Source organism: Orcinus orca, chromosome 19 (genome assembly GCF_937001465.1).
Source record: "Orcinus orca chromosome 19, mOrcOrc1.1, whole genome shotgun sequence".
Taxonomy (NCBI): Eukaryota; Metazoa; Chordata; class Mammalia; order Artiodactyla; family Delphinidae; genus Orcinus; species Orcinus orca.
The window spans coordinates 18,988,379-19,269,543 of NC_064577.1; the positions used below are offsets into that span (position 1 = coordinate 18,988,379).

Below are 281,165 nucleotides of genomic sequence, written 5' to 3' on the forward strand. Positions count from 1 at the left end.
GAGCAAAGCAGGAGGGTAGAGGGCTGGGTGGGCAGGGAGGACGGGGGTTGGTGAGAAGATGTTCTCACCTCTCTGGTTTGACCCAAGCTTTTAGGTCGAAAGATGGGGAGAAAACTCACACCTTCTGTTCACTCACATGACAACGAGACCCTGCAGGTGCCAAGCTTTCCCAACGACTGCCTTGCCACCCGGGGAATGCTGCCCGGGCCTGGTGCCAGGGCGCCGCATTCACAGAACATCTTTCCTTTGAGCCAGAGCCAGACGTGAGCTCACGAGTACTCGTATGACCTTCCGGGAAATGAATGTTCATGCTCGTAGCTGTTTTGTTGGAGAAAGACGACAGCTCTCTGTTCCCTGAAGCCTGTCTGCCTGGTAGGTGTTTACAGGGTCGGGGGCTGGTAGAAACTGTAATGACCCGTCCTCTCTCTCTCGGGAAGGCAGAGGGAGAGAGGAGAGGAGACCAAGCCTGACTAGATACCCTGGCAGGAGGAGCATTTCAACACCGAGTTCTTCAGAGAACAGGCCAACAGTTGCTAGACAGACAGAGAAAGGTTTTCTTCCTCTTTCTGCTCCAAACCTGTGCTCAGCGTGATACAGGCTGGAGAGGCAGTTGCAGAGCACACGTACCGTGTCTCCTCTACACAACGCCCATGGCAGACATGGCGAGTTGATCGCAGAACTCGTTTACTGAACTGTCTGAGGTTCACAGCACAGCAGTGCAAGGTAACATCCATGAAGAGCTGGCAGGCTGGAGGAAAACTCTTGCCATCCCGGATGGAGCAGAAAGAAAGTGTGCTTTGAGATGACACAGACCCAGCCTCATATTCTGGCCCCGCCACTTTATTTGGGCAAGCTCTGTATTTCCCTGAGCTTTGGTTCTCTCATTTGTAAATTGGAGATAAGCATATCTACCTGAAAAGGTTGGGACAAGATCAAATGTGATGATGTGTCTCATGCTGCTGGTCCAATTAGCACATAATCGAGAGACACCTCTACACACCCTCCTAAACTCAACACACATTCTGCAGGAAATCTCTACAGATGAAAATGCCGCGAGCCACGCTCATTTTTCTCTTGAATCCTTTTCTCCTCCTCCTCCTTCTCTTTCTCCTCCTTCTTCAAAAAATTTGTTATGCAACAAAATCTGTTATGCAGATTATTTAACCTACTTAAGAAAAGCATCTCAAGGATCTGTGCAGTGTTCATTGACCTAAAGGTAAATTCTGGGCCTCTAATAAGTTAGTCTCATCTGGTGCATACCCTTAGAACTTCAGGAATCAAGGACCAGGGTTTAACGAAGAAAGAAAGAAAAAAGACTCTAACGTCTATTAAATGCCTACGATGTTCCAGGCACTTCCATATATGTTAGCTCATTTACTTCTTTTGTCAATACTTTCTGTGTGGTTTAAAAAAATTTGTTTTTTAAATTTTGAATTGTGGTAGGGACTTCCCTGGTGGTCCAGTGGTAGAGAATCCACCTCACAATGAAGGGGACGTGGGTTAGATCCCTGGTCAGGGATCTAAGATCCCACATAGTGTGGGCAACTGAGTCCAGGCGCCACAACTACTGAGCTCACACGCCTCAACTAGAGCCCACATGCCGCAAACTACAGAGCTCATGCACTGTGGAGCCCGCGCGCCACAACTAGAGAGAGAAGCCCGTGGGCCGCGACGAAGATCCCGCGTGCTGCAGCTAAGACCCGATGCAGCCAAAAATAAATTTAAAAAAATAATAAAAAAAATAATAAATCTTAAAAAATAATTTTTCAATTGCGGTAAAATACATATAATCTAAAATTAAACATCTTAAACATTTCAAAGTGTATATAGCTCAGTGGTGTTAAGTATATTCACACTGTCATGCAACCAATCCCCAGAACTCTTTTCATCTTTCAAAACTGAAACTCTATACTCATTAAACAATAACCTCCCCTCTCCCTCCCCCAGCCCTTGGCAACCACCATTCTACTTTCTGTCTCTATGAATTTGGCGACTCCAGGGACCTCAAATGATACCTCATCAGTGTGTGTCTTTTGGTGACTGGCTGGTTTCGCTTAGAATGATGTCCTCAATGTTCATACTGTTGATGTGTTGTGTGGCATCTGTCAGGACTTCCTTCCTTTTTAAGGATGAATAATAGTCCATTGAATGAATAGATCACATTTTGTTTATCCCTCAGTGGACACTTGGATTGCCTTCACTTTCTGGTTGGCTGTTTTTTTTTTTTTCTTTGTAATTCTATTTTATTTTTCTTCCAGTTTTATTGATTTAATTGACATACAGCACTGTTTGTTCGAGTACAGCATAATGATTTGACTTACATACATCACGAAATGATTATCACCGTAAGTTTAGTGAACATCTATCATCTCATACAGATACAAAATTAAAGAAATAGGAAAAAATATTTTCCTTGTGATGAGAACTCTTAGGATTTATTCTCTTAATCACTTTCATATATAATATACAGCAGTGTTCGTTTTATCATGTTGTACATTACATCCCTAACAGTTGTTTACCTTATAACTGGAAGTTCGACTACCCTCAACCTTCCCACTCCCTCCCCCCACCCATTGCCTCTGTTAACCACAAATCTGATCTCTTTCTATGAGTTTATTTTGTTTCTGAAGTATAATTAATCTACATTATGTTAGTTCCTGTGCACAAAAGAGTGATTTGATATTTCTATACATTTCAAACACCGCGGTAAGTCTAGTTACGCTATGTCGCTATGCAAAGATATTACATGGTTATTGACGGTATTCTCCACACTGTACACTTAATACCCGTGACTCATTGATTTTACAACTGGTGTACTTCTTAATCTCCCTCACCTATTTCTTTCCTTCCTTCACCACCACCCCCCCTGACAACCACCTGTTTGTTTTCTATCTATAACTCTGTTTCTGTTTTGTTATGTTTGTTTGTTTTGTTTTTTAGATTTCACTTAGCATAATACCCTCTAGGTCCATCCATGTTGTTGCAGATGGCAAGATTTCATTCTTTTTATGGCTGAGCAGTATTCCATTTCATAAATATATACACATTTTCTTTATCTCTGGGCATTTAGGTTGCTTCCATATCTTGGCTATTGTAAATAATGCTGCAGTGAACATAGGGGTGTACATATCTTTTTGAATTAGTGTTCTTGTTTTCTTCAGAAAAATACCCACATGTTAATTGTTGGATCATGTGATAGTTCTGTTTTTAATTTTGTGAGGAGCCTCCAAACTGTTTTCCATAGTGGCTGCACCAATTTACATTTCCACCAACACTGCACGAGTGTTCCCTTTTCTCTTCATCCTTGCCAGTACTTGTTGTATTTTGCTAGTAGCCATTCTGACAGGTGTGAGGTGATGTCTCATTGTGGTTTTGATTTTCATTTCCCTGATGATTAGTGATGTTGAGCATCTTTTCATGTGCCTCTTGGCCATCTGTACGTCTTCTTTGCAAAAATGTCTATTCAGATCCTTTGCCCATCTGTAAAAATCAGGTTGTTTGGGTTTTTGATGTTGAGTGGTATGAGTTCTTTGTATAATCTGGGTATTAACCCCTTATCAGATAGATTGCTTGCAGATATCGTCTCCCATTCAGTAGTTGATAGTTCCCTTCACTGTGGAAAAGCTCTTTAGTTTGATGTAGTCCCGTTTGTTTATTTTTGGTTTTGTTTCCCTTGCCTGAGGAGACATATGCAAAAAAAATTTACTAAGATCAGTGTCAAAGAGCTTACTGCCTACGTTTTCTTCAAGAAGTTTTGTCTTTTTTTTTTGGTTGTGGTTTCAGTTCTTAAAGTCTTTAATCCATTTTGAATTTATTTTTGTGCATGGTGTAGTTTAATGGTATTAAATACATTCATATTGTTGTGCAGACATGACCGTTACCCATCTCTAGAACTCTTTTCATCTTGCAAAACTGAATTTCTACGCTGACTCAAATAGCAACTCCCCATTCCACCTTCTGCTCAAGCCCCTAGCAACCATTCTAAGAATCTGACTACTCTTGGTGGGCTGTTTGTGATTGGTTGTCCTTAGGCTTTGACCTCCTGGTGTTGAGGCATTTACAGGCTTATGTGCTGATTTGCTTATGTAGGCCTCCTTGTTTAACGTAACTCTCCCCTGAGCAAACAGTTGGGTTCAACAAACCGCCTCATTGAAGGGGTGCTGGTGTGACAAAGTGGGGGAGGGGTGTCCTCTTGCCTCCCAGGCTGGCTAGGATCTGATGGGTCAGGGAGGGGCTTGCTCCGTGGTCTGGGAGCATCCTTGACCCTTCATGCTAGGAGGTCTGTCTCCCTTGCAAGACCACGTGAAGGACAGTAAGTAAGGCAGGGGGTTTGCTCAGTCACTATGAAGACAGGAGGCTGGGGTCGGGAGAGAGTGGCAGGTGCAGGGGTCAGGAGGTTGCAAGGAACCGACCTCCACTCACATCATCTCCAGTAAAACGTGAGGCTGGAACGATGGGGCATCATCTCGTAGGAAAAGGGACAGCCAGGCCACAAAGGCACCGGACATGGAAGACATTGAAAAAACCGAATGAATGAGTGAATGAATGAAATGGTGGCCCCCTCCCCAGCGGGGCACAGGGTCTCCCATCTCTGCCCCTCACTGGGGCTGCCCTTCTCTTCTCCTCCCACATGTATGCCTCCACTGCTCCAGGCCCCCAGCACCCTGTTTAGTGCAGGATTCCCTCCAGCCTTGCCGGGGCCTGGCCAAGTCTGCGCAGAGCTGCGCCTCCAGCCCCGCCTTCTCTCGGACCCAGCTCCATGCCCACCCCCGAAGTCCCGGGAGAGAATCTGATTGGCCCAGACTTGCCTTAGCTGCCAATAAACTGTGGCGGAGAGGTGGTCACGTGGCATGTGGACCCCCACCCCCCACCCCCCCACCCCACCCCGCTGGGCACGGTGGGCGGGGTCCGCAGGGCCTGGTGCGGCCGCGTGCACCTCGTGCTACCTTGCCTGCCGCCTGAACGGCTTTCCCCTCGGGCACCGGGGCCTCGGTAATCCGCGCAGGCTGCGCGCACGGCTGGTCTGAATTAAGGCTCATTTTAGATCGAGGCGGTTGCTCCCACGTGAGCTGCCTAAAGGTCGGGCTCGGCTTCCTGTTTGCGCTCCGGCGTGGATCCCGTGCTGGCCCTCGAGGCGATGCGCGCGCTCGGCCTGCCTTGACCTCAGTAAAGCCCCTCGTTTGAGGCTAGCTGCTCCGTGCCTGCTGACTACAGTGGCCTGAGCTCGGGGTTCGTGCTGGGGAGGGCTCCCTGCGGCTGGGCGCCCAGGCCCTCACCGTGGCTCCCTGGATGGCATCTGCGGGGTCCGGACAGACCACGGCTGTCAAGGCTGAGGCGTCCCTGAGGGCTCCCCCGGCAGGTAAGCAGCTGCACCCTGACCGTGTGCTCCGCCAGCATAAGCCTTCTTGGGCGCTGGGCTCTTCCAGCCCACCAGGTGCTTTCCAAACCCTCCGATTCGGGATGAGGGTTGGCTGGTGGGGGGGCGGGCGAGCAGTAGCAGGTCACTGAGCCCTGACAGCCCCAGCAGTTTCTGGAAGGGTCATCTCAGGGACAACTAGGGTCAGTGGGGAGAAGCCCATGTGGCTCAGGAGGCCCCTGCCACATGGGCCAGGCCTAGGAAAGGTGGCCTCGGGACTTGCATCTATTGATCTAAGAAGTAATGGTGAGCTTGGCGCCTCCCAAGGCCTTCATCTTTGCCAAGGGAATTAGTTGGGGGTGGGCTAGGGCAGCAATGTGCTGGGAAGGTGGGCGGAGCTGTGAGCCCAGTGGTTCTCAGCCCAAGCGGCACTCAGGGAAGTAACCTGGGTGGCTCTACGAATGCCCGGCATTGGAATTCCCTGGTGCTACAAATCAAGACAGTGATTATCCTCGGTGGCAATAGTGACTGAACACGCCGCCAGGGGCCTTAGAGGAGGCTAGTGAAGTAAAAATCTGCTTCTTGAGCTGGCTGCTGGTTACTCAGGTGCATTTAATTTATGAAAACTCGTGGAGTTGTTCACTTATATGTGTACTGTTCTGTATGAATGTTATACTTCGATAAGAAGTTAAAGAAAAAAGGAAAAGAAGTTGCTGCCTGGGCCTTAATTTAGAACATCTGTGGTGGGACTTGGGTAGTGATTTTTTTTTTTTTTTTTTTTTGGCTGTGCCACGCAGCATGCGAGATCTTAGTTCCCTGACCAGGGATTGAACCCGCGACCTCTGCATTGGAAGCACAGAGTCTTAACCACTGGACCAGCAGGGAAGCCCCCAGGTGATTCTAAAATTCAGTCAAGGGTTAGAACTGCTGGTTTAACCCCGAATTTGGTATTCTCATCCCCTGGAGATGAGCTTAAGCATGGGTGTGTGTGATACTAGAGGAAGTTGGGGAACTTCTGGGAAACTTATCTTGCTCCCCAAAGTGGCCTGAGACAGAGATTTGAATATGGGTGTTGTCACAGGTGGGGGTGAGGGGAAGGGAATGAGATGCTCGGGGCTGCTGCAGCCATTTTGTAGTCATGGAGGAAAGCCAGGGGAGCACAGCTGAGCCGACTGATCCACATACACTATGGATCTGACTTCCTGTACCAGTACAATACACAAAACCTACATTTTCTAATTTGTTCCATCACCTCGATCTTGATCCTGCCCCTACCTACGATGCTTTCTTTTTTGGAGGGCGTACCTCCCACAGGGCTACACACTGCGGTCCCCCTTCCACCTCCTGCCCAGCACTCCCCTCGTGAGGGTGTCTTTGGATGGATGGGCTGAGAACACAACCTAGGCTGCCTCATAGCAGCACCCCTGGGGCAGGAAGGCTGCCCAGACCTCTGGTTGTCACAGGCTTTGGGTGCCTGAGTAACGAAGGTTTTCCTCCCCTTTTTCTAGACTGTTTTAAAATGTAGGTTTTATTATTATTCAGGGATGGCAGGGCCAATAGATCAGGAGACGACCACTCACAGTTCCCAAGAGGTGGGGACATGACATACAGGCCACTGGGGGAAGCACCAAGGTCAGTCAGGAGGGGAAACGTGGGCAAGAGCCTTTCCCGTACTTTCTGGGGAGTAAACAGCTGAGGCAGGGCAAACGGGCTTCAGATTGGCTCGTTTGAATAACCTCGGCCGGCTCTGAGGCCTACGACTGTGCCGAGGTGTCTGGTACCTGCTCTGGGGTGATTAAGGCAGCTGGATGGTGGCCCAGAACCCTGAGGGACATGGTGGCTGGTTTGCTGTGAAAGGTGCAGAGTTGTTTGCTCTTGTTTGCAGGCAGAGTTGTTCGTATCTCTGGGAATGGGCTGGCCCTGGAGGGTTAGTCCCTTCAGGGTCAGCAAGGCCCTCCATGTCTTTTCATGGCTTGATAGCCCGTTTCTTTTTAGCACTGAATAGTATTCATTTTCATTCTTGTAAACTTCTCCCCGGCTGGAAATGCACCCCCCCCATCTTTTGGGCTTTGGGAGCCCTTGAACTTGGCAGGTCCCCCATGAGGACCTCCAGTCACTGTTGAGGCTTGGCCATCCCCAACCCTTGCCCACCTTGACGTCCCACCAGGACCTGAGCCCAGGCGTTTCTGTGGGGAAGGTGCCTAGTGAAGTCTGGCTGGAGGAGGGAGGGGTGAGGGATGGAGGAAACAGGGGTTGGGCGGAGGTAGAGAGGGAAGCGGTTGCCAGATCTGGGGGGGTTGGGGGCTCAGGGGTGGCCTTGGGCATTTTGCAGGTGTTGGTCCTGCCCAGCTGTCCTTTGCCCTGATGATGTATGGGGAGCTGAGGGGACCAGGCCAGAGTCCCTCACTCCCCAGTGGAGAGCTGGGTGTTTGGCAGTCACAGGACAGGGAGGAGGGGTCAGAGAGGAACATTGGCCCCCTGGCCTGGGGGTGCAGGGCTGAGCGCAGCCAAAGGGCAAAGGCAACGCCTTTGGGCCTGGTGAAGTGTAACCAAGTGAGGAAAGGTTTGCAGGGGCCCGGCCCCAGCTGTGCCTCGCAGGTCCCTGGGCTGTCAGTTACCTGAAGGCAGGGCCCACAGGCCAGGCCTACCCCCAGGGGGACTTGACCTCTTGGTGCTGCAGGAGTTGCGGCCGGAGACGGCGTCCTCCTTGGATGGCTCTGTGCTGGCATCTGCTGCAGTGGGCCTGTGGCAACAGGGGAGCCCGAGGTCCGCCCCACACCCCCGAGGTTGCTAGGCCACCCAATTTGTCCAGGCCAGTGGCTTCTGTTCCGGTTCCACACATGCTTCCTTACTGAGTCACTGAGCCCTTCGGGGCATGCTCCAGTGCCTCGTGGCACAATGAGGCTGCCGGGCACCGGAACCAGCTCCAGGGGAGACTCCCTCTCCTTGGTTGCAAGCCTCCCTGACCCCAGTGTGTGTTGGGGGCTTGCAGTGACTCTCCACCCCCTTCCCCTCACCACCCCCACCATTCCCAGGACCTGGTAGCTTTGGGTCCTTCTTCCCTGTGAGGGTCCTCGGCAGGCCTGAGCCCCTCACCGCTCTGCCCTCGTTCAGGGTCGGGGCATGGGGAGGGGGACAGGAGGGGAGAGGATGGAGATGGGACAGAGGAGGGGGCGGTCCCAGAAGCTGCAGGGTCTCCAGCTCCTCCCGTCAGGAGGTGGACGCCGCTTCCTCTTGTGAGCATGGGCCAGCCCTGCGGTTAGCGATGGCCAACAGTCAGAGGTGACCTGTGAAACTTCCCAGCTGGGTGTTGACATGGACGCGGCTTCCTCTTGCACTCCTGGAACGTTCCCTCGTCGGGCCAGCTCCACACCATGAGATGCCAGGCTGCCCAGAGAGGTCCCGTGAAGGAAGACGGGGCCCCAGCGGAGTGCCCACTGACCACAGGCATCCACGGTGGACCATTCCACCCAGGCGAGCTTTGGGGCAACAGCGGACACACAGACACAGGTGCAGTACCCAGCTGATCCCAGCAGCCCACGTGATGTAAGTGGTGGCTGATCTAAGACACTTAAGTTTTGGGTATACAGGGGGTACCATTTTTTATCTGTTCAGCATCCCATCCTTTGGGGGAGCCAACCTGGCCCCCTCCAGGTGGTCCCCAGCCCCCCTCCTTCCCCCCCTTTCCCCTCTGTTGCCGTCACAGGTTGGCCCTGCCCGTCTTCCAGAATCTCCCTCTGGGGCTGGAGGTGTTTGGAGCTTAGTCATCTCGTGGGCTTGCCCTTAAAAACCCAGGTTTTCTCATTCTAGCTGCTCGGCTGGCTTCTAGGTCACGTGCCAACACTGGCCCCTCTCCCCCCTCCCTCCACACCATCTCAAGTTAGTTTCTCGTGTTTCCACTAAGGAACCACGAATGACACAAACGTTGGCAGGAGGGAGGAGATGGGAGGCCACTGTGCCCTGGGCCAGGGGCTTGGGGACAAGTTCTCACCTGAGAAGGGAGAGGTTCCCGAGGTCCCAGGGTCCGTGGCCCTGTTGCCGAGAGCTGAACTGCTGATCGTGTCCAGTGGGGGGTCTGCACGGCTGCCCCTGACAGCGGTGGGCCGTGGAGAGGGGCTCGCCGACCCCGCAGTTCTCACCCGGCTGCGGATGATGCGCAGGGCTGGTTGGCTGGCTGCTCTGCTCAGAGACTCCGTGCCGGCGCCCCTGGGCTGAAATCCTGGAAAACTGAACTGGGGGCAGAGCCCACAGGCGCTGCACGTGGCACTGGCTGAACTTGCAGTCACTGCAACAAGAGTGGGGCGTTCGCTGGAAAAGGCTGGAAGCGGTTGTTTGAAAGTCAACACCTGGGAGGCCTGGGAAGCCCCCAACCCAGAGGGAGCAGTTCCCGCGCTGGTGGACGGGTCGGGAATTCCCACAGCTCTGCCTTGCTCCCAGAAGGCTCCGGGCAGCGATCCCGAGGGTAGCCTGGGGACAGAGAGCTTCCACAGAGGGAAATGGAAGGAGTCGTGGGTTTCCGTCACCATTTGTGAGACAAGGACCTGCCCTCCGGACGATGAGTGTGCCCTGCAGGCCGGTCCACTGAATGCCCTCCATCTGGGGGGGCAGAGAGCAGTTGGCCCCTCGTTAGAACTGGCCCTGGGCGCCCCCTCCACCTCACCCGCCCACCGGAACCTGGCTCTGCCACCCGGGAGTGCGAGTCTACCTCTCTTCATCTGGGCCTGGGAGTCCTCAGGGCCCCCCAGGCCTGCCCACACCTGTTCCTCCTGGGCCTTTGCTGCTGAACCCCTGGGAGGGGTCAGCCTGGTGACTCTGGGGGCCCAGGGCTCTGTCCTGTCTGGGGCCAGTGGGCCAGGCAGCACGTGGGCCGGGGGGCAGGGCCGGTCCCTTGGGTGGCACGGCCCCTCCTCCCAGCCTTTACTCATTAGCCAGACTGTGTGGTGCCCCGGCCGGCTGGGCGAGGCTGGCTGCGTGGGTGCTCTGGCCTGTGGCGTGGCTGCTGCCCGGGCTCGGAATGGACGGCCCCCAGGACATGGTCCCCCCGGGCCGAGGGAGCCGCTGCCCTGCCCTCCGCAGGCTGGTCCCTGTCGGCTTCGGGGCCGAGGCGAGGACGCTCGTTGTCCTTTCTGGACCCCTGGTAAGGAGGCGGCGGTGGGTGGAGGGCCGCCACCCAGGCATGACGCGAGGGCCGGGCGGGGGCTGCTCACGACCTTGCCCAGAAACTGCCCATGATGACCGTGTCCAGGTGGCCCCAGGGGCTGCTGCCCAGAGCCTGGCAGGGCCTGACCCCCTCAGCAGCGGGCAGCCCCCCTCCTCCCCCCGCCCCCCCCCCCCCCGTCAGAAGGGGCAGGCGTGTCCTTCTTCGGGAACCCACGGGAAGGCTGGGCTGAAAGCCGAGAGGGCGAGTGAGATCCCCTGCTGCAGGTGAAAGGCAGCCTCTGCCTGTTTTATTTCCAAAGGGAAAATGGCTTAGATGCGTTTTTTCCTGACCGTAGAGACTAATAAATATGTGCTCGCTCTAAAGAGTTTCAGTCAACACGAAAAGTTAGAAAAAACTTCTTTCTAATCCCAGCCCCTGGACAGAGCCGTTCCTAAGGTTTTGGTGTCTTGAACCCCGCTCCTCTGTGCGTGGCCTGACGAGCTGGTGACGATAGCGTCGCCAGCGGTACCCTCTCCAGCCCCCGTGCTGGGTGCTGCTTGGCGGGGAGACCGGGGCTCAGGGGTTAACGCAGTTGCGCAGCGGGGGATGGGGTGGGACCCGGGCCTCCCATCACCCAGCCTGGCTGCTGCAGCAGCCTCGGCCGCATGCTCGCTCCCCCGCTCTGGGTGACTTGCCCTGTGGCCTCGAGGGGCTTTTGCGGGTCTTTGCTCCGCCTCGCAGGGCCTGGAGAGCCTCTCTGGTGGGGCTGGGCTGTGAGGGGTCGGTAGGACTGAGGGGCCCGTGACCGTGGCTGCCGTCCTCCAGTTCCTCTTCCAGATGCTGAACTTCATGACCTACGTCGTGAGCTCGGTGTTCTGCGGACACCTGGGCAAGGTGGAGCTGGCAGCAGTGACCCTCTCGGTGGCCGTGAGTACGGCCAGGGCCGCAGGGACCTTCCCCCCGGGCTCCGGGGAGAAGAGACAGCCTAAGGGCACAGCTGGACCTTAGGGCCTCGCCCAAGGCACACCCCACGGCGCGGGCAGGGCCCGGCCAGGACGGGTCACGGGCTGCTGGGCACCCCCCCAGGCGCAGGGTCCCCCTCGGGCTCCGCCTGACAGACTGCGCTCTCCCGTGTGTGCCTCCAGTTCGTCAATGTCTGCGGAGTTTCCATTGGATTTGGCTTGTCCTCGGCCTGTGACACCTTAATGTCCCAGGTAGGTGGGCCTCCGAGAGCCTGGCGGGGCAGAGCCAGTCCTTCAGCTGCTGCAGAAACGGTGGGGCTGGGGGCCCACCTGAGGCCCCGTAATGTACCCTGGATCTGGGAGCTCGTCAGGCCCTGGGCCGGGGCAGCTGTCCCTGGCACACCCACCCCCAAGGGCCACGTGCTGCAGGGACCAGACCCTCCCCTTGAAAAGAGCCCGGGCAGCGGGGGGAGAGAGCCCTGGAGGGAAAGACAGTCCCCTGACCTCGAGTGCGAGGGCCCACGGACGGGGCCTCCAGCTCTCGGGGGCCCACAGCCCAGCGGGGCTCAGCTCCGGGGGTCCCGGGCTCACGGTGGGCCTGGCTGCCGCTCACCCCCAGGGAGACTTGGCAGGTGCTCTCGCGCCGGGGGGCGGGGGGCGATGCCTCCCCCATCGGGAGCTGTTGGCGAGCCAGGCACGACGGGCGGACGGAGGCTGGGGCTCAGCAAACAGCTGCTGCTGTCCCTCTGTGAGCAGGCCGAGCGCCCGCAGTGGCCGCCCCGAGTGCGATGGAGGGCTGCCCCACCCCGCCCTGCCGGGAGCCTGCGGTGCCCGCCCGCCCCCCAGCCCTGGCAGGGCCCCCAGGGCAGCGGGCAGGTGCGCGGGGCGTGGGCGCTGACCCGCTGTGTTTCAGAGCTTCGGCAGCCCCAACAGGAAGCACGTGGGAGTCATCCTGCAACGCGGCGCGCTGATTCTGCTGCTTTGTTGCTTTCCCTGCTGGGCGCTCTTCCTCAACACCCAGCACATCCTGCTGCTCTGCAGGCAGGACCCGGCCGTGTCCAGGTACTCCGGGCGGGGTGACCCCTGGCGAAGCCCACCCCCGGGCCCCGCGCTTCTCTGGGCCCCGAGCCGTCGCGAGGGCGGCCCCTCTGGGACGTTGCGGGGTTGCTTTGGAGTTGCTCCCGCGCAGCCTGCTGCTCCAGCCGTGGCCAGCAGGGGGCAGACCAACGGCCAGTTTTAACTGAGGAGGAAAAGACAGGATTTGCGTGGTGTTTGTGTTTGTGTCCCAGCGTGTGGTTGGAGCCTCAGAGATGCTTTTTGAAGAAGTGAAGGGTGCACCACGCCAAATTCCAAACAGTGGAAACAGGACTGAGCCCGACTTCTGATGAATCACGTGCTTTGTTATTAATTTTAGATTTGGCCCCTCTTGGGAACACCTTGCTCGTTTAACATTATGCGCATGGAATTTGGTTATTTCTTGATGTGATAGAACCTTTTTTCTGCCTTACAAACCACACGTCACCCCGAATTCAAGTTCCTCAGCCCCGAGACCCCGTGGTTGGGTCCTTGGGCCCCTCCTCCTGCGCCTTCCTAGCACGTGGTGGCAGCCTCCCCCAGCCACTGAGGTTCCACTCGACTTGGGGGTCTTGTCTCAGGGGTGAAGCCTGCTGAAGCCTCCCCTCACACCCGGGGGCGCAGGCTGCTCCGCTCAGAGCCCTGGTTCTCCCGCAGGCTGGCCCAGGAGTACGTGCATGTTTACATCCCAGCGCTCCCGGTAAGTCTTCTGCTGAACTTGGGGAGGTTGGGCCCACAGTCCCCGAGATTCTGGCTTTTTGCCTGTCTCCCCATCAGCTGGGGAGGCCATCGGCCCTCATGCTGGCGGCCGAAGGAGAAAAGTTCTCATTTTGGTTGGTGCAGATTGAACTTTTAAAAAGTAGCATGGGGACTTCCCTGGCAGTCCAGGGGTTAAGACCCCGCACTTCCATGGCAGGGGGCACAGGTTCAATCCCTTGTCGGGGACTGCAATACCACATGCCGCGCAGCAAGGTCAAAAAAAAGAGAAGAAAAAGTTATTACAATATTAGTTTTTAAAACATGTAGCACGACATGTTTTTCTGATTAGAAAACCATTTATGGGAGAAATTCTGGAAAGCCTGGGGAAGAAAAAATTCAAATCTGTAATCCTACCACTCAGAGAGAACACAGGTTAATCCTTCTCTCCAGGATTATTTCTCTTCGTGGGCATGTGTGTTCAAACATACAGACTCATGTGTAGTGTGAAACGGGGCCAATGTGTGTATGTTGTATTATAACCTGTTTTTTCCCTTTCAAATAAATGTCATTAGTCTCTTGATAGCCTTCCACAGTATCCATTTCAAAGGCGATGTGGTATCCCCTAGTGCCATAATTTATTAACCAATCCCTACATGTTAGGTATTTAGGTTGTTTGCAATAGTCACTATTATAAACTAGATTGTGATAAACATTCTTATAGAAAAATCTTTGTGAACATATGGAATGATTTCGTTAAGATGCGTTATTGGAATTAGAGTTGCTCTGTCAATGGCTTTTTTTTCCTTTTAATTAATTAATTTATTTTTTTAATTTTTGGCTGTGTTGGGTCTTCGTTTCTGTGCGAGGGCTTTCTCTAGTTGTGGCAAGCGGGGGCCACTCTTCATCGCGGTGCGCGGGCCTCTCACTGTCGTGGCCTCTCTTATTGCGGAGCACAGGCTCCAGACGCGCAGGCTCGGTAGTTGTGGCTCACGGGCCTAGTTGCGCCCCGGCATGTGGGATCTTCCCAGACCAGGGCTCGAACCCGTGTCCCCTGCATCGGCAGGTGGACTCTCAACCACTGCGCCACCAGGGAAGCCCCGATACTTTTGACTTAGAGTTTTTAATGCATAGTAACAGTCCCATAAATCCCATCCTTTATGACGTCTGTCTTCGGGCTTAAAAACAATGAACCCATTGTAAATTGTAGAAGCATTTGCCTATATTTCCTCTGAACCCTTTCAATGGTTTCTGTCGTTACATTTAAGACCGTAATCTAACAAACTTTTTCTAAGACTCGTTGAATATTCTCTCCTTTCTCTGTTAATTTATTAAATACTAAATAAGCAGTCCATCCACTCCGATCAGTTTCTGAGATTCGAGACCTGCCCAGTGGTCTGTGTGTCCACCCCCAACCCATTGCTACACTGTTTGATTTGCTGTGGTTCAGTGCACGCGGTACCAGGTGGCAGTGCTGTTTCGGGGGAGTCCATCTTCTCATCTCCGGCACCCCCTATCCTCCTCTGCACACCAGCACTGGGGATAGAGCTCTTAAGGAGGGCGCTGGGAAGGGGGCGGGTCGGGGTGAATGCGTGTGGGGTGCCCACAGGGGATGCCAGGCCTGGCAGGGAGCCCCAGCCTCACCCTCCTCCTGTCTGGAAGGCCAGTGCCATGACCTCTTTGGGGCCTGGCCAGCTCCACATTTCTTCTGTATCATGGAAACCACCTGAAAAGTCTGGTTTTTCTCCTCCGAGCCTTTGGCTATTCAGACCAAGCGAAGGTATCTTGTCAAACAGGGCCATTGGGGCTGTGTCAGGGGGAAACATCACGTTATCACTGTGGCAGCAACTTTTTTATCAAATAAACAAAGTCCCTCCTGTACAATGGTGCTGCAGAGTTTAACTACCAATAAAATAAGAATCATAATGACTCTTAACGTTTACATGATGCTTACTTTATTCTTGGAGCACTTAAATGTGCCAAATACTGTTTTGTAAGCACTTTGCAATGTTAACTTTGTATATGAATGTATGTATAAATATTAGGGATTCACACACATGTTATTGTGTGTGAGGAAACTGAGGCACAGAGAGGTTAAGTAACTTGCCCAAGGCCACACAGCTCACAAGAGGCAGAGCCAGCGTCTGAACCCAGCTCCTTGCTCTTGCTGACTGAGCGGTGCTGAAGAGAGGTGGAGGGCTGAGGGGAGGGTGCACAGGGGGTGCAGGCCCCGGGCCAGGCCTTGACAGAGGGCGGAAAAGACAGGGCAGTGCCCCCGACACACACACTGACGCACAGGCCCTCTCTGTCCTCGGCAGACGGGGAAAGGCCCACCACCCCCGTGGGGTCTCCCACCTGTTCTGCCGAGGCTGCTGCTGCCACACCCCTGGGTGCCCCCCCCGCTCCCTCAGTCCAAGGCCTGCCCCCTCCAGGTCCTTGTCTCTGGCGGCTCGAGCCAGGCCCAGGGTGTCCCGGCCTGTGGGTTTGGGCTCAGGAGCCCTGCGGCTCTCAGGCCACCTCCCTGCTGGTCCCAGGCCGGGGGCTGGAGCGCAGGTCAGCGCACAGCCCATCTCTGGGGTCCCAGAGGTACCGTGGTGAGGCAGTTGCCCCACCTCATCTAAGAAGTGTCCGTTAGTGTCCGTCTGGTGGTGTTTTGGTAGTTGTTGCTTACTTCGTGTGTGTGTTTATTTTATACAGGCAAATTTTCTTTACAGCCTGCTGGCCAAATATCTGCAAAATCAGGTAGGGGTCCCTGGCCGGAGCTGCCCCCAGCCCCCACCCTGTTCCAGTGGGCGGGGTGCCCGGGGTCTCCTCTGCGCTTTGCCCCATCCTGATCGCCACACGGGGGCCCTCGAGGAGCTGCGTGTCCCCAGCCTCCGCCCACCCCCCTCAGTCTCACCCTCACCTACTTCAGGGCATCATGTGGCCCCAGGTCCTCAGCGGCGTCGTGGGCAACTGCGTCAACGGGCTGGCCAACTACATCCTGGTTTCCGTGCTGGGCCTGGGGGTCAGGTGAGCACCGGGGCTGGGGGCCCAGCATCTGGGGGTCGTGGGGAACTGGGGGCTGCTGTTCCCTGGGGTTCTGGGGACCCGCTGCCGAGGAGACGGGGTGAGGAGCCGCTGCCCACCCCTGCCCGGCCTGCCCGAAGGGGCCCAGAATGGGTCTCCCCCGGATGGGGCCCATCCCGGGATGGGGTGCCGGCAGAGCCAGGCCCGTGGCCCTCCCTGCCCGGGCCCGGACTCAGCCGTGGCCCCAGCCCTGCCGTCCCTGCTCTGCCAGGGGCTCGGCCTGTGCCAACACGGTCTCCCAGTTCACGCAGGCTGTCTTCCTGCTGCTCTGCGTCGTGAAGAAGAAGCTGCACCTGGACACGTGGGCAGGTGCGAGGGCCGCCCTTCCTGGGGGCGGAGCGGGCAGGTGGCAGGCGGGGTCCCAGCTGCAGCCCGTTGCAGGAGGCCTGGCCCGGGCCTGCCCGCACGTCCCTCAGGGCCCCCTCCCCGGCCCCCCCCCACCCCCGCCCCGAGGCCCGGGCTTCCCCATCCAGTGTGCCAGGGGGCAGGGCCCTGCCGCGGACAGGCCCAGGGAGCGCTCTGCCGGCTCCCTGGTCTCGGGATGGAGGAGCAGCACGGGTGGTCGGCAGCGGCGGTGCCCACGTTGTTCACGACAGCTCGTTAGCCCCGGTTATTTACGTGGAGGAAGCTGGTGCAGAGAGGGTTTGTCATTTGCCCCAAAGGCCAGAGGTGGTACGTGGTGGAGCCTGGACCGAACCCGTTCCCAGGCCTCAGGTTCTGAGCTCTTAGCCCCTGAGACAGCGCCAGGGGCACTGGCCAGGCATCCTCCTCCCCCCACGAGCCCCCTCCAGCCCCCACCAGCGCTGGGGCCGCTGGCTAGCCCCCCACAAGACGCCCAGGTGCCCGGGCCGAAGGCAGGGGGCGGGGCAGGGGGCGGGGCCGCAGGGTGGACCGCGGCTCAGCTGGCGGGCCTCTGCTCCTAGGCTGGTCCAGCCAGTGCCTGCAGGGCTGGGGCCCCTTCTTCCGCCTGGCCGTGCCCAGCATGCTCATGACTTGCATTGAGTGGTGGGCCTACGAGATCGGGAGCTTCCTCATGGGTACGTGGACAGCAGGGTGCGGGGAGTCGCGTGGGCCGCCCCCCAGCTCAGGACCCCCTCTCCCGGATGGGCGGTCTCCCAGCCCGGCCCGTCTCCCCACCGGGCCGTGAGCTCCCGGCGCTGCCCGGTGTAGGCCTGGCACTGAGTGGACGCCCGGGCGTGGTGGTCAGTCAGCGAAGGAGTGAGGTCACGCTGATGCGTGAGCAGCTGTGGGCATCGCCTGGCACGTTGTGTGCTCATCAGCGGACTCGGTCCAAACAGCCAGGGCTGGGGTGGCCCCTAGAGACCTTCCAGTCCACCCCGACCCAATCGGAGATGAGAACGTGGACCCCAAGAGTTAGGTGGTCCGGAGTCACCCGGCAGGGCTGAGAACTGAACTCTGCTTTCCTGCCCCTGGTCCAGTTCTTCCCTTCTTCATCACACCTCGTACACAGAGGAGAGACCCTGACCCTGTAACACCTGGGCAGGGGTCTCCTGGAGGGCTGGAGCCCAAGCGGGAGCGTCCTTTGCTGCATCTGCCCTTGGAAACCACTGGCCCCTTGGCCCCCGAGCGAGGGGCTTGCTGTCAGCCCAGGGCTGTGGGCTGGCCGGCCGGGCACTCACCATGTCCCCCGCCACCCCCAGGCCGGCTCAGCGTGCTCGACCTCTCTGCGCAGGCCATCATCTACGAGGTGGCCACTGTCGTCTACATGGTGAGGCTCGATGGGGACGCCTTCGCCATGCCCTGCCCCCAGCCCGGCCCCCTGACGGCCTGGGGGTGTCAGAGGGGGGGGGGCTGTCCCCTCAAAGGCTGTCTCTGTCTCCTGAGGGACCCTCTGGACCTCCTGCACCCACCAGGCCCAGGCCCTGCCAGACACACGTGGCCCACGGCTGCTCTGCTGAATCACGATGTTGCAATTATTTTGAATTAATTGGCACCATTTAAAATAGGGAGATTTCACATCACAATCTAGATATTGGCATTTTTTTGAAAAATGGGACATGCCATTTAGCAGTGAGCCCATGTTCCTGCACACCCCAGCTGGTGGGCGCTGGGGAACAGTGGCCCTCGTGAGGGCATTTCCTCGCGTCCACCGTGGACCCCGCAGCTCCTTCCTCTCCCCCGGACACGTGGGTTGTCCCGTGTCACTCGTGTAGCATTTGCCGGCCTCTTGGGCCGTGCAGTCTGTGACCCTAGCTTTAATCAACAATCATCACGCACTGAACTAATTTATAAGGTGATTCTTGTTGCGGATGGCTTCCGCTGAATCTTTTCTTCTCACCGGGAGCTTTTCTAACACAGTTAAGACCACATCCACCTCTTTTTTTTTTTTTTTTTTAATTTTTATTTATTTATTTGCGGTACGCGAGCCTCTCACTGTTGGGGCCTCTCCCGTTGCGGAGCACAGGCTCCGGATGCGCAGGCTCAGCGGCCATGGCTCACGGGCCCAACTGCTCCGCGGCATGTGGGATCTTCCCGGACCGGGGCACGAACCCGTGTCCCCTGCATCGGCAGGCGGACTCTCAACCACTGCACCACCAAGGAAGCCCCCACATCCACCTCTTTAACATGCGTTTACTCCTGAGTTTCCGGCAGCGCGTTGATTTCGGTTGCCTGTGATGTCTGACGGCCCGGCCCGGTGGGTTTGGCCCTGGGTAGCCCAGCCCACCTCCCAGGTCTCGGCCTGTCGCCAGCAGCCTCACGGGCCCCGCCCCCCGGGACACATCCTGCCTCCCTCTCGGCCCCCGGGGCAGGAGGGGGGCTCTAACCACCACACCTTCTTTTCTCTGATCCCAGATTCCCATGGGGCTCAGCATCGCGGTCTGTTTCCGAGTGGGGACGGCCCTGGGAGCCGCAGACACCGTGCAAGCCAAGCGATCTGCCGTCTCAGGCACCCTCTGCACAGGTGGGTGGGGTCGGGACCTAGGCTGGGGAGGGCTTGGGAGCCAACATTTCACCTTCCAAACCTGTCATACCTGCCACGTGGCCTAGAGCAGCCCCTCTGACCAGCAGCAAGCCTGCTGTGCCCCTTCCGCTCCTTCCCTGCCGCTGGGGTTCTGGGCTGTCAGTTTCCATCACTTAGTGCGACTCTGGGAAAGCCGGTCCCCCTTCGAGCCTGCCCTGCCGGCATTTCCACGAGCTTGGGATCTGCCCATCCCAGCCCTCAGAGTGGCCCCATCTGTGTCCATCCTGCCTCTGCTTTCTGCAGCTGCCAGGCTCAGATCAGCTCCTCGTGCAGAGCAGTGGCTCTCAGGCTTCAGCCCTGGGGGTGGGGTAGGGGTGCGTGTGTGAAAACACAGAACCCCACCTCCCGGAGTTTCTGACTCCGTAGGTCGGAGGTGATGGTCTGAGAATATGCGTCCTCTAACCAGCTACCAACGACGCTGCTGCAGCCGGTGCAGGGACCCCACTTTGCGAACCACAGGAGGAAAGGCGTTTCACATGTGGTGCGCTCCTTGCCAGACCACAAACGAGGGTCTTAGTCCAAGTGAACGTGGGGTGGGGCTGGACGGGTGGAAGCTGGGCCGTGCCTTTGGTCTCTTACAGTTGGCACCTCGCTGGTCGTGGGCACCCTGTTGAGCCTCCTGAGGAATAAACTGGGCCACATCTTTACCAATGACGAGTAGGTAATCAGTCCTCTCACTTCTGGGGATGCCAGGTGCTCCCCAGCTGGTCCCCAGAGACGCCCCCTCTACCGCTCACCTGTCGGTAGACAGGGCACCAACCAGGGGGCAAGGTGAAATTTGGGGGCTTCTCGGGGGGTTAAGACGTGTGTCCCCCAGACACAGGGAAACTCAGAGACAGGAGCATCAGTTACGTTGGCGTGGGGCAGGGGCAGAATAGAAGGGACGCGAAGGGCACTCCAAGGATGCGCTCGTGTCTTACCGCTCCCGTTCTCCTGCAGGGAAGTGGTCGCCTTGGTCAGCAAGGTCCTGCCGCTTTACGTCGTCTTCCACCTGTTTGAGGCAGTCTGTGTGAGTCCTGCTCTGACCCGCCCCCCCACATTCACGCACCCTCCCCGAGGCCGGTCAGGGCTGTGAGCGTTAGCTCACCGATTCGCAGAGAGGGCTGACCGGAGGAGAAGTGCCCGAAGTGTCCGCTCGTGTTGGTTCTGTCACTCAAAATAATGAGCCCCCTTCTGCTATGCAAGTCCAACACGCCAGAGACGCACGCAGATGAGCAGAATCCTGGACACTGGCCCCAGTGTAAACTCACGAATCCGTTCCTTCCTCGTTCCCCGGAGCGGGGGCCAGGAGCAGTCGCGCCAGTTGCCAGAGCAAAGGGACCCTTCGGAGGAGTGGGTCGGCCCAGAGTACAGCGGGCCTGACTTCCTGCTCCTGGGATCCCTAAAGGGCAGGTCCCGTGTAGTGCAGGTTTGAACTATGTGAACTTTTAAAAGCGTGGCAGAAAGAAAGAAAGCGCTGAAGTCTCATTTGAAAAGCAGAATTTTGAAATTCTGGGTCTTCTACGTCACATCTCGGGTCCCGTGAATCTTTCAGGAAGGCATCCCAAGCGTAAAACCCACATCTCTTCGTGGAGTGAGTGCTTAGCTGGCAGCACAGAACACTGGGGCAGACACCTGCACGAGAATTATTATCAACTCTTATGGAAAATAAATAACCTTGGGAGAAACTATGCGTGCAGGATTTTTCCAAAAGCCCCAGTGCTCTCTGCCCAGTTCCCTGTTCGTCCCAGGACTGGCCTTTGAACTTAGCCGGGCAGATACCTGGCGCACGTTTCTGACCTCAGCAGGACCGCTTGCTCTGGGCTGGTTTTCGGCATCAGATCCATAGCTTTTCCCGCAGAACGTTAAGAGAAACTGGCTTATGGGTTCTGTTATTGCTTTTGTCATGGGCTGGTGTGAAGGACACTATTATTACTTTTTCTCTAGCTCCAAGGTGAGGCCACGGCTGAGAGATTCCTCCTGCAATGTAAGGTCAGGGGGTGCTCTGGCTTCTAAATGTTCTGAAGGCAGCACCTCTCCGTTCAGTTTGCCCACCAGGGAACCCGAGGCAGACGTGCAGTTAGCAATTGCAAGGGATCTTAGAGCTTGTGTATCTGCATCTATCATCTTTCCCTCCGGCTAGATCTATATCGTTCTTTTTTTTTTTAATTAATTAATTTATTTATTTTTGGCTGCATTGGGTCTTCGTTGCTGCGTGTGGGCTTTCTCTAGTTGCGGCGAGCGGGGGCTACTCTTTGTTAAAGTGCGTGGGCTTCTTATGGCGGTGGCTTCTCTTGTTGTGGAGCATGGGCTCTAGGTGCACGGGCTTCAGTAGTTGTGGCATGTAGGCTCAGTAGTTGTGGCACGCAGGCTCAGTAGTTGTGGCATGCAGGCCCTAGAGCGCAGGCTCAGTAGTTGTGGCGCACAGGCTTAGTTGCTCCATGGCATGTGGGATCTTCCCAGACCAGGGCTTGAACCCGTGTACCCTGTACTGGCAGGCGGATTCCTAACCACTGTGCCACCAGGGAAGACCCGATCTCTACCATTCTTAATTTATGTGTTCCATGGACCTAATCTTTATTTTATATTTTTTATAACTTTCTTGAGTTTTAATTTACATACTATAAATTCATGCATTTTAAGTACATAAGTCAATCCTTTAAAATAAATTTATACTTGTGCAGCCAGCACTTCAATCCAGTTTTAGAATATTTTCATCACCCCCCCCAAAATTCCTGGGGCCTGTTTTTTTTTTTAATTAATTAATTTATTTTTGGCTGTGTTGGGTCTTCGTTTCTGTGCGAGGGCTCTCTCTAGTTGTGGCAAGCGGGGGCCACTCTTCATCGCCTGCGCGGGCCTCTCACTATCGTGGCCTCTCTTGTTGCGGAGCACAGGCTCCAGACGCGCAGGCTCAGTAGTTGTGGCTCACGGGCCTAGTTGCTCCGTGGCATGTGGGAGCCTCCCAGGCCAGGGCTCGAACCCGTGTCCCCTGCATTAGCAGGCAGGCTCTCAACCACTGCGCCACCAGGGAAGCCCCATGGGGCCTGTTTTGAAGTCACTCCCTGCTCCCATGGCCAGCCCTAGGCAATCCACTGACTTGCTTTCTGTCTGTGTGAACTTGCCTTTTCTGAATATTTCATAGACGTGGAATCATATAGTATGATCATACAGTCTTTTGTGTCTGGTTTCGTTCACTTAGTGAAATGCTTTTGAGGTTTGTCCATGTTGTAGCATTTTTCAGGACTTCATTTCTTTTTTGTGGCCGAATGGTGGTCCCTTGTGTGGCTGTAACATGCTTTGTCTACCCATTCATCAGGCGATGAACGTTTAGGTTGTTTTCAGTGTTGGCTGTTGTGACTAAGGCTGCTGGGAACACTCACGTACAAGTCATCCTGTGGACGTATGTTTTTGCTCCTCTTGGTAGAGTCCTAGGATTTGAGTGGTTAGGTTGAAGCATAAGTTTATTTTTAACTTTCTAAGGAACCATTAATCTGTTTTCCAAAGCAGCTGTACCATTTTACATTCCCACCAGCAATATATGGGGATTCCAGTTCCTCCCCCTCCCTTGCCAATTCTTGGTATTGTTTGTCTTAAAACTTTAAAAACAGATTTTATTGTTAAGACCGGTTTTGGGTTTACAGAAAGATTGAGAAAATACAGCGAGTTCCCATAAACCCCTTCTCTCCTCCTTTCCCCTTTTATTTACATCCGGTATTAGTGCAGGACATTTGTTTAGTTGAAAGAATATTGATACATTATAATTAAGTCCAAAGTTCTCCATAGGGTTCATTGCTGGCCTTGTACATTCTATGGATTTTGACAAAGGTATAATGACATGGACCCACCATTATAGAATCATACGAGATACAAACTACTATATATAAAATAGATAAACAACCAGGTCCTACTGTATAGCACAGGGAACTGTATTCAACATCCTGTAATAAACCATAGTGGAAAAGAATATATATATCTATATATGTCTATATCTGAGTCACTTTGCTGTACAGCAGAAACTAACACAACATTGTAAATCAACTATACCTCAATTAAAAAAAAAGAATCATGGGAGGTCCCTGGTGGCCTAGTGGTTAGGATTCGGCACTTTCGTTGCCGTGGCCCGGGTTCAATCCCTGGTCAGGTAGGGCCAAAAAAAAAAGGAATCATATGCATAATTTCACTGCCATAAAAATCCTCTCTGCTCCCCCTGTTCATGCCTCCCCTTCTCCCGCTGTCCCCCTCCCTCACCCGCTGGCCATCTCTGATCTTTTTATTGTCTCTGTAGTTTTGCCTTCTCCAGTGTCTTATAGTTGGAGTTAAACAGCACGCAGCCTCTTCAGGTTGGCTTCTTTCATTTAGTCATGTGCACGTAAGGGGCCTCCACCGGGTCTTTTCATGGCCTGACAGCTTGTTTCTTTTTAGCACTGATGCTTCACTGTCTGGACGGACCACATTAAAGGACATTGTGGTTGCTTCCAAGTTTGGCGAATTATGAATAAAGCTGTGAACATTATCGTGCAGGTTTTTGTGTGGACATAGTTTTCAACTCTTTCTGCAAATCCCTGGCTGCATGATGGTTGGATAGCATGGTACTATTATGTTTAGCTCTGTAAGAAATTGCCCTACTGCCTTCCAAAGTGGCTGCACCATTTTGCATTCCCATCAGCGATCGGTGAGAATTCCTGTTGCTCTGCATCCTCGCCAGAATTGGGTGTTGTCAGTGTTTTGATCCTAGTCGTTCTAACGGGTGTGTAGCGGTGTCTCATTGCTGTTTTAACTTGTAACTTGCGACTGACGTGTAATGTGGAGCGTCTTTTCATATGCTTATTTGCCATCAGTGTGTCTTCTTTGGTGAGGTGTCTGTTCAGAGCCCATTTTAAGATTGGCTTGTTTTCTCATTGTTGTGTTTTAAGAGCTTTTGTTTAGTTTGTTTTTAATTTCTATTTTTATTGTAGTCGATTTACAATGTGTTAGTTTCAGGTGTACAGCAAAGTGATTCGGTTATACATATATACATTGTAAAATGTATTCTTTTCCATGATGGTTTATCTCAGGATATTGAACATAGGTCCCTGTGCTATACAGTAGGACCTTGTTGTTTATCCATCCTATATATAATAGTTTGCATCTACCAACCTCAAACTCCCAGTCCATCCCTCCCACACATCCCTCCCCCAATAATTCTTTATATGTTCTACACATAAGTCCTTTATCAGGTATATGATTTGCAAGCCCAGTCTGTGGCTTGACTTTAATTTTCTTATTTATTTATTTATTTATTTATTTAAAAAAAAAACTATCTTTATTTTTGGCTGCATTGGGTCTTCGTTGCTGTGTGCGGGCTTTCTCTAGTTCCGGCGAGCGGGGGCTACTCTTCGTTGTGGTGTGCGGGCTTCTCATTGCAGTGGCTTCTCTTGTTGTGGAGCACGGGATCTAGGTGCACAGGCTTCAGTAGTTATGGCGCGTGGGCTCAGTAGTTGTGGCACACGGGCTTAGTGGCTCCGTGGCATGTGGGGTCTTCCCGGACCAGGGCTCGAACCCGTGTCCCCTGCATTGGCAGGCGGATTCTTTTTTTTTTTTTCTTTTCTGTACGCGGGCCGCTCACTGCTGTGGTCTCTCCCGTTGCGGAGCACAGGCTCCGGATGCGCAGGCTCAGCGGCCATGGCTCACGGGCCCAGCCGCTCCGCGGCATGTGGGATCTTCCCGGACCGGGGCACGAACCCGTGTCCCCTGCATCGGCAGGCGGACTCTCAACCACTGCGCCACCAGGGAAGCCCGGCAGGCAGATTCTTAACCACTGCGCCACCAGGGAAGCCCCCTCATTTTCTTATCTTTTGAGCTGCAAAAGTTTGCACTTTTAATGTAGTCCAGTTTCTCATTTTCTTTTCTTTTATGGCTCACGCTTTTGCTGTCATATATAAGAAATCTTTGCCTAACCCAAGGTCACAAAGATTTTCTCCTATGAATTCTTCTAGACATTTTATAGTTTTAGGTCCTACACTTACGTTTATGATTCATTTTGAGCCCATTTTTGTGTTTGGTACGAGGGTCTAAGTTTATTTTTGTGTGTGTGGATATTCAAGAGTCCCAACACCATTCTTGGTGTGTGAAAGGCTATTCCCTCCCCAGTGAATTATCTTGGCACTTTGGTCAAAAATCAGTTGGTTGTAAATGTAGTGATTTATTTATAGATTCATAATTCTGTTTCATTAATTTATATGCCCATCCTGTGCCAATACTACACTGTCTTAATTACTATAGCTTTATAGTGAGCTTTGAAATAAGTTAGTATAAATCTTCCAACCTTGTTCTGTCTTTTTAATTGCTTTTGTTCTTCTAGATCCTTTGCATTTCCATATGTATGTTAGAACCAGCGTGTTAATTTCTACTAAAAAGCCTGCTGGGATTTTGAAAGGAATTGTATTGACTCTGCAGAGCAACTTTGGGAGAATTGTCATCTTAACAGTATTGTTAAAATGGACATGGAATGTCTCTCCGACTAGTTAGATTTTCTTTAATTTACCTCAGCAATGTGCTGTAGTCTTCAGTGGTCAAAACCTTGCACTACTTTTGTTAAATTTATCCCCAAATATTTTGTTCTTTTTGATGGTATTATGAATGGAACTCTTAATTTCATTTTTAGGTTGTTCATTGCTAGTTTATAGAAAGATAATTGATCTTTGTTTATTGGTCTTTTATCCTGGGACCTTGTTAAACTCATTCTAGTAGTTTTTGGTGTGTGGAGTCCTTAAGGTTTTCTCCATATAGGATCATGTCATCTGTGAATAAGGAGTTTTACTTCTCCCTTTCCGTCTGGCTAAACCTCCAGTACGATGTTGAGTGGAAGTGGCAAGAGCATACACCTGTGCCTTGTTCTCAATGTTAAAGTGAAAGTATTCAGCCTTTCAGCATTAAATATGTTATCTGTAAAATTTTTATACATGCCCCTTATTGAGGCTGAGGAAGAGCCCTTCTCCTAGTTTGAAACATTTTCTCATGCATGCGTGCTGGATTTTGTAGAATGCTTTTTCTGTATCTACTGAGATAATCACATGGTTTTGTCCTTTATTACTATGGTGTAATTACATTAATTGATTTTCAGATGTTTTACCTTGCATTCCTGGGATAAAACCCTCCTGATCATGGCGTGTGTCTTTTCTAATATATATCACTGAATTTGGTTTCCTAGTATTTTGTTAAAGATTTTGCGTCTACATTCATGAGAGATATTGGTCTGTGATTTTTATCTTTTCCTTTGTGATATCTTGATCTGGCTTTGGTATCAGCATATCATTGGCCTCCTGGAATGATTTTGAAAGTGTTCTCTCCTCATACCTATACATTTTGAGTTTGTGAAGGATTGGCATTATTTCTTCTTTAAACATGTGATAGAATTCACCAGTGAAGCCATCTGGGCTTTTGTCTGGCTTTTGTCAGAAGGTTTTTAACTAATTTAATTTATTTACTTGTTATAGATCTATTCACTTTCTATTTCTTTTTTAAAAAATTTATTTATTTTATTAATTTATTTTTGGCTGCGTTGGGTCTTTGTTGCTGTGCGCAGCCTTTCTCTAGTTGTGGCGAGCGGGGGCTACTCTTCGTTGCGGTGCGCAGGCTTCTCATTGCAGTGGCTTCTCTTGTTGCAGAGCACGGGCTCTAGGCGCGCGGGCTTCAGTAGTTGTGGCACGTGGGCTCAGTAGTTGTGGCTCACGGGCTCTAGAGCGCAGGCTCAGTAGTTGTGGCGCACGGGCTCTAGAGCGCAGGCTCAGTAGTTGTGGCGCACGGGCTTAGTTGCTCCGCGGCATATGGGATCTTCCCGGACCAGGGCTTGAACCCGTGTCCCCTGCATCGGCAGGTGGATTCTTAACCACTGCGCCACCAGCGAAGTCCCTCAGTTTCTGTTTCTTGTTGAGTTTGTTTTAATAATGTGTGTCTTTCTAGGAATTTATTCACTTCAAGTAAATTGTCTAAATCTTTGGCATGAAGTTGCTCATAATATTCCCTTACAGTCCTTTTCTTTAGGGAAAGTAGTAATGTCTCTCCTTTCATTCCTAATTTTGGTAATTTGTGTCTTCACTTTCCTGTTTTCTTGGTCTTATGTTACCAAGGTCACATCCTTAGTAAGTGTTCGTCAGTTTTGTGGATCCTATCAAAGAACTAGAATTTTGGTTTCATGGATTTTTCTCTGCTGTTTTCTGTTGACTGTTTCAATGAATTCCACTTTAATTCTTATTATGTTCATCCTTCTGCTTTATTCAGGCATAGTTTGCTTTTCTTTACTGGTTTCCTAGGGTGGAATATTAGGCTACTGATTTGAGACCTTTCTTTTCTAATATGGGCATTTTAAAGCTATACATTTCCCTCTATTGCTTTAACTGCATCTCATAAATTTTGATATATTGTATTTTTTTCATTCAAAATATTCTAAAATTTCTCTTGTGATTTATTTTTTGACCCGTGGGTTGAGAAGTGTGTTGTTTAATTTCCAAATATTTGGGGGTATTTCCAAAATTCTTTCCGGTAGACATCTCTAATTTAATTCTGTTGTGGTCAGAGAACATCTTTGGTATTAATCCAGTCTTTCTAAACATATTGCGAGTGCCAAGTCATAACCACTAGACCTCCAGGGATCTAGATGTACTGAGGCCTGCTTGGTGATGTACCACGGGTCCATCCCAGAGAGCAGCCTTTCCCCAAGGCCTGCTGTTCTGTTTAGTCTTGCCTGTGATCCTGTCTCCTCCACAAACTGCAGCTGCTGTCTCTGCTCAGTGTTGGATTTTGTTTTTCTTGTTTTTAAGCTTAGCTTCCTAGGGGTCACCCCTATGTCCGCATAGCTCAGTGTTCAGCCAGTTACTGTTTGGAGGGGACGCTCAGGCACCTCTGACCGCTGGTAGGGCTTCTGTTCTCTGCTGAAGGAGCCGAGTATGGGCCAGGGACCACGCACAGTTCAGGCTGTTTTCGAGTCTGCCCCAGCTTTTACTTTCTTCTGGGTCCTCCTGTGTCTCTTCTGTGCATGTGCACAGGCTCCACCGTCCAGGGTGTGTGGGAGGCTTGGGCCTGCTACAGCCTCTGCTACACGCATGCTCAGCCTCTGGTCCACTTGGGACGGAGAACTTACCAAGCATGCCCTGCCCCAGCTGTTTCGTCTCATTGGAGCTCTCTATAAAATCACTTGTCCACCGGTCCACCGCTTCTCCCTAACAGGCCCACAGCCTCAGGCTAGCGGGCCCACCGAAACTGTCTCTGTAATTCACAGTGCTCTAAAGGGCTTCTCAGCCTTGGCACTACTGACGTTCTAGGACAGATAATTCTTTGTTGTAGGGGGGCTGTCCTGGGCACCGTAGGATGTTTAGCAGCAACCCTGTCCTCAGCCCGGTAGATGCCAGTGCACCCCCCCCCGAGTTGTGACAACCAAAACCAGCTCCAGACATTGCCACATGTCCCCTGGAGGGCAGAACCACCCCCCAGATGGAGAAATACTGGTCCAGAGCACATCAGTCGTAATTTGGCAGAAGTCTTTTTTTAACCAGAAAGGATCATCTTTTATGTCATGATATATATTAACGAGAAATATGTGTGACATATTTTAAAGTTGAAGAGGCACGCATCTCCTACGCCCAGCGCATTTACCTCCGCTCAAATGTGGGAAAGCAAACCACACAATACTCCCCATCCCTCAGCTTAACAAAAGTAACCGAACATCTGTTGATCAATAGTGCTGACGGAGCATGCGCAGAGCCTGTAGTTCTTTAGCTCGTTAGGTCTGGGATCGAGCTGGGAGGATGAGACAAGTGAAGAGGTAGTGCTTTCTGTAGACAGGTCTCACGAGAGCGTCATCATGGGGGCAGCAGCGGGAAAGGCTGCCTCTTCCATACGGAACAAGACACCTTCCCCTGCCGGCAGGAAGGCAGGATAATGCCCCAAAGACACCCACACTGTGACCCCCCCCGGACCTGTGGGCGTCACGTGGCAAAAGGGGTCTTTGCAGATGTGATTAAGCCGAGGGTCTTGAGGTGGGGAGACTGTCCTGGATTATCCAGGTGGCCCCGTGTTTTCAGAGGTCCCTAGAAGTGAGAGAGGGGGAAGCAGAGGTCAGAGCGACGCCTTTGCTGTCTGGGGCCCGCGGGCAGGAATGCAGGCGCCTCTAGAAGCTGGAAAAGGCGGTGAAGCAGATTCTGCCCGGGGCCTCGAGAAGGAACCAGCCCCACCTTCAGCATAATGGGACCATTTCGGCCTTCTGCTCTCAGGAGCCGTAAAACAATCCGCGTGTTTTGTTTTAAGCCACCGTTTGTGGTAACTTGGTGCAGCAGCGACAGGAGACCTCCACACAGTCCGTATGAAGCGCGTTCAGTTTCCCAAGCCGGTGGGTAGTCCGTCACCAACTTCACCTTCCCTCTCCAGGGAGGCAGTCTAGGTGTCGACCGGGGCTCTGGAGTTGTGTCCGAAATGCAGCGGCTTCTGTGTGACCCCGCGCAGGTCCCCGCTGGGAAGGAAGGGGGACAAGGGCCCATCCTGGTCCCGTGCTATGGACTTAAACGAGGCCATGCCCCGTAGACTCCTGCGGAAGCCCCCGCTGCTGAGACCCCCGTCAGCCTCAGCGTCACCAACCCCGGCCCCCTCTGCCTCCCCGCAGTGTCTCTACGGTGGGGTCCTGAGAGGGACCGGCAGGCAGGCCTTCGGGGCCGTCGTGAACGCCATCACGTACTACGTCATCGGCCTCCCGCTGGGCGTCGTGCTGACCTTCGTGGTCGGGCTGGGGATCACGGGTACGTGGAGTGGGGGGAGGCGGGGCGCCCCGGGCGTCATCAGACGCTCCCACCGTCCCGTGTCCTGCAGGCCTCTGGCTGGGCATGCTGGCCTGTGTCTGCCTGGCCGCCGCGGCCTTCGTCACCTACACCGCCTGCATGGACTGGAAGCGGGCTGCGGAGGAGGTGAGTGCCGCCCCCCAAAACGCCAGCAGCGCGCCTCAACGTCTCCCGTCATGGAGACGGTGCGGTGTCTGCGGCGCCCCTTCCGGGTACCCCCCCAGACCCACAAAGGAAACCTCAGCAGCCCGACTGCCAAAGGCCAGACTAAAGCCAACGGCTCAAACTCGTCTGAACATGGGTGAGCCCCGAGGGTGCTGGGACCTTGGAAGAGGCGATGGCAGCACCCTGTCACCGTCCTCTCGGAAGAACTGAAAGCTCAGAGGCATGAAAGCCACAGCTTAGGCTGCAGGCTGAGCGTGGAGGGGGTGCTCTCGGACCGAACCCCCTCAGAGTGGGGGTTTGCCTTCGTGGGTGGATCCAGGCCTCCTGACGTCTGAGACAACGGATTAACACAGCCCTGAAACACCACCCCTGTGAAGTCCCCCAGAAGGGTGAACACGGGCAGACCTCGCTGCACTGCGCTTTGTAGATGCCGTGGTTTCTACAAGTTGAAGGTCTGGAGCGAGCCCGCATTGAGCCCGTCTATCGGCGCCATTTTCCCCGCAGCGTTTCTCACTTCATGTGTCTCACGTTTTGCTAATTCTCATCATATGTCAGACCTTCTCATTATTATCTCCTTTATGGGGAGGGGTGATCACTGATCTCTGATGTCATTATTGCAAAAAGCTGATGACCTGCTGAAGGCTCAGGTGATGGTTAGCATTTTTTAGCAAAGAGGCACTTTTTAACTGCGGCAGGGACGAGGCTTTTTTAGACATGATGGGATTGTGTGCTTAACAGACTCCAGTATCGTGCAAACGTCACTTTTATGTGCACCGGGAAACCAGAAAACCCCTGTGAGTGGCTCTGTTGTGACATTCGCTTTATTGCAGTGGTCTGGAGCCTCCGACGTGTGCCTGTGTGTGACCACGTCCTGCTCGGCCTGCAGGGCACAGCTGAGGCCGGGGTGGACCGCAGGCCGACCGGACAACTCCGTCTCCTTCAGGTGCAGAAACGTGTGGGGCTGCCGCCCCAGGCCGCTGAGAGCACAGCCCCCAGCCTCAGACCCGGGCCTGAGAGAGCGGTCGTATCTTCAGGTAACGCTGCCCCGCGTGTGCGGGTGCCTGGGAACCGCGCGAGCCCCAGCTGCCTTTCTCCCTCAGCGTGACAGTGATTTCCGTCCTAACGCCAGGAGGGTGACACTAACGTCCGCTATCTAAGAGGCCCCGGGAAGCAGGCCCCGTCCCTCCCCAGCCTGGGGGGCAGTGAGCCTCGGTTCCGTTTAGATGAGGGAGTGGGTTGAGCGCTTAGGTCTCTTCCCCGTCATCCTGCAAATGCAAAGGCAGGGGATGAGGTCAGACCCTAGAGCATGTTGTCAGCACTCACCTCCAGCCCAGGTGGGAGGCCTGCAGGCGTGGGTTGGGCAGGTCAGCCTGGCTCGACTCAGCAGCGTGCGGGCCCTTCCCGCCGACCCCCCGAACCCCACCAGGCGGCCGCTCTGCTGCCCTGGGGCGGGCGCTGGTTATCACGGCCCAAAGCCCCGGTTATCCCAGTGCCTGTGCGTCGTCTTGCGGTGGGGAACCAGCTGCAGACTCTATGGGTTTCACTTGTCACGAGGGAACGTGCAAAGGCAGCTCGACTAAGCGTTTCATATGTGCCCTGAGGTCACTGGTGAAGGTTAGGCATCACACAGGCTCAGACAGGCACGCGCGTCTGATCTCATCTCACCTTAGCGACAGCCTTTCCTGCACATCCCACGTAGTTCTCTTCTCTGGTCGTGCCGTAGAGAAAAGGCGGGCGTCTCCTGCTGTGAGGGACAGGCGTTGATCGTGCACCTCCGAGCCACCCCCCACCCCACCTCCATGCTAAGCTGGCCCCTGTTTGCCTCTGCAGTGGCTACGGGCAGCTACCCTGGCGTGACCCTGACAATGTACTCAAGGCCCGAGGCCCATCTGGACCTCTTCGGGACTCCAGGAGCAGCCCAACCCCTGCCAGCTCCCCCTGGCAGACTGTCGGCCAAACAGCTGGCCATCCGCCGAGGGGCTGCTCTGGGGGCAGCGACGGGCACGCTGGTAGTGGGGCTTGTCATCAGGGTCCTGACTGCCAGGCCCTAGCAAGAAAGGAAGCAGAGTGGCTGCCCACCCCACATCCTCAAAAACAGACCTTTAGCCAGTGCCTTGTGTGATGTAACAGGTCTGAACTGCGGTTAACTGCTCTTTAGAAGACCTCAACTGACCGGAAGACGAGGCTCCTGGGGTTGCTACCATTATTCAGTAACGTAAATGGCTTCAAATTGGAGATTTCAAGTCAAAACAAAATGGCAAATAGCGCCGTTACATTAAGAAGTGCATATTTCTAGGCTGAGTCTGCTGCCCAAGTCTGTACACAAACTTTGTGAAGCTCTGGAAAGGGGGCCAGGAGGCCCCGCACGGAGACCCCCATCTGCGTCCTGCCCACGCACCCTCCGCAGATCCAGGCGCCGTGAGGCCCCGACCAGGGCCGGGCTGGTCACCTTTCCTTCAGTCCTCTCGTGGCATCCGCATTTTCACGTATCACAGACCTTGAGAAACACCTTTCATACAGTAGCAATAAGATACAAACAAGGGCAGTGAAGCCCAGATCGTTGGGCCACGTGGCCTCGGGCTGGAATCTGATGCTGATCCAAGTTCTAGGATGCTTTTGAGGCCTGGGACTCGTGACCATTTCTGGGCTCCAGGCCGCACACCGCCACCCAGTGCGGGCAGCCTGGCCTCTGTCATCATCAGTCCCTTCAGCATCAGTAGCTATAAACACACCCACAGACAGACGGATTTATTGATCAAGGTCAATAGGAAACAAGGATGCAGAGTGCAAACCCTGGTTCTGAAGAGTCAACACGCCATGGATCCTGCTGCAGGCCCTCCGCCCACAGGAAAGCAGAAGCCTGCATCCTCACGTGACATGAAGACAGCTTCTGCACCCAAACACAACGACCAGGTACGGAGCACAGAAGGGTCACGTCACGTGTCCTAAGGTTGAGAGGTATTGAGGAAGAAGGACTCCATGCTCAAGTAAGTTTGGGAAACAACACACATCGGCACGTCAAAGGTTCTGTAGGCCTGGGATCTTTAAGATGCTGGTGTGCTTTACAAACCCCTTCTAGGCAGGGTCGGCAGTGGGGCCAGTTTTTGTGTAAAACCTTATGGGATTGGTGTCTCGTGAACGTGCTTACAGAAATACTTGTTTTGGGTCAGCAGATGGGGAAGGAGGATATAGTTGGGAAAAAAAAAACCTATCTACTCTATAGATTATTTTTAAAAACAACCCACAGATGACAAAGTAAAACTTGAGAAAAATCTTCTTGGCTGAGAATTTAAAATGAGAAAAAATCAGTTAAAGAAAGGTGACCAACACCACCTTTCAATAGATAAAGGCAAAAAAGTGGATTTATAGTTGGAGAAAACTTGTGGTCAAAGAATTGTCTCCAACAGGGGATATCTGAAAACGAGGAACGTTATTACAATTCATGCCAATTTTACCAAATACAATGTATTTATTCTGAAGCAGAATATACTAGTAGACTAGTCAATCATTTTGCTTAATTAGAATGTTTAATATTTGCAAACAAATCAACGGACAAAGGATTAATCTCCAAAATATATAAACAGCTCATGCAACTCAATCTTAAAAAAAACAAACAACCCAATCAAAAAATGGGCAGAGGACCTAAATAGACATTTCTCCAAAGAAGACATACAGATGGACAAGAGGCTCAACATCACTAATTATTAGAAAAATGCAGATCAAAACTACAGTGAGGTATCACCTCACACCGGTCAGAATGGCCATCATCAAAAAAATCTACAATCAATGCTGGAGAGAGTGTGGAGAAAAGGGTACCCTCTTGCACTGTTGGTGGGAATGTAAATTGATACAGCCACTATGGAGAACAGTATGGAGGTTCCTTAAAAAACCCACTCCTGGGCATATACCTGGAGAAAACCATAATTCAAAAAGAGACACGTACTACAATGTTCATTGCAGCACTATTTACTATAGCCAGGTCATGAAAGCAACCTAAATGCCCATCGACAGATCAATGGATAAAGAAGACATGGTACATATATATACGATGGAATATTACTCAGCCATAAAAAGGAACAAGACTGGGTCATTTGTAGAGACGTGGATGGACTTAGAGACTGTCATTCAGAGTGAAGTAAGTCAGAAAAAGAAAAATGTCGTATATTAATGCATATATGTGGAATCTAGAAAAATGGTACAGATGAACCAGTTTGCAAGGCAGAAATAGAGACAGATGTAGGGAACAAACGTATGGACACCAAGGGGGGAAAGTGGTGGGGGGTGGTGGTGGTGGTGGGATGAACTGGGAGATTGGGATTGACATGTGTACACTGATGTGTATAAAATGGATGACTAATAACCTGCTGTATATAAAAAAAGTGTAACGTACAATATACCAAATGAAAATTCCGTATTGGAATTCTGTCTGAGCTATTTTATGATTGATTATTCTGATAGTGGTTTAAGCAGCTGTTTCCTAAACTAGCCTAGTGACTGATTCTCACCACCTTGTCCTGTGATGCAGATGTAACATACTGCAGACAGCCTAACGGAGCAGTTCACTCAGTGGTGGATCACACGTTCCTAGAGTGAGTTACACTCTCTCTGCCGAGTCTTCTCAAGCGTGGAGGCGGGGAGGGTGCAGCCCCTGCAGCCCGGACCACCACCGGCCCCCTGCCCCGAGGGCTCTCCTTCAGACTTTCCATCTGGCTGAAGTGCCCCAGGCCGGGGTCCGGGGGGTGGGGGTGGGGGGTGGTGTCATCTCCCTGCGTCTTCCGTCCCCTTTGGCGGGGCAGCTGCTGTGGCTCAGGGTCCTCCTACAGACGCCCACTCACCAGCCCCCCGAGGCTCTCAGGGCTGCAGAGCCGTCCAGGACAGGAAATGGTCCCCACGTTAAGTTCTGTGGACCCAATCTATTCAGAAAGGCATCTCTCTCAAGTCTAAAAAAGGGAAATTTACTTGCCTTGTGCTACAGAAATAAGAAACTTAGATTTGTCCTTGAAGAGCCATTAACTTGCAACTTGAAGGTCCTATTATGCGAGGATAAGTATTGTTATGAGTACTTTCAGGACAGCAGTAAAAAATGCCAGGTGGGTTTTGTAAGATGCAGAACTCTACAACTCCTGCACCCTAGGAATGATAGCTGATACTTGTATGAAATTGGCAACTGTCTTCCAGGAAGCCCTAGGATTTACAAGATGCTCTGAATGAGTGACATGAGTCACAAAACCACGTGTGGACGGCCGCACGGACCATCACAGACCAAGCACGAGACAGGACAGAGAGTGGATGAGAGAGGAGGGCCGACTCCCGGAGGTCAGGCTTTCAAGTCCCAACAGACGAGGGACAGGGAGCCCCCGCACCTCAGTTCTAGTGCCTCGAACCCCAAGGGGGCTGGGAGACCTCACCTCACCTCTCTGGACTGAGACCTGGAAGCCTGGGCGGGGCTGGGCTCTGGAAGGCCACAGGGTGATGCCCGCGGTGGGGGCAGGGTGTCCCATGTCCCCTGAGCAGCAGAGTCGCTGAGCAGGTTCTGCGAACTCAGGTCCTCCCAGCACGCTCTCCCCTCCCCCAGCCCAGAGCTCTAGGGAGGGGGGTTCTCCGAGCGTCTCACTACTGGGCGGGCGAGTGCTGGGCTTTGGCTGAAACGGTGAGTTTTATTAACGGTGAGTGGCAATGACTTTTAGGTTTGGCGATGGTGCATTTGCATACTGTCTTACAATTTTTGGCAGGATTTAAAAATTACTGGTTCATTAATTATTTGGTAGAAGAATAATTCAGTAGAGAGGATGACGAGGCGGCACGGATCACTCTTCAGTACTCTTCAGTAGCATCCAGCCTGGGGGAGGAGAAAGGAATCTGGGTTACCCACTGGTTTACAATGTCCCCACCAGCCCTGGAACATGGGCCCAGGATCGGGACCCTGACACGTACCACCTGTCCTGAGGACCATGTCAACAAGGCCCACGGATCCCTAAGGAGTCTTAAGTGTGGCCGGGCTGAGGATGACAGGTCATGCCCTCCCCCAGTGGTGAATTTCACCAGTACCCACTGAGGCTTAAAGAAGCACGGCCATAACCGCAGAGTTCAAACGTTGGATTTCATTTTCAAAGGCCCGATGACATCGTTCAATCTGAACCTTTTATTTTCCTCAACTTTTACAAACCCCCAAATGCTTTCCACGGCTTATGTTAAGCTTTATTGGAACTTTGTGTAAAATGCACAGAGAAAATTCCCCCACTCTGAGGTTCTGACACGTTCCCTTTGGACTGACAGTTTTGCAGCTTTCAGTTCCCCATTTTAAGATGTTCCAAATCCATTCTAATTCTAGTAAAGTGAATTACTAAAATCATATCCAAGCACATCACAAAGTAACTACTAAGCGCAAAAAGCAGTTTCGGAAAAATGTCTGCAGTTACCGCCCGTAGATTCCTCAAGCAAACGGACAGTTTAGGCTCAGAGTCATTTGTTTAAAAGGTGATTTGATAAGAAGCGGGTAAAAACACAGAGAGAAGAGCAGAGAAGCAGCAAAGAGGAGAGAAACCCCCAAATCTTTACGCCATCTCACACTGAATCCAAAACAAGCGGGACGACGAACACATGGGCTCCCAGGAAGGAGCGCAGAGAGGTGCGGCTGGAAGCGGCCTGGACCTCCGGGTGCCCGTGCCCTCGCTCTCTGGGCTCAGAAGAGGCCTCGGCCGAAGCCATAATTAAGTCGATCCCAGAGCCCGGGATCAAAGCCATATTTTCTTGTTCCCAGCCGAGTAAACGTTTTTATACACTGCTGCTTCTCTAGACCCTACCAGAGAAAGGCTTGTCTGCCAAACCCTTTCGGGAACTCTGGGCGGGCCACCTGGCCTGCCCTAGCCTGTGGGGCACGGGGCATTGCACCTGGGGGAGCCCTCCTGGGAATACGGGGCACAGTCAGCCTGCACCTCCGAATTTTCCATGAGGCTAAGAAACTCCACCCAGACCAAGAAGATGCCTGTCAGGCTGGGGACCCACGTCTCGGGGAAGAAAGATAGGCTAACAGTGACCAGAGACCCAAGCGCACCTCCGACCTCAGGAAGAAGCAGCAGAAAAACACCCAGAGAGTTCTACACCCCACAAGATGTTTTGATTCACCAAGTCTGCTACATGAATTCTAAAGTCGAAGTTTTAAAAAAAAAAACGAAACAACTCAAAACCAAAATAAATAGCGACTTGGAGCTTTTTATAAGATTATTCTCAAATTCTGAAACAAAGGAAGGTGACTATGGGTGGCTCAGCGGGCATGTCCTCTGGGACAGCTGAGTGCATGAGACCATCCTTTTCTGGAAGTAATGAATGCTTCACCCAGACCCAGCTAAGCCACGACCTCTAATCTTGGGAGTCCAGCAAGCCGACCTCACCCTCGGAAACCTGTGGCCAAGTTAAGTTTTCACACTCTGACGCTCCAGGCCATGGTCCAGAACGTCTGGAGACATTCTTTTTCTGATAACGCCTAAGCCTCCAAGTGTAGGAAAACAAACGACTGGAAGAGAACACACCCCAAGCTGGCCCACTTGACAGAAAGGAAAGAAACAGCCCAACCTCCTCTCAACACACAGGGCTGGGTTCTGGCGTTCCTGGCTCCCAGGACGGCACAATCTGTGAACTGCCAGAAAGATCAACAGGGCCTTTCTCCTCAGCACAGCCTGGTATTTCTGAGGAAACGCAAACGATCTCAGACGTGACCGGCAGGTCCAGTTCCACCAAAGCTGTGACACTGTAAGGTGAGCCGACCCCCTTTCAACATTTCAACAAAATACAGATATGAACACAGCTGTTTCCATTAAATGCTTGCATCTGGCTCCGCCCCGAGGATACGGACCGTCCTCGGACGCTGGCCGTCATGAGGGTCTCTTAGCAAGTCCACGCCCGGAACGGCCAGTCACCAGAGAGAAACGCCACAGGCCAGCTTCCCCCAGCACAGCTGCTTCCCCACCAGCCCCGTCCCCGGCACGCTGTCCTCCACCTCCATGCACACCGGGTTCCTGCACAGCCAGGAACCAAACTGACGCTCAGGCGCCAACAGCAAGAGGGTCAGAGGGTGAGGCGGCTCGGACTTCAGCAGCACGCTTGACGGGGCTTTGAACTCTCAGACCAGAGGCCGCCACGCGCCCCCTGTAAGGACTGAGGCCTGTGGGCTGCACGGTCCCTGCCGCCGGAGCACAGAGACAGCCGGGCATGCCTGGAAAAGCAGGGCGGCCCAGCAGCCTGAAGCTCCCTGACCTCAGTCTTAGGCTCTGCAAGTTAATAGGAGAGAGCTGCTTGAAAGACCGGAGGTGCTCCCGAGACGCAAGAGGTGCACCTGGAGGCGCCGGGCGCCCGAGTCCCGGGGACTCACCTTCATGAGCACCGCCACCACGACGCCCAGGAGGGCGAGCAGCAGAAGCCCGAGTTTCCCTCTGTTGAGCCGTTTCAGGAAGAACAGTTTGGCCCAGTCCACCTTCGACTGGCTATTGGGAGGATACCGGAGTTTGTTTGCGCCTTCTCGCTTCAGGCTTTTTAATAAACAGGGACGCTGATGCGAAAAAGTATCGAAACTGTGTTTTCCGTGATACGCTCCCATCCCACTGGACCCTGAAATAAAGGAACAGACGAGACGGGCTCCGCTGTGGGTGACAGCGCTCCTTCCGTGCACACGGCGCCCCGGCTGCACCCCTCCACCGGCGCATGTGGCTCGTTCCAGGACGTCCTCCTAGCGCCCCCTGCACGGCGGGCCCCTGGCACAGGACGCTCTCTGAGAGCAGGGCAGGGACCGGCAGCTCCCGGGGTGCTGGCTGTCACTGATGCCAGGGACCAAGCTCACTCTCACCAGAGCCCCACCTCCTGAGAGGGAGAGGGGGCTGGGCAGGGCCCGAGCGGGACCCCAAGCGGTCCACTCCAAGAGCCGCATGTGCCTGTTCCCACCGTGGCACGTGCCTGAGCCACTGCTCCCCCAGGCTCCTGGAAAGTGCCCAAGGCCAGGACAGTGGGGTCAAGCGGCTGTGTGGCAACAGGCCTCTCGGACCTGTGCTCCGGGACCGTGCTCATGTCTCTGCTCGGTCACGTGAGCCGGGCGGACGAGCACGTGGCACAAGGCACCCGGCGCGCAGCTTACTGGGGCCGGGCCGCTGGGGCATCACCTAGGTGACAGCTGAAGCTGCAGGGAGACTCTGTGATGTGTGTCAAGAGACGTGCATTTTAAGGAAGAAAATCTAAACGACAAGCCAAGATGTTAGTGCTTATGCCTCAGAGGCTACTACATTTTCCCTTGTAACTTTCTATAGTGTTTTGTTTCGTTTTGCCCCTTTAGCCCCAAAAAGCAAAGGGACGTTCAAGCTCTTGGCTGCTGTCTGCTCCTGGCGCTGTGAGCCCGTCACGTGCTACCTCATTCGATAAAGGACAGAGGGCATTTATGAGTTCAACTGAGACCTGATTTTTGGCCTAAGAAATGCCCTGAATCTGGGAGAAGATCCATAAACCAGTGAAGCAACGCAAGAAAGAACAGTCATTACAGACTGGGGATGGAGAGCAGGGGGCGGGACAGAGGTGGACCCCAGGCAGCGGCCTGCAGGGGCAGTGACCGGGAGGGGGCCTCACCCACGCCTCCGAAGGGCAGGGAGCTGAGCATGAAGTGCATGATGACGTCGTTGCCCGTGACGCCCCCGCTGGACGTCCTGTCGATCATTTGCTTGATGAGCTGAGGACGAGAAGGAACAGAGGCTCCGGGTCAGTCGCCCCTGGCCTGGGACCCACATCTTCCTCGAGGCTGGGGGCACTGAGCGAGACCCAGACAACCTGAAGAGTTGGGCCCATGCACCCGGGCACACCCCAGTGCTGGACCCCCAGGACCACAGCCAGGGCCTTTCTTACCAGGGATGGTTCAGGCTATATTCCAGGTTTTAAAAATTGTTAATATTTCTCTATCTCTGCTTTAAAGGATGGCATATGATTAACAGGTATCATTTCGTTTCTAGGAAATGTAAAAAAGATTCAAGATTTCAGAGGTAGCATCCTATTTTTGAAGGAAATCGCTGGTTGGCCCGGGACGTGAATGGGCACGATGACACTGGACTGGTAAATGTCACCTCCCCTGGCTGCTGACCCACCAAGTCCTCTGTAGCAAAGGTCACTGCTGACCCTGGGACCGAGCCTGAGCCGCCGCCCCGTGCCTGGGCCGCAGACCGCAGCTTCCACTCTGTCCACCACTGACTGTGGTCATGTCAACCGTCAGACCGCTGTGTGCCACTAACCCATTCCGGTCTTCCTGGACGGTCTGTAGAGATCGGTACCACGCCAGCACCACCAGCATCACCAGCTCTAGAAGCTGCCCCGAGACTCCCTGCGTGGCCCCGGCAGAGGCTCCGCAGAAAACACCTGCCGTGGGAACTCCTCGACCTCACCTGGCTGCACCCTCCCTTCCGAGTTTTCCCCTTTCTTCAGAGGCTCCTGGCCCACTGGCCCACCTTGAGGCCACTGTCCCTTAGCAGCAGCCGGTCACCTCAAGGTGCATACGGACAGGCCGCGTGGAGGGCGGCGGCAGGGCTGCTGGGCCTGGGGTGGCGTGTGGTCTGCCGGCCCGGCTGGGACGGCAACACCACTCCAACCACAAAGCCCCGTGGCTGGAGAAAGCCAAGTCCGAGGCTTCCCAAGCACCTCCCTCAGCAGCGCCAGAGACACTGCCCTGCGGGCCGCGGACGCCGCGTGGGTAAGAGCCGGGGCTCTACCACAGGACCCCCTACAGATCAACAGCAGAAGCGCTTCTGATGCAGGCGCTCAGACGTCTCCCAGTGACATGGCAGGTGTCTGTGAGTCACCAGGCTTGTGACGCTCGCCCCGAAGACTCAGCTCTGACCCCAGGGAGTAAGGGAAGGGTCACAGCCCTAACCCCAGGGCCTCATTACCCAGGACTGGGGGACTCTGGCACCAGACGAAATAATCAGCATTTGCTGTACAGCAGAGAAGGAGCATGGCTTCTGAGAGCGAGCTGCATGCTGGGAAGTTTACCTTAGTGTTATGAGAAAACACGTAGAAAGCCAGGGGCTTTTCGCGTTCATTTATGAACTGTATGGCTTCTTCTGCATTCTTCACAGGCACTATTGGAAGAATTGGTCCAAAAATTTCCTCTTGCATCACTTTGGTTTTAGGATCCACATCAGTGAGTATCGTTGGGGCTGAAAAATGAAAACGCTCAAGCAGGAGACAGAAATGCCAAACTCTCACCTCACGTCTGGCTCACTGGGTCACCCACCCATCCCTTCCCCACTCCCGCCCAGGTGTCGTCTACTGAGACAAGTCCCAAGTACGTGGGTGAAGCGTGCAAATATTACGTCTCCACGCGTGTGCATCGGGGATCCTTGTGCAAACCCAGGGGGAGATACAGGCTTGAGTAAAACCTGCGCGTGTTTAACCCTGTTCAGCACCACATTCCTGCGTCTTTCTGTGGATAGGCCTTCCTGGGAGCACAGAGGGCCCCTCGGTGGACCAAACCAGTACAGCTTCTTAATAGAAGTACGTTCCTGCCTGTGATCTCTTTGATCTTGATTACAACTGCGTCAGGTTCAGAAAACGTAATGAAATGGTGGGATTCCCTAAGCTTTATCTCAGCGTTCCGTCCACTCTGGGGAAAGACACAGACCGGAGGACGACATGGATCCTGAAGAGCTTTGTGGGGTGTCCAGTGTCCACACCAAGAAGTCCCCAAGCCGCAGTGCTCGGGGAGACCCTGCGGATGGGCTGGAGGGTCGACTACAGGAGAAGACACCTGACAGAACAAGCGTGCTCTTGCCTCCACCCACGGTTACGACCAGGTTGTCCTGGAGGCATGGCACGGGACGGCTCTCTCCAGCACGCCCGGGGGTACAGAAGCCGCTGCCTCAGATCTGCCGCCCGCGGCTTCCCTGGGCCAGAGAGGTGTCCATCCCCCTCTGCAGAGCCACGCGCTTAGGTGAGGTGACCCTGGACCAGGTTGGGGGAAGCTCCTAACTAGTCTGAGCTAATCACGGCCGACCTTCCCTCTCACCACTCATGGGCATAGAGGCAGGCAGTCAACATGCTGGGCCGGCAGGACCCAAAGACGAACCCCCATGGCTCTGGGGGTGTTACGGAGCCACTGAACTAACAGGCCGAGAGCATACTTTTCTCCGTACTGTTTAAGTCCCTTAAGTTCTGTTTTTGAAAAGTTGGGGTTTTTGGTGATGATGAGAGGAAACAGGTAAACAGATTTGCGGAGCAGCTTTTTCGCCAACTTCAGGTGTGATCTTTTTTTTTTTAAAAATAAGTTTGTTTATTTATTTATTTTTGGCTGCGTTGGGTCTTTGTTGCTGCGCGCGGGCTTTCTCTAGTTGCGGCGCGTGGGGGCTACTCTTCCTTGCGGTGCGCGGGCTTCTCACTGCAGTGGCTTCTCTTGTTGGGAGCACGAGCTCTAGATGTGCGGGCTCTAGATGTGCAGGCTTCAGTAGTTGTGGCAGGTGGTCTCAGTAGCTGTGGCACGCGGGCTTCAGTAGTTGTGGCGCATGGCCTTGCTCCGTGGCATGTGGGATCTTCCCGGAACAGGGCTCGAACCCGTGTCCCCTGCATTGGCAGGAGGATTCTTAACCACTGCTCATGGGAAGTCCCCATGAGTGATTCTTCCCTCATCTTAGGTGTTATTTTAGATAAGTGTGTTTAAAATTCAAAAGTGATACATACTTGTGGCAAAAAAACAAAGAACACAACAAGAAAGTCAATAGCGAGGTCAAGCATGATGGGTGAAAACGTTCTTTCTGGAACAGGACTGCTGTCGGCTAGCTGTGCGATTGTGGTTGAGCTATTTCCTTCTCTGGGCTGTTTTCCCAGCCGTAAGCTGGAAATAACTAGAGTCTGGTTCTGCTTCTCAAGGTTGCCAGGAAGAAAAAGTTAGATAAAATACGTGTGTAAATACAAACAACTAAATAGAGTTACTCAACGTATACATATATAAAGTCATCTTTAACTTGCTTGTAACAAAGCAGTATACCAGAAAGCAGTATTTAATAGCTTATTAATCACTCTACACCTAATAGTTTATTCAGTGTCGGTAAAGAGTGTCAATAAAAACTGTTGAGCGGCCCCTCCCTACAGGACGAGATGAGTCTCCGTTACCTATGTAGCGTGTGGCCTCATCGGTCTCCCCGCCAAAAGCTATCTTCTGTCCTTCAAGCAAACCTCGTATCCTCTTGAAATGACGAAGGTTGATGATCCTTTCATAGTCGGGGGATGCTTTTACGTTTTCTCCATAAAATTCCTGTTGAAAACAGCAGTATCTAGTTGTCACCAAAGACCCATATTTTAATTTCTTTAATAATTATAAAATTCACCATGGCCCCAAATCTGGTTTTGTATCCTCACAGAATCCAACCCCCCAGCCCCCAAATCCTTTAACAGTAGTAAGACTAAGCTCTTTGGCAGGTCAAGGACAGGAGTTAAAGCACACACACACGTCTCCCATTTTCCACGGTTTCGGGGGTTGGCATGGGTCCCTCCTGGGGGTGGACGCAGAGCAAGTAGGGGGGGTCTCACCCCGTGTTGGGGCCACACGCGCGCTTGCCTATCAGCTCTGGCTGCTGTCCTGCGAGGAGCTGGGTGGTGGTGGCAGAGGCCCTGTGACCTGCAAAGCCTAAAACACTGACCGCCTGTGTGTTTCCCCTTTTGCAGAAAGGGTTTGCTGAGCTTTGCGCTATTTCCTCGTGTCAGGTCTTCTCTGGACTGGAACTTCCACCAGTCACAGATAACCGTGAAACCACTCAAAAGATCAAAACACAGTCTTGGTAAGTCACCCAGAGTAAGAGAGCCTCAGAAGCCAAGCAGTCAGCCCCGCGGGAGCTCTCAATCTACTCTCCAGCGGCACTGAGCACGGTCCACCCCCTGCACCCGTCTCGAACCCGGGAGGAAGGAAGCTCCCGGGCAGCGTGTTGCAATGCGTATTCTTGGGCCCCAACGCCGGAGCCACAGGAGTGGCTTTCAGCGCTGGCCGCACCTCAGCATCACCTGGAGACCCCAGCCCTGCTGGACCACCGTCTTCGGAGCGGGGGACTGGGGGCTTTTCTAAAACGGCTCCTAGTGACCCCCAGTGGAGAGCCACGGCGACGAGAGAACACACGCCTCCTGGAAACCCAGTTCCTCACCACACTCACCCGAGCACGTCCCCAGCAGCCCCAGTGTCTTCCCAGAGTCGGGCCAAGCTCCCCTTTCACGCTCTCCTTGTCCGGCCCCATCGCGGTCCCGCCACTAACGTCCAACTTCCACGTCACCTTGCTGCTCACCTACGTCACTCCTGGGTGTTCCAGAGCCTTTCTTTCAGGGCTCGGTCAGTACCCGGCGAGTGAACAACGGTGGTTCCAATAGTTTCTCCACCCAGGGGGCTCCCACCGCTGAGCTGTCACAGCTTCATCCCTTCCTTTCTTCCAGTCCCAGTCCTACGTTCCTTCTGGCTCAGCTCAGGACACCACCGTGTAGCCTTCCTTGGTCCCCTCGCTAGAGATGGCCATTTGAAACGCCCTCAAAGACTGATGGCCACGTCAAGAGTGCACGTTCCTCGAAACTGCTGGCTTCTGTAAACCGCCGGCACAGCCGAGCACCGCTAACCTCGATCGCCGCACCGCGGCGAGGGCCTTGGCCACACCGCAGAGGCCTCGCGATGTTCTCCCCAGACCACACAACAGCTACTGGGCTTTTTTTTTTAAGGTCCGTTCTACACCTAACGAGTTGTGCCGTCCACAAATCAACTGGACAGTGTCAGCGTGTGCAGCACCAACCTCACCCTGCTACCACGCTACGAGAGCACTTTGCATTAGCCAGGAAATTAGTTCAGTCACCTGCTCCTGGAATGTTCCCGGGAGGGGGTGGGGCGATGCCCCCTGCAAACATCTGATTTCACTCTGTATCCCAGTGAGACCAGTGGACCCAGAGGTGGGAAACACGAACCTTCACGGCCTCCTTCACCTTCCGCACGATCAGGTCCTGGAGGGACGGCTCGCAGAGCACGTAGTCGGGGGCGATGCAGGTCTGGCCGCAGTTCATGTACTTGCCCCAGGCGATGCGTCTGGGAAAAGCACGAGCAGGCAGAGTTCAGTCCCCACGCCCCTGTCACGCGCTTCGGCGCCGTCTGAACGTTTTTCAGCTAGCTGTCAAGATTACTAGTACGTATATGTATTTGGTAATCTTGATAAAAAAAAATGTTTCGAAAACTCATCTCTATATCAGTTGGCTGGAACTGAGGACGCATTTTCAATTGGCGTAGGCTGTTCTACAGAGCAGGGAAAGCCTCCTGCCAGTTCATGAGAAACGTTACTTTATACGCAGGGAAGCCACTGCCTGCGGCAGGAAAAGAGAGAAACAGCCTCCTGACACCCTCCTTCTCCCACCCCGGCCGAGAGGACATCTGGGAGGACAGGGGTTCCACAGACAGCACGGCTCCTGCTGTGGCTTGGTCCTGCTGCAAGATGCCAGGTACAGGCAGGACCAGAAGCCCTCCCCGATCTGGGATGCTGGGCCCGGGCTCGGATGGAAACCCACGAACCAGGGTCCCCTGTTCCACCAAGTAGACATCTACTTACAGAGCCCACCCGGAGCCCGGCCGACGCCCCCCGCTCCCCTTGTCTGAAGGGAGGGAGAGCCACGCCATGCCAGCACAGTCAGCTGTGGGTTTGGGCGCTTCCTATTAGCTGAACTGATTTAGCGGAGACAACCCGAAACCTTGCATCTTCTGGTTCTCAGATGCAAGATGCTATTATTCTCATCTCAGTTAAAAGATGAGAATTATTGGTTTTATCAATAAAGGAACTCAGTTAAGAGATCAGCATAATGCCCTTTCTTTGGAAATTTAAAGATCTTATTAGGCACACAGGATCCCTGGCATTACCTACTGGCATTACCTACTTCCTGGATCAGCTATCAGAACAGTAAAACTTCTTGCCAGGTCTATTATCTAGAGAACAGAAATAGCTTTTCCTCATCCTGAGGGCAACTGTGTGATGTCACAACCTCGTGTTCATCTCCTCTGGCTGTGGCGCCAAGGCGTGGTTTGTGAAAGAGTTCTGGTCCCTGTGAGGACATCAACGGCAGTGCCCAGCGAGGAGGTACAGGGCATGCCAGCCTGCCGGGGGAGTCCAGATAACCGGTCTCACCTGCAGGCAACGTCCAGGTCACAGTCTTTGTCAACGTAACACGGACTCTTCCCTCCCAGTTCAAGGGTCACCGGGGTCAGATGCTTGGCGGCGGCTTCCATGACAATTTTTCCAACAGTGGTGTTTCCCGTGTAGAGAATGTGGTCAAATCGCTGCTTCAGAAGCTCCGTGGTTTCCTCGACACCACCATTAACAACCGCGTACAGGTCCTTAAAGAAAGACAAACACTCGCATCACCGAAGGAATCCTATCGTCTGACGTAAACACGTAACATTCAGTGAAACCAGGAAAAGGTGGAGACTGGCCCCGGGAAACCACAAGACGGGGGCTGGGAGAGGGGAGGGTTGTGGGAACGTGGCCACTGTCGGTGACCACAGGACAGGCCCCAGGCGCGTCCACCCGGACGTCCTCTCTGCACGCGGCTCAGCGTGGGGCTCAGGGCACGGGGGGAACCGAGTAACTGCGCCCGAATGTGTGCAAAGGCTGCCAGGGGAGCGCTTCCAGGGGCATGTCCGGGCTGCACTTGCGCCCCGTCATCCTCTGGCTCACGTGCCTGCTGGCGGCCACCCGACGCCTCTGAGCCTCAGCCTCCTCTTGTGATGGGGGGACGTCACAGCGCTTTGCACTGAACCCTCATGTGCACCGTGCAACCGTCTGCAGCTATCGCACGGGAGAGGATAGTCACGGTGTGAAGAGCGGCGGCGGGACACCGAGCACAAGCCGGCTGGTGGGCCCCGTGTTTCCCCTCCATCTCTACTCACAGCTCAGCGGCCCGACAGGCGTTTCAGGCTTTAGCTCGCCTCCGCCTGAATCCACAGAGCCTGTGTGGTCGGTCCCCAACAAGCCGAGGGAGGCAGGGCCGCAGTGACGACCCCCATCCGGGCAGAGTGAGACAGTGAAGCATCTGCCCTACCTCACTGCCTTCACCGCCCTTCTGCACTGGGTACCCCAGGCCCTGGGACAACACTGCTCCATGGCCGCCGTGGCAGGGATGAGCCAACACGGGGAGCACGGCTCCTCCGAGAACCGGAGGTGGCTTGTAGACCGCTGTCAGAAAACGTGGCCGACTACAGGTGCGACGCTGCACAGCTGCGTCTCCCTGGCACGCACCGAGGACCCCTCCACGCAGAGCTAACGGCCCCAGTTCACGTGGCGTCACAATCTCCTCCACGGGGGCCACCAGACCTCTGCTTCAGAGATCGTCTTTTCTCCACCGCTTCCGATACTCTTTTTTTTAAAGGTTTTTTTTTTTTTTTGATGTGGGCCATTTACAAAGTCTGTATTGAATTTGTTATAATACTGCTTCTGTTTTTTGTTTTGGTTTTTTGACCGCAAGGCACGCGGGATCCCAGCTCCCCGACCAGGGATCGGATCCGCACCCCCTGCATTGGAAGGCGAAGTCTTAACCACTGGACCGCCAGGGAAGTCCCAGCTTCCGATACTCTTCAATGCCAGCACTGTAACTCTGAGTGAGGGTCCACACTCTGGGTCAGGAGGCCTTTTTCTTTCTGTAGTTTTCGGGCCACAAACATGCCCGTTTAAATGTAGACGTGTGTTCACGTACCTGTACCTCGTGAAGAGCGCCCAGCACGGTACCAGCCCCTCAATTAATAACTCACTAGAAGGATACACCTAAAATCACGTCAGATCAAAGGTTAATGCGAAATGCCAGATGGCAGCGGAGGCTTTGTTAACAGCAGGGGTGCCGATAAGGCCACGGGCCTGACCAAACTGTGTAACTACAACAGCTGAACTATTCCACAGTTTTTTTGGAACTTAACTTCTCTTGTTAAGCCAGCCGTGGGAGGCTGAGGGAAAATGAGTGTGGAGGCCTGACCACCAATGACGCAAGCCAGCATGAAGAGCAGAGTGTGTGCCAGACGGACAGACAGACGTGCCAGAGAGGGGGCAAGGTCCTCTTACCTGGTCTAAGTACTGAGGGAGGAGCGTAGCCAAGGCCTTGGCTGTATTTTCACTTACTTCAGAAGGCTTGATAATCACAGCATTTCCTAAACAAAGCAAAAAGCAGGACGTTGTCTAGTACTCGAGCGATTCTAACATCCATGAGACGGAGCTCCTGTGGGGAGCACAGGCTAAGGGTTAATTCCTCTGGTTATTTCTGGCTCTGCGTTCTGTCTTCCTCACCACAGGCGTGCGCGCTCGCCCCTCTGCCTCTTTCCCAAAGGCTAACTCCTCAGTGCTCACCACGTAGGTCCTTGACGGGAGGCCCCAGCCAGGCTCCCCCAGGCCTCTGGCCTTCTCTCACTGTTCTCACTCCCACCCTTGGATTTTCCTTTTGCCCTGGGATTATCGCACAGACAAGCTTTGCCCACATAAAGCTGTTGGTCTGGATCCTGGTTAACTGAGAAATGAATCCCTTGGCATTTGCTGTAGACCCAAGCAAGCATTACTCCCAGAGCCCTTATTTGAATGAAGAAAGGGGTCAGACAGAATCAACTGGTTCATCCAAAGCCAGAGGTGGCAACTGAAACCACATGATGCTATGGACGTGTGACTCCAAACCTGGGCCCGTGGACTCGCGCGTGCCTCTACGCCCTCGCAGGTCCATTCTCCAGGGCCCCGAAAAGCAGTCACCCCACAGATCTCTGGAGCCCACTGAACAAGTAATAATAACGTTTATGAATTCTCAATACACTGCTGGTGCAAACCAAGGCGAGCCACCACAGCAAATGCATTTAACTAACCACTATCCTTAACGTACAACCAGTACATTAAGGACGTAAGGACGGAAGCTGACGCCAGACCTGCAGCGATGGCTCCTATCAGAGGCTGGATGGTGAGGACAAAGGGGTAGTTCCAAGCTCCGATGATCAGCACGACTCCCAGGGGCTCTGGCTGGACGTAGGCCTCGTCCAGCATGGTGACCAGGTTCTTCTGAGCTGGTTTAGCAGCGGCCCATTCAGGAAGCTTCTCCAGCACGAGCTCAATTTCCCCAAGCACGGTGATGACTTCTTGACTGTATGCGTTGAATTCGCTCTGTTACAAGAAGGTCACAGTTAACCTTTGTGGGTATGACACACTTGGCCCTGAATGTCAGAAGCATCGGGCCAGGGAATTCCCTGACGGTCCAGTAGTTAGGCTTCTGTGCTTCCACTGCAGGGGACACAGGTTTGATCCCTGGTCGGGGAACTAAGCCTTACGGCAATGCAAAAAAAAAAAAAAAAAAGCATCAGGACAGGCAAACCTGTCAGACTAGCTGGTTTGCCATGCAGATTCCTGTGTGTCCTCCAAGCCCACAGTAAGGACTTGCTAATTCCCTTCTTAATACATTCAATCCCTTTAAATCTTTCTTTACTGATCCAAGCCATTTAAAGTCAGGCTTAAACGTTAACTCTTTCACGAAAACTTCCCTAATTAATAATGGTGTGCCTTGATCACACTTTATAAACCATAGTCATTATGCTTTCCTCTATATCTTAACATTTCAGCCTTAATACACTGGCTTAAAACTATAGCCCCACTTTCTCTGTGCCTGTTCTGTTTCCCAACCAAACTTAAAGCCCTCGAGGGCAAGGAGTTTATTGTACTTCTTTAGTCATCCTATATATACACCCTCGGAAATGCTGGTAGAGTGAATGAGTCAGACTTTTTTGGGTATCTTCCTTAAATCCACCGCGACTATTTGACATCACAGTTCCTCTCCACCAAAAGTGCTATACAGGAAGTTTTAGAGTTCCTGTTGTTACTACTGATGTTACTACCCCTCAAAATAATCTTCCAGGGGGAGGGGCCGAAGGAGCCTAGCAAAGCCAGAGCAAGGCCTTGTTACCCCTGAAATGAAGAGAAAAATTAGAAACAAAGTGGTAACAACAGTGTTATAAAACATAGGGGACCATTTTTAAACCCGAAACACTCCCCCAAGACCTTGCTACTCAAAGCGTGGTTCCATTGGTACATCACCTGGGAGCTTCTTACAAAAACTCGGGCTCTCAGACCCCCTCCCCCCAGACCCAGTGAAGCATCGTCTGCATCGTAACAAGGTCTCCGGGTGACTTGCGGGTGCACAGATGTGGCACCTAACATCATCGAGGGAAATCCGAGCGCAACGACGACAAGCAAAACCCTGTGTCTGCATAAGAAACCGCAAAGTTAAAAGACAAGAACCCGACTCGGAGGAAGAGGCCTGCAATACACGAAGCGGATGAATGACCCAAATCCAGGGGAAGGGAAAGGGAAAGGGCCACAGCTGCCCGCGGAAAAGGGGCAGGCCGTGGAGCGCAGGTCCCGGGGGCGCACCTTGCTCAGGTCGGCGGCGATGGCCGCCAGGATGTCCCTCTCGCGCTCCTGCATCATCGCGCGCAGGGCCTCGAGCTGCCGCCGCCGGAACGTCAGGGGTCGCGAGCGGCCGGACCCGAACGCCGCGCGAACCCGCTGCACCTCGCGCTCCATGGCCAGTCCTGCGGGGACAGGGGAGATCGGGCGCCGTGCGGGGTGAGCGGGCCGGACGCGGGGCCGCCGGGCGGTGCCTCTCCATCCCCGCCCCCCGTCCCCGGACCCAGCGACCCCGGCCGCACCTCCGTCCCGCCGGCGCGCTAGCTCCGCCGCAGCTAACTGCTCGCCGCAGCTAACTGCTCCGCCACCGCCCTGCGAGCCCGGGTCGACCCCGAGCCGCGCGCCGATTGGCCGGCGTGGTCCACGTGACCTGCGCAGGCCGGACGCCGCGTGGGCCCCGCCCCCAGGAGTCGGCAGGCGAGGGGGTGAGGACGGCTGGGCGGACGGCTGGGCCGGACCGGGCTGGGGCCGGGCCCCGCGGTCACGACCTCGCCGACCGGGCCCCGTGCCCAGCGGCTCAGGAGGCGTCGCCCTTACGCCGCGGCGCCCCTCGGCCCGTCCGGCCCGCTCTCTTCCAGCTCGGAGCCGCGGGGACTCGGCGCCCAGGTGAGTGCCCCTCAGCAGCCCCGCCCCCACGCCCTCCTTTACCCTTTACCAGCCGCTCTCCGGGCCCCCCCCCCAGGTCCCTGCCCCCCCCCTCCCTAGAGGGGCAGCTAGCTCGGACACCCCCCCCTGCACCCACGTGACAATGCCCGCGGCAGCTGGGTTCTCCCCTCGCTCTCCTCTGCACCTGCGGAGATTGCCGGAAGTCCTTCTGGCTTGTACCTGATTTGACTTGGGCTTTATCAGCTTGTCACGTGGTTGTTTGTCTCGTGCCTCTGCTTTCACCACTCGGGGAAAGAATGCGTTATCCAGACGTGAAGGACTCCGCTTTGAAGGTGGGGATGTCTGTCCCTTTCCTGGGACGCCGATGCTGGCGCTCCCTCGAGGGTGAGCTTCCCTCCCAGACGCCGGGGTCGTGCTGGCTCGCTGTCTCTTGTGAAACCTTGAAGGCATGTATCCTGTCCTGTTTGATGTGTGTTCTTTGTCCTGACAAGATATAAAAAACTGTGTTGAAAACCATGCTTCGCCAGAGCGCTTTCCTCCTTGGTGGAGACAGCACTCCTGCGCTATAGTCCTGTTTGGCCGGAAAAAAACCCCTCTTTTAGTCTTATGATAAGTTGTTTATTGATTACTTGGCCTCCACACCCAGCAGTCATTGCCATCTTCTGGAGACAGTGTGTTTGCTTGTTCGCCATCACCCTGTATTCTTCCGGTTTTCCTTTTCCCTCCCTGACCAAGTCCTCTGGGTTTTTCCTTGCTGGACCTTTCTCCCCTTCCAGGCCTCCTGACGTGTTCAGGTGCCTGAGAGCTCAGTCCTTGCACCTCTTCTCTTTCCACAGTCACAGCCTCATCTAATCCCGTGCATGGTGGTCAGAGAAGATTTTAAATCCCATCTGGTCCCACCCTTTCCTCTGAACTCCAACCAGTATGTTCAGCTCTATCCCACTCATACTGGGATTCATAATAGGCGTCTTAAAGGTAGCTGTACATAGAACTGTTGGTTTCTCTTCATCCACGAGACAAATACAGGGCACGCCTCCACCAGTGTTGTCAGTCTAGTAAGTGGTACCACCCTTCATCCCATTTACTCAGGCCTTAGGATCATCCTGACTCTTCTCTTTGGCCCTAGTTTCAAAACGTAATAAAAATACCAGTGGTTTTCCAGTTGAAGGACGACTGTCATGGATGTATTTGTCAATTAAAAGAAATAATAGTATATCATTTTAACAGGATGGTTACAAACTCTCAGAAAGTTTTGGAGACTATTTTTACAACACTGGCCATAGAAAGAGAAATATATCTTAGTTGCTGAGATGGTTTGAGTTTTCTCTATTATATTTGTTATGTACGTGGAAAAAAATCTATGAAAATTATCGTATCAGAGTAACTCACATTGGAACATAGTTTATTTCTTTATAGAATAAAATGCATATTATTAATAAAAAAAATACCAGTGGTTGAAGAAAAAAAATACCATAAAAAAAAATACCAGTGGTTGAATTCAACCACTTTTGCCCTAGTTCAAGCCATAATCATTTTCACCGGCACTTTATGTAGCATCCTACTGGGTTTCCTGCTTCTACTGTGGACTCGGTGAAGGTTATTTATCAGTCATTTCTCAGTCCTCCACCTGCCCTTTTATAATCTGTCCCACAGACACCCAGAGTGTGTGAACTCTTTTCCCGGTTCTCCTGCCAGCTGGCTTCCAGTGAGTTGTGGCAGTTGCTGGGTGTTTCTGTAGTGGAAGAGGAGCTGGGATGATTCCTTCCTTGGTCAAGGTGGCCGCTCTCTAGGAGATACAGGATGACAGTGACAGCATCTCCAGGTGGCACCGGTGCTGGTGCAGCTCCCCTGGGTTCCTTCCAGCCAGGGGAATTTTCAGCAGCTTCTCATCAGTGGTATCACTCCATGCGTCCCTCTGACCCCTCTTACTCTTCAGATCCCCTCCACCTGTAGTAACTGGAGTGGGTTCTCTTTTCACAGCTGGATCCTGACTGATACTCTTTGCTGCAGCCATTCTCTGCCCAGCTGTCAGTGATCCTTTCACAAGACCCTCGACCCTCTTACTTCCCTGCTCAAAGCTTTCCAGTGACTTCCTGTGACATATAGAACAAAATCCAAAATACTCAACTAGCCGTAAGTGTCCTGGCCTGCAGCCTCCTCTCCAGGCTCCGTTTGTATGATTCTCCCACTTAGTGGAGTGCTTCTCTTGCTGTTCACAGAACGAGAAGCACACCTCCACTTTGGGGCTTTTGCACTCTGCTCTTTCCTGCTTAAATGTAACCTCCCTAAAGAAGCCTTCACTGACCGCCATGTCTGAAATACCAGGCTCTGCCACTCTGTCCCTTACCCATTTGTTTGTGTCTGTCTTTCGTGTTCAACGTAGTGTCAGTACCAAGCAAAGAATCTGGCCGGTTGTAGGTACTCTGTAAATATTTATTGAACAAAGGAATGGTACAGTCTCAAGGACTCCAGCCTCCGTGTCTTGCGCTGTCCACGTTTGTGGCTTTCTCAATAGCCACAGTAATTTGAGAGTTATTTAAAGAGATTCTTGGTGAAGGAAGGAAGGTGGCATGACCATCAAACTCGCCTTCGCCTTCTTCCTTGCCTTCTTTTGGCCAAAAACATGAAGTCCACATGGAGATGCCACGGTGATCTTGCTGGTAAAGGGGAGGTTGCTGGTGAGCAGGCCTTTTACTTTACCGGGAAAAGCCGTAGCTTCCAGCACATACCGCTGTCTAAGCCAACTTCATACCCAAGCGTTGCCTGTGCACAGTAGGCCCACGGTCTAAGGTCAGTGCCGGATTCTCCCGCTGTCCCAGAGGAGAGCATTCCCAGGAACCCGTCCCTAAGCCAAAATGGAGTAAAGCCAAGTAGCAATTACAAACGCTGCATGCTGTTTTCACTCTTCACCTCCTTCTCTCCTGAAAGTGAACATCCTCTTTGGATTTCTTTCCATTAGCAAACACAGGTACTAAAGCAGGTCTTCAGTAAAAGCACAGTGGTGTAAAGCAGACTTTCAAAAAACGGGGGAAACCTGTTTCTGGAACCATGTGGTGATGTTTAAATGGGCTCAGAGTTCATTGAGTAACCATTTTAAACCCTGAGCTAAGGAATGTTATGTAAGGGACTAGGTAAACTGACATAGGACTCATGCCACAGTTTTTAACATGTAAATAATGAACAGAATTCCAACGTGAAAATAGGCAATCTAAGGCATGATATCAAAATATCATCTAAGGCAAGTTAATCTCTGAGCAGCAAAGGGCTGCTTCTTCTGCTGAGGATTAGACAGGAGGATCTTAAGAAGAATCTGTCGCAGTTCTAATGGCAACATCACCAGGAGTTTGACTCTGCCAACTCTTGAGCATTTTTTTTATTAACTGGAGAAATCAATTGATGGCTTTTTTTTGGCGTATTTTAAAACCACATCCAAATTCTTTTTCTGTGTGTGTAATTTTTTAAATTGAAGTAGAGTTGATTTACAGTGTTGTGTTAATTTTTGTTGTACATCAAAGTGATTAAGTTATACATATATATATATATATATATATATATATACATACACACATACCCTTTTTTTTTCCCCACACGGCTTGTGGGATCTTAGTTCCCCAACCAGGGATTGAACCTGGGCCCTCAGCAGTGAAAGCACAGAGTCCTAACCGCTGGACCGCCAGGGAATTCTCTGTATACATTCTTTTTTTTTTTTAATTCTTTTCCATTAATTGGTTTATCATAGAATACTGAATATAGTTCCCTGTGCTATACAGTAAGACCTTGTTGTTCATCCATCCTATAGATAATAGTTTGCATCTGCTAATCCCAACATCCCACTCCATCCCTCCCCCAGCCCCCTCCCCTTTGGCAACCACCATTGTATTCTCTATGTCTGTGAGTCTGTTTCTGTTTCATAGATAAGTTCATTCGTGTCATATTTTAGATTCCACATATAAGTGGTATCATATAATATTGTCTTTCTTTCTGACTTACTTAATATGATAACCTCTAGTTGCATCCATGTTGCTGCAAATGGCATTATTTCATTCTTATGGCTGAGTAGTATTCCACTGTGTATATACATAGCACAGCTTCTTTATCCATTCCTCTGCTGATGGACATTTACACTGTTTCTGTGTCTTAGCTATTGCGAATAGTGCTGCTGTGAACATAGCCATGCATGTATCTTTCTGAATTAGAGTTTTGTCTGGGTGTATGCCCAGGAGTGGGATTGCTGGATCATATGGTAGTATATTTTCTGAGGAACCTCCATACCGTTTCCGTAGTAGCTGTACCAATTTACATTCCCACCAGCAGTGTAGGAGGGTTCCCTTTTCTCCACACCCTTTCCAGCATTTGTTATTTGTAGACTTTTTAAAGATGGCCATTGTGACCAGTGTGAGGTGATACCTCATTGTAGATTTGATTTGCATTTCTCTTTTTAAAAAATTTTTATTTTATTTATTTATTTGCACCAGGTCTTAGTTGCAGCATGCTCGTGGGATCTAGTTCCCTGACCAGGGATCGAACCCAGGTCCCCTGCATTGGGAGCTCAGAGTCTTAAGCCCTGTGCCACCAGGGAAGTCCCGCATTTTTCTGTTAATCATCGACGTTGAGCATCTTTTCATGTACCTATTGGCCATTTGTATTTCTTCTTTGGAGAAATGTCTGTTTAGGTCTTCTGCCCATTTTTCGATTGGGTTGTTTGTTTGTTGTTGAGTATTATGAGCTGTTTGTATATTTTGGAAATTAAGCCCTGTCAGTCATTCTGTAGGTAGTCTTTTTGTTTTCTTTTATGGTTTCCTTTGCTGTGCAAAAGCTTGTAAGTTTAATTCGGTCTCATGTGTTTATTTTTGTTTTTATTTTTATTGCCTTGGGAGACGGACCTAAGAAAATCCATGTCCAAATTCTTCAGCAGAACAAGGTGGTATGTTTATGAAACCGAAGAGTGGACTGGGGATTCTTTCACCCCCAAGTTGAAACGCTCCCCTTCCAGCTTTTGATTATGATGTGCCCATGGATTTAAGTATCTCTGGGCGAGTGAGATTACCACTTGCAGGTACAGGATTGTGGGGTGAGTGCCTACAAGCTATTTTTTTGGGAAATATAGTACGCCTGGCCACCATACTTTCCTAGTCCATTACCCCTTTTTTGTCCTTAAAGTTTCTTCATTGTGGGTGGTCCACTCTGTGACCCCTCTCCAGTGCGGGTAACCCAAGTCTGACCATTCAGCCCTCCCAGAACTTTGTTTAGACCTATCATGACAGAGACACGCTTTCCCCATGGGCTCACCAGCTATGCAGATGGTAGAATCCTAGAGCCACTTGTAGCTAATTTGTTGGCACCCCAGGGGAAATGACTCGCTGAGAATAAAGCTGAGACAGAGGAAGGCAGAGCTCAGAGACAAGTCCTGATAAGATCGTTTGTGTTCAGTTAAGGCTCGAAGCTAAAAGCACCTCTGTGAAGGACATCGTCATAGTTCCTCTCATAAACCAGTCAATTTCCAAATGTCAGGGACCCAGTGTTTGAATTGAATTTTTTTGCCACTTGCTACCCAGAGACCTGAACATGATAGAGAGACGTGCCACTTTGCACTTAATTCTGTTATCCAGGTCCTCAGACTAATCCACGATGGGGTAAAAGGAGGTACAAAACGTTAACATTTTAAAAACTATGTATGCAGTCAGTATATTCCTTGCAGTGTGGTATAAGTTATGAGCAAATCAGCCAGTTTTCTAGGAGACCAGATTAGGGCCAGAAGGAAGGAAGGAGTCCTGGGCTGCACTCACACCCTTCGTCCCCTGAGACTCAGAGAATTAAGGTGTTTATTTCCCACTTGCCTTTAGGAAAGCTCTCCCTGCTGACTGCTGAAGAGATCACACGTTTGAACCTTGCATGTAGTCTAGCATATTTTTGGGGAGTAATAAAACACTACATTTTTATTGGATATGATATAAATACAAAACTGCATGAATTATAAATGTGTACAATGAATTATGGCAAAGGTAACCCACCTGTATATCTACCACCCAGAAGGTTACCAGCATCCCCCTTATACCGCTATATCTAGTCACGGCTAGAGAATTTCCATGTGGAAGCAGATACATGCATAACTTCAGTAGTCAAATAACTTTCCGTCGTGCTTGTACCAATTCACAGTCCCCGTGTGTGTGTGGTGGTGCGTGTGTAGAGTGTTGTGTGTGTGTATGTGTGTGTGTGTGTGTGTGTGTGTGTGGTGTGTGTGTATGTGAGAGTCTACTAGCTCCACAGCCTCTCCAGCACTTGATGATGTCAGTTTAAAAAAATTAACCATTCTGGTAGCTGTGTAGTGGTTTCTCAGTGTGATTTTTTTGTTTTGTTTTGTTTTCTTGTTTTCCGGTACGCGGGCCTCTCGCTCCGGACGCGCAGGCTCAGCGGCCATGGCTCACGGGCCCAGCCGCTCCGCGGCACGTGGGATCCTCCCGGACCGGGGCACGAACCCGCGTCCCCTGCATCGGCAGGCAGACTCCCAACCACTGCGCCACCAGGGAAGCCCTCTCAGTGTGATTTTAACTTGCATTTCCCTGATGACTAATGATGCTGGGCACCTTTTCATATGTTTATGACTATTTGCATATATTTCCATGGCAAGAAAAAACAGATTTTACAAAAGATGTTAAGCCAGTAAACCTGAATTGGAGCCTCAGGCTGCCTTGGATACCTGCCCTAACCTACCATGCTCTTCCTCAGCAAATACTTGCCCGCTAGAGCTGTTTGTGTCCACGGATCAGTATTAGTCAGAAGAGAACAAACCCAGTGCCCACGCATAGACACTACACACATGTGTACACACATACACCTCTAAGGAAGAGGAGATAAAACCTTATATGAAATAATGGACATCCAGATGGATAATTCTCACAGTTTCTTGAGAGACCGAAGCATAATCTTTGAAGGAAAAGAAAAAGCCCAAAGAAATGCGGTAAAAGATTAAAGAATAGATGAGAAAACAATAAGGAGAGGACAAACAAGTAATTAAAACTTAGGAAAGAAATGGAAAAGAAAAAGAACACTTGAACAGAAATGAAGACCACTTTAGAAACAACCAAAGGTAGAATAAAGCAGAGATACAAAAGGGGAAGTTTGACAAAATCACGTAAAATGAACTGGAGACAAATATCACGTGATTCCACTTATGCCGGGTACCCAGCCACATGCATAGAGACAGAAACAGAATGGTGGTTACTAACGTCTGGAGGGTAGTGGGCTCATGGGTGCACAGTTTCCATTTGGAATGATGATAAATTTCTGTCCGTGGATAGTGGTGAATGCGTGTAATGCCACTGAATTATACATTTTAAAATGCTTAAAAGGGTAAGTTTATGTTATGTACATTTTACCACATTAAAAAAAAAAATGAAATGGGAGAGAAAAATATGTAAAAGTGATTCACAAAAGATGAAAGATTGTCCAGCATGATGAAGGCCATACGTGAAGAACTCATGGCTAACAGAACACTCGGTGCTGAGCCAGAAAGTTTCCCCCGGACCAAGAATAAGACAAGGATGTCTGCGTTTGCTCTTTCTATCCCATATGGTATTGGAAGCTGGAGACAGAGTAGTTAGGCAAGAAAAAGAATTAGAAAGGGTCCAAATCGGAAAGGAAGAAATAAAATTTTCTTTATTATTATCTCGGTCCAAGACCTGGAGGCCATCTGTGTTTTCATAAAATAGGTGCTTTCCTGGCGGTCTCAGCTTCTGTGTTCAAATATCTTATGAACATTTGAGAAATGCTAGCGTCTGCTCAGGCATGCTTTTGTCATTTTCCTTGTAAAGGGTATCCCTCGGCACTGTGTGCTTTTGTTGCTGTTGGATGCCTTCTCTTTCGTTGCGTAGTCTAAAAGTTGGTTGTATGTAGAGAGCTGTTAATGATTGTGAATTTTCTGTCTTGTTACAATTCTGAATGCCTCTTGCTGTTCGCAGTAGTTTTCAGATGATTCTCGTGGATTTTTCCAAGGATACAATCATATCGTCTACAAATAATGTGATAATTTTATAGTCTCCATTCCAGATGTTATTCCACTGATTTCTTTTTCCTGCCTAAACACCTGTAGTAGAACAATAAATTGTCATGGTATTAGTGGAAATGCTTGTCTTGTTTAGGACCTCAGAGATAGTGCTTCTGTTGTTTCTCTACCAAATAGCATGTTGGATTTGGGGCTGACATACACACTGTTGACGCCAATAATCAATAAACAATCTGTATTAAGGAACAGAAGAGAGTTTTATTTGCGGCAAGATGAGGACTATAGACTGGGAGACACAGATTCAAGTAGCTGTTCTTGTTTTCTGCCAGACTGCAGAACGGGGGAGACTTATAAAGGCAAAAACCACAAAGCTACGTAAGCTGTTTGTCAAGAGTTAGTATTGGAGCTGGCGAGAAGTAAGGGTGCTTGTTAAGCAAGGATTGGCTGGGGTTGAAATGGTTGCATAGTTACAAGGGGAGACCTTGGTATCATAAGGTTGCAGCTGCTGGCAGAGATTCTTTTGAGAAAGGCTGTTGGTGTCCTTGAGTCTGATACGGTGCAGAAAATTCAAGTTTTCGATGATGCAGGAACGTGTCTGAAACCACATCCACAAAGGCCACCCAGCTCCGTGCCTGAACCACAGTTACTCCGTCTCGATTTTTAAATGGTCTTAAATATGTCATCAGAGCATACACAGAGACACACATAAATAAGTTGATGTGTGCATCTTTTTTAAAACAATGTTCAGGAGGTATCCATGGAGTCTGCTTTATTGAATGTTTCCAACAAGGATGGTTGAGGATTTTGTCAAATGGCCTTTTAGTGCCTACAGAGATGATTCTATCATTGTTCTCCTTAGATCGATTATGATGATAAGTGATACCACTTGGTTTCCTCATATGGAACAGTCCTGATTGCTGTGTGCTACTCTTCCAGCGAGCTGCTGGACTCTGCTAATATTTTATTCAAGAATTTTGCAATGATAGTTATGAGGAAGATTGGTCTGTAGCTTTATCTTTTATGTAATCTTTCTAAGGGTTGATATTAGTAGCATTAATGTTACATTCATAACGTAAAGAGAATTGAAATTATTTCCCGTTTGGATGCCCTGAAACAATCTTCATAGTATAGGAATGATCTGTATTATGGAGGTTTGGCTAAATTCTATGAAACTTTCGTGCTGGGTGTTTTGGAGGACTTTGTTACAGCGTTTACAACTCCTTCTCTGAAATCAGTTTGTTTAGACTTTATATCTTTTGCGGGGGGGGGTCAGCTTTGGCAAATTATACATATTTTCAGAAATCTATCCATTTTATCAAGATTCTAACTGTATAGAATTGTGCAAAACAATCTGTCATGTGCTTTTGGGGTAAGTTGTTGTGTGTTCTGCATCTATATCCACATCTGCAATTTCTGTGGATTTCCTTAGTAACGATGAGCTGTGTTTTCTGCAGAATATAGTCTGATTCGAGGACTGACCCAATGCTGTAGTATGTATTCAAGTAGATCCTTCTGTTCTGTGTCAACTAGTACATTTTTACCATGTAAACAATTTTGAATCTGTCCCCATTGCTCTGTGAAATTTTAATCCCGCAGCTGTCGTGAGAGCCTTCTGTGTCCACACAAACAGAGGTGCTTAGTTTCTTATCCTGACTTTTTGGAAATGTTGTCATGTGATGGCTTAATGAGTAACTGTCCTCAATGTCATGTCTCTTTGGATGACCAGTTCAGGCTGGGAGCCTGTGGGGTATTTGATCAGTGTCAAGCAGGATTTCGCCCTTCTCTGTTTGGGACACAGAACTGCCAAGTATTTATTACGGTCTCATCCCTACCAAGCACCGTCGTCGACACCAGGGAAATACCGTTTAACCAAAGAGCCAGAGCCTCTGCCTGATGAGCTGCTGGGGTTTCACAATTCAGCTTTGCTTTAAAAAAGCAAAAAACCTAAAAACCTCTCCTCTACTAGACACCGAGCTCTTTAGAATAAGAACACGGCAGATCTCGCTTTTTGTCCATAAAAGTGCTTCTCGCTATTGGACTTATTTAGCAGGTGCTCAGATTTGTTAAATAACACTTTTAAACTATTAATTATACATTAACAACATGGACATCTTGTGAAAATACATAAAAAATATAATGATGAAAATTAAAATTACCTCTAGTTCACTCCTCAAATATTTCCCTGAGGTATTTCAATGTATTTTATTCCAGCCTTTTAAAATTATTTTTCTCCCAGTATTTTTTGTTATTCACAGAGTGGGGTTATACTGAATATGTAATTTCCCCCGGTCCCATGTTAAAGACATGGCTTTTAGTAATTCTCTAGTATTTCCTTGTATCGTTTATTTAATGCTTCCCTTCCCTAATAGTGGACATTTAAATTGCCCCCCTTTTATCTTTTAATTGAAGTATTGCTGATTTACAATGTTGTGTTAATTTCTGCTGTAGAGCAAAGTGACTCAGTCATATGCATATATATACATTCTTTTTTATGTTCTTTTCCATTACGGTTTATTCTAGGATATTGAATATAGTTCCCTGTGCTATACAGTAGGACCTTGTTGTTTATCCATTCTGTGTGTAATACTTTGCATCTACTAACCCCAAACTCCCAATCCATCCCTCCCCCACCCGCCCGCCCACCTTGGCAACCACAAGTCTGTTCTCTGAGTCTGTTTCTATTTTTAGTTTTTTGAGGAATCTCCTTACTGTTTTCCATAGTAGCTGCACCGACTTACATTCCCACAAACAGCGTAGGAGGGTTCCCTTTTCTCCACACCCTCGCCAGCATTTATTTGTAGACGTTTTAATGATGGCCGTTCTGACCAGTGTGAGGTGGTACCTCATTGTAGTTTTGATTAGCAATTCTCTAATAATTAGCGATGCTGTAAGTTGCTCCTCTTTTAAATAACATTGTGACGAGCATCCCGGGTATATGAATTATTAACGACATTCCTGAGTCTCTCCTTAGGATGGGTTCCTAGGAATGGAATCAGTCCATCAAAGGGTATAAACTGTCCATCCATCTGCTTCTCAACTCGAGAGGTTATTCCAGTGAAATGGCCGGAAGTCCACGGGAGGCCCAGCCTCAGTGACCTCTTGCCAACGTGGGGCCCCAGACATGTGAACAGGTTAGCAGACTAATTCCCAGTTTATACTGGGTTCCAACTCAAGCCTAGACAGCTGGCTTTGTAGTGCAGTTATTCATATGTGAATGGGTATTTTATATCCACTTTGTTACACAATGATATTTAAGTGATTTAAATAGTTTCTTCTCACAAGGAGATAGGCATTGTTTATAATGTTTCTCAGTCATCTCTTGTACACGGCAATTGGAGAGATGGTTCTCAAAGTGGGCTTCTAGAAACATCAGGCCTCACAGGTACATGCACACACCCATCTAAAGCCTTCCAGCGGGTTCCCACTAGAGTTGGAATCAAACCCGGTCAGTGGTAAGCTTGAGTCTGATCCTGGTCCATAATTATCTAAGATTTTAGCGTAAGCTGCAGGTTACGCTGTGGATACAGTAGTTACGGGAGAATGTTAATGATGCCAGGAGGGGGACTGCAGAAAATCTGAACGGGATACTTGTTTCCCACCCACAGGTCTGTGGTCCGGATTGACGGCCTGTGTGTTCTTTCAAACCCTCTTCTACTTGGTGTACATCTGGAGGATAAACTGGAACAGAGCTGCAGAGCAGGTAACAGAGGGCGGGTCCTCTTAGAGATGGGGCCCTGTTGATCCCAGGGCAGGTAAGGAATCTTTCATGGTGAAAATGGTAAGAAATCCATTGGCAGCATGACGCACTTTGTTTAGTGAAATGCATCCAACGTGAGAGTTGGGGGCAAAAGGAAATCCTGTGTCAGCACGTTTTCCTCTTAATGTGGAGTTAATTTAGTATCTACCAATCAGGGCTCAGCCAGAAAGAAAGAGAATTAGCTAAGAAACTATTTTGCTGTTTTGGTGTGGTAGTCTTAGAAAAGCAGTAGTGTTTCCTGATCTGTTGTCTAGTTTTAGGCGTCTTCAAAAGGATCTTTTGGTCCTAAGAAATTTCCTAAGAAATGCAAATTGCTAAGTGCCTGTGATCAGGGAAGTTCTTGGGGCAGAACCTGTCCTGCGGGTTGAGGACCGGATCCTGACCCTCTGGGCGTCTCTGTGTTGAAGTGTGAGCTTCGCTGACTGTGTCCCGGTTTGAGAGGAGATGGGTGGGAGGTCGGCGAGGGGAGGTGTCCTGGACAAAGCCTCGAGGAGGGGCTGAGGCGTGCAAACCGCCACAGTCTGCGTCTTGACCACCCTCGAGGATTCACAGCCCTTCTGCCTTTCCTTACGGTGACGTGATCGCTGGAGGGAATGAAGTGAACAGGACTTTAAGTTGGACCGTAAACTCCCCCTTAGGTGATTGTACCATTTATCTTTAGACTTTGTTCCTTTTATCGGGATTTAGGAGCAGTAAAGGGCACAGTGCGAAAAATATGTTAAGTTTGCAACTATGGCAACAATTAATTTTCCATTATGGAATAGCATTAGCTGTTGCTGTACTTTTAACATAAATTTTAATAAGAGTTTTCAAATACCATAACTAAAACAGAAGAATTGTCACCAGGCTACAAACTGGAAATGATAATTTTATACCGTTAATGAAGCATGTTAACTAACCTTGTCATGGTTTTCTGTCAGTTGTGTGTGGATAGATATTAGTAATGTTTTCTAAATTATTTGGAAGATCTGCAGTATCTTATTGGAGATCAAAAAAGGGGCTACACTTTTATATAAACACTTCTCCCGGATGTTAACTCCGTCATGGGTTTTCAGTGTATGAATCTGATTATCTCTTTTGTCGGTTTCTTACTCTTTCTCGTATGGAATATTTCTTCTTCCGTGGAAGCAGGTCACTTTGCTATAAAATATTAATTGCTGGTGTAGCTTTGTTTGTATTTCCCTCTCAATGGATTTTTTTTTTTTAAGAAGACGTTGGTGTAGGAGTTTATTAATTAATTAATTTATTTTTGCTGTGTTGGGTCTTCGTTTCTGTGCGAGGGCTTTCTCTAGTTGTGGCAAGCAGGGGCCACTCTTCATCGTGGTGCGCGGGCCTCTCACTGTCGCGGCCTCTCTTGTTGCGGAGCGCAGGCTCAGTAGTTGTGCCTCAGGGGCCTAGTTGCTCCGCGGCATGTAGGATCTTCCCAGACCAGGGCTCGAACCCGTGTCTCCCTGCATTAGCCGGCAGATTCTCAACCACTGCGCCACCAGGGAAGCCCCCTCTCAATGGATTTAATCCTGTCAATGAGTTTATAGTAAGGGCCTTTTCAAGCTCTACCACTGGTAATGTTGTATCAGCTTTTTCTTTTTCTCAATTTTTATTGTGGTAAAATCCAACATAAAATTGACTGTCTTAACCATTTTTAGTGTACAGTTCAGTGTACTAAATATATTCATAATGTTGTACCATCATCCCACCATGCATCCCCATAATGTTTTCACCTTATAAATCTGAAACTCTGTGCCCACTAAACGATAGCTGTCCATTTCCCCTCCTCCCAAGCCCTGGAGATCACAATTCCACTTTCTCTGCCTTTGAGTTTTACTGCTCCAAGTACCTCATATAAGTGGAGTCATGTAGTATTTGTGTTTTTGTGACATTATTTTACTTAGCATAATATCCTCAAGGTTCATCCATGTTGTAGCGTATGCCAGAACTTCTTTCCTTTTTAAGGCTGAATAATATTCCACCATATGTATGTACCACATCTTGCTTATCTGTTCATCTGTTGATAGAAACTTGGGTTGCTTTCACATTTTAGCTGTTGTGAATAATGCTGCTGTGAACATGAGTGTACTACAGAGATCTGAGTCTGTGCTTCCAGTTCTTTTCACCATACGCCCAGAAGTGGAATTGGTGGGTCATCTGGTAATCTATTTTTAAATTTTTGAGGAACCGCTGTACTGTTTCCCATAGTGGGTGCACCATTTTGCATTCCAACCAACATTGCACAGGAGACCAATTTTCCACATCCTCTTCAGCACTTGTTATTTTCTGGGTTTTGTCCTGTTTTGTTTAATAATAGCCATGCTAATTAATGGGCGTGAGGTAGTATCTCAGTGTAGTTTTGATCTGCATTTCCTTAATGATCTGTTATGTTTAGCATATTTTCATGTACTTCTTGGCCATTTAAATGTATTCCTTGGAGACATACCAAGTTTTTTTTTTTAATTAATTTATTTGTTTTTATTTTTGGCTGTGTTGGGTCTTCATTGCTGTGCGCGGGCTTTCTCTAGTTGTGGTGCGCGGGGGCTACTCTTTGTTGCAGTGCACGGACTTCTCATTGTCGTGGCTTCTCTTGTTGCAGAGCACAGGCTCTAAGTGCATGGGCTTCAGTAGTTATGGCATGCGGGCTCAGTAGTTGTGGCTCGCGGGCTCTAGAGCGCAGGCTCAGTAGTTGTGGTGCATGGGCTTAGTTGCTCTGCGGCATGTGGGATCTTCCCAGGCCAGGGCTCAAACCCGTGTCCCCTGCATTGGCAGGAGGATTCTTAACCACTGTGCCACCAGGGAAGCCCTCTATTCAAGTTGTTTTGCACATTTTTTAATCAGGTTGGTTTTGTTGTTGTTGTTGAGTTTTTGGAGTTCTTTATATATTCTGGACATTAGTACCTTATCAGATAAATGATTTATAAATATTTTCTCCCATTCTGTGGGTTGCCTTTTTACTCTTTGATATTGTCTTTTAATTGTTTTAATATATATATATTTATTTAATTTATTTATTTTTGGCTGCGTTGGGTCTTCGTTGCTGCACACAGGCTTTCTCTAGTTGTGGTGAGCGGGGGCTACTCTTCATTGCAGCGTGCAGGCTTCTCATTGTGGTGGCTTCTCTTGTTGTGGAGCACAGGCTCTAGGCGCGTGGGCTTCAGTGGTTGTGGCACACAGGCTCAGTAGTTGTGGCGCACAGGCTTAGTTGCTTGGCGGCATGTGGGATCTTCCCTGACCAGGATCTGAACCTGTGTCCCCTGCACTGGCAGGCGGATTCTTAACCACTGTGCCACCAGGGAAGCCCTGATACTGTCTTTTGATTAACAAGTTTTAATTTTCATGGTCTAATTTGTCAGTTCTTCTTTTATTGCGTGTACCCTTGGTGTCATATCCAAGCAATCATTCCCAATCCAGTGCTGTGGCGATTTTGCCTTATGTTTTCTTCTGAGAGTTTTATAGTTTTAGGTCTTACATTTAAGCTTAATCCACTTGAGTTAGTTTTATTGTTCTTGTTTTTGTTTTTAACATTTATTCTTTTATTTGGTTGCACCAGGTCTTAGTTGCGGCAGGCGGGCTCCTTAGTTGCAGCTCACAGGCTCCTTAGTTGCAGCAGGTGGGCTTCTTAGTTGCAGCTCCAGGGCTCCTTAGTTGTGGCATGCAAACTCTTAGTTGCAGCATGCATGTGGGATCTAGTTTCCTGACCAGGGATCGAACCCAGTCCCCCAGCATTGGGAGCGCAGAGTCTTAGCCACTGTGCCACCAGGGGAGTCCCTGAGTTAATTTTTATATGTGGTGTTAGGTAAGGATCCGACTTCATTCTTTTGCATGTGGATATCCAGTTTTCCCAGAAACATTTGTTAAAAAGACTGTCCTGGGCTTCCCTGGTGGCGCAGTGGTTGAGAGTCCACCTGCCGATGCGGGGGATGCGGGTTCGTGCCCCGGTCCGGGAGGATGCTGCGTGCCGCGGAGCAGCTGGGCCCGTGAGCCATGGCCGCTGAGCCTGCGTGTCCGGAGCCTGTGCTCCGCAACGGGAGAGGCCACAGCAGTGAGAGGCCTGCGTACCGCAAAAAAAAAAAAAAAAAAAAAAAAAAGACTGTCCTTTCCCCACTGAATGATGTTTGCATCCTTATCAAAAAATCATTTGAGATTCCATGTGAATTGTAAGATGGATTTTTCTATTTCTGCAAATAATGTCATTAAGATTTTTATAGGGATTGGCATTGAATCTGTGGACTGTTTTAGGTAGTATTGCCATCTTAACAATGAAAAGGCATCCAGTCCTTGAACATGAGGTGTAATTCCATTTACTTATGTCTTCTTTAATTTCTTTCTGCAGTATTTTGAAATTTCCATTGTACTAGTTTTTTACCTCCTTGGTTAAGTTAAGTTTTAAGTTATTTTATTCCTTTTGATGCTATTGTAATGGGATTGTTTCATAGTTTCCTTTTCAGATTGTTCATTGTTAGTGTATAGAACAGAAATACAACTGTGTCTTGTCTGTGTTGACATTGTATTCTGTGACAGTACTGAATTCATTTATTAGCTCTAACAGTTTCTTTGTGGAATTGTTAGGGTTTTCTATACATAAGATCATATTATCTTTTTTTTTTTTTTTTGCAGTATGCAGGTTTCTCACTGCTGTGGCCTCTCCCATTGCGGAGCACAGGCTCCGGACACGCAGGCTCAGCGGCCATGGCCCATGGGCCCAGCCGCTCCGCGGCATGTGGGATCCTCCCAGACCGGGGCACGAACCCACGTCCCCTGCATTGGCAGGCGGACTCCCAACCACTGCGCCACCTGGGAAGCCCCATATTATCTTTGAACAGAGAGAATTCTTCCTTTCCAGTTTGTATGCCTTTCATTCCTTTTTCTTCCCTAATTGCTCTGGCTAGAATTTCCAGTACTTATGTTGAATAGAAGTGGCAAAAGTGGGCATCCTTGCCTTGTTCCTGAACTTAGAGGAAAAGCTTTCAGTCCTTCACCATTGAGTATTATGTTTGCTGTGGGTTTTTCATATATGGCTTTCATTACATTGAGGTACTTTCCTTCTATTCCTATTTTTGTTAAGTGTTTTTATCATGAAAGGGTGTTGCGTTTTTGTCAAATGCTTTTTTTGCATCAATTGAGATGATCATGAGGTTTTCTCCCTTCATTTTGTAATGTGTTTTATATTAATCCATTTTCCTATGTTGAATCATCCAGCAATAAATCCCACTTGGTCGTGGTGTATAAGCCTTTTATATGCTGCTGAGTTTGATTTGCTAGTATACGTTGGAGATTTTGTCATCAGTGTTCACAGGGGATATTGGTCTGTAGTTTTCTTCTCTATAGTGTGTTTGTCTGGCTTTGGTATCAGGGTAATGCTGGTTTCATAGAATGAATTAGGAAGTCTTCCTTCCTCACTTTTTGGGAAAAGTCTGTAAATATTGGTTCCTCTTTAAATGTTTGGTAGAATTCACCAGTGAAGCCATTAAGTGCAGGACTGTCCTTTGTCAGGAGATTTTTTATTACAGATTCCATCTTCTTACTAGTTGTAGATCTATTCAGAATTTCTGTTTCTTCGTGATTTAGTCTTGATAGGTTTTGTGTTTCTAGGAATTTGTCCATTTCTAATAGGTTATAGACTTTATTACCATACAGTTGTTCATAGTATTCTCTTATAATCTGTTTTATTTCTGTAAAATTGGTAGTAATGCCCCCATTTTCATTTCTGCTTGCAGTTATGCGAGTCTGTTTTTTCTTAGTCCATCTGACTAAAAATTTGTCAACTTTGTGGCTCTTTGCAAAGAACCAATTTTGATTTTGTTAATTTTCTCTATTTTATTTGATTATATTTTTACTTATTTAATTCTTTTGGTTTATTTAATTCATTATTTTACTATATTTTATTATAGCCATTCTAGTGGGTGTGAAATGTGGTTTTAATTTGTACCTTTACTTCATGCAAATTAATCTTGAGCATATTTTCATAAGTTTGTTGGCTACCTATATACCTTTTTTTGTCTGTTCAAGTCCTTTATCCATTTTGTAATTGAGTTGTTTCTCTTTTTGCTGTTGAGTTGTGAAAGTTTTAATATATTCTGGACTCTTATTAGATGTACAGTTTGCAAATATTTTCTTCCATCCTGTAGATTGTCTTTTCACTTTTTGATAGTACCCTCTGTTGCACAGACTTCTAAAAAAATTTGGATAAAACTGACATATAAAATTATATTAGTTTCAGGTGTACAACATGATGATTCGATGTTTGTATATGTTGTGAAATGATCATTGCAATGTCTAGTAACATACATCACCATACATAGTTACAAGAATTTTTTTCTTGTGATAAAAACTTTTAAGATTTTCTCTCTTAGCACGTTTCCAATAGACGGCACAGTGTTATTAACTCTAGTTTCCATGCTGTGCATGACATCCCCGTGACTTGTTTATTTCTTTGCTATTGAGTTGTTGCACAAAAGTTTTTAATTTTGATTACAAACTTTATCTATTTTTGTTGTTGTTGTTGTTGTGCTTTTGGTCCATTTCCAAACTGTCAAAAAAATTAAGTGGTGTTGGAACATAGAAATATTATGGAAGAAATAAAAAACTAAGTAACAGACTTTGAGTTTTCAGTCTGACATGTAAGTAGCCCAGAAGTCATCATACATGTAGGGGAGGCAAACCTTTACCTTTCCCCTCTTAGGGTTTTTCAGCTGGACCTGAGAATTAAACTGCCATTAAGACAGATTCCCGGGAGAAAAGCATACGCATTTATGTAAGCTTTATGTGACACAGGAGCCCTCGTAAGGAAGTGAAGACGCAAAAATTGGCAGAATCTACATGCTTTTATACTGGCCTGTAGCATGTAAAGGGTGGCAGCTGTAGGAGAGTAACTGAGCCATGGGCAGAGGCTAAAGGAGGGTAAGAATTATTTTAACAAGGTCTGTTTGTGTAGAATTCTCTCGGCTCTGACTCCCCAGCAAAGAAAGTTTCTCTTCTCCCGGTACAGGGGCGATGGCACCTTTCACATGGGAGTTTTAATGTCCTCTTTCCAAAAAGAGAAGCAGAGATTAAAATGCTCTTCTAACCGCCTTTCTAACAACAGCAACAAAACTCTGCCGTTGTTTTTCAAGTGCCTTTAGTTCAAAATAATTCTTATGCTAAAGTGGCATGTTCTGCCACCCTTCATTCCTCTCCACTCCCACTTTGAAACTTCCACAAGAAGTCTCACGGCCCAGAAGCTAAGGTACCTTGTTTCGTAGCTCAGCGAACTAGTGTCTTAGTCTTGAGAATAAGTCAGTGCAGTTAAACTCCTCTGTGTGTTTCGAGAGGCAGTGGTGCAGGAGGGTGTCCGTGTCCATCTAAGTTAGGTCTCTATGTGGTGTGAGCAGTCAGGCATTTATGAGAGGAGTTTCTGAGGAAACAAAAACAAAGATTCATAGTTGGAAACCTAGTTTCTGAGTCCAGAGGGCATCCAGTCAAGAAGATTTCTGGATTTGAGCTCAGAGTATCTTCAGACGGTGGAAGGAGGATGGCGGTTGTAATGCGGTGAATTTCCTGGTTTGCTGTTCGAATGTCTCTGGTTATGGAATTGAGTGTTCCCGTGAATTTTCTTAGCGGCCTGCAGAACGGCAGGCATGAAGGTTGTCCATACGTGATCTGTTGTGGTGGTTTCTCTGAAGTTTATATCGTGTCATCCAGCTTTAGCTTATAGTGTTTCAGGAAGAGGATAGTTTTAATTCTTAGTGACTCCAAGTTAGAATGGTGGGACAAAACTTGCTATTGTTAGTTTGAGCAGTTGTAACTAGATATTGGAGGAAACTAGAATAATTCAGGATCCAGTCCAGTTTACAGGTAGATAACAGAACCTCAAAGAAAACGAATAGGGGCATATCTAATAACCACAGGGGTGTGTGATAGTTTTCCATTGAAACATAATTTCCTTTCTGTAGTTACCCTATTTTTCTCAAATGCCATTATAGTAAGACTAGTTTGTTTGTAAAATAAGTTTAGTCTTATCCTGGCCTGATTATTTGTATAAACACAGCAAGAATAGTGGTTTATCATATAGGTCCTTTTCAAGTCACCTTTGTTGGAACTTTTAATAAGGAATTCTAGAGTGGACCTTTAAAAGTCTTTCAAGTCTAGGAAGCCAAGCCATGAATTTGCCATCAGACTTCCCCTTCAGTACCTATAGATTTGGGTGAATTCCTCTCTTCTTGAGGTCCCCAATGTATCTTAAGGTTCCTGGGCCAGCTGGAAAATGACCATCCTTACTCAAGTGTAAGTAAGGTACCAGGCCAGTGTTTCAAGGGACTTCATAAGCATTGGCTCCATAAAGTCAACAGCAGTTCCTTAAATCTGTCTGGTCACATCTGATTCTATGTACATGTAGGTCAAGTAGCATGATCCAGACAAAGCCTCAGTAATAAACCAGTGTTTCCAATTTTGTGCTGTTACAGGGAGAACAGGTTCTTATCGAACCTGTGCAAATAAGTATTTTGCCATGAAAATGAGAAGCTAAGAGTATCTGAGTTCTGCAAGGATCAGGTAGAGAGAAAAGATCATGTTTTAATTTTTATTTTTAAAAGTATAATCTGTTAAATGGTGGTAAGTTATAGATAGCTTAAGAGAAAGAGAAAAGATTTCCTTAAATCTGGAAAACAAAACATTAAAGAACCAAGAATGCTTCAAACAAAAAGTGCAAAAATTATAATCATCTACATCAGTTCATTTCAGTCACGTGTTAATCAGTCTTGTTTTGCTATATCTTGGGTTAGCAGTTTTATGAATCAGTTTCTTCATTAGAGTTCTAAACATTCTTACCCATTTCAGTCGTATGATCTTAAAGTTGTCAAAAACCTGCATTCTGGAGTACTTGTCAGGGTCCTTTCCATCAATCTCCTTGAAGATTAAGCAGTTTTTTCCCTGTAATTGATTGTAAATGCTTTCAGAGAAGAATCAAAGGTAAAATAATAACTGTCTGTGCAAGACAGAAGACGTAAAAATAGCCATGGTGAAAGATTTGGTGAGAGATTTGACGATTAAAAAAAAAAATGCAGTTGACAAGGAAATTTGATTACTGTGACATAGAGAACTTTAAAATAATAATTGGAATGATGACATTATATAGACAGTAAGGACATTTTCAAATTGATAGTTGAACTTCATTAAAGTTTTAAATTTCTCCTTTGCAAAACACACTGTTAATAGAATGAAAAGATAAGATAGGGACTAGGAAAAAATCTCTAAAAAACGTATCTGAAAAAGGACTGGTATCCAAACTGTACAATAGAACGAGCACTTTATTTTCTTTTTCCTGTATTAAATCTTTTTTTTTTTAATAGATCTTCATTGGAGTATAATTGCTTCACAATACTGTGTTAGTTTCTGTTGCACAACAAAGCAAATCAGCCATATGCACACACATGTCCCCATATCCCCTCCCTCTTGAGCCTCCCTCCCACCCTCCCTATCCCACCCCTCTAGGTCACCGCAAAGCACCAAACCGATCTCCCTGTGCTATGCTGCTGCTTCCCACCAGCCAACTATTTTCCATTCGGTAGTGTATGTATATCGATGCTACTCTCACTTTGCCTCAGCTTCACCCTCCCACCCCATGACCTCAAGTCTATTTTCTATGTCTGTCTCTTTCTTCCTGCCCTGCTACTAGGTCCATCAGTACCTTTTTTTTTTTTTTTTTAGATTCCATATATATGTGTTAGCATTTGTTTTTCTCCTTCTGACTTAATTCACTCTGTATGACAGACTCTAGGTCCATCCACCTCACTACAAATAACTCAATTTCGTTTCTTTTGATGGCTGAGTAATATTCCATTCTGTATGTGTGCCATGTCTTCTTTATCCATTCATCTGTCGATGGACATTTAGGTTGGTTCCATGTCCTAGCTATTGTAAAGAGTGATGCAGTGAACATTGTGGTACATGACTCTTTTTGAATTATGGTTTTCTCAGGATATATGTCCAGTAGTGGGATTGCTGTGTCGTACGGTAGTTCTATTTTTAGTTTTTTAAGGAACCTCCATACTGTTTTCCATAGTGGTTGTATCAATTTACATTCCCACCAACAGTGCAGGAGGATTCCAGTTCACCACACCATAGAATTCCATCACTTATTGTTTATATATATATCTTTTAATTAATTAATTTATTATTTTTGGCTGTGTTGGGTCTTCATTTCTGTGCGAGGGCTTTCTCTAGTTGCGGCAAGCGGGGGCCACTTTTCATCGCGGTGCGTGGGCCTCTCACTGTCGCGGCCTCTCTTGTTGCGGAGCACAGGCTCCAGACGCGCAGGCTCAGTAGTTGTGGCTCACGGGCCTTGTTGCTCCATGGCATGTGGGATCTTCCCAGACCAGGGTTCGAACCTGTGTCCCCTGCATTGGCAGGCAGATTCTCAACCACTGTGCCACCAGGGAAGCCCTATATTTTTTGATAATGGCCATTCTGACTGGCGTGAGGTGATACCTCATTGTAGTTTTGATTTGCATTTCTCTAATAATTAGTGATGTTGAACATCTTTTCATGTGCCTCTTGGCCATCTGTATGTCTTCCTGTAGGTCTTCTGCCCATTTTTTAACTGGATTGTTTGTTTTTTTTGATATTGAGCTCCATGAGCTGTTTGGATATTTTAGAGATTAATCCTTTGTTATTTCATTTGCAAATATTTTCACCCATTCTGAGGGTTGTCTTTTTGTATTGCTTATGGTTTCCTTTGCTGTGCAAAAGCTTTGAAGTTTAATTAAGTCCCATTTGTTTATTTTTGTTTTTATTTCCGTTACTCTAGGAGGTGGGTCAAAAAAGATCTTGCTGTGGTTTATGTCAAAGAATGTTTTTCCTATGTTTTTCTCTAATAGTTTTATAGTGTTTGGTCTTACATTTAAGTCTTGAATCCGTTTGGAGTTTATTTTTGTGTATGGTGTTAGGGAGTGTTCTAATTTCATTCTTTTACATGTAGCTGTCCAGTTTTCCCAGCACCACTTATTGAAGAGGCTGTCTTTTCTCCATTGTATGTTCTTGCCTCCTTTGTCGTAGATTAGGTGCCCATATGTGTGTGGGTTTATCTCTGGGCATTGTATCTTGTACCATTGATCTACATTCTGTTTTTGTGCCAGTACCATACTGCCTTGATTACTGTAGCTTTGTGGTATAGTTTGAAGTCGGAGCGCCTGATTCCTCCAACTCCATTTTTCTTTCTCAAGATTGCCTTGGCTATTTGGGATGTTTTGTGTTTCCATACGAATTGTAAAATTTTTTGTTCTAAATCTGTGAAGAATGCCATTGGTAGTTTGATAGGGATTGCATTGACTCTGTAGATTGCTTTGGGTAGTATAGTCATTTTCACAATATTGATTCTTCCAATCCAAGAACATGGTATATTTCTCCATCTGTTTATGTCATCTTTTATTTCTGTCATCAGTGTTTTATAGTTTTCTGAGTACAAGTCTTTCATCTCCTTAAGCAGGTTTATTCCTAGATATTTTATTCTTTTTGTTGCAGTGGTAAATGGGAGTGTTTCCTTACTTTCTCCTTCTGATATTTCATTGGTGGTGTATAGGAATGCCAGAGATTTCTCTGCATTAATTTTGTATCCTGCAACCTTAACAAATTCATTGATTAGTTCTAGTAGTGGCATCTTTAGGATTTTCTATATATAGTATCGTGTCATCAGCAAACAGTGACAGTTTTACTTCTTCTTTTCCAATTTGTATTCCTTTTTCTTCTCTGATTGCCGTGGCTAGGACTTCCAAAACTATGTTGAATAAGAGTGGCAAGAGTGGACATCCTTGTCTTGTTCCTGATCTTAGAGGAAATGCTTTCAGTTTTCCACCATTGAGTGTGATCCTTGCTGTGGGTTTGTCATATATGGCCTTTATTATGTTGAGGTAGGTTCCCTCCGTGCCCATTTTCTAGAGAGTTTTTATCATAAATGGGTGTTGAATTTTGTCAAAAGCTTTTTATGCATCTATTGAGATGATCATATGGTTTTAATTCCTTAATTTGTTAATGTGGTGTATCACATTGATTGATTTGCATATATTGAAGAATCCTTGCATCCCTGGGATAAGTCCCACTTGATCATGGTGTATGGTCCTTTTAATGTGCTGTTGGATTCTGTTTGCTAGTATTTTGTTCAGGATTTTTGCATCTATGTTCATCAGTGATATTGGTCTATAATTTTGGTTTTTTGTGATTTTTTTTTCTGGTTTTGGTATCAGAGTGATGGTGGCTTCATAGAATGAGTTTGGGAGTGTTTCTCCCTCTGCAAGTTTTGGAAGAGTTTGAGAAGGATAGGTGTTAGCTCTTCTTTAAATGTTTGCTAGAATTCGCCTGTGAAGCCAGTGGTTCTGGACGTTTGTTTGTTGGAAGATTTTTAATTATGGTTTCAATTTCATTATTTGTGATAGGTCTGTTTATATTTTCTAGTTCTGACTGGTTCAGTCTTGGAAAATTGTACCTTTCCAAGAATGTGTCCATTTCTTCGTGGTTGTCCATTTTATTGGCGTATAGTTATTTGTAGTAGTCTCTTATAATCCTTTGTATTTCTGTAGTGTCAGTTGTGATTTCTCCTTTTGCACTTCTAATTTTATTGATTTGCATCCTCTTCCTTTTTTTCTTGATGAGTCTGGCTAAGGGTTTATCAATTTTGTTCATCTTCTCAAAGAACCAGCTTTTAGTTTTATTGATCTTTGCTATTGTTTTCTTAGTTTCTACTTCATTTATTTCTGTTCTGATCTTTATGATTTCCTTCCTTCTACTGACTTTGGGTTTTCTTTGTTCTTGTTTCTCTAGTTGTTTTAAGTGTAGGGTTAGATTGTTTATTTGAGATTTTTCTTGTTTCTTAATGTGAGATTGTATTGCTATAAACTTCCTGCTTAGAACTGTTTTTGCTGCGTCCCATAGGTTTTGGGTTGTCGTGTTTTCATTGTCATTTGTTTCTATGTATTTTTCTATTTCTTCTTTGATTTTTTCAGTGATCTCTTGGTTATTTAGTAGCACACTGTTTAGCCTCCATGTATTTGTGTTTTTTTACAGTTTTTTTTTCCTGTAATTGATTTCCAATTCCATAGCGTCGTGCTCAGAAAAGATACATGATACGATTTCAATTTTCTTAAATTTTCTGAGGCTTGATTTGTGACCCAAGATGTGATCTATCTTGGAGAATGTTCCATGTGCACTTGAGAAGAAAGTGTATTCTTCCACTTTCGGGTGGATTGTTCTAGAAATATCAATTAGGTCCACCTGGTCTGTTGTGTCATTTAAAGCTTGTGTTTCCTTATTTATTTTTTGTTTGGATGATCTGTCCGTGGTGTAAGCGGGGTGTTAAAAGTCCCCTACTTTTATTGTGTTACTGTCAATTTCTCCTTTCATGGCTGTTAGCACTTGCCTTATGTATTGGGGTGCTCCTATGTTGGGTGCATAAACATTTGTAATTGTTATATCTTCTTCTTGGATTGATCCTTTGATCATTATGTAGTGTCCCTCTTTATCTTTTGTAACAGTCTTTATTTTAATGTCTATTTTTTCTGATATGAGTTTTGCTACTTCAGCTTTCTTTTGATTTCCATTTCCATGGAACATCTTTTTCCATCCCTTCACTTTCATTCTGTATGTGTCCCTAGGTCTGAAGTGAGTCTCTTGTAGACAGCATATATATGGGTCTTGTTTTTGTATCATTCAGCCAGTCTGTGTCTTTTAGTTGGGGCATTTAATCCATTTACATTCAAAGTTATTAATGGTATGTATGTTCCTATTACCGTTTTCTTAATTGTTTTGGGTTTGTTTTTGTGGGTTTTTTTCTTCTCTTGTGTTTCCCGCTTAGAGAAGTTCCTTTAGCATTTGTTGTAAAGCTGGTTTGGTGGTGCTGAACTCTCTTAGCCTTCGCTTGTCTGAAAAGCTTTTGACTTCTCCATCGAATCTGAATGAGATCCTCGCTGGGTAGAGTAATCTTGGCTGTAGGTTCTTCCCTTTCGTCACTTTAAGTATGTCCTGCCCCTCCCTTCTGGCCTGCAGAGTTTCCACTGAAAGATCAGCTGATAACCTTATGGGGATTCCTTTGTGTGTTATTTTTTGTTTTTCTCTTGCTGCTTTTAATATTTTTTCTTTGAATTTCATTTTTGTTAGTTTGATTAATAATATGTGTGTTGGTGTGTTTTTCCTAGGGTGTATCCTGTATGGGACTCTCTGTGCTTTCTGGACTTGAGTGACTATTTCCTTTCCCATGTTAGGGACGTTTTCAACTATAATCTCTTCAGACATTTTCTCAGACCCTTTCTTTTTCTCTTCTTCTTCTGAGACCCTATAATTCGAATGTCGGTGCGTTTAGTGTTGTCCCAGAGGCCTCTGAGATTGTCTTCAATTCTTTTCATTCTTTTTTCTTTATTCTCTTCCTCGGCAGGTATTTCCACCATTCTGTCTTCCAGCTCACTTATTCGTTCTTCTGCCTCATTCTGTTATTGATTCCTTCTAGTGTATTTTTCATTTCAGTTATTGTGTTGCTCATCTCTGTTTGTTCTTTAGTTCTTTAGATCTTTGTTAAACATTTCTTGTATTTTCTCAGTCTGTGCCTCCATTCTATTTCTGAGATTCTGGATCATCTTTCCTACCATTACTCTGAATTCTTTTTCAGGGAGATTGCCTATTTCCTCTTCATTTATTTGGTTTTGTAGGTTTTTACCTTGTTTCTTCACCTGTGACATACTTTTTTGCCATCTCATTTTTTTTTTTTTTTAATGAGTGGAGTTGTTTTCCTGTCTTACTGATTGTTTGGCCTGAGGTTTCCAACTCTGGGGTTTGTAGGCTAGCGGGTAGAGGTGGGTCTTGGTGCTGAGATGAGGAACTCTGGGAGACTTCACTCCGAAGAATATTCCCTGGGGTCTGAGGTTCTCTGTTAGTCCAGTGGTTCAGACTCGGAGCTCCTACCGCAGGAGCGTCTTTCGGCCTGACCCCAGGCTCGTGAAACAAGATCCTGCAAGCCGCCTGGGGCAGCAAAAAAAGACACACAATGACAAAGTAACACATAAAATTAGGAAACTAACAGATATGTTAGGGAGAATATAAAAGTAAAAATATACATGAGTCCACAACCAGGAGGTACAACAGTACCACAACAGTAAAAAAAAGAGGAGAAGGGAAAAGAAGAGGGGGGAAGGCCTTGGCTACCAGTTCACCTTGGGGTTCCTCCTGTCTCCTTGTGGGTCAGAGTCCCCCACCAGCAGCTGGCAGGCGCCCTAGTTGTGGGGAGACACTAACTCTGCGTCTTCCCACACCACCATCTTGACGCCACCCAGAGAGAACACTTTAAATTCAATAATATGAAAACAACCCAATTAAAAAATGGTCAAAAGATCTGAATAGTTACCTTATCAAAGAGTATAGATGGCAAATAAGCATATGAAAAGATGCTCAACACCGTAAGTCATCAGGGAATTGCAGATTAAATCAACAATGAGATACCACTGTATACCTATTAGAATCTAATCTACCTGTTAGATTTTACCTATGGCCAATCTGGAACGCTGACAACACCCAATGCCTGCAGAGATGTGGAACAACAGGAACGCTCATACAGTGTTGGTAGGAGCCCAAAATGGTACAGCCACTTCAGGAGAGTTTGACAGTTTCTCACAAAGGTAAGCATAGGCTTACAATATTGCCCAGTGTTCACGGTGCACTCATTAACTCACATGAGTTGAAAACTTACATTTACATATAAACCTTGGACACAAATGTTAATAGCAGCTTCATCATTTCTTTTTCTTTTTTTTATTTTTGGCTGTGCTCAGTCCCAGTTGCAGCACACAGGATCTTAGTTGCAGCATGTGGACTTCTTGGTTGCAGCCTGCAGACTTCTAGTTGCAGCACACGAACTCTTAGTTGTGGCGTGCATGCAAGATCTAGTTCCCTGACCAGGGATTGAACCTGGCCCCCTGCGTTGGGAGTGCAGAGTCTTACCCACTGGACCCCCAGGGAAGTCCCTAGCAACTTTATTCTTTTTTTAAAAAATTTATTTATTTTATTTATTTATTTTTGGCTGCATTGGGTTTTCGTTGCTGCACATGGGCTTTCTCTAGCTGCAGCAAGTGGGGGCTTCATTGCGGTGCACAGGCTTCTCATTACAGTGTCTTCTCTTATGCAGAGCATGGGCTCTAGGCACATGGGCTCAGTAGTTGTGGATTGCGGGCTCTAGAGCGCAGGCTCAGTAGCTGTGGCACACGGGCTTAGTTGCTCCACGGCATGTGGGATCTTCCCAGACGAGGGCTCAAACCTGTGTCCCCTGCATCGGCAGGCGGATTCTTAACCACTGCGCCACCAGGGAAGCCCAGCAGCAGCTTTATCCTTAATTGCCCAAACTTGGAAGCAGCCAGATGTGCTTCAATCAGTGACTAGATAATCAAACTGTACTACATCCATACAAAGGAATTTTACTCAGTGGTAAAAAGAAAAGAGCTCTCAAGCCGTGAAAAGATCTGGAGGATCCCTAAGTGAGAGCAGCCGGTCTGAAAAGGCTCCATACCCTGTGATTCCAGCTATGTGACATGCTGGAGTTGGCAAAACCATAATAAGGATCGGTGGCTGCCAGGGCTTTGGGTGTGGGGAGAGGGTAGGCCATGAGCAAAAGGCATGTTTAGGGCAGTGACGCTAACTCTGTGTGATACTGTCATGGTGGGTACATGAAATACATTTGTCAAAAGAACCCATCGAACTAGATGATACCAAGAGTCAACCCCAATGTAAACTATGGACTTTAGTTAATAATAATGTAGCAATGTTCATTCATCAATTGTAACAAATTTATTCCTCTAATGCACAATGTTAATAATAGAATCTGTGCATGGGTCTGTGAGGGGCAGCATTTATGGGAACTATGTACTTCGGTGAAATTTTTCTGTAAACCCAAAACTGCTTTAAAAATTAAGTCTTTTTAAAATGGGCAAAGGGTCTGCATTGGCATTCCTCCAAGGATAATATAAAAATGGACAATACGAAGTGGATAATATAAAAATGGACAGTAAGCACATGAGGATACTCAATATATTAGCCATTGACTCATACAAATGAAAACACAGCAGATACCACATACACTTGGTGGCAGTAATGACAAGTGTTGGCCTAGATTTGGAGAAATAGTGCAGCCACTGTGGAAAACAATTTCACAGTTCCTCAGAAAGTGAAGCATAGAGTTACCGCATGACCCGGCAGTTGTACTCCTGGGTATATACCCAAGAGAATCGAAAACGCATGTCCACACAGAAACTTCTACACGAATGTTCCCAGAAGCACTATTCAGAATAGCCAAAAACTCTTCAAGGAAATCTCTGTGAAATCACTAGGTGACCAAGGTAATGGAGCAGAGACCCAGTGGCCATACACTATAAAGAATACTGTTCTAACAAAAATAAGTTTTAAAAAGTAAAAAAAAAAAAAAAAGGAATCTTTATCAAGCAGTGGGAGTGGAAAGTATCTGACTCCAGAATTGCCAGATTGTAATAGTCAAAATTCCCAATTTTTAATATAAAATTACTAGGCATGCAAAAAATCAGACATGTATGGCCACTTCACAGTAAGAAGAGATTAATAGACACTGTACCTGAAGAAGCCAGACAGTGAACTTTCCTGAGAAATACTTTGTCTTTTTTTTTTTTTAATATTTATCTATTTATTTATTTATTTGGTTGGTTGCACTGGGTCTTAGTTGTGCCTCCTTTAGTTGTGCCTCACAGGCGCCTTAGTTGCAGCACACAGCCTCCTTAGTTGTGGCATGCGACCTCTAAGTTGCAGCATGCGACCTCTAAGTTGCAGCATGCATGTGGGATCTAGTTCCCTGGCCAGGGATTGAACCCGGGCCCCTAGCATTGGGAGCGTGGAGTCTTAAACCACTGCGCCACCAGGGAAGTCCCTAAATTAACAATCTTAAAATGTACAAAGAGCTAAAGGAAACCAAGAGCATGATGTCTCAACAAATAGAGAATTCCAACAAAGAAATAGGAAATATAGGAACCAAATAGAAATCCTAAATAATACTGTATCTGAAATGAAAATATTACTTGGTGGTTTTAGGAGCAAATTGGAATAGGTAGAAGAAAGAATCAATGAACTTCAAGATAGGACTCTGCTAACACCAGCTGTGTGTCTACAACTCAATTCAATTCAGTTCTGAACTCAAGTTAGGAGCATCAGATGCCACAAGCTGAAGGGCAGTTCCTCAGCAGACTGCCTTCCCTTCAGGTACCCGCCACAAGTGGGATGCCAGGATACCCACACTTCTGCCCAGCTGACTAGACTATAAATTCGGCATTTCCCATAGCCTCCTCCATTCTGTACTTGGCTAGAGTGTGTCACAGAACACACTGAAAATGCTATACTTATGATTATGAATTTTATAAAAGAAACAACTGAGGAACACCGGATATAGTAAGTAAGGCAAGGTCTGGGGGCCAGAGATGATGCAGAGCTTCCAGGCCCTCTGCTCTCGGGGTCTGGGCCCATCACCCTCCCAGCATATCAAGTGTTCATCAAGCAGGAAGCTCCCCTGGGTTTTACAGTCCAGAATTTTTATATGGAGTTTTATTATTGATACATAGATATGATTAATTACACCATTGGCCATGTGACTGAACTCACTCTCTAGCCTCTCTCGGGGAGATCAGGGAGGTGAGGCTGAAATTTCCAACCCTCTACATGTGTGGTTGGTTTTTTAGTGACCAGCCCCCATCCTGCAGCTATCTAAGGGCACCTGCATGTGTCACCTCATGCTACAAACACTGCTATCACTGAGGAAAGTCCAAGCGTTTTTAAAGCTCTGTGCCAGGAACTGAAGGTCAGAATCCAGATATACTCTTTATTATATCAGAATAGGTCACTTGAGATTATCCAGTATGAGGAGCAGAAAGGAAAAAAAGGATTGAACAAAAATAAGCAGAGCCTAAAGACCTATAAGACACCATCCAGTGTAGCAACATATTCATAATGGGAGTGCCAGAAGAGGATAAAAGGAGCAGGAGGAACATTTGAAGAAAGGTCAGAAACTTGCCCAAGTCGATGAAATACTTGGATCTACAAATCCAGTAACCTCAGTTAGCTCAAAGCAAGATAAATTCAAAGAGATCCACACTGAGACGGGTTACAATCAAGTTGTACAAAGACAAAGACAACGGGAGAATTTTGAAAGCAGGAAAGAAGTGACTCATCATGCAGAAGGGAGTCCTCAGTAAGACTGACAGCCACTTTCCCATCGAATATCATGGAGGCCAGAAGATGGGGGGATGACAGATTTAAAGTTCTGAAAGAAAAAACTGTCAACCAGAAATCCTTTATTTGGCAGAACTATGCAGAGGACAGGAATATTAAAACACTCCCAGATAAACAAGAGCTGAGAAAATGTGTCACTAGTAGGCCTGCACTATAAGAAATGCAAAGGGGAGTCTTTTAGGTTGAAATGAAGGGGCCTTAGGTAGTAATACAAAGCAATGTGAAGAAATGAAAATCACTGATAAAAGTAACTACATAGTCAAATATAAAAGCCAATATTATTATTATATTTGTCTCTCCCTATAAATATAAACTTATAATTATAGGGAATTCCCTGTCAGTCCAGTGGTTAGGACTCTGTGCTTCCTCTCCCAGGGGCCCTGGTTTGATCCCTGGTCAGGGAACTAAAATCCCACACGCCACACGGTAGAGCCCCAAAAAAAGGTTATAATTATAAACATAATAGGCACACAATATATAAAGATTTAATTTGTGACAGTAACATAAGGAGGGACTCAGATCTATTTAGGAGCAGAGTTTTTGTATATAGCCACATGTTGGACACACTGCAGGTTCAGTTCCTGACCACCACAATAAAGTAGGTTTCTTAACAAGTGAGTCTCACATGAATTTTTTGGTTTCCCAGTGCATATAAAAGTTATGTTTACACTACTGTAGTCTAATTAAGTATGCTACAGCATTATGTCTAAATAAACTATGTACACCTTAATTTAAAAATACTTTATTGCTAAAAAATGCCAAAACAATTACAATAGTACTATCAAAGATCACTGGTCAGAGGTCACCATAACAAATATAATAATTATAAAAAAGTTTGAAATATTGCAAGAATTACTAAAATGTGACGCAGAGACGCCAAGCGAGCAAATGCTGTTGGAACAATGGCGCCAGTAGGCTTGCTTGATGCAGGGTTGACACAAACCTTCAATTTGTAAAAAAACACAGTATCTGCAAAGCACAGTAAAATGAGATAAAAACTAAATTGGGGGCTTCCCTGGTGTCACAGTGGTTAAGAATCCGCCTGCCAATGCAGGGCACACGGGTTCGAGCCCTGGTCCGGGAAGATCCCACATGCTGCAGAGCAACTAAGCTCTTGCGCCACAACTACTGAGCCTGTGCTCTAGAGCCCGTGAGCCACAACTACTGAGCCTGTGTGCCACAACTACTGAAGCTCATGTGCCTAGAGCCCATGCTCCACAACAAAAGAAGCCACCACAAAGAGAAGTCCGCACACTACAAGGAAGAGCAGCCCCCGCTCACCGCAACTAGAGAAAGCCCACGCGCAGCAATGACCCAATGCAGCGAAAAGTAAAATTAATTAATTTTAAAAAACTAAGTTGGTATTAATTCAAACTAGATTGTTATAAATTTAATGTGCTAATTGTAAGCCCCAGTGTAGCCACTAAGAAAAAACTAAAAAATCTACAGAAAAAGAAAATGAAGAAGGAATCAAACAGTATATGAAGAAAAAATTCATTCAACACAAAAGAAGGCAGTAATGGATGAACTGAGGGACAAGAAAGACACACGGCATTTGGGAAACAAATAGTAAAATAACAGAAGTCCTTTATTATCAGTAATTAGTTTACATGTAAATGGATTAAACTCTCCAATTAAAAGGCAGCGATTGGCAGAATGGATAAAGAAACATGATCCAACTATATGCAGCCTATAGGAGACTCTAGGTACAAAGACAAATAGGTTGAAAGTGAAAGGATGGAAAGAGATATTCCGTGCAAATTGCAACCAAAAGAGAACTGGAGTGGCTACACTAGCATCAGACAAAATAGACTTTAGGTCACACTGGTACAGGAGTCACTGAGGACACTATATGTTGATAAAGGTCAATCCATCAGGGGGTAAAACAACTGTAAACATATACTCACCCAGCAACAGAGCCTGATCAAAATTAGCATCACTGGAGAAAGAAATAAACAGTTCTACAGTAATACTTGGGGACTGCAGTACCCCACTTTCTATAATGGATGGGACAGCTAAACAGAAGGTCAGTAAGGAAATAGAAGATTTGAACAACACTCTAAAGCTGACAGACACATCAGTCCTTCACCCAACAATGGCAGAGTATACACTCTTCTCAAGTTCACATAGAATATTCTCCTGGATAGACCATAAGTTAGGCGTTAAAACAATTATTTTTTTATTTTTATTTTATTTATTTATCTTTGGCTATGTTGGGTCTTCATTGCTGTGCGTGGGCTTTCTCTAGTTGTGGCGAGTGGAGGCTACTCTTCGTTGCGGTGCACAGGCTTCCCATCGCGGTGGCTTCTCTTGTTGTGGAGCACAGGCTCTAGGTGCTCAGGCTTCAGTAGTTGTGGTGCACAGGCTTAGTTGCTCCGCGGCCTGTGGGATCTTCCTGGACCAGGGCTCGAAGCCGTGGCAGGCAGATTCTTAACCACTGTGTCACCAGGGAAGCCCCAAACAATTCTTAGTTAAATAGATTGAAATCATACAAAGTATCTTCCCTGACAACAATGAAATGAACCTAGAAATCAGTAACAGAAGGAAAACTTGAAAATTCAAAAATATGTGGAAATTAAACAACACAGCCTTAAACAACCAATGGTCCAAAGAAGTAGACACAAGGGAAATTAGAAAATAGTTTGAGACAAATTAAACAACACACCAGGACTTACGGCATGAAAGCCATGAAAGCAGTTCTCAGAGAGATCTTTATAGCTGTAAATATCTTTATTAAAAAGACGAAATATCTTAAATCAACAGCTTAACTTTACACCTCAAGGAACTAGAAAAGGAAAAGCAAACTAAATTCAAAGCCAACAGAAGGAAGGAAATAATAAAGGCTAGAACCAAGATAGACAAATAGAGAACAGAAAAACTAGAATCAACAAAACCAAAAGTTGTTTCTTTGAAAAGATAAGAAAATTGGCAAACCTTTATCTAGACTGAATATGAAAAAAAAGAGAAAATACACAAATTAATAAAATCAGATATGAAAGTAGGGACATTGCTATTGACCTTATAGAAATAAAAAGGATTGTAAAAGAATACTATGAATAATTATACACCAACAAATTAGATAGCCTAGGTAAAATGGAAGAATTCCTAGAACAGATCAACTACCAAAACTAACTCAAGAAGAAATAGAAAATCTGAAAGGACTTATAACAATTAAAGAGGTTGAATCAGTAATAAAACAAACCTCCCATTAAAAAAAAGAAAAAAAAAAAAAGGACCACATTGTTCGCTGGTGAATTCTGCCGAACATTTAAAGAAGAATTAACAGCAGTCGTTCTCAAAGTCTTTGAAAAGAATGGAAGAGGATGGCATCCTTCCTAACTAATTCTATGAAGTCAGCATATTACCGTGATATCAAAACCAGACAAAGACATCACAAGAAAACTAGAGACCAATATTCCTTACGAATATTGATGCAAAAGTCCTCAACAGAATACTAGCCAACTAAATCCAGTAGCATGTTGAAAGCATATACACCATTTACCAAGTGAGATTTATCTCAGAAATGCAACATACAAAAATTAATTGATATAATATATCACATTAGGGACTTCCCTGGTGGTCCAGAGGCTAAGACTCCACACTTCCATTGCAGGGGGCGTGGGTTCGATCTCTGGTCGGGGAACTAAGATCCCACATGCTATACAGTGCAGCCAAAAAAAATTAAATTAAAATTTTTTTTTAAAAAATCAAAAAAGAGGGGGCTTCCCTGGTGGTGCAGTGGTTGAGAGTCCGCCTGCCGATGCAGGGGACACGGGTTTGTGCCCTGGTCCAGGAAGATCCCACATGCTGTGGAGTGGCTGGGCCTGTGAGCCAAGGCCGCTGAGCCTGCGCGTCCGGAGCCCGCAACAGTGAAAGGCCTGCGTAACGCAAAAAAAAAAAAAAAAAACAACTTGGAAGGCTCAGGAAGTGCCTGGAAACCCAACCTTGAAATGACCTTTCCAAGGTTGTTGGCTTGCAGATTAAGAACCACTAAGTAAAGGGAGGGGCTCTCAGGGTCTCTGGGATAAAGAAAAAAATACACACACACACACACACACACACACACACACACACCTGCATTAATAGAACGAAGAGGAAAAAAACCATACAATCATCTTCACTGATGCAGAAAATGCACTTGACAAAATTCAACACCTTTTTATGATAAAACACTCAAAAAACTAGGAGTAGAAGGGAACTTGTGATATGGCTCACACCCTCGGGGAATCTCCTCTTTGCTCTTCTATAAAACTAGTGTTCACAGACACCCGCGTAAGCTCTGGGGGGTGTGGATGTGCATTTTGCCTGTTCTGCCCCAGGGACACCAGACCTCAAACATTTGTCCATTTTAAAAATACGTTTTTAGTAACGAATGACCAAAATAATAACTGCTAACATTTACTTTTGCTTTGTAGTAAGCATCTTGCTAAACAGCTTTTCATGATCATCTCATGTATAGTCCCTATAATTCTATGAGGTAGGGAATATATTGTCCACATTTTACAGTCGAGCAAATGGAGAAAAGTAAGGAACTCGTTTAAAGACACAGAGTTAAGATGGGGTCAGTATTTTGAATGTTATTCTGAGTGCAAGTACCTAATTCTGGATAAATCTTACTGTTTACTTACTGACTGTACTGAGATAAAGAAAATTGGGTGAAAAGAAGCTAACATTTCAGGTAATTCTACATAGGCTATGAAGTTTAGAATATTGACATTTATAATTCTGGAACACTTGCTAAGACTCATCGAGACAGCAAAATTTTCAGTAATTTTTCGAAAATCCATTTCTGGCTCTGCCAATCAGCAGCCACCTGTTTGCTGAGAGCACGCTTCTGCCCAAGCGGTAGAATTCAGTGTTTTCCTTGCGGCTTGACCTTAGAAATGTACTGTGTCAGTCAGGGTTCAGCCAGGGAGCAGAAGCGGTAGCAGGTGTGTGCGGACCTCATCAGATCCATTTACCCCAGGGGCCGCTGGAGCCGCACGCCTACGGGGCAGCTGTCAGGGAGGAGGTGGAAGGCGGGCTGGGAGGGATGGGAGCGCCTGCTGGCTTCTGCTGCCTTTGACCTTGGGGACAGGGAACTGAGCACACAGGCCCGGCTCCAGAGTCAGGGGCCCCGGGGGAGGAACCGAGGAAAGGTAGGGCAGCTGCTTCTCCTGCCGAGGGGAGACCAGCATCAATACACGTGTCTTCCCGGGCGTTTTGCCTGCTTCCCGCCAGGCCTTATTAATAGGTATTTAGATTTTCTGTAGGTGTGTTTGTTTTTGCTATTTTGAATGTGATCTTTAACCAAGTTCTCATTGGTAATTGATGACATATAGGAAAGCTATTGGTTTGAAAGTTGATCTTGTCTCTTACAGGTTTTCTGAAGCCTCTGATTTGCTCCAGTAGTTTCTCAGCTTCTCTGTATTTTCTGGGTAGGTGATCTTGTCAGGCGTAAATCATGGGGCTCTTGTCTGTCTCCTTCAGCGTGTGCACCTCACACGTCCTACCTGTGTGACTGCACCAGGCAGGCTGCAGAGCCCGAGTGCTGGCAGCTCCTGCCAATTTCCAGTCCCCTGAGCTCTGCTCCGCTCCATTCCCAGGTGCCGGCACTTAGCCCGCCAGCTCCTCGGGTGGAGTGTGTGCTCTGTTGAGAAAGTCGTGGCAGCTGCCAGCAACTCCGTATCCTGAGGAAGGAGAGGGGCCTGGTCGCGCCAGCTCCTCCGGATGGAACTTACATCCCTTATCCTGAGGGTGGCCCAGAGACCTCTGCTGTTGTTTGCATTTCACCTGGCTTGGTGATCCTCTGGCGTTTGGTTGGAAACGGCTGTTTATAGTAACATTCTACTTATAATCTGGGCTCTGGCTTCTCCTACTTTAGTTTGCTGTCAATCTGACTCCATCAGCTTTTCATCAGCTAGGAATTCCTCAAAATGTCTAGTTCACTAATGGTACTTGAAGCAAGAGGAAGAGTGATATAGGTGTTTAGTCTGCACTTTGATCTAATTTTTAAACCTACCTTTAAATTGTTAACGCTTCTTCTTCATTTTAGTTGTGTTTGTTTTAAATATTTATTTAGGCTGCGCCGGCTCTTAGTTGTGTCGTGCGGGATCTTTAGTTGCGGCATGCATGTGGGATCTAGTTCCCTGATCAGGGATCGAACCCAGGCCCCCTGCATTGGGAGCACAGAGTCTTAGCCATTGGACCGCCAAGGGAGCCCCTGTTTTTTGAAAACAGCATATAATTACTGCTTCTTGAACCATATCTGAGACATAAGAGGAAGCAAACTCTGCCCTTTTCCACTTCTATCTCCTCACCCAAAGCAACAGTCATTCATCTGAAGCGGGTTGGATTCCAGGACCCTGGTGAAGCCATATTTATTAGTGGATAAGCCCCTGTATACGGACATTTCCCTCACAGTAAGAGCTTCTAAAACTCAAGAAAAAAACGACCAACAGCCTAATAGAAAAAAATGGGCAAAGGACGTGGAAAATACGTAGAATGTTTATGAATGAGCCCTGTGGCCCATTACTTCCTCCCGTTCCCTGGGCCAGCCCGCCTCACACTTTCTTATCTTCTTGCTTTTGTCACCTATAAATGTTTCCATAAACAACCTAGTTTGTATTTTGGTTTTTCATGTTCATTCCTCTTTTCTGAACGGAGCCATTCTTACATATGCCCTCATTCCTTGTTTCTTTTAACTTAGGTTTACGTTTGTGAAATTCACCCACATCAGTGCATGGATCTGTAATTCATTCATGTTCCCTTTTGTGTAGGATCCCATTGAATGCAGACACCACACTTATCTGTTCTACCTTAGACAGGCTTTTGCGTGGTTTCTGTTTGGGGCTATTACAAACAATGCTGCAGTGAATATTCCTCTACAGGTACCAACACACACATGTGAACAGTTTTCTCTAGAGTACACCTAGTAATGGAATTAATCATAGGCTTTATTTATCTTCAATTTTACTAGATAATACAAACTGTCTTCCAAAGTGATTGTACATGGGACTTCCCTGGTGGTCCAGTGGTTAAGACTCCACACTTCCAATGCAGGGGGCGCAGGTTTGGTCCCTGATGGGAAAACTAGGACGTCACATGCCACGTGGCGTGGCAAAAAAATTTTTTTTAATTTTTTCTGTAATTGATTTTAATTATTTATTTTTGGCTGCGTCGGGTCTTTGTTGCTGTGCGCCGTCTTTCTCTAGTTGTGGCGAGCGGGCTTCAGTAGTCGTGAACCGCTCTTCGTTGTGGTTCGCGGGCTTCTCAAGGCGGTGGCTCCTCTTGTGGAGCACTGGCTCCAGGCGCGCGGGCTTCAGTAGTCGTGGCTCGTGGGCTCTAGAGCGCAGGCTCAGTAGCTGTGGCGCACGGGCTTAGTTGCTCCGAGGCACGTGGGATCTTCCCGGACCAGGGCTCATACCTGTGTCCCCTGCATTAGCAGGCGGATTCTTAACCAGTGCGCCACCAGGGAAGCCCTAAAAAAATTTTTTTTAATTTTTTAAAAACCAGAGTGGTTCTACAAGTATTTCACATCCTTGATGACACTTGATATGGCCTTTGTTTTGAGTAGTTTACAATGTCATGTTAGTTTCAGACGTACAGGAAAGTGTTTCAGTTTTTTATATATGTATATGTACATTATAACTGATAATTTTCATTATAGGTCATTACAATATATTGAGTAGTTTCCTGTGCTATACAGTAGGTCCTTGTTGATTTATCTACTTTATATATAGTGTGTATCTGTTAATCCCAAATTTGTAATTTATCCCTGCCCCCTTTTCCCCTTTGGTAACCGTTTGTTTTCTGTCTGTGAGTCTCTTTGTTTTGTAAATAAGTTCATTTGTATCATTTTTTTTCGATTCCACATGAGTGATGTCACATGGTATTTGTTTTTCTGACTTCACTTAGTATGATAATCTCTAGGTCCATCCATGTTGCTGCAAATGGCATTATTCCATTCTTTTTTATGGCTAATACTCCATTGTATATATGTACCACATCCTCTTTATCCATTCATCTGTCGATGGACATTTAGGTTGCTTCCGTGTCTTGGCTATTGTGAATAGTGCCATTATGAACATTGGGGTGCATGTGTCTTTTCAAATTAGAGTTTTTGTTTTTTTCCGGATATATGCCCAGGAGTGGGATTGCTGGATCATACGGAACTCTTGATATTGCTTTAATTTTTAATGTTTGGGAATCTGGTGGCTGCCTAATTGTTTGCTTGTCCTGATTGTAAAAGTAATGCATAATTTTTTTTCCAGTAAATACAGAGAAGTATAGAGAAGTAAAAACTATCTGTAATACCATCACTCAGAAGTATCCTCTGTAATGTGCTGTATACTTTCAGACTTTTTTCTTATATGTACTCACGGTTTGGTTCCCAAACTCTGGGCCAAGGTGCTATGGGGATAGCAGTGAGTCCACAGGCACATTTCAGAGTATTTTAAAATTTCAAGGGAAACAGAATGAGGCGTAATGCCTGTTATACACCACGCAAGCTATCACCTGAAGGCATTTCACAGCTCTAACATTAGAACGCATGTATTTTTTTAATGATGTCGTCGTATCTTTGCAAAACTTATCTCAGCAGTTGCTGTGATAAAAAGTTGTGTGAAAGTCAGTGTGAAAAACGCAGTGAGGGTAGCAGCGTCCAACCTGACCTCAGGGCCTGAGCAGTTGTTCAGTGCCCAGCAGGTGCAGGCGTCCACTTAAGAATGAGACAAAAAAGACTATTATTTTTTTCCATTTATGTGTATTATTTTTAAAATAGCTACTAAGTTGTTAGGCTATGAGTAACTATCAACTTAACTAATTAATGAATAGGTATGTCTTTTGGCCACAGGGTGCCGTGAAAAACATACTGCTAAGGCACTAACGGTGCCACTGACCAGGGAAGTTTGGGAACCTCTCTGTCACACACACTTTCAAAAAAATGAATCTGAGATCACACTGTGACAGTCTGGCTTTCAGAGTGTCCAGGGACCTTCTCCAGGCCGTGGGCCCCCTGCTGGGGGTCAGCGGAGGTGGAGGTGTCTGGTGGGGTCCTTGTCTCCGCTGCCCTGAAAAGTTCTTGAATATTTCATGGCCTTAGTGCGTGAAGGGCCCACTTCTTTGTAAAGAAATAACTTACTGTTGTTTTGTAAAAATGACATTAGTCATCGGTTTTAAAAATTTAAGTAATACGGAATTATACAAAGCAAAGAGGAAAAAAATAATTCCAGATTCCTCCTCTCAGAGATTCAGAGATAACACTACTTGTGACATTTGGTGGATGTCACTCCAGATCTCTCTCATACGTACATACACGTGAGGATAGAAAGTAAATAAGCTGATAGCAATGGGATTATCTGTAGTACTATTTTTAAATGCAATTAAATTTACTCTTAAATTCAATGAAAGACTAAAGTGAAGCTGAACTGCTGAATTTCAAGTGAGGTTTCATAATGAGACAGTATTTAATTTAAATATCTTAGTGTAAAAAAGAGTTATTTAAAAAAAGAAGTTGAAGGGGCTTCCCTGGTGGCGCAGTGGTTGAGAGTCCGCCTGCCAGTGCAGGGGACACGGGTTTGTGTCCCGGTCCGGGAGGATCCCACATGCCGCGGAGCGGCTGGGCCTGTGCTCCGCAGCGGGAGAGGCCGCAGCAGTGAGAGCCCAGCGTACCTGGGCGGGAAGAAGTTAAAGCTTGTTTAGACCCCACCTTTCAACCTTCCATAGGATTTACTGATATGAAAACATAATTTATGCTTTCTCCCACCTCTGCATTCCCTGCCTCCTGATTTTTTAAAAAACATTATCTTTACATTTACCTTCTGTTCTGTGATCACAACTCACATTGTTCTTAAGCCTTACTTCCTTATTTCCGTATTGCCGGTCCTTCTACCAGAGTCCAATTCCTGAATTACTTTGATTGCAAGCAGTTTTTTTTTTTTTTAATAGCCAGGGGTGCTATATCTGCTGAGGTGTTACATGCTTGAGGATATTTATGTGTGTGTTGGCTTTATTGAGCATCTGAGGGACAGATGGTCCTGGGTCACATTTTTCTTGCTTCAGAACTTTGTAGACATTGCTGTAGTGTCCGCCAGAAATTAATGCAGCTATGTAGAAGAAATTGCGAAGCCACCTGATTTTTTTCCTGCTTTGTGGGTGATTTGCTCCTTCTTCCTAAAGATCTAGACGTTACTTGTCATCCAAGAACAGAATTGTCATCAGGCTCTTAGTACTGATTTTTGTTTGTTTTTTAGGTACAGAGTACCCATTAAAGTGTCAGACTTCATGCTGTTACTTGTTTGAATACTTCTTCTGTTCCTTTTTCCAAGAACAGCAGTACATATTGATATATTAGCATTAATTTTTCTGCCTTTCATCCTTTCTATTGTACTACTATATAGCATAAAAGTTGTCATTTTCATGTAGATTTCATTGGCATTAAGTACATTCCCACTGTTGTTCAGTTGTCGCCGCTGTCCATTTCCAGATCCTTTTCATCATCCCAAACGGAAAGCCTGTACCCATTAAATAACTCCTCCCCATTTCCGCGCCCCCCCATCCCTGGTAACTTTTATCCTTTCTGTCTCTGTGAATTTCCCTACTCCAGGTACCTCGTGTAAGTGGAATCCTACAATTTTTGTCCTCTTGTATCTGGCTTATTTCACTTAGCATAATGTTCTCAAGATTCATCCCTGTGGTAGCATGTGTCAGAATTCCATTCTTTTTATAGCTCAGTAATATTCCTTTGTATACATATAAATCCATACATCTGTGATGGACACTTGGGTTGTTTCCATCACCTATCATGAGTAATGCTGTGACGAACACTGGTGTACAAGCATCTGTTTGAGTCCCTGCTTTTAATTCCTTTGGGTGTAACCTAGTAGTGGAATTGCTGGATAGTACAGTATTTCTATGTTTAAGTTTTTGAGGAAGCGCCCAACTATTTTTCACAGTAGCTTGCACCACTTTACATTCTCACCAGCAATGCACAAGGGCTCCAGCTTTCTCCACACCCTTACCAACACTTACTTAAATTTTTTTACTGTGTGATTACAGGCATCATAATAGGTGTGAGGTGCTATCATTGTGGTTTTAATGTGCATTTCCTAAATGGCTAATGATGTGGCGCATCTTCTCTTGTGCTTATTGGCTATTTGTGGCTGGCCTGGGGACCCCACTCACGGCTGGCATCTGAAGGGCAGTCTTTTTGGAGATGCGGTTCTTTAACTTGTGGGACCTGATGTCGACTCCAGTTAGTTAGTGGCAGACTTGACCTGAGTTGTAAACACCCAGTTGGTGTCAGATCAGTCCTTCCTTCAACTTCCCCGGCTTTCTTCTGCCTGCCCCAGTCTGCCGCAGAACCCCTGCAGTGACGTTTTCACTTCGGGTTTCGTGTTATTCAGCTCCAGGATTTCTGTTTGGTTCCTGTACTTCCTCTTTGTTGAGATCGTGCTCCTAGTTCCTTTACTTCTTTGTCTCCGTCTGGGCATATTCATTCGGGGATAGTGTCTGTTAATCTTTTCGTCCTGGTAAGTGGCCATACATTCTTGATTCTTTGCGTGCACAGTAATTTTGTATTGAAAACTGGGCATTTTGAATATTATAATTTCATTAAACAGTTTTTGGCTGTCTTGAATAATGCTGCTAGGAACATTCATGTAGAAGTTTCTGTGTGGACATGTTTTCAGTTCTTTGGGTATGTACCCAGGAGTACAGCTGCTGAGTCAGGTGGTAACTCTGTTTCACTTTTTCTGGAACTGTGAAATTGTGTGGCAGCACCATCTGACATTCCTCCCGGTAATGTATGAGGGTTGCAGATTCTCCGCATCTACGCCAGTGCTTGCATCTGTGTTTATTACAGCCACTTAGCGCATGTGCAGTGGTATCTCCTTGGAGTTTTCCTTTGCATTTGTCTAATGGCTAAGATGTTAAGCATCTTTCCATGTGTTTATTGGCAATTTGTACATCATCTTTGGAGAAATGTCAATGCAGATCGTGTGCCCATTTTAAAAAGACTATTTTGTAGAGAAGTTTCAGGTTTAGGGTTTAATGCTAATAACGTGACTCATGGGGGGGGGGGCACCTACGTAGCTTCAGGAGGGCGGCTGGTCATCAGAAAGACCACCTGAGCACCATCACCCCTGTACTTGACCCTGTGCATCTCTTCCATGTGGCTCTTCCTAGTTGTATCCTTTATAACAAACAAGTAATCCTATGGGAAGTGTTTTCCTGAGTCCCTGGTAAGCTGTTCTAGCAAACTACTGAACAAGGAGAGGGTCACAAGAACCCCAGTTTATAGACTGTCAGTCAAAAGTATGGGTGGCAGTCTCATGGGACTGAGCCCTTAACCCATGGGGTCTGACACATGGTTAGTGTCACAGTTGAACGGAATCACTGCACATCCTGCTGGTGTTGGAAGATTTGGAGCATTGGTTGTTGGCGTGAAAAGCCCCCCCCGTTTGGTGGCAGAAGAGAAATGACTCATGCTGCTCTTTTTTTTTTGAGGACAGGGTGATGACTTCCAAGCTCCTTAACAAGTCGCACTGGAAAGAGTCTTAATTTTTTTCTGACAGTGTGGCAGTGGATTTTTAGATATGACAACAAAAATGAAAGCAACAGAAAAGATAGATAAATTGGGCTTCATCAAAATTAAAAACTCTTTGTTCATAGAGCAGACACTATTGAGAAAGTGAAAAGATGGGCTACAGAATTGGGGGTGGAAAATACTGCAAACCACCCATCTGATAAGGACCCAGCATCCAGAGTGTATTACAAACTCTTGCAACAAACAACTCAATGTAAATGTGGGCACATTTCTCCAAAAAAGATACACACATGGCCAGTAAACCTATGCAATGATGATGTCATTAGTAATGTGCATTAGAACTGCAAACTAAAATGACAGTGAGACACTTCACACCAAGATGGTATAATAATTTAAAAAAAAACAAAAATCACTAAATGTACTAAATGCTACTGAATTATACACTTTAAAAGGTTAATTTTATATGAATTTCACCTCAAAACTTTCCTGGGTGTTTTATCCCACAGCATCCTATTCTGTAGCATGGTGACAATATTTGGTGCTCTCCCTGAACCTTGCAGCCGCTGTCTCCTCTGACTGGTCTGTACCAGCTCTGCCCACTTGCCTCCCCAGGGCAGGGCGGGGAGATGGCCCAGGGGAACACTGCTCTCCAGGTCATCGAGTGGGCTTTGTGTTGGGGAAGCCCAATGTCAGTCATTCCTTTTAGGATTTCCTATTTGGGTTGGTCCAATTCCCTATAAAAGGCTCTAAAACTCTCCATCGAGAGGTACAGCCACACCTGCTGGCATCTGGGGGCTGAGCTGCAGGAGAGAATACAAAAGTTTAACGAAAATTTAAAAGGCAGTAAGCTACAAGTTATCATAAATAGTACGAGCTCGCATTTTAAAGTGTTTATTTTATAAAAGCTTACACGGGGGCTTCCCTGGTGGTGCAGTGGTTGAGAGTCCACCTGCCGATGCAGGGGATGTGGGTTCATGCCCCGGTCCGGGAGGATCCCACATGCCGCGGAGCGGCTGGGCCCGTGAGCCATGGCCGCTGAGCCTGCGCATCCTGTGCTCCGCAACGGGAGAGGCCGCAACAGTGAGAGGCCCGCGTACCGCAAAAAAGAAAAAGTTTACACGGCACTACATGGGACCGGACTAGACGGCACTTTGTACAAACTCACCAACAAGACTGAACACGTAACAGAGAAACAAAAAGACAACGTGACCAGCGGTTAATGTTAGAGGACCTGCTTTCCTGGAAGACAAAAGATACTGACAGCATAAAGAACACTTCAAGCCGGAAAAAACAAATTTACAGATTTAAAAACCATGATAGAGTTAACGGTTGGGAGAAAAGTTCACTTAAAATTATAACTCTTTTCTTAATCTTCAGTAAGCAGTAAGATCGTGCAAACACTCAGAATAACTAAGCACACATCACTGGTATCCTCTCCACACTTAGTTGAGAGCGAAACCACTGTCCCGGTGACCAGGGTCACTTCCCATGCTTCCTGTGTGGCATGTCGTTGTCGCTGCTAGTTTGTGGGCTGGGGTGATTCCGTTTCAGCCACGGTCAGTGAAAACTCTTATTAAAATTCCTGCTACCAGGACAGCAAAAGCTAAAACTACAGCCGCCCCGTGATACAAAATCAGCTGGGCCCCCGTCAAGACCTCCCCGATGGTGGCCACCCCACACGAGCTGTTCTCCACCAGCTGCGTGGTCTGGCTCTCAGGTTGGATGACGTCAGGTAGGATCACCCCATCGGCTACGTCTTTGTCTAGGATGGACAGATCTGTTTGCAGAGAACAGTGAGATATTTCCTTACGTGCTAGTCTGAGTAAAGGGCATTCCTGAAGGTGACATGAGCCTACGTTGTAAATGGTTTGTTACGTGTGGGGTTATTAAGCATGTTCCAGAGGGGAACACAGAGTTGGCCTCCCAGTTAGAGGCAGAGACGAGCTGCACTGCGCGAGGGAGCAGAAGCTCATGCACCGAGTTCCGGGCGTGAGAACCGGGAATCAGGACCCTGGAGAACGGGCCCCATAAATTACCTGTCGCGGTGGGCACGGCCTCCTTCGTCCCTCTCAGCCCGGCCCGAACCTGTGCCTAAACAAAGCATCACAGAGGTAAAGCAGGTGCAGTCAGGTGAGGCCAGTCACTGCTGTTAAACTGCGGTTAGGCTCCCTCGGAAACTACGCTACAGGTGACAGCATCGCTACAGGTGACAGCATCGTGCGCGGTCTTGCTTGGTCCCGAAAAAGCCAGCGACAGTAGAACGCCACACCGGAAACCATATTCTTCACCCCAATATCAGCTCACAAACATGGCATAAAAAGCCACTTGTTGCCATAATTGCAAACTTAACATGTTTTTCGCACTGTGCCCTTTACTGCTCCTAAATCCCGATAAAAGGAACAAAGTCTAAAGATAAATGGTACAATCACCTAAGGGGTAGTTTACGGTCCAACTTAACGTCCTGTACACTTCATTCCCTCCAGCGATCACACTGAAGGGAGGAAGGACATGATACGTCAGCATAAGGAAAGGCAGAAGGGCTGCGAATCCTCGAGGGTGGTCAAGACGCAGACTGTGGCGGTTTGCAAGCCTCAGCCCCTCCTCGCGGGTTGTCCAGGACACCTCCCCTCGCCGACCTCCCACCCATCTCCTCTCACACCCGGACACAGTCAGCGGGGCTCACACTTCAACACAGAGACGCCCAGAGGATCAGGATCCGCTCCTGAACCCGCAGGACAGGTTCTGCCCCAAGAACTTCCCTGATCACAGGCACTTAGCAATTTGCATTTCTTAGGAAACCATGGACCAAAAGATCCTTTTGCAGACGCCTAAAACTAGACAACAGATCAGGAAACACTACTGCTTTTCTAAGACTACCACACCAAAACAGCAAAATAGTTTCTAAGCTAATTCTCTTTCTTTCTGGCTGAGCCCTGCTTGGTAGATACTAAATTAACTCCACATTAAGAGGAAAACGTGCTGACACAGGCTTTCCTTTTGCCCCCAACTCTCACGTTGGATGCATTTCACTAAACAAAGTGCATCATGCTGCCAATGGATTTCTTACCATTTTCACCATGAAAGATTCCTTACCTGCCCTGGGATCAACAGGGCCCCATCTCTAAGAGGACCCGCCCTCTGTTACCTGCTCTGCCGCTCTGTTCCAGTTTATCCTCCAGATGTACACCAAGTAGAAGAGGGTTTGAAAGAAGACACAGGCCGTCAATCCGGACCAGAGACCTGTGGGTGGGAAACAAGTACCCCGTTCAGATTTTCTGCAGTCCCCCTCCTGGCATCATTAACATTCTCCCGTAACTACTGTATCCACAGCGTAACCTGCAGCTTACGCTAAAATCTTAGATAATTATGGACCGGGATCAGACGCACGCTTACCACTGACCAGGTTTGATTCCAACTCTAGTGGGAACCCGCTGGAAGGCTTTAGATGGGTGTGTGCATGTACCTGTGAGACTGATGTTTCTAGAAGCCCACTTTGAGAACCATCTCTCCAATTGCTGTGTACAAGAGATGACTGAGAAACATTATAAACAATGCCTATCTCCTTATGAGAAGAAACTATTTAAATCACTTAAATATCAGTGTGTAACAAAGTGGATATAAAATACCCATTCACATATGAATAACTGCACTACAAAGCCAGCTGTCTAGGCTTGAGTTGGAACCCAGTATAAACTGGGAATTAGTCTGCTAACCTGTTCACATGTCTGGGGCCCCACGTTGGCAAGAGGTCACTGAGGCTGGGCCTCCCGTGGACTCCCGGCCATTTCACTGGAATAACCTCTCGAGTTGAGAAGCAGATGGATGGACAGTTTATACCCTTTGATGGACTGATTCCATTCCTAGGAACCCATCCTAAGGAGAGACTCAGGAATGTCGTTAATAATTCATATACCCGGGATGCTCGTCACAATGTTATTTAAAAGAGGAGCAACTTACAGCATCGCTAATTATTAGAGAATTGCTAATCAAAACTACAATGAGGTACCACCTCACACTGGTCAGAACGGCCATCGTTAAAACGTCTACAAATAAATGCTGGCGAGGGTGTGGAGAAAAGGGAACCCTCCTACGCTGTTTGTGGGAATGTAAGTCGGTGCAGCTACTATGGAAAACAGTAAGGAGATTCCTCAAAAAACTAAAAATAGAGTTGCTACATGATCCAGCAATCCCACTCCTGGGCATATACCCAGACAAAACTATAATTCAAACAGATACATGCACCCCAATGTTCATAGCAGCACTATTCACAACAGCCAAGACATGGAAACCACCTAAATGTCCATCAGCAGAGGAACGGATAAAGATGTGGTGCATATACACAATGGAATACTACTCAGCCATAAGAAAGAATGAAATAATGCCATTTGCAGCTACATGGATGGACCTAGAGATTATCATACTAAGTGAAGTCATTCAGAAAGAGAAAGACAAATACTATATGACATCACTTATATGTGGAATCTAAAATATGACACAAATGAACTCATTTACAAAATAGAAACAGACTCAGAGAACAGACTTGTGGTTGCCAAGGTGGGGGGGCGGGTGGGGGAGGGATGGATTGGGAGTTTGGGGTTAGTAGATGCAAAGTATTACACACAGAATGGATAAACAACAAGGTCCTACTGTATAGCACAGGGAACTATATTCAATATCCTAGAATAAACCGTAATGGAAAAGAACATAAAAAAGAATGTATATATATGCATATGACTGAGTCACTTTGCTCTACAGCAGAAATTAACACAACATTGTAAATCAGCAATACTTCAATTAAAAGATAAAAGGGGGGCAATTTAAATGTCCACTATTAGGGAAGGGAAGCATTAAATAAACGATACAAGGAAATACTAGAGAATTACTAAAAGCCATGTCTTTAACATGGGACCGGGGGAAATTACATATTCAGTATAACCCCACTCTGTGAATAACAAAAAGTACTGGGAGAAAAATAATTTTAAAAGGCTGGAATAAAATACATTGAAATACCTCAGGGAAATATTTGAGGAGTGAACTAGAGGTAATTTTAATTTTCATCATTATATTTTTTATGTATTTTCACAAGATTTCCATGTTGTTAACGTATAATTAATAGTTTAAAAGTGTTATTTAACAAATCTGAGCACCTGCTAAATAAGTCCAATAGCGAGAAGCACTTTTATGGACAAAAAGCGAGATCTGCCATGTTCTTATTCTAAAGAGCTCGGTGTCTAGTAGAGGAGAGGTTTTTAGGTTTTTTGCTTTTTTAAAGCAAAGCTGAATTGTGAAACCCCAGCAGCTCATCAGGCAGAGGCTCTGGCTCTTTGGTTAAACGGTATTTCCCTGGTGTCGACGACGGTGCTTGGTAGGGATGAGACCGTAATAAATACTTGGCAGTTCTGTGTCCCAAACAGAGAAGGGCGAAATCCTGCTTGACACTGATCAAATACCCCACAGGCTCCCAGCCTGAACCGGTCATCCAAAGAGACATGACATTGAGGACAGTTACTCATTAAGCCATCACATGACAACATTTCCAAAAAGTCAGGATAAGAAACTAAGCACCTCTGTTTGTGTGGACACAGAAGGCTCTCACGACAGCTGCGGGATTAAAATTTCACAGAGCAATGGGGACAGATTCAAAATTGTTTACACGGTAAAAATGTACTGGTTGACACAGAACAGAAGGATCTACTTGAATACATACTACAGCATTGGGTCAGTCCTCGAATCAGACTATATTCTGCAGAAAACACAGCTCATCGTTACTAAGGAAATCCATAGAAATTGCAGATGTGGATATAGATGCAGAACACACAACATACCCCAAAAGCACATGACAGATTGTTTTGCACAATTCTATACAGTTAGAGTCATAAAATGGATAGATTTCTGAAAATATGTATAATTTGCCAAAGTTGACCCCCCTTCCAAAAAGATAAAGTCTAAGCAAACTGATTTCAGAGAAGAAATTGTGAAAGCTGTAACAAACTCCTCCAAAATGCCTGACATGACAGTTTCATATAATTTAACCAAACCTTTATAATAATAATATTCCTACACTATGTAAATTGTTCCAGGGAATACAAAAAGGGAACATTTTTAATTTTCCTTATGTAGTAAGTGTATATTAATACTGTTAATGTCATAACTTTACAAAGATTACACCAAGAAATGAAACTACTGACCAGTCTTATAACTACCATTGCAAAATTCTTAAATACAATATTAGTAGAATCCAGCAGCTCACTAAAAGAGTAGCACATAATGATCAGGATTGTTCAACATGAAGAAATCAAATAATATCACTTATCACCGTAAGAGATCTAAGGAGAAAATTTATAGGATCATCTCAACAGGCACTAAAAACTTAGTTTTTAATTAAAAGTATTAATGGGATTGTTTCTTTATACTAACAATTGTATTGCACTTCTGTATACTAACAACGAACTATCAGCAAGAGAAATTAAGGCAACAATCCCATTTACCATTGCACCAAAAAGAATAAAATACCTAGGAATAAACCTACAGGTAAAAGACCTGTACTCGGAAAACTATAAGACACTGATGAAAGAAACTGAAGACAACACAAACAGATGGAAAGATATACTGTGTTCTTGGATTGGAATAATTAATATTGTTAAATGACCATCTTACCCAGCACAATCTATAGATTCAATGCAATCCCTGTCAAAATACCAATAGTATTTTTCCCAGAACTAGAACCAATAACTTTAAAATATGCATGGAAAAACACAAAAGAATAGCCAAAACAATCTTGAGAAAGAAGAACAGAGCTGGAGGAATCACATTCCCTGACTTCAAACTATACTAGAAAGCTACAGTAATCAAAACAGTACCGTACTAGCACAAAAACAGACACATAGATCAATGGAAGAGAACACAGAGCCCAGAAGTAAACCCACACACTGTCAATCTACGACAAAGAGGCAAGAATATACAACAGAGAAGAGACAGTCTCTTCAATAAATGGTGCTGGGAGAACTGGACAGCTACATGTAAAATGATGAAATTAGAACATTCTCTAACATCATATACAAAAATAAACTCAAAATGGATTAAAGACCTAAATGTAAGACCAGATATCATGGAACTCCTAGAGGAAAACACAGGCAGAACACTATTTGACATAAATCCTAGCAATTTTTTTTGATCCATCTCCTAAAACAAAGGAAATAAAAGCAAAAATAAACAAATGATGCCTGATAAAACGTAAAATCTTTTGCACAGCAAAGGAAAATCTTTTGCACGTCAACAAAAAGTGAAGAAAACCTACTGAATGGGAGAAAGTGTTTGTAAATGATATATGATCAATACAGGGTTAGCATCCAATGTATATAAATAGCTCATACAACTCAACATCAAAAAAAAAAACCCAATTAAAAAATGGGCAGAACTGAATAGAAATTATTCCAAAGAGGACATGCAGGTGGCCAACAGGCACATGAAAATATTCTCAGTATCACTAATCATCAGTGAAATAGAAATCAAAACCACAACGAGATATCATCTCACACCTGTCAGAATGGCCATCATCAAAAAGAAGACAAATAACAAGTGTTGGCAAGGATGTGGAGAAAAGGGACCCTCGTGCACTGTTGGTGGGCATGTAAATCGGTGCAGCCACTATGGAGAACAGTATGGAGGTTCCTCAGAAAACTAAAAATAGAACTATCATATGATCCAGCAATTCCACTCCTGGGTATATATTCAAAAAAAACAAAAACATTATTTCGATAAGATACATGCACCCCAGTGTTCATAGCAGCATTATTTACAATTGCCAAGATACGGAAGCACCTGTTTATCAACAGATGAATGGATAAAGAAGATTATGGTAGATAAGTATTCCACTGGAGATCAGCCATAAAAAACGGAATTTTTCCATCTGCAGCAACATGGATGGACTTGAAGGGCATCATGCTAAGTGAGATAAGTCAGAGAAAGACAAACACTGTGATCTCGCTCACATGTGGGAGCTAAAAACACAATGAACTAGAGAGGACAACAAAAAAGCAGCAGACTCACAGATACAGAGAACAAACCAGTGTACCAGTGGGAGAGAGAAGCAGGGAGGGGCAAGATAGAGGTAGACGATTAAAAGGTACAAACTATTACGTATAAAATAAGCCACAAGGATATATTGTACAACACAGGCAATATAGCAAATATTTTATAACAACTATAAATGGAGTATAACCTTTAAAAATTGTGAATCACTGTATTGTACACCTGTAACGTAGAATATTATACGTCAACTATATACCTCAGGTAAAAAATTTTAAATTAAGAAATAAAAATTTAGGACTTCCCTGGTGGCACAATGGTTAAAGAATCCACCTGCCAATGCAGGGGACACGAGTTCAAGCCCTGGTCCAGGAAGATCCCACATGCCACGGAGCAACTACGACCCACCAATCCCACTACTGGGCATATACCCTGAGAAGACCATAATTCAAACAAGAGTCATGTACCAAAATGTCCACTGCAGTTCTATTTACAATAGCCAGGACATGGAAGCAACCTAAGTGTCCATCAACAGATGAATGGATAAAGAAGATGTGGCACATATATACAATGGAATATTACTCAGCCATGAAAAGGAACGAAACTGAGTTGTTTGTAGTGAGGTGGATGGAACTAGAGACTGTCATACAGAGTGAAGTAAGTCAGAAAGAGAAAAACAAATACCGTATGCTAACACATATACATGTAATCTAAAAAAAAGAAAATGGTCAGAACAACCTAGGGTCAAGACAGGAATAAAAATGCAGACCTACTAGAGAATGGACTTGAGGATACGGGGAGGGGGAAGGGTAAGCTGGGACAAAGTGAGAGAATGGCATGGACATATATACAGTACCAAATGTAAAATAGGTAGCTAGTGGGAAGCAGCTGCATAGCACAGGAAGATCAGCTCAGTGCTTTGTGACCACCTAGAGGAGTGGGATAGAGAGGGTGGGAGGGAGGGAGACGCAAGAGGGAAGACATATGGGGACATTTGTATATGTATAACTGATTCACTTTGTTATAAAGCAGAAACTTAACACACCATTGTAAAGCAATTATACTCTAATAAAGATGTTAAAAAATAAAAAATACTAGAGGAGAATATAGAAAAAACGTTAAAATCCTATTGTAGCAGTTCTTGCCAGAACAAGAAAAAGGCAAAAACACTAGAAAGGAAGGAGTAGAACTACTTCTATTTACATGACATGCAATTACATTTGACAAAACTCTCAACCATTTCTGTTGGGAACTTTCAGTAAAGCAGACTCCATGGATACTTCCTGAACGTGATTTAAGAAGACATGCACACGTTTGTTAACGTATGTGTGTTTACATTGTGTGTATTTATGTATGTCAGCCCCCAATCCAGCATGCTATTTAGTAGAGAAACATCAGAAGCACAATCTCTGAAGTCCTGAACAAGACAAGCATTTCCACTATTACCACAACAATTTATTATTCTACTAGAGGCTTTAGGCAGGAAAAAGACATCAGTGGTGTAACATCTGATAAGGAGAATATAAAGCTATTTGTACACGATATGATTGTATACCTGGAAAACCCGTGAGAATCAACTGAATACTATTCAAATAAGAGGAATTCAGAATTTTAACAAGCTACAAAATTCACAGACAGTAATTAACAGCCCTCAAATATACCAACAACCACCACTTAGATTACAGGATGGAAGGGAAGGCCTTGTCTACCATGGCCACAAAAGGATAAAATGGGGATAACCTTAACAAGAAATGAGCAAAAGCTTTACAAGGAAAATGATAAAAACTATACTGAGCAGAGGCTAACATTTCCAAAATGTTCGTCCAGTATTTGAACATAAAAGCTGAGGGTGGGACTTCCCTGGTGGCCCAGGGGTTAAGACTCCACGCTCTCAATGTAGGGGGCCCAGGTTCAATCCCTGGTCGGGGAACTAGATCCCACATGCCAAAACTAAAGAGCTCGCCTGCCGCCAAGAAGACACGGTGCAACCAAATAAATATATATATATTTTTTTAAAAAGCTGAGGGTGTCAGAGGAGCACCCATTTTATAAGTACACAGATGGCCTCCAGGCCGTAGACCACCAGGCAGGTGGAATTCAGAGTTGGCTCCCGAGTCTTCTGGCAACAGTGCATTTATTCTCTGCAGACAGAGGTCTACTGGTCCTATCTTGAGATGAGACCCAGGAGGGAAGAATTTCCCTGAGGAAAAAACAAGGTGTCTGGACAACAGAATCTGCCTCAAATACGTCCCCTCACTGACCCCCAACAACAGGAAACCGGATGCTGAGTGGGACCCCCCCTTAATTAGCGTAACAAAGAGCACCTGAGTGGGTGCAGAGTTTGCTGGATGACGAACGCTCAGATAAATGCACAGCCAGCACACGCTCTCAACTCCTCTCCCCTGCAAGTGTGACAAACCCCACTTTCTACAAGAAGAGAGATTACAGAGTCGGAGCTGGTGAGACTTGGTAGCGTGACTGGGGCCAGGCTCTTGACCAGGGGACTGAACCAGGAAGGGGCCAGAAACCAGAGGCGATGGTGTGACCGACAAGGAACACCTGGGCAGCCAGGAGCTCAGGCTCCAAGTCAGGCCCCGAGATGACAGCTGAGAGCCCTGGGCCTTCCAGGGAGGAGAGTGGGGACAGGTCAGCAAGAGGAACCTCGGGCAAGGCCTACATCCCAAGAGTGTAATATGGAAAGGGTGCCAAAGGACAGAGAGGAATAAAACCCAAGAGCCTGGGGTGAGCTCACAACAAACGGGGATCCAGCCTGTTTATCTTTACATTCCTCAGATTCCAGCACCACCCAGGGCCAACACATACAGGTGCTCAGTGACTCTTCAGGATCAATGAGGGAATCATAACCCTCAGAGAGACATGCATCGCAGCAAAAGAAAGGCTCTGGGGGCATCTGGGTTCAAATCCTGTCTCGTCACCTACTGTCTGTGGGACACATTACTTCACCTGCTCAGACTTTAGTTTCTCCAAGTGTGAAACGGAGCCAACAGGAGATCGCATCTGATGTCATAAATTTGAGCAGCATAATTTACATAAACAGCGTATTTCTGCAAAAGCCCTTCATGAAAATTATCTTACATCCTGTAAACTGTAGCTTTACATTATTTTTTAATTAAAAATAAAACTGCTCTGTAATGATGTATATGGGAGTAGTGGATATATGTATATGTATAACTGATTCACTTTGCTGTACACCTGAAACCAACACAACATTGTAAATCAAATATACTCCAATAAAAATTTAAAAAAATAAATAATAAAAGTACTGCAGGAGAATATAGAAAAATGTTAAAACCCTATTGTAGAATAAGGCAAGAAAAAGAACTAAAAGGCATTACAATTGGAAAAGGAGTAAAACTATTTATATTTATATATGATGTGACCCTGTATATAGAAAATTCTAAAGAATTCATCACACACAAAAATACTAGTGCTAATCGATGAATTCTTATAAGATCAACTTATAAACTTATAAGACCAACACACAAAAAATCAGCTGTGTTTCAATACACCAGCAAAGAACAATCTGAAAAGGAAATTAAGAAAATAATTCCATTTACAGTAGCATCCAAGAGAATCAAATATCTAGGAATAAATTTAACCAAGGAGGTCAAAGACTTGTACAATGAAAACTACAAAACACTGATGCAAGAAATTAAAGACCCAAATAAATGGAAAGACGTTCTGTATTCATGGATTGGAAGACTTGATATTTTTAAGATGGCAGTATTCTCCCCAAAGCAGTCTAACTGGTTTAGTGCAGTCCCGCTAAAAAATTCCAACAGCCTGTTTTACAAAAATGGAAAAGCTAACCCTCATAGTCATACAGAACTGGAAGGGGCCCTAAATGGGCAAAACAAAAAAACTGGAAAAGAACAAACTTGGAATACTTCACTTTCTAATTTCAAAACTTACTGCACAGGAATCTAAAATACACAAAGGAACAAAATGAACATATCAAGAAACAGAAACAGACTCATGGTTCCCGGCGTGCAGGGCAGGGATGGACTGGGAGTCCAGGATTAGCAGATGCAAACTATCATATATAGGATGGATAAAAAAGGCTCTACTGTAGAGCACAGGGAACTGTATTCAGTATCCTGTGATAAACCATAATGGAAAAGAATATGAAAAAGAATGTCTATATGTGTATAACTGAGTCACTGCTGTACAGCAGAAATTAACACAACATTGTAAATCAACTGTACTTCAATAAAAATTTTAAAAAACTTGTATAAAATAAGAACCTACTGTATAAAAAAATAAATAAAATTAAATTTAAAAAACAAAAACTTACTGCACAGCTACAGTAATCCAAACAGTGCGGTACTGGCGTGAGCTGGACATAGAGACAAATGAAGCAGAACAGAGTCCAGAAATAAACCCACACGTCTCTGGTCCACTGATTTTCGACAAGGGTGTCAAGACCATTCAACAGAGAAAGAATCGTTTTTCAACAAACTGTGGTCACCTCGTCTAGGTGATTCTAGTCACGTCTCAGGACTAAGCTAATGCATTACGACCTCAGGGAGCTGCTCCAAGCCATCATAGGGGATCGCAGCTTTCACAGTACTTAACCCAAATAGAATAATTGTGTAATTACTTAATCTTGGTCTCATCCTGAGGGCAGGGTCACGTTTATTTTCTTCAAGTCGACATTTCCAGTGTTTTTGTATACTGAATACACAAACTGTTTTCATATACCAAAGGGAGAAAATCATTTTTCCTATTCCACAGGGGTCACTTCCCAGACAACTGCTTTGTATCTCAAGCAGTTTATCCTAACAGGACAGGTGAGAGGTAAGGTAAGTCACCGAGGAATCAGACACGTACCTATTATCCCGTGATTAGCAGCAAACATCAGAGATGCTCCAAGGGGAAAACCAAAAACATAATAACCGATGGCATTCAGGAGAGCACCCATCTTTTGTTTTCCTGCACCTCTCAGGACTCCACCAGAGGTGCCCTAGAGAGAGGAAAACCAAAACCAGTGTTGCAGTCATTCAGGTGTCATCAATCACATCAGGGCAGAACACAACCTGGTATTTCACAGCTCTGAATACAGTCACACACCCTATATCAAGACAGGGACTGCACCTTACATAAGAGATAAAGGAGAACATTTGCCTTCTAAAGTTATGTTAAGGGACTTCCCTGGTGGCACAGTGGATATGACTCCGCGCTCCCAATGCAGGGGGCCTGGGTTCGACCCCTGGTCATGGAACTAGATCCCACATGCGTGCCGCAACTAAGAGTTCTTATGCCGCAACTAAGGAGCCCACAGGCCACAACTAAGGAGGCTGCGAGCTGCAACTAAGACCCCACACAACCAAATAAATAAATATATATATATATATTTTAAAGTTACGTTAACAACTACAGCAGCTTTCATCCAGAAACCCACCAAGTAACAGCATTTAAATCTCTATTTAAAAATAGTTCATGGGCTTCCCTGGTGGTGCAGTGGTTGAGAGTCCGCCTGCTGATGCAGGGGACACAGGTTCGTGCCCCGGTCCGGGAAGATCCCACATGCCGTGGAGCGGCTGGGCCCATGAGCCATGGCCGCTGAGCCTGTGCGTCCGGAGCCTGTGCTCCACAGCAGGAGAGGCCACAACAGTGAGAGGCCTGCGTACCGCAAAAAAAAAACCAAAAAACTAGACACACAAAATTGTGCTGCATATAGTACACAGAGGTAAAATCACTGCAAACACTCACCGCAAGTGCATCAAACAGATGAAAGGGAGCAAAAATGGGCATCACTTGGCTCACAAGGGACACGACATCTCTGTTGGAGAAAAAGAGTCAGTGACCCAAAACTCACAGTTAAGTGTGGCACTAATCACCTGCTGGCTGGACAAACCTGCCAGAGTGACCAACCAGTCAACTCAGTCCACATACTACTTTCCTATTTGATAAAATGAGGACATGATAAAACCTCACTAACTTCAATGTCACCAGTTAGAATTTAGGTCAAAAGGGACATGGGCTAGGCTGCCACAACAGAGCGTAATTCTTAAAGTTTTGTTGATGAGTATAAAAATGTGAGGGTTGGTTACAGATGAATTGGTTTGCAGGGCAGAAATAGACACAGATGTAGAGGACAAACGTATGGACACCAAGGGGGGAAAGTGGCGGGAGGGGGGGTTGCTGTGATGAATTGTGAGACTGGGATTGACATATATACACTAATACGTATAAAGTAGATAACTAATAAGAACCTGCTGTATAAACAATAAATAAAATTCAAAAAAAAGTGAGGGTTGGGAAGAAAAAGCAGGTTTCAGCCTGTGAAGGGTAATCTTCCCCTGTGGCTGGGAGTCTTCCTCAGAAATGCAGCTGGAGGCCAGTGTTCAAGGCAGAGAAAACATCTGCCCTCCTCAGGGATGCCCTGAGCTCTGGTGGCTGTGCTGGAAGGTCTGTCTGGCGAAGGCCTCGCGTGGGGCTCAGGGGCCCTGGAGAACGACTCAGCAGAGTGGCGGTGACCGCAGGCCTACACCATGGGGCCAGTGTGGATGCAAAACACAACAGACGGCGGTGCTCCCCCCAGAGCTCTGGCCTCCCTCCCCTCAGCCTGTGGAGAAGACTGTTAGCCAGCAGGTGCCACCAACTCAGGCAGAGCCCGCAGGCAACCCTCTCACCAGCGCAGCGACCTCCTCCGCGGAGCAGACCCAGGACGGCAGCGTCGGCTAACCCTGCACTGTCTCTACTAGTCAAAGTGACGGTGTGGTCCTTCCTTCACAAGTATAAACATTAAACCAACATGCACCAAACACGGAAGAAAATCAACAGCGCAAAAAAAAGACCAAAATGAGCAGGCAGAAGAGCTGACGCAAAAGGAAACAGAAAGAACGCAAAGAGAGAAACTTTTAAAAATTATAATTCCTGTTCTTAGAAATATTCATAAACAGGCATTTTAAGGAAAAAGAGCAGTTGGGAAAAGTAACTAGAAATGAAAAATATGAACACTAAAATACCACATTCCACTTAAAGACTGGACAATGAAAGGGACGTGGCTAGAGAGTAAATTTTAATGGTAAATCTGAGGAAATATCCCAAAACACAGGTAACCACAGAAAAGACACATGTCAAATTAATCCATAAATACTATCATTTATCTCAATTTCCTAGAGCTAAAGAAAAATCCACTGCTTGAGACTGAAAGCCTACAAAGTGCCAGGCAGAATAAAAGATTCACCTGCGCCTAAGCACGGCCAAGGACAATCTGAAAGGAATATCTGAAAGGGTCTTCCCTGGTATCACAGTGGTTGAGAATCCTCCTGCCACTGCAGGGGACACGGGTTCGAGCCCTGGTCTGGGAAGATCCCACTTGCCGCGGTGCAGCCAAGCCCGTGCGCCACAACTACTGAGCCTGCGCTCTAGAGCCCGCGAGCCACAGCTACTGAAGCCCGTGTGCCTAGAGCCCATGCTCCACGACAAGAGAAGCCACCGCAATGAGAAGCCCGCGCACCACAACAAAGACACAATGCAGCCAAAAATAAATAAATTTATTTATTTATTTTTAAAAAAATTTACAGGCAAATGTTCTAGTTGCTGCTTCCTGAGGCAGTGGAAACAGGGCAAACACCACACTAACCAAGCAGCTTGGTAGGAAAGGCTGGGGACGAGGGGTTGTATCAGGGCTCGCTCTGGAAGCTCTGACATGTTACTGGGGATCTAGAAGGCCACACGCACGCCTAGGGCTGCACAGAGGCTCAAGAAACACCAGGAAGGGCCTAAGCTCTCACCTGGGGCTGAACTTGAGACTCTGCATGGACAGGAAGTGAAAGTCAAGGCCAAGCTGTAAACTGCCTAGCTGGGTGTTGAAGGTGAACCTGACGCACGTAGAGAGCCCGTCAGCCAAGACTGGGAGATGTTTGGGATGCAGACTGTCCGGTCATTAGCTGACCTCTAAGCTAATGCAGCAGAGACTTCAGTGGCCACACTCAACGAAGAACACAGACCTTTACCGAAATAGTTCTTAGAAGTCACTAAGCAAACAAGAGCATCGACGACAAGAACCCAGGGGACGGGGTGAATATGACTTCCAGAATTGCCACATTGTAATATTTTGAAATGTCTAGGTTTCACATAGAGAGCAGACATGCGGTGGCCGTGGGGGAGGGGTGGAGTGGGAGTGTGGGGTTCACAGAGGCAAACTATATAGGACGGATAAAAAACAAGGTCCTGCTGTAGAGCACAGGGACCTATAGTCAAATTTTGTAATAACCTATAAGGGAAAAGAATCTGAAAAAGAATGTATTTATAGATGTATAACTGAATCATTTTGCTGTACAGCAGAAATTAACACAACATTGTAAATCAACTAGACTTCCACTAAAAAAAACCCAAATCTAGTTTTCAAAAAAAAATTATGAGTCATGTAAAGAAACAACGAAGTATGGTCCATATACAGGGTGAAAAAAGGAATAAATAAAAATTGTTTCTGAGGAAGCACAGACTTTGGACTCGCTAAAATAGACTTTTAAGTCACCTATTTCAAATATATTCAAAGAGTTAAGGAAAACCATGTTTAAAGAACTAAAGGCAAGTATGAGAATGATGCCTCACCAAGTAGATACTATCAATAGAGAGACAGAAATTATAAAAAATAAAGACCGTGGAGTTGAAAAACCCAAAAAATAAAATGAGAAATTCACTAGAGGGCCTCAGCAGTAGACTTGAGCTGGCAGAAGGAAGAATCAGTGAACCTTAAGGTAAGCAAATTGAGATTATTTAGACTAAGGAACAGAAAGAAAAAGGAATGAAGAAAAATGAAGACCTGTTGGAACACCATCAATTATAACAGCACACATAATGGGAGTGCCAGAGGTGAGAGAGAAGACAGAAAAAATACTTGAAGGAAGAATGGCTGAAAACTTCCCAAATTTGATAAAAGACATGAATCCAAGAGACTCAACAAACTCCAAACAGGATAAACTCAAGGGAGAGACAAGTCATTTGCTGGGAGTGATGGCTGAAGGTGGTACAGTGGGGTCAGTGGTTTGAGGAGCGTGGAGAAGGTCTAATATGGACTGCAGTGATGGACAGTGAGATGGCCAAAGAAAAGCAAGATGGACTTACTTTTGATGCTGAGGGTCTAACTGTGGCCATAAGTTTGTAGTGGAACCAACACGCCCTCTTCCGTGACTTTTCCGAAAGTGATGCGCTACTGACACACACAGTGTGCACCTGGGTTCCTCCAGGCTGGGGTTCTGCCATACAGGAGGGATTCAGGAATTCCGCAGACAATGAGCCATGGCACCTACGCTACATAAGGGAAGGTGTAAAGGCAGGAATGTCATGATGGACTGAGAAAGAGTGCAGGACCAGAGGAGCCCACAGACTGGAGAGCCCAAGCAGCTGAGGAATCCTCTTAGTAGACATGGCTGTTGGAAGCGTTGGGAGTTGTGGACTGGAGCTGGAACAGTTAACGTAATGACAGAGCCCCAAGCATGACCACGGGAGAGTGTGCCTGCAGAGAGCAGAGGTTACTGGGCTGAGGACTGGGGCACTGGACGGCTCATCCATGTGGATACTGAGTTCAGCCGGGATGCTGCTAGGGTCTGGAGGGTGAGAACACTATAGTGAAGATGCCAGAGCTTTAGGCAAAGGAGGAGGAAATGGAGATATACAAGCATGTATCACGTGTACAGATGCCAGAAGGTGAAAAGGATAGGAAATACTGTCACTGACAGAATTAGGAACCCAAAATGTCAAGATGAGTCAGAAAATAAGAAAATAAAGATTGATGGGTACAAAAGTAGGATCTGCATTTGGGTCCAAGAAGATAACCACAGGAGTGCAGAATGTGGACGCTAGGGCTGCTCAGGGGCGCACTGGCAACCAGCTCCACAGACACGGTGTCGTACAGCCACCAAAAACCTAATGCTTCACCAGAAGTCCATCAGGTAGAATGAGGTACAGGGGACACAGTTCTGCTCTAAATGGAGCTAAGAGCACTGCCTTCAGGTTTGTATGAATTCCAAAGTGGAGACTCAAAATCGCATTCCGTGGGAAATGTCTGAAGGAATTTCAGATGGTTACCATGGAGAAGAGAGCATGAGAGATGCCTTCAAATATCTGCAGGCTGTTAACTCAGAAATGGATTTAGATTCCTCCAAGCACAAGAACCAGAATAAGTGGGTGAAAATTACAGGTACATTTCAGCTCAAAATAAGGAAGGTGTCCTGGGACTTACCTGGTGGCCCAGTGGTTAAGAAACCACCTGCCAATGCAGGAGACACGGGTTCAAGCCCTGGTCTGGGAAGATCCCACATGCTGTGGAGCAACTAAGCCCGTGCGCCACAACTACTGAGCCCACACTCTAGAGCCCATAAGCTGCAACTACTGAGCCCGCGAGCCACAACTACTGAAGCCTGCGCACCTAGAGCCCATGCTCCACAACAAGAGAAGCCACTGCAATGAGAAGCCCATGCACTGCAACAAAGAGTAGCCCCAGCTCACCACAACTAGAAAACGCCCGCGCACAGTAACAAAGACCCAACACAGCCAAAAATAAATAAATAATTAATTTAAAAAAAAAAGGAAGGTGTCCTGAGAATCAAAGCTGCCTTCAGAGGTAGCAAGATCCTCACCCACTGAGGTTATGAAAGTGTAAGTTGGACAACCTGGCAAGGATGTTTTGGAGGAATCCTGATGTAAGATGAGTGATTACATCAAATAGCCTTTTAGATCTCTTTAATTCTAAGATCTTACCAAATTTAGAAAGATTTGCCATTATTCAGGTTTTTTTCCTGTCCCCTCTCCTCTCTGTTTTGAGAACCCTAGTTACAGCCTTTTTAGGCCAATCACAGCTCACTGATATTCATCTTTTTCCAGTCTTTTTTCTCACCACATTTCATTTAGGATATGTATTATTGCTCTATCTTCAAGTTCACTAATCTTTTCTTCTACACTATTCTAATCTGCTGTTACTCTCATCCAATATATTTTCATTTCAGACATTTTCTTTCAGCTCTATAAGTTCAATTTGTTTTTTAAAAAATCTTTGATGTCTTACTTTAGCATGCTCACGTTTTCCTCTATCTTCTTGAAAATGCAAAACATAGTTATTAAAACTTTTAATATCCCTGTGTACTAATTCTATCATATGTTTCATTTCTGGGTTGGTTTCAACTGATTGATGTTTCTATGGATTTTAATTTCTTGCTCCTTTGTATACCTGGTAATTTTTAATTAGATGCAGACATCGTGAATTTTAGTTTGTCGAATACTGCATGTTCTTGTAATAACTGAAGTACTCTTGAGCTCTAATACAGTTAAATTTCTTGGAAACAATTTGATCCTTTCCAAGTCTACTTTTAAGCTTTGTTAGGTGGGACCAGAGCAGGCTTCATTCTAGGGCTAATTTTCCTTCTCCTGAGGCAAGGACCTTCTGAGAACTCCACCAGCCATCCCATGCATTACAAGGTTTTGTTCATTCCACGTGGTGGGAACACAAACTCTTCCCGACCCTTTATGAGCTTCAAGGATTGTTCTGCCTGCTCCTTTCAGGTGTTCCTTCCCGTCCCTCACCCCACCTTCCCTGGCCTCAGGTGGGACCCTTACACGCACAATTGGCTCAGCGGTCGGCTGAAGACTTGAGGGAGAGCTTCCATAGATCTCCAAAGCGCTCTCTGGGCGCCCTCCAGGTGCTCTCCCTGCTCTGGGACTCTGCCTGGGAACTCGCCACAGAGCCTCCCCACTCCCAACTCCATTTCCCCAACCCAAGGAGATGGGGGGGGCGCTTTCCCAGGGCCCCTGTCTGCACTTTGTCCTGGAAACTCCCTCACGGTAAGCTGGGGCAATCACGGGGTTCTCCTCAGGGATTTATCTGGGCTGCCTGTGGTCCAATGTCTGAATGCCATTTTTAAAAACACAGATTTTGTCCAGTTTTTTAGTTGGTTTAACGCAGGATCGTAAATCTAGTTCCTGTACCTCCATCTGACCACCTCCCTAGCCCTCAGATTTTACAATATATTTAAGCACTGGTCTAAAACCAGTGGGGTTGGGTCAAACTAGAAGAGCACACTTAAAAGTAATAAAACCGAATTTCTCCATAAGCATAATCTGAGGCAACTGGTGCAAATTCCTGAAGCTTCTTCATAAGGATTTGGTTTATTCAAGACACTTTATTGCATCTAAATAATTACACAAACACATCATTACAGAAAATGCAGTAAAATTCTACCTAAGGTTGGGTCAGTGGTTTATGCAAACACTGCCCAGATGATTCAGGTGTGCTGGCTGCCAGCGTGCCCTGGACGGGGAGGTGCCTTTCTGGGGATGAGGTTTTTTCCATGTGCTTTTTCTGTGTATCTCTGAGCAAAAACACACCGAGCACAAGAGAAAGCCCACTTGCATTTGATAAATGAACTGGGTATTGGAGGGGTGGAGGGGGTTTCCATGGGCTTCCTTCATTCAAACCTCTTCAGATTCACTCCCAGCTGCACTACAGATTTTCCTATGGAGTAAAATGCTACTCAGAGTCAGAAAAGTATAGTGAAGAAAGCAAGCATAAAACTAAAAATGTTCTCCTAGAAGATGGTACATACTTGTCACTGGTGAATGCATAGGCTACCACATCCTTTAAAGCAGCAAGTAAGATACCGGTTACAAGTGCGCAAACACCTGGAAAATACAGAAGAAACAGCAGGAAATGAAAGTGCTCCCGAGTGTGACAAATCCTCGTACTGACTTCTCAGGAGATATTTGTCTCAATGACTTAAGAAATGTAATAATTTAAAGTGTTTCTTCTTACTGTCTAGGAAAAGAGCACCTAAGGTCAGATGATTCTAACTTCTTTTTCTAAGGGAGACTCATAGAAAAGATGTTCAATAACATGACAGCATCATCAGAATCTTCTCTAACTGCTCAGATTCCAGAACATTCAAACTGCCTAAGGGTCAGTGATCCAGGAACCTGGAGAGCTGGGCACACAGATTCTGGTCAGAAATAAGCCTGCATGGGCTTCCCTGGTGGCGCAGTGGTTGGGAGTCCGCCTGCCGATGCAGGGGACACGGGTTCGTGCCCCGGTCCAGGAGGATCCCACGTGCCGCGGAGCGGCTGGGCCCGTGAGCCGTGGCCGCTGAGCCTACGCGTCCAGAGCCTGCGCTCTGCAACGGGAGAGGCCACAACAGTGAGAGGCCCGCGTACCGCAAAAAAAAAAAAAAAAAGAAAGAAAGAAAGAAGCCTGCACATGACAACAACTGCCTTTGAAATGATTCCTGTTAGTACCAAGTGGAAGAGTATTTAGCTGGTGCCTAATAACAGAAAGTCATATTTAGGAGCTTCATTTAACTGAGTAAACAGGAGTCAGCATAAAGAAGAAAGACTGCAGCTGCGTTTGCACACGTAAGTCAATTCCCAGAGAAACTGTGATATATATTTCTCAACTTCGATACAGCTGCGCCAGCGAGCAGCAGTGCCACACTCACCTGCACACAGGAGGGCGGTGGCACAGGAGTGTCGTGCCTGCTGGGCATCCCCTGCCCCCAGGGCACTGCCCACCCGGACGCTGGCTGCCACACCAAGGCCTAGAGGCACCTAGAAATGAATGATCACAAAATCACGAGGAGAGATCAGAGGGTCTGAAAATCAGAGTATCAGTGCCCTGGAGTCTACCTGCGCGGAAACCCAGGACAGAGTCAGAGCCCCGGGTTCTAGACCCGGTTCCAGTACGTCCTTGCCGTGTGACTGGAAACAAGCGGCTTGGCCTCGCCCACTGTTACAGATGTGTAACAGCCGCCCTGACTGCTGCCCCCATCAGAGGCATCAGAGTAGAACGTCTTAAAGATGCTGGATTTGAGGGCAAAGCACCTCCCTTATTAACTAAACATATACTATCAAGAGTCGATTCAACTTTGCTACATTCTACAAGACAATGAACTATAAATATATAAATCATTCGTAAAAATGAAATGAATCATGTGAGAAAAGCACTTAGAACGAAGCCTGGCTCACTGTAGGAATTCCACAAAAGCTGATGAAATCTGCCTCCACCATCCGTTATCTGTCCAACATTCCTATGTCTGATTACCCATTAAATCCAACTATGGCCCTTCACAGTAGATGCCCAAACTTTATTTTAATTACTGGTTATAAATCTGAAGCTATGTGCTTGCCTGCTTCTTAAACAGACCATTATTCAACTTGCAGGGTCATGTCGGTTGTTCTCATGTGATGACAGTGCTGCCCTCGGGGGCTGTTTGTGAAACGGGTTGTGTAGTAACCCGATTTTAGTTCTCAGGTCTGCTTTTAATAATTTATACGTCAGCTTTAACTTCTATTGCTACTAGAAGCAGCCTCCTCCTGAGAGCCGTCTAATTTGTTGCTGTTTGAGAACCAGCCTAAGTGAAGTTGAAAACAAATATGTATTAAAAATTGTTAAGTTGGGCTTCCCTGGTGGCGCAGTGGTTGAGAGCCCGCCTGCCGATGCAGGGGACACGGGTTCGTGCCCCGGTCTGGGAAGATCCCACATGCCGCGGAGCGGCTGGGCCCGTGAGCCATGGGCGCTGAGCCTGCGCGTCCAGAGCCTGTGCTCCGCAATGGGAGAGGCCACAGCAGTGAGAGGCCCGCGTACCGCAAAAAAAAAAAAAAAATTGTTAAGTTTAAGAACTTGAAAAACAATGGACCTGACTATATAAAAACTTACAAGACTTGTGGGCTCAAAATACACATATTGGCTTCAGCTCCAGATGAATGGCCAGCTCACATGCTTAACCCCCTTCCTTCCCCAAATGCCACTAAAATGTCAGTAAAGATGCTTAACAGAGAAGAAACTCATTAACAGCTCTGAGACTAAGTGAGCTGATGAGCTTCTGGAAGAGGGAAGGGACAACAGGAAGCCAAAGTCCAGATGAGAAAGAGGAAAAGGCTACATCCCACTTGTTCTTCCCACAGGGGCCCCAGGAGGCAATGATGAGCAGTCCTGTGGACTCATGACAGGGTCACAGACAGCACAGCACGGCCAGACCCCACTGCTGACTGGTCCTCCCTCTCAGACTCACTGCACAGCGACTGGTGGTGTGAGTGCCTCAGAGCCAAGCCCTTCTTGTCTTGGGGGATGGGAGGTGGGGTGGGGCAGTGGGGGAGGTCAGGACTGCTGCTCCCTGCTCCCCATGCATAAACCCCTTAGGTGAAGATGTCATGTGACAGATCCCACCTCTGTACTGATCCTTCCCATGCAGGGGAGAGGTCTGCTGGAGAAAAATCCACAAACAACAGGTCAGGAAAGCCACGTCAGCCATTTAGTTAATAAATCAATGCATTTTCCTTTTCTTGCCTGATGGCACAGGCTCGAATCTCCAATAAAATGTTCATTATGATTGTTGAATATTAAGATTCGTGTCTTACTTCAGTTATCTAATGGTCTCTGTCTCTTATCAAATGTCTCTGAATATGGCACCCCCGCCAGTCTCTATCCTCTCCCTGTGGAATTCCTACTAGATAGAAGATATATAATGGGTCTACACCTTTCACATGTTCCAGTTCTACTTTTTCTCACTTGTATTTACTGTGGCAAAATACACGCAACGTGAAATTTACCATGTTAGCCATTTCTTCCCTTCTTATTTCGGTAATTACTATGTGGTGTATTTTTTTAACCGTTAATAACCATTTTAAAGTACGCACTTCAATGGTATTAAAATACTTCCGTAATGCTGTGCAGCCATCACCACCATCATCTCCAGAACTCTTTTCATCTCCTAAAGCTGAAACCCTGTGCCCATTCAACAATAAATCCTCACTCCCCCCTCCCCCAGAGCCTGGCAACCACCCTTCTACTCTGTCTCTATTGACTAGTCTAAGCACCACATATGAGTGGACTTGTACAGTATTTGTCTTTTTACGTATGGCTTATTTCATCTAGCATAATGTCGTCAAGGTTCATCCACACTGTTCCATGTGTCAGAATCTCCTTCCTTTTTTTTAAATAATGATAACCCCATTGTATGTATATATCACATTTTGTTTAACCATTCATCTGTGGAAGGACACTGAGGCTGCTTCCACCTTTTGGCTCTTGTGAATAAGGCTGCTGTGAACATGAGTGTGAAAATATCTCTTTGAGATCCTCCTTTCAACTCTTTTGGGTATACATCCAAAAGTGGAATTGCTGGGTCGTATGGTGATTCTATTTTTAATTTTTTAGGAACTACCATTTTTCTATTTTCCCATGGCAGCTGCATCATTTTACATTCCAACCGACACTGCATAAGGGTTCCAATATTTCTACACCCTCGCCAACACTTATTTTCTGTTTGTTTTTTTTTTCTTTTTTTCTCGAGAGTAGCCATTCTAATGGGTGTGAGGAGGTATCTCACTGTAGTTTTCATTTGCATTTCCTAATGATCGGTGATACTGAGCATCTTTTCATGTGCTTATTGGCCACTTGTATATCTTCCTTGGAGATAACACCCGTTCAAGTCCTTTGCTCATTTTAACAACAGGATGTTTTGTTTTTTGTTATTGAGTTTTAAGAGTTGTCTATATATTCTGATTAGTAATCTTTATCACATAGGTGATTTGCAAATATTTTCTCCCATTCTGTGGGTTGCCTTTTTACTCTGTTGATACTGTCTTTTGATGCACAAAATTATAAAATTTTTATAAAGTCCAATTGTCTATTTTTCTTTTGTTGCCTGTGCCTTTGCTGTCCCATCCAAGAAGTCACTGCCAAATCCAATGCTGTGAAGCTTTTGCCTTATGCCTATACTTCTAAGAGTTTTACTGTTTTAAGTCTTAGATCCACTTTGAGTTGATCTTTGCACATGGTGTTAGGTAAGGTCCAACTTCATTCTTTTGCATGTGGATATCCAGTTTTCCCAGGAACAGTTGTTTTTGTCAAAAACCGCCTCGCAATATATGTGAGGGTTTGCTTCTGGGCTCTCTATTCTATCTCATTGGTCTGCGTATCTAACTCCGTCTATGCCTTTGTTCTCTTATGGGAATTTCCGCAGATCTATCTTCAAGTTCATTACTTGATTTTTTGGCTTTAACTGGTCTATGAAGTATTAAATTTCTGTGGCTACATTTTCATCTTTTTAAATCCTACCTACTTGCTATCCAAATATTCTTTGCGTATCGATTTCTTCTTTTATGTTGAATGATTCTGAACATACGACTTTCCTACTCTCTGATGATTATACCATCATCTCAAACTCCAAACTCCAACTTTCCTGTATCTGTTAACCCTTGCTCTCAGTGGATTATTTCTCTGTATTTTATCATTTTTATTTTAAGTTCACCACTAAGGGGACTTGTTTTTTTCCCAGAAAAATAATGAACGCGTATTGCTTCACAGTCTCTAACAAAGGGAAGCCTGGGACAAGAAACAGAAACTAGAATGGTGGTTGCCAGAGGCTGAGGGCAGGAGGAATGGGAATTATTCAATGAGCAGAGTTTCAGTTTTGCAAGAGGAAAAAGTTCTGGAGATTGGTTGTACAACAATCAAAATACGCTTAACACTACTGAATTAGGCAGTTAAAATGGTAGTTAAGATGGTAGACTTCACGTTATGTGTATTTTACCACAATTAAAAATTAAAGCCTGTGATAGAACAGGTAGAAAAACAGAAGATATGAAGATAAGGTAGAATTGGTAGATAGCTTCGGTTTACTGCAAACCTGTAAACAAGCTCCACGGGACTTCCCTGGTGGCCCAGTGGTTAAGAATCCACCTTCCGATGCAGGGGACTTGGGTTTGATCCCTGGTTGGGAACTAAGATCCCAAATGGTGCAGGGCAACTAAGCCTGCTTGCCGCAACTACAGAGCCTACATGCTCTGGAGCCCACATGCCACAACTAGAGAGCCCACGTGCTGCAACTACTGAGCCCGCACGCTCTAGAGCCTGCACACCACAACGAGAAGCCCATGTGCCGCAATGAAGAGCCCACATGCTGCAATTAAGACCCAACACAGCCAAATAAATAAATAAATAAAAATATTAAAAACAAACAAATAGGGCTTCCCTGGTGGCGCAATGGCTGAGAGTCCGCCTGCCGATGCAGGGGACACGGGTTCGTGCCCCGGTCCGGGAAGATCCCACATGCCGCGGAGCGGCTGGGCCCGTGAGCCATGGCCGCTGAGCCTGCGCGTCCGGAGCCTGTGCTCCGCAACAGGAGAGGCCACAACAGTGAGAGGCCCGCGTACTGCAAAAGAACAAACAAACAAAAAACAAAAAACCCAAACTCCAGGGCCACCATTTAAAAACAGAAGCAAGGACTTCCCTGGTGGCACAGTGGTTAAGAATCCCGAGCCCTGGTCCGGGAAGATCCCACATGCCACGGAACAACTAAGCCCGTGCACCACAACTACTGAAGCCGGCGCACCTAGAGCCCATGCTCCGCAACAAGAGAAGCCACTGCAATGAGAAGCCCACACACCAAAACGAAGACCCAATGCAGCCAAAGATAAATTAATTACTTTTTTTAAAAAACAGAAGCAAAACCAAATCATGCCTTGATGGAATCCTTCCCCCATCAACAGCCAATCCTCTAGACAGAACTGACTCCCAGCAGCCTCTGCTTCCTCACCCCGAGAAGGTCGGTGCCCACATCTGCCTACTGCTTTTCATCACTCCAGAACGTCTCCGATGACCCTAAATCCAAGGGACCCTTCCCACCCTCTCCCCAGCTCTTCCACGACCTGTTCTCGGGGTCGCCCCCCTTCCACACCTGCCTGGGCCTGGCTCTTGGTGGGGGTCTCCTTCTGCTGCTGACTCCTGTGTCTTGGGGTTTGCCCTTACACACCCTCCCGGCTCACTCCTACACGACCACATCAATCCCCCACTAAGTCCTTCTTTCACTTTTAAGACTAAAAAAACATATGTAAACAGAAACAAAAATGGCCCCTCATCCTACTGCCCAGGTGGCATCTGTTTTTCAAAACCAAGGAACAAAGGGCCTATATGTGCAGAACTGGAATATTCAGAAAGCCTCAGAAGGTGAAAGGCCTGACGCCACGCAGCTGTTCAAGCCCGAAACCCTGGAGGCATTTGTGATTCTTCCCGTGCGTTGCCAAGCCTCCCACATCCAAACCCTGGTCCTGTCACTTCCGCTCTGCCCAACGGCATCACTAACTCAGCCTCTCTGCCCCTTCTCCACCACCAGCCGCCTTCCACTTGCTCCCCTCGACGATTCCAACAGCCTCCTTCCCGCCTCCCATCCCACACCTGTCCTCCAAGCCAGCTTCTACACAGCGGCAAGAAGCTTCTCTCCTCGCTAACCCCTCAGCCGGGCTCGTATCAGGTCCCTGAACATGCAAGGGCTCTCGTGCATCCCTGCATCTCAGGGCCTGTGGTCAGCCCTGACTGTGGGCTTCCCGGGCTGGCACCTTCTCACCCTTCAAGTCTCCGCTTACACAGCAACTCAGGAGGACCGTTCCTCAATGCCTATCTAAAAAGGTGTCTGTCTCTGTTTTCATACAGCTTAGACTTATTTTGTTGTTTGCTTCTTTTATGGTGCATGTTATATGTCTGTATCATGCTCTTATTCATCTCTTTGCTTGCTTATCTCCACGCCAGCCCACCAGCCACAAGAGACAGGGACTGTCTGCACCTTATGCTCCACCATATCCCAGCACCAAGTTATTTGCAGTAAACTCCGTTATTTCCAATAAACATGCCAGGCATTCTGCTAAGTATTTTATATAAGCTTTGTCTTAATTTTCACCTGCCAGGTAGGTATTTTTTCCCACTGTGTATACGGGGAAAGTTAAGCTCAGAAAGGTTACGTAAGGAGCCCAGCATCACACAGCTGGGAAGCAGCACGGCCAGGACCCACACCCAGCAGTGTGTCTGGCTCCAAAATCCACACTTGCTTCTCCAGCTGCGCTCCCCCCTCGTACCGTCTAACTCTCCGAGTGGACAGCACGGCATCGCCTTACCATGTAGGCCACAGAAGCCAGTACATAAATGACGGCCTGGGCTCCAAGCTCTGTCACGCTCATCAATCCTGAAATGTTCAAAAAGTGGAGTAAAGTGAACATTTTCCTTATGAAACTAGAACCTAATGTAATTTCAGAGAAGCCAAGGTTGCCCCCAGAAGCGTAATCCAATGGCAGAATTCACTGTCTGTGCCAAGGAGAAGCCCATTCAGGAAGCATCCAGGAACTGCAGCAGCTAAGATGGGACACAGGCTCATTCCAGAAGCCCCCACTTCACCAGGGAACAAAACACGGGGCTTAAGTAGAAAACCAGGCGGTGTCCGGGGGTGCAGGTCATCCTTCAGGGAGACGGGGGACCACAGTACGGAGGGAAGGACAGAGGGCAGTGGAACTCCATGAGAAGTGATGGCACTATGAACGCATTCCAGTGTCCACAGAAACTTTCAGATCAAGTATTATTACCCTCTGTCTCTGCTGTTTCCTCTGTTCCTCCACTAGCAGTGGATGGCTAAGGTGAATGCCCGTGACCAAAACTGTTCTAGGTCGGAAAGAAACAGAGCGAGGCTACAACACAGCAAAATCTGTCACTCTGTAAACGCCCAGCAACAGTCGGCCGAGCCACACAGTGGCCAGCGTCCTGAGACCTAGACTCGGGCTTTGTTCTGCTCCGTGACCTTGGCAGGTCGCTCCATGACCTTAGCAATCGTCCCTTTCAAATCTACAAAATGAAAGGCAGTGGGGTAGCACAAAGCCTCACCCAACCTGAATAGTGTGCTTATGGTCGGATGGGCAGTGAAACCTGTACTGAAATCTTCCACGAGGGCCTGATAAAACCAAGAGGAAGGAGAAGCAAACTTGGGTCTCCTGAAAAGCTCTGTAGACATGATTAACCAGGCTGGTGACAGGTTTCTACCGAAGTGCTGACCAACCTGCAAGGAAGGTTCCGACTTCAAAGGTCCACCACTCAATGCACACCATGAACATGCTGGGGATGGCCAGCTGGATGAAGGAGCCCCACTCCTGGAAACAGTCCCTGGTCCAACCTGGAGGACAGGAAAGAACACAGCATTTACTCTTCCACAGTCTGACACCAACAGTTCTATCTCACACGCGTGCCCGCACCAGAAGCTCAGAGACTGGGAGGAGCCGGTGTTCACCGGAAAAACAATGTCCTTTAAAGAGGTCAACAAGCCCAGAGTTTGAAATGGTGGGAACAAGGCTGACAAAATGTAGTGAAACTGACGTCTGTATATGCCCTGTGACCCACACGTTTCACTCCCGTTACACACAGCAGAGAAACGTGTGCAGAGTCCCTTAAGAAACCACATAGGTATCCCTGTGGCCAGTGTGCTTGTGGGATAATGGGGGCATCAAGGATACAATCACTGGGGAGCTAGAAGAGTAAAATATGATGGATGGGCACTATAGGGGAAAGCGGAACGCTGGGCGTACGCATGGCAGAATGATTAGATGAACTCCACTGTGCTCACAAGCAACTGAAGTAAAACTGGATAAACTGAACTACATCAAAATTGAAAATGTCTGGGCGTTAAAGGACACAATCAACAGAGTGAAAGGGCAACACACGGGAGAAGATACTAGTAAATATTCCATCTGAAAAGGATACCTGGATATCATAATATCCAGAGTATAGAAAGAATTCCTACAGTTCAGCAGCAACAACAATTAAAAAGCGGGCAAAGGCTGGTGGTGCAGTGGTTAAGAATCTGCCTGCCAATGCAGGGGACATGGGTTCGAGCCCTGGTCTGGGAAGTTCCCACATGCCGCAGAGCAACTAAGCCCATGTGCCATAACTACTGAGCCTGCGCTCTAGAGCCCACGAGCCACAACTACTGAGCCTGTGTGCCACAACTACTGAGCCTGTGCACTTAGAGCCCACGCTCCACAACAAGAGAAACCACCACAATGAGAAGCCTGCGCACCACAATGAAGAGTAGCCCCCGCTCTCCGCAACTAGAGACAGCCCACGCACAGCAACGAAGACCCAACACAGCCATAAAATAAATAAATTAAAAAACAAACAAAAAGACAAAACAAACCAAAAAAATGGGCAAGGGACTTGAGCAGACATTTCTCCAAAGAGGATACACAAATAGCCAACTGGCACATTTTTTTAAAAACGCTCAACATCGCTGATCATTAGGAAAATGCAAATAAAAAAAAACACAATAAGGTATCATCTCACACCCATCAGGCGGCTGCTTTAAAACAACACACAAATAGAAAATAACAAGTGTTGGTGAGGATGTGGATAAACTGGAAGCCTTGTGCACTGTTGGTGGGAATGTAAAATGATGCAGCCGCTATGGGAAAACAGTATGGTGGTTCCTCAAAAAATTAAAAACAGAACTACCACACGGTCCAGCAAAATCATTTCTGGATATATATATGTATAAAAGAATTGAAAGCAGGATCTCAAAGAGATATTTGTATACCCACGTTCATAGCAGTATTATTCACAACAGCCAAAAGGTAGAAGCAACCCAAATGTCCACTCACAGATGAATAAATAAGCCAAATGTGGTCTATACATACAATGGAATATTATCCAAACTTAATAAAGGAAGGAAATTCTGACACATGCTACAAAATGGATGAACCTCGAGGTCATTACGCTAACACATAAGACAAAGGCACAGAAGACACATACTGTATAATTTTACTTATGTGAGATATCAAGAGTAGTCAAACTCACAGAATCAGAAAGGAAGACAGTGGTTGCCAGGAGCTGGGGGAAGGGAGCATGGAGAATTGTTAAATGGATACTGACATATGGGGAGAAATTGACAATAATACAATAGTAGTAGTAACACCCCACTTACATCAGTGGACAGAAAATCAATGTGGTCTTAAATGACACAATACACCAGTTGGACTTAACAGATATCTACAGGACATTACAACCAAAAACAGCAGAATTACACATTCTTTTCAAGTGCACAATGGACATTCTGCAGGATCGATCACATGCTGAGCCACAAAACAAGCCTCAACAAATGTAACAACAATTTGTAACAACAAATGTAAGAGGACAGAAATTATATATCAAGCATTTTTTTCCAACCACAACAGTATGAAACTAGAAAACAACTTAGAAAGAAAAATGGGAAAAGAAGAAACACATGGAGACTGAAAAACATGCTACTAAAAAACCAATGGGTCAATTAAGAAATCAAAGAGGAAATCAGAAAATAACTTGATACAAATGAAAATGGAAACACAACACTGCAAAAATCTATGGTATACAGCACAAGCAGACGGAAGTTTATAGCCACACAGGCCTTCCTCAAGAAACAAGAAAAATCTCAAATAAACTACCTAACCTCCCACCTAAAAGAATTAGAAAAAGAAAAACAAAGCCCAAAGTCAGCAGAAGAAAGGAAGTAAAGATCAGAGAGATTTAAAAAAAAAAAAAAACACAATAGAAAAGATCAATGAAACCCAGAGCTGGTTTTTTGAAAAGATAAACAAAACTGATAAACCTTTAGCCAGGCTCACCAAGAAGAAAAGAGACAGGACCCAAATAAAATAAGAAGATATTTGCAAACCGTATATATGATAAGGGATTAATATCCAAAATATACAAAGAACTCATACAACTGAACATCAAAAAACAAACAATCCTGGGCTTCTCTGGTGGTGCAGTGGTTGAGAGTCCACCTGCCAATGCAGGGGACACAGGTTCGTGCCCTGGTCCGGGAAGATCCCACATGCCGCGGAGCGGCTGGGCCTGTGAGCCATGGCCGCTGAGCCTGCGCGCCCAGAGCCTGTGCTCCACAACGGGAGAGACCACAACAGTGAGAGGCCCACGTACCGCAAAATAAATAAATAAATAAATAAACAATCCTAGGACTTCCCTGGTGGCGCAGTGGTTAAGAATCCGCCTGCCAACGCAGGGGACATGGGTTCGAGCCCTGGTCCAGGAATATCCCACATGCCGCGGAGCAACTAAGCCCGTGCGCCACAACTACTGAACCTGCGCTCTGGAGCCCGCGAGCCACAACTACTGAGCCTGTGTGCCACAACTACTGAAGCCCGAGTGCCTAGAGCCCGTGCTCTGCAACAAGAGAAGCCACTGCAATGAGAAGCCCGCGCATAGCAATGAAGAGTAGCCCCCGCTCACCGCAAATAGAGAAAGCCCGTGCACAGCAATGAAGACCCAACGCAGCCAAAAATAAATAATAAAAAATTTTTTGATTAATAGGCAGAAGACTTGAATAGACATTTTTCCAAAGACATACAGATGCCCAACAGGCACATGAAAAGATGCTCAACATCACTAATCATCAAGAGAAATGCAGATTAAAACTGCAATGAGATATCACCTCACACAGGTCAGAATGGCCATCATCAAAGAAGACCACAGATAACAAATGTTGGCAAGGATGTGGAGAAAAGGGAACCCTCTTGCACTGTTGGTGAAAATGTAAATTGGTGCAGCCACTACGGAGAACAGTATGGAGTTTCCTCAAAATTCTGAAAATAGAACTACTATATATGATCCAGCAATCCCACTCCTGGGTATATATCCAAAAAATAAGGAAAAGACTAATTCAAAAGATACATGCACCCCAATGTTCAAAGCAGCACTATTCACAATAGCGAAGACATGGAAACAACCTAAATGTCCATCAGCAGAAGAATGGATAAAGAAGATGTGGTACGTATGTACAATGGAATATTACTTGGCCATAAAAAATGAAATAATGCCATTTGCAGCAACATGGATGGACCTGGAGGGTATTATGCTTGATGAAATAAGTGAAACAGAGGAAGACAAATACTGTATGGTACCACTTATATGTCTAAAAAATAAAACTAGTGAATATAATGAAACAGACTCACAGATACAGAGAACAAACTAGGGGTTATCAGTAGGGAGAGAGAAGGGGAAGGGGCAAAATAAAGGTAGGGGATTAAGGGTACAAACTATTGTGTATAAAATAAATAAGCTACCAAGATATATTGTACAGCACAGGGAATATAGCCAATATTTTATAATAACTATAAATGGAGTATAATCTATAAAATTTTTCTATCACTATACTGTACACCTGAAACTAATATCAAAAATTCACTATACCTAAATTTTAAAGAGTAATGAAAAGAATTTTACTTGTTCCTTCCCATCAAGACTGGAAAGGAGGGGCTTCCCTGGTGGCGTAGTGGTTAAGAATCCACCTGCCAATGCAGGGGGACACGCGTTTAATCCCTGATCCGGGAAGATCCAACATGGCCGCGGAGCAACTAAGCCCATGCACCACAACTACTGAGCCTGCACTCTAGAGCCCGTGAGCCACAACTGCCGAGCCTGCGTGCTGCGACTACTGAAGCCTGCATGCCTAGAGTCCATGCTCTGCAACGAGAAGCCACTGCAATGAGAAGCCCGCACACTGCGACGAAGAGTAGACCCCGTTCACTGCAACTAGAGAAAGCCCACGCACAGCAACAAAAACCCAACGCAGCCAAAAATAAAATAAATTTTTTAAAAAACCACACACAAAAAAGAATTCTTAAAAAAAAAAAAAAGACTGGAAAGGAAAAAGTAAAATTCTCTTTTCACACATGACACCATCCTATACCTACCCAAAGAATCCACAAGAAAGCTCCTAGAAAGAACAGATCAGTTCAGCAAAGTGTCAGGTACAAGATCAACAGAAAGGGACAGAAAGTAGAGGTTACCCAGGGCTGGGCAGAGGGAAAATGGGAACTTACTGCTTAATGGGTAGAGTTTCTATTTGAGAGAGAAAAATGTTTTAGAAATGGATGGTGGTGATGGTTGCATAACACTGTGAATGTACTTAAGGGCACTAAATTGTACATATAAAAACGGTTAAAATGTCAAATTTTATATTACATATATTTTACCACAATTCAAAAAATAGAAAACAAAAACAGATCTATTGGGCTTCCCTCGGTGGTGCAGTGGTTGAGAGTCCGCCTGCCGATGCAGGGGACACAGGTTCGTGCCCCTGTCTGGGAAGATCCCACATGCCGCGGAGCGGCTGGGCCCGTGAGCCATGGCCGCTGAGCCTGCGCGTCCGGAGCCTGTGCTCCGCAACGGGAGAGGCCACAGCAGTGAGAGACCCACGTACCAGGGAAAAAAAAAAAAAAACAGATCTATTTTACTAAATTTACAAATGGATGTTAGGATACTTAAGGGACTTTAGCTAAGTTGAAAGTGGTGCTGATTGTTTAAGAGTTCCATCTGTTCATGTGATTTGATAAGACATTAATCAAACTTCACTTGAACAGAGCTGAGTGATTTGCAAGAAACAGCTAGGATTTTGTATTTGCAATTTTAACTCACTTAATATTAATTCTTACAAACCAGTAGGTTTCTATGAACAAAAGCTGCCTTCGTAGATGTAAAAAAAAAAAATCACGTTGAACCTGTAACTTTTATATTTTCAGTAACTTAAATATTTTATAGAATTTTTAAATTTCCCAAAAGATAAAAACAAAAAAAGTCTGAGGGAAAAAAAAATTCAGAGACCAGAATCACATCTTTCTGAAAAATAAATAAGAAATTAATGTCCTCATTACCTCCCCAGGTGTGGACGTGGATTTTTTTCCACCACACGTACAGGAAGAGAAGAGCAGACAGGAAGAACTGGGAAGTGGTGTTCGCCCAGGCAGATCCTCTGAAGGAGAAAAAGCTATGGTCACCCGTGAGTACATTCCTCCCAAATAGTAAGCTTTCGCTCTCACAGTGATTAGATGAGCCCATAGCTCCTGGACTATCTTCTTTTTAAACACCAGATCCACTTATAATAGACTTGTTTTCTTTTCATCAAGATTGAATTTTTGTGGAAGAACCCAATGCTACTAGAAAAGCAAAAGGACATAAAGACTTATCACCCTTCCTTGTTCTGATAGCCTTAAATAAACCATCAAATAAATTCTTAAACATACTTAGTTCAAAGGCTATAGCAGGGATTTCCCTGGTGATCCAGTGGGTAAGACTCCGCGCGCCCAGTGCAGGGGCCCAGGGCTCGATCCCTGGTCCAGGAACTAGATCCCACATGCATGCCGCAACTGAGACCCAGCACAGCAAAAGATAGATAGATGATAAATAAATAAATAAGGCTATGGCAGACAGCAACTGTGCTCAACAACTGGTCTGGGGTCATAGTAGTTTTATTTCCCAGGATTATAACAAATTTGTTTTGTCTTGGGAAATAACCTGAGAGCATCGTCAATGGATGACATTTTAGCCCCACAAATAGAATGTACCCTGTCCTGGCGCAGAGACCAGGAACTCTGATTCTCTTCTGTTTTTTCATTTCACTCTCCTGACCAGTTCTCACATTTTTTCATTTCTTAATCCATCCCTGTGTTTTTCTCCTCTTACCCACCTGTTCCCAAACTGCCCTCTGTATATCTGTTTAAAAAAACCTTCTAAAAGACAGTCTCTGAGCTTCACCTTCAGAGAAGCCTGCTGAGATGCTTATGTGGGTCAGTGTCACCGCTTCTCAAACTCGGCCGCTGACTCTTCACTCCCCCACGGCCAAAGCCTCTTTCGGTTTTCTGGAAGGTGTTACAAATGTTTTTTCATTGATTGGTCCGTGTTCCAACTCTGCATAATCCTTCAATTAACGGCTTTTGTGTGTGTGTGTATATATATATATATATATATATATATTCTTTTTGTTTTTTTTTTTTTTTTTGCGGTACGCGGGCCTCTCACTGCTGTGGCCTCTCCCGCCACGGAGCACAGGCTCCGGACACGCAGGCTCAGCGGCCATGGCTCACGGGCCCAGCCGCTCCGCGGCATGTGGGATCCTCCCGGACTGGGGCATGAACCCGTGTCCCCTGCATCAGCAGGCGGACTCTCAACCACTGCGCCACCAGGGATGCCCATTGTATATATTTTTTACTGCAACCGACAGTAAGAATTAAATTTCTGTCACTATCCAGTACTCACATGCCATAGAAGCAAACGTCTCATGAAAAACACCCCCAGGCCATGTTCTATTTCCTATTCTATTTCATCTTATTTCATTCATAATATATTTAATCTTTCAAAGTGCTGGTCATGACCCACGAAACCAGTTTTCATTTATAAAGAAACACACTGCCCTAGGGAACTCCCTGGCGGTCCAGTGGTTAGGACTCTGCGCTTTCACTGCAGTGGCCCAGGTTCAGTCCCTGGTGGGGGAACTAAGATCCCACAAGCTGTGCAGCACAGCCGAAAAAAAGAAACACACTGCCCTAAAGCACCTCAAAACTGCCGGGGCCCGGTCCATGAGTGCTGGTGAGATCACGCCAGCCACACGGAGGAAGCAGGCTCTGGGGGCCTCAAGTGAGGGGGGACCAGCACGTGGCACCCGCCCAGGGAGGTCTTACTCTGTGTGACCCCCGCCTGCTCGAGCTTCTTCGAGACGGAATCTGGCTCCATTCCTTTACAATCCAGGGACAACGGGAAAATCCCTACAGGCCTCTGCCCACCTCCTGCCTTGGCTGGGGTCACCCCTCCCTGTGTGCCCAGGCTCAGGATCACCCTCCTCCGGGCGGGTGTCACCTCCCCGCTCTCCCCAGACTAAGCCCCAACGTTCCTCCCTCCCGGGTTCCAGGGCACCCGCCGCCCATGAACACAGCTTGGCATTCCCCACTGGGCTGCCCCCTCCCCTGCATCCCAGCCGGCACACAGAAGGCACTCAGCACGTGGGGAACGGAGGGGTCACTACTCACGCCACTCCGAAGTCCAGGGCGTACAGCAGGAGGGCATTCATGCCCACGTTGAGGACGTTCGCTGCAATACCGGTAACCACTTGAGGCAGGATGATGCCCTAAGAGCCCCAGGCACACAGGGAAACACGAGCACTTTCAACAGCCTGTCAGCTGGGTGGTGCGAGCGAGCAGGGAACATACATCGGCCTCCGCCGCCCGGCTCCCAGCACAGGGCTCCTAAAACCCTTGCCATTCCCTCAGTGCTAAGAGCACCAGGGGCATCTCTTATTCTAATATCTGGTCTTTGACCCCAGCTCTGACACAGAGCTCCTGAAAGCCTTATGAATTCCTTAGTTATAAGAGTACCAAGAGTATCTTTTGTTCTAATGAGGCGACCCAGGATGGGCTCCGGTCACCACGATTTTCAGGCTCCCCACCCCCACTCTCGAGAGGGGGGACGGGCTGGAAATGGAGCTAATGAACGATCACGCCCTTGTGAGGACACCTCCATAAAGTCCCAACAGCACGGGCTTCGGGGAACTTCCAGGCGGGTGCACACGGGCACAGCATCCCAGCGAGAAAAGAGAGGGGACAACCACGCCAGCCGGGTCCCGGCGTGAGGTCTATAAGGAAAGACCACCTGCGAGCGCCAGGACCAAGGCTGGGGGCACACAAGGTCACCTCACCCAGAGTACCCAGCGATGCCCGTGGCGGAGCAGGGGTACCGTGAACGCCCATCCCTTTATTCTTACTTTACTCACTTCGTTTGTATCTAATGCCCACGCGACACTGGTACTTTCTTTAAGTAAGACTTCTGCATTTTCCCCCTGCATTTAAACGGCTGACCACTGTCAAAGTGCAATGGCTTCGTGGACAAACGGTGACACGCAGGCATTGGAGGCTCAGTTCGGTGGGCTGGAGCGCCTCTCAACTCTGCCCGCACCCACCCTGCCCTGTGCTACACGAGGCCCCGGGGGGCCCTGCACATGGCTGCAGTGGTGGCCGTGGGACACTGGGTCCTCCTCCCCTAAAACAGGAGCCAGTCAGTCTGAGGCCGGTGCAAAGCCAGAAACCAGGTGGCCTAGAGGATGTGACGGGGCTGGGCATCTCTCTAGGGCAGGGCACATCCATCCACAAGACTCCACCCAGACAGAGCTCGGGTAGAACCTCGGAAAAAATTGTCCATTACTTTTATGGAAAATTCCATAAGGTATTTACCGGGGGGTTGGGGTGGGTGGGCGGTGGCCCGGCTGGCAGTGTGGCACTCTGGCCAGTCCCGCGGGGCCAGGAAGCAGGCTGTGGACACGCAGGTGGTGACAGCGCTCAGCCTGGAGCTTGGACCAGAGCCCACTACCCTGGGGACCTCAGCGCAACAAGGCCTCTGCTGGAGCCTCAGTGTTCTCACTCGAGTGCATCTCTGTCTAAGCACAGTCAGGGTCGGGGCACAGAGCGAGGAAGGGGGCGTTAAGGATGGGGGAGATGGACGCGCGACGGTGGGGCTGCAGGTGCGGCCCGGATGGAGAAGGTGCAGCCCGGTGGGGGACAGGTCCCAGGTGGCCCCCACTTCGAGGAGCCACACGTTTGGTTCGGTCTGGCTCCCGAGTCTCACTGAGCCTGGGGGAAGGGGCGGTGTGAGCTGGGACGGCCCAGGGTCAAGAGCCTCGGACCCTCAGCCCATTCCACCTTGAAGCCCGCCTTCCACCGTAACCCTCAGGCCTAGCCCAGCACTGGGCTGTCGTGTTGGAAAGAGAAATACTCGAAGCAGATCCTTAAGGCAGGACAGTTTGTAGAAAAAGATCTAGCGAATGCCAACTCAGAACCTACCCTCTTCAGCCCTAACTCTCCTCCTCTGTGAAGCTGGGTAAGATAATTACTTTCTTGCAAGATTGCGAGAAATGACTCTCAGCGCGCTGTTGGGCGTGTCTGCCTAAAACCCAAACTGGGGAAAGCTAGGGAAGAGCCCGCCCCAGAAATACAGACTTTTAAATATTGAAAACTTTAGATCAGACTTTGGAGCCAGGCTGAGTTCAAATCCCAGCTCCCTGGCTTACAATCTGTCTGACCTTGGGCAAGTCACCTCATCTACATACCTTAGTTTTCTTATCTAAAAATGGAAAGGCTAGAGCCTACTCACATTGTTATTAGAATTAAGTTAATGTATTTATAAGGCATTTAGAACAGTATCTGGCACGGAGTAAAATTATTGTTAATAAATAAATAAAACAGAAATACCACGTCGAGTTAGGGAAAAAAATATTGACTACACATTTCCAGTATTATGGAGTAAAACTATTAAAGAATCTGTACCTGACTTTGTAAATACTTTGCCTGCAGCTGGAACAGCAATGTGGCCTGTAAGATAAAATAGAAAATAATTTTTTAATCTTTCTTTTAATCTTTTTTTTAATCTTGCTGATTAAAAAAAAGTCTCATTCCCACAGTTTACGTCGGTTCTGGTTTTTAGTAAGATATTTATCTTGTTATGTGACCTCAAATTCAGAGACTCAGACCCACACTAACCAAACGCTAGGATAATCAAATGCTACCTATTTGGATTTTCCCAGCAGACTCCGTGAGGACAAAAGCGAATTCTAACCAGCTCGAGAGAAGCCACTCCCACTCGCTGCCTTGACGTCTGAATGGCTCCGAGGGTGACAGCTGGCGGTCCTTCCCCAAATCCAGGCGGAGCCCAGGAAGCATCCTGATTAATTTGGAATCAAAGGTAACCCTAACCTAGAGACCGTCAGGCAGAGTGAAGTCAGTCAGAAGGAGAAAAACAAATACCGTATATTAATGCATATATGTGGAATCTAGAAAAATGGTACAGATGATCTTATTTGCAAAACAGAAATAGAGACACAGACGTAGAGAACAAACATATGGACACCAAGAGGGGAAAGTGGAGGACGGGGTGGGATGAATTGGGAAGTTGGGATTGTCATCTATACACTGTTGATATAAAATAGTGTATGAAATAGATAACTAATGAGAACCTACTGTATAGCTCAGGGAACTCTACTCAACTCAATGCTTTTTGGTGACCTAAACGGGAAGGAAATGCAGACAAGAGGGGACATATGTATACATATGGCTGATTCGCTTTGCTATACAGTAGAAACTAACACAACATTGTAAAGCAACTATACCCCAATAAAAATTAATTTTAAAAAAAAGTAACCCTAGAATAAGGAAGGAAATGTCTTCCCCTTATCAGTGTTTATATTTAATTTAAGCTCTTGGACATCAAAGTGGCACAAGCTCTGAGGATCAGTGGGGTGGGGACGACAGGTCCAAGAAATTTTCAACTTTTGCATGAATAGCACGTTGATAAAATAAACAAAAGGAGGGGAGGCCCGCCTTCACGGGCTGCTTCGTGTACCGAAATGCAAGGATGTTCTTGACACTTACCGGAAGAGAAGGGATTAAAATCATCACATAGATCTGGGCTATCCTAAAACAGACAACAAAAGAGCCTCCAGTTAATATTAAAACAATTGCTGGTCATGCTGTCTTCAAGCTGAATCCACAGAGGATGTTCTAAAAAATTAAAACTAAAAATAATTTATATGGGAGAAAGTTAATAACACTTGTAAGTGACTGCTTCTCTGCAACGTAAGTCGACATCACATCAGGCCTGCTAAATGTCTGCTTACTCAGGGGAGCTGGACTTGATGTTTTTCAGGTCATCCTAGGCAGAAAAGCTGGAAGGAACACAGCCAAATGAACTGAAAGTTGGGCAAAATTCGGAAGCCTCTTGCAAGAGCCAGGACTGCAGCTGTACCTCACAAGGAAGCACGACCAACAGTCTCCAAAAAGGACAGCCTGCATCTCCAGAAAGGACAGTCTCCCCCTGCATCCGGCATCCCTGACATCCCTGGGGAGCCTGCTAGAGCTGAGGGTTAACAATCCCGGCTCTAAAAACAAGCGTGAGGCGACCACGTTGCCCTCTTCTACGCGTCAGGGAAAGACACTCTGCATGTGCATAACGCCAAACGGAGAAACTCCGTGAAGGGCAGGCGGGGCCATGTCTCCCGGAGGGCAGGGTCCCCGTGCATCTGCATCGGGGGGTCCCCACCAGCCCAGGGTCCCGCAGGCCAGAGTCACAGCTTCCACCTTCCACAGGGTTCAAGTCCAGGTGACTGACCGAAAATGTCAACACAGGCAAGATAACCAAGCAGCCACTGACCGTGACCCTGGGCTTGTGACGCTAGAGATCCGGCTGACCTGGAGACCTCGGGGTCTTGCTTCAGGAACAGGAGGAGGCTCTCGGTGTTGAGCAAGAGGGCCCAGCACGGGAAGCAGCACAGCAGCAGGACGAGGATGCTTCTCTGAAGGACGATCCCCACACGCTTTAGGTTCTTGGCTCCAAAGGACTTGGGAACACAAATACAGTGATGGAGAATGCAGCGCCTGGGCCACCTGCCCCGCCAACAGACCTCCACCGGAAGTGCCCTGCCCGCCACCAGCAGCCCTGCCGGGTGCTTCCTGCCATCTGCTCCCACCCCAGCCGCTGAGCTGGTTGCCCGGGACGACTGGTCCCCTGCTCCAGGGAACCGGGCAGGAAAGAGCTGAGCTTAAAAGGTGTGAGAAGAACTGGGCGCATGTTGGAGCCTTCCGGATTCATTCAGCAGATACTTCTACAACACCTACTACATGCCAGACAGCCGTGAGGCCTGGGAGCTAACTCAGCAGGGAGCAAAGTCCCTGCTCTCATAGAAAAAAGTCAATCCGGGAAGGGGAAGAGGAAGGAGTGTTGGGGTGGTGGTGAGCACAGCTCTTGACCTGGTGATGGGGTGGGGGGGCCTCACCCAGGGGCTGATGGCAAGAGAATGAGCGGGAGCAGCCTGGGGGCGCTGCAGGGCTGGAACAGAGTGGGGGAGGGAGGGGTGGGGGAGGGGTCACTGGACAGCTCCAAGCAGAGGAACCCCACGAGTGGCGGAGGGGCAGGTGGGAGGCCAGGGCACAGAGAGCGGGGAGGTGGACAGGCCGCTCCCCAGTGCCCCGGCCCAGGCCTCCTCTCTCTGCAAGTAACGGAATGACTGTCTCTTTCTTCAACCAAAAGCGACCGACCTCAACACACATTAAAAGAGACAATGGGACTAAATTAAACACCCGGTAACGGAAGAATGGAAATACCAGTGACATATTACAGAATATTATGCAAATATTAAATGGGAAAGTATACACTGACTTCATTAAAGCAGAACATTCTCCAAACACTGTTGAAGGGGAGGGAAAAAAAAACCCCATATGTAAATTCTAGAGTTGTGTGGGTGCATAAATGTACACAGATTGAAATATTTGTAGGATATTCACCAAAAAGTTGATAGAGATAACTGGGGGATGGGCGGGGGTAAATTTTAGTGATTTTTTCCACTTTTTAAAATACTTTTCTAGATAACCTAAAATTTCTATATGTGTTTGGCCTTTATAATCTTTTTAAAAAGCTATTTAAAATTTGGGAAACAACGTGCCACTATGGAAGTACATTTAATAATACAGAAAGATGTCCATTATATGATACGTGGGGAAGCAAGATACAGCCTTTTTGTTAAAAAGTGTATATATATAAATGAAAATGACTGAAATGTTGAAATGGTGCAAAAAAAAAAGGAACCCAAAAAACTCTTTTGAAATAAAATTTCATATCCTGTATCATGCCAATCCAGAGTTAGCTTTGGCCTAAATTACATTAAGTCCTTCAGAGCCGTGTTCAGCTTAGCCTGGAAAAACGATCTCAGGAAACCCTCATGCATTACCTGATGGGAGCCGAGGGCAACAGCTCAGGAGATACTACATTCGCTTAGCACTGCTCCTTCCTTGGCATGTAACCCTGTCCTCATTCTCCCAGGCTTTGGGTTTAAAGGTAGGACTCATCCATCTTATACCACCCCGCCCCAGCCATTCATTCATCCATCCGACCATCCACCCACCCACCCACCCACTCATTCATCCACTCATGCATCATATCCCCACCCACCCATTCATCCATCCATCAATCATACACCCACCCATTCATTCATCTACACACTCATTCATCACACAGCCACTCATCCACCCATCCATCCACCCACCCCCCCATCTCTGCCACCTCCTCACCCATTCAACAAATTTCCAAGGTACTTGCTCTACAGCAAGCACAATGCTGAACCACAGGGCTTCAGAGACTGAAAGGGACACAGCCTTTCTCCCTAAGGAGCTCAGAGTCTAGAGGGAAAACCACTGTGGTTATAGATCAGGTGGGTGAGATAAGAGCCAGAGCCGGGAAGAAAAAGCCTTGACTGGCATCTGTCCCTGCGCTGGTGATGCCCGTACACCAGCCCAGAGCTCCCAATCCCAGGACAGGCATAAGGATGGAGAGAAACGAGCAGAGTCAAGAAACACTACGAGTCCAAGTCAAGAGCCGTCAGCAGTTCTGCTAACGTGTGGAGATGGGGGAGGAAGCAGATGGCTTCTGGCTTGAGTGGGGGTGGTGTATTCCTGAGAGAGGGAACTCTACAGGGGAACACTGGTGAGCTTAATCCTGGATCAGCTGGGTCTGAGGACAGAATGGAGCCTGGCCCTCTGGGAAGGGATGGGGGCAGGAGATGGCGACGTGAGTCTTCACCACCGCTGGCGGCGGGGGAGACAGCAGCCGGGGGAGGATGTACCACAGTGGGAGGTAGGTGCGGGCAGGGGCCTCCAAGGGGCAGGAAGAAGAAGAACAGACAGCACAGACTGAGAAGGAGCCACCGGAGAGGTGGCTGGACCATTGGCAGGATCCGCAACCGTGGCAACCAGGGAGTGGTGGAGAGCGGCGGTGGCTGCGCAGGTTAAGGACCAGGATCGGGCGGCAGGGGGGAGGCGGGGCGGACACACAGGAACGGAATCAGTGATGGGTGCCGAGTCCAGGGCGGTGTCCAGACAGGGACCACAAGGGACACCTTCAAGCAGCTTGGTTTGAAGGAGAGGAGAGACGGAGGGGCAGTGGATGAAGGAGGACGGTTTTAGGGTGGGAGGGATCAGACAGGACGGAAAAAGGAAAACAGCCCTGAGTAGACGGACCAGAGGACAGGGTTAGTAAAGCCAGCTCCGCGCCATTCACAGCCATCAGCAGCGGGGTAGCCGACAAAACAAAAGGCCGCAAAACCACAGCCTGACCTCAGTCCCCTAGGTTGGTTCTACGACGAAAGATCACTGACAAAGAAAGGTCTGTGGGGCAGGGTGGTCCTCACCTGAGACATGAGCATGTCACAAGCGGAGGCCAAGCCAGTTCCAACGGAAATCCCGGCGACATTCACAACCTGCAAGGAACAGCAGACCAGGTGTGGCAAGCGTCCGGGGACCAGGCGGGAGCAGCTGGTGATCTGTGTCTCAGATCACATGGTGTCCACATCTGTCCTTGTCGACTGTCACACAGAACGTACAGTCTAACTAAAGGATCACAGTCACCTGCATCGACCAGGGGAGCCAACAACCTAGTTTTTCCTAAACCCACAGCGCATTACAACTTCTGTATTTAATAAAAGTACCGTTGCGGTTAACACCTGAAGGTGATACCCCTGATCTACGGTGTGCATTTAATGACAATAACAGCAAACCTGGACTGAGCACGTGCTACGTGCAGGGTCGTCCCCAGCCCGTCACACACACACTGCTGCGATCACCACTCCCGTTTTATGGGTCATCTGAGTCACAGCAAGTTACATCACTCAGATGGTGACCTGAAGCTGGGCAGCCTGGCCCCAGGCTCTGGTCCTCCAGTGAGGAACGGCACAACTTCTGTGTCAGCCTCTCGCCCAGACCCCACCCAGTGCCCCCGACAACCAGGGGCACAAGCGGTAACCTGCAGGTACGGGTCAGAGCCCAGCAGAGCTGGGTGGGGGGAGCTGAAGACCCTCGTTTCCATCCTGGGCTCACATTTAGCAGTGACGGCAGCCCCGGATGACCTTCTCGGCTGAGCCCCCGGGAGTGGGTGACAGGCCACCCTCAGAGCAGGAGGGGACATCCACCCCAAGACGCTCTCTGCTGAGTCCACCCAGGACAGCGTCAGGGCAAAAGCCCCAGTACACCTGGGCTTTCCAGGAAGAGAGAAGGATGAAGCATGCCAATTTCTCAAGAGTTTTGTATTGAAAAACAGTGTCACACGTGAGCCTTTTCTGGGTAAATGAATGCACTTTGGTGTCATTCTTCCTCTACAACTTCGAGTCCATGTGGGTCAAGTTACTGTTCAGAGACGGCTTTGGTTAAAGCCAACGAGCTTTTACCAGCCCAGCCCTGACGTCACACTTTCCCCTCCCAGCAGCCAGTGATAAAAGATGCACAGGAGCTGCTGCTGTATCTCTCAGAGCACGTCATCTGGGACACGGGTTTCCACAGCAGGGTGTCCACTTCATGAAACTCTGCACGAGAAACTCCCTACAACTCAGCATCGAGAAAAGCTGCTCTCCCCTGAGAGATGGCTCAGGGACCTTGGGGGAGCCACATGGGTGGGGAGTTCGAGCAGATGTGCAGCCCCTCAGGTGCCAGTCTCCACCACCCCACCTTGCGTCGTCTTCCACCCGTGTGTCTTGGACCCAACTCTATCTGCCTTGAAAGTATTTTTATAAACCAACTCAAATGCTTTGTGGAACAAGGTGGGTATATAGAAATGTTCTTTGCTTTTAAAACCAAACACTTTGGGCTTCCCTGGTGGCGCAGTGGTTGAGAGTCCGCCTGCCGATGCAGGGGACACGGGTTCGTGCCCCGGTCCGGGAAGATCCCACATGCCGCGGAGCGGCTGGGCCCGTGAGCCATGGCCGCTGGGCCTGCGCGTCCGGAGCCTGTGCTCCGCAACGGGAGAGGCCACAACAGTGAGAGGCCCACATACCGCAAAAAAATAAATAGAGTTTTCTTGAAATGAGTCTGCTGTCTCCCTAGCAATTTGTTACAATTTAACAGCCGATTAAAAGCAAAAGTCTGGCCACCCACTGCCCGATAAGACAGGCACAGACCCCCTTATCTAAGACCTTATCCACAGAAATGCCTGACTTTGGAACATACCCACCTTCCCACATGCCCTTTTCAAGCCTGTCTGTATAATTTTAGGTTTGTATCTACTGTATGATTTTTTTTTGTTAGTCACCCACCAAATCTTTGTTTTTATTGAAATATACAATTTTGATTTACAATGTTGTGTTGGTTTCAGGCGTACAGCAAAGTGATTCCGTTTTATATATGTGTATGTGTATCTATTCTCTTTCAGATTCTTTTCCATTATGGTTTATCACAGGGTATTGAGTATAGTCCGCTGTGCTGTACAGTAGGACCTCGCTGGGTGTATTCCTATTTTATTTTTACTTCAAAAACTAGGAACTCTTCCGTTACCCTCTTATCATTGAGTGCTTTAGGGGAAAAACAAAAAGAGGGAAAGAATCACCAAAAAACACATAAAATCTGAATCCCCTTCCCAAGATAGGTTTCAAAATAGTTTTGGTGAAATAAATGAAAAACCAGGCACCGTGGGATTCTACAGGCGTACGCAATCATCATGCTTTAAACCCTCGCCACGTTACAGATGGGAAAACGTAAAGGCGCAGAGCTGAGAAGAAAAACATACATTCAGGGGATGCCTGGGTGAGAGTCGGCTGCTCGGGTCTCCGAAGTTACACATTTCTGAGACGTCTGCTGGGGCCGCATCTCTGCTGGTACCAGGCTCAGCAGAAGTTAACAGGAGCCGCCGATCACAAGAAAGCAGGCAGAGACAGACCAGCACAGCCCGGAGGGGGGGGCTTTGGGCTGCCTGCGAGTCCTCAGGGACAGTTTTGTGCAGGTGACCCTGCCCTGTCTAGGCAGACACACCCGGACCTCGCAAGCAGGTAGCAGAAAGTCCCGGAGGTCAGAAGCCGGGAGGGGCGCGACTCTGGCTGTAGAATGGGGGGGCGGGGGCAGGATGCAGTCAGGGCGGGAGGAGGGGAGGCCCTGCGGCTGGCAGGAGGGATGAAAGCCGCGCTGGGAGAGTGTAGTAGCAGGAAACAGAAAAAAAGTGAGTTTAAGAAATGTGGGAAATTAAGGCAGCAGGGCTTGCTGACTGATGCAGACAGGGGGCCGTGTGTAGGGTGCTCCCAGGGCAGGATGGTCACCCACAAACAGAGGAGGAGGGGGAAGAGAAGAAGCAGCACAACTACCAGAAGGGGAACCAGGGAGGACTGGCAGGTGCGAAGAGTTCCCAGGAGGGAGGTGGGGGAAGGCGGCCAGGTGAGGGCAAGTTCTCTGGAGATTGGGGGCGGGGGGGGGGTCCCTGGCAACTTTCAGAAGAGTAGGTTAAGTGGAACAGTGGGGAAACAGGCCAGTTTGCAATGGGGAGAAAAGGAAAATGAAGACGCAGTGTAGACTTTCTGGCAGAGTGTTAAGTGGATAGAGGCCAGAGAGGGGGCTGCACAAGGAGAGACTTGGGTACTTTATCATAATTCAGTAGCACTAGTGAAAGGGAAGGGGCTGGAGGAGAAAGGATGGTTCTGAGCCCAGGTAGAAGGCTGGTCTCAAAGAAAAAAGTGATGAGAGACTTCCCTGGTGGCGCAGTGGTTAAGAATCCGCCTGCCAATGCAGGGGGCACTGAATCGAGCCCTGGTCTGGGAAGATCCCACATGCCGCAGAGCAGCTAAGCCCACGAGCCACAACTACTGAGCCCGCGCGCCTAGAGCCGGTGCTCCGCAACAAGCCACCATAATGAGAAGCCCACGCACCTCAACAAAGAGTAGCCCCCGCCCACCGCAACTAGAGAAAAGCCCGCGCGCAGCAACAAAGACCCAATCAGTGCCGCCAAAAATAAATAAATAAATAAATAAATTTTTAAAAAAGAGAGAGGGAGAAGAGTGATGGGGATCCAGGTGGCAGGGCTGAAGGAAGAGCAGGGGGAATCAGGCACTGACTGGCCCTGGATTCTGAGAGGGGACCAAGCGGGGGCTGCAGAGCGAGCGAGGACGGAGGGATCCCAGCATGGGAAACCCCCATGAGGGCAAAGGACAGGCAGCAAGGGTGTGCGGACTTGACAGGGCTCCAGGGATAAAGGGTGGTGAGCGGAAGTGTAAAGTTTAAAGCTTCTGCTGTGGGTGCACACGGAGGGCTGGAAATGTGCAGGGTGTGGAGCCCAATGTGCATTCGGTGATCCTGGAAGCCAGCGAGATGGAGGGAGGCGGACCCACACACCCAAGGAGACAAGCCCTCAGGTCCTGAGGTTGTCAGTGAACACAGAAGAGGCCACGTACAGATCATCAACAAGGAAAAGTACAGGATGGTGTACCAGATAGGTTGCCCAAAACTGGGTGCTGGGAAAGGAGAGTCTGCATGCAAAAGAATGAAGCTGGACCCCTATCTCACACCATACACAAAATCAACTCAAAATGGGTGAAAGACTTGAGCATAAGACCTGAAACCATAAAACTCCTGGAAGAAGACCTAGGCGGTAAGCTCCTTTAACAAGCCTTGGGCGTGATTTTTTGGATCTGACTCCAAAATCAGAGGCAAGAAAAGCAAAAGTAAACGGGACTACATGAAACTGAAAAGCTTCTGCACAGCAAAGGAAACCATCAACAAAATGAAAAGGCAACCTACCAAACGGGTTCACCCAATAACAGACCTGTATCTAAAATGTATGATTCCACATACCAAGGTGGTCTCAACCATAAGGAAAACTTCTGTGGCCCCGCCATGATCTTAGCGCTCTACCCACCTGGGTGGGAACAGGAGGGGCATTTTCTGAGACTGGGAAAGACCGTCTGCCATTACCAGCAGAAGCTTTTCACCTTCTTTGAAAGCATGGATGAAATGCAGGAGAGAGGCAGCTTTCCACTACATCACCAACAAAAATGCAGGGACTTCAAAGGGGGTGTAATTTCAATCCATGGTGGCAGGGAGACACTTTATTACAAGGCTGAAATAGCACCACCTTAATGAGCCGTGTAATTCAAACTAACAGCAGTCAACCTAGTTCTAGATATGTTATCTGGTTTAACTTCATAATAGGAAAAAAAAATGCAGTTCTTTTAGTTCTACCAGCAGAGTTCGCCTCATTGCTACGAATTCTTTCCAATAGCTGGTCCCCAGACCAATTAGAGTCAGTGGGATGGTTTGAGAGTACGGAGAACACCTTTTCTAAGTAGTTGACACAATCTCCTTCCAAATCTAACGATAGGGTAATGGAACCCCCGGGTCAAGCTCGGACCGTGTGAAGGTGCAGGTGTCAGACATCACACCATTCACATTCCAGGCTTTTCCAAGTCGTCAGCCCCCCCGCCCGCGCAAAAGAAGAATGTAAAAACCTACCGAGACAGCAAGCGTAACCGCATCCAACTCGACCTTGCCCAGGTGTCCGCAGAATACGGAGCTGACGAGGCTGATGAGAAAGATCAGCAGGTGCGCGAGGAACTGGGGGAGGAAAGCGGAGGCCAGCGCGTTACACCGACCCTCCCGCCCGAGACGGCGCGGGACGGCGCTGGTCCACCGGCCGGACCGCGGGGGACGGGGTGACGGCGGGGAGAGGAACCACGGGATGAGGGACCGCGGTGGACGTGGTGGTGGGGGGACAGCGGGGAGAGGGACCACGGGATGAGGGACCGCGGGGGACGGGGGGACCGCGGGGAGAGGGACCACGGGGGACCGGGGGGACCGCGGGGAGGTCGGCGCGGGGCCGCGCACTCCCCACTGGGGCCGCGAGCGCCGCCAGCTCCGCCGTCTCGCGCCCCACGTCGGGCGGCAGCGCGCCCCGCAGAGGCCGCAGGCATTCGCGCCAGCCGGGGGTCCCGGGCCGCTGGGCGCCGTCGCGGGCGGACGAGGGGCTCTCGGCGGCGGGCGGCGCAGGGGCGAGGGGGTTCTCCATGCCGTCGCGGGAGGGACCGGCGGCGGACGCGCCAGCTCCGAGAGTGCGCGGGAGGCGGCGGGGGCGGTGGGCCTGATATGGTGTGGGCTGGGTGGGCGGGGCGGCGGGCGGTGGCGGGATTGGGGGTGGGGAGGCCCCGCCCCGCCCGCCCCCTACCGCCGCCGACCCGGCCTCCGGCTTCCCTGGCCCACAGGACTCGGGGGAGGGGCGGCCTTGGTTGGGGGGCGCAGAAGGGGCAGGTGGGAACAGTGCAGGGGGCGCCGAGTTAGCCTTCGCTGGTTTCCGGGTGATGTCTCCCCCCAGGCTGGGTCAAAGAATTTACTCCCCGGGGGGTTGCGCTCCCTGCCGCCCGCAATTTGCAGCGGGTAGGACGAGCCCCCGTGCCCGGTGGAGAGGGAAAGAAAAGCCGGGACTGGGGCTTTGCTGGGGCCCCACCGCGAGGGCCACCTTGGGTGCAGCCTTCGTCTTGGTCCCTGGAAGGTGACCCTCCACTTAACTGACCCAAGAAGAACGAAGCGCTGAGGGTGGAGATGCCTTAAGGGAGTACCTCCACCCACCCACCCCACCCCCCGCCGATATCTGCCCTGGGGTGTTTTTCACTCAGAGGAGCTGCCTTTTCTCATTTTTTCCATTATCTGTTCGGCACGCCTAGCAGTTTGTATCCACCCCAGAACGCAGCGTACTTAGTAGGTAGGAAGGCTTGCTAAGTGAACAGCGTGGAGCTAGACCGGCAACGCGGCATGCAAGAATGACCCCTTAATCCAAAGCCGCTGTTGACTCGCCCTCCAACCCGCCAAGATGAGTTAGCAGTGATTGGATTTTCACAGCTCCAAAGACTTTCCCAATAATTGCCAAGGCCAAGGAGAAGAGCGCATTCATTAAGACCTCATCTTTTTGAGATGGGGCCGCACAAAACCTTCTGGATATACCGCGTCTCTGCCACTAAAAGCCTGCAGCTTTTTTAAGACGAGGACAGGCCCAAACAAGACGAATAGGGCCTGCCCAGGACCCCATCCTCCCCTCTCCTAGAACACTCTTCATTTTTGCTGCCTTCCAACTTTATCAACCCTTCCTTCTATCAAAATAAGAAAGGGTCTGATTTTTCCCTCTAGTTTGCCTGGGTTAGCTCTTCGAAGCCTGTATTTCTCTCCGTGGGATGCCCACCACTCAAAAACAAAGCGCTGGTCCTTCATCCCTCCCTGCGCCTGCCAGCAGGTCAATCCAAACCCCTGTTAAGACAGGCCCTTGACAGGAAGCGTGCTAATTGATGCCACCTGACTCCTTTCTTCTTGGTAATCTGTTTTCTCCCCTTTTAAGTTCCTTAAGCATGTCTACTACCCTTGGTACCAAATGAATATTAACAAATGTTTCCCGCTGAATAAAAATCTAAGGGAAGATATATTGTAAAATGTATTTTAAATAATTCACATAGTGGGCTTCCCTGGTGGCGCAGTAGTTGAGAGTCCGCCTGCCGATGCAGGGAACGCGGGTTCGTGCCCCGGTCCGGGAAGATCCCACATGCCGCAGAGCGGCTGGGCCCGTGAGCCATGGCTGCTGAGCCTGCGAGTCTGGAGCCTGTGCTCCGCAACGGGAGAGGCCACAACAGTGAGAGGCCCGCGTACCGCAAAAAAAAAAAAAAAAAAAAAAAAATTCACATAGTAAGAATCCTTAAGTCCTTGGTGTATGGGTTTGTCAAAAAAAAAAAAAAACAGTAAGCAGAAGAAATATACAAAGCCATACATCGATGCATCCAGTACACAGTGGTTGTCTTCAGTTGACATGGTGGTGGATGTAATCTTCCAGATGTTGTTTTGGACTAAAACGTACTTTTTACCTTCCTTCCTTTTCTTCATCAGAAAATATATCTTGGAACTCTCAGTTCTTGACCTCCATGGGCACAGCTGAATAACGTTAACTGAAAATGAACTGCCACCTTTAGGCCAATGAATTTTTGTTGGTAAGGTCAGAAGCATCCCTTGGCCTTCTCTCTCTCTCTCTCTCCCCCTCTCTCTCTCTCTCTCTCTCTGTCTCGCCACATCACTGAATTCTGACATAGACTCTCACTAAAATCCCCACCAGCAAGATGACAATGACCCCAAAGAGCGGAAGCCCTCACCACAGCACCAGCTGTCTCCCAGACAATTTCCACGCGGCCGTTGGATGAACCTCAAGACACTCTTCCTGGCGTGTCTGCTGATCCGACTGAATCGCCTCTTTTTTTTTCAACATCTCTTATCCACATTCCTCCATGGTTTCCAGGGCCTGCTGGAGATGAAAAGGAACTCAGTGCCTTAAAAGGGTGTTTTTCTTCTGTATAAAAGGAGATGCATGTATGCGCCACTAGCTGGGAGAATGGTAATTCAAGAAGCAGTTGCTGCCATGGAGATGAAAGGAAATCCTATGTCAGGTGCTGTCCACTTACCCACAGACACGGACTGGATCCCGCTGCAGTCAGCTGGGGTCCTCAGGGGCTCTGCCCCACCAAGTAACGCAACAAATAAGGTAGCTCTTTAGGTTAAGAGGCTTCGGGGAAATGTTCAAGGGGCCAGCACTCATCGAATTAGCATCTCAGAAGGAGAATAAGGCCAGTGGAGGAGAAAGATGACCAAAGAGATGATTCAAGGCCGTTCACAGCACTGGGGAGAGATGTGAGTCTTCCCATCAGAGGGCCTGCTAAGTACCAGGCAGGATAGTGACCCAGACCTAGATTTAGTCTCAGCATGCCTCAGAAGAGTAACAATAAGGAAAATACCCTAAATTCTTGCATCAGTACTGAATTGATCACCTGCAGCTTTTAATGATCTGTAGCAGTGTGTCCGTGTCTGCAATTAAAGCAAACAAACTTCGGGGGCTTCCCTGGTGGCGCAGTGGTTGGGAATCCGCCTGCCAATGCAAGGAACACGGGTTCGAGCCCTGGCCCAGGAAGATCCCACATGGCGGCGGAGCGACTAAGCCCGTGCGCCACAACTACTGAGCCTGTGCTCTAGAGCTCGCGTGCCACAACTACTGAGCCCGCATGCCACACTACTGAAGTCCATGCACCTAGAGCCCGTGCTCCACAACAAGAGAAGCCACCGCAGTGAGATGCCCACGCACCGCAACGAAGAGTAGCCCCCACTTGCTGCAACTAGAGAAAGCCCACGCACAGCAACTAAGACCCAACGCAGCCAAAAATTAAAACTAAAAAAAAGCAAACAGACTTCAGCTGTTTACCTTGAAATTGGGTGTTCCTTATCATTTGTTTCTGAGACATTATTGCCCTATTTAAGTGGGAGCTCAGCACAGCAAATCTAGTTGTGAACACCTAGACAGGCCCGTCCCAAGACCAGGGGCAGCTGTGTCATACCTGGGCGAAGTGGGTCCTGGGAGAAAGCAGCAGTCCTGACCTGGGCCGCATTTCGTTTCAAACTGGCATGTACCTGAGCCTAGAAAACGAGACAAAGTCAATCCACAGGTTTCACCACAGTGCTCATCAAACACTTGCTTAATTCCCCAGTGGAGCCATTTTCTTTAACTGATGTAACATGTGAGCCTCTCTAGTTAACAAGTACAGGATCATCTCTTGTAACGATTGACGTGGGGTCAGTGGGTGGGGAAGGTTGGATGGAAAAAAGATGAGAGCAGGTCAGGGACTGGATCCTGTAGAATTCTCCTTTCCTCGTCCTTCACCTCTTTTCTCCATCACCTATCTAACACCCTACGCTGACCCTAGGAAGTTTACAGACAGAGATGCCCACAGGTATCTTAATGAAACACTGGGAGATCATAAAAACAGGATGAATATCAGGATACATTTGATGGCATTCCACCTTTCTCTCCAGGTCTAAAGCTGGTCCTGAAATTGGCTTTTCAGGAACAGAGGCAGAAGTTTAGCATAGGACCCAGGGGAGAAAAGAGCCCCCTGTTTTTCTATCTGATGCATAAACAAAGGGGAATAAAGCCAGGCTCACCGGCCCTTCACATCTGAATTAAGTCCAGTTAAAACAATGACATAGGGCTTCCCTGGTGGCGCAGTGGTTGAGAGTCCGCCTGCCGATGCAGGGGATGTGGGTTCGTGCCCGGTCTGGGAAGATCCCACATGCCGCGGAGCGACTGGGCCCATGAGCCATGGCCACTGAGCCTGCACGTCCGGAGCCTGTGCTCCGCAACAGGAGGGGCCACAAGAGTGAGAGGCCCGCGTACCACAAAAAAAAAAAAAAAAAAGACATATACTCAATATTTTGTACAAGGGGAAAGAATCTGAAAAAGAATATACACACACACACACACACCCCATATATATATATATATATATATATATATATATATATATATATATATATGGGGTGTGTGTGTATATATATATGTATAACTAAATCACTGTGCTGTACAGCTGAAACTAACACAACATTGTAAATCAACTATAATAAGATAAAATAAAACAACAATGCCAAAAAAGTAGCGTTTATAATAAAAGAGAAAAGAACCTTCCAAACTAAGGGAGAGAGAGGTAAAGCTGGATCTGTGTGTTTGCCAGGAGAGGACAGCAACGAGTGTAGTTACCTGCTGACAGGCTTTTTGCAATTTAGCCGGGCAATAAAGCCTAGAAAACACACAGCCTGAGAGACAGCACAGATGATGATCCCTAACCACAGACCTGGAAGTGGAAATATTTAATAGAGGTTGATTCAGTGGAAAACCAGCCGCCCTGGGGTGTATGTTTCTCCTAAGTACTTCTGAGAATCTGCTTTCATGGCTGAGGTGGAGCCCAAGGTGAGCCAGAAACCTCCACCCTGCTCTCCCTGTTAGTTTCCAGAAGGTTCCAGGAAGCCCAGAAACCCCTGAGGCCACCTTCCAGGTTTCTGGATCTCAGAACAAACATTCAGAGGCTATTTTTGGCCATAACATTTGGCTTTAAGAAAACTGCCAATTATAAGGAAATACTCGAAGACAAACTATTGATACTCGCTAACAGTACTTCCAAACTACTATGCCCCGTTTTCCTCACCAAAGGGGACTGCAGATGTTGGGAGTCTCCTGGCGGTCCAGGGGACTCGGCAGTCTTTCACTGCCGAGGGCCTGGGTTCAATCCCTGGCCGGGGAGCTAAGGTCTCACAAGCCGCATGGCACGTCCCCCCACCCCCCAAAAATGCACGTGTCGCCAGCCCTGTAAAGGACCTACGCTCCCTCCCACGGAACTTCGTGCAGGACCTGACTTGCCCTGACTGCAGTAGATCCCAGGGCAGGATTATCCCCAGACAGGTGACTACACAGAAGGAGTGGCTGAGTGGGAGTGGAGGACGGGAGAAGCCTCGCCGGTCTCAAAGTACCGTTAAAAACTCCACCCCATTAACCCACACAGGACCCAGAGGGAGACCCCAGGTGACGAGAGTTCTTTTGGCCAAGAGTGAACCCACAGCAGAATCAGAAACTCCAAGCTGGGAGAGCCTGAACCTACACGTGGACAGTGGCCACAGTGCTCAGACTGTATACAAAAATAGAACTCGGACCCCCAATCTACAGCAACCTGCCCAGAAAGCCAACCCTTATCTACAATAAACAACCCAGAAGCCAGCCTACGTCAGACTCGTGAGAGGCAGATCCCTATCTCTAGGGATACTCCAAGAAGCTAAATGATCACTTCTGCAATAACTGACCCAAGATGTCCAAGCCGCCATCAGTAACTGACAGCTTCCCTAATTGTTGCCCCTGTTTCCAACTCAGAACCAGCCAGAGAAAGGCAGACGTGGCCCCTGACCAAGCACACAGGACACTCCACTTCCGGTCAGCCGGCCTCCAGCCCCCCCAGGCCAGCAGCCTCCAGCAGGGCAGCCCTGAGCCTCCCCTCTGTCCCGCCGTGAATCCTTCCTTCTCCTCGACCCGCCTTGGAGTCTCTTCCAGATTCCAGGGCTACTGGCTGACACACACACACACACCCCCGACAGACACACACACACACACACACCCCCCGACACACACACACACACACCCCCGACACACACACACACCCCCGACACACACACACACCCCCGACACACACACACACCCCCGACACACACCCCCGACACACACACACACACACACACACACACAGCTGGGCATGAAGAGCCTCTGCTGGTCCCCTTTGCTTGGTCTGCATTTATGTTCACACCTTCTAGTTCCTTCCTCCACACCAGCCAAACTCAGTTGGAAGCCAGAGGGCAAGGGTCACAGTGACCGGTGCATAGAGGCATCACATGGGAGGGTCATACACCGGGTCAGACACAGAGGGAGCTGTAAACGTTGACGTCACAAACGGGAGACCCAGGAGAGATGTCACATTAGGACGGGGTCAGGGACAACGGGTCACACCTGTGACATATGGAAGTCACCCACGGGGTCACGCAGGGGCCTCCGGAGGAGCCCTCATCTGCTCCACCTGTCCCCACACAAGCCACCGCCAGGGGCCTCCCATCCCAGAGCCTAGACACGGATGTCAGAAGTTTTGTTCTAGAAACGTCTTCTCTGCCTGTGCCCCTCAGGTGCCCGGGTCCCTTAGTCTCTGAGGCTTTTTACTGTCTGCACTTCCCACCTGCCCAACCACCTGTCATTAAAAACTGTCCACACCCAAGTGTCCTTGCGAAGGTCTTCCTGTGTCCTATAGCATCCACCTGTGTGAATAACTTTTTTTGGATGAGATAGTATATTCACTTTGTGGCAAAAAAAATCAAAACATCATAAAAATGTGTGTGAAGCATTTGGTTCCCACCTTTGCCCTCTCTGACCTTATTCCTTCTAACTAGTTGTTGGTGTCTTTTATAAAAACTATCAGTTTCCGTACATTACTTCCGTATTTCACCATCTACCTGATGTCTTTTGCTTTCAGTAATTTTTCAGCCATTTTAGGTCCTTGAGTTATGAAATCATCTTCTGTAAATAATGACAGTAGTTCTATCTGCTCCTTTGCAATGTTTATACTTTTCTTTTTAATTGTCTAAGTGTACGCTTGCTTTTGTCTTTGACCTAGGAAGTAACTTAGAACTGTTTTTTTTTTTTTTTTTTTTTCTGGCTGAGCCACGCTGCTTGTGGAATCTTAGTTCCCTGAACCAGGGGCCACTGGCAGTGACAGTACCGAGTCCTAACTACTGGACCACCGGGGAACTCCCAGAGGTGTTTTCAAATATCCTAATTTTGGTAAGCTTTTTCTGACTGATTTCTAGCTTCATCGTAATTGGCTCAGAGAAAGTGACCTGAGTAATACATATGCTTTGAAGTTTGTTGAGATTTAGTTTCTATTCTAGAAGGGGATCACATTTGTATAAAATGCTCCATGTGACTCAAGAACGTTGCTCTCTAATTACTGTATGCAGAGTTCTCTCTGTGTCCATTTGATCAACATTGTTAATTTTATTATTCAAATCTTTTTAATTTTTGAATTTTATTTTATTATACAGCAGGTTCTTATTAGTTATCTATTTTATACATATTAGTGTATACATGTCAATTCCAATCTCCCAATTCATCCCACCACCACACCACGCCCCCGCCACTTTCCCTGCTTGATGTCCATACTTTTGTTCTCTACACCTGTGTCTATATTTCTGCCCTGCAAACAGATTCACCTGTACCATTTTTCTAGGTTCCACATTTATGAATTAATATACGATATTTGTTTTTCTCTTTCTGACTTTCTTCACTCTGTATGACGGTCTCTAGATCCATCCACGTCTCTGCAATGACCCAATTTCTTTCACTTTTATGGCTGAGTAATATTCCATCGTATATATGTACCATATCTTCTTTATCCATTGATCTGTCGATGGGCATTTAGGTTGCTTCCATGACCTGGCTATTGTAAATAGAGCTTCAATGAACATTGGGGTGCATGTGTCTTTTTGAATTATGGTTTTCTCTGGGTATAGGCCCAGTAGTGGGATTGCTGGGTCGTATGGAAGTTCTATTTTTAGTTTTTTAAGGAACCTGCATACTGTTCTCCATAGTGGCTGTATCAATTTACATCCCCACCAACAGTGCAAGAGGGTTCCCTTTTCTCCACGCCCTCTCCAGCATTTGTTCGTAGATTTTCTGATGATGCCCATTCTAACCGGTGTGAGGTGATACCTCATTGTAGTTCTGATTTGCATTTCTCTAATCATTAGTGACGTTGAGCAGCTTTTCATGTGCTTCTTGGCCATCTGTATGTCTTCTTTGGAGAAATGTCCATTTAGGTCTTCTGCCCTTTTTTTTTTTTTTTTTGTGGTACGCGGGCCTCTCACTGTTGTGGCCTCTCCTGTTGCGGAGCACAGGCTCTGGACGCGCAGGCTCAGTGGCCATGGCTCACGGGCCCAGCCACTCCGCGGCATGTGGGATCTTCCCAGACCGGGGCACGAACCCGTGTCCCATGCATCGGCAGGCGGACTCTCAACCACTGCGTCACCAGGGAGGCCCTTCTGCCCATTTTTTGATTGGGTTGTTTACTTTTTTAATATTGAGCTGCATGAGCCGTTTATATACTTTGGAGATTAATCCTTTGTCCATTGATTTGTTTGCAAATATTTTCTCCCATTCTGAGGGCTGCCTTTTCATCTTTTTTTTTTTTTTTTTTTTTGCGGTATGCGGGCCTCTCACCATTGCGGCCCCTCCCATTGCGGAGCACAGGCTCCGGACGCGCAGGCTCAGCGGCCATGGCTCACGGGCACAGCCGCTCGGCGGCATGTGGGATCTTCCCAGACCGGGGCACGAACCCGTGTCCCCTGCATCGGCAGGCGGACCCTCAACCACTGCGCCACCAGGGAAGCCCTGCCTTTTCATCTTGATTGTAGTTTCCTTTGCTTTGCAAAAGCTTTTAAGTTTCATTAGGTCCCATTTGTTTATTTTTGTTTTTATTTCCATTACTCTAGGAGGTGGATCAAAAAAGATCTTGCTGTGATTTATGTCAAAGAGTGTTCTTCCTATGTTTTCCTCTAAGAGTTTTATAGTGTCCGGTCTTACATTTAGGTCTCAAATCCATTTTGAGTTTATTTTTGTGTATGATGTTACGGAGGGTTCTAAAACCTATGCATCCCATAGGTTTTGGATCATCGTGTTTTCATTGTAATTTGTCTCTAGGTATTTTTTTATTTCTTCAGTGATCTCTTGACTATTTAGTAATGAATTGTTTAGCCTCCATGTGTTTGTGTTTTTTACATTTTTCTCCCTGTAATTGCTTTCTAATCTCATAGCGTTGTGGTCAGAAAAAATGCTTGATATGATTTCAATTTTCTTAAATTTACCGAGGCTTGATTTGTGACTCAAGATGTGATCTATCCTGGAGAATGTTCCATGTGCACTTGAGAAGAAAGTGTAATCTGCTGCTTTTGGATGGAACGTCCTATAAACATCAATTAAATCTATCTGGTCTGTGGTGTCATTTAAAGCTTGTGTTTCCTTATTAATTTTCTGTCTGGATGATCTGTCCATTGGTGTAAGTGAGGTGTTAAAGTCCCCCACTATTATTGTGTTACTGTCGATTTCCTCTTTTATAGCTGTTAGCAGTTGCCTTATGTATTGAGGTGCTCCTATGTTGGGTGCATATATAATTGTTATATCTTCTTCTTGGATTGATCCCTTGATCATTATGTAGTGTCCTTCCTTGTTTCTTGTAACATTCTTTATTTTAAAGTCTATTTTATCTGATGTGAGTATTGCTACTCCAGCTTTCTTTTGATTTCCATTTGCATGCAATATCTTTTTCCATCCTCTCACTTTGTCTGTATGTGTCCTAGGTCAGAAGTGGGTCTCTTGTAGACAGCATATATATGGGTCTTGTTTTTGTATCCATTCAGCGAGCCTGTGTCTTTTGGTTGGAGCATTTAATCCATTCATGTTTTAAGGTAAGTATCAATATGTATGTTTCTATTACCATTTTCTTAATTGTTATGGGTTTGTTTTTGTAGGTCCTTTTCTTCTCTTGTGTTTCCCACTTAGAGAAGTTCCCTTAGCATTTATTGTAGAGCTGGTTTGGTGGTGCTGAATTCTCTTAGCTTTTCCTTGTCTGTAAAGCTTTAGATTTCTGCATCAAATCTGAATGAGATCCTCGTCAGTTAGAGTAATCTTGGTTGTAGGTTCTTCCCTTTCACCACTTTCAATATATCATGCCACTCCCTTCTGGCTTGTAGAGTTTCTGCTGAGAAATCAGCTGTTAACCTTATGGGAGTTCCCTTGTATGTTATTTGTTGTTTTTCCCTTGTTGCTTTCAATAATTTTTCTTTGTCTTTAATTTTTGTCAATTTGATTACTATGTGTCTCAACATGTTTCTCCTTGGGTTTATCCTGCCTGGGACTCTCTGCACTTCCTGGACTTGGGTGGCTATTTCCTTTCCCATATTAGGGAAGTTTTTGACTATAATCTCCTCAAACATTTTCTTGGGTCCTTTCTCTCTCTCTTCTCCTTCTGGGACCCCTCTAATGTGAACGTTGGTGTGTTTAATGTTGTCCCAGAGGTCTCTTAGGCTGTCTTCATTTCTTTTCATTCTTTTTTCTTTATTCTGTTCCACAGCAGTGAATTCCACCATTCTGTCTTCCAGGTCACTTATCCGTTCTTCTGCCTCAGTTATTCTGCTATTGATTCCTTCTAGTGTAGTTTTCATTTCAGTTTTTGTATTGTTCATCTCTGTTTGTTTGTTCTTTAATTCTTCTAGGTCTTTGTCCTTTAATTCTTCAAGGTCTTTGTTAAACATTTCTTCCGTCTTCTCCGATCTTTGCCTCCATTTTTTTCTGAGGTCCTGGATCATCTTCACTATCGTTATTCTGAATTCTTTTTCTGCAAGGTTGCCTATCTCCACTTCATTTAGTTGTTTTTCTGGGGTTTTATCTTGTTCCTTCATCTGGTACAAAGTCCTCTGCCTTTTCACCTTGTCCATCTTTCGGTCAATATGGTTTTTGTTCCACAGGCTGCAGGACTGTAGTTCTTCTTGCTTCTGCTGTCTGCCCTCTGGTGGATGAGGCTATCTAAGAGGCTTGTGCCAGCTTCCTGATGGGAGGGACTGGTGGTAGGTAGAGCTTGGTGTTGCTCTGGTGGGCAGAGCTCAGTAAAACTTTAATCTACTTGTCTGCTGATGGGTGGGGCTGGGTTCCCTCCCTGTTGGTTGTTTGGCCTGAGGTGACCCAGCACTGGCGTCTACCCAGCCCTTTGGTGGGGCTAATGGTGGACTCTGGGAGAGCTCACACCAAGGAATGCTTCCCAGAACTTCTGCTGCCAGTGTCCTTGTCCCCACGGTGAGCCACATCCACCCCCTGCCTCTGCAGGAGACTCTCCACCAACACTAGCAGGTAGGTCTGGTTCAGTCTCCCCTGGGGTCACTACTCCTTCCCCTGGGTCCTGATGCACACACTACTTTGTATGTGCCCTCCAAGAGTGGAGTCTCTGTTTCCCCCAATCCTGTCAAAGTCCTGCAATCAAATCCCGCTAACCTTCAAAGTCTGATTCTCTAGGAATTCCTCCTCCTGTTGCCGGACCCCCAGGTTAGGAAGCCTGACGTGGGGCTCAGAACCTTCACTCCAGTGGGTGGACTTCTGTGGTATAAGTGTTCTCCAGTTTGTGAGTCACCAACTCAGCAGTTATGGGATTTGATTTTGTTGTGATTGCGCCCCTCCTACCGTCTCATTGCAGCTTCTCCTTTGTCTTTGGATGTGGGGTATCTTTTTTGGTGAGTTCCAGTGTCTTCCTGTTGATGATTGTTCAGCAGTTAGTTGTGATTCCGGTGCTCTCACAAGAGGGAGTGAGCGCACGTCCTTCTACTCTGCCATCTTGCACCAATCTCCCCAAATCTTTATATCTTTTTTTTTGCGGTACGCAGGCCTCTCACTGTTGTGGCCTCTCCCGTTGCGGAGCACAGGCTCCGGACGCGCAGGCTCAGCGGCCATGGCTCACGGGCCCAGCCGCTCCGCGGCATGTGGGATCCTACCGGACCAGGGCACGAACCCGTGTCCCCTGCATCGGCAGGCGGACTCTCAACCACTGCGCCACCAGGGCAGCCCCGCTATTGTTTATTTATGGTCTCGGCTTTTAGCTCTACCCATTTTCATTTTCTTTGGTCCTAGTCCTTGCCTCCCAGATCTTTGTCTTGGGTCATTTTCCTTCCTCCTGAAGTACATCCTTCACATAGTCCTTCAGGGAGGGATGCTGGTGGTTTCATTTACTTGAAAATATCTCTGTTCTTGAAAGATAATTTCCCAAGTATATAATTGTAGGTTGGCAGTTACTTTCTTTCAGTAGTTTGGAAGTATTAGTGCACTTTTCCTGGCTTCCATTGCTGCTGCTGAGAACTCTGCTTCAGTCTGTTAGTTTGTTTTTTTAAAAAATAATCTTTTTTTCCCCCTCTAGTCATTTTTAAAATCCTTACTTTCTCTACTGTGCATTTCTTTATGTGGTATATAGGTATTCTATCTTGATTTATTTTCTTTTAAAATATACTATGAGGGCTTCCCTGGTGGCACAGTGGTTAAGAATCTGCCTGCCAATGCAGGGGACACGGGTTTGAGCCCTGGGAAGATCCCGCATGCCGCGGAGCAACTAAGCCCGTGCACCACAACTACTGAGCCTGCGCTCTAGAGCCCATGAGCCACAACTACTGAAGCCCGCGCACCTAGAGCCCATGCACCGCAACAAGAGAAGCCACCGCAATGAGAAGCCTGCGCACCACAACGAAGAGTAGCCCCCGCTCGCCGCAGCTAGAGAAAAGCCTGTGCGCAGCAACAAAGACCCAACGCAGCCAAAAATAAATAAATAAAATAATAATTTTTTAAAAAGAAAGGAAGCCTAGGTTTGAAAAAATAAAATATTGGGTTTCCCTGGTGGCGCAGTGGTTGAGAGTCCGCCTGCCGATGCAGGGGACACGGGTTCGTGCCCCGGTCCGGGAAGATCCCACATGCCGCGGAGCGGCTGGGCCCGTGAGCCATGGCCGCTGAGCCTGTGCGTCCGGAGCCTGTGCTCCGCAACGGGAGAGGCCACGACAGTGAGAGGCCCGCATACCGCAAAAAAATAAATAAATAAATAAAATAAAATATATTATGAGCACATTTTGCCTGGGACTTTATATGCTAAAACTAGATGGACTGTTTTTTTTTTTTTTAATTGGAGTATAGTTTCTGTACAATGTTGTGTTAGTTTCTACTGTAGAGCACAGTGAACCAGCTAGACGGATGCATATATTCCCTCTTTTTCGGATTTCCTTCCCATTTAGGTCACTGCAGAGCACCGAGTAGAGTTCCCTGCACTATACAGTAGTTTCTCATTAGTTACCTATTTTATACATAGTATCAATAGTGTATATATGTTGGGACTTACCTGGTGGCACAGTGGTTAAGAATCCATCTGCAAATGCAGGGGACATGGGTTTGAGCCCTGGTCTGGGAAGATCCCACATGCCGTGAAGCACCTGGGCCCGTGCGCCACAACTACTGAGCCCACATGCCTAGAGCCCGCTCACCACAACTGGAGAAAGCCCGCATGAAGCAACGAATAAAGCCCCAGCCCCAAATAAAGAAATTAACTTAATTTAAAAAAACAGTGTATATATGTCAATCCCCATCTCCCAATTCGTCCCCCGCCCCGCAGAAGGCCTGTTTTGAGGATGTATTTTTTTCAGAGAGAATTTACTTCTGCCAGCATGCTGGGGGTCCTACTGACTGGGGAATTGTCCATTAACTTCTTGACTTGGAGATTTTGGACTATGCCTGTGGAGTGAACGCTGACCTGAAACTCACGTTTCATAAAGTTAGATCTCATGAACTTCTGACCAGATTTAATAAATATTAATGTCTTGGCTACTTTCATTACAAAATTTTTTTAAAGTAGAACCTGCTTCCATCCCCTCTTCCTCCTCATTCCCTGGGTGGGAACCACTCTCCCAGAGCTGGTGTGTATAATTCCGATGCACAGTCCAACACGGATACATATTAAGTATGTATCCATTAACAGGTATAGTACGTGTTTACATTCTTTGTGTGTTTAAAGTTTTTGTGCAGAGGGGGAGGGGCAGGCCTTGCTCCTTCCCAGGCAGATTTTTCCAAAATCCAAATCCCAGCCCACTAGGCACCCACTTGGAGCAATTGAGAGCGTTTCACCAAACGCCGTGCATATGGCATCAGACTGTGTAAACTGAAAAACGCTCCTGTCATTTTTCGCATCTGTACAGTGGGTATGATTCTTTTTTTTCTCATCAGTCAATGTCAGGTTTCGATTCCCACCATGGCTATCACACAGTTTCGGTTATTTAAAGTTTGTACCTGCCTAGCAACAGTATTCTCATTCCTAAAGAGATTAATATGCAGATCTGGCAGAGGACGGAAATTAAGTGGAGACTAAATAACTTTCCCAGCTACAGTTGATTATTCATCAGTTGCTAAACAGACAGACGTTGAAGAGTGGACTTCTCGAGATGCAGATACACCCACAAGTGTAAAGATTAAAGGAGGGAATAGGAATGTGGCAACACGACAAAATGCTTTAGAAAACTGGAACCTGAGTATTTTAAGGACATGACACCAACTTTAAGGAAAACTCAGAAAATCATTATTAAGAAGAGAGAACCATTAAATTTCGGCATCCCAGATGGCAGCACAGGTTTCTCTAATAGCCTAGCAGCTACACAAGATATGCCTTTTATTCACCAGTCTCCTGAATTAGGTGACATGGATACCTGGCAGGAAAATACCAATGCATAGGAAGAAGACGATGCGGCAAGCCGAAGAAGTTCTGAGGCAGCAGAAGATAGCAGACAGAGAAAAGAGAGCAGCAGAACAACAAAGGAAGAAAATGGAAAAGGAAGCACAGCGGCTAATGAAGAAGGAACAAAACACAATTGGTGTGAAACTTTCGTAACAAATGTTCTTCAGATGTCATGGTGCCAGTGGGAGAAATAAGAGCTCCACAACCCAAGCAACATTCGCATGGAGCTAAGAGTATTTTCAGAATACAGATACACTGTTTGACTTTAATGCATTCATCAGGCCACCCAGGACACCAGGAATCTCTCAAAAGTCCCTTGAACTCTTAGTGATTGAGACTCAAAGAACAAAAAAGACTTACGCGATAATATTTCCTTCAACATATTCCAACTGTAAGACAATTGTTTGCTGTAGAGAAATTATTACAAATGGCATATATCAGTACCTTTTCAAGCTGGTGTTTCTAGCTTAATAAATGGGTGTAAATCATTTTACGGTGGGAAACAACTCTCCTGTCTATAATGATTTCCTTCAATGTGCATAATGATAAAATGAATTATTTTAAATATTCTTTTGTTTCCATGATTACCTGACCTAAATCAGACAAACCTTTAACTTCTCATTTCTGTTGTCAGAAGCTGGTGTTGACGTACATTTCCTCTAACTTGAACTGGCATTGTTCATGCTTGATACAACATTAAGGAATTTGGTAATTTTGGTTTTCAAGAAAATGACATTAAATGCAATAATATATCACAAAAAAATAAAGTTTTTGTGCAACTTGCTTTTTTTTCGGAGAAAAAAATTTATTTTATTTAGTAATTCGTTTTCTGCTGTTGTTTTTAATTTACGAGAATTTTAAAAGAAAATAAATGCAATAGTGCTGCATACATTTGATATTCTATTAAAAATTTAAAAATCATGTTAATTTTTTGTTTCATGCACAGCTCATGTACTCAAACCTGACGGTAATAACATACAGAAATTTCACTGACAATATGCAATAAAAATTATTCAAAGTGGCAGAGCAAATCATTTTTGAGAATCACCTTCACCGTGTTTTCTAGTAACCTCCATAAGATTAGCTCCTGTAACCGGATCATTCTGTGTCTATCTTTCAGTGTTCCTTTCTCTTCTGAAGGCAAGGGGAATTGAACAACTGTGGGGGAAGAGTGGATCCTTTTACTCTTTTTGCAGGAACCCAGAAGGGTCTTTTTACATCGTTATTCACAAAAGTAGCGTCTGCTCCCTTTGGACCTAAAATCCCCCAATTCTTCCAACCTGATGTACGTGCTCACCCAGGACCACCATGCTCCCTGCACCCTCACCGTCCCCTTCAAGGAACCCCTTGACATGTTTTTCCTTTCCACGTGTGAATTCTCTGAATGCACAGGTGTGCGCCCGGAGTCAGCAACAGAGACATTCATGGTTCAATGGATAGCTTACACGTCTGAAGCAAGGCCCTGGAGTGACACCCCACGGTGGGCTGCAAACTGAAGGCAGGACATGGTGGTAGCCTCCGCTCCCAAGGCGAAGGGGAGCGGGCCCTTTATAGAGGGAATTACATCAAGTGGCCTCATTAGTTACCAGGGAAACCAGTGGAGGGGCAGGCCCCTCACCGCCCTTATGGTAAGCTGTCACCAGCTGGGTCCTGGGCATAGGGGTAGGTGAAACAGGCCCTGGCCGGGCAGGGGAACGTGCAGACAGCAAGAGAACAGCCATCTTGCGTGGCCTGGCCATACAGCTCCTGAGACCCCTGATTTTCTGCAGGCCCCCTCAGCAGATCTGCTCCTAGCTTGCAGCCACAGATACTAACACCGGAGGCTTAAGGGCTTCCTGTCATTTAAGATTCCAAACGCTTTCTTCTTGTCTGGCTCTTCTGCCCACATAGGAACAGGGCCGGTCCTGGTCTCCGGGGACAGCCGCGCAAGACCGCGCAGGAGCGGGCTCGCCGCCCGAGCGGGTGCGACCGCCGTCAGGGGCGAGGGCCTGGAGCGCCTGCGGGGAAGCCCGGCTCTCCCCTCCCGGGGCATCTCGGGGCCGCGGGGCTGCGCAGAGCTCGGCCGTCGCTCCGAGGCCCCCGTAGGCTGCCGTCCCCGCGGCGGGTGTGGACGCCCCCCCGCGTGTGCGAGGCCGCGCCCAGGGCCCGGGGGAGCACGAGCAGCCCCCGCCGCCGTCCAGGCCCCCGTGCGGGCTCCACCTGCGGCCAGACCTGCGGACGCGAACGTCCTGCCGCGTCCACGTGCGGCCGAGCCCGCGGGGCGGTCAGATGAGGGCCACCTGCGGGGTCACGTGCAGAAGGCGCGGCGCCTCCCGGGGCGGGGGGGGGGTCCACTTCCCGCCGGGACACCCTCCGGGGACGAGGTCACGCGGGGCTGCGGGGTGGGGGCGGGGCGACGGGCGGGGCGGGAGGGGTGGGGGCGGGGAGGGGCGCTCCGAGGCTCGACGCACCGCCCCCTGCCGGTCCCGGGAGGAGCTGCGCGTTTATCAGCCCTATGTTCCCGCTGGGAAGAAAAAGAGTGGGTTTTCCGAGCAGCTGACAGGATAATTAACCTCCGTGAGGCCAAATCCCTCGCGTGGGGCGGCCACTCCGCTCCTCACGAGCCCCCGCACTTCAGAGGAAAAAAGCCGGCTTGACCCCGACGTGACTTGAACACGCAACCTTCTGATCTGGAGTCAGACGCGCTACCATTGCGCCACGAGGTCACAGCGAGCGTGAGCGTCCGTGTCATTAAAGGCCTCGCTGAGGCGGCGCCGTCGCGCGGCCCCGGAGACGCAGGCGCTGTCTCCGCGCCGCCCGCCCCCGCTCGGAGGAGGAGCCGGCCGCCACGCGCCTGCGCGACCGGGGGAGGGGCGCCGCGAGCGAGTGCGGGGCGTGGCCGAGGCTGGGGCCCCGACTCCTTCCAGAGACCCCTCAAAAAGAAAGGGGGGTGGGCATCTCCCATCGCCGGGAAACTAAGGACTTAATAAACGAGCTTGATAAACGCAAGGACTTTACTATTTTTTTTCACTTTGCAAATCAGCTCACTGCATTTGTCAATTTTTAAAAACTGAAGTATAGTTGATTTACAATGATTATATTAAAACTATAAAAATAAACATTGTCTTTGAGGAAAGCCAGAACAGCGCCTGGAAGAAAATTAGAATCTTTGACCATCCACCATCCAGACATAACCACTGCTAATACTTCCATGTGCGGTATTTCTTTTTGCAGATTTTTACCGGCTACATCCACATCCCAAATATGTTACTGGACTTTCAGCTGACAGCACACATCCGGAAAAGTAGCCATGAATTTTCACAGAGGGCAAATACTTGTGTATCCGGCGCCCAAATCGAGAAAGACATTAGCACCCGCCCCTTCCAGTCGCTTCAAATCCAATTTTGAGATGAGATTATATTGTACCTAACATTTTAATATTCTCACTTCTCACTGTACTGTCCGCATATTTTACTTGATATGTTTTCTAGCATAATGTTAAAGGGTCCATTGTCCACCTCGTGGGAGTCCTAAGACCCTGCTTCTGGATAGTACTTTTTCCTTTTTATTAAATAAGAAAGATAAAACTATTAAATAAGGGAGTAAATATGCTTTTAAGTAAAAAAGCTACTAAGTAAGAAAGAGCGCTATCCTGGTCTGCTTAAGAACAAGAAGCATCAATTAACTCAATAAATACAACACCCGCAGGGCCTGGTGTTCTTTAGAGAGATGGAGCCGCCCCACCTTTGCTGTCTGATGCTCTCCCCCGCCTTTGCCGTCTGATGCTCTCCGTGAACTTGGGGTTGGGGGCAGCTGAGACCGCCAGAGCATCTACTGTCTAACAGGAAAGGAGGCGCGGCTGCTTCTGTGTTTGTGGCCACGTGTGACACTAGAGGTATTTGGGATTGACCCCAGGGCTGTTAGAGAAGCAGAGGCCAGGAGGCTCTATCCCTGTGCTCCCGAGGGAAGAGCCAGCCAGCTCACAGCATGATTGCTGACGCCATGTCCAGATTCCAAGTAGCGAGAGACCAGAGTCACCTCCTTATTGCTTTTGGTGGCCCAGGGGTGACGTGGACCCTGACAGGGGGCGGGGGGAGGAATGGGGGGACCAAGCGAGTGGAGGCAGTGAATGAGGTGGAGTCCCCAGGTTTGGATTCACCTTCAGGCTGATCACACACTCCTTTCCCTTCTCCCCCCGCAAGCCCTCCAGCCTTGGCCGCACAGCAAAGTCACTGTGAGGAAGAGCCAGTGCCCTTCCCACGGAGGCCAAGGGCCCAGAATCCACTGGGAGGAACGCCTCACCCACAAGGAAAGACCAGAGACGCTCTTGAAATCCTGCTCAGAATTTTGGATACACACGTCCCGGCCCCTCTTCTCCTGGGATGTGGAAGCAAAACCTGATGTTTAATTGTGCTGTGGCTGCACCCCTACAGGACCGTGTGGTGACGCAAATGGACAAAGGGATTAAAGAGGTTGGTGCAGGTAGTGTACAGGGACCCCTCTGAAAAGTGAGAGCCCTGCCTGCCAGAACAGACCAGAGTGCAGCAGTGCAGTGGTCATGCAGTTGTGCAGGGTCACGTCGTCTTTTGTGTTTTATTGCTTTTGGGGTTTTTTTTGGGCCGCGCAGCATGAACCCGTGCCCTGGGCACTGGGGGCACGGAGTGTTAACCACTGGCCCTCCAGGGAAGTCCCCCAATTTTTGTTTTTCAAAATACTGCATTTTAAAAATTTATCTTAACTGCTGAGGTTTTTGGTGTCCCTACCCCCGGGAGAATGCCTCACTCACCTCACCCTAGTTCCGGCCTTGCTGCTCACCAAAATTCTGCTGATGCCCAGAAATCGCAAAGAACTGCTTCCTTATTTTAGGACTAAACTCTATATTACACCAAACAACAAAAACAAAACAAAACAACTCCCCCCCCCCCCAAAAAAAATCCACCCACAGGGCTTCCCTGGTGGCGCAGTGGTTGAGAGTATGCCTGCCGATGCAGGGGACACGGGTTCGTGCCCCGGTCCGGGAGGATCCCACATGCCGCGGAGCGGCTGGGCCCGTGAGCTGTGGCTGCTGGGCCTGTGCGTCCGGAGCCTGTGCTCCGCAACGGGAGAGGCCACAGCCGTGAGAGGCCCGCGTACCGCAAAAAAAAGAAAAAAAAGATTGTTCGCATCAAAGTTGTGCTTGTAACGGTGAAGCCCAGGAGCCAGCTGGACTGTTCCATTTTACAAGCTCAGTCTGGATTTCCAAGCGAATGAGCAGGGGAGCTGGCCTTGGCAAGTGCTGGCATCTATGAGCTACCCGAATAGGGATGTCGTACTCAGACTCTAGGAATAACTGCCGTGGAGCAAAGATGCAGGGATGGAACATTTAAATTGTTCATTACAAATACCGGCAGCCAACGTTGCGTAACCCGGAGCCCCGGGCCGAGGACAGGACTCCTCCAAGCTGTGGCCTCCTGATTGACAAGAAAGGCCAGTCACAGCCCGTGACGAGAGATGGAAGCCCCTGGCCGCCGCACTGAGGAAAAAAAATGCAGATTTGGGGAGAATGGAAGAAGTTTTCACATACTGAGGTGGGGGGGAAGTCATTCTGGTTATACATAAGCTAACTCGAATTATATGCTAACCAAACAGCCTGTGTGTGCTGTCCAACATATACTGCACATCTGCTGTAAAGAAAAGGGTGCACTGACCGGAAGTAAAGAATGTCCATGTTAAAAATAAAGATGAAATGCCTCCCTTTCTGGGACGCTGGTGCTGGTTTCTCCTTTGATGGTAAGACTCCCTTCACAGGTGCCAAGGTCACCCTGACTCACTTTGTATTTGCTGGTCCGTTTTTTTTGAAGGAATGTGTCCCTGACTTGTTTGATGTTGTTCATTCTGACAAGATATAAAACTGCGCTGAAAACCATGCTTCTCTGTAGCAGATCCTCAGAGCTACTGAGAGCCTGTCTCCCGGGCTACAGTCCTCAGTTTGGCTCAAATAAAACTCTTTTCCATTCCCATTATAGTTTGGTTATTGATTATTTGTGTCAACAGGGAGTCCGTGAACTTCAGGCATTTAGATTTTCGGTTTTTTGGGGGTTTTTTTAATACTTCTTTATTTATTTGGCTGCCCTGGGTCTTAACTGCGGCATGTGGGATCTAGTTCCCTGACCAGGGATCAAATCTGGACCGCCTGCATTGGGAGCGCGGAGTCTTAGCCACTGGACCACCAGGGAAGTCCCGACGATTTTGTTTTATGCCAGGTTTTCCTCCTTTGCTAGGTGCCTCAGAAACCTTGATTAGGAAAGAAACCCTCCCTTAAGATGGGAAAATCCAAGAGGATTACAGTTGGAAAGTCTGCACCTCCCTGCCTGTCCTTCCCCTTTTAAAGTTTCTGTGACCCTATTAGGTTTTGGTTTTGCTGAGGACATACTTCAGTATAAACCCGAGTAAGATTGGCTGGGCTCGAATGTCTTCAATGATCTAATGGAAAGGTTGCCACACTTGTTCGTGGTCAGAAGAGACTGGGGCAGTGTGGATGCCCTTTACCTTGGATAAATGGAGAGCCAGAAGCAGAAAGTTCTGTCTGCAGGGTATCGGCTGTGGGGGTACCTAGCGAGAGACAAGGGTCCTGTCCAGCTAGTCCCCACGTGACAATAAATGTGACTTTCTCAACTTTGCCCCATGTGACAATGTTGGCCGAACTCATCTCTGGAGATGTTTTTCAGCCTAGAGATCCTGACTCGGCATTTTACTAAACCCAAAAGCCCTGCTTGCCGTCACCCGCCAGATGCCGCTGACGGCAACTGGGGGCTACGCACAGAGGCCTCGATGGCAGACAGGACCCTGTAACTCCATCAACAGTCAGAGGAAGACAATGCCATGTTTTGGGGACTAAAACAGCTGTCTTCCAACATGGAAGAACTATAAAAGGGAGAGCCGTTTCCCTATTCATCAGAATTTAAACATGGGCTTAAACTGCCTTAGACAAGAAAGGATTACTGTGGAAGATTCCCTCTACCAAGCAGGTGGCAAGCATACCAGCCCCGTCCTCGCCGCCTACTAACTGTGTGCCACTGGATAGGTCACCTGACGTTTCTTTGCCCTAGAGTCCTCAGTTCTAAACTGTGATATAACCGATCTCAAAGGGCTGTTGGGAAGGGTAAGCCAAGGAATGCTCTGGAAACGGGTTCCAGAGAGCACAATGCTTTGTTTCCTAATTCTTAGCATGTATACTAGGCTTCCGCCGACATGTCAGAATCTAGGACTTCGGAGTTGTCAGGGCTGCCCAGGACGGTGGGGCAAGATGTGATTTAACCTACTTCTAGGCTCTCTCTAAGCGCGAGTAGTAACTAAGCCTGCTGTCAATACTTACACCAGAGTCGCATAAGCCAGCAGATGGCTACGGCACAGCTCCCTTTTCCACTTTACCTTCTTCTGTTGTTTCCCCCTCTCCTTTCTCTCGAATACGTATTGTTCTTCTCTGATTAGGCTTTAACGGAGTCCAACCGAATCACCCTGATTGCATCCCCAGAGCAGCCAGTGTGATCTTGGACTATCTGATGGATGTGTAAATTGGGGAGGCAACACCACAAAACGACTCATAAACCTACAAGTGGCCTGGAAACTCAGATCTTTGCAATTTTATCACTTTTATGAGGACCTACTATGCCCCTGGCACCGTGGTAGGTATTTTATGTGTTACTTCATTTAATCTTCACAACCAATACGCTCTTTAATCCTTCATTGAACTTTGCCTTCTTTGATGGTTGAATGGTCAGGCCCCATAAATGGCTGCTCTCTTGCTCTCTGTTCGTCCCCTGCCCAACCCCGCCCTGCCTCACCCCTACCTTATACGCGTGATTGCCTCCCCATCTTAATCTGAAAGTTTAATCAGTAACTATCCGCGTGATCAGCCTGACCCCCAGCTAATGATCGTTCTAGCCCTCGGACTGGAGCGGCTCCAGTGTGTTCAGTCATCGCCAGGAAACATCGACCCTCATGATGGTTGCTAACTCAGAGCTGCGCGAGACCTGTTCCTTCAAGCAGCTCCCCCATTGACCGAGGGGTGCTTCTGACCTCACGCTCCGTAAACCTGAGAGCTCTCCTCCCCACAGTGAAGATTGCCACCGTGTCCTGCCTGCCCTGTGCCGTACACAGTGGGGTGTCACTCCAGGACCTTTGCCTCTGCCGTGTAAGATTCCCCGTCCGATAAACAGATGCCTCTGTGGCTGTCTCCTGGCTGTTTCTTCCATCTTCACCGCTGGGCAATTACAAGGACTGCAGGACTGAGGTGTGCAGCCCAACAATGGTCTTTATTCATTTTTCTCCATTTTTTCTCACGTGAAATAACTCCCTTGGAAGAGCCTTGTGTTATTTTTTTAACTTTCCCAAAGAGATTTTTCTGCTTTGGGCTTCCATTCATATTTTGATAGTATAAGGACTCTGCCATTTTTACAGAGATATTTTCGAATGTTTAATCTGTTGTTCAGTCTGTTGATATCTTCTCTTCCTGAAGGGAAGTGTTCCTAAGAATAAAATAGGAATTACTATAGGCTCCCGAACTCTTCTAGAAAGTCTGGCCGAGGACTGAGGTCCCCATCTCCCTCAGGAGCCAACCAGCCAACCAATCCTGGGGAACCTCGGGAAAGAACTGCGCTCTCCACGCCTTTGAGAGCTGGGGGCTAAGCCCTATTTCGAGCTTCTGACATTTCTTATCCAGGAGGGCATCCTGTCTGCACCTGTCAAAACTTTTAGACACTCCCAAGACCTAGTTCCTGGTTCTCTTCTTCAGTTTTCCTCTACAGGCGGGACCCTTCTTTTACTTCCCACACTCTCAACTCAGTTTCTTTTATGGATCTTTCCAGAAGTTCAGTGAGGTCCAGAATAAGTTTGTTCCAAGGCTCTAGAGCTGTCCCGCTGTTCCGTTTGTGCCTACGCCGCCCGTCCTTCCCAGGGCAGTTCTGCTCCAGGCTGCGCCCCCCGCCTGGCTCCCCGGACCTTCACGAACGAGGCCAGGAGGGAGGCAAGAGCAGGTGTGAAGGCAAGGGTGGGCCCGAGAGACTCAACTGCCGGAGGCAGCAGCCCGGGCCTGGACAGGCGGTGGGCGAGGGCTGGCCTCAGCTGTGCGCAGGCAGGACGCACCTGCGTGACTAGCACAGCCTCAGGTGCACGAGCTCGGCTTTTAGCCCCGCCCTGCACCCGGCCGACCAATCCCGCTGCGGCTCCACGTGCGTCACAATGGAGCGTCAGTGACGTCATGCGGCCCCACGTGACTCATCCCGGAAGTCCTCCCAGCCTGCCCTTCACCCTCCTTTCTGCATCCCGAGGACTCTCCGCCTCTGTCCAGTCCGACGTCACCAGGTTATTGTTAAACTTATCATTGAGTTTATCGTCACCAGGTTATTGTTAAACTTATCATTGAGTTTATCGAGGCCTATTGCCCCTGAGGCCGCAGATGAGCTGACTTAGGAAAGCTGCAAGGGGAATCTGAGAGCGCAGGAAATGAGGTGCTGTGCCTCAAGGTCCACTCTTACTTGCTGAGCATGGATTTTGTGAGCTCTTAAACGTGGCGCATGTTGGCTCCTAGTGGAGAGTGAACACTGTCCCCGCCGAGTGAGTAATTAAGGCCGGATGAGAGTCGCAAGTGTTGCCCCCGAAGGCCCTAACCCTCTCCGTGTTCCCAAAGCGAAGTCCACGAAGGGGTCTGTGTGAGGTGGGCAAGAGGTGCAAGTGGTCACGGAAATGTTTCCTGACGCCCCCTGACTGACCCGCTGCTCCTTCCCACCCCGATCCATCTAAAGGCACTGAGCTGGAGGACTTCCTGCCCACATCCGGACAGCGTAATCGAGGGGCTTTGGAGCTGGGCTGCCGGGACTGGAGTCCCCACCTGTCACTGGCTCTCGTGGGTCGAGGGTGTGTCTTAAACTCTCTCTCGCTCTCACCGTCTACATATAAAGAGGAGCCTCACTCAGGGCTACTGGGAGGTTAGCGTAAGAACCAATAAAGCACTCAAAACATACCTGTGCTCTGTCAGCTTTTTTATGATCTACTGCAATATTAAAAACAGCCCTGGGTTCACGACTTTGTGCCAAATGACAGCCCTTCTCCCTTGATTCATCTTGTCAACGTCTTCATTCAGAGGTGCCATTGGCGGGACTCGTTCACGTTTGCCCATCTTCCTCTTTTTAGAGGTGACAGGGCAGATGTCCTCACTCAAGCAGCTGCTGCTGAGAGTGGTGGGCTCAGACTGAGGACTTCCTGCGGGAAGCAGGCGAGTGAGAACAGATCTGGGAACTTGAAGATGAATGACAAAAACGTGCAGCTAGGGCTTCCTTGGTGGCGCGGTGGTTAAGAATCTGCCTGCCAATGTAGGGGACACGGGTTCGAGCCCTGGTCCGCAAAGATCCCACATGCCGCGGAGCAACGAAGCCCGTGCGCCACAACTACTGAGCCTGTGCTCTAGAGCCCGCGAGCCACAACTACTGAGCCCACGTGCCACAACTACTGAAGCCCGCGCGCCTAGAGCCCGTGCTCCGCAACAAGAGAAGCCACCACAATGAGAAGCCCGCGCACCGCAACGAAGAGTAGCCCCTGCTCGCCACAACTAGAGAAAGCCAGCACGCAGCAACGAAGACCCAACACAGCCAAAAAAATAAATAAATAAATTTATTAAAAAAAAAAAGAAGTTACACCTCTGACAGGGAAGCTAGATCCTATATTAGATTCCTAGGGCTGCTGTAACAAAGAGTCACAAACTGGGTGTCTCAAAACACAGACATTTATTCTCTCACAGTCCTGGAGGCCGGCAGTCCAAAGTCAAGGTGGCAGCAGGGTTGCTCCTCTCTGGAGGTGCTGATAGAGCGTCTGTTCCGTGCCTCTTTCCCGGCTTCCAGGGTTGCTAGCAATCCTTGCCTTGTAGCCACATCCCTCCCATCTCTGCCTCCATCTTCATGAGACGTCCTCAGTTCTGCCTCTCTTTCTCGAATATCCCCCTCCTTTCTCTTATGAGGACATCAGTCAATGGAATTATGACCTACCTTAAATCCAGGATGATCTCATTTGAGATCTTTAACTGGATTACGTCTGCAAAGATCCTATTATTTCCAAATAAGGTGACAACTGAGGTTCATGGTGGGCATGTCTTTTTGGGTGACACTATTCAACCCCTTACAGACCCATCTCTTGCTTGCAGACGGCCTGGGTCTCTGACTGCCATCCTGCTACAGACTAAGACTTTGACTTTGGGCATATTCCGTAGCCTTCCTAATCTTTAGTTTCCTCACTAGTTAAAGGAGGTATGGTCTTTGTCTGGTCTGCCTCACTCACTCAGCCTTTCATTCAATGCATTTGTGTTGAGCACCTTTTAGACACTGGCCTCTATACATCTTGACACCTCATGTGATCTTTTGGGCAAAGAACAGAGTAATCAAGGTGATGCCAGCAAGATAGCAGGATAGGAAGTCTCAGCCCTCATCCCCAACGGGGACATCAAAGTAACACTAGAAATACCAAAAGATCATTATGAGAACTCCAGAAACCAGCTAAGAAGTTGCAGTACCCCAGGCAAATACAAAGCCAAGAACAGCCACATTGAAAAGCGTAAGAAGAGCCATTTCATTTTATCTGTGATTGCCACCCCCGCCAGGCCAGCACAGCTTGTACCTGGGGTGCGGGGTGGGGTGTGGGGAAGAGAACATGAAATGTACGTCATCATTCCAGCTTTCAGAGGGCTGCCCAAGGCACTGGTTTCTGTCTCTCCTGACTTGAGGGCTAACAAAACCAATGCAGTTTGGATGTCTGGAGGCTGCCAAAAGCAAGGAGGAGTGAGGGCAGCTTTCCGCAGCACCAGAGGGCCTGTGGTACTGCAGACAGAGGCTAGGGCAGCTTGGTGTGATCAGAAGATGCCCAACTTCGTAGCTTCTCCCCCAGGAGGGAGAGAGAAGGGCAGAGCACGAGTACAGCATTCTGGCTTTTTGGAGATGCGCCTGAGGACTGCTATCTATCCTGCCTGCTTTGGGGAGCTGACAGGCAGCTGGCATGCTTCAGATGCCTGGGGGCTGCTGAGAACAGAGGAGAGCCAGGGAACATGCAGTACCTTAGACAGGCACCAGAGGGATCAAGGAATTTCATACTCCTTAAAAAGAACCCGGCAGGGCTTCCCTGGTGGTGCAGTGGTTGAGAGTCTGCCTGCTGATGCAGGGGACACGGGTTCGTGCCCCGGTCCGGAGCCTGTGCTCCGCAACGGGAGAGACCACAACAGTGAGAGGCCCGCGTACCGCAGAAAAAAAAAAAAGAACCTGGCAAACCTAATTGGGAAGTTACGGGCACAAGCCCAGAGAACGTGCACCTACCCGCCTCCCATCAAAAGATTTCAGAGGCCTCAGAATATCTAGCTGGGCTAACTGGTGAGGGTATTCCCCTGTATAAGGTCTGGGAGTGGTGACTTTTTTCAAAGCATAAAACTCAGCAAATAATCGCAAGGCACGTGAACAAACAAGGAAAGATGTCCCAATCAATGGAACAAAATTAATCTCCAGAAACGAAACAAAAAAGAAAAAAAGGAGATCTCTGAATTACCGTCAAATAAGTCAAAATAATTGTGTTAAAGAAGCTCAGTGATCTACAAGAGAACACAGACAGACAACTAAACAAAATCAGGAAAATGATGCATGAACGAAATGAGAATATCAACAAAGAAACTATTAAAAAAGAACCAAACTGAACTGAAGAATACAATAACTGAATTTAAAAATACAGTAGAGGGGTTCAATAGCCAACTCGTTCAAGTGAAGGAAAGAATCAGAAAACTCAGAGACAAGTCATCTGAAGTTACAAAACAAAGAAAGAATGGGGCTTCCCTGGTGGCGCAGCGGTTGAGAGTCCGCCTGACGATGCAGGGGACATGGGTTCGTGCCCCAGTCCGGGAAGATCCCACATGCCGTGGAGCAGCTGGGCCCGTGAGCCGTGGCCGCTGAGCCTGCGCGTCCGGAGCCTGTGCTCCGCAACAGGAGAGGCCGCAGCAGTGAGAGGCCCGCGTACCGCAAAAAAAAAAAAAAAAAAAGAATGAAGAAAAGTGAAGAAAGACTAAGGAACTTATAGGACCCCTTCAAGGTGACAACATAGACATTATGGGAGTTCCAGAAGGAGAAGACAGAGAGAGAGAAAGGAACAGAAAGCTTACTTGAGGATACAATGGTCCAACTCTGAGGAAGGAAAAGAACATCCAAATTTAAGATGTTCAAAAAACTGCAAATAAGATAAATACAAAGAAGCCTATACTGAGACACATTTTAATCGAACTGTCAAAAGTAAAAGAGATAATCTTGAAAGCAGCAAGAGAAAAGTGACCTGTCATATTCAAGGGAGCTCCCATTAGGTTATCAGCACATTTCTCAGCAGAAATATTACAGGCCAGAAGGGAGTGGATTGACATAGTCACAGTAATGAGAGAAAAAAAACCCTGCCAACCAAGAATACTATAACTGACACAACTGTCTCTCAAAAATGAAGGAGAGGGACTGCCCTGGTGGTCCAGTGGTAAAGAATCTGCCTTCCAATGAAGGGGACGTGGGCTCGATCCCTGGTCCGGGAACTAAGATCCCACATGCCATGGGGAAACTAAGCCCACATGCCACAACTACTGAGCCAGTGTGTCTCAACTAGAGAGAGAAAACCAGCACACCACAACTAGAGAGGAGCCCGTGTGCCACAACGAAGAGCCCACACCACAATGAAAAATATCGTACATGCCTCAGTGAAGATCCCACATGCTGCAACTAAGACCCAACACAGCCAAATAATAAAGTTTTTTAAAAATGAAGGACAAATAAGGACCTTCCCAGGTAAACAAAAGCTGAGGTTGTTCATCACCCCTAGACCTACTGTATAAGAATTGCTAAAGGGAGTCCCTCAAGTTGAAATGAATGATGCTAGAGAGGAACATGAAAGCATATGAAAATATGAAGCTCTCTGGTAAAGGCAAATACATAGACAAATAGGGAATCCTGTAATACTGTAATGGTGATATATAAATCACTTTTTTAAAAATAAATTTATTTATTTATTTTTGGCTGCATTGGGTCTTCGTTGCTGTGCATGGGCTTTCTCTAGTTGTGGCGAGTGGGGGCTACTCTTTGTTGCGGTGCACGAGCTTCTCATTGTGGTGGCTTCTCTTGTTGCAGAGCACAGGATCTAGGCGTGTGGGCTTCAGTAGTTGTGACACGCGGGCTCAGTAGCTATGGCTTGTAGGCTCACTAGTTGTGGTGCATGGGCTTTGTTGCTCTGCAGCAGGTGGCATCTTCCCAGACCAGGGCTCGAACCCATGTCCCCTGCATTGGCAGGCAGATTCTTAACCACTGCGCCACGAGGGAAGTCCCATAAATCACTTTAAATGCTGGTATAGGAATTTTAAAAGTATACAGATTATCAAGATTATGGTGATATTAGTAGGTCAAAAGGTAAGGAGGATGTAAGGCTAGGTACCTTCTTTTTTAGTTTGTTATTTAACTTTTTATTTTATTCTAGCCATCTTAGATCTGTTTTATGGCCCAGCATATGGTCTACCCTGGGGAATGTTCCATGGGCATTTGAGAAGAATGTGTATTCTGCTGTTGTTTGGTGGAGTGTTCCATAGCTGTCTGTTGGGTCTAACCGGTTTATGGTGATGTTCATTTTAATCTCCAGTGATTAATATTGAATTGTCTGCTTCTCCCTTCATTTCTGTCAAAATTTGCAATACATTCTGATGCTGTTATTAAGTACAAGAATGTTTAAAATTGTTATGGCTTCTGATGGATTGACCCTTTTATCATTATAAAATGTCCCTTCATATCTCAAGTAACATTGTTTATTTTAAAGTTTATTTGGTCTGATATTAGTAATAGCCATTCAAGCCTATTTGTGGTTCCTGTTTGTATGATACATCTTTTTCCACCTTTCTACTTTCAATCTGTTGTATCTTTAAAGTGTATCTCCTGTAGACAGCATAGAGTTGGATCTTTTTTTTTTTTAAATCCAGTGCAAAAATCTTTGCCTAATCTTTGGATTGTTTAATCCATTTATATTTTATGGGTTTTTTTGTTTTTTTTGGTTTTTTGCGGTACGCGGGGCTTTCACTGTTGCGGCCTCTCCCGTTGCGGAGCACAGGCTCTGGACGCGCAGGCTCAGCGGCATAGCTCACGGGCCCAGCCGCTCCGCGGCACGTGGGATCTTCCCAGACCGGGGCACGAACCCGTGTCCCCTGCATCGGCAGGCGGACTCTCAACCACTGCGCCACCAGGGAAGCCCCTTATATTTTATATTACTATTAATATACTTGGATTTTCCTCTGACATTTGCTTTTTTTTGTATCTGTGTGTCTCATGTCTTTTGTGTTCCTTTATTTCTCCTTAATTGCTTTCTTTTGCATTACATGGATATTTTCTAATATAATATTTTAATTTATTTAATGATTTTTTCACTATATATTTTTTAGTTATTTGGTTACCATGTACATCCTTTTTCTTAAAAAAATATTTATTTATTCATTCATTCATTTATTTATTTTGGCTGCACCGGGTCTTAGTTGCAGCACGCAGACTTCTTAGTTGCTGCATGAAGACTCTTAGTTGCGGCTGCTTTCAAAACTGTTTCCCTGTCTTTGGCTTTCAACATTTTTACTGCTATGTATCTGTACGTAGTACAATCTCTATGGACCTTATCCTTAACTTCAAAAGTTCTTTCTTCTGCCAGTTAAAATCCACTGCCGAGCTCCCCTCATTTTTTATTTCAGCTCTTGTCCTTTCAATTCCCGAACATCCATTTGATTCTTTTTTAAAGACAATTCTATCTCTTTGTTTTTACTCTCTGTTGAATGCACCCTTGTCATCATGCCTTCCTTTACTCCTTGATGGTATTTATAACGGCTACTTTGAAGGCTTTGTCTTTTCAAAGCAACATCTGGTCTCATTCGCTGTCAGTTTCTGTGCCTGCTTTCCTTTTTTTTTTTTTTTTCCTGGTGAATGGGTGATACTTCCCAGTTTATTTGCACGTCTCATAATTCTTTTACTGGACCCTGAACATTTTGGATGATACGTGATAGCAGCTCTGGGTACTGGCCCTCCTCCTGGCTTGTTATTGTTATTAGCTCTTTTCGTTTCTTGACTAGCTGGGTTATTTTAGTGGAGTCTATTTCCATCCCTGCAGTGTTGAGCCTGTAAGGTTTCTGGGGCACAGCCTCGGATGTGCATGCTCTCACCTTGGAAGGACACTGGTTTTGTCAGGGCTCTCTTTGACTGTCTCTTTCCCTGAGTACACCCAGCTGTTAAACCCCACGAATTGCCTGCGGATTCCTCTACTGTTTTCAGAAATACCCAGGGGGCATAACTTGCTCCATAGCCTGAACTCATCAAGCCCCCACTCCTTTGAATGGATATTTGTAGAGGTCAGTGTTTGAGATCTGTTCTCATCCCAGGTGGTCTCCTCCCAGCTGTCTCTCTTCCTGGTTTGGGGGTAAACCAGCCAGCCTACAGTTAGCTTATGTGTCCAGTGATCCCACCAATCTCCTTCCAACTGCCTTTCACCACATCCTCCACTGCTGAGAGCCCTCTTAGGATTGAACTTCTCCACACTCTACTGCAGATGAAGTCAGTTCCTCTGGGAAGAGATGAGCATTTATCTGCTTGATGGCCTGACGCTCCCCACAGGCAAAATCTCGGAGCCAGGGTCTGGAGCTGAGGGTGAGAACAATGGCCCACTTTTTCTGAGCGATATCACCCCAGGAGGAGCTGGGCACTCAGTAGAGGGGAAGGGCAGTTGACTCAGGTCTTCTTGGCTTGTCTCTCCAAATGTGGAAGTACCGCCTTCCCGATTCAGACAAGGGCAATCAGGGCCTCAGGGTTCTTTGTGGCACTGATCCCAAGGTAGAGCTCCTGTCCCACCAGTGGAACCTGGGGAAGAAGGGACCCCCACCTCTTGGCCACACTTGTACAGAATGTAGATTCCACGGCAGGTAGCTGAGGACAGGATGGAGAAATGCTGAAGCCCTTTCCTTGCTGGGAAGATAGACCTTCCGGTGGGAGCTGGGGTGAGAGGGAGCCCTGAGCTGAGAGCAGGGAGGAAGTGCATTTTGCTTCAAACACCACCGACTTCGGGACTTCCCTGGCGGCACAGTGGTTAAGACTCCGCACTCCCAATGCGTGGGGGGGCCCGGGTTTGATCCCTGGTCAGGGAACTAGATCCCACATGCCACAACTAAGTAGCCTGCGTGCCACAACTAAGTAGCCTGCGTGCCACAACTAAGGAGCCCGCCTGCCACAACTAAGACCCAGTGCAATCAAATAAATAAATAAATAAATATTTTTAAAAAACCCAAAAACCCACTACCGACTCCTGGCATGCCTGTTGAGCTCTAGTAGATTTTCTTGAATATTTCTTCATTTTCTCTATGCCCCTAAACTATTCTAGAGACATTATTATTATTATTATTATTACTATTATTACTACTACTACTACTACTGGCTGCACCACGTGGCTTGCAGGATCTTAGTTCCCTGACCAGGGATTGAACCCAGGCCACAGCAGTGAAAGCACCGAGTCCTAACCACTGGACCACCAGGGAGTTCCCATCTAGAGACTTTAAATGGTTGTGCTTTTATCATTTTCACCAGTTTCACTGGCAAGTGGGTCCACATTGTCCCTCACACCGTCATATCTTTCACCTCACTCTTCTCATACATTTTCTCCTTTTGGTGGGGAGAGAGGAAGGGACCCTGTTTTATACTGTATAGCTCTTGCTCTCATAACCCTGCACAAGTATCACTCCTGGGTATCTGTGACAGTTACCCACACACGGGCAGTAGGGACAATCTGAGCCCTGTGACCCTGGAAAACAGGGATCTGTATAAATTTTAGGGCCAGATTTTCCATGTTTGCACAACAATGCTGATGGGGTTTTGAGAGAGATTGTCTTGAATCAATAAGTCACCAGGGGGGCTTCCCTGGTGGCGCAGTGGTTGAGAGTCCGCCTGCCGAGGCAGGGGACGCGGGTTCGTGCCCCGGTCTGGGAAGATCCCACATGTCGCAGAGCAGCTGGGCCCGTGAGCCATGGCCACTGAGCCTGCGCGTCCGGAGCCTGTGCTCCGCAACGGGAGAGGCCACAGCAGTGAGAGGCCCACGTACCACAAAAACAAAAACAAAAACAAAAAAAAAAATAAATAAGTCACCAGGGAAGAATGTCATCGTAACAATATTAAGCCTTCCAGTCCATGAACACAGGATGTCTTTCCATTTATTTAGATCTTTAATTGCTCTCAGCAATGTTTGTACTTTTTAAAAAAAAATTATTTATTTATAATTTTGGCTGCCTTAGGTCTTTGTTGCTGCGCGTGGGCTTTTCTCTAGTTGCGGTGAGTGGGGGCTACACTTCGTTGCGGTGCACGGGTTTCTCACTGTGGTGGCTTCTCCCATGACAGAGCACAGGCTCTAGGCACGTGGACTTCAGTAGTTGTGCCTCATGGGCTCAGTAGTTGTGGCTTGCAGGCTCTAGAGCACAGGTTCAGTAGTTGTGGTGCACGGGCCCAGCCACTCCGTGGCACAGGTTCAGTAGTTGTGGTGCACGGGCCCAGCCACTCCGTGGCACGTAGGATCCTCCCAGACCAGGGCCCGAACCCATGTCCCCCACATCGGCAGGCAGACTCTCAACCACTGCACCACCAGGGAAGCCCTGTTTGTACTTTCTAAAGTATGACTATTACACTTCCTTGGTTAAATTTACTCCCAAGCATTTCATTCTTTTGGATGCTATGTTAAGTACAAGTGTCCTCTTAATTTCCCTTTTGGGTTACTCACTGTTATCGTATAGCAATATAACTAATATTTGTGTGTTGATCTTGTACCATGCACTTTGTTGTATGTTTTTAGTGTAGTGATATTGTTGAAACACCAATAAAAATAGAACTAGGTGCACTGTTACTGTGGTTATGCTATAGCTGTGAGATGCTGGGATGTGCAGGTAGTACTTTTTTTAAAAATAAATTTATTTATTTTATTTATTTTTGGCTGTGTTGGGTCTTCATTGCTGCACGTGGGCTTTCTCTAGTTGCGGCAAGCAGGGGCTACTCTGTGTTGAGGTGTGTGGGCTTCTCATGGTGGTGGCTTCTCTTGTTGCTCTAGGCGTGTGGGCTTCAGTAGTTGTGGAGCGCAGGCTCAGTAGTTGTGGCACATGGGCTTTGTTGCTCTGTGGCATGTGGGGTCTTCCTGGACCAGGGATCAAGCCCGTGTCCCCTGCATTGGCAGGTGGATTCTTAACCACTGCGCCACCAGGGAAGTCCCGCAGGCAGTACTTTGATTAGTGACCTTTGTAGAAAACTCTTTGACAGTGTGAGGGGCATGAAAGGCTCAGCAGGGTGATCTTTTGAAACCCTTTACCCGTGTACAGTGCACAAACTGCTTTCCTTCCTGACGTATGTCGTTAGGATATCTCTGAAGCACTGTGGTCAGCAGGGCACAGTACATGTACTATTCGCGTCGTGTCAGATGTCGAAGCTTGTGTTTAACAGAGACATGAGTGTGAATGACTCTGCATGGTGGTATCTCTGAGAATTCTGTATTTATCAGCTGGTGGTGCAGTTACTCCTTCAGTGCAAGATGTGTCTGTGACACCCTGTTATTAGCAACACGTGCTGTGTGTACTGCTTTCCTTAGTGACGTGTGTTGAGACTCGTGTTTAACTGAACTGGGTGCGTGACTGATCCTGTAGAGTGGTCTCTATCACCGAGTCAGTCACTGTGTGGTGCAAAAACTCTTTTCTGTAGTGACGTGAGCTGAGACTGTGTCACCGAGTATGTGGTTCAGGTAGCTTGTGATTCTGAACACTGTGTTTAACAAGCTGGTTGGTAAGTGTATGACGATACTCGAGTAGAAGTGTGTGGTTCAAGTGCTTCATTCTTAAGGGATACACATTTGAACTATGATTGAATTGAGACAAGTGGATAAGTGAAGAAGTACGATGCTATGTGTGGAATGCTGTGTCATGGGTGTGGCTCACATGCTCCATTTTTCAGCAATATATATTTAATCACTGTGTTTAACAGAATGAAGCATGTGAATGAATGAATATAGTGTTATGTCTTCGAAAATTTGTGTTTAGAAGTGTGTAGTTCACATATTTCATTTGATAAATGCCTAGATTCCTTGTTAGCTGAACTAGGTGCCTTTGTAAATGAGGACAGCATTATCTCTGTGAAACATTGTGGGAAAGGGTGTAGTTCATTACTCTTAAGTGATACACGTTAAAACACTGTTTTAAAGGCTTACATGTGTGAGCAAAATGGCGGATTAGGAAGCTGCTAGCCCTAGCGATCCTCAGTGTGATTATCAGTCATTTCTCAGCAGTATTCTTGGAGGCCAGAAGGCAGTGAGATGACAAAGTTAAAGTATTGGGGGAAAGAGCTGTCATCTGAGAATTCTATACCCAGCAAAACTGTCCTTCAAAAATTTGGGAGATTGGGCTTCTCTGGTGGTGCAGTGGTTGAGGGTCCACCTGCCGGTGAGAGGGACACGGGTTCACGCCCTGGTCCAGGAGGATCCCACATGCCACAGAGCGGCTGAGCCCGTGAGCCATGGTCACTGGGCCTGTGCGTCCGGAGCCTGTGCTCCGCAGCGGGAGAGGCCACAGCAGTGAGCGGCCCGCATACCGCAAAAAAAAAAAAAATGTGGGAGACTGCTTAACACTATTGAGCTGTATGCTTAGAATGGTTAAGATGGTAAATTTTACCACAACTGAAATTTTTTAAAATTAAAATTTAGAAAGTGAGGGAGAAATTCAAACATTCCCAGATAAACGAAAGCTGAAGCACTTCATTAGAACTAGACCTGCCCTACAAGAAAGGGGGAAGGAAGCCCTTCAAGTTGAAGTGAAAGGACACTCACGATAACTTGAAACTGTACAAAAATATAAAGACCTGATTGCTCTATTGTTTTCCACAATGCTCTGAGGCATAAACTGTTCTACAAACATATCCAATCAAACTTTGGCACCATTGAAGGAATCATTTCTGATGTCAGTGTTTGACCCATAGGCCAGTAAAAAGCAGGCAAGAAAAACTGCCTGTTAGAGTGACAAGATGTTAGATTTAACTGAAAAAGGCTTTAAAGTAGTCATTTTAAGTAAGTTCACAGAATAAAGGAAACCATCATTAAAGAAGTAAAGGAATGTATGGTGAAAATGTGGCACCAAATAGGAAATATCAATAGATAGAAATTACTTTAAAACAATTAAATGGGAGATTCTACAATAACTGAAAAAAAATTCACTAGAGGAGCTCAACAATATATTCAAACTGGGAGAAGAAAGAATTAGTGATTTTGAAGAAAAGTAAAGAGAAATTATGCAAGCCAAAAAACAGAGAGAAAAAATAATGAAGAAAACTGAGCAAAACCTCAAAGAGTTTCGAAACAACATTAAATGTAATGGTAGTACCAGAAGAAGAGGTAAGAGAGAAAGGAGCAGATGAAAATATTTGAAGAAATAGTGGTTGAAAACTTCCAAAATTTATTGAAAAACAATAAATTCTATATCCAGGAAGCTCAAAGAAGTAAAGGAAGATATGAAGACAGTGTCTCATAAAATAGAGAATAATAATAAAGACAGAAAACATATATGGAAATTTAAAAAGTACAGTGAAAAAAATAAAAATTTTGTTAAAGGGGTTAACAGTAGATATGGACTGTCATAAGAAAGAATCAGCAATTTGAAGGTAGATCAATAGAGTTCATGCAACTGAAGAACAGAGAGAAAAGAGAGTGGATAAAAATGAACAGAGTTCCTGAAAAATATGGGATACACTTAAGTGTACCAACATACATGTAGTAGAAGTGCCAGAGGAGAGGAGAAAGAGAAAGAAACAGAAAAAATAATGACTGAAAACTTCCCTAATTTGCTGAAAAACATTAATCTACACATCCAGTAAGCTGAAAGAACTCGAAATAGGATAAATACAATGAGATCCACACCCAGACATATCATAGTAAAACTACTGAAAGACCAAGAGAAAATCTTGAAAACAGCCAGAGAAAAATGACTCATCACGTACAAGGGAACCATATGACATTTCATCAGACACAGTGGAGGCCAGAGGCAGTGAGATGACAGTTTCAAAGTGTTGAAAGGAAAAAAAAATGTCAACCAAGAATCTTATTATCTAGCAAAAGTATCTTTCAAGAAGGAAGATAAAATAAAGATATTCTCAGAAAAATTAAAAATGAATCATTGCTAATAGACCCGCCTTTAAGACACACCTTAAAGACACACTGGTTTTCAGGCTGAAAGCAACAAAACCCAGATAGAAATTCATACACACACACACACACACACACACACACAGAGGACACATACACACATAAACAAAGGAAGAGACAGAAAATGTGTAGATAGTTTGTAATTATAAAAATTGACATAAATGCATAGTTCATCTTCTTTCTTAACTGATTTACAAAGTAATTTTAAAATCAATGATCTAAATATAAGAGCCCAAATCATAAAACTCTTAGAAGAAAACACAGGGTAAATCTTCATGACATTGGATTTGGCAATGGGTTTTTATATATAACACCAAAAGCACAAACAACAAAAGAAAAATAGACAAATTGGACTCCATAAGAATTCAAAACTTCTTTGCATCAAAGGACATCATTAAGAAAGTAAAAGGACAACCTACAGATGAGAGAAAATATTTGCAAATCATATATCTGATAAAGGTCTAGTATCCAAAGTATATTAAGAACTCTGACAACTCAACAACAAACATACAAATAATTCAATTAAAAAAGGGGAGAAGAGGGCTTCCCTGGTGGCGCAGTGGTTGAGAATCTGCCTGCTAATGCAGGGGACACGGATTCGAGCCCTGGTCTGGGAGGATCCCACATGCCACAGAGCAACTAGGCCCGTGAGCCACAACTACTGAGCCTGCGCGTCTGGAGCCTGTGTTCCGCAACTAGAGAGGCCGCGATAGTGAGAGGCCCGCGCACCGTGATGAAAAGTGGCCCCCGCTTGCCACAACTGGAGAAAGCCCTCGCACAGAAACGAAGACCCAACACAGCAAAAATAAATAATAAATTAATTAATAAACTCCTACCCCCAACATCTTCTTTAAAAAAAAAAAAAGGGAGAGAAGAAAAAAATGGGGGAGGGGGTTAAATCAACATTTCTCTGAAGAAGATATACAAATGGCCAATAAGCCCATGAAAAGACGCTCAAGATCACTAGTCACTGGGGAAATGCAAACCAAAAGTACAATGAAATACCACTTCACACCCATTAGGATCTATTATTAACAAACAAACAAACAAACCAGAAAATAACAAGTGTTGGTAAGGATGTGGAGAAACTGTAAACCTTATGCACTGACAGTGGGAATAGAGAATACTGCAGCCACTGTGAAGTTTCTTCAAAATAGTAAATATAAAATTAACATATGTCCCAGAAATTCCATTTTTGAGTATATACTCAAAAGAATTGAAAGCAGACACTCAGACAGGTATCTGTATACGTACGTTCACAGCAGCATTATTCACAATAGCCAAAAGGTGGAAATAATCCACGTCATCAACAGACGAACTGACAAATAAAACATGGTATGTACACAAAATGGAATACTATTTGGCCATAAAAAGGAATTAAATTCGGACACTTTACAACCTGGGTGAACCTTGAAAATCCAAGCCCAAGAAAGAAGCCAATCACAAAAGGACAAATACCATATGATTCCACCTATATGGGGTATCTCGAGTCACTGAAGTTGTAGAGACAGAAAGTAGAATGGTGGCTGCCACAGCCTGGGGAGAGGGGGACGGGGAATTAGTGTTTCACGGGGACAGAGTTTCAGTTTGGGAAGATCAAAAAGTTCTGGAGATGATGATGGTGGTGATGGTTGCACAACAATATAAATGTACTTAATGCCACTGAACTGTACACTGCAAAACAGTTAAAATGGTAAACTGTACGCTATGTATATCTTATCACAATGACAACTAATAAAGTACTTTTTTTAACTGAAATACAACAGTAAATGGTGTGGGATGAATTAAAACTTGCAGTCCATCACCGGGTCATGGGTGAAGGTTATGGGGTTCTCCCCTCTCTTCTGCCAAGGGGAGAATGGGCTAGAGACAGGGTTCAGTCCCAAGTATAAGGTGAGGTCTGACCACCTGTTCCTTTACAAACAATTGTGCCCTTGTGGAACTAGGAAATCATCTGTAGCTCCCAGAAGGGGCTGATCCTATAGACATTAAAGCTCATGGCAATACTTTCACCCAGGGGAGGCATGAGGGCTGCTGGGGAGGCTGATTTCCCCAGTGAGGTAGAGCCGGGGGCTAGCCTGCAGGCCCTGTGCCACACCTGGCGGATGTGCCTGCCCTGAGCTAACGTGGCCCACCTGGGTGGCCTGGGGAGCCGCAGTGGTGGCTGTGGACCTTGGGGGCCTGCCCTGGGAGGAGCTGTGTCTGAGCCACCCAGGGCTGTGGCCAGCACGGCCTGCCCTTCCCCACTGCCTGGACCACGTTGCCAGCTGCCCGGCTCTGCTCAGTCCACACCAGGAAAGAAGTATGAGGACCACGGTTGCCGGGCCGGCTGAGTGTGGACAGTAGCGTTCCTGGCCAGCCATGGTCCTCTTAGGGGGCCTGAATTAGTTTGGTGTCCTGGAAAGACCGGCAAGTCTTGAGCTGTGGTTGGAATAATTTAGGACAAGGACAGGTAAGAGCAGTAACGGTCACCATCTGTTATCTTTTGTTACTTTGGGGCCTCTTCTCGTTATTCCTCAACAAGCCCCTTTGAGACAGAACGTTCCTGTGTTTTGCATACAGGGAAACCAAGGCACAGAGAATGGCAGTGAGTGGACAGGGGAGCATAGCAGGTAAGTGGCAGAGGGGAACCCTGGCCGCACCTCATCCACTGCCCGCTGCCCTTCAGCCAGTGCACCAGGAACATACGTGTAAGTGACCACGTTGGCATTTCACTGGCTGGAGGGAAGGAAGATGCAGACAGTGGGCAGCAGGGGAGGGCTGGTGGGAGGAAGAACCTGTTACAGGATTGGGCATCAGGCAGGTGGTTTGGTGCAGCATCTAAGGAAGCCGGGCTTTGCTCTGGCTGGTGTGCTCCCAGGAAGCAGGGACAGTTCTACGACTGGGTGCTTTGTGGGTGACCTCATTTATGTCTTTTCTTAGACAAAATTATGAAGCAGCCTTGTCTTGTTTCATTCTATCCTGGTCTCTGAGTAACCCCAGTAATCTCTGAGGTTGATTGTCTGTGAGGGTTTTTATGTCCTGCAGAACAAAACGGCCTGGCTGTGAGCCTCAGACAGCTTGTGGTCATACTGAGATCTAGCTATAAGTGTCAGATCAGTTCCAGATGTCAGGGGCTGCTTTTCCTTCTCTCTCGGTTCCTCTTTTGGCCAAAGACGGGTGACATCAGGCAGCAGGACATTAATTCATGATGTCCAGATTTTTACCCTTGTCAAGATTCTGCTGATTAAGATCAGAAGCATGTGTATTACACACTCTCTGGTTGATTCAAGGTTAATCTCTTTTTTCTTTCTGTTGTAGGATGCATTGTTGAAACATCTGATGTGACAACGGCTGTGCAGTAGCATTTAAAACTCTGGACACACATGTATCACGGCAAAGAAAAGCATCGACAAAACGAAAAGACAACCTACTGAATGGGAGAAAATATTTACACATGATGCGACAGACCAGGGGTTAACCTCCAAAATTTACGAACAGCTCACACAACTCAATATTGAAAAAACAAACAACCCAATTAAAAAAATGGACAGAAGACCTAAATACACATCTCTCCAAAGAAGGTACACAGGTGGCCAACAGGCACATGAAAAGATGCTCAACATCACTAATTATTAGAGAAATGCAAATCAAAACTACAATGAGGTGTCACCTCACACGGTCAGAATGGCCATCATTAAAAAGTCTACAAATAATGAATGCTGGAGGGGGTATGGAGAAAAGGGGACCCTCTTGCACTGTTGGTGGGAATGTAAATTGTGCAGCCACTATGGAGAACAGTATGGAGGTTCCTTAAAAAACTAAAAGTAGAGCTACCATATGATCCAGCAATCCCATCCCTGAGTATACAACTGGAAGAGACAAAAACTCTAATTTGAAAAGATACACACACCCCCAGTGTTCATAGCAGCACTATTTACAATAGCCAATACATGGAAACAACCCAAGTGCCCATCAACAGATGACCGGCTTAAGAAGATGTGGAATGTATGTATGTATGTGTGTGTGTGTGTGTGTGTGTATATATATATATATATATATATATATATATATATATATATATATATATATATATACATACACACACACACACACAATGGAATACTACTCATAAAAAAGAATGAAATATTTCCATTTGCAGCAACATGGATAGACCTAGAGAATATTATACTTAGTGAAGTCAGAGAAAGACAAAAGCTATTTGATATCACTTACATGTGGAATCTAAAAAATAATACAAATGAATCTGTATACAAAACAGAAACTGACTCACAGACGTAGAAAACAAACTTACGATTACCCAAGGTGGGGGGAGGGATAAATTAGGATTATGAGAATAACAAACTACTATACATAAAATCAATAAGCAACAGGGATTTACTGTATAGCACAGGGAACTCTATTTAATATCTTGTAATAACCTATAATTGAAAATAATCTGAAAAAAATATATTTAACTGAATCACTTTGCTATAAACCTGAAACTAACACAATATTATAAATCAACTATACTTCAGTTGAAAACAAATCTCTGGACATGTAAACCAACAGTAAAATAGACAATTAACACAAACAAAATGACTTTTAATGCTTCCTATAGGTCTCAAAGCCAAAAGGGCCCAGAATTTAGCTGGGTCTGCTTTAGACAGTCAGGTCCATTTCCTTCCAGGTTCGTCACACACCGTTCTGTCTGCCCTGTTGTACTTATGTAGGCATGACAAGCAGTATTTGCTACAGCAGGCTGAGGGCAAATCAAACGCTATCCCATCATCTGTGACTGCTTTAGCGAAAGCATTTAGATTAGTCTGTTGGTTCTTCAGAACACATGTGGCATCATTTATGACTTTCGGGAAGGCTAGAGAAAAGTCTGAACCACTTTTTTCTAGTTGTTTTATTCCCTTCGTGGGAATTGTATTCTGTGGAGTATGCAGGAAAAGGGAATCAATTATCCCTTCTGGAAGTTTTTAAAAAATGACTTGTATAAATTTTGTTTTAGAAGCTTCCAGATATTCTTTTTAGGACATATGATTGACTGGAGGGGTGGTTGTTTTAAGTGTCTGGATACCTCTAACAATTACTCAGAATACACAGGATAAGTTAGAATATCCACGTGAGACATGACATCCCAGCAGAGCCTGGATTATATTGGGAGTATAAACAGCATTTATTATAATAGGAGTGAGTCCATTGGACTTGCATGTTTTTAGATTTACGGTTTTCAGGCTTCACTGATACCAATATGGTATTTCAAATTGATCTTTTGCTTAGTGCCTCTGAGATTTTTCACCCAGCAATCTGATCTGGAACTCGTAGACTAAACAGTTATTGGCACTCACACAGGGTGAGAAGAATTCCAGCACGGAAAATCCTTGTAATATATGAGGCTGAGTACTGTCTTTCCTGAAAGACTGTTGCATTTTTTCTGGAACACAGTTAAGCTACTAGGGATCAGTTTGATCCTTTTAAACTATTTGTTCCCAGAAAACTCCACACTCTTTAAAGGAATTAAACAACATCTTGGACCCAAAGACATAAAAGTTACAGTGTCAAGCATCCAGCTAAAAATCAATAGGCATGACTAAAAAAGGAAGGGAATTCGGAAATGTGCTACAACATGGATGAACCTTGAAAACATTATGCCCCATGAAATAAGCCAGTCACAAAAGGACAAGGACTGGGCTTCCCTGGTGGCGCAGTGGTTAAGAATCCACCTGCCAATGCAGGGGACACGGGTTCGAGCCCTGGTCCGGGAAGATCCCACATGCCGCGGAGCAACTAAGCCAGTGCGCCACAACTACTGAGCCTGCGCTCTAGAGCCCGGGAGCCACAACTACTGAGCCCACGTGCTGCAACTGCTGGGCCCGCGCGCCTAGAGCCCATGCTCCACAACAAGAGAAGCCACCGCAATGAGAAGTCCGTGCACCACAACAAAGAGTAGCCCCTGGTAAATAAATAAATAAAATTTAAAAATAAAAAATTGTCCCTTATTTCTCTGAACTTTTTTTTTTATAATTTCATTTATTTATTTTTGGCTGCATTGGGTCTTCATTGCCGTGCGCAGGCTTTCTCTAGCTGTGGCGAGCAGGGGCTACTCTTTGTTGCGGAGCACGGGCTTCTCATCGTGCTGGCTTCTCTTGTTGCGGAGCACAGGCTCTAGGCACGCGGGCCCAGCAGTTGCAGCACGTGGGCTCTAGAGCGCAGGCTCAGTAGTTGTGGCGCACGGGCTTAGTTGCTCCGCGGCATGTGGGAATCTTCCCGGACCAGGGCTCGAACCTGTGTCCCCTGCATTAGCAGGCGGACTCTTAACCACTGTGCCACCAGGGAAGTCCCAAGGGACAATTTTTAAAAGGATCCTCATGCTGTCACACTCCCACACTTCCATAGTCACCAGGGGAGGTAAATTTGAGAGCGAGGTTTGGCCACCGTGGAGATTTGCACCAGGCCTTAGCGAGGCAAGTGAATTCGCTATACTGCTCACCCCTGTTGCCCATCCCTAACTCTGCAATATTTATTTATTTATTCATTCATTCATGCATGCATGCGTACATACATGCATGCTGGGTCTTAGTTGTGGCACGCGGGATTGAGTTCCCCAACAAGGGATCGAACCTGGGCCCCCTGCATTGGGAGCACAGAGTCTTAACCACTGGACCACCAGGGAAGTCCCTCTGCAACTTTTCTGACTTGATTCTGTCATCTGCAAACTTTTTCTTTGCTGCAGTGGACCTGTGTTTTTCTTTTTTCTTTTTTTCCTGTCCCTCTGAGTCCAAATTTTCATTTGCTTTTACCTGTGAAGGAGTCCCGTGTTTATAGCAAAACACTGGACTCAAGAGTTTTTCAGGACTCCTACTATTTTGTCTCACCTTTTACAACAAATCTTAGGGAAATCTGTCCTGCCGGAGGGATGTAAAATTATTCAAGTGTAGATTATTTGCTGGCAGCCTCAGAAACTAAAGAGTAATGAAAATACTTTGGTTTGCTACATTCCCTCCCCCGGCAGAGAGAGAAGGATTCTCAGACTGAGATCAAATACTCAGGGCAGTCACCGTGGAAGGCCACAGAGGGTTAGCATCTAGGAGTTGGCCAACTTTGCAGATGAAATGACCTATGACAGAAAACGCAACTCAGATAATTTGGGGACTAGTAGGATATTTTCCATGGTGGATTCCAGCTTTTACAAGAATAGGCGAAAAGCTCAGATGGAGCACCTGACTGATAACAGTCTAGACCCTCTGATTCCATTCCTAGAATCTGAAGAAGCTTCTGAACGACTGAAGGTGGCTGGAGTCTCTCGTCAGCTGTGAGTGTTCCCAATTTTGAAAAAATATTCTGCGTGATCTGCCATGAAGACGAACGCAGCACTGCTAGCAGAATTTGACTCCAAAATCGGCATCAGACTCCAGGCCCTCAGCCTGCCTCCCGGTGCTTCTGGGTTTATCCTCAGAGCTGTGGTGGCAGGAGACACATGGGTTGAAAGGGCTCAAGCCCTCTTTGGGTCATTGGACTCGTCTGCATGTCCCACGTGCCCCAACAGCCCTCTTTCAAGTGCATGACACCCAGCACTGCAGGAGTGCCGTCCACTAGCTGTGGACGGGTATCGTTATCCAGCCCCGATGCTCTCTAACCAGACCCTGGTCAGCAGCCCGGCAGGCGACACAGCGGCAACCGAGGAAGACGATAGGCCTCGTCTGACTCACCTGACGATGCTGTTCCAAGTTCAGACTTGATCACGTCCCCAGCTGGGTCAGGTGTCGGGGTGAAAATGGCTGAGTTAAGAATTCTGTGAGGTGGTGGGTGGCCAGGAACTCTCAGAAGCTTATGTTTTGCCTGGAATTAAATCAGCAGAAGCCGAGTTAACTATTAGCAGTCACTGGGGCCACCATTCTCAATTCAAGACTTAAAGCAGGGGGGCTTCCCTGGTGGCGCAGTGGGTAAGACTCTGTGCTCCCAATGCAGGGGGCCCGGGTTCGATCCCTGGTCAGGGAACTAGATCCCACATGCATGCCACAACTAAGAGTTCTCATGCCACAACTAAGGAGCCCTGGAGCCGCAACTAAGGAGGCCACTGCTGCAACTAAGGAGCAGGCAAGCCACAACTAAGGAGCCAGCCTGCTGCAACTAAGACCCAGTGCAACCAAATAAATAATAAAGATAAATATTAAAAAAAAAGACTTAAAGCAAATATACGGACAGTAAATATCTGTAAACATCTGTTTAGGGCCTGTTTTGCAACAGGGAAAATTTGGGAAAACAGGGCATTCTCGACCGTGGTGCAAACTAAAATATCTCACAGGAAACTAAGCACTGAGTTGTTTGGGGCTTCACAGCTCATGTATCAGCAGGTGTGGCAGCATCCACGTGAGGCTGACGACGGTTTCTAGGGGAAGCTGTTCTGCTGACGCAGTTGCAGAAGCCCCTGCTGAATCGTGGACATTCCCCCTTGTAATTCAAGAGGTAACTGCTGTTCGTTTTCAAAAATACGCTTCACGAAAGGGAATGGACGAATGCGTTGAGAAAGGGGCCAAAATAAAAGTGACCAAACTCCGGTTATCAGCCAACAAAACAACTGCTGTGCCACACCTCCCATCTGCCTGGTGAGATGTGTCATAACACAATCACGTGAGTCCATCGTCCGAGAGGGACTTGACAGTCCCCACGCTCTTACCAAACAGATGACAGTGTCCGCCACGTACCAGAGACGTGCTGCTTGTCAGGCTGCTACCAGGAAAGCACAGGACGTTTCCTGGACCGGCTTCGTCAGGCAGTGGATTCCGCAGAGTCAAGGCCTGTGGAAGGTGAGAGGTTTCATGGCGCGGTTTGCAGGAGGTCCAGCTGGCTTGATGTCCGCCGTTGCTCATGAATCGTGCTGCATATGCCCTGTCCCCTTGGCCCTCCAAGGTGGAGCAGATGAGCCCAACTCTGGAAGCTTCGTCCTGCCATCTCCCGGGTGGGATCGGCCTGGAGCGTCCTTCCCAGCAGCACCACTGCCCCCTCTGAACGTACAAACTGGAGTTTGGCGGGCCCGTGACCTTGGATCTGAGACCATATCCCGTGGGCACGGGACGCTTGTGCCGGCTCCTCTCATAACCAGGTGCAATGCCAAAAAGGGCTGCTCTCCCTGAAAACCCTGAGACCTCAGGTCGTCCAGAGGAAGTTTCACATGCACTCGGGCGCTCTCACCCCTGGGAGGGACCCTTTCACGTGCCCTGACCTGGCTCCCCACAGGAGAGAAAAACCCAGCTGGATCCGTGCTTCCGAGGCGAAGGAGGTTCCCACAAGGACTGGACTCAAGTTTCCTCCAATGACTGACATTGTTCTGAACTCAACAGAGAAGAGCTTTTCCAGGGGAGTTCTCACTGCAGGGAGCCCCACCGTCCTGTTCACAGCAGCGCTGCCTCAGCTGCTCCAAGACTCTCAATTCACTGGCCACAAACGTGTTGTCACACTGCCGTTTCTCTCGGTCCCAGTGATGGTCTCCTCAGTTTTCCCAAATAGACATGGTCTGGGCGCAGAAGTCCAACAATCCAATTATCCACAAAGCTGGAGGACATCGAGGTAGGGGTAGGAAGCTTGCAGTGGAGGTGAGATTGGGCTCAACCCCAAACACAGCAAGGAAAAGTGCGAGCAGGGTGGAGGCGGTCAGTAGACAGAAAATGATTAAGAGGAAACACCAGGGAACAGGGGGGATCCTGGCTGAACCAAGCTCACTGGATTCTTGCTGAAGGTTGGCCGGGGTGATGGGACATCGCCTGGGGGGTGGGGGGAGGAAACTGATCAGACATCCGGGGTGACCAGATACCAACAGAGGGGCTAAACTGACTTATGCTAAAACTGGACACCGCAGAGAGGAACACAGAAGCCGAAAAGTCAGGGCCTGGCTGAGAAGAGTTCAGAAGATGCTGGGTTTGGTCAAGGAGAGGACCCTTGTCAACACTCAAACCCCAAATGTGATGCCCAATGTCTGAGGCTAAGAGCCTTTATAAGTGGAATCGTGTCCCCCCTGGGCCTGCCCTCTATGGAATCTGTTTATTAAGGGGTCTGTTTGGGGCCATCCAGGGACAAAAAGAGACCTGTTAGAGCCGATCCTTGGAGGAATAGGACAGGCAAGTTCTAGCTGATGCTTTTTGGTTTTTTTTTTTGGCCACACCATGCTGCTTGCAGGATATTAATTCCCTGACCAGGGATTGAACCTGCACCCTCGGCAGTGAGAGCACCAGGTCCTAACCACTGGACCACCAGGGAATTCCCTAGCTGATGCTTTTTTGGTGTTTTTTTTGCGGTACGCGGGCCTCTCACTGCTGTGGCCTCTCCCGCTGTGGAGCACAGGCTCCGGACGCACAGGCTCAGCAGCCATGGCTCACGGGCCCAGCTGCTCCGCGCCACGTGGGACCCTCCCGGACCGGGGCACGAACCCGTGTCCCCTGCATCGGCAGGCGGACTCCCAACCACTGCGCCACCAGGGACACCCTCACAAGGTGCTTTGATACTAGATAACAGCCATGGGTGCCTTTGCCTTTTGGGTCTGGGAAATATTATGTAGGATGGTAGAACAATTACTGAAGGGCCTAAGTTATCACGTGTGAGGCTACTCGTGTGAGTGGAGGGAACTCAGGACAGATGCGTTGGGTCTTACAAGAAAAACTCTTAGAACATTTGATTATTGGGTCCTGGAGATACTCTATCCGTTAGGCTAAGACTGGGTGAGTCTCTCTGGGCAACAAAATGATACTCCAATAGTTCACCATGTGAAAGTGCGAGCGACAAAGTGAACACAGTTTGTAAAATTAATGTATGGCAGAAGGGGAAGTTTTGCACGTTGCTTGTCAGTGGGGTTTGGGACACACTGCCCCAAAATTTGATCCCTTGGCATGCTGATTTTTTTTTTTTTTTTTTTTGGCTGTGCTGTGTGGCTTACGGGAACTTAGTTCCCCAGCCGAGGATCGAACCTGCTCCCCCTTCAGTGGCAGCTCGGAGTCCTAACCACTGGACCACCAGGGAAGTCCTTGAATATTTTAAGCTGAAGGAATTTGAGACATGGGAGGTTCAGGAAGAACTTTCTGACCTTCCCCTGAAACCAGTCATAAAACTATCATGTGAGAGGTGACCCCCTCCCATACCCGGAGGAAAGAAGCATCTCTATCTCCAAGGATGGAGGGAAGAGGGGAGAAAACTGCATGGACAGGCCTTGCCAAGTTCCCCCGTTCACCCCACGTAGCTCGTACCCTTCCTGTTCTAGAATATTTCCCCACGACTTCCCACTTGTTATCAAGCCCAGCGTGAAAACGCGCAGGTGAGACCACCTCTTCAGGCCTTCATTTCCTTACCAAAGCTCCCATGTCACAGACAACTTACATTAAATAAATCTGTGTGCTTTTCTCTTGTTAATCTGGCTTTTGTTACATGGGCCCCAGCTGAGAATTTAGAAGAGCACGTTAAAAAACAAAATTCAGCTGAGTAAATTTCAAAGATCTTATTGGCTCTGTTCAATGATTCATGGATCGGACAGCATCCCATCTAGCACACAGAGAGGAGCTCCGAGGAACTGGACAAAGCCAAAGACTTTTACAGGCAGGAGGAGCGGGAACACGAAGTTATACTCGGCAAAAAAAAGCAGGCTGGTTACTGCAAGGTCACTTCCCTTTAGGGGATGCAGGGGTCCACCCGGCAGGTGACCTCACTGGTGCTGATCAGGGGATCCCGATTCCCTGGTTTAAGATCCTGTTTCTGGGAGAGGCTGAAACTGTAATTAAGTGAAGTTTGGTGACGTGGAGCTCAGCGTCAGTGACTCCATTTTGGGGACCGCTGTCCTTGACATTGGTATGCATTTAAAGATTTCTCCCCACATCACGACTGTACTGAATTTTCTAATTCATCCCATCGTATTCTGATAATTCTTTACTATAGAATCACTGAATATTTCAATGGCTGCAAAATACTAAGAGAAAGGTAGAAACAGCAATGGAGATCATTAGAAATTGTAGTGTTACTGTTACCGACCCAGGTCCTTGGACTCTTTTTAATCAGTAGGTTAATTTTTTAAAGTCCTACTAAGTGTCCCAAGGCTGGAGTCTCAGGCAACGTGGACTGTGTTTGTATTTCAAGGCTTAAGTGCTTGACCTGTGCCCGGCAGAGATTCGCAGAAGCGGCTGCACAGACAAAACCACATAAAACATAGAGCCTTTAAAACTCACTTTAAAGTTCAGCATGTACCAACGACAGAAACTTAAAAGACTCAGACAAGAAACAAAGAAATGGTGTCACCACGAGGTGGCCTCCTGCCAGCTGGAGTTGGGAACAGAGAACAGAAAAGTACTGGGGGGAGGGGGGAGCTGTGGAAAAGGTGACCTAACAGGAAGTCTCCAAGATGAAACGGACGGGAGTGTAGGTATGAGGACCAAGAGAGAGGGAAAGAGAGGAGGGACAGAAAACGCTGAAAAAGAGAAAGAGACAGAGACAGAGATTGCCTTTTCAACCCGCCCCTGCGGGTGTCTATTCAGGCACCAGTCAACCTGCACCCAGAAACCACCAAGCACCCTGTCCACTGCCCCCTGGGATGCCCCAGCCCCGAAACCAGCCAGTTGTACATCTCCCACCTGTGTGTCACCCGTCAAGGTGACTGCTGCCAGCCAGAGGGAGCAGGTCTCACAGCTGAGAGGAGGGATGCTGTAGCTGCCCAACATCCACTCCCTTGGAAGGAGAGGACAGAAGTAGGAGACGGCAGAGAGAAGTAGAGAGATCAGGAGAGGGAAAGGACCAAGGGGAGGGGGAAGCGATGCCTGAGTGAGGGTGCCGAGACCCTCGGGGTGACGACGGCAGACTTACCAGACGCGGAGAAGCTGAAGCAAGAGGTCTAGGCCGCTGCATCACCCGCAGGGAAGCTGCGTTTGGTGGTCCCGGAGGGGCCTACATCCTCTCCTGGGGGTGCTGTAAAAGGCCCCAAGGGCTTCCCGCCAGAGTCATCACAAAGTGTAATACTGACCCGGGTCCTTGGACTCTTTAATCAGTAGAAATTGATAAGCGGCCAGACGAGGAACTCAGACAAGGCTTTACCGGGGCTTGTGCTGCAGCAGGAGGGACCGAGAACAAGTAACAGGTGCTGCTCCCTAGGTGGGCGGGCGGGTCCCTTAAATGGGATGGGGGCGGGGGCGGGCTGGTGGGAGGGGCTGAGAGGCGGCTCAGGTGGTCCGCCCACCCCCTCGCTGGTGCCGTGCGCAGGGGGCAGGCGCAGTTTCCTGCTTTTGCTCCCAGCGCCTCAGCCCTGGCAGTCGGTTTGTGGCCTTTTTGTATCTTATTGCTCAGAATTGCCCCCAGCTGAGCATGCACACGGTTATTTTTAGTCAGGCGTAGATCCTCTGTATCTGCTGCTCGAGGAGCCGTTATCCAGGTGCAAGCTCTCCAGTAGAGTCCCAGGTCTCAGCCTATCACACTACTATAAAACAGCAACGAGGGCTTCCCTGGTGGCGCAGTGGTCAGGAATCAACCTGCCAATGCAGGGGACACGGGTTCAAGCCCTGGTCCAGGAAGACCCCACATGCTGTGGAGCAACTAAGCCCGTGCGTCACAACTACTGAGCCTGCACTCTAGAGCCCATGAGCCACAACTACTGAGCCTGCACTCTAGAGCCCGTGAGCCACAACTACTGAGCCTGCGCTCTAGAGCCCGTGAGCCACAACTACTGAAGCCCGTGCGCCTAGAGCCCGTGCTCCACAAGAGAAGCCACCACAATGAGAAGCCCGTGCACCGCAAGGAAGAGTAGCCGCTGCTCGACGCAACTAGAGAAAGCCTGCACGCAGCAACGAAGACCCAACACAGCCCAAAACAAACAAACAAATAAATAAGTAAATAAATAAATTTATAAAATAAAATAGCAACAAAAGGGAAAATTGTGAGGGTAAATAAAAATAAGATTGAATTTTCCCTTGTTATTAAAAGGAAAGAGGTCTTTTCTCCCCCCTCCTTTTTCTTAGGACTTTTCCTAGAGAAAACTATTTGTAAATTCTCCCTCTGTCAGGGGCTGTTGTAACAAAATCCACAGATGGGGCAGCTTGTAAACAACAACATTTATTTCTCATGGCTCAAGAGGTTGGACGTCCAAGATTATGGGGCCAGCAGATGCGCTGTAGTGGCTGGTGAGGGCCCACTTTCTGGTGCATAGCCGGCTGGGTCCTCACATGTGGAAGAGGGTAGTGGGCTCTGCGGGGTCTCTAATCTCTAACAAGGGCACTAATCCCATACACAAGGGCTGCACCCTCAAGACCTAATTACCTCCCAAAGGTCCCACCCCCTAGTCCCATCACATTGGGCACTAGGATTTCGACATATGAACTGGGGCATGGGGTGCGGGGGGAAGGGGGCAGGGGTGATACGCTTCAGCCCACGGCGGGGCTAAGGATGCAGCTTCCCGTGCGTCGTGTCACTGCCATTTTCAGTGTCACGGAGGCCTCAGAAGTAGGAACCGCAGGCTAAGTCACCAGATCTCTAACCCGGACCTTGGAGTTGGTGACCTTCGCCGGAGAGGAGAGCCACCAGCCGGGCTGCAAGGCCTCGGCACAGTCACCTGGGCTCTTGTGAACCACAGAACCAGTGTCGGAAGCATCAGGTTTGGGACCCAGAGGCCTGTTCTCGGGATCTGGGAGGCTGTGGGGTGAAGGCTCACCTGAGCAAGGAATTTGGCATCAGAGACCGTATGTTCAAGTCCTGCCTCACCCCTGACTAGTTTTTTTCCAATGGAGACACATCATTTCTCTGAGCTTCTGTTAAAAACAGATACTCGATGTACTGCACGGGGTGGTTTCCAGGCTTTAGGGAGATGCTGTTTGGGAAGATGCTGTGAGAGCTATAAGGCACAAGACAAGTACTACTTAACGTGACTCATCTGGCCTCTGCGGCGCACTCGCCCGCCGGGCCGGTCTCCCCTTCCGTCCAAAGAGCGGGGGAAGCAGCGCACTGCGGTCCCTTCCAGTGCTGGCAGTGGGGTGGGGTGCGGGCTCTAGCTAGACAGCACCCTCCCTCCCTGGCTCCGCTGAGCCTCCGCCACATTCCTGAGCCTGCCAGCCCCAAAGTCTGGGAGCTTCTATAGCTCGTGTGTCTGCCAGATGGCAAGGGAACAACGCAGAGAGATGCTTCCAGAAAACCTTTCTTGACAAACGCACAAAGTCTGGGCCCTGTCCCCACCTCTAGCCCCAACCCCAGAAGTTCAACAGTCGCCCTCAGTCCTCCGTCTCCGTCCCACCCGTCCCCAACCTGGCTCTGGGGTTTCTCTGCATCGTCATTTTGTCCCCAGCTTGCGGGCTGCAGCCTCTACTGTTGACCCGTGTGTCCCAGACCACGTCCTTCTGCCTCTGTCTCCCAACACTGCTTCCCAGAGCTGGACCTGGAGGGGAGCGTCTCGATTTCAGCACAACTGACCCTGCGGGGGACACCACCTGGGGGATCAGGAGTTCGAGGCTCCCCTTCTGCCATCGGCCAGCTGGGGAGCATCAGCTGAGACTTCCCCTCCCTGGGTTTGCATCTGTAACGCTGAGACGGCGACCTGGGGTGCTTGCCCGCTGCTAGCCCGTGGGAGTGATCCGGGCTCCTCCTGCTTTCAGCTCCCCAGCCACTCCCCATCAACCTCCACCCTCTCCTTCTGCTGGGACAGATGCCAGGTGGCAACCTCTCACAGGGTCAGCTGAGGCAGGAGAGACCAGGGGAGCAGGACCCCAAGTCCTAGTGGACAAGCCTGAGCAGATGGCCATGCCCTCAGCCTCTGGCCTGAGCCCTCCTGCCCTCGGATCCCACATCTCTGGAATTTCGGTCTCTCCTCCCATCCACAGGCCCCCGTCACGGAGCACCTTGGCTCCCCGCCCCTGTCCCCAAAGCCCCACGTAGGCTGATCAGGAGATGTTTCAATAATTTACTGGGAAGCTGACACTCAAGCACACACATTTTATTTTGCGTATGACGCGCCCATTAATCATTTGCAGTTTAATAGCCTAGAAGCCCTCCTTGTGGGGCTTTGCTGTCCTCCTGGGGGCTGCATCCAGGTCTCCTGCTAACATGGACGGAGGTGTCTCCCCTAGGCTGAGGGGGGCGGGCATGTTCCATGGATGTGTCCCCCCAGGACTTTCATAGAATCTGCTATGAGGGCTGTCGATGTAGCTCAGAATGCAACTACAGGTGTTTTCTTTGGCTTTGGACCCGTTGCTGGGATGGCATTCCACAAAGAACATGGGCACTGACCAGGCTGGACAAAGGGCACGACCACGAGGGACACGTAAGGGAACCCCATTCCCGGTGCACATGTGGGCTCCCCGGGGCTGCGGGAGAAGGGGGTGGCCCCCGTCCTGCTGGGGTAGCTTTGGAAAGAGTCTCCACTCGGGGGGGCAGGCCACCGTGCACCACCCGGACTCCTTGGCTTTGCCCGGGGGCCCCTCCTGCTCCTTCCCCAGCCTCTTATCAGGGCTCCCAACCTTGAACACCTAGGTCACCCATCTCGGGGCTGCTCCCGTCTCTGAAGGGGAGACTTCCAGAATGGCGCCCGCTTAGCCCCCCTACCATCTCGGGAAATAAGCCAGGGCGGGGAGGGTGGGCCACGATCTTGGCGGGAGACCCTGGGGCCCAGTTTATCTGGGAAGAGAGGCAGGTTAGCAGTCGTCTGCAACGGAAACAGTCCCAGACTCTGTCCAGGCTCATACTCTGCCGCCGGCCCTGAGGTCTCCTCGATTCTCGGTCACCAGTCACCACCCAGATGGGGCGTTCAAGCAGGGTGGTGTGGCACACAGGGGCCCTTGGAACAGCGGCCCCCATCCCTCCCCTCCCCCCGGAAGCTCTCCTTCCCTGGAGCATCTGGCTGGCGGTCACTCCTCCTGCAGCAGGGGCGCCCGGTCCCCCTCCTGCACTCTCTCGTCCTCCTCCCTCTCCATGCAGCCCACCGTGGCCGCCAACCCGGCACCTACGCCTCCCCCGACCACGGCTGCCCCCGTGGCCCCCACTGCAGCTCCCGCGGCCACCATCCCAGCTTCTGCGGCCAGCGCCGCGGCGGCCATGCCAGCGCCCACCACGCCCCCCGCCAGGCCCATGAGCCCCGCGCCCACGGCGCCGCCCACAGCGGCCAGGTGGCCGCAGAAACGCACGGTGTAGGAGTCCATGAAGGCCTTGGCCTCGGCCTGCAGCTCGGCCTCCAGGGCCTCTAAGGTCTGCTCCCTCCCCGTGCATAGCAAGGCCGCCCCGTGCCGAGCCAGGAGCGCGTCCTTCTGGGTCGACAGGAGGTTCCGCATGGTGTCTGGCAGCACCCGGAGCGCAGAGAATATGCGCTTGGTGGCCACGTCCTGTGATGGACGAGAAAGAAGGGGCCCTGACCTGGAGCCCCGGTGCCTCCCAGCGGACGCCGGCCCCCCCCCCCGCCCAAAGACTGGTCCCTCTCCCGCAGGACGCCTGGCCTCCCGGGGCCCGAGGCTCACCTGCTGCCGCAAGTACTCCTCAAACTCCTTCTTGGCAGCCTCCACCGTCCGAAGGTCGTGCAGCTGGGCAGCCATCTGTCCACGGCAAAACCCGGCTGCCTCCCTCCTTTCCCCCGCTGGGCGCTGCCGGGCCCCCCGCTCCATCTCGGGGAGCCCGGCTCGCCTCCCACCCGCGTCCTCCCCGTAGCCCCATACCTCATCCGGAGAGGCGCACCCAGGCCCCGTCCTGCCCATCCAGCCCGAGAGGTTCTGCGGAGACAGCGTCGGGGGGTCAGGGGGGGCGGGGGCCAGCGGGTCTCCTGGGGCTCTGGGGAGCTTTCACACCTTGATTTCCTGAGCCAGCTGCTGCCCCGTGAGCAGGCGTCTGTCCCCCCGGGCCGCGGGGCGCCCCTCGCTCCAGTAGCCCTGGCAGCGGCTCTTGGCATGCAGGGGGGCCGCGCTCAGCACATCGGCCACGTAGGCGCGGAGGTGGCCAGCATCATCATCTGTGTCTGAGGAAGAGAGTCCTCATGCAGAGGTGCCTGGTAAGCAGGACCGGCTTCAGGAAGAGAAAGGGGTGTCGGGAGAGGAGGAGGAGGAGGAGAGGAGGAGGAGGAGGAGGGGAGGAGGAGGGGAGGGGAAGGAGGGGGAGGAGGAGGAGGGGAGGAGAGGAATAGGGGGAGGGGGAGGGGGAGGAGGAGGGGGAGGGGAGGAGGAGGGGGAGGGGGAGGAGAAGGAGGGCAGGCCGGGGAGGCTTTGCTCCTGGGACACTCACCTCCCGGGCTTCCGTGGCATTTGCTCGCCCACCGCCTCCTGGGAGCCGGCAGGAGGCAGCAGCGGGCTTGCCTTCCTTGAAGCAGCCCCTGAACCTTGGGGTATTTGCCGGACGACTTCTAGAGAGGAGTGGGGATGCGCTCTGAGCGCGCTCCCCGGCTAACTGACCTTCTGCCCCGTCTACACCTCCGCCCCATCCCCTCCCTCACCTTGATGATGTCGCCTACATGCCCCTGCCCCGCCTTGCTGGGGTGGGATGAGTCACGAACTAAGAGGTCCAGGTGCTGGAAGAGAAGGGGTGCTGATAGCAGCAGCCGGGGTGTTGGAGTCTGGGGTGACAAGTCCAGAAACGGGTATCTCACCTGGATTGGCACCATCCCATAATGCCTGCCCATCACCTCGGCCACGTGGACAAACATCTGGGGACGGGGCACAGGGGTCATGGCTGGGCCACTCCAAGGGCTGTGCCTCCCCTCCCCCTGGGCCACTGGAGGACACCCTCCCGGCTCCTGGCCCCAGGACCCTCCTACCTCTCCCCAACCAGGCACCTCCTGGTTTACCTCTGCCCCCAACCCCCCAATCCTGCTCCAGGTCACAAAATCCTGGGCCAGAGCTGAAAGGCACCCCTGGCCTCATGGGCAGGGCAGGGACAGGGTTCAGCCCCAAGAGCAGCTGTGTCCTCACCTCCAGATACTCCAGGTCTGTATCCTTCAGCTCCTGGAAGGCCGTGAGGATCTGGAACCAAGGAGAACAAGGTGGAAGGGGGTCTGTGAAGGCAAAGAGACACTGGGAAGACCCCGGTGAGGAAGGACCCCCGGGCAGACCGTGGGGCCCAGGATGTGCGAGGGACCAGCCCGGGGGACCCCCGCAGCCTGCAGGCCCGAGGGGTGGAGGGCAGGCAGGGGGACGGTCCACAGACCTTCAGCTGCCCCAGGGGCCTCCGACCCACCTTTAGGACCTTCACACTGACTGGAGGCGCCCCCTCGCAGGGGCGCCCCAAGAACCTGCGGGGATCCCAGACACAGGGGCCTCCGGGGTAAAGGTCCCGGTCCCCGGGGCTTGGAGGGTCAGACCCGGCTGGGATGGCCCTAGTGTGAGTGGCGAGAGCGGAGCAGGGCAGGCAGAGGGGCTGGGGGGCCTCACCTGGTAGGAGCTCAGCATGGAGGTGAGGGCGCAGAGCCGGGTCCTCGTTTCCCTGCTCAGTTCAGGGCTCATGGCGTCCCCCGTGTCCACCAGGAACACGGCCACCTGTGTGGAGGCAGGGGTGCACACTGAGGGGTCAGCCTGCCGCGCCCCCCACGTGCCTCTGCCCTTCCCATCTTCTCGTCCCGGCCCCCAGAGATTTCCTGCCCGATTCCCCTCTCCGTGAGCCGGTCTGGACTCCTCTGCCCCTCCCCGCTCACCTTCCTCCCCTCCTTCCCCAGCAGGAAGGGATGACTCCACATCCAGAGGCCCCTGGTGAGGCTGTTGGCTCCCCACCGGAAGCCCTGCCCGGAGCACCCTTCCCTCGGCCAGCCGCCCTCGCCGGGCTCCTGCGGGGCAGAGAAGCAGAGCATCCGTTGGCCCATCCGGCCCCCTCCCCTCCCCAAGCCAGGCCGGGTCCCTGCCCCTGCCCCCAGCCCCCGGCCCAGCCCCGCCCTCACCAGGCCGGGCAGGCCCTGAAGCAGGTGGTTTAAGAGGAAGGTCTTCCCTGAGTGCCGCTCTCCCAGGACGGCAAGGAGGCAGACGGGGGTGTCCCTGGCCAGCGGGTGCTTCAGGCAGCGGTTGACGGCCCCCATCCTCAGGATGAGGCCCCCGGAGGCGTTGACACGCACCAGCAGCAGCGGCTGGGCCCTCACCGCGCAGGTCTCCTGGGCCCGGAGACAGGGCTCCCTGAGCTCCCAGGCTGGGGAGCGTCCCCCCGAACTCCACCTCCCTCCGTGACATCCCAGGTGAGGTCAAAGCCCCCGGCCGGGAGGAGGCCTGCGCACCTGCAGCGCGGTGGGCAGCGGCCTCCGCGGCAGGAGCCTCATCCTCTCCCCCAGGCCCCGGAGGCCCTTCTGCTTGCAGGTCTTGCGGCACTCGGGGCAGCAGGGCGGCCCGCAGCCGGGGACACGGTGGGTGCTGAAGCACCGCGGGCAGAAGTCGTGGCCACAGTCCAGAGAGATGGGCTCGCGCGGCCTCTCCAGGCAGATGGAGCAGGCGGGCGGCTCCCGGGGCGCCACAGGTCGGGACCCCAGCCCCAGGTCCAACTTGGGGAATGGTGCGTGGGACCTGGGGGTGGTGTGCAGGGCGCGGGGACCCCAGGGCAGCAGTCAGAGGGAGCCTGAGATGGGGAAGCCTGGAGGCCAGGTCTGCCCCGTTTCTAACAGTCCAGGAGGGAAGGATGGGGTGAAGAGACAAGATGGTGCACCCTGCCCGGAGCCTGGCACAGACGCCCACGGAAATCCTCCCCCATGGCCTCCTGCTGCGAGGGGAGGGGGGGGTCCCTCCAGGGGTCACTGACCTCTCCATACCCCAAGAGGATCCCTTCTACTACCTCCCTCGGGCAGCGGGGACCATAAGGAGAGGCCTCCCGGGGGGCAGCAGGCGGCTCTTGGAAGATTCCAGCTCTGAGCTGGCATCTGCCTCGCTGCAGCACCCACCTGGTTTTCCCATCCTTCCCTCCACAGCCTGGCGGACCCAGCCTCGTGCTCCCTCCCCTGGGACAGGTATCCAGGCCCCAGTCCTGCCGCCAGGCCCTGCCACTTACCAACTGTTGCTGCTGTTGCCCATGAAGCTCTGTTTTCTCTCCTTGGAGAGAAAATTGGGGAGAAAAACAATCCCAAAAATGTTATTTAGAAGGGAATCCAGACTTCTATCTTCATCCTGGATTCCAGGTGCCCCCATCCTCCCTCTGCAGACCCAGTCCCCACCCCCAGGTCTCAGGACCAAAGACTCGCCTGTTTGCCAAGCCGGTGACAAAAGGAAATGACTGACAAGGCAGACCTCGGCATGGGAGGCTGGCGTGGGGAGAGGGTCCAGGAGAGGGTCCGGGAGACGGTCCGGGAGCAGGCAGGACACCCAGGAGACCTTTGGCGGCGCTGAGGCTGGCTTCCCTCCCGGAAGGGCTGGCGGAGCTGTGGCCAGTGGAGGCTGGGAGGGTCTCCCCAGAGGACACAAGTCGGCAGGGCTGGAAAATGGATGTGACAGTCGGGAAAGAGGAGGCTGCCTCTGGACTCACCCCAGGGGGAGGAGACAGGACTGCAGGAACCAGGGCTCCGGAGGGAGGGACAGAGCCGGGCCCAGAATCCCTGGCAGAGGCTGGGATGCAGGCAAGCCGGGGTGGTGAGTCGCCATGGAGACGGGAGGGAAAGATAAGGACAGGGAGGGGGAGGGTGGATGAAGAGGAAGCCATATGGGTGCGCGGTAGACACGGGACTAGGCTGGCACTGCCCCTGCTGGCCCAGCGGGGTTCTTCCGGGGCCACCGGGCAGGGGGTGTAGAAGGCAGAGCTGTGGGAACGGGGAGAAAGCATGACCTGTGCTGACCTAGAGCCACGATGGCCTCCTTCCTCCCATGGATGGTCTCTGTACTGGGCGCCTGCCAGGTGCGGGGCCCGTGATGCCACCCCACGGCCTGTGCGTGATGCCACCCCGCTGCCTGCGCGCCCCTCCCTCCAGGCTGTCCCAGCTGCGGCTTTCCTCAGCACCCTGGGCTGTTCTGACGTCGGCTGCGTGTCCCCTGGTGTCTTCCTCCTCCAGTGACTTTCACCCTCATTCAAGCTTGTGACAGTTACCCCTGGCCCTTCTAACTGCCTCTCACCTGGGCTCCTCCCATCCACGCCCCAGTTCGCGGCCAGCCCGGAGCCCTGAGCACAGCCGACCCCTCGCTGCGCAAACACCTGCCACGGCTCCCTAGTCCCATCGGATCGAAAGCCGAAGTTCCTGGTCTGCCTGAGCCTTCCTCGGCAGCCCTCCCTCCCCCGCCTCCACACCTTTGCCCAGTGTTCCCTGTGCCTGCGGTGGGGCCCCCATCCCTCCTGAGACCCTCGCAGGCCCAGCTCAGGGGCCGCCCCTCCCGCCTGGACGTGATCTTGCCCTCAGGTGGCCTGTGGCTTGTGGACCTGACCCGTGATGGGCTCTGGAGCCGGGCTGATCCGGCTCAACTCCCAGCCGACCCCTGCGAGCCGGGCCCCAGGTGCTGCCTTTCACTTCTCTGAGCTCTGAGGGGGTCACGATTACATACGGAAAGCCACTTGCCCGGGGCTAAGAGTTATTCTTAAACCAGGATGCAGGGGGGTGGGATGGGACTCCTACCCTGCAGGCGGTCAGGCGAGACCACCGTCAGCAGGCAGGGATGCCCCTGCAGCCTGGGCTGGGTCTTGCTTCCCCAGGACGGAGGGCCTTTTAATCAAAGCAGAGACTCGAGCCCTCAAGGGGTTGAGAGCAAAGCCTCACTGGGCAGGGGCGGGGGGCGGGGTTCAGGGCCGTGTCCACTGCTCTCCTTCGAGGCCAAGTAGGTTTTCTCGGTCACGCGGCCTCACATCCCTGGCAGACAGATGCGGGGAGAGAGCCTGGGCGCCTGACTCACGTGCACTCCAACCCCTGCCCTGTCCCAGCGTGAGACCCGGGAAGGGACTGACCTCTGGGAGCCTCCGTTTTCTCATCGCCAGGCAGAGATGTGGTAAAGCAGACGGGCACCCAGCCTTTCCCCAGCAACACTCCCTGGGCACCCGGCCTTCAGGGCACGTGTCCCACTGTGGGACAGGCCCCTGGTGGCCTGGCTCCAGCCCCTGACCTCCTGACCTCTGTTCCAGCTTCTGGGCTGGGAGGAGGGGGCTGGGGTGGGCCCAAAAATCCAGTCTCCAGACGGGGACCCTGTTTGGGGTGACTCTGGTTCCCCGGATGCAGGCAGGAGCTGCTTCACCAACCCCGGTGCACACGCACGCACACATATACGTGCACACACACACACACGTGCACACACACCGTCACATGTGCCCTTCACGTCAATTCACACACACACACACGGTCGGCACACTCCGCCTCACCCGCACTGTGCACACGTGCCTTCACTGCCCTCCCTCGCCTGTGGACCCCAAGCAATCATGCACACACGTGAACACGCCACACTTAGACTCACAACTGCACACGAACCTCCGCACACATGCATATGCTCACTCGTGAATGTTCACGCAAACACATTCACGTGTGCACCAAGGCCTTCACGCTCCTGCACACTTACACTCGAGCTCACAGTCCCACAGGGACACACACACGCTTGTACCCACAGGCACACGAGCTCACCCTCAACCTCACAACCTATGAGGAGGTACTGTTTCACTCCCATTTCACAGATGACAAAACTGAGGCCAGAGAGGTTAAGTCTCTTTCCAAGGTCACACAGCTGTGAGTGACGGTGCTGGAATCCCGACCCAGGCCGTCAGTCCGCCCACCTAGCCACCCAGCCACCCCTGTATCCGTCCATCTTCTCATCCATCAGCCTCCAGCGTGTCTGCCCATCCAGTCGTCTGTCCTTACACTTCTCCGTCCAGAGGACAGGTATTTACTGAGCACATCACACCTGGCAGGACGCAGGCCCTGAGTACAGGCTGGTGGACACTTGGGGTGCCTCCAGTCGAGCAGGGGAGGAAGAAGGGTCCCTAGACGAGTCCTGAGGGATACGCTCTCTGCCGAGGGCTGTGGGGAGAGGCGGCTGTGAGCACGGAGCGAAGGCAGGGCACTGGGGTCTGGACACGTGGGGAGGTCGGGTCTGAAGGAGGAACAGCAGTGGCAGGCAAAGGTGCGGCGGGTGGGAGGGCAACGCTCTGGCACGGAGACAGAGAGGGGAAGGAGAGGAGGCCTGGGGGCGGGGCACGCGGGCCCCGCCCTGTGGAGCCACAGGCCTCTGGGTGCTGTCAGGTGTGCTGAGCCCCGGACTTGGCTGCCTTCACGCCCAGGACTCTCCGCCCCTGCCCTCACCCAGGCCTCATCCAGGCGCGCCCGTGCCAGGCCGCCTCGTGTGAGCACCGGAGACCCGGATGGGCCACTGTCGGGGGAGGAGGACAGGGTCCTGGAGCCGTGGGATGACAGAGCTGGAGGGAGGTGCCCTGTTCGGCTGCCACCTTCTAGCTTCGAATAAAGACCAAGGTGAAGCCAAGCATGGTGTGGAATTCCTGCTTTTGTGGAGAGAAAACAAGGTTTCTACTTCCTGGATGGTCCCTCCCAGGGCCACCAGTCCCCTCCCATCAAGGTGGCCCCCGCCCTGCCCTGAGACAGCCGCTGGTATTGAAAGGCCCCCTCCACGCCCCCCCACCATCACCGCTGGCCATCGTTACACGTGGTGTGTAGTTTCCACCTCTGTGTTCAGAGCTGGTGGGGGGCGGTCAGCAGAGGGGCGCCCAGGCCAGCCCTGAACCCTATGCTGGGCAGGACACAGTCCAGGCGCTGGCGAGGCCAGGCCCACTGTGGCTGCCCAGGACCCTGACCCTGACCCTGGCTCCGCTCCCTCTCCTGCCAGCTGCCAGGGACTTCCCATCGCAGCAGGAAAGTCCCGAGTCCCTAGCCTCCCGTTCGGAGCCCCCCGCACCAGCTCATCCCCGGCTTCCTGAAATAATTTTCAGAATAGAACAACCATCGGACACCTGCTTAGCAATTTAGGGTCACAATGTCTTGCCAAGAGCTGCCTTCACTGATTCCCACAGCACAGAGACAGCCCGGCGTCTCGAGCTGGGAAACAGGCTTGGGCGCGGGGCGACCGTCCAACTGGGTGAGGCCCCGAGTCTGGGCTTCACTCAGACTTGGGGCCGCTGAGGCTCAGTCTTGCAGGATGGGGGGGAGTTAACCCCCCTTCGTGAAAGGTGCTGGGTGAGGATGGGTGTTCCAGGTATGGGGAGCAGCCTGTGCGGAGGCCGGGCTGGGGTCAGTGCTGGGGAGTAGGGCAGGGTCCGGGGACCGAGGTGGCGGTCCGCAGAGCACAGACATCGGAGGGACATGGGGCAGATTTCAGACTTCCCTCGCAGGACAATGGGACCCGTAAACGATTCTAAGCAGTAGGTGTGTGAGCAGATCTGCGTTCTGGAACCATCGCTTTGCCCACACAGACACGCTGGAGGAGACCTGGCTGCTCTGGGTGGCATCTAACTGGGCCTGAAACCCATCCCCGAGGGACAGCCGTCCAGAGCATCGCTAAGTTTCGCTGTAACAGACAGCAGTCAGAGTCACACAGAAGCTTCCACGGCCTGGGGCGGCCCAATGACATGTGCTGAATGTCAGGAAAGGAGTAGAGAAGCCACAATTCCAACACGGGGGACAGGAAGGTGGGCTGCAGGGGCAGGACACACAAGACGGGGGCACTCATTGATGTGGTGACAGCAAGGGACAGCAGTGAAGCTGGAAGCCCCCCCAGCGCCTTTCTGAGGTTCGCACCAGTGGGTGGGCGGTCCTTGGCGGCTGGCGGCCAACCAGCCCTCACACACCATCTCCCCCCAAACCTGAGCCCAGACCTGGCCCCCGGCCCCTCCCCCCGCGCCACCCCATTCAGACTCCCAGCCGCCCACCAGGTCTGGAACATCCAGGCAGTGGGCCAGGATGCTGAGGGACAAGGCCGCCTGGCCCCTGAGGAGCAGACTCCCCACCAGACTCCGCCCAGCTGGACCCGGGCCCCCAGACCCCTCCAAGGTGAGAGGCAGCGCCTCGCAGCTGGACAGCCAGCCAGACTGAATGGGGCCGGGGGCCCCTGCGGTCCAGGCCTCTATATCCAGACCTCTACTGGCCAGGTGGCCTAGACGAAGGCCACCCCCCAGATGGGCCGGACCAGCTGGAGGGCCCTGGACAGCACCCAGGCCTCGGCTCAAACACCAACCCTGCCCAGCTCACCGGGCCCGGTCACTCCCCTCACTCAAGCTCAGTGTCCCAGCAGTAAAACTAAAGATAATCACTGCCGCGCGGGGTTATTGCGGAGAGCCCGGCATGCAGCTGCTGCTTAAGAAACGTCAGCTGCTGATGAGCCGTGGAGGCGAGCCTGGGCTCACCTCACTGTGCCCGCGTCTCCCCAGGCGCCTGCCCCCCGCCTGGGCTCTCAGGCCTCCCTCCTGGGGCCTGACCCCTCCTCTGTGAAATTCCTACGGAGGCAGAACCTTCCGGGGTCCTTAGGTCATGAGGACGAGGCCCCACAGATAAAGTACTGTTTCAGCAGTTTACTGCTGCTAAGAATGGTCGCACATATTCACTGGGCTCCTAAGATACGCTGAGTCCTTTACACAACAGGCTCTCCAGTTCTCCCCGATTTCCTCTAAAGGTGGAGACATTGCTCCACTTTACAGATGAGGAAACTGAGGCTACCCAGGTGCTCATAGCCACGCCCGCCTTCCGCTGGCCTCCCTCCCTGACTCTCTTTCTCTCTCACACACACAACGTTCCTCCTTCCTCTCTCAACCCCTCCCTGGGCAGAAGCTGCAGCCAGGAGCTCAGCTAGCCACCACGTAGCCTGTCTGCTGACAAAAGGAGTGTGGAGTGAGATTAGGTTAACAGGAAATGACCAGCTGACCCTGAGGTCAGGAAGGAGGGTGTTCAAAGGCTGGAGTTTGCTTCTGCTTTCCGATAATGAGTCTGGCAGCAGAAAGAGCAGGAGTCCCCACCCAGATCGGAGCAGCTGGTCCAGACTGCTCGGTCCCAGTGGCCCTCCTGCTGCCAGAGGCGTGGAGGTGGGCAGCTGAGAGGCCTGAGCAGGCTTGGGAGCTGCCCACGGGGCTCGGGCCAGCCCTGCCCATCCACAGTGGCCATCAGGGACAGACCAGGGCCTGAGAGCCTCAGCCACCCCTCCCTCCCCCACCTCTCACATACCTACCCTCCACCCCCAGCCAGGCCGGTTTTGGGGTTTTTTTAATCTATCTATCTATTTATTTTTGGCTGCGTTGGGTCTTCGTTGCTGCACGTGGGCTTTAGCTGGGGGGAACATAAAACGGTGTAGCCACCCCGGAGAACACTCCGGCAGAGCGGTCAGAACCACCTTACGACCCAGCCATTGCACTCCTGGGCCTTTTCCCCAGAGAAATGCTCCCACAGAATGTTCACACAAAAACCTGTACGTGAATGTTTATAACAGCTTTATAAACAAAGTTTATGGCAAAACACTGGAAACCACCCAGCTATCCTTCAACAGGTAAATGATTAAACAAAGCAGCAGGTCCAAATGGAGAGCACAGCTCGGCAATAAAGGGGAAGGAACTAGTGACACACACAGTGACCTGGACGCATCTCCAGAGAATTATGTTGGATGAAAAAAGCCAAGCCCGACAGGTTAGATGTTGTATGATTCCATTTATATGACATTCTTGAAGTGACAAATTACAGAAATGGAGACCAATTAGTGGTTGCTGGGAGGGTTAAGGAGCGGGTCGGGGTGCAGGGAAGTGAGTGTGCGCATCATGGGGCCGCAGGACGGACCCTGCTGTCCCGGAAACGTCCTGCATCTGACTGAATCCATGTCGTTATCCGGGTTGTGATACTGAAGGACAGTTTTACAAGATGTTCCCATTGGAGGAAACTGGGTGCAAGATACCTGGGCTCTCTCTGTATCAGTTTGTACAACTGTATGTGAATCTACCATTATCTCAGGATTAAAAGTCTAAGTTAAAAATAAAAGTAAATAACAATCTAAAGGAAGGGTGTCCCTTCCTGCTTAAAATTGGACACCGCCTTTCTGTGGCCGGTAGGGTAGTCTAATGCTCCCTCCCCACGTGGCCTGCTCACCACCTCGAGTCCCCCCCGCCACAACAGCCCTCCCCTCCTCCAGCCCCTCGCTCACTCCTCCCAAGCTCGGAGCCACCTTGCCCGAATCTCAGCCACCGCGAGCGGCCCAGAGAGGCCCCTCAGCTGACCACACTCCCTCCACCGTCCAGCCACTCCTTCTCATCCTCAGGACTCTGCTGAGACTCCCGGCCCCCTGCGTGGCCCTCCCGGGGCAGCGGTCCCCTTGCTTGCCCAGCATACAGCCCCTCAGGGGCCACACGCTGGGCCTGCACCGAAGGCTGCCGCTGCATGTGTTGGTGGGACCCCAGGACGATCCCGCGAAAGAGCCCCTGTCTGCTGAGGTGCCCTGACTCAGTGCGGTCACCAAGCCCAGAGGGCCACCAGCCCAGCCCCCGGGCAGAAGCACAAAGCTAGGGGGAGTGGGGCTTTGTCCATGAGCGTCCACAATGAGCCAGGCTGGAAATGACGCAAATGCCCACCACGGGACAGTGTTAGGCAAAGGCGGGGGGGCGGGGGGAGGCCTGCATGCAGTGAGGCCCCAGGGAGCACAGCTCAGACGTGAGGGTCCCCGTGGTCTCCAAGGAGCACATGGAACTTCATCTCTGCGGTCACATCCACTGACTCTGACCAAGTGAGAAAGGAAAACTGACATCCAAAAATGTGTATCTGGGGGCTTTCCTGGTGGCGCAGTGGTTGGGAGTCCGCCTGCCGATGCAGGGGACGCGGGTTCGTGCCCCGGTCCAGGAGGGTCCCGCGTGCCGCGGAGCGGCTGGGCCCGTGGGCCATGGCCGCTGGGCCTGTGCGTCTGGAGCCTGTGCTCCGCGGCGGGAGAGGCCACGGCAGTGAGAGGCCCGCGTACCGCAAAAAAAAAAAAAAAAGTGTATTTGGGACTTCCCTGGTGGCGTAGTGGTTAAGACTCCGCACTCCCAACACAAGGGGCCCGGGTTCGATCCCTGGCCCGAGAACTAGATCCCACATGCATGCCACAACTAAGGAGCCCTCCTGCCGCAACTAAGATCCGACACAACCAAATAAATAAAATAAATAAATAAATAAAATAAAATAGTATCCTTACTACAAGACAAAATTTTTAAAAAAAACACAAAAACGTGTATTCATCAATTCGCTTAAAATAACAATAATAAATCATCATGTGCTTACATAAATAACATATTTCCATAAAAATAACCATATTTCCCGACACAGAAAAACAGTGAGAAGGACGGTGCCAGCTCGCCTGACTGTGCGTCTCTGCGCCCTGGCTGCATCGGAGCAGCCGGGCTCTCGCGTCTTGTTCTTCGTTCAGTCTTGAGAAGCCTGATGTCGCAGGCTCTGCAAACTCTATCCCACTCCCCGGAAAACCAGGGCAGAGAGTGCAGATAACACACTAGCATTTTTACTGCAAAACTCCTTCCGATCTCTCAGACACCCTGAAGGGGCCTGGGAGACCCTCAGGGACCCCAGATGACACTCTTGAGAACCACGACATAGAACTAGAAAACAACAACAAGCTATTGTGTTGAGCGAAAAACCAGACACCCGAAGAATATGTGCTGAATTATGCCATTCATAGGAGGTGTGGGAACAAGCACAACCACTGCAAGATGAGAGCAGTCAGAAGAGTGTCTCCCTCGGGCTGGGGAGGGGGACGCACAAACGGGACCTTCTGGGGGCTGGAAACCTTCTGTCTCCCGACCTAGGGGCGGTGACACAGCAGTTCCCCCAGGTAAGACTTGGTGGAGCTGCACCCCTGCCCTCGTGGTCACTAACCTCAATGAAAAGGAAAACTGTGACAGCAGGCTGATACGCCTTGGACTCGGCTTCAGCTTCGTCAGAAACGCCAGGACGTGCCCACCCTTCAGTTTGTAAGGATTAGAGGCCATGTGGGGGTCCCAGCCCCCAAGGGCATGCCCACTCCCCATTAGAGCCAAGATCACCCTGGTGCAGCCAGGGCAGACCTGGGAGGTCACGGGACACCCACTGGCAAGGCCACCGCTGGACCAGGGAGACCGGGGGCCCTTCCCCACCCCTCCTGGCCCCGCTCTGCTGGGTGCTGGGCAGGGCACCTGCCCTGCGCTCTCACCTGGTCTGCATCAGGCAGGGGCATGACAACCAGCTGGGGATTTTCTTCCCCCAGTGAGTCTGTCTTTTTTTTTTTTTTTTGAGTCTGTCTTTTGACTCAAGACCAGCTGTCTTTGTAGGAAAAGAGAAGAACGGGCTCTTATTTCTGCCTCAGGCAAGAAGCAGACTTGGTGTAACCACAGAAAGACAATTAGGAACTGGGCCTTGGAATTCTCCAAGGCCCTCCCTTCCCAATGTTTACTATTACACAAGCCAAAGTCTGTCCTGCATCAACACTCCTCTGACCCTCTCCTGCGTCCCCACTTGTCCTCTCTGCCCGGCCAGCCAGCTGGCGCCCGTCCCTCAAATGCAGCTGCACACTCCCACCCCAGGGCCTTTGCACGTGCTGCCTCTTTCACTCAGACTGCTCTTCACTGGAGTATCCTCACAGTTCCCTCCCTCTGCCCCCCACCCCCACCCCGCCGGTCTTCATTCCAGGGGTCGGCGCTCCAATTGGCCCCTCTCCCCAGCATCTGTCAGTGAGTCTCTATCAGGGCCCACCCATCTCCTGTCTATAGACAGCCTCGGGGGCAGAGGTGAAGACTCCCGTCTGAGCCCACATGGTTCCCAAAGCCTGAAATGTTTCACGTCTGGTCGTTTACAGAACAAAGCTGCCGACCCAGCCTTAGTTCCTCCTGGCCTCTCACTGAGCCTTCCCGGCCCCAACTTCTCTAACTTCAATCACCTTCAATCACCAGCTCAAGTGTGTCTTGTTTTCCCTCATTACGTTCGTCCCCGCCCAGCAGGCTGCCAGCCGACCCCTGCGTCCCGCTTGTCGTCTTGTGCGTCCCCTCCCCGACGTGGGCAGGTGGTCCACCGGGTCTACTCCCGGGTGCATCCCGGTCACCCCGGGGCAGGAGCGCGCCAGGCCCTGGAGACGGATGCTGAGAGTGCGGGTGTCCATTTCCCTCCCCCTAAACTTCCCACATCGTGAGCGCCGGGAAGGGGCACACTGTTCCACGTGGTGATTGGCGTGGAGCAGGCACCCCATAAACACTGAGGGATGCAGGGGTGCACATGCATGAGGACGTGCGTGTGTGTGTGTCTGTGCTTGGTCAGAACCGACAGTGGTGACGAGGACCCTTGCTAGACAGAATTCTGTGCCCGTCGGTCCTTCTCATCGGGAGGAATGACACATGGGACGAGAGTCCGGGATTCCAACCCCACGCTCCTCCACTCTGCGGTTTTTACTAAATCATCTCCAGGAAGGAGTGTGAAGTGCAGGGTGCTTCCAGAAAGCAACACCACCCTTGTTCCAGCCTGCCGGCCTCCCCGTGCTGTGTGCTTACCCCCTGCACCTGCCCTGCCTCTCCCCTCGCCATCGCCCCCCAGCGGCACCCTCTCCGGGGTGCTGGGCCCCAGAACCCAGGCTTCTGCTCTCCAGCGGGGGCCGGCACCTGGGCAGACAGCTGCTCCCGCCCCAGTAACGGCACCTCAAGGTGGGGGCGGGGGACGAATCAGTGGAGCGTGGAGGACCTCTAGGGCAGGAAAACTATTCTAGACGATGCTTCGATGGTGGATACGTGTCATTACACGTTCATCTAAGCCCACAGAGTGTACAGCACCAGGAGTGAACCCTCACGTCAACTATGGACTCTGGGTGAGGATGACGAGGTGTGGGTGCAGGTCCCGTCTGGTGGGATCGTTGCTGGGGGGCCGTGTGTGCGTCGGGGCGGGGGGTACACGGGAAACCCCTGTGCCTTCCTCTTGGTTTTGCTGTGACCCTAAAAGTACTCTAAAAAACAAAGTCTGGTATTTTTAAAGGAGCAACTGTTGAACTGTGTGCTTACAGCGCATGGATTTTATGACCTGTAAGTTATACTCCTGCAACCGAGCAGCAAGGACCCTATGGGGCCTTCCCAGGAAAGGCCGTCCGAGACCATGACCTCTGCCTGCCTCTTGTTGGCAGAAAAACTTCAGCCTCCTGGGCTTTCCCTGAATTCCAAAGAATAAATTTAATCAGAGAAATGAGAAAATGCAGAAACAAAGGAAAAAAGTCTAGCAAGACGAAATAATAATAGTTTAGCCATAAAACAAGTCAAGGACCTTTAGTTCCTCCTCAAGGGCTGTAGATAACATCCTGAGCCGTATCCTTGAGCTGTTTTGCAGATACCGAAACCCCCCCACCAGGTGGAAGAAGTTAACTGCATGCTGACCACCAGCACGTAGACCCCAGACAGGTTGGAACCAGAAGGTTGACTGAGATTCCGGAAACATCACCCTTTTATCTCACCACCAACCAATCAGAATAACGTCCAAGAGCTGGTCACACACCCCTCGACCCCCTCCTTCACTCTGTCTTTATAAACCCCCCCTGAAAGCCCTGAGGGAGTTCGGGTTCTCCTTGTGGCCCTGAAGTTAACGCTGCACTTTCCTTCACCGCAACCTGGTGTCAGCAGGTCGGCTTTAACACTCGTGGGCGAGCACACCTGAGTTTGGTTCAGTACCACCCCCATAAATCATTTTTAGAATTAAAAACGGAGATGGAAAATGCCAGAGAAAAGATAAGAACAAGTAAGGATCCATTCGGGAGGCCCAGTATCAACTAATAAAGTAACTGGGAAGAGAACAGAGAAAACGGAGGGGAAGGAAACAGGAATGAAAAGGTGACAGAGAAAAACTTACCCAGGAGGAGGACACAAGCCTCCCCGTGTGGAAGGGCCACCAAGTGGCCACACGGCGAAACAGGAGGAGCCACCGGACTCCTCCGACACCAGGGTGGACGCTGCTGCTCTCCAAAAAGGGCCTTCAAGCACCCTTTTACCCCGAAGATGTGCACCCATTCATTGATTACATTAAAACCAAATCCCCAAACCTCCATCTGTGTTTCCTTCCCAGCACACAGCATCTACACAATTCACACATCGAAATGAAGCCACGCTCCTAAGTTACATGAGCCCCAGACACCCCAACCCCAAAGGCCTCCGGGTCCACCTCGAAGGTCTGAGCCCAGCACCAATCCACCCCCTCCCCGTCCCCCATGCGTCTTCTCTCGGCCACATTCTGAGCTCCGCCACTGAACTTGCCCCAAACCAGAACAAGGTGGGGGAGGGATGACACCAAATCCCTCCTAATTTCCTCCCTTTCAAGAAGGAAAACACGGGAGGGAAGGAGCCCACACCCCGGATGGCCCCCATCAGTCGGGACCCATGCTGGTGACACCTCTCCCGCGTGGCCCCCTCCCCGCCCCCCTGCCCACCACACACCTGTCATCACGGCACCTTCTCAAGTTCTCCCCTCTGGCTCCAGGACGGCTGAGGTCGTGTGTCTGTTCACCGCTGCCTGCACGGGGGTTATGGGCTGGCCTGTGTCCCCCGAAAGCCACCTGCTGAAGCCGACCCCAGGGCAGGCCTGACGCAGTCTGACCTCACACCCCAAGGGACACCACACCCTCGTCCTGCGGTAAACCACCAGGGCCCTGCCCCTTCCCGCGGCCTCTGGGGAGGGGCCCGGGGCCGGCAGCTCGGCCAGACCCCTCCTTCCTTCCGACAGGCAGCCCAGTCTCCCTCGGAGCTGCTCATTCCGCCTGGGTTGGAGGACGTACCCTCTGCTGCAGGAGACGTGGGGGTCTCGTCCTTAGCTGTGGTCTGAGACACTCCACAGGCTGCTGGGCTTTCAGGACAAAACCAAAGACCTTTGTCAACCAGAGTCCTGGCTGGAAACTAAGGCAGACTCAGCTGTTTTATAGAGCATTCCATGAAGGGATGGTCACCGGGATGTGGGCCTTAAGGAAACCAGCATGGGGGGCGTCAAGGCACCCGGGGCCCTCCTGGGCTGCAGGGATAAGGGGAGGAGATGGGTTGTCAGGGCCAGTGAAGGGGTTATGGGGGGAGCCGTCCCTGGGGGTGCGGAGGGAGCACAGCCATGAGCAGACTGCGGTCCTGGGCGGGACAGGGCCTGGGGGGAACACCCGAACCTCTCTCCCCACTTGTCCTGCCAGTGCCTCCCACTGGCCGAATCCTGCTGGAAGCTGGGGCCACAGGAACCAGTGATGCCCTGGGGACAGAGCAGGACAGAGAAAGGTGGAGTGGAGAGGCGAACGCCAAGGAGGTGGGCAAGAGACCCATGCAAGGCCCATGGGATGGGAGCCCTCACCTCCTTGAACCAGCTCTGCAGCAGACAGGCCTGCCCAGCGGGCAGCAGCGTCCTGACAGACCGTCCCCTCCATGCCCACCACTCTGCAGCCTCGGAGCCCCTCACTGCCACCCACCCCCACTCAGGCAGCCACCTGCCCTGACAACGCCGGTCAGAGAAGCCCCTCACCTACCGCAGGGGCGTCTTCCTCAGACCCCTAACAATGGGCAGAGCGAACCAGGCGCCAGGAGGGCCGAGACCCAAGCTCAGGGCTTGCGGCCCAAGCGGAGCCAACGTGACTCAGCACCTCGCCTGCAAGGTCACCACCGCCAACCAGCCTGGGACCCGGGACCAGACTCCTCCAGGTGACCAGCACCCCAAGAACGGAATGCCCCTGCCCCTGCTCGAGTTAGCCCCTCCCTAAGTGGAGCCCAGGGCCGTGCATTACGTTAGCTAAACCAACCAACTGCACCCTCATTCCAGGCAGGGGGACCCCCAGACACGGGAAGAAATTTCCATGCTGGGCAGCCAATAAACGTGCCCACTGATACGGGTCCCTTTCAGTGCGTCCAAGGGTTTCCCTCAGACACTGTCTTCAGAGGGAGGACTGACTCACGGTACCTGTGGCCAAATTTCTTTCCCTGAAGAGTTAAACCAAGCCTCAACCACACCCAGCAAGCACAGTGCCTGCTTTGCACACCCACATATATTAAGTTTTTAAGAAAAAACTAATAGGCAAACTATGGCTGATACGACATCATTGCTTAATTCTTTCTCTTGCCTTTTTTGTTTTTGGTTTGTGTTCTTTTGGTTTTGGCGGGGGAGGGGTTCCTATGTTTATTAGTTGTACTCAGCAGAAGTCTTTGATACTTGACTTAGGACATGTTTTATTATTTGTTTTGATGACTGATTTTTCATTATTTTCCTTTCTGTAGCCTGTGCTAAAATTAGCTGGCATTTGCTGAAAAGAGAGATGTTTTGGAATTAGATTCAGCTGTGTGTAACAGGAAACAACCAAAGAGGCTTAAACTAGATAGAAGTTTCTTTCTCTGCCATGTAAAAGAGGGCTGGAGAAGGGCAGTCCAGAGCTGGCTTTGGACCTGCTCCACGATCCCCCCTGATCACCTCCCACCACCCCCTGAAGGGGCCTCCTCCTCACTGTCCAAGGTGGCAGCCAGAGCGCCAGCCATCATGCCCAGGAACAGGACAGAGGACCGGAAGAAGAGGGAATAGCTGCTGCCTTTGCACCACATCTGTTTGCATTTTCTTGGCCAAAATTCAGACATGTGGCTTCACCAAGGGAAGCTGGACAATCAGGCCAGCTAAGAATCAGGACCTCACTACTCAGGACTAAGGGAAGAATGGCTATCGAGAGGAAGGCTACCATCTCCTCCACAGACAAGGATAAAAATCACATTTAAGGCAATCCGTTCACGGAAGAACAACTACTACATTTATGATGACGACAGCACATATTTACTGAATAGTTAGCAATTGTGGGCCCTGTGCTAGGCGCCTCATATCTGTTACCCAATCCTCACACCGGCCTCAGAAGGACAGACCATGACCACACTTGCTCTACAGAGAAGCAGACCGAGGCACAGAGAGGCTAGGTGACTTGTCCAAGGTCACCCAGCTAACAGGTGGCACAGCGTGGATCTGAATGCAGGCAGCTGGCTCCAGGTCCCCCAGGACAACTCTCACCAGCGCTTACAGAACCGGGGCCAGCTGGGTGCACCCAAGGGGCCACAGACTCAGGAGTGAGGAGGGGGCCCGGGGCCAGAGCTGCTCTCTTACTCTGAGCCTCTGCACATCTCATCCACTCTACAAATGCTCGTCCCCGACACGCGTGACGTGTGCGATGAACTGCCTGGTGCCTGTGTTTGCGGCTCCGTGGGCAGCCAGTACACGGCAGGTGCTCCGAGGACACCTGACCTGAGTGGACGCAGGCTCCACGCGGGGTCGAGACGCAGCCCCTGCCCTCCAGCGCTCAAGGCCAAGTAAGGAGATGGGCGGCCGCGGGGAAACAGAGCCGGCTCAGGCGGGGCCTCCGTGCGACAAGCCTGGTGAGGCCGAGCGGTACTTTGTGAGTCACAAGCGGTCAGGCTGCGAGGCCCTCGAGGCAGGCCTCAGCCACACTTCGCATTCCTCTCAAATCCAAGGTGAGAAGTGTAGGCTCAGCCCTGAGGCCACAGGGAGGCTCGAAGCAGGGGGTGGCAGGGCGGCCCCCAGGGGAGACCATCCTGGCAGCCTGTGCCGAGGACTCTGCCGGACTGGGGCAGGGAAAGGGTGGCTGGAGGCTGAGGGGGCCGGACAGGAGGAGGCGGCCTTTCAGGGCTGAGAGGGGCCGAGGGGAGTCTGAGGTGGGACGGGAGCCGAGTGAAGGCATTTGGAAGAAGGGGCTGCGGCTAGGGGAAGAAAAGCACAGGAGGCCTCTGGGGGAGGGGGAAGGAGGGGGCCTGAGGGGTGCTGGAAGGGGCTGGAAGGGGCCCCGGCTCAAGCTGGCCGAGAGCAGTTGGATGCCTACAGGCTGTGCTCACAGCTCAGCAATGTCCCGGGCCTGCCAGGATACGCCTGGCCGCTGCCCCTGCCCCCCAGCCCCAGCCCCCGGTCCCACATCAGGAGCTCTGGAGCTGCCCCCCACCCCACCTTCCGCTCCCCAGAACCCAGACATACCCCCCCAACCTCAGCCTTTCCCCAGCGACGATGGCTAATGAAACCCAGGCCAGGGAAGGAGAGGGAGAAAACAAACAGACGTGGGCAGGGGGGCCGTCAGGAGGCGGGGCAGGGGCTGGGGGTGCCAGTCGGGGGGAGTCCGGGCCGGTCTGAGCCCTGGGGCGTGGACTTCCGCCCACTTTGCCCCGCAGGGCTAATGAGGCCCAGGTGGTCCCTTGGCTGGGGCCCACTTCCCGGCGCCACTGACAGTGTAAGTGGATGCCGGTTCCGTGCCGGGGGAGGGGGAGAGGGGGCTCTGCAGCCACAGGGGCGGGGCTGGAGCGGCTGGCCGGGGGCCCAGCACATAACTCTGGGCCGGCTCAGTCTGGGGCGCAGTCTGGGGCAGCAGACACCCAGCCGCTTGGAGCCCAGCTGGCAGCATGAAGGTACCGGGCTGGGGCGGGGGCCTCAGGGCCACAGGGGACTGAACCCACCCTGCAGAGAGGACCCTTGCCAGGCAGGGGGCTGTGAAGGGATGGGGCTCAGTCCAGGGGAGGTGTGGAGGCAGAAGCGCAGACCAGGGGCTCCTGGCAGGGCTGGTTCGTCTGAGGGGCAAATGCAGAGGGGGCGGGGGCTCTGGGGCTGGGCGGGTGACCCTGTTCTCCTGTCGTCAGGCCCTTCTGGCTCTGCCGCTGCTGCTGCTTCTCTGCACTGGCCCCTGCGTCCCCCAACTCTTGGGGATCCGGGGAGATGGTAAGCTGCCACACTCGCACAGCCCACAGGCTGGGCGAGGGGGCTGTCCTGAGCATCGCAGCTGGGAGTCGGGCCCCAGGGCTGAGCCTGTAAGAGGGGGCAGGTGGGCCAGACGGTACGCGCCCCCAGCTCGGGGAGGGAGGTGAAGGGGGGGCCGGGGGGGCGGAAGTGGCTGGTGTGCCTCAGGCCCCTTCTCCTCACCCCGCCCCCAGCTCTGGAGAGGTCATGCCTACAGCAGCCCCTGGACTGCGACGACATCTACGCCCAGGGCTACCAGGCGGACGGCGTGTACCTCATCTACCCCTCGGGCCCCAGCGTGCCTGTGCCCGTCTTCTGTGACATGACCACCGAGGGTGGAAAGTGGACGGTGAGTGGAGGGGGTGGGCACGGAGGCCAAGCCGCACGGCTGTGAGCCTGCGACTTCGTCTCTAAAGCAGGGACGATACAGCACAGTTTGTGCGCCTCTGCACCACAGACTCCTAGATGCTTAAGGTAGGTTAGTGCCTGTAATCCTCACAATAATCCCGGGAGCAAGGTTACAAATGAGGAACCAAAACCCAGAGAGGTGCAGTAACTTGCCCAAGGGCACACAGCCGGCGCCGGACTCAACCCCAGGCGCCTCAATTCTAGAACGCCCCCTTCACCGCTTCCTGCTCTCGGCAGCCGCTCCCCGAGGGGCCTGGTGCCGGCACGCGCCTCACCTCGGCCCCCAGCGTGGTCCTCGCCCGGGTGAGGCCCCAGCCCCCCGGCCCCTCGAGCGTCCAGGCCCATCCTCTCTGCTCCAGGTTTTCCAGAAGAGATTCAACGGCTCAGTGAGCTTCTTCCGGGGCTGGAACGACTACAAGCTGGGCTTTGGCCGCGCCGATGGGGAGTACTGGCTGGGTAAGGCGGGGCCCGGCAGGCTGGGGGCCCCCAGAGCCAGGTCCCCGCTGACCGGCACGCCCCCCGCCCCCTCCCAGGGCTGCAGAACCTGCACCTCCTGACACTGAAGCAGAAGTATGAGCTGCGGGTGGACCTGGAGGACTTCGAGAACAACACGGCCTTCGCCAAGTACGCCGAATTCTCCATCTCGCCCAACGCAGTCAGCGCCGAGGAGGACGGCTACAGCCTCCACGTGGCGGGCTTCGAGGACGGCGGGGCAGGTACCCACTCCCGCCAGCCGCGGAGGGGCTGGGGGGAGGCCGGGCTGCCCCGCGCCCAGGCGGCCCCGCGGGCTGCGGACGCACAGCTACCCAGCGTCTGGCTCGGGAGAGGCCCCGTCCCCAGGCTGCCCCTCCCCTCCGCCAGGCGACTCCCTGTCCTACCACAGCGGCCAGAAGTTCTCCACCTTCGACCGGGACCAGGACCTCTTCGTGCAGAACTGCGCGGCCCTCTCGTCGGGCGCCTTCTGGTTCCGCAGCTGCCACTTCGCCAACCTCAACGGCTTCTACCTCGGCGGCTCCCACCTCTCCTACGCCAACGGCATCAACTGGGCCCAGTGGAAGGGCTTCTACTACTCCCTCAAGCGCACCGAGATGAAGATCCGCCGGGCCTGAGGCGCCGGCCCCGCCTCGCGGCCCCGCCCCCCGCCCTGCCGCCCCGCCCCAGCCCCGCCCCAGCCCCGCCCCGCTGCCCTCAGCGCCCGCGTCTCCCGGGGGCCCTGTGGCTCCAGCCCAACCGCTCCCCTCACACCCACGACGCCCAGCTCTCGCCCGGGCCTCCGCTCCCCTCCACCCGGCTACACGTCGGCGGCCTCCCAGACCTCCGGAAGGCACCGCCACCCGGCCTGGACTCGGACACCGTCCGGAAGGCTGCGGGCCGGTGTCCCACCTTAACCGGCTTCCCGACTGCGGCCTCCACCAGGGCTCCGCGCCGGGAGACCGGAGGCGCAGTCCGACCCACTCCCGGCACACGCCAGGCCACCTGCGTGTGGCCGCCACCGCCACGCCCTAGCAGTACCGCCAGCCAGCAGAGAACCTCCCATCCTTCACCTCCCTCCCAGCGGCGAGCACCACGGGCCCCCAGCCCCGTCTCACTCTCACGCTCAGCTTCCCCCGCCTGCCCGTCCCAGGCACCCAAAGCTCGACACCCAAACCGTATCTCACCCCAGCTACCGCAAGCCACACTAGAACAGCCACAGCCAAGGTAGGCACAGATTGTGAGGTCCCCCCACCCGCCCCGGGGGGAGTCTGGCCATGCGAGGTGGCAGAGGGCAACCTGTGTGGGGCTGGGAGCAAGTGGGGAGTGGAGGTCTTAATAAACCTCAGGACCTGAATGAGCTGGCCTTGGCTGTTATGCACGCAGATGCGTTTGCTTGGCCCCCAAGCTCTGGTTCCCCCACTGACAGCACCCTGCCCTTAACTCCAGAAACACGCCCTGGAGACAGGCACTAAAGGGAACCTTATATTTCACAGGCTTCGTTTTGATGGCAAAAAAAATTGTGTAATAATAATAATGTAATAATAATAATAAAAAAAATACAATACTGAAAAGTATCGCTCGGAGGGGTAGGGGTTGCCCCTCCTGCCGTGGCTCGTGCTGGCTCAGGTGGCCGCTTAAGGCCGCAGGGTGGGTCTGAGATGAACCTGCAGAATAATCCGAGCTGAGCTTCCCCTGTCAGGCCCGGGGCTCCAGCCCTCGGGAACGGTCCTGCGGATCTTGGAGCTGGGTCTGCCCCTGGCAGCAAGGCACAGACTGCGGGCCTCAGGGCTCCTGGAGGTCAGGCAGGTCAGCCAGCAGCATGGGGGAGTCCATCTGGATCTCACGCTGCAGGGACTCGATGTCAGCAGGGTTTATGCCGTGGCCCTCGAGCCAGTCGGCGAGCAGGGAGGCTGAGAGCGAGGCTGAGTCGGCCTGGCTGAGGGCGGCAAGGGGGAGAGTGGGGTGAGGGGCTCCTCCTGTGCTGGGAGCCCCTAGCCATAGCCCATTCTGGAGTCCCAGCCCAGCTCTTACCCGTCCTGTGGCCCGTCAGCCACGCCCATGTCGAAAGACTGGTTTAGGAATTCCTCCAGGTCAAAGCCAACGCCATAGCCCGCTCCACTGCCCTTTGGGGTGCCGGAGAACACGGGGGGCAAGGGGTCCTCCACCTGCAGGGGATGATGGCAGCTTACAACGCGGGAACCACCCAGCGCCAACTGAGGTCTGCAGGGCGCCCCACCCCGACACTGCCCTCAAGTGGGCCTGGACACCTGTGGTGACAGCCCCAGCCTCAACAAACACTGAGTGCGGGCTGGGGTCTCCAACGACCGGCTCATCAGCGCTACGCTCCTTCTGCGAGCGAGCAGGCAGGCTAGGAGAGCTCGAGCCCGGTCTGCCGCTCCGCTCCACGGGACCAGGACACACAACAGCCTCTCCTGCACCCAGCGACCTCCCAAGGCCACCTCCCCTGGATTCAGATCCAGGCATCCCCACGGCCAGGCCTCTCCCCTCACCTGCGACTTGGACAGCTGCTGGGTCACCAGGGTGACGTCGGGTGATTCGGAGGTGGAGGGCTGAGGGGCCCCCCCGGGGTCTGGAGGGGGTGGGCCAGAGGGGAAGTAAGGCAGAACGCTCGGGGCGCTGGCGCCAGGCAGCCCAGGGGGGGCCCCCAGCGGCTGGGGGGCCAGGAGGCCGGAGGAGGCGGTGGTCTGGGGTGGAGCAGCCGCAGGCCCAGCGGGCAGGCAGGCAGGCTGTGGCGGGGGGGCCGCAGGCGGGCTGCGGGGCCGGGCGGGGGGCGGCGTGGGCGCAGGGGCCGGGGGCCGGGCCATGCGAGTCCAGCGCTCCAGCAGGCTGCGGTCGTTGTCGCTGAGCACGAGGCCAGCCAGGGGGTCGGCGGAGGGGCCCCCGGAGGCCCCGGCGCCCCGCTCCTTGCGCTCCCGCTCCTGCCGCCGCTTCTCCCGCTCCTTGGCCCGCTCCTGCCGTCGCCGCCGCTTCTCCTCCCGCTCCCGCTGGCGCTCCTGGGCTGTCACCGGCTTCCGAGGCTCGGGAGCTTCCAGGGGGGCGCTGGGGCCATCTGCGGAGAAGACGGGAGGGTGACGGTAAGAGCCTGTCCAGGCCTGGGGCCCCTCTGCCTCTCGCTCCCCAGCCAGCCGCGGCCTCTGCCAGGCACCTCGGAGCCGGCTCCGCAAGGACTTGAGCAGGGCGGCCTTGAGGGCAGCCTTGGTGTTGTCTGAGATGGCTCCCTCCCTCTTTGGAGGGGCTGGTTCACTGGCCGGCGGGGGCGGCTGCAGGGTCAGATCGATGGTGTCGGGCGCAGGGCCAGGGCACGGCAGTGGGGCCGGCGGAGGGGACTCCATGGCACAATCCCCACTGGGAGCCCAGGGACTGGGCATCTCAACATCGGGGCAGCCGGGCTCACTGGCCACAGGCTGTAGGGAAGGCTGGAAGCGGATCTGCTGGCGGATGCCCTCGCGCCGTGCGTGGAAGTCTTCGATCTCGGCCACGATAGCCTCCTTAATGCGTTCCCGTGTGAGGGCTTCGCGGTCAAAGGCAAAGTCAAAGGGCGGGGCGCAGTCAGGCTCGTCATCGGGGTCGTGGTACTTGGCCAGGAAGGGGTGGCGAAGGGCGGCAGCTGCTGAGATGCGGGCACTGGGCTCAAAACGCAGCATGCGCCCCAGCAGGGAGAGGGCCTGGCGGTCGGCACCCGGGTACACCGTCTCCCAGGGCACAGGCTGGCGTGGCGGCAGGCTCTGGATGTAGGCCCGCACCCTCTCAGCCCCAACGGCCTGAATCACGGCCGGCGACGGGGTACCCAGCACCATCATGATGAGCTGCAGCTGGTGCACATAGTTTTTGCCTGGGAAGAGCTGGCGGCGGGCCAGCATCTCCCCAAAGATGCAGCCCACGGACCACAGGTCGATAGCCTGCGTGTACTCGTGCAGCGAGAGCATGAGTTCGGGGGCACGGTACCAGCGCGTGGCCACATACTCGGTCATGAAGTACTGGTGCTCGGCGGGCGAGGTGCACAAGCCTCGGGCCATGCCAAAGTCCCCGATCTTGAGCTCGCAGTTCTCGTTCACCAGCAGGTTGGAGGGCTTGAGGTCGCGATGGATGACCTGAGCCGAGTGCATGTACTTGAGGCCCCGCAGCAGCTGGTACAGGAAGTAGCGCACATGCTCCAGCGTCAACGGCTGTGAGGAGTGGATGATCTGGTGCAGGTCACTCTCCATCAGGTCCAGAACCACATAGCTGAGGGGCAGGGGAGACAGGCAGGGGCTGTCTTGCCCACCCTCCAGCCCCAGCCTCACCACGCCCTCCCGCTCCAGACAGCTCATGGCCTTACTCTCAGACTCTGCAGGGGCCACCCACTGGGTATGAAAATTCTAGATTCTCTACAACTCTTCCATTAACTTAAGTGAAGTGAAATCGCTTTTCCCTCCAGATCTAGTTTCACCATCAGAGCAAAGGTCGGGTTGGACTAAACCAGGCTGGCCAACATGTTTTATTCGGGAGCCCTCTCCATTGTTTGGTAGTGGCTGCTTGAAAGACTACGATGAAAACTGTAAAGTCGTCTCCATTTTCTGTAGGACAGTGTTCTGTGATTGACTAGTGATGTCTGCTACAGGAATAAAAAGGTACAGATATAGAATGACCGTCCTACGTTTGCCAAGCTACATTCTGAGGTCCTATAAAACTGATACTTCTGCATTCTTCTTGAGGAATCACATGTATCCCTGGCAAAGCCCTAAGGGAGCACTGATCCTAGAATCGCAGGAATTTTCCCAGCCTGCCCTACATTAGGTTCAGCTACCCTTCTAGAACTTCAGCAATATGGCCCCAGCGTTTAGAAAAGGTCCCTGCTCGGTCTCCCTCTTCCATCCCCGCTCCTTACACAGATTTGAACTCGCCATAGGGCACAGTGGGCCTCAGGATGTCCTTGATGGCAATGATGTTGTCGTGCTTGAAGTGTTTGAGGATCTTCAGCTCCCTGAGGGTCCGCTTGGCATTGGTCACCACATCAAAAGCGTTAGGGATCTTCTTAATGGCCACCTGCTGACCTGGGGAACAGGGGAAAAGCAGATGCCACAAGGTACCCTGGTTAGCTGCAGAGTAGCACAAGGCCCCTTTCAATACCTCCCTTTACGGACGCAAGTGACAACAGCTACCACTTACAGGGTACCTACTTTGTGCCAGGCTCTGTGCTAAGCATAGTACATACGTTATCAGATTTTCCCTTCACCTCCTTCCTGAGGCGGGTACTCATAGCTCAAAGTTAGAGATATGGAGACCTGGACTCAGTAGCTTGCTGGGCATTGCACAGCTAGTTAGTGGTAGACTCTAGACTCTCACACCTGTGCTCACTCTACCTCCCTACACTCTGCATCTCAGACCTCATCCATCCCACCACCAACCCCGAGCGCCAGTCTCTGGCTCCAGAACACACTCTGGAGAACCTCCATTCGGGTCTAACGCGGACTGTCACCTAAGGAGGAAGTAGGCTGATGCGCTGGCAAAGCCACCAGAGTTTCAGAGACCCGAGCCCAATACAGAGGCCGGCCCCCAGAGGCACCCAACCCATGCTTGCTGACTTGACCCAGAATTCACATCCCAGCGTCCCCTATGGCTGCTTGGGACGGGGCGGGTCTCAGCCCCCGGGAACCGGTTTCCACACGTGCGAGCAAGGCCGGGCGGGTCGCTCACCGGTGAGGCGGCGGCGCGCGGAGGACACCACCCCATAGGCCCCGTTGCCGATGGTCTCGATGATCTCGTACTCGTCCCCCACGTCGAAGGTCACGTCGAAGGAGCGCGCCTTCAGCAGGGCCAGGTTCTTGGCCGCCACGGAGGCGGCGGGGCCGGTGGGTTCCGCCTTCCCCGGCCCGGGGGGCTCTCCGGAGCCATCCTCGCCGTCGTCCTCCTTCAGGGGCTCAGCCATGGCGTCTGCGTGGGGACGCGGGCGAGCAGGGGCCCGGCCCCGGACTCAGGGGGCCCCCCGGAGCCTCCAGGCCCGCAGGCCGAGCGGCGCACGCACCCCGTGTCCCGCACCCGCGGGAGCCCGGAGCTCAGGCCCGCGCGGGACGCGGGGTCGGCGGTGGGGGAGGCGCAGCGAGGCGCGGTCCAGGAAGAAAGCGAGGGGCGGGGCGCCCGCTCTCCTCGGTCAGCACTCGGCGGATGGCGCTTCACCCCGATGCCGCCCAGGCCCTCGGAGGTCCCGGCTCCCCGGCTCCCCGGCGTCGCCGGCTTTCAGTCCCCGGGTCGGGGTGATGGGTGGGACCCGAAGACCCACTCGCTCACTGGGTCGGGCCGCCGCCACCACCACCACCACCACCACCTCAGCAGCGCGCGGTCTCCCGTCCCGCCCCCCAAGACCACGCCTCCGCAGGCTCTGGCCAATCCGTGGACGGTCTCCGCGGAGGTGCCCACCCCTTCCACTTGCTGCGTCCAATCAGCCCCCACCGGCCAAGGAAGCCGCGCCTCCACCCGCGCCCGCGCCGCTGTCCAGTCCCCCAGCGGGAGCCGCCCAACCCGCGCTCGGCTTTCGCAGCGGCTCTGCGGCCTGGTGCCCTCCTCGAACGCATGCGCGCTGGCAGCCCCGGGCGCCGCGAGACTGGAAAGCACCGCCCCCGCGTGCGCGGGCACGCGCATCCACTCCGATCCGCCAGGTGTCCTCTGGTCAGTTGCTGCTGGTCCTGGGAGCTTGGAGGGTTGAGGTGACTAGATGTTACCTTGGCGGCCGCATCACTCAGTCCCCCTTCTTCAGCCCCCTCTTCCCTTATCAATCCCTATCGCCCCGGGGATTGCGCCCCCCATTTTCCCGATGGGCCCCGGGAGCCCGGCGCTGGGAAAGCGTCGTCCCAGGTAGAAGGTGATCCGTCACATCCAACCACGGAGATCCCGGTTCTCCGGGTTATAGAGCGTCGGCCCGAAGCCTCCACTGACTTCCGGTGGCTGGTCTCCTCTTAGCTTCCGGCGTCGCCGGGCCTCGGCTCGCGGTTTCCCGGTCTCGGGCGTGACGCCTCCGTGGGGCGGCTCCGTCTAGCGACTCCCGCGCCTTGCCTGCGGGGCAGCGGGCGGGGCCGCGGGGTCAACTACGCCCGCTCGCTGGAGGCCGCGTGTCCACCAGTGTCTCGGGAGGAAGCGTCCGGGGTCGGGAGCCCAGGAGTTAGGCCTGAGCGCCTCGGCGAGGGTCCATCCCTTCCGTCCCAACTGGTGGCTGAAGAGTAGATCCAGACCAGAAAGGAATTTTGTTTACATTCCCCACTGTTGTGGTTGTTTTATTTTTTACTAAAACATACATAAAGTTCCACATAAGTGTATCAATCAGTTTTCACAAACCTAACACCTCAGCGTATAGAATTCAAATGGAGAAAACCAAAAATACAGAACGTTGCCAGCCCTTCAGAAGCCCCTTCTCTTTTCTTGTGGTGACAGTTTCTTTCTGTTAACTCTTCCATACTTTGTGGGGGGGTTTGCACTGAAATTTAAGAGGTTCACTAGGACCCATACATTAGGATGGAAAAGTAGAGACTGCGTTCTTAAAAACACGACATAAGGAAACACGTCTAGGAGTATAAGGTCAGCCCCAGAACAAATAGATACCTCGTATTTCGACATGGAAAAATCACATGGGCCTCCTGAGTTAGCTGAACTATACATTTGTTTCTGATTTTCCTGACAGCACAGCAAAAAGCCAAATTCTCTCTTACGTGATTAGCCTTGAACACTAATAAACCACATTCATGGGAAGTGGACCTTTTCTGCCCTGAGTTCTGAAAATATTTCCGTGATGGCCTTTCCTTAGGTGACAGTAGACAGCCTTCCCTAACTCTGAAATATGTGCGGGATAAGTTCTGCGGTGCCCGTCAGTGAAAAGAGAGGGCGTAAAGCAGCAGGGCCCATAAATGCGTCTTCTCAGGGAACCTGGTGGCCAGCTCTGTGATGGTCCCATCTGCTGTGGGAATAAAGCATAAAGTAGCAGAAGAGACCCATAAATTGCGAATCCTTTAAATACTTCTCTATAAATATTCCAGCTAGGATCGGTATACAAGTTACAGACATTTCAACTTCCTTGGCAAAAACTCCCTGATTCTCACTGACTTTTGAGATTGATACACAATGAGCTGCTTTACTCCTGCCCCTACTAGGCCCTGACTCCGTCCTGGAATAGTCATCAATCATCTAACATTCTCAGCCTTGCCTTAAGACCTTGCTGCATTTGACACAACTGACTACTTCAAGAAAAAGTTGTTTCATATGGCTCAAAATTCAAATCTTAATTAAAAACTTCAAGTGAAAAATCTTAGTCTCACGCCAGGTGGCCGATTTTATAGTTTTCTACTGGAAGTAAGAAGAAACAATATAAATTCAACACAAGCAAATACTAATACACACTCTTACCCACCTCCCCTTTACTCTACAAAAAGGTAACAAATTCTTTACAATTTTCCTGCAGATCATGCAGTATCAAAAACCAGACGGATCTCTCATTCTTTTTTTGTTATAACAGCGTTTTTGAGATATAATTTACATACCATAAAACATTTACAGTGTACAATTCAGTACATGAATTTAGTTCGTTCACAGAGTTGTGCAACCATCACCACTGCCTAATTTTGGAACATTTTCATCACCCCAAGAAGAAAGCCATTAGTCACTCCTCATTTCCCCTCCCCAGCCCCTGGCAACCACTAATCTGTGTGGAGTTGCCTATTGTGGACGTTTCAGATCAATGGAATTATACACCGTGTGACCTTTTGTGCCTGACTTCCTTCACTCAGCATAATGTTTTCCAGGTTCATCCTTGTGGCATGTGTCAGAACTTCATTCTTTCTTAAGGCTGAATATATTACACTGTATAGATAGACCACATTTTGTTTATCCCATCATCAGCTGATGGACATTTAGGTTGTTTCTAGTTGCGGAGCACAGGCTCCGGATGCACAGGCTCAGCGGCCATGGCTCACAGGCCCAGCCGCTCCGTGGCATGTGGGATCCTCCCGGACCAGGGCACGAACCCATGTCCCCTGCATCGGCAGGCGGACTCTCAACCACTGCGCCACCAGGGAAGCCCAACTTTTAAAAACTTTTTGAGGAGCTGCCAGACTGTTTACTTCAGTGGCTGCACCACTTTACAATCTCACCAGTATATCTGAGGGTTCCAATTTCTCCACATCCTCACCAACACTTGTTATTTTCCTTTTTTTTTCTGTTTTAAATTGTAGTCATCCTGGTGGGTGTGAAGTTGTCTGTCATTGTGGCTTTGATCTGCATTACTCTCGTGACTAATGATGTTGAGCATCTTTTCATGTGCTTATCGACCATGTTTCTTCTTTGGGGAAATGTCTGTTCAGTTCCTTTTCTGTTTTGAATTGTGTGATTTGCCTTTTTATTGTGGAGTTGCAGAGTTCTTTACATAGTCTGGATATAAGTTCCTTATTAGACGTATGATTTACATATTTATTCCCATTCTGTGGGTTGTCTTATCAGTTTCTTGGTGGTATCATTTGAAACACAAAAGTTTTTAATTGCAATTAACTCTGATTTATCTATTTTGCCTTTTGTCACTTATGCTTTTGATGTCATGCCTAAGAAACCATCTCATTCTTTTTATTTTTAAAGTTTTTTATTTTTACTTATTTATTTTTTTGGTGGTCACATCGTGCAGCTTGCGGTATCTTAGTTCTTGGACCCCGGACCAAACCCGGGCCCTCAGCAGTGAAAGCGCGGAGACCTAACCACTGGACCGCTAGGAAATTCCCATCTCATTCTTTTTTACAGCTGCATAGTACCACTTTTCAGATATAATCTATTTAACCAAGACCTATAGGTGGACACTTTTTGCTATTGCAAACGATGTAGTGCTAAAGTATCCTGAACACATCGTTTCGTGCGCTGTGAGTCCAAGCCACCCAGAAGTGGGCGTGTGCCAAGTTGAAGAGCGCTGCACTCGTGACTTTAACGGTGTCAAATCCCTGTCCTTACAGATTATACCACTTTAGGCTCCCACCAGCAGTGTGAGAGGAGGAGTCACACGGTGCTTTTTAAAAGCTTGGAGTTGTTTGCCTATGTTGACAATGGGAGACGTCCCCTAAAAATCCCGGTTTCTGGTTTCTTTTGGAAAGCTGGAAGATCTGTCAGCGTCAAAGCTGCATTTCCACAAAGCGTTAGTGGACTGTAACAGAGCGGTAGCCTCGCCATTGAAATGGGAGCTCTCCTGCTCACCGGTCCCCACCACTCCCCGACTGCGTCCCCAGCACAGGCCGACTGTCACATGCCATTCATCACATGCTTGTACCAGCGTAGAAACACCTTAGTAAAAGCAGGGAAATGAAAGAGGCCCAGGGGACATGTCTCCAAAAGAAGGGGGAGGGGGAGGGCAGGGGAGGGCAGGGGGAGGAGGGGGAGGGGAGGCCAGGGGGAGGAGGGGGAGAAGCAGCAACTAAGCTGTGGGAATGAAGAGGGTCTCCTGACACAGACCACTGCTCAGCCCTCCGGGCCGTGCCTCCTGCCTGGCCACATGCACGTCCAAGTTCACGATTTAGGCCACTGGGAGCCTCCGAAGAGGTTTGAGTAGAACGCCCTTCAGAATTGCCTTCCTGAGAAATATTTCTGGCAAATGGTGTGGAAGGCATGCTTGAGAAAAGGCTGGAGAAAAGGCGATTATTATGCCAGCCCTGACGGGGCTCTGGACCAAGCAGTGGCAGTGGATCCCTGAAGACGGATGTGGAGGGAGGTGAGAGCAGGAAGCGTGGGTTGTGTCAGAGCTTCTGTGGAGACAATGGGGGTGTCACCAAGATCCGGACACCTGAGCTGCGTGGTGGATGCGGGTGAGGCCGTTCAGCTACATCCAAGCACCGGGTGAGCCCCGTCTCTGATCCCAGCCCTGGAGGCCCTCCTGGGCTGCAGAGCCTTAACCCTCGTCATGTTGGGGGTATCGAGGAGCCCCGGATGGCGCACTCCTTCCAACAACCTCCAGGGACCCCCCCCCTTTGTCGATAGTCTCAGCAAAGGTTCGGGGTGGCCTCTCATTGGACAGGCTAGTGGGGGGCGTGGGAGGAAGCATGCTGATTGGCCAGACCTGAGTCACCTGTCCACCTCTGGAAGGGCGAGCGGCCGAGAGCCATTTTCCCAAAGGAAACCTGGGCTTTAAGGAGGGACGGATGGCTGCCAGTAGGAATGAGATGTGCCCCACACATCTGCACCCCTCTGCCGCTAGAGGAAGTGCAGGGGAAGTCTGAGGAGCAGAGAGCAGGGTCTCTGTCCGGGAAGCTGCTATTCCGACATGACTGCCTCCCCTCCAACCCCAAAGGCCCTTAGTTTCCAGAAGACACACTTTGGGATCAGGAACAGCTGAGTTTGAATCCTGCTCTGCCACGTCGCAGCCAGGGCATTCTTTACTGTGTATTTCTGTGTCGTAACCAGGGACACGTGGTCCCCGCCCCCCTCTCACCAGGGAGACCAACCCTCGGCCGGCAGTGTCTGCCCCTGTGGCCGGCGCTGAGGAGGGGAGGCTCAGGCCCCGGGGGTGAGGAGAGGACGCCTGCTCAGGCGGGGAAGTCACGGAGGGACATCCAGGTTGGGACCAGCCAGGTGAGAGGACCAGGAGGAGGGGGAGGGGAGGGTTAAGCAGAGGGAGCAGCAGGTGCAGAGGGCAGGTGTGAGTGAGCTCGGCGCACGTCTAGGGACACAGAGACCCGCGTGGAGGGGGCAGGGGGAGGGACACACAGAGACGGGCTGGAGAGGTGGGCAGACGACCACCGTGCAGGACCCCCGGGGCCCTGACCTCAGTGTCCCTGTCTGCAAAGTGGGGATGTTCAGACCTCCCTGGTTGGGCTGTTTTCTGGGTTTGAGAAATGACAGCCCAGCCAGGAGAGTCCCAGGCATGGGCCTGGCCCTCTGGAGGTGCTGGACCAGCCGTGGTCACTCAGGCGGACACCCCCAGGCCCAGGGGCATTCGAGCCGTGTCTTGGGTGTGTAAACAGTTCTACCCTCACCCTCTTCCAGAGGGAGTCACTGGCCCTGTTAACAGCTGAGAAATGGGTTCAGCAGGGGAGGGGGTGAGTGACCTAGGGCCACGTGCAGGGTGGGTGTGTGCAGGGAGGGGACTGCCTCCACCCCCGGGGTTCCCGGTACCCAGCTGCACTCTCCCCGCGCAGACACGCCTCTATGGCTAAGGCCGCCAGCCGTGAGTCACCCAGTGGGTGGCTGGGGCCCCCAGGGGGAAGCCCGCGAAGCTCACGCCCCGTCTGCAGAGGCCAAGGCAGCGGCACCAGGACCCACTGGTCAGCCTGCGGCCCCTCCCCCCTTCGCCTTCCCCACTTTCCTTAGCTGGCCCTCCTGCCCCTGCTCCTAGCAGAGAGGGTGGCTGCGGGCCCTGTGGACAGAACGCACTCCCTGAGAAGGGGGCCAGCTTAATGGATGAACCTGCAAAGGACGCTGCCTGCTCTCAGTGGGGCCCTCAGCACCAGTGGGACAGGGTGGTGAGGGGAGTCTGGGGGCCAGAACTCCTTCCGTGAGCCTGCAGGACCCACCACAGAGGTAATGACTGAGTTAAGAGCCCCTCGGCCGGTGACTTCAGAAAGCCTCAGTCTCCCCTTCTGCGTAGTGAGGGTTGTGATTAAAAGAACATGAAGAGCTGGTCTAAACTACAGCTGGTTCCCGGCCTGCTGTTAACCACGTAAACGGCAGAGGCTGGGGGCAGGCAGGACTCTGGGCAGGCTGGAGGGAGGGCCCCCAGTCGGGGGACAGGGCAAGCCAGGGCAGCTGGTTCTCCCAGCCTTCAATCTGAGACGATCAGGCTGCAAATAAAAGGAAACCACCAACCATGGCCTAAACACATGAAGATTTGTTTCTCTTTCATCACAAGAAATGCAGAGGACTTTGTTGACCTCAGTTTAGCAGCTCAGTAACGCTAGTCAGGGACTGAGGCTCCACCCTTCCGATTGGCTGTCATCCTCGTGACATTTTGCCTCTCTTAGCTCATGGCTGAAAAATGGCTGCTGCACTCCAGCTATCACATTCATGCTCCAGGCAGGATAAAGGATGAAGGGAGAAGGACATGGCACTACCTCTGTCCCCTGTCATCACAAGAGCAAACACCTTCCTGGTAGCCCTCAGCAGATGTGCACTTCCGTCTCCTTAGACAGAGCTGCGTCACATGGCCAGCCCTACCTGCAAGGGAGGCCCAGAAATCAAGTGCTTAGATAGGCACCTTGCTGCCCCCAAATCAGGATTGGTTAGACGTGGAGAACAGATATTGAGTAGGTAGCTCACAGGTGGAAGGGGCAAAGCCACATCTACTCATCAAGAGGGCAGGTGGGAGGTGCCCTAGTGCTCAAGACCAAGACAGGACTCTTCTCGGAGACACTGGAGGCTGGGGGGCTGGATTCCCTCACTCGGGGTCCATGGCCTCCCAGGACAGACCACCCTCATCTCTCCCGGCCCTGGGGGCTCCACTTTCCTTCCCAAAGGTGGCGGGTGCCAAGGCCCCCCTTGGCCCAGAGCCCATATCGCAGGTGATGAGCAGTGCGGCAGGGGTGGATGTGAGGCAGGTGCTGGGCGGCAGCTTCAGCTGCCCCTGCCGTCTCCTCCAGTGCTGCTGAGCCCTCCGGGCCGCACCGTCACGCTGTGACACACACACGCTGGCACAGTCACGGCACAGTGCTCACGTGTACACGCGGTCCACTTAGGTTGCCGGATCACAGACACGCTCATGCCCACCCAGGACGCACAGAATACGGGGCATCACTGTGCACACACATTCACACACAGGGACGCACACGCAACAGCGTCCACGTACGCACAGATTTGCACACGCGGGCACACAGGGGCACACACAGATACACGAACTACTGGGACGTATGCTCCCTCCGGGCGCATGCTGGGCCTGTTCTGCCTCAGCGCCCGGAGCAGCCAGGCCAGCTCCGTCCCCACAGGTTGTAGGGGAAAGAGGAGGGGACGTTTCTGCCTGAACGTGCCTGCCCCTTGGGAGAGCTGAGCCTCAGGGGCTGCCGTGAGGAGGGGAACCAGGACGGGCAGGGAGGGGGCTGCTGCGGGGACCTGCCCACGGGACGCGGAGCCGGGCAGCGGTCGGTGCCGCGGCTCAGTCCCCCGAGGTGGGGGATACCCCCCAAGGCCAGCCTGTGGGTGCGTGGAGGGGACAGCAGGAGGCCTGCGTGGGTGGGCTGACCTCAGGGTCTGGTGGCTCTGCCTTGGGCCGCTCGTGGCTTCTCAGCACCCTCTCCTCAGCCCTGCTTCCACCACCTGCACACCCAGGCCGACCAGGACCCTGGGGGCGGGTCCACGCTCTGTCCCAGCACCTGTGGCTGCGCCGTCAGGGTGCCATCCTTGTGGTCCCGAGGGCCCAGTGGCTGGGCAAACGATGGACGACCTTGCCCCTCCCCGAGCATTCCCAAGGCCTGCGCTGGGCCTGCCTGGGTGTGAGGGTGGAGCCAGGTCTGTTCTCTGTCCTCCATGAGCAGGGATGACTGTCACCAGGACGCCACCCTCACCGCTCACGCCTCTCCTGGCCCCTCCTCCTGGTGGCTTGGCCCGGGGCCCTCTCCTCAACCAGAACACCTCCCCAAGCTCTGCACCGAGCACTGTCAACCCTGCTCCAGCCTGGCCCGCCCTCCCTCCCTCCCCTGAGCGCCTATCCAACACCTGGTGCTCCCCAAACGTCTCCAGGGGACGCCCCACAAGCCCCCAGGACCTGTGACCACTACCACGCTCACCAACGCCCCACCCAGGCCCCTCATCTCACCCTCACGCTGATCGACCACTTGCACAGCAGGCCCGAGTCCAAAACCTTAGTCACTCACCCCACCTCACTGAGCACCTACTCTGTGCCAGACAGTATCCTGGGTGCTGGGGAGTTGGCAGTGAACACGACAGGTGCTAATCTCCCCACCTGAGGAATGTGGATTTGGGCTGGGAGAGAGCAACAAAGCCACTCGATTACACAGCACCTCAGGTGGCAGGCCCCAGGTGTGGATTTGCGAAGTGCTGAAAGCCACTCAATTACACGGCATCTCAGGTGGCAGCCCCAGGTGTGGACTCGAGAAGTGCTGACGGTGGGAGGAGGTGGTTTTACACGGATGGTCAGGGAAGGCCAGTGGAGATGGTGACATCGGAGCAAGGACTTGAGGGAGAGAGGGAACGAGCCCTGTGCAGATGGGGCAGCGGGAACAGCAAGTGCAAAGGCCCTGAGGCAGGGTGTGCCTGGCCTGTTTGAGAATCAGCGGGGAAGCTGCAGCTGGAGCAGCCTGAGTAGGGGCGACAGGGTAGGAGAAGCACCGTTTTCACTGCTAACTGCCTGGTCCCAGCCGCCATCATTTCTCGCCGGGACCCTTGCTGTCATCTCCGAGTCACCGTCCTCTTGGTCTCCTCTCGCTCCTGTAACCAATTCCCTGCACAGCGGCCAGGGTGATCTTTTGCAAAACACAGATAGGTTGTGTCCCAACGTCCCCATCTCGTGGGATAAGGCCCTGCTCACAGAGAGTGGGGGGCAGATGGAGGAGGTGGCCGACTCGAAGGGACCAGCTGCCCTGAGGCCGAGTGCAGGGCGTGGCGGCAGCCCCAGCTGTCTGGTTCCTGTGAGGTCATCCCCTGCATTCATCTGCCTGATTTCCTCTCTCAGATCTGCTGGAAAAGCCCCGCGGAAACAGCTGGCAGGTGTGTGCAGGCCCAGGGACGGCTGGGCTGTGGGCTGGTGGGGAGGGAGTGGTCAGAATCACCGCAGTAGGAAGGAATGGCCCCCGGCGAACCTCTCAGAAGCAGCTGTGGCCCTCCACCTCCTCTGGCCTGGCACCTATGGGTGGGCTGCAGATGAAACACAGGATGCCCAGCTGTGCTTGAATTTCAGATACACAACGAACGGGTCTTTAGTTGTGGATGTCCAGTGTTTTCATTTGCTAAATGTGGCAGCACCGGCCTCCCAGCTTCCCTGGTCCCCAGCCTCAGCCCCACGTGGTGGCCAGAGAGCCCAGTTAAAACCCCAGTCGCTTCACATCCCCCCTCGCCTCAAAACCCTCCAGGACTCTAAGGCCCTGAGTGATCTGGGCCCGGGGCACTCTCAACCCATCTCCTACCCCAGCGCTGTGCTGGGAAAGTGCTCTCTGAGAAAAAAAAAAGTCAATAAAATGTAAAGCACTGAAAGCCCTAATTTTAGCATTTGCCAATTTCTGTGGCTGATTTCAAGCCCCCAGCACGTCGCTGGGGGCAGAGTTGCACAGGTGTCTCTGGTGTGTCGGCACGAGGCCGTGCAAGCAGGCGCCAGTCCGCCTCTCTGTTCCTCAAGCACATTCTGCCCGGGGCCTGTGCACGTACTGTGCTCTCACTGTGCTGTGGAGGTGCCCGCCCCACATCCGTGCAGGCTTCTTCCGGGACTTTGCTCAGAGATGCTTCCTTGTGCATCTACCATCTACCATAACCCGCCCCCATCACTCTCCAGCCCTTTTCTCTGCTTTATTTTTTTCTTCATAGCACTTACCACTGTCCCAAATTATCACAAACACGCTTCCTTGTGTCCCCACCAGAAAGTCAAGTGCATTAGGGCAAAGAGCTGTGCCTGTCTTGTCTTCCACTTTACTCCAAGCACCTAGCCCAGGGCCTGGTACACAGTACGTGCTCAATAAATACCTGCTGAGCGAGCGGTAACTCTTAGCTCCGCGAGCTTGGTTCCCATGACCTTGGTGCTCATTCTGATGCTTGGTTGGAGCAATTCAATCCACCCCCAGCGTCCCATCAGAGGTGTTCCTTCTTTCTGCCCCGACCCCCTCCTGGCCACACCCCCCCCCCCCCACAGGAGCCGGCTGGACGCAGACAGATTCCAGCCCAGGTCCACTCCCACTCTTGAGCCTCCCTCAGCCTCGGTGAGGCTCTCTCCATCTCTGAGCCTCGTGGTTTTGTCCCCCGTGAGGGAGCATTTAACTTCCACCTCCTGAACTACTGTGGGGACCATAGTGGCTGAATGGATGGGAAAGCACTTTGCAACCTACAGCCCTTAAAATTCAGGAACCCCCATCCACCCCACTATTTCTCAGCATGGAAGACATTTTGTAGTTATTAGAAACATCCCAGAACTATCACAAGTCCTTACAATCAGCTACACATGATGCAAAAGCGTAACTCACTCAGCAACGGCATTTAAAAAAATCACCCATTTTCATCAAGTAGAAAACTGAGGAAGTGACTTTAACAATGCCATCTCCACTTCTCGACCGCCACGTGGAGACACTTACGTGGCTCTGTCTCACCTGGGACGCTTTTTTAAAAAATCATCCTTCCGTGGTCCCTTTCTCACCCTTGGGGACTTCAATCCATTTAAAAATGATGTCATTCTAAATGCTCCTCGCTCTCAGCTGTTACTCTTCCTAGGGAGCTTCTTTTACCATCCCCCGGACCCCCTTCTCCCTTCCCTCAACCACCTGTCTCTCTCCTGGGCACCTGGGAAGGAGTGATGTCCCAGAGGAAAGAACCATCTGTCCAGGACCACAGAGAGTGGCGGGCACATGCCGCCCTGTCCCTCGAGCCTGTCGGGCCACGCCTCTGCCCCCACGAGACCCAAAGATGAGGGATCAGATACCAAGGCCACAAGCGGGCTTTCTTTGCCCTACATGACGTCATCTAAAACTTCACCCAACATGACAAAATTAGGAGATCTCGAGAAAACAGAGATTTCCCAGCTGTGGACGCCAACGCCTACAACAAGCGCTGGGACCTGCTGGTGGGTGTGGCTTCTGGCCCACCAGCAGGCATCCGTGAGCAGGGCTGGGCATCTGATCAGATCAGTGGAGGCCTGTGCCATGTGAGTTGTTCAGTATTGTGAACGCCACCTCACCCTCACCAACTGCCTGGGACTAAGTGTGCCTCATTATCCCCTGGATTATTCCCATGCCTGAACTCTTTCGGCACAGGAGGAAAACAAAAGCTAGATGTGGAGATGCGCCTGTGGAGATCAACAGAAGCCAGCACGGTTCTTCGTGGGAGTGAAGAACGGGCAGCTCAACGCCTATTCTAACTGCGTCTCCCCTTCCTACCTTACCCGAGCTCAAGTTCCCAGACTCCCTTGCGGCTAGAAGAGGCCCTGAGACCCAGTTCTCGCTACTGGGTTGTGTGGGAGGTCCCGTCCCACGCCAGGTCTTGCTGGGGATGCACGGCTTCTCCCCCTGCTCCACTTAGAACATAGCCCTGTACCTGGAGCTGAATCAGCGGTCTTGTTGTGAGGACAAAATCCACATGCTAAGCAGGTGGGGCGGGAAGATGGGGAGAACCCGGGTCCCTGGTGGTGTGGCCAAGCCAGCATCAGTTCCGGGCTGTCTTGATGTTTGAGACAAACGAGCCTTATGTATTTGAGCCCTAATTGGCTTTTCCGTCACACACAGCCTGTCATGCCACATGCCCAACATGTAAACTCCTGGCAAGCTTCACTTATCCGCCTGGCTTTGGCTGACATTGAGTTTATATCCAATGGATTGAAAATGAACGGTTTTTGTTTGTTTGTTTGTTTGTTTTTGGGGTTTTTTTTGGCCGTATGTGGGCCTCTCACTGTTGTGGCCTCTCCCGTTGCGGAGCACAGGCTCTGGACGCACAGGCTTAGCGGTCATGGCTCACGGGCCCAGCTGCTCCGCGGCATGTGGGATCTTCCCGGACCGGGGCACGAACCCGCGTCCCCTGCATCGGCAGGGGGACTCTCAACCACTGCGCCACCAGGGAAGCCCTGAAAATGAACGGTTTTGAAAGACCTACAGTACTTTCCAGAATTTGGCCAACGATTCAACTTGCCTGTCTCCAAGCAAGCTGGACTCCAACTGCATTACTGCCTTCGCCGTGGAGACCATTGCTCCCATTTGCTGAGCCCTGTGAGGTCGAGGTCTTATGATCCCCAGTTTCCTGTAAGCTGAGACGCAGAGAAGTTGAGCCATCAGCCCAAGGTCACACAGCTAGCGAGGGGCAGAGCTTAGATTGGAACCCAGCTCCCCCTGCTGGTTAAACCTTGGAAAAAGCTGCCCCTGGCACTTCCGCCTTGAACTTCAGGGTAAAGGGAGCAAGCCCGCTCCTGGGGCTGATTTGGAGACGTCAGGGATTCCCCCAGTCCTTCAAGTGACTCAGTGGGAAAAGGACAGTCCAGGCCATGCCCTCATCTTCCTAGTGAGACACTGGGGACCGGAGACAGGCAATGACCTGCCCGGGACCACACTGCAAGTTGGGGACAGGCTGGAGACAGAGGCACCCTGCTTGGGCAGCTGCCCCGACCCAGACTGGGTGATTCTGTTGTGCTGCTAGAAGCTGGGGTCCCCTCCTGCCCGACTCTAGAGCCTCAGCCCTGGCCCACAAGGTCCCAGCGCCAGCACCCCCCAAAGTCCTCCGCTCACTTGTTCACTCACTCACACAGTCACTCGACAAGTGCTTACTGAATGGGCGCTCGGGGAGTTTGAGTGTGGTCCAGGAGACCCGGTCAGGCCACAGCCCCCCCATGGTGGAGAACACCCCTGCCCAACGAGGGCTTGTCTGGAGGACAGGATGGTCATCTGGAGCTCTAAGTTCAACAGGAAGGTCAGGCGGAAAGGGTGGAAGGAACAGCACGTGCAAAGACGCCGTGATACACTGAATTATGCCCTTAAAAGGGGTTGGTTTGAAGTTCTGTGAATTCTACCTCAATACAAAGGAGGCACTTGTAACTTTAAAGAAGTTGGGGACTTGCCTTGTGGCGCAGTGGTTAAGAATCTGCCTGCTAATGCAGGGCACACGTGTTCGAGCCCTGGTCTGGGAAGATCCCACATGCCGCGGAGCAACTAAGCCCGTGCGCCACAACTACTGAGCCCATGTGCCGCAACTACTGAAGCCTATGCGCCTAGAGCCCATGCTCCGCAACAAGAGAAGCCACCGCAATGGGAAGCCCGTGCACCGCAACCAAGAGTAGCCCCCGTTTGCTGCAACTAGAGAAAGCCCGCGCACAGCAACGCAGACCCAACACAGCCCAAAATAAATAAATTTATAGAAAAAGAAATAAAGAAAGAAGGTGGTGTATGTGTGCGGGCATCCAGTACCGCAAGGCTGAGGGGTGGGGGATGCAGGCAGCGGCGGGGGGGCCAGAGGGACCCGACAGGCCACAGAGGACCTGGACTTTGTCCCCGGTGACATTCAGCTGTGGGCCTGGCCTGTGCCCCCTTCTGCACCGAGCTCCACTGAGAGCTGTGAGGTGGGTTGGGAAGGAAGACCTAAGAGGTATGTGAGAGGAAGGGACCCCGGTTAGATCGCACAGCCCTGCCGCTACTCCCCGCGGCCCTGGGAAGCCCGGCCTCCCGCCTGCAGGACAAGCAGCACTGCTGTCGCAGGGTTGCTATGACGTGGGTGCCGCAGAGCTCCCTGGGGTGTGCGGTGGCGGAGGGGAGGATGACCGTGGGTGCTGGCGGCGCCGCTGGCCTCTGCTTCTCACCTGAGATGGGGGGCAGGGCGGAGCTAGGGGATCCCCCGCGCCGCAGGGACACCGCTTCCTCTTGCCCAGGCCAGCTCCCCTTTGCCCCAACCTGGGCCTCAGGGCTGTGGTGGGGAGCGGCTGCTGCAGAGGTTAAATGTCCTGGGCTGACAGGGAGCTGCGGGCAGGGGGGACACCCACCCCTCGAGGGCCGGGAGTCCAGGCTCTCCTAAGACTGGCAGTCCAGACTTGGGTTCAAGTAACGGGCAGCTGTGCAGGGCAGAGATGGTGGCAGGTGGCAGGGGGCCTGCGCGAGGGTGGAACCAAGCTAACGGCAGCGTACTAGGAGCCCAGCTGCCTTAGTCAGTAGCCAGCCAACCCTGTCTCAAGAGAAATGCAAACAGAGCTGGACACACACCTATAATGAGTGTCTGGGCAGGAAAAGGGAGGAAACCTCCCCCGGGGCAGATTGGGATCAAGGGATCGAGGGATGGGGAGAGGAGATCACGATCAGTGGGGGACAGAGAGCAGACATCAGCACTCTGGGACCAGGGCTCAGCTGCGACGCCTCATTCCCCAGGGTGCAGGGCCCAGGCCGGCAAACACCCACCACAGGGAGGGCCCAGCCACGCGGCCTTGGCAGGCCGGCATCTCTCTGGACAGCTGGTACCTCTGCGAGGGGGCCCTCATCTCCCAAGAGGGGGTACTCACAGGTGCCAACTGCTTTGGCAGGTGGGTGCAGCGGCCAGGAAGGTGATGGAGAGGGGCCCCAGGAGGGGGCGCCCAGCCTCTTCACCCCCCGCTTTCCACAGCTGCCCCAGTCCCACTTCAGCGTGACCCTGGGCCCACACTGACTGGCGCTGGACGCTTGTGAGAGCAAGTCCAGCGTGGAGGAGCTGCTCCTGTCCCCAGGAGGGCCTGGGGGCCTGGTCCTGGCCCGGCTGGCAAGGCCACCACCTCTCAGCAGTGCTGTTCAGCCTGTCCCTCTGGCTACCCGGTCCTGGCGTTTTTTTCCAGGGGCAGCCCTGTTGGGCGGAGGGGTTTGATCCTGTCTTCGCTAAGGACGGGAGCAGACGCCTGAGATAGCTGAGGGTGGGCCGGGCAGAGAGTTGGGTTGGAGCTGGGGCCCTGCACAGCCGGAAATGCCCGGAGTCCCTGAGCCCCGAGCACAGCCCAGCTCTGGCCTGCTGCTGGCTGGCACGTGGACACGGGCCTCGGGGCAGAGGGTGGCACTGGCACCTGCTACACCCGCCCGGGTCAGCTTCCAGACCCACCCAGCCTGGAGGGCAGCCCTGGGCCCTCTCCCCGCCCCCTCCCTTGGGCCGCAGTGTGTCCCCAGTTTCACTGGGTGTGGCCCTGGGGAGACGGTGAGAGTCCAACGGATGACACGATGGAGCTGCGCTGAGAGGGACTTGGGGGTCCACTAAGAGAGGACGGGGAGAACTGGATGCCCAGGAGGGCAGGAAGTTTTGCGGCTGGACTGGTGCCAACCTGCTGAGGGTCCCCTCCCGCCCCACCTCGCAGACCTCTATATCCCGCCCCCAGAGCTGTGCAGCATCGCGCTGAGGCTGCCGCACGCCAGCACCAGCCGAGACGCCTCCCGCCTCCAGGCTGACTGTCCTGACCCGAAGGCCAGCCTGCCCAAGGGCGCCCAGTGAGCCAGACCCCACGCCAGCCCACCCCACCCGGCGGTGCGGGTTCCAGCCTGGCCCTGCACAGGCCCCGAGAGGTGCCCCACCCGTCCCCACGGTCCCTCCTAAGGCCACTAGGCCTGGTCACCTCTCACACTCCCGGGGGGCCACTGATCCGCACCCTGATGGCCATCCCAGAGACCCCGCCCCCTGGGGAGACTCCCCCTTTAGGTTCTGTGCGGACGTGGGGCAGCCTTGGACATGGCCAGGTCTGCGGTTACAGGGAGCCCCTGGTTATTTGATAATAGCAAGCGTTTTGTTGAAAACTGTCCTTTGTGTAATACTGTGCCACAAGGAGGAAAGAGCTGGGCGAGAGTGGTAGCATCTGTGAAGACGCATTGTACCTGGGAGGGTGTGAGGGGTGGGGGACGGGATACGGCCAAGGCCTGGGGGAGGCCAACCCCCACCTGAGCCCCTGGCCCACCCACCCGGCCTCAGCCTCTCTTGTCAGAGGTGTGAACACTGGCTGCCCAAGCCCCCTCCCCTGTCAAGTATCTTTGCTCACCTGAGGCCGGTGGGGCGACGGTCGGTGGGCCCGGGCTGGCTGTGACTCCTCCTTCCCTCTCCCGCACAGGTGTCTCGTGGGACCCCCCTGGTCTGCTCCCAAGCTGGCAGCTGGTTGCTGCAGGGTGTGATGACCCGGGGGCCCTGCTGGGTGCGCAGCCTCCTTGAAGTCTTCACACCTGTCCACCCCTTCATTTTCTGGATCCGGGGTAAGGTCTCCAACGCCACCTTTGACACCCCAGCCAAGAGGCACCCTTGGCGCTGGGCCAGGGCCAGGCAATGAAGCAGTGAGGGTCGCGAGCCCGCGGAGTCCTGGGTTTGAATCCCGGCTCAGCTCCTTACCAGCTGCTGTGACTGTGTCCCAGTCACCTCGCCTCTGAATCTGCTTCCTCTTTTGTGCAACAGAGACTTACTCAATTATTCATCCACTCCACAGGCTGCCACCAGTGCTCACTTGTGCCAGGCAACCGGGACACGGGGTGGGCGCGGCCCCTGTCCTCACGGCGTCTGTGGGTCGGGAGAGAGGAGCATTGGCCGGAGCTGTGACAGTAATAAATGTGCAAATGCGAACCGTGCTCAGAGCTAAGAGCAGGCGGACGACCCGCTCCGGCGGCCAGGCAGTGACGTCCTGAGGCCAGTGTCCTGGCGGGGCCGCGCTCGGGCTCGGCCCTCAGCGACTGGGGGTGCTCGGGCGGCCGGGGGCGGCCCCTCCGCAGCCTGTTTCCCGCCCCACGCGGAGGAGCGCCGGCGCGTGTTTAAGGATTCTCCAGGTCCCTCCCAGGTTTGTCTAATAAACTTTTGGGAGGCGAGGGTCTCAGAAGGCCCGAGGGAGCATCCGTTGACCCCACTCAGGCAGCTGCTGGTCCCACGCGGACTCTCGGAACCGGGGCCGGACCCCGACTGTCGGGGGCCTCGCTCTTGAGCCCCACTTGCGGTGGTCGTCGCCTCCGGCTCAAGACCTCCCACGGGCCTGGTGGGGCCGGGTCTGAGTGGACACACACTTCCCGTGGGGTAACCTGAACCAGGGATGTGCTGGGTCCCGCACCAACAGACACAATATAGCCGCGGAGTTCGCGCCGACGTTCCCCGCGAAGCCCCGCCTCCCGCCGCGCCGCCGCACGCATGCGCTCGCTTTTCCGAAGATTCCCGCTTCCCAGAAACTTGTCCCGCGCGCCACGCCGTCCGTCTCCAGGGCAACCCGGCTCCTCCTAGCAACCGCGCAGCCCTGCTATGGCGGCCGCGGGTCCCAGCGTCTTCCTGCTCATGGTCAACGGGCAGGTGGAGAGCGCCCAGGTGAGCGGCCGTGGACTCCGCGGGGCCGCACGTCCCCCCAGGGCCGAGCCTCGCCGGAGGGAGCCAGCGTGTGAGAGGCTTGGTGCGAGGTCGCGCGAACCCTGCGCCCCATGTGCGGTGTGGAAACAGGCCTGGGGGGGTTGAGCGAGGCCGAGGCCACAGTCGGCCGAGCCCGCGTGGAGTCACGGGCAGGGGCCTCCACCCCACGCGACCCGCGCGGGTCCGTGCGCAGCGAGGCCCCGCGCCCTCGACTCTCAGGCGCTCGGGAGCGGGTTGGAAGGGAGGTGATCTGCTTGATCTGATGCAGCGATGGTGGCGGCTGCCCCGGTCGGGGCGGGGGGCGGGGGCGGTGTCTGTTGGACGGAAGGGGACGCTACCCTCCAGTCCCCAGCACGTCCTACGAACCATTTGTTATTTCTGTGTATAAGACATAGTACATGCCAGCCTCCATGCCCAGCCCCGCTCAGTCAATCCTCACAACAACCTGTGAAGTAGGTATTACTGGCACCCTCATTTTACAGATGGGAAAACTTGCCCAAAAGCAGTGGCAGAACTGGAATTTGAAACCTGGTCTGATGTCAGAGCTTTGCTGGACTTGCCCTTCCAGGCTGTTTTTAAAATATTATGAGTATATTGTGAGGACTAACTGAGATGGTTTAGGTAAAGCTCTGCTGGGGCCTCTTAGTGGGCATCTCCCGCCTTCCTGTTTCATCAGGGACGCTGCCCCAGTCTCCCACTCTGTCCACCTCCCCCTTGACCCAGTGCCCAAGACCCGCTTCCCCTCTTCTGCTCTGTCCCACCAGGGGCCTCAGCTGGGCTGGGTCACATGTGTCTGTGCTCTCAGCAGCCCCCTCATCCCCACTTTTCCTCCCCCTCTGCTCGGGGCCCCTCCTCTAGCAGGCCAAGCATATGTTGCTCTGTGTGTCCTAACAGCACCCTGCCTTCTCAGACCTTTCACTTCAGCACCATTTCCTTAGAGCTGCTCCTGTGCCTGCCCCTGTGCCAGGTGCTGGGGACACAGAAAGCTCGCACACCTGTCCCTTGTTCACAGTCTAATGGGGTTGAGAGAAATAAACAGTCAGTGCTGTGATGGAGGGAAGCACCAGGGGCTGCGGGAGCTAGGAAGTGGCCCCCCAGGACGGCCCGGAAGTTAGGGCAGGCTCCCTGAAGGATCAGTTTTGAAGGGTGAGCAGGAGAACTCCAGGTGAAGGAATGGGAAGGGTATGTCATACAGAAGGCAGAGCCTGAGCAAAGGCCCAGGGGCAGTAGCGGCCCTGGACTCGCCCACATCTTGGGCCCCAGACCCTCCGCTGAATGCCACGTCCACACCCCCTGCTGTCTCTCGGCCCCCGCCCCCCCCTCACCAGGTGCCTCACGTTCGGAGTTACTGGTGGCCGCACCTGCCTGGCCAGCAGTCGGTCTCAGCGTGAGTCCCTGTGAGCAGAAGCTGTGTATGCTTATCTCCACAGTTTCCTGAGTATGACGATCTCTACTGCAAGTACTGTTTCGTGTATGGCCAGGACTGGGCCCCCACGGCGGTAAGCTGGGCCCTTTGGCCTCCCAGACTCACGGCCTTCGTGACTGGGGGGGGGGGGTCTCTGAAGGCTCCATCACACCCGTTACCCTCCCAGTTCAGAACTGGTTGAGAGGTGGACGCTGAGTTCAGGGGGACCCGCATGCAAGTCTGTTCCTGGTGAAGCTGGGGCAGAGAATGCAGCGCCGCGGTGCTCCCTGACCCACCCCCGAGGCCGTGCTCGCTCGCGCGCCCTGTCCTGGGAGCTGGCGCGTGGCAGCAAGTAGGGATGTTTGGGCAGCGCGGGTGGGCAGGTCCTTTCACTGCACTGCCGGTCTCCTCAGCCTGTGGGGAGACTCTGGAACCCTCCTTCCAAGAGTCCCCGAGGAATGGTCTGTCTCCACCAGGAGGGGGACGATGGTGCCTCTTCAGCCCGCACCACGTTACTGCCTGCGCGGCACTGGGGCGACCCTCACGGCTGCTCGGAGCCCGGTCCCTCCCCTGTGCAGCTGAGACCACAGCGCTTGTCCTCCAGGCGCCCGCTAGGCGATAGGTGCCGAGTCTCTTGGTGATGGGGACGCAGTGGTGAACAGAGCCAGGGAAGCCCCGGTCTTGCTGGGTGCACGTGTTGAGGGGGAGACAGACACGGGGCAGTAAACACTCCAGGCTGTTGGCTGGTGACACGCTGGGGGAAAGCAGAGGCAAGAAAGGGAGGGATGAGAGGCCAGAAAAGGCCTCATGGAGACGGCAGCCGAGCACAGAGCTGAAGGAGGTGAGGGGACAAGCCGCGTGGAAGGCTGTGGAAAGAACTAGGCAGGCAGAAGGTGCGGAGTGTGCAAAGGCCCTGAGGCGGGGGGTGTGCCTGGCATGTTTGACCTGGGAGGTGGGGGGCCAGTGAAATGGGGACAGAGAAGGGACCACATCACAGCCAGCCGAGCCACTGGTGACTTGACAGAAACACTTTGGTAGAGTGGGGGCCAGAGGTCAGATTGGGGTGGGTTCAGGGATGCAAAGTGAGAAGGAATTGGAGCTGGTGAGTGTCGACATGTCTGTTAAGAAGCTTGGCTGGGAACAAAGGGGTGGGGGGGCGTAGGGCCAAGGGGCGTTGCTTTGTAACCAAGAAAGTGACACGCACACACGTGCCGATGGTGACAGGGGAGAGGGCGACACCGTCCCCTCAGTGAGGCTGAGGCGCAGGTGGAGCTCGGGCACCGGGGGAGGGCTGGGGCCTCGAGGTTCCAGGCCCTCATGGATGAAAACCCTCAAAGACCTGGGAGCCCCTCCATTACGTCTCAGGTCCCTTCGTTTGGCAGAAGATGGTGAAGGAAACAGCTCTCCCAGCTGCTGCCCAGGGAGGGGAGGGGCGTGGAACTGGGACATTGGCCGTCACTGTCGTCCTTGCAGGGGCTGGAGGAGGGCATCTCACAGATCACATCCAAGAGCCAGGATGCGCGGCGCGCGCTGGTGTGGAACTTCCCCATCGACGTCACCTTTAAGAGCACCAACCCCTACGGCTGTGAGTCCACGGGCCTCGTCCTGCCCCCGTGTCCACACATGGACCTTCCCTGCCCATCCCCTGGGCCCTCGACCAGCCTTGTCACGTGCTCTCAGCCACCTGGCAGTTTCCCCCTCCTCCCCGCCCCCTTCCTGCTCATCTGTGTGCATTTGACCTTCCTGAGGTTCTGACAGAGCCGGTGAGGCCCGGCCTGAAGCCTTGGGTGGCGCCTGCCTGCAAAGGGCAGAGCCTGGCTCAGTAGTCTGGCCAGGAGGCCTGCCCTGACAGCTCTCCCCTGTCCGTCACAGCTGTGCTTCTGCAGACCCGAGCGCCCTGCTCCTCCTGCAAGTCCCTGCCCTTCTCTCTGCCCGGGGGCCCTGGCCCTCATCCTACCTCTCTCTGACCTTCCCAAAGCCCTCCTCACCTGCAGTGTTTGCTTTCTACCTTACCTGGCAGTTACCAGTCACTCTCCCTTAATAAGCGCCAACTGTGTGCAAAGCCTGGGGTTCGCTCCACAGGGGCCGTGAATACTCTCCCTATGTGGGCTTGGCCAGGCTTTGTAACCCTATCTGGTAGGTAGATTCTTCTCCACGTCTAGGAAACTGAGACTCAAAAAAGTGACATCATTTGCCTTCAGCTTTACCTTGAGTAGCTGAGCATGGATTTGATTTCAGGTCCATCTGATTTCACGGTCCAGGCCTTATGCTGCGTGTGGCGGGGACTCAGGCTTACCGGGCACAGAGGGTCTGGAGCAGAGACTGCCTGGCTGTCCTCCTGGGCGGGGACTGCCATCCTGTTGTCATCATCCATGAGAAACTTCCATAGGCTTCCTGGAACAGGGCACTAGATAAAGGACCAATCTCCTCCTGCTGACGACGGCTAGGAAAGGTGAATAAAATATTAAAAAGCAAAACCAGAAAACAAACTACTTGAAGGCATCAGACAGGTAGCAAAGTCATGGCACTTTAGGAGGCCAAGACCCAGGAAAAAAGCAGAGCTCCAGAGACACCCCCAGCCACAGCTCCCCTGGGAGTATTTGCTGATTCCAGCAGAGGTGATCGAGATGCTGACCGAGACTTTTGTCGGCCGCTCTGGGCTGGGGACCCAGGAGCCAGGAAGATCCTGCCACCTCAGAGCTCTGAGAGAACAGCCCGCCCTGGCCTGCGGCCCGGCTGCCCTCCTCCCCGCCCTGGACGTGGTGCCAAACATCCACAGACTGCGCCTCACAGGACCCCAGAAGGGTGATCTGTCGTGAGCAAGGAGGGCTTAATCCAGAATAAGAAGTTCGTGCAACATCTAAAGTCAACCAGTGAGACTCACTATGTTAAAGAGAAAGTTGCCATCACCCCCAGCGATGGAGAAGACGTGATAAAATTCAACACGCATCCATGACAGACCTGTAGCCAGCCAGGAGTAGAGGGAAGCTTCCTTAATCTGATAAAGGCTATCCACAAAACTCAGCAGACATCACTTATTTTAGTGAGATGTTGAAAGATCTCTCTGTCAGATCAGGATGCTTGTCATGACCACCAACATTGTACAATTCAAAGGTATAAGAATTAGAATCATGTCACCTGTCATTATTCACAGGTGACGTGATTATGTAGCATTTCCAAAATAACCTACAGTAAATTATTATTAAGGGGGCATGACTGCCAAATATAAGATCAGTATACAAAAATCAGTTGCAGGCTTCCCTGGTGGCGCAGTGGTTAAGAATCCGCCTGCCAACGCGGGGGACACAGGTTCAATCCCCGGTCCGAGAAGATCCCACATGCCGCGAAGCAGCTAAGCCCATGCACCACTACTACTGAGCGTGCGCTCTAGAGCCGGCGAGCCACAATGACTGAGCCCACGTGCTGCAACTACTGAAGCCCGCACGCCTAGAGCCCGTGCTCCGCAACAAGAGAAGCCCGCATGCAACAACGAAGACCCAACGCAGCCAAAAATAAATAAGTAAATAAATTTATTTAAAAAATCAGTTGCTTTCTGTATAAAAATAGAATGTGTTTTCTATTCTGTATAAAAAGTAGAAATTGATATTTTAAAAATAAATTCTTTCCAGTAATATCAAACATAACCTGTTCTACCAGCTATCAAGCTGTGATTCTAAAGCACAATCACGAGAGCAGTTTTGGCACCAGGACAGACAGATCTGTAGGGAGCCCAGGGCAGAACTGAACATGTGCAGCTGATTCATGACAAAGGGGCAGAGCAGGAGGGGAAGGGGGTCTTGAGAAGTGGTCCTGGGGCAGCTGGATACAAGCAGGAAGAAAAGTGCAGCCTGATCCCTGCTTTGTATCAGGCACACAAAGTCCATCCCAGATGGATACACGCACGGAAACGTGAAGAGCACGATGATACGGCTTAAGGAGGATTCCACGCAGGCGGGAACCGTGGCACCAGAATGAGGACTCCTCACAGGAGCAGATCTGCGGGTTCCACTGTTAAACTTAGGGCTTCTAGTGACCCAAAGACATCATTACGGGTGAAAAGAGACCATCCAGTTGTAAACTGGGCAGGAGGCTCGAGCAAGGCACCGCCCAAAAGGACGTCCGAGTGACCAAGAAACAGGACGAGGTCTCAACTTCATTTTAGGAAGAACAGTTACAATTAGGAAAATGCAAATTAAAGCCAAAGTGAGCGGCCATGATTCAGGACCAGAACAGCCCAGTTAGGAAGCTTGAGGACGCCAAGCTCTGGTGCGGTGCCCCCAGGGAAGCAGCTCGAGTGAATGCGCGGCCTGGGCAGACACGGGTGCGCGTGTGACGAGAGGTCGCGCTGTCCCAAGAAGGAGACGCAGCCCGGGCGTCCATGGCCGCCAGACAGGACCGAGTTCTCCTGCCCTGGAGACGTGACTCGGTTTGCATGCGTCTCATAAACACCGAATCCAAGAAGCTGGATGCAGGAATCTACGTACCATACGATTCCACTCATACAAAGTTCACAACCTGGGCAAAACCAAAGGACCACGTGTGGGATGCATTCTTTGGCGGTGAAACCTTACGGAAAAGGAGTGATGACCTTTGAGGCGGTGACGGGGAGGGAACAGACGTCCCCCAGCACCGGGGAGCACTTCCTCTGCGTCAGGCCCGAGCCCGGGCGTCTGGAGGACGAGGAAACAGGCTGTCCGGTGGCCGCGGGTCCAAGCTGGGCAGGCCGGCCAGCTCTGGGCCTCCCCGCCTCCCGAGGATGTACCCCAGGGAGCAGTGGGAACTGGCAGTGCTTGAGAGGAAGGGGGTGCGGGGCCTCCCTGAGCCACACGCAGACACCCCCGGGTCCCTGTGCACTCCCTGGGCCTGTCCAGTGGCAGGACCGGGGCAGCACGGGGCCCAGCCAGCAGGCTCTGCTCTCCCACCTCCCTGCAGGCCCACACCTGGGGGCTCCCGGGCCCGCCGCCCTGCTCTCCACCCTGCACCTCCCCTGGGCTTGCCCGCAGGCTGACCCCTGCCTTGTCGTTCGCAAGGGCCGCAGATCGTGCTTAGCGTGTATGGGCCGGACATGTTCGGGAACGACGTGGTCCGAGGCTACGGGGCGGTGCACGTGCCCTTCTCACCCGGACGGTAGGTCCTCCTTCCGACCTGGTCCCTCGCCGGGCCACGCGAGGCTCACCCCGGGGCATGCTTCACCTTGAGGCGGGGAGTGCGAGGGTCCCTGGCGTGGGGGCGTGGCCCACACCTGGGAGGGGGTGTCCTGGGGCATCGAGAGGGGCGGGCCCAGCCAGAGTTCCAGGGCAGCTGGGGTCGGAGTTCAGACACTCATTCCCTCGCTGCTGGCCTGAGGACACACGTGTCAGACACGTGTGACGACGGACCTGCCCTCGCAGGCCCCCCCGAGTAGTGGGCACAGATGGAGAGACACAGCTCTCTCTTGTCAAGCATGGTGACAGGGTACAGGCACCGTGTTCCAGGCGCGGGGTGGGTGGCCAGGGTCAGCCGACCCTAAGGGGTGAGGACTCCATCAGAGCAGGTGGATGGAGGAGGCCCAGCAGGCGAACCTGAGGGGTGTTGAGATGGGAAGTGCAGGGTGCGAGGGGAAGGGGGACGGGGGATGGGTGACCACAGCCGGGTGCGGCCCAGGGGACTGTCAGGGGCTTCCTGGAGGATGGCAGCGCGCTGGGATATTTGGAGAAGGACAAGGGCCCTGTGAGGGGCACAGTTGAGCCAGGGTTGGTTTGTAGCCCTCAGCATCCTCTCGACCCTTCAAAAGAAACAAGGCTCTCAGAGGACGCAGCCCTGGGGCGGGGCTCCGGCTCCGACTTGGCCACCCCTCGCTGGAGGCTCAGAAGGCTCCGCCACCTTTCCGTGGCTCAGCACAGCTGTCTGTGAAAACGTTTGTTTCAGGCACAAAAAGACCATCCCCATGTTTGTCCCAGAATCTGTGTCTAAACTGCAGAAGTTTACCAGGTGAGTCTCCTGCACACCCATCCCCCCAGCCACTCCTGGCCTCAGCGGTCGGGTGGAGGGCTGTCACATCCCCCGCTGCCATGTCGTGCTGGATGGCTTCACACAAGGGCCCTCTGCCAGGAGGTGACAGCTGAGCAGGGACTAGAGCAGAGGGCGGGGCCGGCGGGGTTCGGGGCGCAGGGAGCAGCTCGGTCTCGAGGAGGTAGTGACCTTGGTGGGGCAGCCAGTGGGGCCTGCACACGGGCCTGCAGGGAGACCAAGCCCGAGGCGTCTGGCCCCTTCCCTCATCCGAGTAGGAGCTGGAGGGCTGGCTGGGCCTGGCTGACCGACTCGGGTTGGGTCAGCTCAGCTCCCCGGTGGTGGGCCAGGCCCAGGGGAACGTGTAGCACCGCCTGGGCCCCCTGGCCGGCACCCTGCTCGGGGGAGGATGCTTCCTGGGCTCTGAGGCGCCTGCTGCCCTTGGGAGCCCTCCAGAAGCCACCGTGATGGGAAGGGCCAGGGTCGGCTGGAGGTGACAGCACCACCCCGGTGTCCACACTGCTCCACGCCCCACAGCTCCGAGGGAGGGCTGCGGGCCCCCGTGTGAGGCCTCCCTGGGGAGGGGGGGTCCTTGCTGGGAAAGCCCTCACTGCCGGCCAGGCGGCAGCAGGGGGTCGTCTCCCGCCCTTCGGAGGGGCTCTTGCCTGGGCTGGGCCGTGTGTGCTTGGGTTACGGAAATGGGGGAAGGCAGCTGGATGGACAGTCGTCCCAGATGAGGGGTCCGTGTTCCAGCAGCCCCTTCTCTCATCCCCTCTGCTGGGCCTCCGCCTCCGGCGTCCTTCCTCGGCCTGCTGGCTGCCTGCTTCCCTGCGGCCACTTCCTGTAGCCGCCGCAGCCAGTTACCACGGACTTGGTGGCTTAAAACCACAGAAATTAACTTTCTCACAGTGGGACCTAGTCTCTTTGGGGCCATCACGCAGATCCTCCAATCTGCTCTTCACACGGCAGAAAGGGTTCCCTGAGACACCGCTGCACGAGCTACTCAGGCACATCTCCGCCTCAAGGCGCCCGCAGGGCCCCTGCAGCAGCGTCCAGGCTGGCGGGGCCCTTGGGGGCTGCTTCCCCGGGCTGGTCCTCAGCGCAGCCTGGGGGCAGGTGCCGCGTAGCCCTGCTCCTCCGATGGGGAAACCGAGGTGCAGGGAGGGGGCGAGGCTCCCCTCCATGACCCCCTGTGCCCCCCCTGCCCCCTCCCTGCTCCCCTCCCGCCCCCTGCCCTCCCCACCCCCGTGCCCCCTCCCGCCCCCTCCCTGCCCCCCCCCCGCCCCGAGCCCCTCACTGGCTCACTGCGTGTCCGCGGCCTGCTCTGAGGTGCGGAGAACCTTCTGCCTGGGTGGGAGGCTCAGATGTCAAGAGGTTAATGCTTTACGGCTGGAGCCCCATGGGGTAGGGGACCATTATCACGTCCCCATTAAGGTGAGAACACCGGTGCTCAGAAATGGAAGTGACATCCTGGGTCCTGCTCTGTTCAGAGGACAGTGGAGAGCCCAGATCTGGCTCCTCTGCCCACCCCAGGGCTGGTTGTTGGGCTCTGGGTTGGGGCCCTCCTTCCCCAGGAGGATGGGGAATCACACTGTCCCAGGGCCCCGCCTTCCCCACCTCGGCTGCTGTCACCTTTCTGGGATTTCTGTCTGGGTTCAGGCTGTCTCCTATCTTCCCAGCTGGTTCATGGGACGGCGGCCCGAGTACACAGACCCCAAGGTGGTGGCTCAAGGGGAAGGCCGGGAAGGTAAAACTTGACCCCCCATCCCCCGGGCAGGTGGGACCAGGTGGGCCCCCCGCAGTCAGATGGCTGGATGCCAGGGACCCGCCAGCACACAGATGCGGGGGCAGAGCCCAGCCCGGAGGGGTTGCCACGTCCGTCCGTCCCCCGTCCCCACCGCAGCCCCTTCTCCCGGTGAGGGGCGTGGGCCCAGCTAACGCTGCCCTTCTGTCCTCAGTGACCCGCGTCCGCTCCCAGGGCTTCGTCACTCTCCTCTTCAACGTGGTGACCAAGGACATGAGGAAGCTGGGCTATGACACCGGGCCTCCGGACACACAGGGGGTCTCAGGGCCCAGCACACCCCAGGGCCTCTCCCGGTGAAGGCATCGGCCCCCTGGGACGGCCCAGCGACCCACCTGCCTGACGTGCGTCGGGGGTGGCCGGTGTTTGTGTAATAAAGTGTTACCTTTTCACAGAGCCCAGGCTGGGGCAGCTCCTCTCCCCGCAGCAACTGCCCTGGGAGCAGGGCCCCGGGGCTGGCGCGGGCCTTGGGGGGCACAGCCCGGGGTGGAAGCTGTGCCAGGACAGAAGCCAGCAGCCGAGCCTGGGCTCAGCCTGATCCCGGGCCCACGGCTGGGCGGCCCTCACACTTCGACACGCTCGTCCCTAAAACCAGCGTGTTGTCCACCAGACAGGCGAGCCGGGCAGAACCTCCCTTGGATGGAGAGGCCCGTGGCAGCCCAGAGGACGGGCTGCAAGCTTCCCCAAGGTGGGCAGCGCCACGGCGGGGGAGCCCCGCCTGCCCTCGGCCCCCCCGGGCCACCTGACCCCCCACGGGCCGCTTCCGGGGAGCCCTCTGGCCAGAACACCGGGCTTGCTCAGGGTTCTCCCCTCAGCAGGATTTGAGGGGAGCCCCGCAGCCTGAAGAGCCCACCTTAGCCACCACCCACTGCCCGGCTGTCACGGGGACCTGCCTTTGTCCCAGTTCCCCCATAAACTCAGGGCCCCCAGCTCACTGCGCGCTCTGGAACCGTCCGCCAATCCCCAGCATCCTGACCCTCTTTACGTGGAACCTTCCCTCCCCGCTCTGGCCCCGCTGCTCCGCAGAAGCATCTCCTGCGTCCCCGTCCCAGCTCCCTCGACGCCCCAGCCGTCAGACCACACCACGTCCACCACAGACTCCACCACCTGTCTGCTCGTCCAGTGGCCCCGGCACGTCACCAACCACACGGACAGCCCTTCCCGAGACATGGCCTCTTCCTCAGCCCCCTCCCTCTCCCTTGTAATGATCTTGGCCTGTGCCCCCGGCAGCCCCCAGCCCCCTCCTTCCCCTACGCTCAGGCTCACACAGGCACCGAGACCGGGTCGGTGGCCTTGTGAACCGCAGGCCAAGCTGGACTCCAGGCAGGAACCAGCTCCCAAGCGCGCCTCTCCCGATGCCTCCAGATTGATAAGGGTGGGGGCGGGGGAAGGACACAGCCAGAAACCGCGTCGTGATACAAATGATAAATTATATTTATACAGTAAATAAGTATCAACAGTCAACACAAGTTCCAAACCGGCCACCCGCCCCTGGGACTGAGAAAACGGCTGGGCAACACCCCTACCACGGTGCCCGGCAGGAGGGAGCTTGATGGCATGTGTCCCACACGCGTGGCAGCACCAGTGGCTTCATGATCAGTGCAACGGGCAACACGGACGAGGCGCCTGGGGGTGGGCCTGAGCCGGGAGCTGGGCGGGAGTCTGCCTGGGCCTGGGTGGGCCACTGGCTGTGACATCGGGGCCTTAAAGTCCCATCGGGAAGGGCCCCTCACTCTCACGAGGAATCATGACCCCAGTAGCGTGGTCCTGTGCCCTGTGAGGGGGTCGGCCCCTACCTCCCGGGGGAGCACCTTGCCCCGAGCCCCGCCCTGCCCCACCCTCCCCCAGGCTGCTGGGAGAGGCCGGAAGGGCCGTCGTGGATGACTCTGGAGCCCATGGTCCAGCCCCAGGTGTCGGGCTGGGCAGGAGCTCTGGGCCGGGGGTAGCCCCAGGCAGGAGCACAGGTGAGCTCTTCTACATGGCAACAGGAGTGGCCTGAGCAGGCAGTTCTGAGTCAGCCTCCCGTGCCCAGCGCCAAGGGTCAGAGCTCCTGGAACCAGAGAGGGGGGAGGGGCCCCATCCCCCCAGGAGAGAGACCCTCAGCTGTCAGCTGCCCTTGGTGCTAGAGGTGAGACGTCCGCCACGTAGAGTGAGACTGAGGTGCCCGCCAGGCCGGCTGACCAAACAGACAGGACTCGGGGGGAAATGGCCCTGCTCTGGGGAGAAGCAAGTCTCTTCTGGTCTTTCATTTGTGACTTACCTAATACTTTTTTATAGTGGTGGGCGGGGTGAGGAAAGCAGGGGAGAGGGAGGTAAGATTAGTGCACGTTCGCTAAAAATCTCTTCTGGGTGAGAATGATTTTTTTTCCTCTGCCAAGTAAGAGATGATTACTTCTACGTTGCAACGGGTGTCTGGAGGGCGGGTGCGTAGGTCGGGGCCAGCCCTGGGCCCTCCCCCTGTCAGCCTGGGCTGCCCCCGACATGCCGCCCCCGCCGCTGTCCCCACCTCTACCCTGAGTGTGGAGTAAGATAGAGGGGGTCACAGACACAGGGTTCCAGAAGCCTCTCCTTCCCACGTTCCCACTGTAAACGAAGTCTTGTTAACTGCGTGCCTTCAGTCACAGAAAGGAGTTAGCTGATAAAACCTGGTGAGTCACATTCATATGTTAGATTTTTTTTGTCTTTAACTTTCTTCACGTTGCTTCATCAGTAAGAAAAATAGCCTCTCTCTTAGGATCTAGCCAAAAAGGCTGAAAGTCAACGGTTTGGTAATCCACCAGGAAAAGGAGTTAAAGGGAAAGGCAACTGGAGGCTACGATTTTTTGTTACTGTTGTAGTTTTCTTTTCCTTTTAAATAAACATCTTTTATGCATAATCAAATTCCCATATGTTTTCCTATAAAGAATTTGCTTTAGTTTTTCCATAAGGCATTTTTTGTCTCTTCCTATTTAAATTTTCTTACAGAGTTAAAACCATAAATAAGAGGATTTACACCACTAACGTGACGCGGCCAATATCTTAACCCAGCCAGACCTGGCAAATTCTATCAAAACTAGACAGTTAAATAAGAACGACGTTATAAAAATATTAGCCAAAAAAGACTATTCGATAATTCTGCAAACAAATATGAAACTGTACTAAACAAAATCTGTGCAAACGTGTACAAGCATGGAGCACGTGGCAGGGTTACGCTCAGGTTAGTTTAAAGCTTGCTCTAGTGGGTTTAAGTCAAGAGTTGTTCCACGGTGGTGGCGTTTACTTTGAACTCACACACGAGTCAAAGAAAAGTAAAATACGCACAACCGCGTCCCCCAAAGGTCAGTGTCTGAGGGAGCCCGCACTCCACCCCGTCCACGCCCGGGGGGGCGCCAGGGCTGGGGGTGGGGGCCAGGTCCTGGGCAGGGGGGCTCCCAGAAGCCCGGGGCTGAGGCTGGGCCAGCACTGAGCACTGCCGCCTCCTCACCCAAGGCCCCCGAGGGCTGGCGGATCTCCACGGGGGCCGGGCCTGCGGCCAGGCTGGGTCAGGGGTCCTCCCGCCCGACACAGGCTCGGGGACCCACGTGCCGCGTGATGACGCCTCAATAAGCCCGCCACCTCTCGACCCTCAGGCTGAGGGCCAGGGCCGCAAAGACACCCTCTGCACACCCACCCCACTCTCAGACCCCATTCCACAGGCGAGAGCCCCTGCCTGGCGTCCTCGGCACGGATGCTCTGCGGCGGGTCCCGGGGGGGGGACACTAGAGGAGGAACGGGTTGGTTGTGCCGGTGGCCTGAGCTGCTGATGGGGGGACGCCCAGGCTGCCCACCATGTTCACCGCAGCGGGGCCCAGCGGTGGCAGGGAGGAGCCGCCAGCCCCCAGGGCTGGGTGGGAGGCTGCGGACGTCACGGAGGCCACAGCCACGGGCTCCACAGCCGGGCCGGGCCCGAAGGACGTGCTGCTCCCCAGCACCGGGCTCCCCCGCAGCTGGTTCAGCGTCAGCGGCTGCGGCTGGTTCACCTGGAAGGGGTTGACCGGGGCTGAGGCCGCGGTGGCACCTGGAGAGAGAGCGGGCAGGGCGGCCGCGGTCAGAGCTGCAGCATGCCTGGGCCTGGACGACCCCGGCACAGCGGCCACCGGGGCAGCCCGCCCGCCCTTCTGGGCCTGGTGTTGGGACTGGGAGACTCAGGCCGTGAGGAGCCCAGCGAGGGGTCAGGCTCGCGGGGCCCAGCTCCTCCTCCGGGCTGGCACCCCGGGCGCCCTCCCTCGTTCTCTCAGCCAGCCAGCCAGCCAGCCAAGCTCTCCGACCAGAGGGAGAGGGGAGAGGAGAGAGGTGCGGGGAGAGAGGGGAGCCACGGGGGAGGCGGGAAGCGCAGGGCGGCCTGCACCTGGGGACCCTGGCATAATAAAGGCTCTGAGAAGTCCTGCAGTCTAGAAGCAGATGCAGCTCCGTCCTGCCCAGTGTTTCCCGAATTCCTCTCATACCAGAAAACCTTCCCCTCATTCAGCAGAAACATCTACTGATACCCTGGCCAAAAACCACGGGCGCTGCTGGCACTGAGTCTCCAACTCGGCCCAGCCCCTGCTCACAAAGGCTGCCAGGAAGGCAACCCCAGGTCACCAGAGGAGATGCCGCCTGCTCTTCACGAGGGCACCCCAACGCTCTTGCATCAGTCGCTCCTCAGAGCCCTGGGAAGAGGGCTGTGCAGATCAGATCACCCTGGCTAGAGATGAGCAGACTAGACTACAGAGTAGGACCAGAAAGGGGCAGAGCCAGGAGGATGGCCCTGGAGGGCCAGGGGGCTGCCAGAGCCTCCTGCATCTTGGCTGTAGCCCCCAGGCCCTGACCGGCCCCCCATGGCCTGGCAGTGGAGCTCCTGCAGGGGCCCTCGGGGCAGACCCCTGGCTGTCGGCCAGCTCTGCCCTGGAGCCACCCCCGCTGGTGGCAACCACGTTCCCTACCCACCTCAGGAGCGCACGGCCGGGCAGGACCCAGGCATCACACACACACCGCTTCTGCCAGAGGGTCCCCGACCTCAGCCTGCCAAGTCCTCAGGTCTGAGGCCAAACACCTTGAAGGTGACCTGTTCCTGCCCTTGGGGAGCCCAAGGCCTTTCTGGGAAAACTCTGGGGAAGGGCGGGAGCTTCCTCAAGAAGAGGGTTGCCCAGACTGAGAAGCGAAGGGGGGATCCGAATCCCCAGCCCCGGAGAAGAGGAGGGAGACGTCCCGGCAGAGGGAACAGGACGTGTAGCAGGGCGCAGAGAGCAGCCCACGCAGCTGAGGGGCTAAGCAGACAGGGGGCTGGTGTGGGCGGGGGGCAGAGAGCGGCCCACGCAGCTGAGGGGCTGAGCAGACAGGGGGCTGGGGTGGGTGGGGGGCAGAGAGCGGCCCACGCAGCTGAGGGGCTGAGCGCACAGGGGGCTGGCGTGGGCGGGAGGCAGAGAGCGGCCCACGCAGCTGAGGGGCTGAGCAGACAGGGGGCTGGGGTGGGTGGGGGGCAGAGAGCGGCCCACGCAGCTGAGGGGCTGAGCGCACAGGGGGCTGGCGTGGGCGGGAGGCAGAGAGCGGCCCACGCAGCTGAGGGGCTGAGCGCACAGGGGGCTGGCGTGGGCGGGGGGCAGAGAGCAGCCCACGCAGCTGAGGGGCTAAGCAGACAGGGGCCTGGCGTGGGCGGGGGGCAGAGAGCGGCCCACGCAGCTGAGGGGCTGAGCGCACAGGGGGCTGGCGTGGGCGGGGGCACGGGACACGGAGGCCCTGGCCACTCACTCGAGGGCTGGGGCTTGTCCTGCAGCCCACGTGGAGCTCCTGAGGGTGGAGAGCCCACCAGCAGGGAGGACGGGCTTGGGGTCAAGGGTGAGGTCCAGCCCCAGATAAGGCAGAATCCAGCAGCAGGGGCGAAGTGAGGGCTCTTGGGGTCCCTGGAGCATGGCCCAGCAGAGAGCCCAGTTACCCTCAACCCGAAAACGGGGCTGCTGGGCAGCAAACCCAGGCTCCTCCCCTCAGCCCCAGCACTATGCGCCCCCAGCTGACCTAAAACTGGCGCTCGCTAAAGGGTCTCCCTGGCTGGGGCACCAAGTCAGGGGCAGCTTCTGCTCAGCGGTCTCAACTGAGGACAGAGAGGCGCGAGGGCTGGTCCAGGACGCCCGGCGCTCCGCTACTGCTCAGCCGGGGCCAGCACGCCCCTGAGCCTGGTCGCCGCCTGCGGTCCCCGAGGGAGGAGTCACCCGCAGAGGTGGAGGGGAGGTCAGCGCCCACAGGCCTGCCCCAGAGCTGCTCCCAGGAAGGGCAGACGGCCAGAGGAAGGCCGGGAAGCAAGCATACCTGGGGCCAGGAAGGGGTTGAGGGACTGCGCCGGCGGGGCTGGCCTGGCCACCAGCGAGTCCAGGTTCACCAAGGCTGCGTTGGGGCCCAGGAAGGACTCGGGGGTTTTCCGGGTGCCGCTGGGCTTGCTTGAGGCCACGGTCGCGGGCTGGGACTCAAAGGGGTCGGGGCTGGTAGTTCCACTGTTCTGGGCCGGCGGAGACGCCGCCTTGGCTGCAAGACAAGGACACACACGGGCTGGTGAGCCTGGAGGGCTCATCCAACCCCGAAGCGTCCAGAGCAAACCCCGATGTCCCCAGACGCCGACTCGCCGGGGATGCGTGCGGCTGCCCAAGGAATGGGGCGTTCGCTGCAGTGCTATTTCCAACAGCCCCAACCTGGAGCCACGGTCAGCCACAGGGCAGGGCAAGTACAACCAGACCTGAGTCCAGGGACGGAAGGCGCGATGAGGAAGGAGCAGGGACAGAACAGTGCAGCACAATCTCCACAAATATTAAGATGGCATTTTGGGTTGGTGGCCACACATGAGTAGTTCACATTTTTTTAAATGTTTTCATTTTCTAAATTTTCTACAGTGAACATGAATTGCTTGACAGTAAGAAGAAAGCAAATGACTTTCAAAAATTCAGCCAACAGAGGGTGTGCTGAGGCAGGCCGGCAGGAACGTGGCTGCTCTGCTCGGCTGCTCTGCTCTGTGAGATGGTGATGGGGACACGGGTCCCGAAGAACCATCGATTCTGCACTCAGCAGCCCCACGTCCAGGAACCCAGACTCAGGAGATAATGCAAAGTGTGAGCAGGGGGTTAAGCACGGAGATGTTCACTACAGCATTATTTACTTTAGCACAACTTGAAATCAACTTAAAATGCCCTCCCCAAAATTAATGATTAAATATTGGGTTGGCCAAAAAGTTCGGGTTTTTCTGTAATATCTTACGGAACCCAGTAACTTGTCGCTGAGCCTTACAAAGAGATACTACAAAGCTATTTCTAGAGAATTCGTAATGTTGAAAGAAAATGTTCTCAATCCGCTTTTCCATAAAAGTGGTGGAAAAAAAAAAAGTGGTGGGGGCAGGATTCGACTCCCTCCATCCGTAAGAGCTCAGAAAAAGTGCTGGGAGGGAGCACAGTGGCCACGTGTAGATGGAAGAATTACAGATGATTTTCATTGTCTTCCATAAACTTTCCCACACTTTCTACAATGGGAACACCTCCAGAATTGGGGTAAATACTTCACAGGCCCAGGGAAGGGTGCTTAGGCTTCTCCCTGAGGGGTGGGGAGTGAGCAAGGACAGTTAGGTTGTACTTTGGCCTGTGGAAGAGACACACGGAATCTTGTTGCTTTTTTAATGCGGCAAAAGAAACCCGGGGAAGCAGCAGCTCTAAGCTGCTTCTGGGCCCCTGGAGCTGAGAGGGCTGGGGGGCGGGGGGGGGGGGGAGCGGTGAGGGGTGCCAGGCTGCTCCTACCTTAGGCCAGCCCAGCCCTGCCTGCTGGGGGAGGCGGGGGAGGGGCAGTGGGAAACGGGAAGCGGGGAAGCCAGGAGAGGAGAGAGAAAGGAGGAAAGTTGCTCGGTGCAGATGGGAGGGGTGGCCCTGAGGAAGGCAGGTGCCACCTGGCTCTGTCCCCAGCCCCACAGGGCTGTGTGAAGAGGGCATCCAGCCCCCTCCCTCTGCCCCTCGGGGCCCAGTCTCTCGCCCCGCTCCGACCCTGACCCCTCCCAGCCCAGGGGCGCTCGGGGAGGAGCAGGGTCTTCTGCAGAGCGTGCATGTGCATGCGTGCGTGCGTGCACGTGTGTGCGTCACAGATGCCTGCCCACACAGAGAGCCGGGTGGTCTGGAAAAGGGGGCGCCTTTGGGGAGCTAGGAAGAGGAAGGCTGGTGGAGACGGCAGGGCTGCGCTGGGCCAGCCGGGGAGCCAGGGCAGTGGGCTTCCGCCAGCGGCCACAGGGCCCAGGGCGCGAGGCCGAGGAACAGAGGTGGCTGGAGGAGAGGAGAGGGTGACAGAAAGCTCAAGGGCATTCCTGCCGCCGCTGCCCCGTGAATGTGAATCCGAGTCAGACCCCCGGCTCCCAGGTCAGACACGTGCACACGCGTGGAGTCGCCAGGTTCCTGACTGTGATGCCTGCAGCAACGGGGCTGGTCAGGGGCACAGGACGGCACAGAAACCACCACCACCACCGCCGTTACGTACCTGCTTTTTTTGAAGTTCGGAGGTTGTCAAATTCAGAAAAGTCATCTTTAATTGTACCATTCAAATTACTGAAGAGATCAAAAGCCCCTGAGGAGAGAGCGGCAGTGGCTGTGCGGTGTCTCCACTTCTCTGCCACGTGCTTCCCCATCGTGGGGGACCAGAGATAGGCCGGCGTCTGTAGCCCTCACGGGGGAGAACCCGGAGAGTCGGGGGGCAGCGGGGGTGTGGGGTCCCTGGGTGGGCAAGGTGGGCACCGGGAGGGGCCTCCCCACGCAGAGCAGGGCTCTCGGCTGCCCCTGCCCCACCTCCCCCTCCCCAAACTGAAGCCAAGGGGCCAGGGGGCGGGGGGCTCACCAGAGGGGGACGCGGGCTTGGCGGCTGACGCTGCGGCCCAGGGGTCAGCGGCTTTCCCGGCACTGGGGGCTGGCTGCTGCGGGGCGGCCCAGGGGTCGGAGCCCTTGGGGACGGAGCGTGCGCCGGCTCCGGTGGGCACCCCCCATGGGTCGACGGAGGTGGCTGGCTTGGCACCTGTGGGAAGGCGGGGTCGGTTCAGAGATGCTCCCAGAAAGGGCTGGGCAGCCGGGGTGAGAGGGAGAGGACCTGCGGCCACAGGAGCACCCTGGGGGTAGCGCCTGGGGAAGGGAGCACGGAGCCCCCGCGGCCTCCGCCACAGCAGAGCTTGCCCAGCAGCGTCCTCCCTGCCTGCACGCAGCAGACACGCGGTGCGGCATGGAGAGGGATCAAACAAACAGCTGTGCGCTAACACATCCACTCCCTGAAGGATGGGACAGACTCCAACGCCCGGGCCTGTGCAGGGTGGGGAGTGGGTCGTGCATGCACGCGTGCATCCGTCCACCTGCACAGAGCACCCACGCACCTGCTCTCCCCGCGGAGCATCTCAGACGACCACTGCGTGGCCCCCGCGCCTGCCCCAGTCGTCCACACCTCCCTCCACGAGCTCTGGTTTCGCCACGGAGGGGGCCGAGGGGGCGAGCGGTGCAAGGCCCCTGAGCCGTGTGCTACCAGACACACCGTCGGGGTGCTCTCGGGGGCGGCTGTGTTCACGCAGAGGTTTATCCGGGAGACTGAGCTGCGTTGGTGTGCAGCTGAAACGTGTTGTTTACTGCTGTCTAATACTTCATCCTGTGACAGAAGGCACGGCTGGTGTAGCTGTCGCTGTGCTGCACACGCGGCCCTTCACCGCAGACACGGGCATCAGCTCGCTCCTTCCCAGGCCCCTCACGCCTCCTCTCCCACCAGGGGCCTGGTCCCGTCTCTACCCGCCTCCCTTGGGTTTTTTGTTTTCATTGATTTGACGGGTTCCTTCCACGTCTGGGTGCTGATTCTCTTCCTTGAGTTCCAAACACCTTCTCCTAACTTGTGGCCTTTCCCTTCACTCTCCTCATGGAATCTTTTGATGAACAGAGAAGTTCTCACTTGGATGGAGTAGAACGCAGCAGGATTTTCCTCTAATTTGTGCTTTTCGGGCCACGCAGGAACTCCACCTCCACACGCCCTCGCACATGGACTGGATCATACTTTTTACTTTATCCTTTATTTCCATGAGGGATTTATACAACTTTAGGGACTGGCATATTTTTAAAACTTTATTTTCTAGTTACTTATTACTATGCAGAGAAACAATTTAATTTCGTACACTAATTTTTGTATTCAGCAATCTTGCTAAACTCTTAATTCTAATCACTGAAATACATCCTATTCTTTTTTCTTGTTTAAAATCTTTACTGGATGTTAAAGCAGCAACGCATAATCGCTTTACGTTGTTGTGTTAGTTGCGTCCTATTTATTCTTACAGTAATTCTAATAACTCTTAATTCCAATCACCTCATTTGCAGAAACTCTTTGGGAGTCTATGTAAACGGTCACATCCCCTGAAAGCGATGATAGCTTAGTTCTTCCAAGTCCCTCATTTTCCCGCCTCGCTCTGTTGGCCAGGACCACCCGTCCCAACGCAGAGGAGGGGAACGGACTGTGTCCACGTTTTGCTCTTAAACGTATACCGTTAAACAGCATCATTCACCATAATAGGCGTTTTTCCTTTCAGAAGCTCTTTATCAGGTTACGGAAGTTCCCCCTTATTCCAAGTTTGCTAAGACTTCTGCGATGAAGAGCTGGTGAATTTTGTCAGCCTGTTCCTGCCTCTAACAGGATGGTCACGTGATTTTTCCCTTTGGGCCTGTTCATATGGTACATTAATACATTTCCTAGTGATCTGGTCCTTGCACACAATGTCTTCACGATGCGCTGCATCACTTTTACATTCTTCTCGTTCCGGTTTTACAGCTGCTTCTTTGCTTAGGGTTTCTGCACCTGTATTCCTAAGTGGGCCTGGCCTGACCTGTGTGCTCTCACACTGTGCATCTTCTGTCTGGTTTTGGTGTTAAGGTTATGCTAGCCCACAAAATGAGTAGGAATACTCGCTTTTCCCAGCCCCTGAAGGAGTTGGTATCAAGTGGAGTTGTTTCTTTCTTTTTTGTTTTTAATATTTATTTATTTATTTTGGCTGCGCCGGGTCTTGGTTACGGCACGTGGGATCTTCGTTGCGGCACGCCGGATCTTTTAGTTGCGGCATGAGGGATCTAGTTCCCTGACCAGGGATCAAAGCCGGGCCCCCTGCACTGGGAGTGTGGAGTCTTAACCGCTTGGACCACCTGGGAAGTCCCTGGAGTTGTTTCTTGAATGGCTTGAGAACTTCCAGCAAAGCCCTCTGGGTGATTTAGGGAACGAGAGGGAGGTGGGTGACTTACTCGGTTCCTTTAATGATTACAGGACCTTCCCTATTTACAGGTGTCCTACTGTTCTTCCGCCAGCTTTGCCGAGTCTTCTTTGTTAATTTACCCATTTTATCTAAGTCCTCAGGTCTGTCAGCACAGAGTTGATCAAACACCTCTTACTCTGTGTGGAATCTCGGCAGGACCTGCACCTACACTGTTTGGCCTTTCCTCTTTACTTTTCAGAACTACTCTTGCCAGAGATTTCTCTATTTTATTACTCTTTCCAATGACCAACTTCTGGGTTTCTGGATATTATTCTGTCTGTGTTCTAACTTGTTAGCTTCTGTTCTCCTCACTGTTTCGTTCCTTCCACTTGACTTGGGCGTGACACCATCCAAGCCTCAACACCTCATCAATCTTGTGCCTTTCTTCTGGACTAATGCAAACACTAAAAGCTCTAAATTTTCCTCTTACTATCACTTCCATTGTCCTATGTATTCTGATATGAAAATATTTACGTTATTATTTGGTTCTAAATATTTCTGTCACTATAATTTCTCATGTGACTCAAGAATGTAGACGTGCTTTTAAAATGTCAGGCGTATGGAGTCTTCTACTTGTCTTTTTGCTACCGACTTTACACTTGAGTGCGCTGCGGTCAGCAGGTGCGTTCTATGTGATCCACTTTTTGCTACCGACTTTACACTTGAGTGCGCTGTGGTCAGCAGGTGCGTTCTATGTGATCCACTTTTCTGACTTGGCAGAGGCTTTTTGCCTAGCACGCAACTGATGCTTTGCATCTCGCGTGTGACTGGAAAGAACGCGTGCTCTCCAGTTGCTGAGACGACACCGTCACAGGCTTATGAATCACGCTGCTCCAACTTCCTCATATTCTTATTTAAACATCTTCTCCTGCCTAGTTCTGTGTTCCTGATAGTCTCCATTCCTTCCCGAGATCTGAGTTTCCGTCTGGTTGTCTTCCATGTCAGCTGGAACAACCTCCCTTGGCAGTTTTTGTGGGGCTGGAAATGGTACCCTTTCACCCTCATTCCTGAAAGATACCTTTACCGGACGCAGGATTCTGGTGGGTGAGGTTTTCGGTGGTTTCTCTGTCTCACCGTTGCTTTCAGGAGAAGGATGTTCTCCCGGTGGACCCTGAGGACGTCATCCCACCGCCCTGACGTTCTCGTCACTGCTGGGACTCGGCCGCCGGCCTGACTGCCGTTCTTCTCTGCTCCCGGGGGGTCATCTCTGATGTCCTCTCCCTTTGCTGTCCTCCAGTCTCCTGACTGCACGTCTGGGTGTGGGTTTCTCTGACTACCTTGTGTAGGGCTCACTAGGCTCCCCAGCTCTGAGAGGAAGCCCCTCGCCACAATTCTTGAAAGCCCTCCGTCGCTATCTTTTCAAACATTACTTTCCTGGAACTCCAAAAAGCCACGTCCCCATTCTGCCTGCACGCGCCCCCAACTCCTCCGGAGCACTCTCCAGAAAGCTCCGTGGCTACTCGTTTACCAGGAGTCTCCCTGGACAGCGAGCTCCTGGGGGCACCAGGCGGGGTGAAAAGACCGGGCACTGCTCCCTGACGCCCGTGGACTCAGCGCCCAGGGCCTGTCCCCAGGCAGGGCATTGCATGGGGCCCGGCCGTGAAAGGGGCTCCTTGGCTTTGAAGAAGATGCACTGCCGCCGGCCAGCCTCCCCCAGGCTTGCCACGGCGACCAGGACGGACGAGCCAGGGCAGCCTCACGCCTGTCACCCACTGGCGGCCGGCCAGCTCTGGTGTGGACTTGGGGCTTCTCCAGCCGCTGCCCCCAAGCCCACAACCCTCCTGAGGCTTCCAGAAGCTCCTCCGACCTTTCACTCCCGTCCGCCCAGTGTCTCATGCAGAACAACCTACCCTGGGACGGACCCCACTCTCCCGGGCCCACTTCGGCCAGCGGGACACCTGGTCCCGGCTGGAATCACACAGCCGGGGTGCGCCCTCGCTCTGCCCCCAACACAGCACCTCGGGGGCCTTGGTTTCCTGTCTCAACTGGAGGAAGTTGCCAGGGTGGAAACTGCGTCAGGGAGGGAGCTGGACTGCAGGTTAGAAGAGCTGGGACGTGTCTTCAGAGCTGCCGAGACGCAACGGAGAGGACGCAGGATGGGGAGGTCGCAGAGGACCCGGACCTGGTGCCAGGCTGCTTCTGGCTCCCGTGGGGCCTCGACCTCCCCCGCTCAGCAGCACCCGCGAGAACCGCGGGCTCACAGTTCACGTCCCAGCGCGTCTGTGCCCAAGGACCCGGACTGGGAGCCCTGCACTCCTCCCCTGCGCCTGACCACTGGGCAGACGCGCCCCCATCGGGAGACGCCCCCTGGTCACCTTCCAGCACCCACCTCCTCTTTTCTGGAGGGATCCCCTGATCTTCCTCGGGAGAACTGTCCCCTCACCACTCCCTAGTCCCGGTCTGAGTGGGCGGACCCTGCGCTGCAACAGGGGAGGGTCTTCACCAGCCCACCCCCAGTCCCAGCTCCCCACTCTTGCATCCCAGAGAGGTCCATGAGGTCCAGGGAGATCCTCTCCATCCCCGGGCTGTGAGCACCCAGAGCCGTCACCCAGGCCTTGAGCTTCTGAGGCCAAAGGGAGAGGGGAGGGGCCCAGTGGGTGGGGGCAGAGCAGGGGGCCTGGGTCTTGGTGACACCGGCTCAGCCACTGGGTCGAGCTGGCCTGAGGGCAGAGCTACCCATCCCCACTGGGTACAACATGGCGTCCTGCCCATCAGACGGCCTCCCCGGCCCGCTTGGGGTCACGGTCCCCACCCTGCAGCCCCCTCACGGGCACCTGCTCACGGGGGCCGAGCTCACGCCGCTCTCCCGGGCCTCAGAGAGGACCTGACACACCAAGGTGCTGGCAACCGGTGGGGCCTGAGGGACCCACAGAGTCTCAGGGCTGCGGGGACCCTGTGGTCACCCCGACTCCACCATGGGCACCGTCGACGCTGGAGAGCACTTCTGGAAGGTTCCGGGTAAATGTCTGACTCGGGTGTAGACACACATAGCTAGAGCTGCCCCGACTCTGCACAGCCCACGCAGAGAGTCCACAAACGCCTTTGATTCAGACGGATTCACTCACCACGCAGCTCAGGGGGCACCAGGCCAGCGGTTCTCAGCTGTGGCCCTTGGGAATCCCCTGGGGGTGTGAGTAGAATACTGACCCCCGCACACACAGATGCCAAGGAGGGCCTGGGCATGTGCATTTTTAGAGGCTCCCCGAGCAGCTAGGATGGGCAGCTGGTGCGGGAGAACCACCCAGCTCCTGGGCCGCTCGGATCGCAGGCTGGATGGACAGACGGACGTCTGGTGGGGCCGGACCCTGCCATAGACAGGCGGCCCTCAGCACCACCTCGCTCCTCTGAGCATCGTTTGGCCCTCACGGCCCAGGCCCAGGCCCTGCCCTGCAAGAGGAACACGGCCCCGGCGACTGTACCTAGCATGCGGGTCACGGGCAGCTGGCGACCATGGGGAAGGAGGGGTCCTGAGGACAGGGTGACCCCGTCTCCCCGAGCAGGACACCCGAGCCGTGTTTTCAAGCGCAGCCAGGCGCCCACTAGCCAAACAGCAGGGCACAGCATCACGTGAGGAGCCGGCATGTAAGGGGGGCCAGGCTGCCCTGCCAGGCAGAGGCCGTCTTGGAACTCCTTGGCCTCCCACCGCCCCGGGCCTCGGGCACTGCCCTCTTGACCGCATGTGGGACACGATGGACCCCGCTGTGCTCCGCTCACCACAGCCCCGGCAGGGCCACACACCCGACAAATGGGCGCTTGTTGAGTGACTGAGAGGAGGGGAGGCTAGGACCGAGGGCCCATTCACAGGGAGCGTGCCCGGCTCCCCCTGAGCCCCACGACGAGCCTCCATGGGACAGGGAAGCAGTCACATGGCGGGTCATGGAGTGAGCGGGGGCGGGGGTGAGCCAGCCAAGGCCGTCGGAATCACAGGCCTGAGCCCTGCTGTCCCAGGCGGCTGCTTTGTGTCTGCCAGGTGCAGGAAGTGCCCTGCTGACCTGGCAGGCGCCGCTCTCCCTCCTCCCGGCCCCCAGCATTTCCTCCCGGGGCCCCTTGGCACAAGCTGGTAAAGGCAGGGCTCGCTACCGAGGGCGGCTTTCACAACAGCGCTTCTTTCATCCAGAGGGCGCATCCCACAGTGCTGGGGAAGAGACTCTGATCTTTCTAGCTGTTTCGGGGTGGTGGGGTGTTCCCCAAACACACACTGGCAGATTCTACCACAGACTAAGCAGTAAGCCCCACACTGTGTCTCGCTCCAGAGCGGCGTCTCAGAAGAAGGAAGCAAGTTCACGGTCACCACGGTCCAGTGAGCTTGGGAGCGGGGCTGAGGCCGCGTCCTGCAGCGCTGCTGAGGGCAGAGCGCTAGCACTGCCCACGGGAGCCGACGTCTAGAGCTTCGACTGATGCCTGGAAAGGCTCCCTGTGTACGGAAGAAAATGTCTACACGTACCCACGATGTGACCCCAACCACGTGAAAACATACAGGCCCAGGGGACACAGGAAGCAGACAAGCTAACATTTTAACACCGGTTCTCGCTCCCTGTTGCAGTCTGAGGGGACCTTTCCCAGACATGAGCAACCACAGAAGGCCTTAGCAGCAGTCCAGGATGGCGTGATGACTCCAGGACTGGGGGCCATGAGCCCTGAGCCTGCCCCTCGCTTGCTGTGTGACCTCAGAGGAACGAACAGCCTCTCTGGGCTTTGATGCTCTGTTTTCCCCAAGTCACTGGTAAAAATGCCAAGTGCATCAGAACCGAGGAGACGGCCCTGGGTTGGGCAAGTAGCAAAAGACGGCAAAGTGGCAGTCCATGAACCAACCACACATGGCCACTGCAGGTGCATTTTGATTAGCTCCAACCATGTTCTTAATTTTTAAAATTCATTGTCAACATTTAAAAATTTGATTTCACAATCTCAGGTTTCAACCTTCTCTTACTGCTCAATGGTTATACAAAATGTGGTATGTCTATAAAATGGAATATTATTCAGCCATTAAAAAGGAATGAAGGAGGGATGTGTGCTATCATGTGGGCGAACTCTGAAAACATGCTAATTGGGAGTCACAAGGGCCACGTGTTGTGTGATCCCATGACAGACGAAACGCCCGGACAGGCAACTCCAGAGACAGGAAGCAGACTGGTGGTGCGGGAGGGGCAACAGGGAATGACTGCCTAATGGGAAGGGGTTTCCTTCTGGGGCAATGGAAAGTCCTGGGATCAGTACTGATAACCGCACGCTATCATGAAGGGCTAAGAACCACTGAACTGTCTACTTGAAAATGGGTAAGATGGTGAATTTTATGTCGTGTAAGTTTTATCTTGATTAAAAAAAATTTAGAAGAGCAGAACCACGTGGGCAGGATTCCCATGTGATGTTCAGCTGCCTCTGGACACCAGCTGCCTCTCCCCGGCTGCTGGCTTCCGCTGCCTGCAGGTGTGAGAACCCCAACCACTGGAGGTGGTCCTGCCCCACCCGCAGGAGACCCCCCCAGCTCCCCACGAGGATCAGGTGCCTGGTCAGTCAGGACACCCAGCTCCAGAGCCCAGCCCTGTCCACCAGCCAATGGGAGGGCTGGGCAAACTTGCTGGTTGAAAAAATATGTATTCCCTCTCTCCTGACCAGGTAATACTTACCCCTGGTAAATAAGTCAAACAGTTAAACAAAACAAAAGGTAGAGAGGGAAAAGTCTGTCTCTCTCCCACCACTGCGACCCCCAAACCCCTCCCAAAAGCAGCCGCTGACTGGACTCAGCGCTCCTCAAGCCCGCTGGCTTCACCAGCTCCTGGAGGGACCATGCTCTCTCCCCGGCACTGAGGAGACCGCCCGTCTGCTTACTGACCCCATACGACTTTGAAAGGGATTGAGAGTCTCTCCTGAAGAACACCCCACCCGTAACTTGACACAAGAACTGTTTTCAGATTTAAAGAAAAGTCCGAGCCGCTGCCTGGAAGGGCCCGTGTCCCCATGGGCAGAGCCGAGGGGTGTTTCCAGCAGACCTGCCTCGTGTGGCCACGCGTGCCCCCAGAGGGGTGCAGGGGGCACAGCACACAGGCGGGGCTGCTGTGGCCTCCGGTGAGCGACAGTTCTAGGACACTGGCCTGGGTCTGCCCCAAGGCAGAGAGGGCTCCCACCAAAGCGGGTGTGGGGCCCTGCCCAGCCCTGAGGCCAACGCATCCCCCAAGGACAAGTGCAGGGACGCCCGCCTGGCCCTCCCCTTCCCCACCCCCACCCCTGCCGCCCATTTCACACCAGCAGGGCCCGAGCCCTGGGCCCACTACAGCACCACACGGCCTCACACCCGTCATAAGCCGAGCCTTCTGCGGGAACACCCACGCCTCCTCGGGGGCCCGGCCATGCCTGCTCCTCCCTGAAGACTCCTCCAAGACGCACACCTCACGCCCGCCGGACTGCTGCCCCAGGATGGACGCAAAGACGGCCCCCGTGGCCCTGCCCACATAGCACTGCTACTAGGCTGGCGGCCTGACTCGCCCACACCTGCCAGGGCCTGGAGGGCAGGGCCATTACCTGCTCCTGTCTGGGTCCCCACACGGCAGGACAGAGCCTGGTATTCGGTGGACTTCGGCAAACTTCCAGGGAACCGAGCCGGATACAAAAGATGGTTCTGGTTTGGGGAAACAGAGGCCCCAAGAGACACGAGCAAACTGGCGCAAAATATACATTCGAGGTTGCAAGACAGGAAGCCCACGGATCAGCCATGGGCAGCAGGGTTGATGGAGCACCCGGGGGGCCTCCCAGAGCAGCAGGCTGGGTGGGAAACCAGCCCGAAGCCTGGAGGCCAAGCCCCGTGCCCAGCGATCCGGAAGCCCACGTGCCCAAGATCTCGGCCCCAATTAAACAGAGGGCGCCACACTCCTGTCTGAACCTCCTATCACAAGTTCACCTTACGTTTGGCATTAAGCAGAACTTTAAAGTATCCATTTAGCCTCGTAAACTGACTTGCTGTTGCTTAAATGACAGGTAAGAAGAATTACAGTAAACGTGTCCCCTTTTCATTAGCGATCACTTAAGCACGCCGTAATTTCTGGCTAATTACAGCACGATGATTTAGACATTGCACGCTGTGTATTACGGTTTCTTAACCTGGGGTGCAATTCTGAGGCTGAGAGAGTTGACGCATGTCCCGGAGGAGGGACAAGCCCTCTCCGAGGCGTGTGGGCAGCGGAGAAGAAATCTCCCAAAGCAGAAAACCACTCACAACAGGACGAAGCAGAGCCCTGAACCGCAGTCCTCAGGGGGGCGCTCCGGGTCCTGCGGAGGTCTGGACACCCACCCCCACCACCCAGACCCACTCAGACCGCTGCCAGGTGAGAGGGAGCTGCGCGCCCTGCGGCCACTCCCCCGTCCAGCAGGCGGGCAGGGGAGACGTACGAGGGAGGTCTTTACCGAATGACGGCCAGGGGTCCGAAGTGCTGCCGGGGGCTGCCGGAGCACCCCAGGGGTTGGTGTGGCTGGCTGAAGCGGAAGGGCCCCAGGGCTCCGCCTTCGGGGCAGCAGGGCCCGCGCCGGGCAGAGCGTCCAGCAGGTCCAACAGCGTGGTCTGCTGCGGGTGGGAGCCATGCTGTTGAGACGAGGACCGAAGAAAGAGGACAGTTTACCCTGCTGCCCTTGCGGCCAATGTCCACCTGTGCCCCTCCCAGTGCAGAGGCCTTCTGGGGGGCCCAGAGGACCCGGGACTGCGCCGCCCCACATCACCGCTTCTCAGTAAGGACCAGGCTCCACCCACACCGGCTATCTGCTTGTGCCAAGCGCCCGCCGTCTGTCGACAGGTCCTTGGGGCTTCCCAGGAGAACAGGGGTTTTGCTTCCCTCCGAGACACGGCCCCCTGACCCGCCCGGCCCGCCAGCTGCCAGCGTCATCCAGGGCTCTCTCCCGGGGGCCGCCACACCCTCCTGCTCCCACAGCCAGCCTGGCTGCCCTCAGGGACCCCGTAGCACTGGAACAGGGAGGCCACTGGAGCCCTGGCCCTGCGGGAGGGTCTGTCTCCCGACAGGATGACGAGGTTGTCAGGGGCAGAGCCACGTCCAGTTCACCTTTAGGTCCCAGGTAGGAAGCCCGGCATAGAGTAAGGAGGACGCCGGCTTACCCTGGGCCAGGAAACTGTCCCAAAGCACTTGACGCTTAGCGGCTTGTGGAGCAGCGGCCTGAGCTGCGCGGGGTGGGGGTCGGGGGGACGGAACTGAGGTGGGGTCCGGGGAGGGCCCAGCCCCTCGGGTGGATGTGTCACCCGCCCTCTCCTCACTGCCGCTGGCTGTGACGGCCGCTGGGGGTCGGGCTCAGGAGGGTCTCACACACTGACCTGCCCCCCACGCCCAGCCCGTGAAGCACTCACCTCTTTCTTTTTTGGAAATTTAACTGTGTCTCTGCGGCTTTCTTCCAAGGCCATCTGCAACCTGAGGTCATCTCCCCGCCTGAGGCGCTCTTCCTGTAGAGGACAATGGACCCTGAAGCTGGTGCTCCCGGCAACAACATCCCCAGGAGCCAGGCCCTCCTGGCCAGAGCCGGAAACCAAAGCCGTATCGCACGTCACTTCAAAGGAGGGTCTGGGGACGACCGTGGACATGAGCCTCTCCCACCCCAAGGTGTGCCCGGTGGGGGGGGGGGGTGCCCACCCAGATGGGGGAAGGGAAATACTTGTAAAATACTTTTTCTCAAAATGAAAATGACTTCAAAATTCTTTCTAATTGTAGAAGCAATATGTCTCCTTATAAAACACAAACAACCCAGAAAGGAATTAGAAAGAAGACAGAAATCACAGGTCATTCCACCCTGCCCCCACTGTGTGTGCTTCCAGAAAATGAGTGTGTGTTTATATTTTATGATTTCTAACAGAAATGATTCGTTATATTTAATTTATATTTATTCAAGGCACAGTCAGCATATATAAAAAGACTGGGCCGACCTAGCTTTTTTATACAATACAATGATTAAATATAAGTAAACACACTCACTGCGTCTTCACCATAAGACAGGAGCAAGGAACTACAACGGGCTGGCCCGTCCGTCTGCTCCATTTTCCCCATGAGAGTTCTGCACCTCCCGTCGACGGCAGGCCGCACGTCCTGAGTGGACAGAGGGGCCCTGCCGGGAGCTGGCCGCTACATGGACCTCTGGGATATTCCAGTCACCGCGGGACCCACACCTGCCTCCTCCATCCGACCCCCCGCTGTCTCTCAATGCACTGCCAAGCGAGAGGGGCCGCGGGCCTCGCTGCACTCCTTCGCCTTTTTTAACCAAAGGGCAGCAAGTCCGGCCTGAAAGCGGCAGCCGAGGGCACACCCCTTTGAAGGCTGCTCCTTTCCCTTATTCTCCATCTTTTTTGTAAAAACCTGTTTTTTTTAAAAATTTATTGTTTATTTATTCATTCATTCATTTATTTGGCCGCTCCGTGCAGCATGCATGTGGGATCTACTTCCCTGACCAGGGATCAAACCCGGGCCCCCTGCACTGGGAGCACGGAGTCCTAACCACTGGACCATCAGGGAAGACCCTCTCCTTCTCCATCTTAACGTAACGTGTGCTTATAAAAGAAAAACTGCACACATGCCCACGTCTGAATGTCAGACTCTTATCTCCTGGGCATTTCCTCCCAGCCTCTGTCTCATCCTTTTCTGGGTCCAGATGCTCTCGACCCACCTTGCAGGTTGTGGTCCGCACTCGGTGATGAGGGCTGTGGACACTTGGCTTGGAGCCCAGCCAAGCGCGCGGGAGCGCTTCCAGGAAGCACCTCTGACCGATGCGTCCCCAGGACCAACTAGCGAGAGCCCCTCATCCGTGTGAGTGCGCCCGGGCCCCGCCCCACGGGGGCGCGCATCCCTGCTGGCACCCACCTGCTCGGCCACCTCTCTGCTCATGGCCAGCGCCAGCTGCAGCTGCAGCTCCTCTTCCCCGCTCGTTTGCGGCCGCGCCTGCTCCAGCTCTGAGGACACCCGTGGGGAGGTGGCTGCGGGGGAGGCAAAGTCAGCGTGAAGGACCAGCGCTCCCTGGCCAGCCGCCCGCTCCCATCTCACACCCACAGGGCCACCCTGGCTGGGAGACGGGGCTCTGCGAATACGCTGCGCGCACAGCCAAGGAACGTCACAACTACGCCAGCCACGCAGTGCTCGCCAGGACAAACGCCCTGGGCGGCCAGTTCAGGCCTCTCAGGGGTCAGAGCCTATCTCCACTGCACGGCTTCAAGGAGAGGGGCTGAGTTTTTACAACGTCGAGAGCACAGTTCTTGAAAAGCTGGGTCAAAGATCATTCAAAGAAGGACATGGCCTCTGTGGACTCGCTCCTCTCAAGAACCCCCCTCGCACGTGTAAGAATGTCACCGTATCTCCCGGTCCTAAGGACATGGAAAATGAAGACCAAACATTTCTGCAGTAACCCTGAAAATTTTTGTTTTTTAAGTAAAACTGCATGTTGACTTGAAAAAAAAACCATACACAGCCATTGTTTGCTTAAGTACTCATCTAGTTGAAACATCTGAAGCAGCAGCCGCTTTGATGAAGCAGTTCTGATGAAGGGATGAGATGTGAATTCCCAGCTGGTTCTGAAAGAAAGGGGTCTTCACACAACCCCACTGTGGCCAGGCTGGGCCCCACACGCGGAGAACGCCGGGTTTACGCACCATCACGCTTCCTGCGCCAGGGAGCCTGGGTGCCCGCAGGAACCAGACATGAAGCTTCGGGAGCAGCAGCCCAAGAGTGCGCCACCCCTGCCCGCCGCCCCCCAGGACAGGAAATCTCAGCGCGAGCCCTGCCACCCGCAGAGCTGTGGAGCCACCGCCTCGGGTGCCCCTGCCCCGTCCTCCCTCTGGTCCTCCGGGGCCGGCCTCCCGCCAGGGCTGGGTCAGCACTCCCTCTCTCCCAGCACCCCTATTCTGCAGTTTGGTGGGTCATGTCAGAAGGTGCTCCTAGGGAAGGGCCCAGGCTCGTCTTCCCACCATCACGTCCATCCGCAAAGTCTGACAAAGCAGCTGGCAAACACCCACTGCGTGGATAAATGGGCAGATGGAGGGACAGGCAGATGGAGGATCCCACTGCATGGCCGAGGGGCAGTTGTTAAAGATGCTCTGGCTGTATATTCGTCTGCCGCCCTCTTCCATTACATCCCTTCCAGCAGACCCAGCCCCCAGCACTCACGCAAATGCTGCCTCTGCCCAAATCTCCAACCTACGCTTGCCCCTTAGGATCTGCCTCTGGGAGAGAGTAAACGGTGGGGAATGATGCCTGAGACTGAGGTTTCTAGACGGCTGGGCTCTGGCTACAGTGAGCAAAACGGGAGAAGAGGCGAGATGCAGTTAGGGTCCTGGAAAAACCCACAGGAGAACAGGCGAGGCTGCAGGGGCAGTGCAGGGCGGGGGCTGTAATCGGCATCACTCTGTCCTACAATTTAGGAAAGACACGTACAACACACGGGAGTGAGACTTCATCTGGGACAATCACATGGCCTGAAGCACAGTGTGTCCACTGTGATTTACTGTCAACCAAGAGAAACATTAAAAAAAAAGCCAGCAACCAATTGCCTCATGTCTACTCTAAGCTAGTGAGCAGGTCAAACAGCAAAATGCTGCGGTTATCCAAAAAACACCAACATATTTTTCTAAATAAAATCAAGTCAAATCCCAGCCTAGTGCATCGCCCCAATTAGATTTTCCAAAGCATTTCTTAAGAAATAAAGCTAGATGGTAACAGAATGTCCTCAACTCTACCTTAATAATTTTATTTCTTAACAATATACCAAAACAAAAGCACATTTTTGGTTGGTTTGTTTCCAAACTTCACCTCTGCCCGTCACAGGCGGCAGCTCTGGCTTCCTCGTGCTCTAGAAGCAACATCACCACGCAGGCTGGTGGGAACAAAGGAAGCTGGCCAGTTGTGGGGGACAGTGTGGGGGGACTCCTGTGGCGCACGTGGCTCTCCCGTCCAGGTCACAGCCACTCGGCCGCCCGTTCCCAGCCTCCTTCCTGGTAAGAGTCTCTGAGGCTGCTTCCCAAAAGCCTCAGCTTACAGCAAGCACGGCGCATCCGACGCCCTTCATTTACTCCCAGATGGAAACCAGGAGTGAAGACAGGAGAAGACCTCAGACCCCATTCCACACCCCGAAAAGCCCCCTGAACAGAGAGCCCCGTCTTGGCGGGGAAAGCCGAACCTGGCCTAACGGTGGGACCCGGATGAATGGGCCGGGCTCTGCGCAGGGCCTGCCAGAGACGTGAGGCCCCCCTGTCCCCCGAGCCTCTCAGCACAGCTGCGAGGCCAGCCCAGCTTCAAATGCAAACGTGCACGTCTGCACCCCACACAGCTGACGCTGCTGGAATAACGTGTGGCCGGCACACTCGGAAATAGCTCACCACATCAGTATGGAAATTAGACAAAGGGTATTCCCCTAAATGCTGTGGTTTTCTAAGAGGAGGCACGGCTCTCAGTCACGCAGTTGGAAGAATTCACAGCCACCAGCCCACAGCGTCAGCTGAGCTGCACACGGCGGTCTCAGCTGCGAGGGAGGCATCCGGCGGAGACGTTCCTGCTTTAGTGACAGCATCTCGTCTCCACAAAGGGCCTCTTGTGCCCGAGGACAGGACAGTGGACACAGAGGTGGTGGTGAGAGGGGCCTGAATGGGCCCTTCTGACCCCTGGAACCTGGCCCTCGCCCCACTCTGATGATCTGAGGGTCTGAGGGTCCACAACTCATGGGGACAGTGGAAGAAGCAGGGGTTCAAGGGGCTGGCCGCTCTCGGGTCTCAGGCTGCTTTCTGACCCAGCACCCTCTCGAGGGAAGACCGGCACCATGCGCACAAGCAAATCACTCCACGAGCAAGCGTGTCACCACCCTTCTCCTGCAGCTGCGACGGGCCCGTGGGGAGAAGCACGAAGTGGGCCCCCCATTCACCCTGTCCAGTCTGCTACCCTGGCTGAGAAAGCTCGGCAGGGGAGGTTGAACAGGGAGCCTACACAAGCCCAACAGCTCCCGCAAAATACAGGCTAAGACGAGAACCAGAAACACCGCTGGCGTCTCCTGCAGGGCCTCCCGACCTCACCTTGCTCGCCTGCTCCAGGGACCGGCCGACCCACACGGGCCCCCAAACGCGCCCCTAAAACAAAGGCACTTCAGATGGGCAAGGTCGGGGAATTTCGAAAGAAGAAAGCAAAGCAGACAAGGTAATAGAAAAACAGGAAATTGCTTCTTCTCGCTGGCTACGTTTTGCAGTGTTCCTAGAAAGCACGTAAGCGGTGTCTGCAGTCACGGACGCCGAGTGCAGGGCACAGACTCTGCAGACCCAGCTGGCCCAGAGGCGGCTCTGCACGGGGACTTCTCGTAAAGCCCTAGCACGCAGGCTGTCGCCGGGGTACACGAGGCACGTCTGACAACCTAGCAAGAACGCAAGGTCGCCAGGCAGCGGGGCTCCAAGAAGACCCCATCTGGATCCAAGCACGGCCACCACCCTAACAACCCCGTGCCCGACAGCTGACGGGGATGCCGGGGCTCCCGTCCCGTCCCCACCCTATAGCAGCAGGGGGACCGCACACGAACGGCCACCTCTCTGGGCTTCTGCTTCCACGTCTATGAAGTGTGGGGGAGGGAGGGAGGGTCAGGAGGACCCAAGACACAGCAGCCCCCCAACCTGGGGGCCAGGCCTTGCCCAGGTCAATGCTCTCCACTCTGTCCACAGCCACCAGACGGCCCCCTCCATCTTGCACGGCAGAAACCAGGGACTGGTACGCGCTCTGGCCCCGGACCTCCATGGGCAGAGGACCGTGGCTCTGGCGGCCGGGACCTCCGCCCTCCTCTTTCTGCCGGTCTCTGAAGGAGGGGCTGGGGAGCTGGCACTGAGCCCAGGGGCAGCTTCTGCCCCCCAGTGACTAGCTCCCCGGTCCAGCTAGGTTCCTTCCTTGTTACTGAACTGCAGCGAAGTGCTTACTGGGTCTTCCTCAATGTGGCGACAACCTCCTGTGTTCCACCAGCCGTTTCCCGAGTCACCGATGACCCTCGGCCACCAAGGACACTCCCACACAGAGTGGAGGCTTTTGAGCCCGTTCCCCAGGGAGACGCTCCAGGGCCCTCCCTCTCCCAGCTCACAGGCAGAAGAGGAAAGACTGCTTTTAGTCAAGCGAGGCAAATTAGGAGAAAATAAGCTCAAATCACCCCAGGTTAACATTGAAAGCGAAAAAAACCATAAATACGCTGTGGAAAAGCCAAAGAGCTGCAAGATGTGAAGCGCCTGAAGGACCACCACAGCCGGGTGACCTTCAGGACGAGGGGGGGACGTGAGACTTCATAGCGGAGGGGGACGTGGCCAAGCCCTGCCTGTCGCCCACCACCTGATGGCCCTGGCAAACCCCCCCAACTGGATTTCAATGCAGACTCCACATCTGATTCCAGTTCACAGAAGAACAGGGCGAGGACTGAGGCAGCAGGTGGACAAACCCAGCCCTCGGGCCACTCTGCAAGATGGCCGGCCCTCTGTCTCAGCACATCAGGGTCGTGAGCACAGTAAGACTGCAGGGACAGGACCTCCGAGCGACCGTGCTGCTGGTGGTCTCGGTGTAGACAGTGGGCAGACAGGCACGCGGGCGGGGGTGAGGCGGTCCTGACGGCTGCTGTGTGCTCTGCCAGGTAGGATGACAGACAGCCTGTCCTCACCGCCACGTTGAGGGGGGAGGGGAGATGCCAGAGCCTGTTTTAAAGACTTCAGCATAAAAGGAAGTGAGGGCCACCCCTCTTTTCCTGCCCCCACTCCTCTCCCCAGAGGAAACAGCTGTTGACATTTTCTTGCGATTCCACCCAGAAAACACAAACACGTGCTCTTCCCTGGCACTCACCCACGGGCGTCTACTCACTGCCGTGCATGGGCCCCACCCAGGGTGCTGTTTCGGCCCCGGGAGAGGGGGCGTCTGCGAGCATGGGCCCAGATCCAGGCCCTGCGGCTGCTCAGTCCTCCACACTGCGGCTTCCTCACCCGCAGGACGGAAACAGAGTCCCCACCGCCTCGGGCTGTCCTGAGGATCAGACCAGCTCCTGTGGGAGTGCCTGGCACGTGACAGGTGTACCACACCTGGTGCCTCGCTGGACCCTCAGTCCAGGCGGGGTCCTGCCCCCAGCCCCCGAAGGGCAGGGCTGAGGCCCGGAAGTGAGGTGGCTCGCCAAGGTGCCCCAGCCACGGGGGTCGAAGGCTGATCTGAGGCCTTGCTCTGCATCATCACTCCCTCCCACAGAGGAGGGAACCGGGGCCCAGAGAGGCCACAGGGCCACTCACAGCAGGAGGAGAACTCAGAGCCAGACTCAGAGCCCACACCACGCCCTCCCAGAGCCCTGAGGTGCTCTGTACGTCAGTCCTTGACACTCGCACACGCCACGCCTGGCGCTTCTCCAGGCCTGAGGCCAGTCCCTGCTCTCCTGGAGCTTGTGTCCCAGTGAGGGGGGACAAGACACACACACACAGAGGGGAGGTGGGTCAGGGTGGGGAGAGCCTGTCCTGTGCTCAGGTCTGACAGAGACACTGCAGAGGGGCCTGGGCGGCAGCAAGGACAGCAAGCAGAGAGCAGGTGGGGGCTTCACCTGGGTGCAGGGGGAGGGGCTGGCATGGGCAGAGCTCCCAGAGGGCCATGACGGAAGGGCCCTGGTGGTGCCGGGGGCTCTCGGAGGGCCCTCAGGAGGGTGCAAGCCGAGCAGCGACGCCACCTGGCCGGTCCAGGGAGGATGGTGGGAGCTTGGGCCAGGGTGGCGGCTGTGAAGGAGGTGAGACGCGCTGGTTTCTGGGTGGCTTTAACTGAGACTCTATTACACCTGGCAACGTTCCTGGACCATCCGGCCCGAGGTCACGAGAGAACATCTGGGGCCCGGCCTGGCCCGGCAGCCCAAACTCACCCTCCCACTGCAAGTGGCCTGTGCTGCCGCCCAAGCGGAGACTCAGCCCACAGAGAGCCTTCCCCTGACCGGGGGCTGGGGCACAGCTGAGCCCCAAGGCTGTGAAGTCCTGACCCCTGGGTTCGGAATGAGAGCTTATTTGGAAACAGAGCTGCTTCAGATTCATTTGTTAACGGTTAAGCTGAGGTCACACTGGAGCCGGTGGGCCCCGACATCCAACATGATACGTGTCCTTACAAGCAGAGAAGAGACGCAGGGGTGGACACAAGGGGAGGGCAGCAGCGTAGGCCACGGGACACCAAGGACGGCCACCACCAGCAGAAGCAGGGAAGCCACAGGCAGGACGCTCCCCTGCGGGTTTCAGAGGATACAGCCCTGCAGACACCCTGATTTGGGGTTTCCGATCCACCTCTGGCGCCGAAGCCCCGGTGGGCGGCTCCTCTCCCAGCGTCATCTCAGGCCCCGCCTCCCTGCACACAGGCCTCCACTCCCCAGGGCGGCTCACCAGCCCCTCCCCCGCACCTGGCACCTGCTCCGCCAGCCGCAGAGGGCCCTAGAGTCCTCCAGTTCCTTCCTGCTTTCAGACCACACTCCCACTCCCACCCCCCAGTCCCTCCCTCAGGGAGGAAAGAGAGCCTGGGTCTGCCCGCTTGCCCTCCCCAGCAGGACGCTCTGTGGGCAGGGGTTCCTCTTGGATACCTAGAGCAGGGCAGGTGCTCTGCGGCCCGCAGAATGGGGACCTAGGCCTTCTACACCCCAGACCCGCCTGTGGCCAGGAACCTCCCCACCCTGGCTTGTTCCAGGCACAGAGCAGGAGCTCAGACCTCTGTGTGTTCATTTTCTAGTTTAGTTTCCAGCGAGCACAAAGCTGTGACTCCCAAGGGCACAGCTCACACACGCGTCACCACCACCCTGAGACACGGGTGCTGCCACCGCAGCCCACGGATGCGGAAGCCAAAGCCCAGGGAGGAAGGAGCCAGCGCGGGAGACAGACAGTGGGGACGGATGGGGCGGGCGCAGCAGAGACAAAAGGCTGCCCTGTCATCTGCTGGCAGGACTTAAGGCCCATCCTCTGCCTGAGAGAAAAGAGGGAGTCTGTGCTGCTCTCTCTGGGCTGCGGTGAGACCCTCCCCATTACGAGATCACCAGCTGGCGAGGTGGGGAAGGGAGGGCTTGTCCAAGACAGGAAGGGATTGTTTCTCCTCACTCGTTTCCCGGGGGTCCCCATGGTTCCTGATGCTCTGTCTACACCCATGGGAAAGTCGACCTTCACGGGGAGCACTGGGGCGAGGGTCGCACCCACAACTCCCCAGGCAGGAGCTCGG

General features: G+C 51.4%; 8 protein-coding genes, 1 long non-coding RNA gene, 1 other non-coding gene and 1 pseudogene across 69 annotated transcripts in view; 4 read left to right on the top strand and 7 right to left on the bottom strand.

The window, feature by feature from the left end:
* The first annotated feature begins 250 nt into the window (after positions 1 to 250).
* On the top strand, positions 251 to 40,489 carry SLC47A2 (solute carrier family 47 member 2). 31 transcript variants are annotated; one of them, XM_049702420.1, is made up of 20 exons: positions 4,921 to 5,359; positions 6,154 to 6,250; positions 8,660 to 10,493; positions 11,322 to 11,423; positions 11,642 to 11,710; positions 12,078 to 12,206; positions 12,372 to 12,520; positions 13,190 to 13,232; positions 15,926 to 15,970; positions 16,143 to 16,240; positions 16,509 to 16,606; positions 17,221 to 17,334; positions 17,737 to 18,026; positions 19,112 to 19,220; positions 19,862 to 19,937; positions 20,220 to 20,289; positions 29,893 to 30,025; positions 30,096 to 30,190; positions 31,060 to 31,263; positions 40,213 to 40,489. In XM_049702420.1, the coding sequence occupies exons 3-20, from the start codon at positions 10,371 to 10,373 to the stop codon at positions 40,219 to 40,221; spliced, it is 1,956 nt and encodes a 651-aa protein (XP_049558377.1). In that variant the 5' UTR covers positions 4,921 to 5,359; positions 6,154 to 6,250; positions 8,660 to 10,370; the 3' UTR covers positions 40,222 to 40,489. The 31 variants fall into 31 exon arrangements, 24 of the variants coding, with proteins under 24 accessions (XP_049558371.1, XP_049558380.1, XP_049558377.1 ...); XM_049702417.1 differs by lacking the exon at positions 40,213 to 40,489 and adding an exon at positions 35,408 to 35,543; XM_049702419.1 differs by lacking the exon at positions 40,213 to 40,489 and adding an exon at positions 31,953 to 32,091.
* ALDH3A2 (aldehyde dehydrogenase 3 family member A2) lies at positions 33,738 to 51,047 on the bottom strand. Its single transcript, XM_012532001.3, has 11 exons — positions 50,916 to 51,047; positions 50,638 to 50,798; positions 49,146 to 49,377; positions 48,304 to 48,389; positions 46,381 to 46,589; positions 45,179 to 45,296; positions 43,358 to 43,499; positions 41,243 to 41,409; positions 39,836 to 39,935; positions 38,598 to 38,833; positions 33,738 to 36,068 (listed from the first exon to the last, which is right to left on the bottom strand). The coding sequence occupies exons 2-11, from the start codon at positions 50,788 to 50,790 to the stop codon at positions 36,054 to 36,056; spliced, it is 1,458 nt and encodes a 485-aa protein (XP_012387455.1). The 5' UTR covers positions 50,791 to 50,798; positions 50,916 to 51,047; the 3' UTR covers positions 33,738 to 36,053.
* A 122-nt stretch (positions 51,048 to 51,169) lies between these two features.
* Positions 51,170 to 159,954, top strand: LOC117200323 (receptor-binding cancer antigen expressed on SiSo cells-like; annotated as a pseudogene).
* Positions 95,679 to 144,355, bottom strand: SLC47A1 (solute carrier family 47 member 1). Of its 2 annotated transcripts, none has more exons than XM_049702437.1 (17): positions 144,092 to 144,355; positions 143,713 to 143,814; positions 138,645 to 138,713; positions 135,655 to 135,803; positions 134,839 to 134,881; positions 133,738 to 133,782; positions 131,452 to 131,549; positions 129,304 to 129,401; positions 123,666 to 123,779; positions 122,737 to 122,804; positions 116,286 to 116,394; positions 115,404 to 115,479; positions 108,565 to 108,634; positions 107,683 to 107,815; positions 97,949 to 98,043; positions 96,840 to 96,894; positions 95,679 to 96,580 (listed from the first exon to the last, which is right to left on the bottom strand). In XM_049702437.1, exons 1-17 carry the CDS (start codon positions 144,263 to 144,265, stop codon positions 96,351 to 96,353), a joined length of 1,728 nt encoding a protein of 575 aa, XP_049558394.1. In that variant the 5' UTR covers positions 144,266 to 144,355; the 3' UTR covers positions 95,679 to 96,350. The 2 variants fall into 2 exon arrangements, with proteins under 2 accessions (XP_049558394.1, XP_049558393.1); XM_049702436.1 differs by lacking the exons at positions 122,737 to 122,804; positions 144,092 to 144,355 and adding exons at positions 130,211 to 130,287; positions 133,977 to 134,163 and having other exon boundaries at positions 129,304 to 129,400; positions 138,645 to 138,818; positions 143,713 to 143,815.
* LOC125962168 (uncharacterized) lies at positions 146,064 to 148,919 on the bottom strand. The gene is made up of 4 exons (XR_007473664.1): positions 148,808 to 148,919; positions 147,612 to 147,690; positions 146,382 to 146,530; positions 146,064 to 146,180 (listed from the first exon to the last, which is right to left on the bottom strand). It is a non-coding gene; the product is annotated as an uncharacterized LOC125962168 (long non-coding RNA).
* Positions 159,955 to 161,566: 1,612 nt separating the features above from the next.
* TRNAW-CCA (transfer RNA tryptophan (anticodon CCA)) lies at positions 161,567 to 161,638 on the bottom strand. Its single transcript has one exon. It is a non-coding gene; the product is annotated as a tRNA-Trp (tRNA).
* Positions 161,639 to 197,076: 35,438 nt separating this feature from the next.
* Positions 197,077 to 217,849, bottom strand: RNF112 (ring finger protein 112). 8 transcript variants are annotated; one of them, XM_049701976.1, is made up of 15 exons: positions 214,404 to 217,848; positions 202,285 to 202,514; positions 202,095 to 202,135; positions 201,334 to 201,616; positions 201,007 to 201,213; positions 200,767 to 200,895; positions 200,507 to 200,611; positions 200,048 to 200,098; positions 199,726 to 199,782; positions 199,573 to 199,647; positions 199,365 to 199,482; positions 198,935 to 199,095; positions 198,806 to 198,859; positions 198,611 to 198,685; positions 197,077 to 198,478 (listed from the first exon to the last, which is right to left on the bottom strand). In XM_049701976.1, the coding sequence occupies exons 1-15, from the start codon at positions 214,408 to 214,410 to the stop codon at positions 198,008 to 198,010; spliced, it is 2,064 nt and encodes a 687-aa protein (XP_049557933.1). In that variant the 5' UTR covers positions 214,411 to 217,848; the 3' UTR covers positions 197,077 to 198,007. The 8 variants fall into 8 exon arrangements, with proteins under 8 accessions (XP_049557933.1, XP_004266851.2, XP_049557931.1 ...); XM_004266803.3 differs by having other exon boundaries at positions 198,935 to 199,101; positions 214,404 to 217,846; XM_049701974.1 differs by having other exon boundaries at positions 198,935 to 199,101; positions 199,573 to 199,782.
* A 402-nt stretch (positions 217,850 to 218,251) lies between these two features.
* Positions 218,252 to 220,936, top strand: MFAP4 (microfibril associated protein 4). Of its 2 annotated transcripts, XM_012532038.3 has the most exons (6): positions 218,252 to 218,372; positions 218,601 to 218,679; positions 218,892 to 219,046; positions 219,465 to 219,561; positions 219,639 to 219,821; positions 219,967 to 220,936. In XM_012532038.3, exons 1-6 carry the CDS (start codon positions 218,367 to 218,369, stop codon positions 220,212 to 220,214), a joined length of 768 nt encoding a protein of 255 aa, XP_012387492.1. In that variant the 5' UTR covers positions 218,252 to 218,366; the 3' UTR covers positions 220,215 to 220,936. The 2 variants fall into 2 exon arrangements, with proteins under 2 accessions (XP_012387492.1, XP_033278653.1); XM_033422762.2 differs by lacking the exons at positions 218,252 to 218,372; positions 218,601 to 218,679; positions 218,892 to 219,046 and having other exon boundaries at positions 219,085 to 219,561.
* A 112-nt stretch (positions 220,937 to 221,048) lies between these two features.
* On the bottom strand, positions 221,049 to 226,676 carry MAPK7 (mitogen-activated protein kinase 7). Of its 2 annotated transcripts, none has more exons than XM_004266802.3 (6): positions 225,277 to 226,676; positions 224,468 to 224,633; positions 222,746 to 223,824; positions 222,090 to 222,649; positions 221,611 to 221,744; positions 221,049 to 221,515 (listed from the first exon to the last, which is right to left on the bottom strand). In XM_004266802.3, exons 1-6 carry the CDS (start codon positions 225,506 to 225,508, stop codon positions 221,362 to 221,364), a joined length of 2,325 nt encoding a protein of 774 aa, XP_004266850.1. In that variant the 5' UTR covers positions 225,509 to 226,676; the 3' UTR covers positions 221,049 to 221,361. The 2 variants fall into 2 exon arrangements, with proteins under 2 accessions (XP_004266850.1, XP_033278627.1); XM_033422736.2 differs by having other exon boundaries at positions 224,468 to 224,628; positions 225,277 to 225,448.
* A 16,662-nt stretch (positions 226,677 to 243,338) lies between these two features.
* B9D1 (B9 domain containing 1) lies at positions 243,339 to 253,106 on the top strand. 9 transcript variants are annotated; one of them, XR_007473491.1, is made up of 9 exons: positions 243,382 to 243,477; positions 243,999 to 244,112; positions 244,947 to 245,015; positions 246,395 to 246,506; positions 249,952 to 250,048; positions 250,829 to 250,891; positions 251,819 to 252,343; positions 252,589 to 252,656; positions 252,868 to 252,937. XR_007473491.1 is itself a non-coding variant. In XM_049702007.1 (8 exons), the coding sequence occupies exons 1-8, from the start codon at positions 243,415 to 243,417 to the stop codon at positions 253,008 to 253,010; spliced, it is 729 nt and encodes a 242-aa protein (XP_049557964.1). In that variant the 5' UTR covers positions 243,382 to 243,414; the 3' UTR covers positions 253,011 to 253,106. The 9 variants fall into 9 exon arrangements, 8 of the variants coding, with proteins under 8 accessions (XP_004266849.1, XP_049557964.1, XP_049557967.1 ...); XM_049702007.1 differs by lacking the exon at positions 251,819 to 252,343 and having other exon boundaries at positions 252,868 to 253,106; XM_004266801.3 differs by lacking the exons at positions 243,999 to 244,112; positions 251,819 to 252,343 and having other exon boundaries at positions 243,339 to 243,477; positions 252,868 to 253,106.
* Positions 253,107 to 254,120: 1,014 nt separating this feature from the next.
* Positions 254,121 to 281,165, bottom strand: part of EPN2 (epsin 2) — a 77,599-nt gene continuing 50,554 nt past the window's right edge. For 2 of the 12 annotated variants that reach the window (XM_049701977.1, XM_049701978.1), the window contains exons 3-11: positions 277,013 to 277,066; positions 273,822 to 273,934; positions 272,943 to 273,053; positions 272,324 to 272,416; positions 271,363 to 271,552; positions 261,555 to 261,728; positions 261,201 to 261,287; positions 259,011 to 259,223; positions 254,121 to 256,746 (exon numbers count right to left, since the gene is read on the bottom strand). In XM_049701977.1, the coding sequence (XP_049557934.1) occupies positions 256,448 to 256,746; positions 259,011 to 259,223; positions 261,201 to 261,287; positions 261,555 to 261,728; positions 271,363 to 271,552; positions 272,324 to 272,416; positions 272,943 to 273,053; positions 273,822 to 273,934; positions 277,013 to 277,066 (1,334 nt within the window). In that variant the 3' untranslated portion in view covers positions 254,121 to 256,447. The remainder of the gene's footprint in view (positions 256,747 to 259,010; positions 259,224 to 261,200; positions 261,288 to 261,554; positions 261,729 to 271,362; positions 271,553 to 272,323; positions 272,417 to 272,942; positions 273,054 to 273,821; positions 273,935 to 277,012; positions 277,067 to 281,165) is intronic. The other 10 variants (XM_049701979.1, XM_049701986.1, XM_049701985.1 and 7 more) reach the window with 10 other exon arrangements.

Coding starts and splice junctions, on each gene's coding strand:
- SLC47A2 (XM_049702414.1), top strand. CDS start 10,371: ATGGACGGCCCCCAGGACATGGTCCCCCCGGGCCGAGGGAGCCGCTGC. Junction 12,207..12,371: donor ACAGCTGCTGCTGTCCCTCT/GTGAGCAGGCCG, acceptor GCTGTGTTTCAG/AGCTTCGGCAGCCCCAACAG. Junction 19,938..20,219: donor CACATCTTTACCAATGACGA/GTAGGTAATCAG, acceptor GTTCTCCTGCAG/GGAAGTGGTCGCCTTGGTCA.
- ALDH3A2 (XM_012532001.3), bottom strand. CDS start 50,790: ATGGAGCGCGAGGTGCAGCGGGTTCGCGCGGCGTTCGGGTCCGGCCGC. Junction 45,297..46,380: donor GACCTGGACGTTGCCTGCAG/GTGAGACCGGTT, acceptor TGCTTTTCCCAG/ACGCATCGCCTGGGGCAAGT. Junction 38,834..39,835: donor CCTGCCCTTCGGAGGCGTGG/GTGAGGCCCCCT, acceptor CCTTTATTTCAG/GGTCCAGTGGGATGGGAGCG.
- SLC47A1 (XM_049702437.1), bottom strand. CDS start 144,265: ATGGAGAACCCCCTCGCCCCTGCGCCGCCCGCCGCCGAGAGCCCCTCG. Junction 138,714..143,712: donor CGGTTACGCTTGCTGTCTCG/GTAGGTTTTTAC, acceptor TGTTCCTTGCAG/GTTGTGAATGTCGCCGGGAT. Junction 108,635..115,403: donor TATGCATTCACCAGTGACAA/GTATGTACCATC, acceptor TTTCTCCAACAG/AGATGTCGTGTCCCTTGTGA.
- RNF112 (XM_049701971.1), bottom strand. Junction 202,136..202,284: donor GTCACCGGCTTGGCAAACAG/GCGAGTCTTTGG, acceptor TTTCTCTCCAAG/GAGAGAAAACAGAGCTTCAT. Junction 200,612..200,766: donor TGGGGAAGGAGGGGAGGAAG/GTGAGCGGGGAG, acceptor GCCTCCACACAG/GTGGCCGTGTTCCTGGTGGA.
- MFAP4 (XM_033422762.2), top strand. CDS start 219,222: ATGAGGAACCAAAACCCAGAGAGGTGCAGTAACTTGCCCAAGGGCACA. Junction 219,562..219,638: donor CGATGGGGAGTACTGGCTGG/GTAAGGCGGGGC, acceptor GCCCCCTCCCAG/GGCTGCAGAACCTGCACCTC. Junction 219,822..219,966: donor CTTCGAGGACGGCGGGGCAG/GTACCCACTCCC, acceptor CCCCTCCGCCAG/GCGACTCCCTGTCCTACCAC.
- MAPK7 (XM_004266802.3), bottom strand. CDS start 225,508: ATGGCTGAGCCCCTGAAGGAGGACGACGGCGAGGATGGCTCCGGAGAG. Junction 224,634..225,276: donor CGCGCGCCGCCGCCTCACCG/GTGAGCGACCCG, acceptor CCTGTTCCCCAG/GTCAGCAGGTGGCCATTAAG. Junction 222,650..222,745: donor CTTGCGGAGCCGGCTCCGAG/GTGCCTGGCAGA, acceptor TCTTCTCCGCAG/ATGGCCCCAGCGCCCCCCTG.
- B9D1 (XM_049702007.1), top strand. CDS start 243,415: ATGGCGGCCGCGGGTCCCAGCGTCTTCCTGCTCATGGTCAACGGGCAG. Junction 243,478..243,998: donor GGCAGGTGGAGAGCGCCCAG/GTGAGCGGCCGT, acceptor CTCATTTTACAG/ATGGGAAAACTTGCCCAAAA. Junction 252,657..252,867: donor TCAAGGGGAAGGCCGGGAAG/GTAAAACTTGAC, acceptor TTCTGTCCTCAG/TGACCCGCGTCCGCTCCCAG.